The sequence below is a fragment of the Rattus norvegicus genome, chromosome X, assembly GCF_036323735.1.
Source record: "Rattus norvegicus strain BN/NHsdMcwi chromosome X, GRCr8, whole genome shotgun sequence".
NCBI classification, from domain to species: Eukaryota; Metazoa; Chordata; class Mammalia; order Rodentia; family Muridae; genus Rattus; species Rattus norvegicus.
In genome coordinates this window covers 73,043,831-73,332,188 of record NC_086039.1, presented here as the reverse complement: position 1 = coordinate 73,332,188, position 288,358 = coordinate 73,043,831, and the positions used below count along the sequence as shown (strand labels likewise).

General features: G+C 40.0%; 2 protein-coding genes, 3 non-coding genes and 3 pseudogenes across 12 annotated transcripts; 5 read left to right on the top strand and 3 right to left on the bottom strand.

Annotated features, from left to right (window-relative positions):
• The first annotated feature begins 47,245 nt into the window (after nt 1–47,245).
• On the top strand, nt 47,246–178,403 carry Nexmif (neurite extension and migration factor). Of its 4 annotated transcripts, none has more exons than XM_039099592.2 (6): nt 47,246–47,847; nt 153,550–153,605; nt 166,123–166,248; nt 166,892–171,272; nt 171,843–171,972; nt 174,063–178,403. In XM_039099592.2, the coding sequence occupies exons 3-5, from the start codon at nt 166,170–166,172 to the stop codon at nt 171,934–171,936; spliced, it is 4,554 nt and encodes a 1,517-aa protein (XP_038955520.1). In that variant the 5' UTR covers nt 47,246–47,847; nt 153,550–153,605; nt 166,123–166,169; the 3' UTR covers nt 171,937–171,972; nt 174,063–178,403. The 4 variants fall into 4 exon arrangements, with proteins under 4 accessions (XP_038955520.1, XP_038955519.1, XP_038955518.1 ...); XM_039099591.2 differs by adding an exon at nt 72,387–72,481 and having other exon boundaries at nt 171,843–178,403; XM_039099590.2 differs by having other exon boundaries at nt 171,843–178,403.
• Nucleotides 139,806–139,885, top strand: Mir672 (microRNA 672). The gene has a single exon (NR_032288.1). It is a non-coding gene; the product is annotated as a microRNA 672 (primary transcript).
• A 6,457-nt stretch (nt 178,404–184,860) lies between the features above and the next one.
• On the top strand, nt 184,861–184,996 carry LOC120099484 (small nucleolar RNA SNORA17). Its single transcript, XR_005498655.1, has one exon. It is a non-coding gene; the product is annotated as a small nucleolar RNA SNORA17 (small nucleolar RNA).
• A 3,075-nt stretch (nt 184,997–188,071) lies between these two features.
• Sf3a2-ps2 (splicing factor 3A subunit 2, pseudogene 2) lies at nt 188,072–189,303 on the bottom strand (annotated as a pseudogene).
• Nucleotides 189,304–228,940: 39,637 nt separating this feature from the next.
• Nucleotides 228,941–229,096, bottom strand: LOC120099539 (U2 spliceosomal RNA; annotated as a pseudogene).
• Nucleotides 229,097–242,393: 13,297 nt separating this feature from the next.
• LOC120099400 (U6 spliceosomal RNA) lies at nt 242,394–242,500 on the top strand. The gene has a single exon (XR_005498589.1). It is a non-coding gene; the product is annotated as a U6 spliceosomal RNA (small nuclear RNA).
• On the bottom strand, nt 250,242–250,635 carry Snrpg-ps8 (small nuclear ribonucleoprotein polypeptide G, pseudogene 8; annotated as a pseudogene).
• Nucleotides 261,887–283,206, top strand: Rlim (ring finger protein, LIM domain interacting). Of its 5 annotated transcripts, none has more exons than XM_063280028.1 (7): nt 261,887–262,141; nt 262,220–262,317; nt 263,757–263,819; nt 266,692–266,803; nt 274,160–274,348; nt 275,120–275,203; nt 276,420–283,206. In XM_063280028.1, the coding sequence occupies exons 5-7, from the start codon at nt 274,183–274,185 to the stop codon at nt 277,979–277,981; spliced, it is 1,812 nt and encodes a 603-aa protein (XP_063136098.1). In that variant the 5' UTR covers nt 261,887–262,141; nt 262,220–262,317; nt 263,757–263,819; nt 266,692–266,803; nt 274,160–274,182; the 3' UTR covers nt 277,982–283,206. The 5 variants fall into 5 exon arrangements, with proteins under 5 accessions (XP_063136098.1, XP_063136097.1, XP_006257203.1 ...); XM_063280027.1 differs by adding an exon at nt 264,780–264,816 and having other exon boundaries at nt 261,958–262,317; XM_006257141.5 differs by having other exon boundaries at nt 261,958–262,317.
• Nucleotides 283,207–288,358: the final 5,152 nt, after the last annotated feature.

Here is a 288,358-nt window from a genome sequence, read left to right as displayed (position 1 = left end):
TCATTGAGTAGAGCATTGTTCAATTTCCAAGTATATGTGGGCATTCTTCCTTGATTGTTATTGAAGACCAGTTTTAGGCCATGGTCGTCGGATAGCACGCATGGGATTATTTCTATCTTTCTGTACCTGTTGAGGCCCGTTTTTTGATCAATTATATGGTCAATTTTGGAGAAAGTACCATGAGGATCTGAGAAGAAGGTATATCCTTTTGCTTTAGGATAGAATGTTCTATAAATATCCGTTAAGTCCATTTGGCTCATGACTTCTCTTAGTCTGTCTACATCTCTGTTTCCATGATCTTTCCATTGATGAGAGTGGGGTGTTGAAATCTCCCACTATTATTGTGTGAGGTGCAATGTGTGTTTTGAGCTTTAGTAAGGTTTCTTTTACATATGTAGGTGCCCTTGTATTTGGGGCATAGATATTTAGGATTGAGAGTTCATCTTGGTGGATTTTTTCCTTTGATGAATATGAAGTGTCCTTCCTCATCTTTTTTGATGACTTTTAGTTGAAAATTGATTTTATTTGATATTAGAATGGCTACTCCAGCTTGCTTCTTCTGACCATTTGCTTGGTAAATTGTTTTCCAGCCTTTCACTCTGAGGTAATGTCTGTCTTTGTCTCTGAGGTGTGTTTCCTGTAGGCAGCAGAATGCAGGGTCCTCGTTGCATATCCAGTTTGTTAATCTATGTCTTTTTATTGGGGAGTTGAGGCCATTGATGTTGAGAGATAGTAAGGAATAGTGATTATTGTTTCCCGTTATATTCATATTTGGATGTGAGGTTATGTTTGTGTGCTTTCATCCTCTTTGTTTTGTTGCCAAGACGATTAGTTTCTTGCTTCTTCTAGGGTATAGCTTGCCTCTTTATGTTGGGCTTTACCATTTATTATCCTTTGTAGTGCTGGATTTGTAGAAAGATATTGTGTAAATTTGGTTTTGTCATGGAATATCTTGGTTTCTCCATCTATGTTAATTGAGAGTTTTGCAGGATACAGTAACCTGGGCTGGCACTTGTGTTCTCTTCGGGTCTGTATGACATCTGTCCAGGATCTTCTGGCCTTCATAGTTTCTGGCGAAAAGTCTGGTGTGATTCTGATAGGTCTGCCTTTATATGTTACTTGACCTTTTTCCCTTACTGCTTTTAATATTCTTTCTTTATTTTGTGCGTTTGGTGTTTTGACTATTATGTGACGGGAGGTGTTTCTTTTCTGGTCCAATCTATTTGGAGTTCTGTAGGCTTCTTGTATGCCTATGGGTATCTCTTTTTTTAGGTTAGGGAAGTTTTCTTCTATGATTTTGTTGAAGATATTTACTGGTCCTTTGAGCTGGGAGTCTTCACTCTCTTCTATACCTATTATCCTTAGGTTTGATCTTCTCATTGAGTCCTGGATTTCCTGTATGTTTTGGACCAGTAGCTTTTTCCGCTTTACATTATCTTTGACAGTTGAGTCAATGATTTCTATGGAATCTTCTGCTCCTGAGATTCTCTCTTCCATCTCTTGTATTCTGTTGGTGAAGCTTGTATCTACAGCTCCTTGTCTCTTCTTTTGGTTTTCTATATCCAGGGTTCTTTCCATGTGTTCTTTCTTGATTGCTTCTATTTCCATTTTTAATTCCTTCAACTGTTTGATTGTGTTTTCCTGGAATTCTTTCAGGGATTTCTGTGTCTCCTCTCTATGGGCTTCTACTTGTTTATTTATGTTTTCCTGGAATTCTTTCAGGCATTTTTGCGATTCCTCTCTATAGACTTCTACTTGTTTATTAATGTTTTCCTGTGTTTCTCTAAGGGAGGTCTTCACGTCTTTCTTGAAGTCCTCCAGCATCATGATCAAATATGATTTTGAAACTAGATCTTGCTTTTCTGGTGTGTTTGGACATTCTATGTTTGTTTTGGTGGGAGAATTGGGCTCTGATGATGCCATTTAGTCTTGGTTTCTGTTGCTTGGGTTCCTGCGCTTGCCTCTCGCCATCAGATTATCTCTAGTGTTACTTTGTTCTGCTATTTCTGACAGTGGCTAGACTGTCCCTATAAGCCTGTGTGTCAGGAGTGCTGTAGACCTGTTTTACTGTTTTCTTTCAGCCAGTTATGGGGACAGAGTGTTCTGCTTTCGTGCGTGTAGTTTTTCCTCTCTACAGGTCTTCAGCTGTTCCTGTGGGCCTGTGTCTTGAGTTCACCAGGCAGGTCACTTGCAGCATACAAGTTGGTCTTACCTGTGGTCCCAAGGCTCAAGTTCGCTCGCGGGGTGCTGCCCACGGGCTCTTTGCGGCGGCAGCAAACCAGGAAGACCCGTGCCGCCCCTTCTGGGAGCTTCAGTGCACCAGGGTTCCAGAGGCTTGTCTGCCTCTCTGAAGGTTTAGCTCTCCCTCCCACGGGATTTGGGTGCAGAGAACTGTTTATCCGGTCTGTTTCCTTCAGGTTCCGGCAGTGTCTCAGGCAGGGGTCCTGCCGCTCCTGGGCCCTCCCCCACGGGAGCCCAGAGGCCTTATACAGTTTCCTCTTGTGCCAGGGATGTGGGCAGGGGTGGGCAGTGTTGGTGGTCTCTTCCGCTCTGCAGCCTCAGGAGTGCCCACCTGACAGGCGGTGAGGTCTCTTTCCCACGGGGTCTGGGAGCAGAGAGCTGCTGCGGCCCTTTTAATTCTTGTAATAGCCTGTTAAGTGTCTTCCCTACCTCCGGTGAACAAATAAGGTTCCATTTTAATTTCTGTTTTGTTTCCAGCTTGTCCTCCTTACTATTATATTCAAGCATAAGAGATGGTCAGACTTCTACTATCATAAATTGTATGAATAGCTATTTTAAAATATTTGAACATTGCAGAAAATTATCCTGTGGGTTTAACTGCAAAAATGAAAGATTCAAGAAAAAACAAGAAGTGCCCAACTAACACTTGTATGAAGCTTTTTTAATTTAAACTCTAGTGCCTGTTGTTACTCCATTGATTGTCCAAAGACATGTTCAGAACAGGATATATTTGAAACCCCCAAAACAATGTTTTTTGTTTTATTAGATTTGTGGATCAGTCACAAGTAGATCCTTCCTTTATTCTTTAACTTGGTTAAAATCATTCCATTGTCCTAATGTTTTTTATGACAGCTTCAAAATCACTTTAAATATAGTATTTTATCAAAGTTTCCCATTAAGTTAACTTTGTTTATTTATTCAGACATGTGCTCTTGTGAGATCTCATTTTTCCTTTCCTCTAGATTCTCATTGTGCTTCTATAATTTAAGCTCTTGTTAACTGAAACCCTGAACTATATTCACAGCTTTTCAAATGGAAAAATCCTGAAGAGGTTGCTACCTCCTTTTCCTTCTCCCTTTAGAAAATTATAAGCTAAATATAGCAGAGATTTCTTTCCTTTTAGGATAAGAATGGAGAGAATCATGAGAGCTATATTCAAACAAAACTTATTTTGTAAATGAAAGATAAAAATAATCAAGAGCTGGTCGACAAGAAACACTAAATTCAAATAAAAAGAGATATCAATGACTAAGAAGGAAACACAAGAAAGCAACCAACAATATTTCAGCAATTAGTAAACGTTTTGGTCACTTTTCTATTGCTGGGGCAAAATATCATGTCTAAAGCAACTTACAAAAGAAAGCTCAGAACTCCACAGGATCATTTCATGACCATGATGGAAAGAAGCATAACAGCAGGCAGGCATGGTACTGGAGCGTAGCTAAAAGCTTATATCTTGATACAGAAGCACAGAGTGTGTTAATAGGCAATGTGGTGAGCCTTTGAAATCTCAAAACCTATTTATTCCTAGTGACATACCTACTCCAGTAAGACCACACCTTCTAATCCTTCCCAAACAGTTCTAGCAGCTGGGAATAAAACATTCAAACACATTGAGCTTACAGAGGCCATTCTTGATCAAATTATCATAGTAAACAGTATCTATTATTAGTAGCCTTGAAAGTAAATGGCCTCAAGTAGTTATTAAAGAAATTCAGACTGGTTAGCTGGACTGAAAAACTAGATCTATCTGTTTAGATATCTAGCTTTCTGTTGGGTTCAAGAACATACTTCAATGGTAAAGATTCTGATAGACAAAGAATCAAAAGATAGAAAGCAATCTACCAAAGTAAACAGAAACCAAAACCAAGCTAACATTGCTACTTAAACATTTAATGAAGTAGACTTCAAATCAATGTGAATAAAAAGAAATAAAGGAGGTAAAGGAGGCTGCTACACATTAATGAAGGGAACAATTCATCATGAGCACACACATTTGTCAATATATGTGCACCAAATATTTGAGTTCCAACTCCATAAGACAAACACTAATGTGTGTAAAGTGTCACATAAGTCCTGATACAATAAACAGGGGTTACTCAACGCTCATGCCTGTGCTCAGGGTTACAAAATGGTTCACTAGGTAAAGACACTTGCACACAAGCCTGGTAACCTCAATTTGATCCCCAGAACCCATGTAAAGGTGGAAGGAAAAACCAAATAGAAAACTGACTTCTGTTCTCTACATGAAAGCAGTGGCATGCCCAGCCCTGATACATCACACACACATACATACACACACACACACACACACACACACACACAGAGAGACACACACAGAGACACACACACACAGACACACACACAGACACACACACAGACACACATGTAATTTTTAAATTCCGTAGAATCAAGTAAAAAGTAAAAGAAATATAGTTCACTAGAACTCTAAAGTATGGCTAAAGCATTTCTTTTTTCAAAGATTTATTTACTTATGGATATGAGTACACTGTAGCTGTCTTCAGACACACCAGAAGTGGGCATCAAATCCCATCACAGACGGTTGTGACCCACCATGTGGTTGCTGGGAATTGAACTCAGATCCTCCATAAGAACAGTCAATGCTCTTAACCATTGAGCCATCTCTCCAGCCCCCAGACTGAAGCGTTTCTAACAGGGAACTTTATATCAAAGAGTGCTTATATTAAAAAAACAAAGCAAAACAAAACAAAGTGAAATAAAACTAAAACAAAATTCAGAAGCAAGACTTGATGGTCCATGCCGTAACTGCAGAAGTTGTAAGACAGAAACAGGGTAATAGAACTGATGCTCACCTTCACCAAATGTGAGACAAGGCTACACTGCATGACGTCCTGTCTCAAAGAGAGACACAAAAGTCAATTAAATCACCAACAAAGTGTATTGACGTATTTGAAGGCCTTATAAAATTACGAATAATCAAAATTGCAAAAAGGAATAGGTGAAAAGAATAAATTCCAGTACAGAAATTAATAAATTAAAAGAGTAATAGATAGAATTAACTAAGCAAAAATATGGTTCTTTGGAAAGGTAAACAGAAATGCATAGCTAAACTGGTAAGAATACAAAGAAGACTCAAATTAATAAAATAATAAAATTTCTCTTTCTTTGGTTTGAGGTATTTTGTGTTTGCTATTTCTTGTGCTCATTCTAAACTTTCTTTTTCTGTTTTAATTAAGAATGTTAGAGATTTATTTATTTTTATCTCACATGTATGAGTATTTTGTCTATCATCATAATTTTAATCACAAATACTGTTGTGTTTTTCTCCCTTTTCTTTTCATTTACACACACACACAGGCACACACAAACCCCAACACCTCTACATAAACACAACTCTGTTCAGTCTCTATGACACTACTTGTAAATATGTGTTTTCAAAGCTGACCACTTAGTATTGGAGAACCAATTCTCTTGTTCTCTGCATTCCTTAGTTACCTTATAGTTCTCTGTCTAGGACTGAAGCCTCTGAGCTTTCCCCTTTCTGCATGTATATTGGTGTTGTCCTTGTTCAGGTGATGTTTGGCAGCCATATTGGTGAGACTTCCTAGCTACAACTTCTGAAATTTCTAGGAGCAAAATTACACAGCAAACTCCCTGTTCCTTTAGTTATGTATGTCTCCCTTTCCATAATAATTTTAGGAGTAGTATAGATGTATCCATTGGGACTGGGCTCTACAATTCCGCAGTTTGATTGGTTGTGGTTTTCTATAATGGTCTCCATCTGTTGCAAGGAGAAGTTTCCCTAATGTGTATGAAAACTATATACGTATCTGAGGGTATAAGAAAAAAACAATTAAGATGCACTTAGTGATTAGTGCTGGCTTCATCAAGTGGTGTTTGTAGGTTCACATCCAAAAGTCATAATTTTACTAGCCCTGGGTTGTTGGCTAAGTTTCTAGTATTTCTCTCTTGTTGAGCAAGTCTTAAGTCCAATTACAGAGCTGTTGATTACTTCCAAGGTATGTGTGCTACTGTTGTGCCCCCAAGATTAGCATGCCATGACAGTAATTATTGTGATTCTTAGGCATCAGAGCTGGGTAGGAATAGGATTGCTTTCCTTCTTTGGAAGCTTGCATGGCACCTTCTGGTGCCATAAAGCTCCTCCTCAGGGAGGAGGTTTTCAGGTCAGATCCAGGTGGGTAGCCCTGGTCCCTGTGTCTAACCTACATAATGTCTTCATTAATAAGGACTTACTTTACTTGGGAGCAAGCAAGAATAATAGTAATAGCCTATAATGTTTTTGGAGTTCCTTGAACATTCCTAACCAACAACTCAAAATAGAGCATTCTATGCCTAGTATTGGGGCTTTATTAGGTGGTCTATAGCTTTTGGTGGGGCAAGGCTTCATTGTCAGTCCAGATGGGAACATTTTGTTTAAATTATATATGTAAATTTATATACTGACTCACATGTATTATAGGTATTCTAGGTAGATAGTTATTAGTACGAATCCTTATGAAATTTTCAGGCATCCTTACTCTTAACATACCCCATGTCTCCTTTTTTCAATTAGCTACCTCCTCAATTAGTCTCCATAAGGCAGATTACAGTTTGTTTCTGGTTTAGGAGTTTGTCCTTGCAAGCTCTGATCCATGTTCCCAACGGCTGAAATAATTATTGTGGAATCGATTTTGTTAGCTATCGATGGAGAATTGGCTACTCAAAGGATTTTTTAAAAGCTGGCTTTGTAGTAATAAATTCCTTTAATCTGTTTTTATCATAGGAAGGTTTTTTCTCTCTCTACATTTGCTTTAATTTGGGTATTAATAGCCTGGATTGACAGTCGTGGTCTTTCAGGACTTGGAGTACATCTTTCCAGGCCCTTTTGGCTTTAAAGGTTTCTGCTGAATAATCTGGTGTTATTCTAATAGGTCTGCCTTTTTAAGTGACTTGACCTTTTTCCTCACAGCCTTCAATAACATTGCCTTTTTCTGTGGTTTTAATGTTTTGACTACAATATGTCATGGGGAGCTTCTTTCCTGGTCCTGTCTATTTGATCTTCTGTAGGCCTTTTTCACCCAGATGGACATGTCTTTCTTTAGCCTCATCAAGGCCAGGAACCTATGGCTAGACAGATCATAGTTCCTAGAGAAGAATCTACTACTATTATTCTGCTAAGTGGACATAGTATTAAACAGATTTCTAGTGACTTATCATTATACCCATAGACTATTGCATCAATCATCCGTAAACAAAGAGATTTTTTTCTTTCTTTCTTTCTTTCTTTCTTTCTTTCTTTTTTTTTTTTTTTTTGCAGTCAATGGTGATTTACATAGAGACCCACACACAAGTGGTCAAGGTACTGAAAAGAGACTTTGGAATGCTCAGCTCTAAATCAGACATTACCATCACATTCCTCCTCCCAAGTCTCAGAGATCATTGTGAGAGAGGATGTGGGAAGATTTTAAGAGAGAAGGTAGAGGGCAAGAAAACAATTTGGTTATTTTTTTGGAAACAGAAAGGCATTGCATATACAAATCCATGGCAGTCAAGACAACACACATAAGACTTGTAGATGCTCAAGCCAAATTAAATTACTGTATGGAAAGGAGAGGTGGGCCCAAAGTCTCACCATAGCTAAGGGACTATTAGCAATTGACAGCTGTTGGGAAAAGGAGAGACAGATATCTTTTGTGAAGACCACATACCCAAGTGTATACAGACAGTATAAATTGGACTTGCTGTGTCTAAAAAAATAGAAAAGAGGACACAGTTGAGTGTGGATGGGGAGGATGGATCTGGGAGAAGTAGGAGGTGGGGTGGAGCAATGTTATAAAAATAATTGTACAAAAACTCAAAGAACTAATAAAAGTGGCAGAGGGAGGAAAGGATCAAAAAAGAAAGAAAATGACCCAGTATCATGGTGCATATCTTTTAAACAAGCACTCCAAAGGCAGAAGCAGGCAGATCTCTGTGATTTCGAGGCCAGTCCAGTCTATATAGCAAGTTCTGGGCCAGTCAGTGCTGCACAAAGAGATGTTGCATTAAATAATCAAGTTCTATATAAACTAGGATTTTAATGTTTCCCATAATGTTGCTTTTCAGCTCGAGGACATTTCATATATAAGATTTCCAGAACTTGGAAGTGACACATATTCCTTTTGTGATTGTGTCATGTGGCACATCTAATCTTATGGTAAAGAGATTGTTTGCAGGAGAGGGGGAGTAAAAAGATGTGTTTCATCTAGCCTGGAATAAAACAACCATCTACATTGTGATTTTCTTATGGAGATAGACAGCATGAAGGAGTTGAGAACACTCCCAGCTAACAGCTAGCAGGAAAAGTATGGACTTCTGTCATATAACTGCAAAGAAATGAATTATCCAATAACCTGGATGAACTAAAGAGCAAATTATTCCCCAGAGTCTCTAGAAAGGCATGCAGCCTGGCCAACATTCTTATTTCAGTCTCATAAGACTCTGAGCAGAGAACTGTAGCTCCACCATTCCTGGACTGCTATGAAACTAGGACGTGATAAATACGTGTTTTCAACAGTTCCCTTTGTGGGGGGTTTGTTGTTGTTACATTTCAAGTAAAACTGAATATAGGCTTTTCTCCTGGTCAGTTTACATGTATAGAGAAGAGCCTCTTAGTGCAACCTTGAGCCATTATTCCTTTATGGAAGTCTATACTAGGATAGTTTAACATGGCTTTATATCACTACCATATTAATTACTACCAGAGGCCTCAGCTATAAGACAAGAACATAGGTTATGTTAGCCACCAATTACTTAGATTAAAAGGTCAAGTGGGAAACCATACCTAATGGATGACTTATATGGGATTTAAGAAGGGAAAGGAAGGAATAGCCATTTCACAAACAACAGAATATAGATTGGCTCCAGCCATGTAGAAATCTGGAAAGCAAATGAGCTGCCCAGGACTCTAAGAAGTTGTAATGGCAAAATGCAAAGACTGAAGGAGAGACATCTAAGAAAACAGAATAAACTGGCAAACATGGCTTGAGACACTTGTAAGCAAGTTAACTAATGTCAAGTGAGAAATGTTATTCAGATGATTGATGTGCATGTATATACATATGGTGCATTTTACTTTTTTAATATTATTTCTTCACATATTTTTCCAACTCTTAAAAATGCTGCCCCAGCATAGGGGGGTGGTAGAGGGCTGAGGTGGGAGTGAGTGGGTAGGTAGGGGAGCACCCTCATAGAGGCAAAGGGGAGAGGGTAGAATAGGGGGGGTTGTGGGGAGGAGACTGGGAAGAGAGACAACATTTGAAAGGTAAACAAATAAAATAGCCAATTGATAAAAAATGATAACACTTCACTTTACAACTTTTCTAAGGGGAATCAAGCAGTGTAGAAATTGTTTCTACTTGTGCTGGAGACATAATAGAAAAATCATGTTCTTCTAGAGGTCAGGTGTGGCTGGCTGTTTGACCTGGGAACACAGTTTCAAGGGAGTATTTTCTGACAGAGTTCACCACGTCAGAGAGGTTAAAGTTTAGTTCCAATTGAGAACTCCCATTGGACCAAATTATAAAAGGAAAGGGGGGGTTCTTTCTGTTGAAAAAAATAGTTTTTTTAATCCAGATGATGGTAATAGTAACATGAGAAAAATTTTAATTTAAAAACTGTAATTCCAAGAGCTAACTGGTAGAAGAAGACGTGTGTACTATGTGTAAGACTCTGTGTTATATTTCTAAAACTGTAAAAATAAATAACCATCCCCCATGAACCTTGAATGAAATCTGAGTTCAGTTAGTAGTAATGTGGCACTCTGAGTTTCCTGGTTTGGATTATGCTCTATAGTTAGTTATATTGTTATTTTTGAAACACAGTGTGAGCCTTGATTTATTTTACAATTTCAAATATTTGATTGACAAAAATCGGAACACTCTTAGATTTCTGGCTTCATACTGAAAATTGTTAGTTTGATGCACTTCAGATCTTGACAAACAACTGTGAGACACTTGCTAAACCCCAACCCTGTGACAGAATCACAGAGTACTTAGCTGCATCTTTGACTGTTTTGTCAACATCAAGGTTGAGAACAAAGTCTTCTAAGTTATCCTTCCTTCCATTGCTAACCCAGTCAACTTTGCGATGGGAATGTATACCCAGAAGTTCAGAACAGAGTGTTAAGAAAAGGCCAACAGCTTCATTGTTGAGCTGATTGTAAGACAAAGACTTGAGGATTCTGATTTACTATCCTGCTGGTACATGCCCTACACCACGTGGCTTTCCTTTATTGTCATCTCTCTTCTAATCATCTTTGTGACTTTACACTATGATATACTGTCTCTCAGGTTAACATGTGAGGTAGAAACAATGGGAAAACTACTCAGCAGAAGGCTCTGTCTTTAGTAAGCATCTGCTTATCAGGTCTAGCTTCCTCCCAGAGAAAGCAGACACCTGACATACCTGCAAGTGAATCAGGATTTGCAGATGTATGCATTTTTTTTCTTTCCCATCTCCTTGTGTGTCTTCATTTTCAAAGTAAGACAAACTCAAAAGTCCACCATCCTTGCTCTTCTTCAAAACCTAGGTTCTGAGAATCGCAGCAAGTGCATCATTCACCTCAAGATCTAAACAAAGGGAAATGAAAAAAATGCATTTTAAGGAAGGACAGGGGTGATAGCAGTAAGAACCCTTTGCCTAGATTAATATCAGTGTAAGGTATGTGTTTTCCCCTTTAAAAAAACACAGCTTGAGTTCTAAACTTAACCAGATGGAAATGTGCCTGCTGGAGAGTTGGAACTAATTCAGAAAAGATTGTTAGCCAATAGATGAGCCAATTTAGACCAGCATATGCCAAAAATGGTCAATCAAGTTGTCCCAAGTGTGACTCCCCCATAGCAGATGTCACTGTCTCTCTAAAGGGTTTTGAGTGCCATTCTTTAACAAGGAGGTAGTTTTTATACATGCACACATAGACATAAATAAAACCTGGGCTTGTAGCCACCCTTCATTTTATAGCATTATGGCCTTATCACTCTAACAGCAAAGAGCATAAGCCCTCTCTTCAGAGTTTTTAAATGAACACAGATTTCAAAATTAAACACAAGCTATGAGTTTACATACACTTAATTCTAAGAAACTATTCTCACTTTTCTAGTCATTCCATGTTTATGATACAAACAATGTAAGTTCAAGATCATGATTGCTTATGCATCAATTAAAAGTCTATATTTTGCCTACCGTACCTTCTACTACTCGCCTCTTTGCTGGTTCAATTTTGACATTTCCAGTTTTCTTAAAAGTAGATGAAAAATGGAAATTTGCTCATCTGAAAATAATCCCACATTCAAAGGGGGTCTGTTTTGCCAAACAATGATGATACAATTCAAGGGGCCCACTTCTATACATTGTCTCATATTTTCTGATAAACCAGCTGTTGATGGGGCTTTAGGAAACGCAATAAAGTACAGGATCTATTGTTTCCCCTGTCCCTGGAAAAAGCATCACAAAAGTCCTTCTTGTGCCAAAGGGCACTGTGAAGACCCTTAGATGAACAGAGTAGGTTGTAAGTGAACTGGATGACATTTGAATTAGAACTCAGAAGACCAAAGAGGTGCCTTTGGACATGTTGAAGTAGCAGGAAAGAGAACAGAAGACATCACCACCAAGACAGCAGTAAGTTAGGAAATTATGTGATGTAGTCAATTAATTGTTGACTGGGGCATAAGCTTTGTGAAGATAAGGCCTAAGAAGCAAGGCTCTATATGGCAGACTATATCAGAGAAATCTCTTTCAACATGTGTTCTGTTATTCACTAGCGATAGGACTTTAAGCAGGAACCTCCCTGTGCTTCAATTTCTTCATCCCTAAAATGCATACACTAGTGTTTACTACTCTAAAGTCAGTGGGGCCACAGAGAATAGAGCTGATAAATGAGACAGACTAAAGCTTCATGCAATAGCCAATTTTATCATAGCATCAAACAATTTATGCTCTGAAGGTTAAGAAGTCACATGAGTAAACTATACAGTCGCAAGGATAAGCTGCATGTGGTAGAAACATGTTTTGCAATAGAGGCATGAAAACAAATAACAAGTCCAAGAAGTGGTGATGCATACCTCTAATCTCATCACTCAGGAAGAAGAAGCAGGAAGATTTGTGTGAATTTGTGGCTAGCCTGGTCTACAGAGTGAATTCCAGGATGGCCAGGGCTACAGAGAGAAACCTTTTCTTAAACAAACAAACAAACAAACAAACAAAACCAAAAAAAGGAAAAAAGCCCTAACCCCAACCCTGAAACCCAGGGCAGGAAGGCACCACTAACATAAACAAATATGTGATGGAGACATAGGACAGGTAGAAAAATGGAGTGTGTCTTAGTGAAGGTTTCTATTCCTGCACAAAGCATTCTGACCAAGAAACAAGTTGGGGAGGAAAGGGTTTATTCAGCTTACACTTCCACATTGCTGCTCATCACCAAAGGAAGTCAGGACTGGAACTCAAGCAGGTCAGGAAGCAGGAGCTAAAAAAAAAAAAAGAAAGAAAGAAAGAAAAAAGAGGAAGCAGGAGCTGATGCAGAGGCCATGGATGGATGTTACTTACTGGCTTGCTTCCCCTGGCTTGCTCAGCTTGCTCTCTTATAGAACCGAAGACTACCAGCCCAGGGACAGCACCACACACAATGGGCTGGGTCCTCCACCTGGTCGCTAATTGAGAAAATGCCTTACAGCTGGATCTCATGGAGGCATTTCCTCAAGGGAGTATCCCTTGTCTGTGATAACTCAGCTTGTGTCAAGTTGACACAGAAAACCACCCAGTACAGAGTGGTACACCCACTATAGAGTGAGGAGGAACTGGAAACATGATGGCAGCAATAGGCTAAGGGGTCGGGTCAGCTGGATGGTGTACAATGGCCTGGACCTTATGCAGATGCAGTATGATCCTCCTGGTTCAGAGCTAAATTGAAGAAAAAATTCATTTCCTGGATTGGACCCTCTCAAAGGACCACGAAGACACCAGAGGCTATGGTGATGACTGTGACCCAAGCTGCTGCCCTAGGACTTGAAGCCTGAGATCAATATGGATGTTGATGTGAGTGGCATGTGTAGTAACACCTAAGGCCATGTTAAGACCCATAACCAGTGCAGCTACTGAGAGCCATGAGTGTGTCAGTCAGTGGTCTGGATATGGCCAAAGGCCATGTAGATATGTATGCAGCCTTTATTACCACTGAAGCCCATGGGGTTGTCTGCCGTCTGGGCTGCTGCTTGAAGCCACATTAATGTTCTTGGCATAGGAGAGCCTGCCCCACCCCTCACAGGAAAGCTGGCCCCACCCCTTGAGGGAGAGCTGACAGCCACATAACTCTTCGTAGTTGATGACTTCTGGTGCAGATGCAGGTGGAGAAAGATTCATCCTTCCAGGGGTGCGGGGTGGCTGGTCACTAGGAATGTGACCAGAGCATGATTGGAATGCATGATGTGAAATTCCCAAATAATCCATTAAGAATTTAAAAACGAGAAGAAAATAAAACAAACCAAAAACCAAAACCCTATAATAATGAATTACATGAAGTAAACTCACTCCTATATGGTACACCTGAGGGGCATGAAATGACATTTTATGAACAACTCTGTTTTTTGAATAAATTGAGGTCACAAGACTTCTTGTGTCTTGCTTTCTTGAGGTTTTCTCACCAGCACTCAGAATTCTCCTCACATGATTCCACTCATTTTGTCTGTGACCTAACACACTATTACTTGTATTAGAGAGTTATCATGAGGATTAGATAGGATAATGCACATCAAGCCCTTAAAACAGTGCTTGGCATATAGTGTATAGTCAGAAAATGTGACCCGTTACTATAACAATTCATTTCTGTCATTTAGCACTGTTTTCTTAGCCTTAAAAATGAGAAAGTTAGACTATATTGATTTAATTCCTAAAACTTTGATGCCTTCAATGCTCATCACCATCATCACAATCATCATCACCCTCATCTTGCAGTCTCCTTTATTACACTAGCCACAATCCTACCTTTTAGCTGGTTGGAAGTTTTGTCTTTCACATAAAGATTATAAGTCCCACTTTCTAAAATACTTCATACTGATGAGTAAACAAGATGTGCCAAAAAAATTAGTCAGCTTCTTTTAGGATAATCATGACTTCAATTTAATAAAGAATAGATCTAATTTATACTGGGCATAGTGATGCATAAATGGAATCCCAGTACTTAAGAAAGAGAGCCATATGCATCTCTGTGAGTTTGAGGTCAGCCTTATACATGTAGTGAGGGGTGGCCCAGTTAAGGCTACTTAGTGAGACCCTGTCTCAAAAAAGAGAATAGAATTAATTTAGGTAAGAAACAAAAATGAGCTGTGCCCAAATGAGCTGTGCCCAGAACTTAACTGAACCAGTCACATAGCTCCCTGCACTGAAATCCAGTGGGAGAGAGAGCTGGACCCTCAGAAGTACAGAGACTCCTGAGAAATCAGAAGAGAATACTTTGTGCCCATATTCCCAACCCAAAAGGAAATCGCCTAGTGCCATCTGTGCCCAGTGGGCACAGAGACCTTTTAAGAGCAGTCAGGGGCAGGACCCTTCAGGTTTCTGTCTGTGCCAAGAGCTGAAAGCCAGTAGTCAGGTGTGTTGACACACCTGAGCGCAGAACTCTCTGTTCCCAGATCCAAGTGAAAGAAAATAGGACAACAGGAGTGCTGAAACACAGGCCTACCGTAGGGTCCAGCCATTGTCAGAGACAGCAAGACAAGTTAACACCAGAGACAACTTGATGACGAGAGGCAAGTGTAGGAATCTAAGCAACAGAAACCAAGACTACTTGGCATCATCAGATCCCATATATCCCACCAAAACAAACACTGGATATCCAAACACAACGGAAAAGCAAGATTTAGATTTACAATCACATTGTATGATGATAATGATGATGATGATAATGATGATGATGATGGAGGAGGACTTTAGGAAGGACATAAACGAATCCCTTAAAGAAATACAGGACAACACAAGTAAACAAGAAGAGGCCCTTAAAGAGAAAACACAAAAATCCTTTCAAAAATTGCAGGAAAACACAATCAAACAGGTGAAAGAATTGAAGAAAACCACCCAAGATTTAAAAATGGAAATAGAAACAATAAAGAAAGCATAAAGGGAGACAACCCTGAAGATAGAAAACCTAGGGAAGATACGAGGAGTCAGAGATGCAAGCATCACCAACAGAATACAAGATATTCAAGATAGAAGAGAAAATCTCAGGAGAAGAAGATACCATAGAAAACATCGTCACAACTGTCAAAGATAATGTAAAACAGAATAAAAAGCTCCTAACCCAAAACATCCAGGAAATGCAGGACACAATGAGATCGTACCAGAAAAAATATTCCTTCCATCACATAAGAGACAAAACACCAAAAAAAACGAGAAACCAGGAAAGAGATTAACATTTTAAATGTAAATTTAAAAGATCCAATTAAAAAAACCAAAAATGATGTTTTACAACATAGATCTGATAAGGATCAATATATAAAATACATAAAGAACACAAACAACTCAATATAGAGTAAGAGACAAAAAAATATGTGAAGGATCTGCACAGAAGACATACAAATTACCAACAGATGCTTGCTTATCCTCCTTATCTGGAAAACACAACCCGAAACCACAGTGAGAAGATGAAAGCTAGGAAGCATTGGTGAGCCTTTGCAATGGCTAGTGCAGCTAGTCTGCATTAGGGAGATCCTTCAAAGAACCCTGAGAATTATAGGTACAATGTAATCATCAGTTCCCCTTGTCGAGTATATCCAAGCAAATGAAGTTGGTGTGATGAATCCACATTGCCACACTCACTGCAACACTGTTCTTGTAGTTAAGACATGAAACCTGTCAAAATGGCCATCAAAAGGTGACTGAGAAAGAAAGTGGGCTACATTTACTGAATGGGCTAGCATTCAGTCTGTAATGAGTAGACTGTGAGGAACTTTCATAATTTGATCTCATATTAATTAATTCTAGAAAATTCATATTACTATCCATATTTTGTTGATTTACTTACTTAGTGTGTGTGTGTGTGTGTGTGTGTGTGTGTGTGTGTGTGTGTGTGTGTGTTGCACATGTGGATTCTCCCTGATATTTGTTTTGAGGCAGGGTTTCTCTTAATTCTCTCTGGCCCATAGCTTCTTGTCCTGTCTCTGCTTCCCGTTCGCTGTAGGAGCACTGGAATTACAGATTTGTGCCATTGCATCCAGGTTTTTGTGTGGGTTCTGAGGCTCAAACATGGGGTGAAAGGCCTGCCAGGCAAGGAATTTTACCTACTATATATATATCAGCTGGCTAGCGATAGAACTAGAACTTAAATTCAGGTCTCCAGTGTTTGCCTTTCTCAGAACAATTCACCTTTTTCATCATTCAGAGACGTAGAAATGTGTTAATATGCTGAAGTTAATAAAAAAAAAGAAAGACATATTGAACCTTCCAGAGAATTGGAAGACTGTTTTGCCCTCTACTGAATAATAATATTTAACAGAATTCTGTGTGAGAGAATTTAAAACCACTACAAAAAAAAATGGGACACTTTGAAAGACTTTCTGCTTTCTTCATTGTCATGGACAACTACACTATTTTTGTTTTTAAGTAGATGGTAGAGAGAATTTCAGCCTTAAGTTAGGATGAATATTTTAAATAAGTGAAAAAGACAACTTTGCTATGTCAAAAGCTATTTCCAGACATTAGGAAACGCTGACTGTAGTTTGTATTTACTCCATTTGTTTGCTGTAATGTTTATTGAACTGAAGGCTCTTTGAGAATTTGTGTCTTTTAAAATTTTTTTAATTATTTGTGTCTTCTATGATGGTAATCTGCCTTGAACTTAGAAAACAATAGGTACAATAACCACACAACACAGGCACAAATTAAATAACTACCTGCTCAGCGAATCGGCTGGCTCTTTTTTTTAAGGATATTCATTAGACCAGTGATTTCCTTCCTGTCTTGGGTATGTGAAATGAGGGTATCTGGCACCTCCGATAGTGAAAAGAAATTTGATTTGTAGATTTAGGTGGACGGCTAATGTCTCTCCAGGTTCTAACTGAATATCTCTTGAGGTTTTTAAAAGTTCCTGTGCTTAGAAATCAATGGGTGTAGCTTGTGGTCTGTAGGAGAGCTTAGCTCACTGTCCATCCACATCAAAACACTTCATCCTGCCTGGAAGCTTCCTAAAACAGAAAGTAAACAACTTAAAATAACTTCAGGAAGTCCCTGAAAGTAATCAGATTCACTAGGCACCTCTTTTCCCAAGAGTAACAAGGATAGCTGAGGGTCAATCAGATGAGTGGTAAAGAAGTCTCTGAGGCCAGACCTGCTACCTGCAAGAAGCAGAAACCAGCCAGGTAGTCTGTAAAAAGGGCAGAGAGCATGGTGGATGATTGTTTTGATGTGCTCTTGAATTCGGTTTGCCAGAATTTTATTGAGTATTTTTGCGTCGATATTCATAAGGGAAATTGGTCTGAAGTTCTCTTTCTTTGTTGTGTCTTTGTGTGGTTTAGGTATAAGAGTAATTGTGGCTTCGTAGAAGGAATTCGGTAGTGCTCCATCTGTTTCAATTTTGTGGAATAGTTTGGATAATATTGGTATGAGGTCTTCTATGAAGGTTTGATAGAATTCTGCATTAAACCCGTCTGGACCTGGGCTCTTTTTGGTTGGGAGACCTTTAATGACTGCTTCTATTTCCTTAGGAGTTATGGGGTTGTTTAACTGGTTTATCTGTTCCTGATTCAACGTGATCCATTATATAAACAAACTGAAAGAACAGAACCACATGATCATTTCATTAGATGCTGAGAAAGCATTTGACAAAATTCAACACCCCTTCATGATAAAAGTCCTGCAAAGAATAGGAATTCAAGGCCCATACCTAAACATAGTAAAAGCCATATACAGCAAACCAGTTGCTAACATTAAACTAAATGGAGAGAAACTTGAAGCAATCCCACTAAAATCAGGGACTAGACAAGGCTGCCCACTCTCTCCCTACTTATTCAATATAGTTCTTGAAGTTCTAGCCAGAGCAATCAGACAACAAAAGGAGATCAAGGGGATACAGATCGGAAAAGAAGAGGTCAAAATATCACTATTTGCAGATGACATGATAGTATATTTAAGTGATCCCAAAAGTTCCACCAGAGAACTACTAAAGCTGATAAACAACTTCAGCAAAGTGGCTGGGTATAAAATTACCTGAAATAAATCAGTTGCCTTCCTCTATACAAAAGAGAAACAAGCCGAGAAAGAAATTAGGGAAACGACACCCTTCATAATAGACCCAAATAATATAAAGTACCTCGGTGTGACTTTAACCAAGCAAGTAAAAGATCTGTACAATAAGAACTTCAAGACACTGAGGAAAAAAATTGAAGAAGACCTCAGAAGATGGAAAGATCTCCCATGCTCATGGATTGGCAGGATTAATATAGTAAAAATGGCCATTTTACCAAAAGCAATCTACAGATTCAATGCAATCCCCATCAAAATACCAATCCAATTCTTCAAAGAGTTAGACAGAACAATTTGCAAATTCATCTGGAATAACAAAAAACCCAGGATAGCTAAAGCTATCCTCAACAATAAAAGGACTTCAGGGGGAATCACTATCCCTGAACTCAAGCAGTATTACAGAGCAATAGTGATAAAAACTGCATGGTATTGGTACAGAGACAGACAGACAGACCAATGGAATAGAATTGAAGACCCAGAAATGAACACACACACCTATGGTCACTTGATTTTTGACAAAGGAGCCAAAACCATCCAATGGAAAAAAGATAGCATTTTCAGCAAATGGTGCTGGTTCAACTGGAGGGCAACATGTAGAAGAATGTAGATCGATCCATCCTTATCACCCTGTACAAAGCTTAAGTCCAAGTGGATCAAGGACCTCCACATCAAACCAGACACACTCAAACTAATAGAAGAAAAACTAGGGAAGCATCTGGAACACATGGACACTGGAAAAAATTTCCTGAATAAAACACCAATGGCTTATGCTCTAAGATCAAGAATCGACAAATGGGATCTCATAAAACTGCAAAGCTTCTGTAAGGCAAAGGACACTGTGGTTAGGACAAAACGGCAACCAACAGATTGGGAAAAGATCTTTACCAATCCTACAACAGATAGAGGCCTTATATCCAAAATATACAAAGAACTCAAGAAGTTAGACCGCAGGGAAACAAATAACCCTATTAAAAAATGGGGTTCAGAGCTAAACAAAGAATTCACAGCCGAGGAATGCCGAATGGCTGAGAAACACCTAAAGAAATGTTCAACATCTTTAGTCATAAGGGAAATGCAAATCAAAACAACCCTGAGATTTCACCTCACACCAGTGAGAATGGCTAAGATCAAAAACTCAGGTGACAGCAGATGCTGGCGAGGATGTGGAGAAAGAGGAACACTCCTCCATTGTTGGTGGGATTGCAGACTGGTAAAACCATTCTGGAAATCAGTCTGGAGGTTCCTCAGAAAATTGGACATTGAACTGCCTGAGGATCCAGCTATACCTCTCTTGGGCATATACCCAAAAGATGCCTCAACATATAAAAGAGACATGTGCTCCACTATGTTCATCGCAGCCTTATTTATAATAGCCAGAAGCTGGAAAGAACCCAGATGCCCTTCAACAGAGGAATGGATACAGAAAATGTGGTACATCTACACAATGGAATATTACTCAGCTATCAAAAACAACGAGTTTATGAAATTCGTAGGCAAATGGTTGGGACTGGAAAATATCATCCTGAGTGAGCTAACCCAATCACAGAAAGACATACATGGTATGCACTCATTGATAAATGGCTATTAGCCCAAATGCTTGAATTACCCTAGATCCCTAGAACAAACAAAACTCAAGACGGATGATCAAAATGTGAATGCTTCACTCCTTCTTTAAATGAGGAAAAAGAATACCCTTGGCAGGGAAGGGAGAGGCAAAGATTAAAACAGAGACTGAAGGAACACCCATTCAGAGCCTGCCCCACATGTGGCCCATACATATACAGCCACCCAATTAGACAAGATGGATGAAGCAAAGAAGTGCAGACCGACAGGAGCCGGATGTAGATCGCTCCTGAGAGACACAGCCAGAGTAGAGCAAATACAGAGGCGAATGCCAGCAGCAAACCACTGAACTGAGAATAGGTCCCCCGTTGAAGGAATCAGAGAAAGAACTGGAAGAGCTTGAAGGGGCTCGAGACCCCAAAAGTACAACAATGCCAAGCAACCAGAGCTTCCAGGGACTAAGCCACTACCTAAATACTATACATGGACTGACCCTGGACTCTGACCCCATAGGTAGCAATGAATATCCTAGTAAGAGCACCAGTGGAAGGGGAAGCCCTGGGTCCTGCTAAGACTGAACCCCCAGTGAACTAGACTATGGGGGGAGGGCGGCAATGGGGGGGGTTGGGAGGGGAACACCCATAAGGAAAGGGAGGGGGGAGGGGGATGTTTGCCCGGAAACCGGGAAAGGGAATAACACTTGAAATGTATATAAGAAATACTCAAGTTAATAAAAAAAAATGTAAAAAAAAAAAAAAACGGCAGAGAGCAGCTGAACTGCTTGGAAGAGGCGCCTGGAAAGGCCATTCTCCAACCTGTTGAGCTGTCTGCAGGCTGTGCAGTGTTCTCCAGGGTCCCAGCTTCTGTGGGCTGTCACCCATGCTGGGGTGGGTATTGGTAATGCATCCATCTCAGAACCCTTTCTGCTCCTATAAGTAACCCCTCAACCACAATTCTGTAAGTAACCCCAACAAAAGTCATTGATTCACCAAGTTGAACTTCTTTTTTTTTTTTTTTTTGGTTCTTTTTTTTTTCGGAGCTGGGGACCGAACCCAGGGCCTTGCGCTTCCTAGGTAAGCGCTCTACCACTGAGCTAAATCCCCAGCCACCAAGTTGAACTTTTGCAGTATCTGTATTTTGGTCTGTTGTAGGCTCCCTATCTGGGGTGAGTAGGTGTGTGTGTGTGTGTGTGTGTGTGTGTGTGTGTGTGTGTCTGTGAGTTTGTGTCTCTGTGTCTGTTGTTTTCCTCAGTGTGTGTGTGTGTGTGTGTGTGTGTGTGTGTGTGTGTGGGTGGGTGTGTGTGTGTGGGTGTGGGTGTGTGGGTGTGGGTGTGGGTGTGTGGGTGTGGGTGTGGGTGTGTGGGTGTGGGTGTGGGTGTGTGGGTGTGGGTGTGGGTGTGTGGGTGTGGGTGTGTGTGTGCCTCTGTGTTGTGTGTGTATGTGTTGTTTTTCTCCAGGAAAGTCTGTGACACAAAAGCTGTTTTTAAAATCCCTGTCCTATTTTGTTTTCACTTTATGCTAAAACAGCAGGCCAAGTTTCCACCTGAAAAAGTTAAAAGTGAAATGTTTATAAATTAAAAGAGCATTGGTGAAAACCTCAAAAAGTTCCAGATGTTAATGATCATTTGTGGACCACAGCAAAATAAATAGTGATCACATTATTTGAAAAACATAAAATTTCACTTAATCCCCACTACAATCCAGTTTATAGCTAATGAAACTGAACTTCAGTTAAATTAACGAGCCTGCTTAGGACACAGGAGACTTTAAACCCACAAAATTGATTAGTATCAAAGTCAGTGAGTTTGCTAAAGATAAGTGCTTCTTAAACCTTTGCTCAAGACATTTCTATATCTAAGACAAAGGCATGGGGGAAATTAGCCCTAAAAGAAAAACATGAGATAAGGGATGATCCTTTCAAAAGGGTCCTGAGTGTATTTTAAAATTTTAGAAAGTATCTTCAAATTATAAACATTTCAAAAATCAGGGGTTGGGCTAGTGGGGTGTTGACTGTATGAGTAACAGGGGAAGCCTTGAAAACATGATAACATGATGTCAATTCTCAGAACCCACATAAAATGCTAGACTTGGCACATCCACAATCCCAGAACTCTTTTTCGAGGTTGACACCAGAGCAGAAATAAGAGATACCCTGACTCAGTATGGTGGAAGGATAGAACTGACTGTTGAAAGTTATCTTCTGTTTTCCACATATGTGGAGGTTGGTGTTGAATGTCTTTCTTAGTTTCTCTTTATCTTTTATTTTGACTCAGGGTCTCCCACTGAACTTAGAGGTCACCTATTCAGCCAAACTGTCTGGCAAGTAAGCTCTAGGGATCCTCTTGCCTTCTCTCACATCCCAAACTAACATTTTTAGTGGGTGTTGGCGATCCAAACTCAGGTCCTAATGCTTGCACGTCCAATATTTTACCAACCAGCCATCCTCCCAGTGCTATTTTTTTCTGAGACAAGGTCTAACCATATAGCCCAGGCTGGCTTGGTTTTCTCTATGTAGACCATGTAGGCATCAAACTTGAGGTGACCATCATTCCTCTGACTGCCAGATATGAACCATCACACTTTGCATTCGTGCTTTCTAAGAGAAGATATCTCTATACAACTCTGGCATATTCCATATTCATTATAAGTAGCCCAGGCTGGCCACAAACTAACAACGATTTGCCTGCTTCAGCCTTCCAAGTGCTGGGATTCTAGGTGTGTACTTTCACGTTTATCTCAGTGTTCTATATTACATACTATTTTTCTTCCTTGTGGTGCTGGATATGAAACTCTCAGCTTCATGCATTCTTGCAACTGTTATACCAGAGTTCTCCTCCCTACCACCAAGACCAGTGTGTGCTTTTAAACTGGTCATTTGGTTCCAATTCCTTGTATTATGAAAGGCATCTTTTGGTTTTGGTTTTGTAATGAAAGACATTGACAATGTGATTTGATTCACAAATGTGGTTTGTGGGGAGGTAGATTTGATTTAAAGTAAATATATTCAAATCACAGGTTAGGAAGATTTGATTTTATAGACCATAAAATATTGGCATTGAAATGGAAATTAGAGGTCATTGAGAGCAACCTTCTATCCGACTCATGAATCAGATTATTAACTACAACAATCCTGACATTTTTTCCCTAGAAAAGTGTTTTTTTGTTGTTTGCTAGAGCCTTAATACACGTTCTTCAACTTAGCAGTAGAAACAAGTTTCATTTTAAAATGTGCACTCTAATAAAACTCAAAGCAATGACTCATTTTTAAAAATTCCTTTCAGACTATTTTCACATCTACATAAGGAAAGTAAATAATGAATTTTTTCCAAAACTAATTGAAGCAGATACTTGGGAGGTCATCCAGAGGAAAATCATCCACTATTCAGCAGGTTAATAATGAATAATGGTGAAGAGTTCTTTTGCCAGACTGTATTTAAAAAGAAAATTAAGATATTTCATATGAACAAAACAACCAACTTATTATGGGATTTTTTTCTTTGCTAAAACATATATAATTGCTTTAAAAAGATGTGAATATGAACTTTCAAATTGTTTATGTAGTGAGATATGTGTATGCATGTGTGTTAACCATAATTTTGAATAAATCAAGTTTATTGTCACTTTTTAAATTAAAAATATTTTATGTAAAAATTCCAGTGTTCATCCACAGCTCCCTTTTTCTGTATACTTGAAGGCATGGCTACTGTTTTTCTTTTCTTTCTTTTTTTTAAAATCTCAGATATAAATAAATTTCTCTGAGCATGATGCAGTGGCCTATGCCCTATAATCGCAGCATTGTGAGGCAGAGGGGAAAAAAGCAAGAATTCAACACCAGCTATATGAGACTATATCTTTTAAAAACATTATTGGAAGCATGGTAGTTTGGGTGAGAAATGGACTCTCTAGTCTTGAGCATTTGAATACCTGGTCTTTGGCTATTTTAAGCTGTTTGGAATAGTTTATGAGGTGTAGCCTGGGTTGGAAAATATATATCACTGCAGGTCGCCTTTGAGAGCTTAAGGCTTTGACTTGCTCCTAGTGTGCTTTCTCTGCTTCTTACATGTAGTCTAAAACATGAATCCCCAACTTCCTCATTGAGTTGCCTTCACTTTGCCATCATGAACTGTTATCTCTCTGACTGTAAGCTCTTCTTTTCCAACTTGCCTTAGTTATGGTGTTGTTTCATAACAATAGAACATAGCTAATAAAGGGAAATTTTCCCTTTATTGGTATATGAAGTGTCCTATTATTAAATCCTGTATCCATCACTGTGGGCATCTGAATGCAAGTGTTTTTGAAGTATTCATCCATTTGCTTTTAAGGTAACAGCTTTTGTTGTAAACCTTAACAAGACCATATTAATGATCATTAACAAGTTTTTCAGGATTCCAAATCTTTAATGGCTTCTGTCTTAGGGCCTGGTAACATACAGATGATTTCAATCTAAATCCACTCTAAAACCTTGAGTTTAGTGAAAGTTAATCAGAGATTTTTAAAAACTATAGTAATACAATATATTATCATTGAGATATATGTAACATAAAAGACAAATTGCCTAATTTTTCTGACTTAGGAAGGAAGTCATGAAGAAATTGACTTGTGAATTGAAAGGGTGGATAAATAGGTGTATTCAGACAAATAGGTGTAGACAGAAAAATGGAGAGGGCAATCTGAGCAAAGAGAACAAAATGTGAAAAAGTGTGAGGACATTCTGAGACAGAATAAGCATAGGTAAGGGACAGAAAAGAGGAAAGGATGATTCTGGGCTTCAGGGGACACAGGATAGAATTATCACAAAGAAGACAAATGTAGTCTGGTGTGCTTGTAGGAAACAAGTAAAGAGGTCAGTTGGTATATTTATTTGGTTCAGAAATATGTTTGAGATGGTATTATGGCAAGACGCTCACATATATTGGTACCAGACTCTGTCTTTCACCTTTGCTAATATTAACTATTAAAAGAGAACAAAAGATAAATAGAGCTAGTCACATGTTCTAATACTTTACAAACCTTTGAGAACCGCTGATTTGCAAAGAAAAATTTCTAATTTGTTCTGCTTTAGATAATTAAAAACTATCATTTATATTCTACTGAATCTTCAATACACAGTCAGTACATGTACATTGGTCACCAAGGGTCATTAGGTTAAATGCTTACTCTTTAGGCTAGGACTTGAAAGTTACAATAGCGACAGGATTAAGTTCTAGTCTTCCAGATGATCAGAACCTAGTGAGACATATGCAGAGATCTTCCTGGTATTCTTGCAAACACTGAGGTCACCTTTTTATTTTCCTGGAGTTTTACTCTGGTTTTAAGAAAGTCTGGGTTAGTTTTTAAATAGTAAGTACCATTGTCTTTCTAACTTAAGGTCATGCCAAGGTGAAATTTTCACACATAATATCTTTGGTTTCATCCAATTACTTTGAAAACTCACTACAATGTGCACCCACATGCCTGAGACTTGGTATGTTGGTGAGGACCATAATTTTTCATGATGGCAACTTTCAGCCTTTCCTTCTGACCCATCTCCAGTCCTTTATGACTCCACTGACTCACAGAAACCCTGTCTGTCCAGGGACCCACAGCCACAACACTTGGCTATGACTCAGTTTGGGCAACAACAACCAAAGAATGAAACACCCACACACCAAAGGAAAGACCAAATATCTACACCAAGAAGCACCTCAAACATCATAACTCCAGATGCCTAGATGCCAGTAAAAAGGCACAAACATGAACAACCAAGATAATGTTGCTTCCTCGAGAAGCCAGCAATTGTGTTAGGCCTCAAGGAAAACAATTTAGCTAATGCACAAGCCACAAACTTCAAAATAGCATGAATCTGTTCAAAGGTCTTAAAAAATATGAATAAATGCCCTAATGAAGACTGTGAAAACACAAGTAGTTGAATGAAATGATCAAAATAATTCAAGGCATGAAAGTAGAATTTAACAAAGAAATAAAATCACTAAAGTAAACATGACTTGAAATAAAAGTGGTAAGGAAATACTCAGGAAACCAAACCAAAACCTCACAATAATCTTTATCAACAGATTACGAGACATGGATAAGAAAATTTCAAGTCTTAGAGAAAAGGTAGAAGAAATGAGTAGCTCAGTCAAAGAAAATATTAAATTGAAAGAAACAAAAAGTGAAACAAAGAAAGACAAAAGAAAATAAAAAACCATACACAAACAATCAGGAAAACTGGGACACTCTGAAAAGACAAAAATAAAGAATAATAGATCTAGAGAAAGAAGAAGAAACTGAGGTCAAAGGCACAGAAAAGATTTTTAATAAAAACATAGAAAAAAATCCCCCTGCTTTACAGAAAGAGGTGCCTGTCAAGGTATAAGAGGAATATAGGATACTAAATAGAAAATCAGAAAGGAAACTCCCCATGACATACAATAATTAAATCACTAAATATATAGAGCAAAGAAAGGATATTAAAAGCTACAAGGGGAAAAGGTCAAGTCATTATATAAAGACAGGTCCATTAGAGTGGTACCTGACTTTTTTACTGGAGACTCTGAAAACCATTAAGAGCCAGGATGTATGTTTTGTAACTTCTAAGAAACCACGGGTGCCAGCCCAGACTACCATACCCAGCAAAACTACCAATCACAATCAACGGAGAAAGAAAAACATTTCATGATTTAAAAAAATTTAAGCAATCTTTACCCACCAATATAGCACTAGAGAAGACAAAAAAGGGAAAGGTCAGTCTGAAGAAAGGGCTAACTGCATCCAAGAGGATACACGGAATAAATCAACCCAAACCAATTAGTCAGAGGAGCAAAACATCAGAATAACAAGTTAATAAAGAGCTTATTAATATTAATGGTCTCAATTTCCCAGTAAAAAGACCTAGACTAACGGGTTTGATTAGAAAACAGGGTCCATCTTTCTGCTGCATCCAAGAAACATACTTCATCATCAAGGACAGTCATTACCACAGGATAAAATGATAGAAAAGTATATTCCAAGCAAATAGAAGAAAGAAACAAGGCACTGTAGCTATTTTAATGTGTGACAAAATAGAATTCAAACCAAAACAAGGGCACCACATCCTCACTGAAGAAAAAAAAATCCACCTAGAGGATACTATGATTCTAAACATTTATGCACCAAAAACAAGGGCACCCATGTTCACGAAGCAAACACTACTACAGCTAAGATCAAATATTGACCCCAGCACAGTGTGTTGTGGTAAAAATTAAAAAGGAACAAACGTTTTCTATCTTTTCCCGAAAGCCGGATGTGCTCGTTCTGACTGCTACTCTGCCACGTGGTCCGCAAGCCATCCTCTCCTGGTTGTCTCCCTTTTAGCCGCCTTCTCTGTGCTTTCCCTTAGAAAGTAGTAGTTACCACGCCCGCGCGCGCGGGAGCATACACACACACACACACACACACACACACACACACACACACACACACACCTCGTTCTGTGGGCCCTGAAAGTTCTTTCTCACTCCCCATGGGTAACAAAACCAGATCCTCACACCTGGTTAAAAAAAAAATCAAAGTTCCAGAAACTTATAATTTAGCAATTAGATTTATATGTTAAATTCTCAATCCAAAATTCATCCACACAATAAATTCACTGTCAACTGATAAAGATGAAAACTGCCCACCTAAACAAGATAAAATTGATCTAGTTCACCTAAATCTGAACCATCCAACTCCATAGAGTCCATCTTGATCTCTTTCCTCGTCTCTCCTGCCTTACAAACTTTGTCCCCGCCCCACTCTCTACTGTCCAACCATAACATCAACCTACACAGTGAAAGTGGGTGACTTCAATATGCCACTCTTCCCAATAAATCAGACAGACACTAAAGAGAGAAACTAAACAGAGAAATGCTGGGGTTAAATAACATTATAAATCAAAGAGACCTAACAGATACCTGCAGAACATTCCACCCAAATATTACAGAATGTATTTTCTTCTCAGAAGCACATAGAACTTTCTCCAAATTGGTTATATATTGGGACACAAGGAGTCTTGACTGATTTAATAATAAAAAAAAAGAAATAGCCTCCTGCATCATATCTGACTACTATGGATTAAAGTTAGATATCAACAATAGAACGAGTGAAAGGTATACACATTTATGGAAGCTGAGTAATTCACTACTAAGTGAAAACTTGGCCAAGACAAAAATCAAGAACCAAATTGAAAACTATTTTGGAATTACATGAAAATAAAAACACAGCGTACTCAAACCTATGGAACACAATGAAGGCTGTTTGAAGAGGCAAGTTGATGGCACTAAGTGCCTACATTTAAAAAATTAGAAAGTAACTTAACTGAACACCCAAAAGCTCTAGAATAAAAAGAAAAATACACCCATAAAATTAGACAAGAAGAAATAATCAAACTCAGTACTGAAAGGGAAGGAAATGGAAACAAAAGAACAGTATGAAAATTTGATGAAATAGTTGACTCTTTGAGAAAATCAACAAGATTGACAAACACCTATCAAAATTAACTAAAAAATGTCAAGAGACAATCCATGTCAATACAATTAAAAATACAAAAAAAATGTCCACTCTAATAGACACCAAGGAAATTCAGAGAATCTTATAGGCATACTTTAAAAATCTGTACTTCACCAAATTGGAAAAAGTAAAAAAAAAAGTCATAATTTAAAATCCAAACAGTCCAGAGCTTTATGGATTCATTATAGAATTTTACCAGACCTTTAGAGAAGAATTAGTGCCAATATTCCTCAAATTGTTCTGAAAAAAAAATACAATAACTGAAGAAAAACTTAATTCATTTTAAAAGATTACTATTATTTTGATGCTAAAACCACAAAATTCTCCCCAAACCCCAAAATTATAAAATTACAGACTAATACCCCTTATAAACATAGATGCAAAGATTCTCAATAAAATACCTGCAAACCAAATCCAAGAACGCATTAAAAAGAATATCACTATCAAGTTGGCTTCATCGCAGAGATACGGAGGTGGGTCAACATACTTGTATTAATAAATATAATCCACTACATAGACACACTTATAAGCAAGAACCATACGATCATCTCATTAGATGCAGAAAACACCTTTAACAAAATCCTTCATGACAAAATCCAGCATTCCTTCATGACAAAAGTCCCGGAAAGAATAGGAACACAAGGGACATAAATAAACACAATAAACCTGCAGCAAGCTCATGGATAGCATTATCAAAAACAGAGGAACTGAAAGCATTTCCACTAAAATTATGAACAAGACAAGGATGTCTAATCTCTTTCCATACCTCAGCTCCAAATAAATTAAAGACCCCAAGGTAATACCAGATACTCTGAATCTTACAGGGCAGCAGTTTTCAATCTGTAGGTCAAGACTCCTTTTGGGAGTCAAATGACCCTTTTACAGTGATCACACATCAGATATCTTGCATATGAGATATTTACATTATGATTCATAACAGTAGCAAAACTACAGTTATGAAGTAGCAACAAAAATAGTGTTATGGTTGGATGTCTTCACAACATGAGGAACTGTATTAAAGGGTCACAGCATTAGGAAGGTTGAGAACAAGTGCCATAGAAGAAAAAGTAAGGAATAGGCTTGAGCTCATTGGCAAAAGAAAGGAATTTCTGAACTGGATACTGATCGCACAGGCACTAAGACTAACAATAAATGGGACCATGTGAAACTAAAAAGATTCAGTACAGTAAAGGATGCCATCACAAACCTGTTCACTATAGTTCTTGCAGGTTTGGCTAGAGCAATAAGACAAGTGAAGGAGATCAAGGAGATCCAAATAGGAAGGGATGAAATTAACATATCTTTACCTGCAAATGATAGGATAGGATATATAAGTGACCCTAAAAAGTTCACCAGGTAAATAAACTCTCTCAGCAAAATAGTAGGATACAAAATTAATACACAAAAATCTATAGCCTTCCTATATACAATGATAAGCGAACCAAGAAGGAAATTAAGGAAACAATACCTTTTACAATTGCTTCAAAAATATCTTGGAATAACAGGAACCAATCAAGTGAAAGACTTGTATAGTAAAACATTTGTAAGACATCAAGGAAAAAACTGTAGAAAACAAAGAATATGAAACGATATCCCATGCTCATGAATATGTATGAGTAATATGAAAAATGACCACTCTACCAAAAGAAATCTACAAATTCAATACAATCTCCATAGAAATTCCAACATGATTCACAGAATTTGGAAAAAGCCCTTCATACAGAAACACACACGCATGCATGCATGTGTGTGCACGCGCGCGCACACACACACACACACACACACACACACACGGGGGTGGTGAAGAAGAGAAAGAGAGGGAGGGAGAGAGAGAAAGAGAGAGAGAGACAGAGACAGAGAGAGACAGAGAGAGACACACACAGAGAGAGAGAGGATAGCAAAGTCAATTCTGAATAATAAAAGAACATCTGGAGGTACCACCATCCCAGATTTCACATTGTACACAGAGCTACAACAATGAAAACCAGTTGTGTTGATCAATGATATAGAAATGAAGACATACATAATTCTACAAACCTATGAACACCTGATTTTTCTTTATAACAAAGTCCCATACACACTGCAAAAAAGACACCCTCTTCAACAAATGGTGATAAGTTGCATAGCTATAAGGAGAATAAAAATAGATTTATATCTACCACATTGCATAAACTCAACTCCAAATGCATCAAAGACCCCAATGTAATACTCGATACCCTAAACCCAAGAGAAGAGAAAGTAGGAAATAGACTAGAGCTCTCTGGTGAAGGAAAGGACTTTCTGGACAGAACACTGATGGCACAGTCATTAAGACCAACAATTAGCAAATGAGACCCCATGAAACTAAAAATTTTCCATCCAGCAAAGGATACTATAATTCAAGGTGGCAGCTTATAGAATGGGAAAAAAACTTTACCAAGTGTACAGCCGATAGAAGGTTCATATCTAGAATTTATAAAGAACTAGCATCCCTCCTGAACTTTAAGAAAACAAAACAAAACAACAACAACAAAATGATTTAAAAATGGAGTGCAGCATTAAACAGAGGTCTCAAAAGATGAAACGCAAATGGCTGAGAGACACTTAAAAATGTTCAACATCTTCAGTCATCAGGGAAACACAAAAGTACTTTGACATTTCATCTTATCCCAGTCAGAATGACCATGATTAATAAAAACAAATGACAGCACATGCTGGCGAGGATGCAAGAAAGGGGAGAATACAAACTCGCACAGCCACTATGGAATTCAATGTAGTTCTTCAGAAATCCGGGAATATGTCTATCCCAAAATCCAGCTGTACCACTTTTGGGCATATACCCAAAGGACTCCATACCTCTACAGAGACAGGGGCTCATCAGTGGTTTTTGCTATTGTATTCATAATTGCAAGAAATGGAAATGGATTAGATGTTTATCACCTGATGAATCAATAATGAAGATGTAGTATATTTACACAATGGAATACCATCCAGCTGCTTAGAAAAAAATGAAATTCTGAAAACTTTCAAATAAATGGATGGTGCTGGAAAAGAATCATCCGGAGCAAGGTAATTCAAACTCCCATTCCCCAATACAAAAATAATGCATGTTTCCCCTTATATGTGAATGTTCACTTTTAAGCTTTATATATGTGTGTTTATATATGTGTATGTTTCGATCTAAATAACCACCGAACTTAGGTAGCCAGCAACGGGTGGGGAGGGGGAGGATAGGGATCTTTCAAAAGAAGAGGAAATAGAGTGTAGTTTTATAAAAAGATAACGGAGAAACTAAAATAGGGATATTAAATGGGGAGAGAGATGGGATTCTAGGGTAATGAAAGGAATAATGGAGGGACAATTAAACACTAAGGGCCCTTGGAAAAGTCATATAGAAACCTACTCACATAGAAGTTTCCCAAAGTATGCACATTTCTGAAAGGAATTTAAATGGAGTAACCATTTAATGAGGAAGAGAGTGCCTAAAGTTAGATATCTTATGCCACAAAGTAAAATCTCCATTGCTAGGAACCTCGAGTTGTTGGGCAAAGGGCTTTCAGAGATGCCCCTCAAATATCACAGGATATTACCATGGCTATTGGTTACTCTTCTGAACCTGATGACAAGGCCATATCACTGACAACTAAACTTACTTATGTAATCAAACACTGAGAAATCTAGCTGTTGTCCAACTGGAAGCTTCACTCCTACAGATTAACATTCATAGTGCTTTAGTACTTAGAACTCCACTACAGGAGAAAAGTAATTGTCAACTTTACCTTGTCACATACAAACCCTGTGACCTATGCTGAGACAAGACTGCAGTATACACTGGTGCAACAGTGACACAAATTTTCCGGGAGTAAACAATGACTTTTTATTGGATTTAAGACCCACACCAGAACCCAGATTCAATGTAACCCACATTACCCTGCTGAACTGGCCAAGAACCTGAGAGTATATAATTCATATATATTATATATATTCCAGAGTTTTGAATCTAGGTTCTTAGGCTTGTGTGCTAGGTGATCTTATCCTCTGCATCATCTTACTTCCCTTTTAATTCTTTCAGAGCACTCTCAGGAAATCAAATCTTAAGCACAGTGTGTAGTCTACCATATTCTCCTTTCCTATGGAACTTATCTGCAGGTCTCTGGTATTCCAGCACAGCTGTCATTACAACCACCACTGCCGATATATATAAAAGCTGGCACTGCCATGAAGAGGGGATGTAGGGCCTGTTGTCTGTGCAACGGTTTGTCTTTTGAGACAGGCCATGTTTCCATTTTCAGGCTGCATTTAAAAAGAAAGACCTCCCAACAAGGTTACGTGGTGTTTTTGTAGTTGGCCTGTTTTCATTGTTATTCAAGTCACATTCTCTTTCTGGTTCAGGGTTGAACCAGATCTTGGTGTCCCAAGATCTGTATCAAAGAATAATCAGAACGGTAAGGTCCTACAACTAGGGCTCTAGTGAGTTTTACCCTCACTGTTTACCTGTTTTTCCTCTGTTTCTTTTAAAATGACATTCTTCATCAAAAGGCTTCTCAGTCCCTCTTCTAAAACCATCCATTAAAAGACCACTCAGTCCTATATTTATGTCCAAATTCAGTAATGAGCCATAACTATTTGCGCTTAAATGTCCTGTTCCAGTGAGCAACTGGCTAAATTCCACAAGACAGGCTCTGTTGTAGGCATTAGCCAATAATGTAATCCCTTTATGGAACTTCAGTCTCGAATGGCATAGACAACAAACAAGAAAACATATTTATTCTTAAGTTATGTTTCATAGGAAAGTATAGACTTCTGTAGCAGAGAATCATGCCAGGCTAAGGTTTAAGATTCAGGAAAGTCCCTGAAGACCTGATGAGTCAGCTATGAAGAAGTTAGCCAGGTAAGGGAGGTTGAGAGAAAGAAAGGTAATGCTTGAGCACAGTGAACAATAGTATTTGATTTATTCACTCCTTCAGTGACTATCTATTGAGTATCTGTTATGCATTGTTCCAAATGATAAGGATCCAGCAGTAGGACAAAAAACAACAACGACCCTAAATTGTGTTTTTATGGAAGAGGAAGAGAAAATAAATAAATAGGTAAAATAACTGGTAAGTGCTGGCGAGATCGTAATAAAAGGAATAAAGGATGGGAGAGGGTACTATTAGAAGAAGGGGGTTGGAAGGCAGTCTGTGAAAGCCAAAAGTACAATCTCCTCATCCTTCCTGTGGGCCGGGAGGAGGCAAACATAGCTATGCAACCAGGAGTGGATCCTCGTCCTGTTGCTAACTCTTCAGACTGTTTTCTATTTATGTAGTGCTTTGTTTGTACATCATTTCTCACACTGCCCAATCTTGCCCAGTCCTTGCCAACACAGCAGAGTTGACCCTTCTTCACCAAAAGCTTTTGATTCTGTGTGTTTTGGGGACAGTTTCCATGGGAACACGCCTTCAACTTTATAGCAGGAGTCAATAGAGAATCAGAAAATTAGGATTCTCTGTACAGAAATGTACTTTTAGAAAACTTCACTGTTTTTCAAATGTGTTTGTGCACATTAATATTTTAAAACTTAAAATTATAGTTTATTGGGTCAGACAAAGTTTCAAGCAAGTCAATGTAATGATCAAATGTGCAGAAGAAGAGAATTTTCCTATCTGTGGATAGGCACTACTCTGACTTCTGCTAGACACGGAACAGTATCCCTGGCTTTTATAGGAAGTGATATGTAGCTCAGTGTTCAGAATCAGGGGAATCAGATGCCATTAGCATGTTTATTGAGAATGAACCTATACTGCATATCCACAATGAGTTCCCGACACGTTATATGGTATTCCAAGAAAAGCGCTGAGAATTAGAGTAGGTACCGGGGCTTAGAGTGGAGGACAGGGCACCAGATATGGCAATGCCTGTCTGTAATCCCAGCACTCAGGATATGCGGCCTTCTGACAGCATCGTAATAGTAGCTCTCATCAATTGGACTGCATGTTTACTAAGTACTTCATGTACAGCCCCACTAATCTTCATAATGTAGATAACCTTACACAGTAAATATTATTATCCTCATGTGACAGATGAGGAAAATGAGCATTAGAGAGTGTTACTTGACAATATCATACAGCTCCAGGTTTAAATCCTAGCTCCAAGGCAGAAAGAAGAAGAGAGAGGCTGATTAGCTCATTTACTTAGTGGTCCACAGTAACCAGCAGAGCTCAGATTAAAACCCCAGAAGTTGTACTCCCAACTTTTATACAATTCTGCACAGGTAGCAACTGAAATGGAGGAAGGAGTTAATTTCTCTGAGAGCACATGAAATGCAACTAATAAATAGCCGAAACAGAGTTCAAATAAAATTTGATTCCAGAGACTGATTCTTTCCTTGTGCAGCTTTCTGACTGAAGCATCATAATAGTAACTATTGTCAGTTGACTGGATGTTTACTAAGGACTTCGTGTATAGCACCACTAGTCTTCATAATCTACATAACCTTATCTGGTTAACATTATTATCCTCGTGTGTTAGATAAGGCAACTGTGCCTCAGACAGTAGCTTGACAACATCACATAGCTCAGGGTGTAAATTCACACCGGCTTCACACCATAGCCTGTGTTTACTGCACCTTGCTACCAATCATATGAAGTGTAAGGAGTGCAGGAGGTCATCGCCAGCACTGTGTGGGTGGGAGTGTGTGACTAAATGCATCAACTGTATGTTTTGGGAAGTTCAGTTAATACCAATTTACACGAAGTTGGTATCAATTAGTGGACACCTTCAAACTCCCATGAAGTCCATCTTCTGAATTAAGGAAGCACATCTACAGATTTCTGGTATCCCTTTCCTTCTAGCTCTTGTTTCTCTCCCTTATATCCACTGTTGTCTCCTTTCTCCTCCTCTTTCCTACTCTATATCCCCTTCCTGGTTCCACCCCTAAACTCTCTCCATTTCTAGGACCATCTGAATTCAGGCAGGAGACATGAGGACATTTTCTGTGGGACAAGTTGCCTTCAGGGTCACATCAACCCTGAAACTTAATGAACCTTTTACAAAGATAGTGGTCCTGGTCAAAGTGACCTCATATTGAATAAGGAACCTGGCAATTGGCCCAGATTCGTCAATTCCTTTTATTAATTTGTTGACTGAGTCATGTATAAGAAAGAACTTTGTGTTCTTTAGTGACATTTCTTAAGAGCAGTGGTCTGTGGGGCTACTGCTAGAGTAGACTGTGCAGGAAATCTTCAGTTCATTCACTTACTTAGATACCTAATTCTTGAAATGTTTCTCGGAGCATCTAAATAATGGAGAATAATAGTAAGAAGGAAGCATGGTGCCTACCCTCGTGGAGCTATGAATTTTCAGTCTAGAAAATATGACCAAATGCATATGGTAAATATTTTAATAAATATTTATACTATACAAGATGGCATAAGAGGCCTGAGGAAATAGTCATTCGTTGTCCTATTAGAAAACTGAACATATTATTTTTTCCATTTACTCTTCTTGACAGTATAAGAGGCCAAAGAAAGTCTCACTGGGGATGTGGCATTTAAACTAAGCCTTGACAGTGAGCAGCAGATCACCAGAGAAAGAGAGAAAGACTTTCCAGGCGGAGCAAATTGCTTGTACAAAAGTACACAGCTTCTGGCAGCAGTAGTTACGTCCTTCTGGTAAAGGTTCAACTCTACCACTTATCAACTGTGTGACTGGGAACAAATCACTTGCCCCTCTTGCTTCCTTTTCTGTTAATTGGTAAGTGTAATAATGCTGATAATAATAATTTCGTCTACATTATATATCTCATAAAGATTATATGAGTAAGAAATGCAATAGTTAACATGGAATTTTAGTACTGTGTGAGGGTGTGGATTTCTCTATTCTTTCCATCTTTTAAATGCTACATGAAAGTAGGTGTGAAATAGCTATAATTGGAAAGCACTATAGTCATGTGCACTGGTGATCCTATAGATCTTCTGGGCCACAACCAAAGCCCCAAAGGAAAGTATACGAATTCTGTTTTCAGCTTTTTGGTTCCAATTCCTTCTTGCCTAGTTTGGTGTTGGGGCTCATCACTCCATACTCTCACCCTCATCAGTACTTTTCTTCAGTATATCTTGGAGAATATGTGACAAGAATATTTCCCTTCTCCCGTCCAAATATTCTGTTCTTATTTCTTTCTTATGTTTTTCAATAAATAGTTTAATTTCTCTTCATTCCACTGTCCTCCACTCTTGGAATTCTAGGAAGCCCTTAGCCCACCACTTTTATTCTTAATTCCAGCATCTGGAATCCCTATGGTCAGATCCAAAGATATACTCACAATGTTCCCCCCAGAGTTTTGTTGGCCTTGCAGACATAACTAATATACCTGTTTGTGGTCTTCTGCAAGTTCACATGCTTTCAGTATAAAATGAATGACTGGATTATTCTGGTGTTTAAACGGTTGGTGATTAGATAGAATCTTGTAAGCAAATATGTTTTCTGATTCATGCAATGGGTGTAGAATGAATATATATATGTCATAAATAATTAGTATTGTTTCATGGAGAGCCGTTGTGTTGAGAAAAAATGGTAAGTATTTCTGACCAAGTCTATGGTTCTAAGTGCTATTGGAGCAATGGACTTTTCTATTTCATTGACATAATTTCATTAATTGTACCTTTTGATAGATATCATGTCTTTCTCAATAAAATCATATGCATTTATCCTTTCATGAATAATTGTTTCTATACAATATATGCATCTCCTTTTCATAGCCTTGCTTGCTAATTGTCATTGAAAGATATACTAACATTCAGAGACAGAATAGTTTGAGTTGGGGATTCTCTAGAAACTCTTCCCATTTGGGTTATAATATCATAGGAAGTTAGAGTTGCCTTCTATAGAAAATCTGCTCATTTCATACAGACAGGTACTTACTCTATAAGATAACCTGGCCCATTATTGTTACTTCATGCTATTTCCCTGTCTCCTGAAATTAGAAGAAAAGCCAGCCATCTTAAAATTTAAACAATAATTAACACCCACATGTGTCAAGCACGGAGATCAGCAATGTGTTTCATGGATGTGAATAAGATAGTTTCTGCCAGAAGGACTTTGTGTGTATGAGAGAGATGGGGGTATTGGATCCACATATTTGTTGTGAAGAAAGAATAGCCAAGTCAAAAATCTTATGAGCAAAACATGTGCTGCATTAGATCAAAAGAAAAGAGTAAGAATTTGTTCTAGAAAGGTTAGCAAGTTGAATGTGGATATCTCAATGTGTCTGAGTTCTAGTCCCTGGCAGTTTGGGCATAAATTTACTTAAGAAAGAGAGATTTTACAGATATAATAAAGTGGCATCTTTTGAGATAGAAGCATCCTAGCTTACCTCAGTGGTGCCTAAACACAATAAAAATGCCAATATAAGATAAGTACAAAACACAAGGAAGAAGGTCAGGAAGATGGAGGGTGAGATTGCAGTTATGGTGCCTTAGTCACAGAATAGCAGGCACTTCCAGAATGTGGATGATGTGTGTAAGGATTCTTCCCTAGACACATGGGAGGAACTGTGACTCCTCTGGCAACTTCTGACCTTTAAATCTATGAAGTAACAATTTTTTGTTGTTTAGCGCAGTAATTTGTGGTTGCACCCCTGGAAAAATCAAGGAAACACCAAAGAAAGGATATGGTATGTCAGCTAAATCTTAAAGGAAGGAAAGTAGTTTGCTGTGGGAAGGGACAGAAAGGGCATTTTAGACAGAAGGAATAACCAGAACCGAGACATGGAGATAGAAAATGGAGAATGTCCCTGGATTTGGAACACCAGCTGTGTGGAACCGGAAAAACAGGTTTGGGCTGTTTCATGATTAGTAGCTTAGGGATTTTGACATTTGTTTTTGCGACTTTAAAGAGCCATTGAAGATTTGGGAGGCATGAAATAACAAAAGGGAATTTCCTGTAACTTAACCAAATTATAGACAAGTATTGTCTTTCCTGAGCAGAGAGTCACATAAGGGTATGTGCTGACTTCACGTGTCATAGGTGCCAGTAGGTTGGCTTGTGTATGGCCAAAAACGTTGCATTTTTGTTTGTTTGTTTGTTTATAGATGAATAAAAACATCCTTTTCCTTACCTAGTCCTGCACCTACTCTTTTGAATCGTACCTTTCATCCCTGGTAGGGGTTTCTTAAGACACATTTTGCTTTGTAATCCCTAGTGGAATATTCTTGGGACTTTGGCTTGAATGCTTATGCGAATGAATCTGCAAGGCTAGCTCAGGAAAAGTCAGATCTCGAAACTGGACAGAGATTCTGTTTCCTTCTTAAATTAATTTTTTACTGTCTTTTATCTGGTATCATTTAGTCCACAGTGTCAGTCATTATTCTCCAGAGTATTATCCCTTCTACCATCAGTATTATCCCTATTAGCAACATTAACAGCTACTAACAGAGCAAAAAGAAAACAGATTAAGAATTTCAAGTACAGACAGAAACAAATTCACACCTTCTGCACAAAAAATATTGGTGTGGCCCCCTTGCAGGAAGGGAAATTTCAAGAGCTTTGGGAATTTTCTATAAATAGACATTTATTCTATGCAATTTTTTCACCATGTGTGTGTGTTTGCCCATAGGTGTATGTGAGTGTGTGTGTGTGTGTGTGTGTGTGTGTGTGTGTGTGTGTGTGTGAAGTTCAGAAGTCAACATTGGGTATCTTCCTCAATCACTCTCCATTTTATTAAAATTTACTTTTAGTTTAGTTATGTGCTCTTTTCTGTGTGGGGTGCACACAGAAAATTCAGAAGAGGGGGTAACTCCTGGAGCTGTAGTTATAGGTAATTGTGAGCCATCTGACATAGGTGCTGGGAACCAAACTTGGGCCTTCTGCTAGAGAAGTATGAACTCAATCATTGAGTCATCTCTTCAGCCCCATTACCACTTCAATTTTTGACACAGGGCATCTCACTAAACCATCAATTTGTCTAAAATTGCTTGTCAGATAGTACCAGGAATCCTCCTATTTCTGCCTTCTCAATGGTGGGGTTACAGGTGTGTACTCTCCTACCCTGACTTTTGTGTGTTTGCTTGAAATCCAAACAGAGGTCCTCATCCTCATGTGCTAAGCTCTTTACTGACTGAGCATCACCCCAGCTCCTTGTGAGATGTTTTATATACCTTAACTCATGAGCTTCTTTTACAAGTTCTCTGTGATATAGAGATTATTTCTGTCAGTATAGTTTTTACTAATGGAGGAGAAATACATAGCTTTGAGAAAACTCAGTAAATGTCCAAGATTATATTGATAAGGGACAGAATGCCAGGTTATTTTATTCCTAGCCATGGAAACACAGCTTGTTCTTTCCTTCATGTGGGTGCTGTTGTAAAGAAGGGTAGTGTGTTTTGAGGTGTTGGTTTTTACATGAATAAAAGTATTTTGAGGTACTTCCATTAATGGAATAGCAGCCCTGGGCCAGAGATAAAGCTGAGCTTAATCTATTAATTTCTTCACTTTAGAAGTACCCTTCAAACCATGATACAACATTGTAATTCCCATGAGTACCCATCCATCACTATGAATGAATATCTCCTATACCAAATAAAGTCTATATCATGCCCGAGAAAGGAATAAAGAGCTCACGTCATGCATGTTGTTATAGAGGTATATAACCCAGGGTAGCACCAAACTGACACCACACATTCTACACCTCATCCTCAGACCTGCAGTGCCACTGAGGCACCGAGCTTCATGATGGAGAGTTGCACTTCACCATGACATCTTGCTAATAATGCCTGCTGATCTCTGTCCATGGTCCTGCCCCGGATCTTGCTAGTCCTTCACCCCACCCCTATTCCCAAATTTTCCAGAGCTGCCAGTCCACAAATAGCTTTGGACAGTGTCTCAAACTGTGAAACTGGGTATACTGAACTGCTTGTGCTGGCTTCATCTGGGGATTCTCCCAGTAGCTATTTGCTACTGAAGATGGAAATAGTTTCCCCCAGGTCTCCGTTTTCTAACCGAGTCACTCAGCCTATTCCAGTATATTTCAAGGTCTCATCCTGTAAGGCAGTTCCCAACCTGGGAGTAGACACCCCTTTGAGGGTTGAATGACCCTTTCACTGGTGTTGCCCAAGACCATTTGAAAACACAGATGTTTACACTACAATTCATAACAGTAGCAAAACGACAGCTATGAGGAAGCAACAAAAATACTTTTATGGTTAGGAATCATCACCACAACATGAGAAACTGTATTAAAATGTTGCAGCATTAGGAAGGTTGAAAATCACTGCTGTAAAGGAAAGGTTTCAAGTAGCAGGAGCTGTCCTTTCTCAGACTGATTTCGAACACGGTATTCAAATCATCTAAGGAAATGGGGATTGGACTTTCCAGATTCTTGATCAGTTCCATTGCTTTCCTTGTGTGACTTGGTTTGTGGGCCCCACTATTGTCTCCTCCTTGAGCAACTAAGACTTAGCAGACCTAGCAGCTTAGAATAGTGAGCTTTACTTGATAATTATGGATTGTCATTTCAAGGAAGTAGGAGGGTGAAAACTAGATTCTCTCCAGCAGGGCCTTTGAATAGATGGTCATGAATAGATAACATTATGTATGTAAGAACACATTATACATCACAAAGTTCAACACTGCTATTATCTGAATCCTAAAGGTTACTCACTGACTAGATCATCAATCTAGTGTGTGTCCATGATCTTTCTTTTCCACATGTATAAAGTAGAGAATAAGAATTTAAGAGTAAAGTATTCTAGGATTCCAAAGCCTACCAAGTGGGTCTGACTGATCCCCTCCAAGATTTGCTTGTTCCCTGGAGCAAGTCCTTGGTTTCAGTCATGCTGGAAATGTCACTAATTCCCAAACACATTGCTCGCCATCCTGCCTCAGCACTTCTTAAGCCCATGCGTTTTCACATGCTCCATCTGCTCTTCTCACTATGTAGCATGCTTCTACTTCCCTGGGGCTATCATACTTGCTGAATGCTCAAGGATCCTCTTTGTTCCATGAACTTCTGAGATACTCTTACTTCTCACTTAGCCCTCATTCTGGATACCCAAGACTTTAGCTTTCCAGTGTTTACATTTCATCCACTGGACTATAGGCTTCTTTGAAGCTAAAAGGGGGATACTTTTAGCTATTTCAACTTTGAAGATCTAATACAGGCTTCAAATAGCAGTACTGAATAACCCATAGGGCACGGATACCTTGGCCCCTCCAAGGTCTCTTGAAAGGGAAAATGGAAACTTTTGTCCATTTTGAGGAGGACAAGGTCTACACATTTCCAGTGTTGTTTAAGACATAGGAAGTGTTTATTGGGGGCAACTTATTGGTTCCACTGAATTTAAATGACTCAACACGTCAGGTGTTTCAGTTCAAGCAACTGGAATATCTGATATTGGTTTCAATTTGTTGACCTTCTGAATCTGGGTGCCTTTGAGTTATTTTGTCTCATTCTTTGAAAGTAATCAGGGAAAGGTCCAGTGAACCCTTAGCCAGAGGCTATTACTATGACTTCTATATAGTCTCTGGGTACTGATGCGGCACATTATATGAAAAATAATATGATGGTTCCCTTCACTGTAAGTGTATATGATAGCAAAATACTGTTACTTATGTCATTCAACTTCTACCCTTCTGGCATTACATTAAATTGGGCTGAATAACACCCTCTTTCTATCCTCAGCATGATACAAAGATGCTTCTGTACTTAACTCCAGGATGGCAGCACCTCCTGAGCCCTCAAACATTTCCAGACACTGCACCTCCTTTTACTAAGAGCAGGTGGTGTTGTGGGATTGTTGGGAGAGGTGATAAAGCCAGCAGGAAACCATTGTGTTTTTGGCTTTTGGTTAGCATTCTGAAAGGCTTTGGTTACTTTGTAATACTAGTTCCAGAGTCCACAGACTTAAAATCACCTAGATATGAAAAATGAAAGTAATAAAGGAGTTAAATATTTCCTCTAAAAAGAAGTTGCAGTAAACTCTAGTTTTTGTTACCAAGCTCTAATTTTTAGTAAATACATAGGATGTGCTTTCTACATGCCTCATAGAAAAACACACTCAGAGATCTGGCTAATTGAATACGACACAGCTTGGTTGTGATAGAATTAAGGTCAAAATTCAAGCTCTTATGGCCTATTCTCAAACTCTTTTTATCCTACCTAACCCTAATAATGCTACCGATGGCTCTTAAATAACAGGGCCTAATGGCTCACAAATGAAAATATGTAATCTCGCACTGATTTTGTCATTTGGGTGTGCTTTGTAAAAAGATCACTCTATAAGAGATTCTGTCACCTCTTTAGTCTTAAAAAAACATGGAAAGTGATGAATAGTGCAAAGACTGACTTGATGTGAGATCTACTGTAGACAAAGCGAAGAACATGGAGAAAATCCACCCAGTTGTCTTTATATTATTTCTGTTGTGCTGGGCACTGTGCTTCGACATCAGCATTGAAACTGAAAGTGCTTGTTCTGCTCTCCAAAAAGAAATGGTTTAGAAAGGGAAGAAGAAACATAAGGAATGCTAATATCCCATGTAATTGTGTAAATTAAGGTAAACACAGATGTAATATAAGGCCATAGGAGGATACCCAGGCTAGTCTATAGATAGGGATAGGGGTCTCTCAGACGTTTGCTTAGAGTAACAACATTTAAGTCAACACCATTGAAACAACTCAGCAAAAATTAGCATTATCAGTTGCTTTTCTCACTACTATGACCAAGTACGATGTAAAAACAACAACTTAGGGAAAGAAGATTGGCTCACATTTTAAGGACACACTCTCCATCACAGTGGGGAATGCATAGGGAAAAGATTTTGAGGCTTTTGGTCACAATGTGTCCAAAAGTTAGGAAGCAGAGAGAGATGAATGCAGGTAGCTGCTCCCTTTCTCATTTTTTCTCTTTTTATTCACCCTGAGACTCCAGGTCATAGTATGGTGACGTCCACATTCAGAATAGGTCTCTTTCTCAGTGAAATTTGTTAGAACACAGTTATAGACATATCCACACATGTATGTCCCAGGTGACTCTAAATCCAGTCAACTTGACAATCAAAATTAACCATCATCATTAGCTATTTTTAATAAAACAATATATAGTTCTCCTGCTCTCAAAGAGCTCATAGTCTATCACAGGAGAAAGTATCAACACAGAAGTGTAGTCATGTAATTCATGCTATGATTGACTGTTGGAGAAAATAGATATAGAAAAGAGCTCATATTTAATGAAGGCTGCCTATGTGCCAAGCATTTTTCTGAAGACTTTGTAGTCCTATATATTTATACATAATTTTATATCACAAATGTATAGTAGATGATATATAACTAATTATATCATATAATTGTACATATACATTCAGCTCCCATAACAACCTATATTTACTCTCATTTTCCTCAATCACAGGTGAAAAAATTGAGGTACAGAGAGGTAAAAAAAAAAAAACTTGCTTAAGACCACAAAGCTAATGGATAGCGTTAAGATGTCACAAGTGAGAAAGACGCAAAAGCAGCCCCTAACATCTTTTTATTGATTTACTTTGGTACGAGGGATTGTGTATCTGAAGCACATACCACCTCTGATCTATATCTCGAACCTTCCTTTTAGGTTCTTTGTTTTAAATTTTGAGACAGGGCCTCAACAATTTTCCCATACTGTAGCTGAAGCAGGTCTTCAAGTTTGATCTTCCCACCATAGCCTTCCAAGTATCTGAGATTATAGGCCTGTGCCACCAGACCCAGCTTGCCTCTGGCACTCATAGGCAAGCCAAGATTTTTCTGTTGGACAAAACAACCTTTAAAACAATATCAACAGTAGATGAGGTTCCTCTGACAACATGATAAAGAGAGACAAAACACGACTACTTCATAGTGTTGTCTTACCATAGACAAAAGGTCATTGTGCCACACATAGAAGTCTGACTTCTATATAGATGACTTATTAAAATGGCATTTAACACATATCCCTTCCTTTATGACAGTATTCAACATAGAACAAACCTCTACTTTCCTTAGACCTCTGTCCATTTTACTTGACCAAATCCCAAATTGTATAATAGACCCTTTATTCCATCTCTTTACTCTTTACCCCATGCTTACTATATTAGCTTACTTGGGGTGCCATAATAAAATACTATAGACAGACAGGCTTAACAAAAAATGGTTTTCTCACAATTCTGAAGATTAAAAATCTGAGAGCAAGCAGTTGGCGGGTTTAATTTCTCCTAAGGCCTCTTTGGCCAGCAGATGACTGCTTTCTAATGGTGTTCTACATGTTCTTTTTCCCAGTGTGTGAGCCCCTGGTATCTCTCTGTGTGTCTAAATGTCCTCTTCTTAACTACAGTAGCGAGACTGGGTTGTAGCCCACATCTTTGGCCTCATTTTAACTTAATCACTTCTTTAACTATTTCAAAAATGGCCACATCTTGAGATACTGAGGGTTAGAGCTTCAGCACTGTAATGGGGTGGAACACAATTCAGTCATAAGTAGATTTATGATGTATGTTCTCCTTCACTGTAACTAGTGACTGAAACTGTTTCACTATCGATGTGTGTTCCTTGCTGTCTTTGAGTGGAGACACTGACAAAAATAATAACTGATAACTAACAATAAACAACCTTTGTACATTCATTTTGTGTGTGCATGTGTGTGGGCACACACTTGTACACACTATGGCACGTGTGTAGGAGCCCAAGAAAACTCCTGGGTGTTGATTTTCTTCTTGCACCATGTGGAAGCCTCAGGTGGAACTCAGGCCATCAGAATTGAAGCTTATGCTTTTCTCCCAGTGAGCCACCTCACTGGCTAGCAACTAACTTTTAAAAAGGAGTACTAGCATATGTGGCTAGCCAAGCTCAAATCAAATGGGCAAAGAGCAATTCACTCTGGCGATTGAAATCCAGCCAGAGATGGTGGCATTTTGCATGCTTAACACTTGTTTCTGCATTTGAGGGTGGATGTCAAATTTTATTTTATTATTTTATTTTTTTTTGTTCATCTCAGTGCCTAAAAGAGACAAATGTGATTGCACAGTAAGCAAGGTACATAAGGCAATATTTCTATTTTGAAGATGTGAATATTTTGTCATGGTTCAATATTCTAAATGGAAGTAATAAAATTGTGTTTGTCATGAGGATTAAACAAAAGAACTGGTGTAGGTTGCTCACCATAGTGCTTGTTGCACAGGAAAACACTCACTAAGTTTGGGTTGTTTGAGAAATGAGCCATTATTTATGGATGGATTTCTGTAATATCAAAGGGGACTGACAAGGAGTATTCCAAGAAGGTGGAATGGTAGACTTTAGCTAAACCTCCCTGAAGACACACCCAGAAAAGTATGTCCCCTAGGTGAGTCTAAGTTTTAAAACCTGCCCCCACCCAATACACCCTACAGCTCGGGGATGACAGCGCCACAGATGTGTTCCTTTACCTTGAACCCAACCTCTGTAGCTTTTATTTTGCCTGGAAAAATCTCTCCCCCCTCCCTCCCAACCCAAACGCATTATTTGTGTCTGTGCTGTTTCTGGGGAGGGGTTGGGTGACAGGCTAGGGGATCTGGGAAGGGTTATAGAAGTTACACACTGCAGAGCTTGAAGCCTGACCTTAGAAAATGAGGCTTTAGGGTGGAAGCAGAGAAATCTGAAATTGAGTTCTCCGTGACTGGGGAAGCTGGGCTGTGGCAAGGACTTGCTGGAGCAAGTGCACACAAAGTAGCTAGCTTTATTCTCTCCATTCTAGAATCGACACTTAATCTTTCACCCTGGTTTCTAGTGGCAATGACTGTAGCTGTCAGGCCCCAATCATACACCCAGGGCTTCATTGAATACTACATGTTCCCCAGTGGGGTCGTTTTCCATTCCTGTACTGTTGGACTCTCAGGACGAAAAGGAAATGACCACCTAAGGAATCTTCCAGTGACAGCAGTCAGATCCCATTTCCTTCCCGGCTATATTCAGAATCCCCCTTTCTCTTCTTCCCTTCCTAAAAAACTCATCCCTTTCCAATTCTCTGCCTGCCGTGTTACAACCCTTCCAGCAGAATCCACCTTCCCGGTGCTTGGGCCCTGAAGTTAAGGGTAGGTAGGATGGATAGGTGCTTAATACATGGAGCCATTCAGATAGTCTTCCTGAAACTTCAGAGCGCCCCTCTCTGAACACATAACTGCCCTCAAAGGCGTGGGAGAGTGGTGTCCGGCTGCGTGTCTGCTAGGGAAAGAACAAGCCAGTGGCGCTGTGGACTGGGCGGGCTGCGAGAATGTGAGTGGGGGGCGGGGTGGGGGTGGGGAAGGGGGGTGCGCGCCCTTTATGACAGGTGGCCGCGCAGTGCGCGCTCCCGGACTTCTAAGGGGACCGCAGGGAGGGACAGATATACAGACAGGGTGGGAGGGAGTAACACATGAGGAAGGGACCGCAAAGAGGGTAAGGAGAGAGCAAGCAAGAAAGGGAGGGCTGTGGTGGGGAAGCAGGGTAGGGAGGGGAACGCGTCCAACAAGAACTGCCGTGTTGGAGCAAACAATGGCAGGGGCAATAGCGATGGTGGCAGCCGAGGCAGCCCCACTCTGGGCACCTTTCTGAATGGGCAGAGGCAGCTCTGGAAGCAGAGGAGAGCAGGCAGAGCCCGCAGAGGCTCTGAGCCAAGCAGCCCAGGGAGGAGAAGGGGGAGGTGGAGGAGGAGGAGGAGGAGGAAGAGGAGGAGGAGAAAGGGGGAGGAGGGGGCCGAGGCAGGGGGGGGGGAGAACCCGGGAAGGAAAACCAGTAGCATCAGCAGCAGCAGCAGCTACCACCGCCGCCACCACCACAGCAGTGGCAGTAGCGGCAGTGGCAGCATTTAGCAGTAGCGTTCCCAGCACGAGCGGCAGTCGCAACCGCCCTCCTCGTCTCAGTCTCGCGGACAGCCGCAGCCACCGCGTGCGGAGCGGGCTCCGGGCGCCGCCGCGCACAGCCGGCAAGCCAGGCAGTGCCGGCGCGGGTGAGCGGGCGAGCGGGTGAGCGGGCGAGCGGCGCGGTGAGAGGAGCGCTGTCCTGGGAGCCGGCGGGCGGCCGTAGAGCTTCTGAGTTTCGGCGCCCGAGCCCCACAGCTCTGCCTCCATCTAGTGCGGCGGCTGCGGCGGTGCCTGAGTGAGCGAGCGGAGCGAGGCGCGTCCACCTGGCGGGCCCGGCGCATGGAGCAGAGGCAGAGGCGGCGGCGGCGGCAGCAGTGAGCAGGAGCAGCGGCAGCTTCGGCGACGGCAACAGCAGCAGCGGCGGCAGCCCAGCCTTAACTGCGTCCGTCCCAGCTCGGGACGACGGCAGTGGGGAACCCGCCAGCGACGTGCGCCTCGGGAGGCGGCCTGCGAGGTGAGTCTGAGCGCTGCCATGCAGCCTCCCCCCTCCCCCCCCCCGGGCCTTCACGCTGGCTCCCCCGGCCAGCTCGAGCCGGCGGGCGGCAGCTGGGGGTGGGGGGTGGCGGCTGCGAGGAACCGAAGGCGAGCCGAGCGAGAAGCTGAGCAAGGGGAGCCGGCGGGGAGAGAGTGTGTGTGCGCGCGCGTGTGAGTGTGTGTGTGTGAGAGTGTGCGAATGGCGTGCGGGTGCTGTCTGTGTGCGGGAGGCAGCGAGGCCGCCAGGGCGAGGGGCTCGCCCGGCTCGCCCGCCGCCGCCGCCGCCGCCGCCGCCGCCGCCGAGCGTGCGCTGCAATCTAGGAAAGGCCTGTGTGCCGCCGCCGGGGGAGGGGGAGGGGAAGGGAGCGGGCTGGAGCCGCCGCCGCCGCTGTTCGCACACGCCTGCCTGCCGCAGGGCAGCGGCCGCCAGCCGCCTGCCACCTCCCATCGGCTCGGTGACTCCCGGGGAGCCCCGGGCGTCCGGGAACATGGCACGGCCCAAGGCACGCTTCCGAGGGAGCGGGAAAATGCAGGCACGCGGCGGGCCCCAGCTGGCATCCCGGCCGAAGCTGCAGAGGTGCGAAGGCTCCGCCGTACGGACGCCTCCCCCGCCCGCGGCTCCCGCGCGCCCCGGGCGCCTCTGGCCACCCCGCGGTGGCCCCGGCGGCTCGCAGCACCCGCTCCTAGCCGCCGCCGGCGACTGACAAGAAGTTAGGGGCTCGAGCGAGCCTCGCCCAGGCTTGTCACCTTTGCAGGAAATTGGCCCGCTGCCCCTTCCCGCTCTCCCCAGCCGTCAGATTGACGCTGTTCTCCGGGACTCCCGGAGCTTGTCGCCACCGCGCCTTCAGGCACGCTGCTGCGACTCGATCTTGTCCAGCCCTGCGGGCGCAGAGGCCGTGGGGCGGCCCCACTCCCCGAAAGTGTGCAGACCGCGCGGTTCAGCTGAGGAATCCAGTGGTTTCAGCATGACTGCTCCTGTCTCATTAGTGAGAGACCGAACCACCGGCGCAAGGCTTTTCGTCTTTTTCTGAAGTTAAAAAAATTCAGTTGACATTCCTATTTTGACACCAGCACTTCAGATTTTTCTCTAGCTTCTGGTAGCGTTTTGGAATGACCGAGTCTCATACTTTGCTTCTGGGCTTTGGCTTCCAACATGTTAAATTCTAGGCGCAACAGCACACTTAGCTGTGTGGCCTTTTCTAACGTTCCATTTTCTAGACTTGTCTGAGAATACACAATAGTGTGTGGGATTGGCAGGACTATTTTTTAAAGCATCTTTATAAAATACTTTAGCGCTGGAATTTAAAAAACTGTTTTAGTTGTAGAAGCAGAGTGTGCCTACAGTTCCTGGAATATTTTGCTTGCTGACTAAAAGGTGCTCCAGTGGTTTGCTCTGAACTGTGAGAGACCATTTGGGGTTTGCGGGGTGAATCGCACATCTTCACACATGGATAGAATGACCAAACATTTCATTTACAGCAGTGGCGTTCTCATGGCTGAGGAGAATTTACACTTATTGAAAAATATTTTTAGAAAGGAACAAAAAAGCCCTAAGAAACTGTCATTTTACATATTAACTAGAAAACCGGCTAATCAAATAAAACTGGCTGAGTGTCTGAAACTCTATCCCAGTGAAATATGTGGCTGTGAATATAATTAACCATCTGTCTAGTGAGCAATTTAAATTTGGGCTGGTACATTTTTATTACAGTCTCTAATTTCTGGAAGACTTGTACATTTTACCCAGCACTAACAACAAAAGCGTATTTGCTTACTAGGTCAGAAATTTACTTGCGTGGTAGTGGGATTTCCCTTCTAACCCCAACCTTATATCTTATGTAGTCTCCATATTGCTTGACCAGGGAGGTCAAAATAAACCTCGTGCTTTTTTGCAAGCAATATATTTACAATAGGGGAATCCAAAGCCCCTCTAACAGCTAGTGATAAGACATTTTTTTGTTTCTTGGAAATACTTAGCAAATTTTTGCCTCCCACAGAACCTGCGTGTATTTGAGTTGAATTGTATTGAGTTGCATGTATTTGAGTTGAAAAGACAATTTTTTGTGTGTGCACATGTGTTCAAATAGGGTGGGGTGATTCAAGAAAATTTGTAAGACTTGAAATTTGCATTTCTTTACTTTGTCTTTTGCTACTTAATTCTTTGTAGAGCATACCCCCCAGCTTTTCTTCCTGTCTCCATACCCCTATGCCCCATAGAAATAGGCTAAGAAAAAAATCACACTCTTGTCCCTTTAACCAGTTTTTTTTTACTTTAATAGTACCAGATCTTGCAATTATTAAAAAAATATGTCAAAAACTGACTTTTTTGAAGACCAAACATTCAAAATATCAAAACAGAATATGGTGTATATTTAAATTCTTCCTGTGGTATGATTTTTTAACTTGAAAGTAATTACTTGAAAAAAAATGAAAAGAGTTTGGGGAAAAGATTAGATTTCACAGATTCCAACCAGTAGCTATTGTTTGTATAATTACAAAGAACCACTGATTGATTGTGCAGCAGGCCAGAGAGGGCCATTTAAAAGAAAATACTTTTAAAACAAATATTTGCCTGAATTACAGCTCTTGATAAATGGATCAGAATTATATAAGCACATGGTAGAATTGACATATGTCAAGTCTGTTAAATAAATCAGCCTGTTCAATGAATAAATCTTCGATGCATCAGTGTTTTGTTAACACACACATGTGCACATGCAGACACACATGTGCACACCCGTAATATCCCCATTGCCAAAGTGAAACAAGTGCAGGACACTGCTGCTTTCTGTTTCACTCACTGTCTTTCTCCCATCTTTTTCTTTTTTTCCCCCACAATCTGATTACCTGTAAGCTACCCAGAGAGCAAAGCAAACTAAAGATATGCTGTCGCTTCGCTTTGCTTGTGTTTTCAGAGGTAGAAGAGAGAAAGGAAAAGCTATAACGGCCGGATTTCAAACACTCAAAGGCGTGCTCATAGAACCGTAACACAATCACGGTGGAGGTTCTAGTCTCACTGAGGTATTTGCTTAGGAGATGGGCTGTCTTAACCAAAGAGGCACTGATTGCGGTCTCTATGTTCCTAAATCCAGTACTAGAGGTTTTTTTTTCTTCTGCAAGCCCCTTCCTTTGTAGTAAGAGGAGATTCTAGTTGGCCTTTGACTATTATATGTAAACTTTTTTATCTGTCAGCGTACCTGTGGTTAAAACGTTCTTGCTGGCAGTAAGCAAAAGAAGAGAGAAGGATCAAAAGAATGATACAGGAGGAGAAGGATTCACTAGGTAAGAAGCAGGTCTTTTTTTTTTTTACTTTATTGTTTTCCCCATGTTGGAGGATTTCAGGTGTAAACTTTATATTTTATTTCATTATTTTATTTCCTCTGAAGAGGCAAGCTCCCTAGTTAATAGTTCCTCACCTGAGCCCCTTTGCAAATCCAAGGTCATAAGGTTAGACATGAAGAACTTAGGTGGTTGTCTGGGGTGCTTTGAGAACAAAACAAAGGGCCATGACAAGAGCACAACTTCAGGCGACCTTTAAGTTCGGACCTTCACTACTATCCAGAAAATGTATTTTCACGCAGAGATGAAAATTCCCGTCATATCAAACAACATTGGCCTCATGCAGCAGTAAGCATATCGCAACTTAGGGAGGGGTCAGTTAGGGGAGCCTTTTTTTTGAGGCCTGCACCAGGTAGAGGCAGGGACCTTTTGTCTCGTTCCTCTTTTATGAACAGTGATTCACAGACTCTGGCTATGGGATGTGCTTTTTTATTTCTCGTAAGTGCTATGATCTAATGTCTTTCCTTGTTCTCTAGCGGAAAGAGATTTCTAGCATTTGTGTTGTTTCTGTTGTGTTCTATCCCATGCTCCCCCACCCTTTTTTTCCTGAGCCGAAGGTGGATCGCAGGACAAGCATAAACCTAGATACGGTCTAATCCCTCACACAAGGCTGAGAGGCAAGAAGATGCTGAGTTTGAGGCCAGCCTTGGAAACAGTGAGTTCAAGGACATCTTGGGATATATAGTGAGACTCTGTCCGTCTTGTTATTTAAAAGGACAGGCTGCATAAAACTCAATGTTTAATCCTTAGCGCCAGCTAAACTGGGCATGGAGGTATGATCCCAGCATTCAAGACAAGAAGTTTAAAGCCATCCTCAACTAGATAGCAAATTTGAGACCAGCCTGGGATACGAAAGAAGATGACAAGGAAGAGACCCACTTCATTTGAACAAAGTTAAAGCATTTCTTCTCTTTGGGATGGTCAGTAGGTTAACATATGTTATGACATACTTATCTCATTCTTTAAACAATTCTATGATTACTTGAAGTGTGAGGCACCTTTAAAAGACACTATATTTCCTAATTTGAGATGACAGTTAATTTGCAAAACTTGATAGACTAGTGAGCTTCGGAGAGACGATGGCTCCTTAACCTAGTTCATCTCACATTTGTCAACCAAGAGGTCTTTCCGTAGAAGAGCCTCAGAAAGATTGATGTTTTGTGTCTGACCGAATTGGAATATTGTGTTCAAAGATAATCAGCACAAAATGGAAGTCTATGTTTGCACATACACATGCACTCAAAGAGGGACCCTGTACATACAGGAGAGTTCTTCTTACTTTCATGAAAGGCTGGTAAGAGGCAATACATTGGGGCTAAGGAGAAGGCTCAAAGATCAAGGGCACTGATTTTTTTTCTTCTAGAAGACCAGAGTTTGATTCCCAGAAGCCATATGACAGTTCATGACTGTCTATAACTCTAGTTCCAAGGGGTCTGATATACACTTCTGGCCTCCTACGGCACTAGACATGTGCGTAGGTATACTGACCTTTGTGTGAACAGAACACCACACACGTGAAGTAAAATCATTTAAAAAATTTAGAAATACAATAAGTTTTAAGTTTATCAGGAAAACCTTAGGGTTAGAAAGTACATCCTGACCACCATATTCGTGAAGAAAAGCTGTAGCTCTAAAGGGAACGATGCTAGGAGACAAGCGCTCTTTTAACTTGTCTGCTTCCCAGTCCTAAGTCTCTGTGATAGACTTCATTAATCGGGGAGCAGGGAATGAGTGAACGAAGCAGTGATTCCCCAGTCTAAATCTGACCTGTCATGGAATAATAATGCAATCAAGAAGAAAAACATGAAGCCAGTTAGAAGTGCTATTTGTAAATATTTTCTTTGGCTTAGTTGAGCTTTACCAGATCTATTCTTTTTTTCTTTTTTTCTTTTCTTTTTTTCTTTTTGGAGCTGGGGACCGAACCCAGGGCCTTGCGCTTGCTAGGCAAGCGCTCTACCACTGAGCTAAATCCCCAACCCCTACCAGATCCATTCTTAACACCGCAACTAATATCTAGAGCCTGGGAGATTGTCAAAGACCAGGAAGAGTGGCAGGGTATTACCTAAAAAGCAAACTTTGTAAGTGAATGTTTGTTTCTGTCAGTGTATCATTAATTATCACCTTTCTCTCCTCTGCAGTAACCTAAATTTCGTGGCACTGCTAAGTTCTTTCCGACTCCAATGTTTGCCATATTGTTCCAGGCACATGTGATTTATTAACCCAGAAGCTGCTCTTGATGACTTGTATAAGCAAAAAACTCACTTTCTTTTTACTTGTTAAATAAATGAGGCACACCCGGAAGATACACTGCCTTACTAAGTAGAGGAGTAGAAAAAGAACCGATACCATTTAGCTCAGTGGTCCCTAACCAGTGATCTCTAACTGCAGCATGAACTGGTATGAAAATTTGATGGCCACCGAGTGTAGGCTCTTCTGAGAACTGCATGTTTATATATACATACACGATATGCATACATTTCAGGGAGTCCAGTCGTGCACTGTGAGTTAAAAAGCCTCTGGATAACTAGGAGGTGGCATTACAACCCTTTAATCCCAGTACCTGAGAAGCAGAGAGGCAGGTGGATCTCTAAGGTCACGGCCAGCGTGGTCTACGGAACCAGTTCAGGGACAGCTAGGGACACATGGAGAAACCCTGTTTCGAAAAACAAATGGAAAAAACCCAAACCAAAACAAAAAGCCTTTCCCCCAGTTGTTAGAGATCCTGTTCCATGCCTGTCATGGTCACAGTAACTTGAAATGAAAGCTGTGGAAAGGATTCTCAAAAATGCATGTTGTTACATATTCATGGTCTGTAGCCCTCAGCTACTGTTCCAAATATTTTTCTGGTTAACTTTCATAGACATTTTTATTATAAGAGCCACTTCATACCCACTGGAACATTTCTGTCCTTATGTCTAAATAAGTTGCCTCATTTTAACAAATGCTAGACTTGTCAACTCTAGGCTTCTTAAAAATGCTTTTGTAATATACATGCATATAATAACAATGAAGAAAGAAGCTATGAATGTGAAAGAGAAGCAGGGGTGTATGAGAGGGTTTGGACAGAGGAAAGGCTGGGGAGAAATGATATAATTATATTATAATCTCAAAAAAAGAAGAAAGATGGAAACAAAATACGCGTGTTCAGCTCTCACTCCAACAACTTAATTATTAATGCATTAATTAATGTAATGTATTAACACATTCTATTCCATAGAAAGCTCTACCTTGCTCACTTATCTCCTCTCCGTTTCCTTTTGTGTCTTGCTGTCTACATATTTCACTTAGCGAAGAGGTTGAGAAAAATAGAAAACTGTTCTTGGAACCAATTGTTAGGTACGGTGATAGGGTCAGACACAGAAATGACAGGCATGTTCGTGAGACTCTTGGGATTCATGGGCCTTTTGGACTACTAATCATCCTGGGGTGAGTTAAAAGATTTCATCCTGGAACTCTAATCATATATTAAACACCAGTCTCTGTAAGTGCTGCAAAATTAAACATATGCCACAACTATGCTTTACAGTTCGAATAGTAATATGTGGAATCCCTATTTATAAAGAAATGCTTATGGCATTTTTGTCTTAGCAGTTTGAACTATTAGAGAGTATGACGGTTAGTCGGATCTAACACTGATCGGGACTATTAGTTATCATTTACAGTACAATTCATCCAATATTTTTGAGCATCCACTGTGTGCTAAACATTGGGATATTGGGAATAGCAAGAGAAAAAAATAAAATGAATTGTCCCGTCATAGGAAATTAGATGATTGGGTCTTCTGCATAGGATTTTTTTTTTCTAATTTACTGCACTTTTTCTACTGTTTGTATTCTATGTCTTTGGAAAATAAGTACAGTTTTCTTAACATAGCAGAAAATTCCTCAGCAAATAGATCCCAGACTAGACCGAGAAAAGATTTCCAGCTTCCGTTGTACAAATGCTTCGGTTCTTAAACCTTTTTTCGGTTTTATAGGTTCCATTTAAACAAGAGCAACATGTTTCTTTTCCTTGCAGTTCTGAAGAAGATGTACTATCTTTAATTTCATTGGTGGAATTGCAAAAATAGCATTCATCATTATATATTGATCTGCACATGTTGGTGTATTCAGAGATGGATGCATGTTAGTATGCAAGTATGAGAAGGCCAGAGATGGACACTGAGTGTCTTAGTCAATCGCTCTCTACCTTCTTGTGTTTAAGTTTTAAAATTAAATTTATTCTGTACAACTTCATAGATGAATACTGCATTCTGGCTACGCTCATCCTCTACCCTCTATTATTTCCTTCCCATCCTTGCCACGCCCTCTCTACAAGTTCCTTTCTCACATTTTATGCCCTTTTGTGCACCTTGTTTTTTTGAAACAATGTGTTTCACTGAACCTGGACCTCATCGATTCACTAAATGGTCTTGCCAACAACTCTCTGGGATCCTTATGTCACCTCTTCTTTAGTGCTGGCATTACTATGCCTGACTTTTTACGAGGATGCTAAAGATATGAACTCGTGTCCTCATGACAATGCATTAAGCACTTTCCCGAGTGCTCCGATGACCCAGTGCCCCAGTTGCCTATCTCTGACTGAGTTAGTTTTTAACTTTGTGGCTGGTGGATGTGTTTTCTACTATGGCTGCTATTTAAAAAGAAAAAACTTTCCCCACACTTAGTGGTTTAAAATAACACAAATTATTACTCTGTTGTGGATGTCAGTAGTCTGAACTGTGTTTCACTAAGACTGAAGTTAAAGTGGGAAAGAAAATAGCTGTGTTCCTTTCAGAAACCGTAAGAGGAAACTGTTTCCAATCATTGTTTAGCTTCTGGATGCTACTTGTATTTCTCATTTTGTGAAGACTTTCCCTTTTCAAACCTTCCAGTGGAGGGTTGATTCTCCACATCTCATCACTTCAATCTTGTTTCTATCTGCATCTCTGATTTTCACTCTTTCTTCCTCTCCTTTCTACGCATAAATACTCCTATAATCGTATTGCACTTGCCTGAATGGACTGTCTCCCCAACTCAGAGTTAGTTGATTTGCCACCTTAACTAACTACAACCTTAATTCCTCTTATGCCATATAACCTAACGTGTTTGCAGCTTCTGAGAGATGGACATTTTTGCAATAATTAATAGATTAATAGGTTGAGAGGATATTAAAAGACAAAGGGGCTTTGTGCACTGCTCACCCAGTTCTTCCAGTTGTTCCACCTTGCGTAACCATGTATAATATCAAAATCATGAATTTGCCTTTGTCATAGTGGCTGTGTACAATTTTATCCCATCATACCACATATGCATATTTGTATAACTACCAACAGGATCAAGAAAAATATTGTTCATCACAAGAGATTTTTTTTGTGTTTTACACGTTGTAGTTTTTGTACTTTTACTCAATCCAGACCGAACCTTCATAGTCACTACTCCATTTTCCATATCTATAGTTTCTTCATTCCAAGAATGTTACGAGAATGGAGTCACAAATAACATGAACTTTTCATTAGCTCTTTTCACAGAGCATAATGCCCCAGCTCCATCTACATTTTTGTTTTTGTTGTTATTGTCAGTTTGTTTGTTTGTTTGTTTGTTTGTTTGTTTGTTTAAGGAAGGATTTAACTATGTAACCCAGGCTAGCCAGAACTCACTATGTAGAATAGAATGGCCTTAATGTCAGAGATCTGCCTTTTTCTCCTCCTGAGTGTTGTATATAAATAGTACATTCCTTCTTGCAATTTTGTATAATATGACCATATCATGGTTTAGCTTTTCACCTGCTCAGACTTTGCTTGTCTTCACATTAGTCTATCAATACAAAAGGCTGCTATGTACATTAATGTACAGTTTTTTAAAGAATGCAATTTTTCATTTTTCTGTGATGAATTTTCAGGGTTGATTATTGTTTTTCACGGTAAGTACACGTTTAGTTTCTTAGAATAAAATTTAGTTTTGAACAAACTATCCCAGGTTGGGCATGGTGGCACATGGCTATAATCTCAACACTTGGGAGCCTGACGTAGGGGGATCTTGAGTTGGAGAGAAACCTGAATATATAGCAAATTTAAGTCTAGGCTGAGCTTCATGGGGAGACACTGGTTCAGAGAGAGAAAAGGAAAGGAGAGAGAGAGAGGAACCATTTTATAGAGTGCTGGTCTATAACTCATAGCTTAGGAAGATTGACATTTTGGCTGCTTTAGTAAATTTTAGAAACCATGCCTTTCTTGCTTTACCCTTCCCTATTTATAACCTAATGGTTTTAAATATTTCTTCTCTATGTATTTATAGCTAGATCAGATTTATAAGTTTTTGCCTCAGCTGTAAAACACAATAGAGAAAGGTTAACCTTGCTCTTTCTGTTTCTTTCCTGAAGTTCCAAGATCGTGGTTTTGCATTTTTCTTTCTGTTTAGAGAACATAATTTAACAATTATTTCAAGGCAGGTTTACAGGCAGGAAATTCTAACTTTCTTTCCCTTGAAAATTTCTTTATTGCTCTTCCACAATAGTATATTTTCCACAAAGTATATTTTCATGGACCTGAGGTTCAAGGTTGACAGTTCTTTTATGAATGCTCTTGAGAAATATGTCATTCCATTCTAGCTCCCATGGATTCTGAGGAGAAATCTGCTGTCATTGTAACTATTTTCCCTTGTAGGGAAGGTTACATTTCTCTCTTTACTGCTTTCAAGGTATTATTTTTTTAAAAAGAAGTTTGACCATGATCCATGATGTGCCTTGGCGTGGAGTTAGTTCTTTGAATTAACCTACTTTGAAATATAGTTAGGTTTTTTTAATATGAAGGTTTATGTGTTTTGCCAATTTTAAGACTTACAAAAACGGAAAAGAAAAGAAACATCATTTTTGAATTCCTGACCTATCTCCTATCATTCTTGTTTCCTCTGATGACAGGATACTTTTTGCTTTAGTTCTGTAATTCTCAGAAGCACTGTACATTTCCCTGAGTCTAGTCGTTCTTTCTTATTTGGATTGAATGATTCCCATCATTCTATCATGTTAACTGATTCATTTCTCAGTTCTTTCTATTTTGCTATAAAGAAAGGTTTTTATTGAAAGGTTTTTATTGTATTATTGTATCTTATTTCCCAAAATTCTGCTTTTTCTATATATGCTGTTTTTATATTTTGCATTTTTTATTTGTTCCAAAGGTACTTGTAATTGCCTCTTGAACCATTTTGGTTACAGTAGCTTTATAGTCTTTGCTAATTCTATTTATTTCTTATTTTTGTCTTTTTTTATTTTCAATACATCCCAACTGCAGTTTCTCCTCCCACCCCTACTCCCAGGTAATTCTACTATCTTACTCATTTTGGTTTGAACATCAGTTTTCATTCACTGTGAGATCTTGTTTCTTACTATGACGGAGGGACGCTTTTCCTTATTTAATTGTTTTGCTTTGTCCTTGAGACAGAGTCCCATACTGTAGTCTAAGTTAGTGTGGAACTCACTGTGAAACTCAGACTGGCCTTGGACTCACCATAGTCCTCCAGCATTGACTTCATGAGTGCTGAGGTTACTGGGCTTGATGAGTGATTTATTTTATTGTTATTTCTTTTTATTTTGCATGTACAGATGGTTCGCTGTCTGTATGTGCATCATGTGTATATTGACGACCATGTAAGGGAAGCAGCTTTTTCTTCACTCCGACTCTTTGAGTTGTAAAGTTGAAGTTTGCACAATGGTGACATTTTCCAAGTGAGTTTCTCAGTGCCACAGTACACATCACTCTGAGCCATAGTGATGATTATAGGCCAGGCCTTGATCTTTTCTCTTGGGTTTTCCTACCAATGGTCTCTTTAGACAGGAGATAATGGAAAATCTTACATCCAAATGCAGGAAGCCTGTTTTTATCCATTGCATTTAATACTCAGCTTCACCTGACTCACTTCCCAACCTACTCCTTCTGCATTATCAATAGAGCCTTTAACTTTCCCTTTGATGTTGCCCAGGATCTGTATGTTGTTTGACTGCAGCTGCTTTCCTGGTTTATTGTGTGGCTGGAGCAAGGTCGTTGCTGCCCTGAGAGAGTGAGTGCAGTTTGGATCCAGTGCTTCAGGTACATCAGACAAGAGAGGCTTGAGCTCCTTTGTGTAAAAGGGGGTCAGAAAGGGAAGAGACATTAAAAACAATCATTATATTATAAGGTACCCTCAAAAAGCATAGAGAGTTTAGAGTTTATAGCTGAGAGATAAGCGAAAAGGAATGACAAAAGGGGCCAGGACAGGAAATCAGGAGACACTGAATTAATAAAAGTAAATGGATTCACTGACCAATAAATATGCAACAAAAAGGCCAAGATCATAGATATGTCTTCTAAGTTGAAATAATAAAGATTATTTTTTGACTACGGTAATAACTTGGGAGAGGGTATTAAGGGGGAAATGAACAGCGTCTCGTCATTAGGTTCAACTTCCATATAACAAAACAAAGTTTTTAAAAATGTTAAAAATCTAATTTACTGTGAGAGAGTAAATTCAGAAAACTATGTTCCCTAAATGATTCCTGGAAACCGGTGTGATGTTGGTTCAAAAGGGAGTGACAGAATAAATCTGGGTGTGAAACAGATACCACGGAAAGGTAAGTGGAGATAACCGCTGTCTAGAAAACTCAGTTAAACAGAGGAATTTAAATCTCATATGATGATAGAGAGTGAAAGTGGGGACATGCAGGAGCCCTAATCCTGAGAGAGATGTGTTTGTTCAATCTCTGGCTTACAGACCAGAGCAGAAATGTGTTGAGTTTTTTTGTTGACTTTGATGTATCGAGGCTCCAGGGCCTCTGTCTTATCTCATTGGCTGTGGATTTAGTTTTCTCTTGTTTTTCTCTTCTTTTCAAGTTTTCTGGCTTTGAGGTTAAGTTCATTTGTCATTTATCAAAATAATCCTTGAAGGGTAGGAGTAGAATGCATTCAAGGTCCTAGATTTGTTACTAGCACTACAAAAGAAATCCATTAACGTTGATAAGATCCAACATTTTTTTAAACTTATATATGATTTTGTTTTGAATAAATAAAAGTATTGCAAAGCTCTGAGAATTGATAACATGATAAAAAGAAACCTGGATATATCCTCAGCTTGACAAACTTCAATACTTTGAATGTAAGTTTGCTTTCTATTTCTATCAGAAAGAGAAGATGAAACATAGCGGACGAGTTAAATTCTGTCCCCAAGCCCAATCTTATTTCCCTTGGTTTCTGGGACAAGCACAAAGATAAATTTGATGTGTATTTTCAATTTTGCTTTTATACCTTTGTATGTGTAGTTATAACCAATCATAAATAATATACAAAACTATTCAGTATTTTTAACTTTATGTAAGCAAAATCCTAAATTATGTGCCGTTCTCCGTTCTTTTTTTTGTATTCACCAATTTATTTGAACCTTTTTAAAACGTTTTTCTTCTTTGACCTTATAGTCAATGGTGCATGTGTATTATTTTCATTATAAAAATACACACAATCACGTTATACAGAAATTGAAAAATTCAACCAATTGACCAATTCAACTTGCAAGATTCTAGGCATCTCATTTAGCCCAGTAGTTCTTGCAGTAAGATACTGATGAGCAAAATTCGAAGGGTCCAGAGAAATGCCTCCTTGCCAGTTTCCTAACACATTTACGAAGGAATAAACAGACCAAAAAGAAGAAAAAAGAATTTAACAAGAACATATATCCAGTATTATACTTGAGACCCCTGGTTCCTCGTCTTAAACTTGAAACTTTTCCAAAAACAAACCAACAAACAAACCAACAAATAGGATAGATATAAAAAGAAATCTAAAACTTCAATTTTAATTATAAAATTATTTATTTGGTAAAATATGAAGAATGCAGAAATGTAGAAAAATGAAATCAAGGACTGCTTATATTTTAGTATTTATTTTTTCTGTATAGTTCCCATTTTTCTGTAATTTCTAATTTTTCTTAAATGGATATAGGTTATCTTTATTAATGAATATGTCTTAAATGGAATAGTTTTAAAAATTATAATTTCAGAAAGCATATTTTTCAGAAAGGTTTCTGTGCGTTGAAATCTTGTCAGCAAATATTTTTAGGGTATTCGCTTACTACTGAGCTATTGCAATGGTATAGACAGTAACCACCTGACATACTTATCTGTACTATTGCTTATTCCTGTTCTTTGGGCAAATCTGGTTATTTTTTAATTATAATTTATTCGTGTGTGTATTTTAAAATATATTTATTTATTTTATTGTATAAATGGTTTCTTATATCTATGAATATGCAGCACATGTGTCTAGTACCCTCAGGAATTAGACGAGGCTGACGGATTCTCTGGAACTGAAATTATAGATGATTGATTGGGGACCACTATGAGGGTGCCAAGAAATGATCCCAGAATCTTTGAAAGAGCAAGCATTCTTCTTTGCATATATATATATATATATATATATATATACATATATATATGTGCTTTAATATGTATGTGTGTTCGTTTGTTTTGGAAGCTTGCACAGCACCTTCTGGTACTATGAAAGTTAGTCGTCAGGGCTTTCAGGTGAGATATCGATAGGATCCTCCAAGGCCTGTGTCCAAAGTACATAATGTTTTCAGCAATAAGAGCTTTACCTCGGGGAGGCAACCAGGGGCTACAGCAATAGCCTGCATTGTTTTGGTGTCTCTTGGACTTCCCTGACCAACAGTTCAAAAGGAGGTTTCTAGTGCCTGCTACTGAGATTTTTGTTGGAACATCTGTGGCTCATAGGGCAGGGGGAATCATTGTCAGGCCAACTGACATAACTTTATTTAAACTATATTTGTATAAGTATACATGCAGCTTGTATATACTATATGTAATTTGGGGTAAACAGAAGCTATGAGCCCTTATGGCTTTTTCAAACATCCTTAGTGCTCTTTTCCTCTTTCCTCCCTCTCCTTCTATATTGTCTTCCTGTCCCACCCCAGTTAAAGCCCAGCCTTTCCCCATATGCCCTGTACATCACTTGGATCCCGCTGCTCCCCCTCCAGCGCAGCCCATGGTTCCTTTTCACTTCCATGGCTTGTACACTTTACCAGGTGATATACTCACATCTGAAGATTTGGAGCTAGGATCTGTGGAGAAGAGGGAAAAAAAAGTGACCTTTTTGTTTCTAGGTCTAAATTACCCAGTCAGTATAATTTCCCAGTTCCATCCCTTTACCTGGAATTTTCATTTTTTTTTACAATTGAATAATATTGTGTATAGGCACCACATTTTCATTATCCATTCATCAGTTAAAGGACAGTTAGTTTGTTTCTCTTTCCTGGCTGTTAGGACTAGAGTGACAGTGAATGTGACTGAACACGTATCTGTGGAGTAAAATGCTGAGTCCTTTGTGCGCATGCCAAAGAGTCATAGAGCTGGGTCATATGGTAGATTTGTTTTTAGCTTTTTGAGAGTCCTCCACACTGATTTTCATAATGGCTGCACTGTGATAAGATATTCCTAAGGGTGGAATAGTGCCACTTATACCTTGGCAGTAACTAACTGCTGTCTAGTTGGACTTAAAGCCTGCTCGACAGGAGAGAAATCACGGCTGATACCGTAAACCTAGCCAACTTCCCGGGGCTAGTGAAGTTGTGGATCTTCGAGGAGAACCTACTACAATCACTTTACTAACCAGAATAACTCGTAACTGCATTCTAAACACTTATCTCTATGCCCACAGATAGCCCAGCTTTCACCCTTCATCAAAGAAACTTCTCTCTTGCAATGGACAGACACCGTTGTAGAAAACCACATTCAGTCAAAATGCAGTTAACAACTGATCTCTGGGGTGCCCACTTCCAGAAAATACATCAAGAAGAACACAATTCCTGTACCTAAGGCTCAGGAGACATCAGTAATGAAAGGAGCAGAAAGATGGTAAGAGCTTGAGGACCAGGGAATCTGTGTGAGATTACGTCTCCTGTAAATGACAGGGAGGGTTCACTCGTGATACATCAGCAGTACTGCTACCTAAACAAGATCCGAACAAAGGCAGTACCAATAGACATGCTATCATGGAAGGGGCCAATCTCATGGGTCCCCATCCATATACAAAAAACTATAGAGAACTAAGGACTGCCAAGAGAGGGAGACTTAGTCACCCCACAGATGAGCTGTCTAGTTGGTTACCAAATACAAAGTAGTCAGCCCTGAAATCACACACATACAAACAACACTAAATGGACTCAGAAGGTTGTATAAAAAAAGGTCATGAGTTTGAAAAGAAGCAAGGAGGTGGAGATAGGGATTGGAAAGAGAAAAGGGAAGGGGGAAATGATCTAATTCTATTTTAATTTTCAAAAGAAGAGTAACAAGAATGCTTAATCCACTGAGCCATCACTTTACCACCAGATCTGCTTCCTTCAAAACTAACGGCAAACCTTAGATTCTTAAAAAATTCATTCAGGACAATTAGATAGCCCTCTGGAGTGCTAGAGGTCTGACCAATGACATGGAAATAGATCCTTTCACCTCTAAAATGAGCACATCTTGGAGTACAAAGGGAGTTACTTCTCGAGCTGCTTATTCCATGGAAGCTTACCTTGGGGGATAAAATAGTAGTGATTTATTCTGATCCATTAAGTGGGCTGGGATGCTTAATTTCTCCACAGCTGGAGAATAAACAGATGGAAATCACTAAGTATCTTCATCGCTTACTAAGAGAAGAGGCACTTGTCTAGACAATTCATATGCACACGTAGATACACAATTAAAATTGTTTACAATTTTATTTTTATCATTTAATTTTAACACATACAAAGTGCATTCAACTCTCAGGAATTGCTGGAAGAAAGGAGAGCAGTAGTCTATTTTGTTGGTTTGGCTGTGTCTCTCTCTCTGTGTGTGTGTGTGTGTGTGTGTGTGTGTGTGTGTGTGTGTGTGTGTGTGTGTGTGATACACATGCATGTGTGTATGCATGGTCACACGTGTGCACATGTGTGCATCTGGAGGCCCAAAGTTTGCATCAGGTATCTTCCTCAACCATGTTTGACCTTTTATTTTCAGGTCTTACTGAACCTTGAGCTCACTATTTAAGCTATTCTGGGTCATCTGTTAACTCCAGGGATTATCTGTCCCTTATTTGTTCCACCTTCTGTGTACTGGCATTGCAGAAAAGCCACCACGTTCTCACCTGCTGGGATGATACCCAGGCAGGTATAGTTGTACCCACTTGCCTTTTCATGAGTTCTGTGAAATCCAGTCCTTACTCAACCATCTACCCACACCCGGGGATATATTTTGTTTTAGGCAGTTCAACATATTGAGACAACAGCACAGAGAGACTTAAGAAGTTGAGCATCACACAGCAAAAAGGTAGGATGCTGATATTAAATACGTGGGACTACAGAGATAGCTCAGGGGTTAAGAGAGTAGAGAACTGGAGTTTGGTTCCCAGCACTCATTTCAGGTGGCTCATGTCTGCCTATAAATCCAATTTCAGGGCATCTGATGCGCTCTTCTTGCCTCTATGTGCACAAACCCACACTCAGACATACGATATACATGTAATTCACAAACAGTTAAAATAAAAATGAAAGTGCCATTAACCTTTGTCTCTTAATTTAACCTTTGTCTCTTAATTCTTCTTATCTTTCTATTTCTCCGTCTATCTGTCTTATGTTATATCTATGTGAGAGCACATATGTGCCACAGTGAGTATGTTGAGACCAGAGGACAATTTATGGGAGTTAGTTCTCTCTTTCCACCATATGAGGGCATGGAACTCAGGCGTGGCACCTTTACCCAATAAGCCATCTTGGCCATTCTCATCCCACGTCTTGGGTCTTGTAAAGCTGCATCTTGCCTGCTAAAACTCACCCATCTACTTTAATCGATTTCATTTGGCACTGCTTTGCCCTTGCTGCCCTTGCTGTTTTTATGTTAGCCAAATGTCAACTCACTGTAGTTGTGATGAAGCCTTGACAATTTTAATTTTTCAGTTCTCATCTCCAGCTTTTGGGCAGGGCTAGAAAGTCACTAGAGTCATGCTAGTTGATGACTACATTTTGATCCCAAATTTGCCCCGTAATGGTTTGTTCTTGGAAGGGGATGGTGTTCATTTACTACTGTGAATCACTGAGAATTTCAGGATTGGGAACATTCTGCTTTTATTTTTTATATAATTTATTATTTATTTTTAGTTATTCTCTCATGCATTTTCATCCACATTCTGGTTTTAAATAAAAGTAAACAGATTCATTTATACAGAATCATATCCCCTATTAAAAAGTGTTTTTGTTTAAATATACCTATTTCTAAAACCATATAGCTACAGCCACCTACTTTTTGACAAAGGTGTTAAAAATACATATCAGAAAAAATACAGCCTCTTCAACAAACGATACTGAGAAAACATTCGCATGTGAAAGAATGGGGTGAAAGAATGGGGCTAAATACATATCTTTTATCCTGTACAATATCCGATTTAAACTGGATAAAAATCTTAATAAGAGAATGAAACACTGAAATTTCTAGAAGAGAACATAGGCAAAACACTTGAAGATACAGGCACAGGTAAAAACTTCACTAAAAGCAAAGGAAAAGAAACAGCCGAGTAAAGAGACAGCCCACAGAAAGAGAAAATCTAAGAATACGTCTGTCTTTTTTTTTTTTTTTGTAATCAACTTGACACAAGCGAAATGCAATTGAAAATATGCTATCTGATGAGAGTCTACAGTGCAACTTGAAACTACTGATGTGGAAAGGCCCACCCCATAGTGAGTGCTACACCCCAGGGCAGTTGGTTTGTGGGGTTTATCAGAAAGCATAATCAAGCCATGAGGAGCAAACCAGTAAGCAATGTTCCTTCGTAGCCTCTGCTTCAGTTCCTGCCTCTTTGTTCCTGCCTTCAGATTCTGCCTTGACTTCCTTTGTTGATAGACTGTGATATGGAAGTGTAAGGCCCTTTCCTTTATCACAGCAGTAGAAGCTATAGCTAAGACAATGTTAGAAAGGGGATTAGCATCCAGAATATAAAAGGAATTCAAAAATAGATGTCAGAACCCACATTACTTGATAAGCGGGCTATGAATTGAACAGACTTTTAACTAATTAACTAATTAATTAAGTTTACATGATAACTGCAGTTTCCCCTCCCCTCTTCCCAGTTCTCCCCCCCCCCCGCCGCCTTCTCTTCAGGAAAGGGGAGGCCTACCATGAATATCAATCAACTTTGGCATATCAAGTTGCAGCAAGACTAGGCACATCTTCTCCTATTGAAGATAAAGGAGGCAGCCAAGTAGGGGTAAAGGGTCCCAAAGGCAGGCAACAGAGTCAGAGACAGCCCCTGCTCCCCTGCTCCAGCTGTTAGGAGTCTCACATGAAGACCAATGAGGGACAATACATATTAGAAAATTGTATTACCTTTATCCATCAATGAAAACTACACTGAGATTCTATCTACAATCAAAATAGCTGTCACCAAGAAAACAAATAACACATACTGGTGGGTGTGTGGAGAAAGTAGCACCTTTATGTACTGCTGGTGGGCATGTAAACAGATGTAGCCACCAGGGCTATTTATATGGAGATGCATTAGTTACTTTTGACAAGGCAACTTATAGAAGGAAGAGTTTATTTGGACTCACGGGAAAGCATGACAGCAAGCAGCAGGCATCGAGGCTATAACAACAAGCTAGGGGCTTATGCCTTGAACCACAAGCGTGAAACAGAAGGCAAGCACCGGAAATAGTGTGAAGCTATATACTTCCTCCACTTCCCTAAACAATGCCACCAACTGGGTGCCAAGAAGTCAGATACATGAGCCTCATTCAAACCATCACAAAATGCTCCTTAAAATATGGGTAATGGAGCTATACCACTACTGAATGTATGCCCTGAGAATTGTGAGTCAGCATACCATGCAGATACCTGCTAATCCATTTTCATTGCTGTAATATTCATAATAGCCAAGGTATGAAACTAGATGTCCATCAACAGACGCATGGGTAATAAAATAAAATGTAGGATATATACACAATGGAATTTTATCTAGCTTGTAATGAAGAATGAGCAATGCCAGTTTTGGGAAAATGGACGGAACTAGGTATCATTTTATTAAGTGAAATATGTCAGACAGAAAGACAAGTATTACATATTTTCCTTAAACGTAGGCATTATACATAAATACACATGCATGAGCTCATGGGATATTTGTACAGTCAACAAACCAACAATTATATAATTAATCAATGCCTGTGCTTTATTCATATTTATACCAGGATCCCATTCAGTATGCCACATTACATTTAGTTATCACATTTCCTTAGACTCTTTTTGTATGTGACAATTTCTCAGAGCCTTTGTTTTTAATGACCTTTACAATTTCAATATTGCTGTTCAGGTAGTCTGTAGAATGTACTTATCTGGAGATTTTTCCTAGTGCTTTTTTTCATGAGTAGCCTGAGATCACATATTTTTATGAAGAGCAGAGTAGCATTTAATGAAACAGGCTATCAACATAACACTTGATATTGAGTGTGAGCACCTGGCTGGGGTACTGCTGGTCATAGTACCTTGCTGTCCCGAGTAAAACCACTCCTTCCCCATTTTCATAATGTACTTTCTGAAAAGAATACATTTTGATAGTCTACACTTCAAAGAGGGAGAGGGAGAGATTTATGCTACCTTAAGGATAGAATAGCTACATGAACTAGTTAACTTTTTTCTTTTGAGCTTCATTTTTGGCCTCCTTTCCTCCATTATTAAAAAAAGAGGGAGACACATCTCTTGCATTTGATAACCCATCAGATTTCTAAAAACAATCCATTCTGTATTTACTTGACTCACTACTTCCATTTACTCTTCTCATCCTATACATAATCATAAAATTGAAGAGAAATCAAAGACATTTCTTCTCCTAGAAACTGGTGTGTGATGGACCTAGTATCCAGGCTATGCATGTCAGTGAATAAGTAAATGACCCTTTCTTTGCTAACCACTCTAGGGATTTGAGGGAAAATATGTTCTTATTTTGTGAAGAGTTTAATATTTTTCAAAGTTACTTTTAAAAAAAGTCTCTTTACTTCTTCATGAAGTGAATAGGGTAAGTCACAGTACGGAAAAGTAAAGGCCAGAGACAGCGCTTTACCCAGTGTTGTCATATGAGTTGTATAGAGCTGGGTTCTCCTAACCTCCTCTATGAACTTCTACATTTTGTTTAAACTTCAACTGTGTAGGCCTTCAGTTTTAATAGGAAATATTTATGGGTTGAATAGCACATGAGACATAAAATGTGAGAAAGTAAGGCTGAAATGCAAGCTTTAAAATAAAACCTCATTTCTGTGTATGAGGGTAGATAATGATTGATTGGTGATGCCAGAACCCAGAATGTGGGAATAGAAGTGTGAACAGAACAAAAATTAATGTTTTCTAATTGTTCTTGCCTGCTGCAGATATTAAGCAGCTAGCTCTGTGTCTTTTTAAAAAACCACTTATCAAATACTAATGGAAAGGTGTTGAGGTGTCGCTAATCCCAAACAGTGTATAATCCCCAAATAATTTTTATTGTAATATCCTGTCATACATCCACACCCCAGTGCCCCATCCCTGCTGTTCTATTTTAGAAGATTCAGAGACTGCACTGGGAAATTTGGCAAATGGGGTCAACTTTTATTGCTGGGCTGTCTATGTTCGTTCACACACAGGGTAAGAAATTTGTAACTGTCTTGTCACATTTCCTTTATATGTGCTCTAGTGGTCTGGGAAGAGCAAACAATGTAGAGAAAACTTTTCTTCTTTACTACCTGGCCACTCCATCAATCTTAATATCAATTTGGACAAAGTATAAATTGTGGTGTGTACAAAATATTTCAAATCACAGCTCCTGGGGATAAAAGATTGCCATACCCACAGAACAGGAGGCATTTAAGGTGTCTTGTGCTCAGAAGAACTAGCATCTATCTGTGGTGCCACCTACTGGCCAGAATAGGATGGAGAAAGTAGGAAGAGGGGAGGACTGAATTTCCAATTCCTGCTTGGAGGAGGGGAAGAGCGAGGCTTTTCAATGTCAGTGACAAACGGTGGGAAGAAACAGGTGAATATTGACACTATCTCTGCTTGGAGAGTGGAGCTTGTTGACAATTGGGAACACCTAATTTGTATTAAGTCTTAGCTTTAATGTGTTACGGTTCTCTAAGACAGAGAACTTGGGAATTGTGACGATATAATTGAATCTCCTGGAGAGGAAGGGAAATGAGGCAGGTTTTTAATTATCAAAACCTGTCAGCGCTCTTCGTTTGCCAATATGGACCTTTTTGCTGGAGAAAAACTAAGTCCTTCGGAATGTAAATGTTATACCCCCAAATTGTTAGGCTTTGGGAACATGGTTCATGTGGTTTCCCCCCAAATTAGAAAGTTAATGGCACAGCCAGGTGAGCTGTGAGTATAAGTTCAAATGGATCTGGATGGTTTTGTGTTTATGGCAGCTTTGCATAAATAGAGCGGACTAGAATCTTTACAAAATGTCTGATGAGCCCAAGATGAGATTTGAAGGAAAGTTTCCACACTACTCGTAGATGCTATCATATTTTGTGTGGACATATGCTGAGTAGTTAAAAATTCTTCCAACTTGCCTGAATCCAGTTTTCATATCTTCCTCTTGGATGAAATGTCTTCCTATTCCTTCTCTAATCTCATTATTCTGCCTCATATGTGTTGAGTGGATGAAATTAAGTATAGTAGTTTTAATTTTAATAATTTTATTGACTTGGCTTGCCTAGCTGTGGCTTTACAGTTAGCCATGCGGTGGTATATACAAGACTTCCTTCTCTAATTAGATGTATCTTTTATGTCTATAGACACATGAGGGTAAAAACCAAAATGCCGGGATTTTTAGTCTTCTATTTGCTTTGCACCAAGAGGCCTAACAAGTATGTCTACTTTATCTTCTCTAATGGTGAAATAAAACACTTTCATACATTTTCTATTACCTGAAATTTTCTGCTTTTTGGATTATTCAAAGTCTTCTATGTTCACTCCTCAGCTATTCAGTGCCACATCTAAAAAGCACATGGTTTTTTTCGCCTGATTTCATCAGAGGAGCAGTCATTGCTCTTAGGTCTATAGGGGGGGGGAACAAAAATAGCAAGGGTTAAAAACCAATCAGTCCATTTCTGGTATTTAAATTCTAAGTCGGTATCTTCATTTAAAACAAAACAAAACAAAACTGTCTGACTCTCCCTCCTTGCCTACCCTCGCTCCTATACATAATAAGTTCTCTTCCCTTTGTTTCTCCTTTCCTCCTTTGCTAAAATTATGGACCGACTGACAGCTCAAAAATACTCTAATTCTAAGGAACTAAATTCAGTCTTTGATATTCCATTGCCCCCGTGGTTTTAATTAGGTGTAAATTCTCCTATGCTTGCTTTGAAACATGCCTCAGGATCTTAGGGAGATGGCAGGCAGATGGGGTATTAATGCAGGGAGATGTTTCTCTCTTCATGGTGCCCATGCAACATTTATTGTCATTAAAATAGTGTCATTCAAATGAGGTGGCTGATATTGGAAAATGAATGCAAACTTGTTCATTGTTGTGTGGATCTGAGTTTTGGTGAAGAGGCTGTATTAGAGGCAACAGTTCAACCCTGCTTATGCAGTATGTATCTATGTATCTGTAGCTTAATAGGAAACCCCTGACATGAGGACAGAGTTTCTCAGACTATATTAGGGCTGGACGATGAAGATACCTGTCTCTTCTGCTTTCTAAGCTGAGAGGAAAATGTGAAAAAATGTGCAAAGTAGCCAGTGTATTCAGAAGGCAAAAAGTGGATATCTTCTGAGCCCTTTGTAAGATCTTCGGGTAATTCCTTTGAGCCCTGCCAAGTCCTGGAAGCCCTATAATATTTTTTTCTTTCCTAATAAGGTTTTCTTTTGTTGCCCAGGTTAAAGAGAAATTGATTCCTTGGTGGCTGGTGTTCAGCTTTTGTCCTTCTTCATTCAGGCTCTGAATTGAGAAACCCTCTTTTAGTCTATAGGACTGCCCGCTGATATTTAGGCTTAAACATTAAACAATCTTACAGACCTAATTAGTATTTGTGGCTCGTGGCCAAGTCAACTAATTTTGCTTTGTGGGATTTCTGAGAGGAAGAAAAATCATACTTGAAACTTCCTTCAAGATGTCTCCTTGAAAATGGAAGTGTTGCTGACCCAGTGGAAATATTTCATTGTAAACTAGATTGGGAACAACTCTCACAAACACACTTTTCTATACGGCGTTCTTTATTACATCACCCTGGGTTAAGCTGCAAAGAGATGAGGAGGTTAGTGGCCATTTTTTTTTTGAAAAGTAGAATAGATTGAATCAAATGTCTAGAGAGCACTGCTTGATTAATTTAAAACTGAAGGCCTTGCCTCCCCAGTCTCATGCTCCATGGCAGCAATTTCTTCTTGGCTAGAGGCCTAAGCATCTGTGTCCAAATCTCATATTCTTTCCTGGATGGATTCAGCAAGGCAGACCTTGAGTTGCTTAGAGTTTTTTTTTCCCTAATTTAAGTTAAACTTAAAAATGAAAGCCATTAAAGAGCAAAACAAACAAATACAGGAGTAATAAGAGAACATTTTGTCCTGGCACTCAGAGGTCAATTTAATGTGATTAGCAGCATAAAAACTTCACAAAGGCTTTCGCTGGAGGATTAGCAGAAGCAGCATCATTCAGTGTGTTACCGTGCACTGCGATTCTTTCACGTTGGCACTATTTATTGATTGTAGCAGGAGCACAGTATTTGTACCTATTAAGCCTTTTAGTTTCTTTTGAGCTTTCCCTGAGTAAAACACCCTGAATATTGTTTACATGCATGGTTACAAAGGCAAGGACTAAGGGCGAACTGCTCTGCCTGATTTGATTCATTTCAAGGGTAATGCTGTGTGTGTGTGTGTGTGTGTGTGTGTGTGTGTGTGTGTGTGTGTGTTCACACAGAATTGAGTGAGTAGGGCAAGAGTTTTAAGGAAGGGGGACTACTGGAAAGAAAAATATTTCAATGAATTAAAACTGCATACTGAGAAGATTCTGAAATTTAATTAGGAAAAGATGACTGTGTTTTTTCTCTCACCTCCTCCTCGCTCTCCTTTCCTCCATCCTTCCCTTTGTAACAGCACTGAAGTGAAATGAGACGATGAGATTGAAGCCACACACCCACTGTAGGTCTGTTTTGAGAAAGGGTTTTTTTTCTTTCCCACATTTACTTGCAGCAGCAGCAGCAGATCTACTGATGAATACAGTCACCGTGTGGCATCGCGCCAGTCTTCTGCTCATTCCCATCTCTTCTGTGCCACTCTCTGGTTGGGTAAGCAGAGTCCAAGCTCTAAGTGACCGGTGTGTCCACTTTTAATGTATCTTGTGCTTTCCACTGTGCTCATTCAGTGTTCAGCCACTAACCCTCTGCTGTATGTATGGCCTGAGAGAACTGGAGATTTGCTTTCTGAGTTTAGAAATGCTCGCGGGTGACTATGCACAGTGCGTTTACCCTTGTGGGCACACAGGGTCTGTTGGGAACTTTTGGAAAAGGAATAGAGCATGTTTTGAACATAAGGAATAAGAATGTGTTTTAAAACAATTGCATAATTCAAATAATACATTTAAAAGTACAATTGCAGGCTTAAATTCGAGTTTCCTCTTTAAATTTTAATTTTTTCCTCTTTAAATTTGAAACTTTTGTCTTTTGAATGCTGTACCAAAATCCCTTAATAATTCTCAGGTCAGTTGTCAATTGTCAGCTTACCCATTGAGGAATATAGTCACCATGTGGCATCGTGACAGAGCTTTGGCATTTTCTTCATCTTTTCTGGCCCCTGTCTTGTTTTTATTACTAGTATGTGCTTGGTTATAAAAATTAGATTATACTACTTAATAATGGTAGATGGTCAATTGGCTTTAATACATTTAGTGAAAACCTTCCTCCTGTACACATTCAGATACAACTTCCCCACATGTAATCTATACCTCTCCAGTTGATGAAGAGAGACATAAATACCAGAACATGATTGAGGTCACTGCAAATGCACCATAGTTGGGAAAAGAATAAGAATATATGTGACCATGGTGCGCTCCCAAGAGGAACTATGTACCTGCTTAGGATGAGGGGAAGTGGGTATTGGGTAGGAAGGACCTAGAACAGTGCTTCTCAGCCTTCCTAAGATGTGATCCTTTAACACAGTTCCTCATGTGGTGGTCACTCCCGACCATAAAATTATTTCATTGCTACTTCATAACTGTAATTTACTTTTTTGCTACTGTTATGAACCAGAACATCAATATCAGCTACATAGGATATCTGATATGTGATCCCCAAAGGTGTTGAAACTCACAGCTTGAGAACTGCTGACCTAGAGAGAAGAAAATTAAAGCAGGCTGAAAAGCACTTGTGCACTTAGTTATGGGCACAACCAAACAACACTTCCTGCTTCTTATTTCTTATTTCTGAGATATGCACACTGTATACTTCAATGCACAGAAGCTCTATACAGTGACGATCATTTCATTCTTTAATAAAATTTTATTACTTTCATGGGCTTTACTGGCTCTTTCTTTTCAAAACTCAGAACTAGATGTACCATTTCAGGCAGGGGAATGAGACATACTCTTGGAAGATGAATTTACCATTCAACCACATACACGTTAGCAGACATTTTAAAGACCCACATTCTTTATTGCCCTTTGTGATCCTAAAATTCTGTGCGTGCTACACCTCTTGACTTTTGTTTCCCTTTTTCTGTTAAACAGGATCTTCTATTTGCAATTTAGCCTCATGGCCTAAAATTGGCCAAGTGGTCTAGGATAACTTTTAACTTGCATTCTTCCAGCCTCAGTGGGATTGGAAGTGTGCATCACTGTGCCTTAGTTTTAAAATAAACAAAGCTGTGTGTCTAGATAAATTTAGGAAATAATGAAATACACGAGATAAAATAATGCCTTTACTACAGATCTTAAAATAGTCCTTCTGGTACGTTCATTGAGATTCTGGAACAGTGTTACTCAACTCAATTTGCTGAAAACATCTTCAGTAATATTATGTGAATATTTGTTTCAAGGTGTGTAGATTGGAGCAACCATTAACATTTATAGAACTTTGATATTTTAGGACATAATATTTTATTTGTAATTATGGTTTCTGTGCTCATTTGCCCTTTGCCACTTCTGTGCTCAAACAAAAGGAAACTTTTTCTCCTGAGGTCAGTACTTGGCTTCCTTCCATGTCACTGGTTTTCATTTTCAAAGCCCAGCCCAACAAGTTGTTTTCTTTGCTACCTTTCTGCTTTAGCCGAGCAGATTCACAGAGCAGTTCTTGCTCTGCATGGCAGACTAAAACATGACTGAGTATAATAAACTCTATATCATCTTGCTGAGATTTCTAGTTTTTAAGCACTTTTACAACTATCGTCTCATGGGATCCACAAGACCACCCTCAGTAGGTAATCAGTGAGTGATTATCTATCCCATTCTAGCTCAAGGCCATTGCAGCTAACTGAAGGTAGGAACAATAATGTTTATAGTTAAATAGGTTTTTCTTTATTTTACTCACCATCAGCTCCTCAGCCTAGTTCCTTTTCTGCTTTCGTCCTTTTGAAATTCATCATATATAAAAATTGCTTGGGAAATAGGAAAATTTGCTGAGAGAGCAAATTTGGAAGGCTGAAAGGAAATCACACATGGATGTCCCTACCTGAGTGAGTCACTTGGTGGTGGAAAGTTATGCTGAAAAGAAAGATACCAAGACAGCCCTTGATGAAGCCATTACAAAGAAGAATCATTACTAGAGAGCTAGGATTCTTTGCTCTTACTGAAAAGGTCTACTAAGTCATGAAACCCATAACCCCCTCCCTGATTGTCAAAGGACTACTAGAAGGACTGATAAGGGTATCAACTAGTTAGTCCTGCGTATGTCTTTCTAAAATGCTTATTGGACACAGACTACAGAAATCATTTTGGCACAAGACATACATTCTTAATGTGGGAAAGTTTGCTATTTTGGACATCTGGCAATGTCTAGAGGCATCTTTACTAAGAACTTGGTTGCTACTGACATCTAATGGGCAGAGATTAAAGATGCTTCTAAACCTACAAACCATCCCTACCTTACACATATGGCAAAAACTAACCCAAGCCAAGACTGAGAAATTCTGGCCTGAGTCACTCTTTACAAAATGAAGGGTTTGTTCCCTACTTTCTCTCCCAGTACCTGCACTGTGTGTGTTCATGTGTGGATATTTTCCTTAAATATCCACGTTTTAAAGCTTATCCATCTAAGAATAGGCCTCAGATAATTTGAAGAACAGTACTGTGCTCTAAAGAAATGATTGTGTGTGAAAGTGGACTTGATAATTACTTTGAATATTAGGTTCATGTGGGATTTCAGGAATAGCGAATATATAGGAGGACCCAGGATTACCTGCTGATGCTCATGTGGATGTTTTCTCTACTATGGTTTTCATCACTGTGATAAAATACCGACCAAAAGCAACTTGGGAGGAAAACTATTTCCTCTTACATTCGCATGCCCAGTGCATCATTGAGGGAAGTCAGTGCTGGAACTCAAGTAGGAACTGAAGCAGAGACCATGATAGAATGTTGCTCACCGGCTTCCTTCCTGTGACTTGCTCAGATTGCTTTCTTTTTCTAAAATAATTTTATTTTTCTTGAATATTTTATATATTTATATTTCAAATGTTATCCCCTTTTCCCCTTTGCCCATAACTCCTTGCCCTCCCCTGCTTCTATGAGGATGCTGCCACTCCCACCCACCCACTCCCACCTCAATGCCCTGACATTCCCCCACACTGGGGCATCTAGCCTTCACAGGACCAAGGGCTTTTCCTCACATTGATGCTGGACAATGCCATCCTCTGCTACAAATGTAGCTGGAGTCATGTGTCACTCCATGTGTACTCATTATCTCTGGGAGCTCTGGTGGGGTCTGTTTGGTTGATGATGTTGTTCTTCCTGTGGCGTAGCAAACCCATTCAGCTCCTACAGTCTTTTCTCTAACTCCTCCATTGTGGTCCCCTTGTTCAGTCCAATGGTTGGCTGCAAGCATCCTCATCTGTATCAGTAGGACTCTGGCAAAGTCTCACAGGAGACACCCATATCTGGCTCCTGTCGGCAAGCACTTCTTGGCATCAGCAGTAGTGACTGGGTTTGGTGGCTGCATGTGGGACGGATCCCCAGGTGTGGCAGTCTCTGGATGTGCTTTTCTTTAGTCCCTATATCTCCTCCTGTGAGTATTTTGTTCTCCCTTCTAAGAAGGAATAAAGCACCCACATTTTGGTCTTCCTTCATGAGTTTCATATGATCTGTGAATTTTCCCTTAGGTATTTCAAGCTTTTGGGCTAATATCCATTTATCAGTGAGTGCATACCATGTGTGTTCTTTTGTTACTGGGTTGCCTCACTCAGGATATTTTCTAGTTCCTAGTGTTTTTTTATACTAAGCCCCCCTTCCTCCTTTTTAGAATGGCAATTCATATTCTCTGCCATTGTATGTTGAAACTGTGTAATTTTCTTTTTGATTCTACCAGGACTACAGTTAAGAGATTGCCTTGAGTCTCAGCAGAGACCTTGGACTGTTATGAGACTGAAAGACTATGTGGGTACTATTTTGAAGTTGGATTAATTCATCTTGCATTATGATGATGGCTACAAGCCTATGGTGGCTAGGGACTAGAATGTAGTAGTTTGGATGAGAATGGCTCCCATGGGCTCATATTTTCAAATGCTTGATCCCCAGTTGGTGGAAGTGTTTGGTATGGATTAGGAAGTGTGGCCTTATTGGAGGAGGTAGGTCACTGAAGATAGGCTTTGAGGTTTCAAAAACTCATGCCATTCTAGTCCTTCTCTCTGTCTCCAAATTTCAGATAAAATGTAGTCTCCAAGCTACTGCCCCAGCACCACGCCTCCCTGCCTGCCTTGCTCCCTGCCATGATGGTCATGGATTCAACCTCTGAAACTGTAGTCAAGCCCTCAATTAAATTATTTCTTTTATAAGTGGCTTCGGTTACAGTATCTCTTCACAGCAATAATGAAGTAACTAAGACACCCCTTGCATACATGCAAACATGAACATATCCATATGTCTATGCAAATAAAAATATTAAATAATCATATCAAATAATCTATAAAGGAAAATAATTCCAAATTAACAGAGGTAGTACAAGTATGTCATCTACAAATGTTATGATCAATATTCAGCAGTTACCTAATATTGAATCACTATTCTGTATATTCTTGAAATGATAGTGCCTTTTTACTGTATATGCTTTCTATAATTTTCCTGAAATTAATTTTTAGGTGTTTTCACATGTTGAATATCATAGTCTTGATTTTAAATGATAAATAACTAAATATCTTACCTTGTCCTACTTTTATATTGTTCTTCACTTTGCTATTACTAGCCTCTTCCCTCCTAGTCTCATGCCACCATCCAGATAAACTCCAGATGACTTTGTCAGATGTAACATGTATCTTGGTGTGGATGTCTCTGAGTTTATACTACTCGGCATTGGTTGAGCTGCATGTGTACATTACTATTTCTATTAAGTTTAAAAATACATGTGGTCATTATTTCTTCAAATATTTATTTTTTCTTCCTTTCATCCAGGAATTCCATTATGCATATGTTAGTGTATGTGATAATTTCCACAGGTCTCTGAGGTATTTTTTTCTTCATGTTTTTACGCTCCTCTGACTGGCTAAACTCAGTTGGCTTGTCTGGAAAGTTACTGACTCATTCCTCTACTTGTTCAATTGTTAAATTTTGCCTTTTACCAAATCTTTCATTTTATGCCCTTTGACCCCAGATCTATCCAGATCATTTTTATAATTTCTACATCTTTGTTTATAGTCTTTCCTTGTTGAGACATTGTTTTTGTACATCCTCTAGCTCTTTAGGTATGATTTCCTTTAGTTTCGCCATATAATTATAATCAGTTTGTAGTGTTTTTTCAGTAAGTTCAACATTTGAGCTTCTACAAGAGTAGTTTCTGTTAGTTGTTTTTATTCTGTGTATAGAACATACTCCCTTTGGATTTCTTCATGTATCTGTTTTTGTTGTTGTTGTTTGTTTGTTTGAAAAGTGGAGAGCTTAAAATACTATGAAGATTTTAAATAATAATACAGGAATACAGGATACTATCTAGAAATTACATCGATTTTCTCCCTCCATGGGTTATTGATTGGTATTGTCTAGTACCTTTCAATAATTAATTAAAGTCTATTTTTGTGTCACATGTGGCCAATGAAGTCTGCTTGGTTACCTTAGCAGCAAGTAATGAATGGATAGAAATTCCCTTAAACACCTGCAGTCAATAATTCTTCTAGTCTTTAGAGGGGAGCTTTGTACACTTTTAAGGGCATACTTTAAATCCTAAACTTTGTGTGTTATCACATTGTACTTGTGTAGAGCCTTAGGATAAAAAAAATGTATAGTGGCTAGAGATACAGTTCCATTGATGGAGTACTTGACTAGCAAAAATAACACACTGGATTCAATGCCCAGCACTGCCTACACTGGCCATGATGACACAATGACCTGTAATTTCAGCACCCAGAAGGTAGGGTCTGAAGATTTAGAAATTCAAGGTCATTCTTGGCTACAAATTCAAAGCTGACTCTTCTTGCTGAAACAGTCATTGTTTTCCATAACTTCTTTGTGAATTTCCCTTTCTTTGGTTAATTTCCAGAGTTCAAAAACATCACTTTTGACATCATTATTCTGTCCCTCTGAAGTCATTATGAACTCCCGGATATTTAATTTGGTTTCTTGATATTAGTGTGCTAGACAGTTGGATGTATTGGAATTTTTGCTGAAAATTTTTAAAATATGTTTTTATTTATGTCCACATTTATGTGCCAGACTGTCTATATTTGTACAACATGCATCAAGTGCCGACAAAGACCAGAAAAGGGCATCATATCTCCTGGAGCAGGAGTTACAGTCATGTGTGAGCTTCCCAGTATAAATGCTGGGACTTGAACCTGGGTCTTGTGCAAAGGCAGCATGTGTTCATAATCACTGAGTCTCTGTCCAGCCCCCATTTTAAACTTTTTACTTGGAAATAATTTCAAATTAATGCAAAATTAAAAACTATACCAAATATTTTTAAATAACTTCACTCAGATTTATCTATTCTCAATATTTTTCCTCATTTGATTCATAATTATTTTTCCAAACCATTAGAACATAAATTATATATCCTTACATACCATATGGAGATATAGGTTATATATAATTAAGTTTTATATATATTTATATATAATGATGATGTTTTATATATGTACATACTTATTATACTTATATAACCTTAAATACTTTAGTATTAAATATATATACATATATATATCCTTCTGCAAAAAGAGAAACATAAATATCAAGCAAACTCTAAGCCCTTTGATTTACAGTGGTGTCCTGCCTGAAGTGTATTCTAGAGCAATGATAGCACAAAATTTGTGTGAGTAAGAAATCAATATCTGATTTGACTTAAGACCCACTCCATGAAATAGAACCCATGGCAAACACTGCTTGGGTAATCAAGAGCCAGAGACTACATAGCCCAAAGACCTATTGGTAATACCAAATACTACTATTCTAAAAAAAAATATGCAATAGCAAATGACTCCTAATGACATCCTGCTATACTCACAGGTCAGTGCCTTGCTCAGCCATCGTCAGAGAAGCTTCCTATTATAGCAGATGGAGACAAATGCAGACCCACAGCCAGACACCAGGCAGACAATAAGAGACATTAGAGCACTCAGCCCCAAACAGAATGTCTGTATCAAACCCCTCACCTCAGGACTGAGAAAAGGAAGCCCACAAAAGAGGAGCGTCTCAGCTAGGATTTCCATTGCTGTGAAAAGACCTTGACCAAGAGAACTCTAAAAGGGAAAACATTTAGTAGGGGCTAGCTTACAGTTTCAGAGGCTCAGTCCATTGGCGGTGGGAAGTGTGGCAGCCTCCAGGCAGGCACAGTGCTGGAGAAGGAGCTGAGAGTCCCACATCTTGATCCACAGGCAGGGGAAGGGGACTATGTGACTCTGGCCAGATTTGAGCATATATGACCTCAAAGCCCCGCCTTCACAGTGGCATACTGCCTCTAACAAGGCCACACCCTCTCCATACTTCATAATAGTGCCACTCCCTATGGCCAAGCATTCAAACACATAAATCTATGGGGGCAATACCTCTTCAAACTACCATAAGGCGGTACAAAGAGTATAAGAGTCGGGGCGGGGGGATGAAGGATGCCAAGAAGACAAGTTTATCTAAATCAATGTGATCAAAGCTCATTTGAACTCACAGAGATTAAAGTGGCATGCACAGGGTCGGCACAGGTCTGCAACAGATCCTCTGCATAGGACACTTTCTTGATATATATAAAATAGACCCTTGATTACATCCCAAGCATGAAAAGAACAGATCAGCTCAAATGGTGGCCTAGGAAATGGACTCCATCCCTCCTTCATTTCAAACTTGTCAAAAACAAAATATTCAGGGGAAACTATGTAGCCCTCTGAAATCAGTTATATTCTCATACTCACACTGGCATTCTTGTGATTGTCTCTTTTAATGAATGTCTCAAGCCTGTCTCCTTTTTCTTTTGGGTAGTATCCCTTTGGTACCTAACATGCGACAGATGTGAATTGTTTGGGTTTAATCTGTCAAAGTACATCTAAGTGAGAAGCATCACAGGGTAGCTGGGGACCACAAACAGCACTCCTTGCAGGAAAGAACCTGATAATTAAATTTTATATGAAGATTCACCAGAAACATCTTTTTTTTCCAAGCCAAAAGTTGTAAGAATTTCCCAGAGAGACCTCAACTATGAGCTTTTCTATGAAAATCAATTAGTGTTTAATTATGAACTAGCTTTCCTTTAAAAAAAATTGTCACAATGATAAAGTCTATACCTTAACATAAAGAGAAAGATTTTTGCCTTCAATTCTTTACCTTTCAATTCTCTTTTTGAATACTCAACAAATACTTACTTTGTGTGTGCATGTGATTAAAACTAGAAGCTCATATATACTAGGCAAGTTTTTTGTCACTGAAATGCATTCTCACATAAAATATATTTGAAATGGTTGTTTTCTAGTGGATAGTACAGTAGACCCATTTCCTATGCTGAATGAACAACCTAGTCCTCAAATGTTGTTTCTACCTTTAATCACACACACACACACACACACACACACACACACACACACACACACACACACACACACACACACACACATTATTGTGTCCTAAACCATTAACTTTCTTGGTCCAGGAACCTATTATCTACTTATCCATATTACCATAACCTGCTAGTTACTTAATCTATTTCAACTGGTAAACGTTACTTAATGTTAGTCTACTTTGTGTTAAATTGTCTTTTAAAATTACTTTTTCTTTACATAATTTTGGTTGAACAGTACAAATTTGTTAACGAAATTCTTTACTTTTAACTTAAATATTTCTTGGCATTGTGTTTACTATACTTCAGAAATCTAAGGAATTATATGCTTTAGTTGAAATCAAAACATTTCAACTAAATTCAAGAACATTTCTAAATGCTGTTTCCTCTTCTGGATAATTTGCTCTTTATTTTGATCATTTCTTTTCGAGTTTCTGCCTATTAACTCTACACCCATTCAATTCTCTCCAACTGATGCATATTCAAATCTTCCCCATTCTTATCCTACTTAACAAAGTGTATATCTTGAGGAGACAAAGTTGTGTTTATTTATGCTGCTAAAGAAAACCTTGACACTGTACACACTAAACCTTGAAAATTTGAATATCACATAACTAACTTATAAAGAAAAGATGCATCCAGGAAGCTTTTCTTGGTAATTGTCCCTTTTTTGTCAACTTACACAAACTCGAGTTATCTGGGAAGAGGAACCTCAGTTAAGAAAATACTTCTATTAGATTGCATATAGGTAAGTCTTTAGGGCATTTTCTTGATCAATGGTCAGTATTATAGGTAAGTCTTTAGGGCATTTTCTTGATCAATGGTCAGTATAGGAGGGCCCAGCACTCTAAAGGTGAGTGGTTCCTGTGCACATGGTCCTAAGAAAGGAGACTGAGTCAGCCACAGAAAGCAAGCCAGGAAGCAGCATTGCTTCTATTTCAGTTCCTGCCTGCAGGTTCCTGACTTGGATGCCTGTCCTGACTTCCCTCGGGGATTGACTGTAACCTGTCTGATGGCATAAACCTTTTTTTTCCCCAAGTTGCTTTTGGTCAGAGTTTGATCGCAGCAAAAGAAAGCAAACTGTGATAGAAATTGGTCCAGGTCACCAGGTATTGCTGTGATAGGCATAGCCATGTTGTTTTGGAGAGGATTGTAGCAAGAGTTTGGAATTGGGGCAGGAAAAACCTGTGATTATTCAAACCCTAATGGGCTATTCTATGGGGGATTGGGAGATACAAGTGTTGAGATCCATGCAGATGATGGGGGTCTGGCTTGCAAAGTTTCAGAGGGAGGCAAAGACTCTATCAGGGTCATGTGATATATTTGAAATAAGAATCTGGTGTCACTGGAGCTGAAAGAATCAGCTGTGATTAACAAGAGACTAGCATCATTGAAGTGAAACTTTTGCATTGCTGAGACAATTGCTGGTTCACTGGGGCTTAGAAATCAGCTGCTATTAAGAACAGACTTGCATCATTGAGGTGAAATCTTCTGGGAGTATTTCCTTGGGGCTCAGCACATAGAAGCTGTAGTCCAGAGTAGACAAATGCTACAAATAATGGTGGCAGAAAAACTTGATAATGTGTAGAGTCTCCCATGGGGTATTAGTTTTGAAGGCATTAGAGGGATCAGGAAGAGCATCTGAACTTCAGCACTGTTTGAGAGGCTAGAAAGTCTGTTGGTGAAGGTGCCACCACCAAGTTGCTGTAGAGACCCCAGTGTATTGGAGATGACATGATTGTAGAAAAACCATCAAGGATAGCAGTAGCTGTGGAGTGAAAGTGGTCCAAGCCAACAGGGAAAGCCAGAGAAGTGGAGCTGCCCAGGGCCTTTGGAGTTCAGAGGATTTTGAGTGGGTACCAGATGCAAAGCACTGAACTTTTTACACTGGTGAAGTTTGGTTTGCTTTGATTTGGTTGTGACTGTGCCCTGATTTTTTCCTCTTGTAGTAAGACATTATATAATTTCCTTTTCATTTTTACAAGATCCCACAGTTAATTTTTGACTTTAAGGAAACGTGGGTATTTTAAAGAGACTGAACGTTTTGGCATGTTTGAATTTTTAAACTGGTACTTTTAAAGTCATTTGTGTTATATATGATGTTATTGGGTTTATGGGCACGATGATATTGTCGTGTTAACATTAATGTGAGATATTGGGGATCAGCTAAAACAGGAAGACTTACTGCAAGTGGTTGTGTTTTGGTTATGCAAACGTCCGTATTCCTTTTACCTTTCAGGCAGTTCAAATTTAGGAATGTGTTCATATGGAAATTGTCATGCTGTCCATAGCTCTTTTAAAAAACCTTAATTACATGGGTCACGGTTTTGAGATTGTTGTTCTACACCATTTGGCATACTGTATTTGCTGAATGCTCTAAAGAAATGGATGAATGCCTATATTTATCAGAACTGTGAAATCGAAGTTTACTATAAGTACTTTTTATGCTGAATCATCACCACCAAGGTGGGTTGGAGACCCCCACCATATTCAGCCAAACATGATGAAAGTGCCACCTATTATAAAGAAACATTTAAAGCAAAGATGCTCCGGATTCTTCCTAATTTCAATAAGTATGTTAGGTTGGGTTACTGTAAAACTTTATCATAGTCTGGGTACTTATAAACAATAAAATACCACATTTACAGTTTTGGATGCTGGAAATACTAAGATCAAAGCCCCAACAGGTTGAATGTTTGATGGGGGCTTCCTTTCTGGTTCACAGACAACCTGGAAGTGTACCTTATTTGTAAGAAAAGTCCTTGTGGATGTAATTAAGCAATATCAAAACGAACAGATTATTATGCTATTATGGATTTTTTGTGCCTTAAATATATATATGTGTGTGTGTGTGTGTGTGTGTGTGTGTGTGTGTGTGTGTGTGTTATAAGAAGGGAAGAATCTCCTTAGGTCTACAGAGAATGCAACCCTACCGCTACTTTGAGTTTAGACTTCTGACTTTTTGAACTGTGAAGAGTAAATTGCTATCATGTTTGTAGGAATTTGTTACAAAACCATAAAAATGAATACAATTAATGTTTCAAATCCATGATAATTTGAGGTCAACGTATATCTAGTAAAAAAAATCAAACAAAACTAACAAACAAAAGCTATGGTGTTTTTGTCAGCTGGTTTGAATTTGATTTGTTTATCATGGAAGAAAATCGTCTTACAGTTTGATAAAGATACTGCTTTTATTATAATTTTTTTCATTTTTTGTGGGAAGAGACACACATAACAGGTGAGTAAAAGTCAGAAGATAACCCACATCTCTCAGCTCTCTCCTTCAATCATGGATCTTGAGGAGTAAACCCAGGTCTTTCAGGTTTGATACTGACTAACTACGTACGTACTTTCTACTTACTATTAAGCTATCCCACCAGCCTGATACTATCAGTTTTAAACAAATAACAGCACTTTTTACCACAAGAAAAAGGTAGAAACATGAAAATAATTGTAATCCTGAAATGATGCTTAATAAGCTATAATGTTTTGACTATGGATGAAAAAAAATTAGTAAGTAAGTAGTCTAGGCCAGACATGAGCTATCCATTGGTGATTATAAGACAAATAATTCTTCCTTAGAATGCATTCAGTTGATACGAGGAGGGGTTAGTCACATTGTAACTTAATTGTCTGACTATTTTTGTTGATTAAAGAATCACTTGATGAGATAAGTGAACTTTATGTCTCACCAAGTGTCTGACATGCAGTGTGTACTCAAATTTTTAATTCATATTAATACTATTCTATTATATACTGTTACTGTAAATAAGGTGTAGCCTTGAATAGATTTGAATTTTTGAAAGAAGTGTGTGTGTGTGTGTGTGTGTGTGTGTGTGTGTGTGTGTGTACCTGTGGAGGCCAGAAAATGATGATACAGGGTATGCATATTTAAAATTGTATTTCCCAAAAGGCACTTGTAATTGAGGGAGTGAGACAAGGCCTGTGGACTGTAATTTTAAAGTAATGAATATTTGCTCTTATAAATCAGCATTTACATATTAAAATGAATATTGTCTTCTAAATTGGTCACTTTATGAAACATATACATTAGTCTCACAAAATTGACATTAATTAAAATTGGTTTGGAATTCTCTGGTAATATTTTCTTCAGATACTACAGTATGTTGCTCAGAACTTTATGGGTAGAAGCTATGTCACTTGGAGCCTGCTTGCTTTTTTCTAGATTAACCTCTTTAGAGTAGACCACATGTGTGCAAAACCTCAGATTTGTTTTCTAAAGAAAAGTTTATTTCATTACTTTATGAACATATTTTATCAGTATTGAAATAGGACATCTAGACTTTTCTAGTATCATTTACCTCACCACACACGGGTTCCTTGCTTCCAATTTCTGATGAGAGGAGTCTGTCCTTCAACAGAGGAATGGATGCAGAAAATGTGGTACATCTACACAATGAAGTACTACTCAGCTATTAAAAACAGTGACTTCATGAAATTCATAGGCAAATGGATGGAACTAGAAAATATTCAGAGTGAGGTAACCCAATCACAGAAAATCACACCCAAGAGACAATCTACAGACCACATGAAGCTCAAGAAAAAGGAAGGCCAAAGTGCAGGTGCTTCAGGCTTTCTTAAAAGGGGGAACAAAAATATTCACAGAAGGAAATATGGAGACAAAGTTTGGAGCAGAGGCTGAAGGAAAGGCCATCCAGAGACTGACCCACCTGGGGATCCATCCCACATGCAGCCACCAAACCAAGACACTATTGTTGATGCCAAGAAGTGCATACTGACAAGAGCCTGATATAGCTGTCTCCTGAGAGGCTATGCCAGAGCATGACAAATACAGAGGCAAATGCTCACAGTCAACCATTGAACTGAGAATGGGGTTCCCATTGGAGGATAGAGGAAGGATTGAAGGAGCTGAAGGGACTTGCAACCCCTTAAGAACAACAATACCCACCAACCAGACTCCCAGGGACTAAACCACCATCCAAAGAGTACACATGGACAGACCCATGCTTCCAGCTGCATATGTTGCAGAGGATGGCCTTGTTGGGCACCAATGGGAGGAGAAACCCTTGGTCCTGCCAATGCTAGACGCCCCCACCCACCCAGTGTAAGGGAATGTCAGGGCAGGGAGTCGGGAAGGGGTGGGTGATTGGGTGGGTAGGGCAACACCCTCATAGAAGCAGGGGGAGGGGAGATGGGATAGGGGATTTATGGATGGGAAACCAAGAAAGGGGATAATATTTGAAATGTACATTTTAAAATATCCAAAAAAAAAAAGGAAAAAAAAGAAACCCTGAGAAAGAAAGTTAAACAACTGAAAAAATTGCTATGGATAATATCTTCTGTGTGTCTCCTAATCACTTCATTTTTAAATTAAAGTACTTGCTGGCATCCCAACATTGTATATCAGGTATGTGTATGGGTCATGTATTTTGCGTGTTTAGGCAAAAGTCTCTGGATCAGAAGAACTGTTTCCGAGGAGCCGTATTTGCAAGTCCTCATCTGCATACATATCATGGTAACATCCTCTTTACCACTTTTCCAGTCTCTGCCTCCTGCCTAATTCTATAAATTAGTTTGACTTCAATTTTTTGTTTTGACAACACTGCACTAATAAATACAAATTTCTGTTTTATTTAGTCTTTGTTGCATAAGAAACCACCGCCAAATATATTCATTGAAAATAACAAAATGAAAGAATATTTAAAGAACCAATAAATTTCTGAAGCCACAACTAATCCTATAGTAACCAGTTATATTGGTAGACAGTCCTCTATAGCTAAATGAGACAAAATATGGACATTTCCAATATAGTACATGGAAAATAGAACAAATATATGATAAATATTTATTGCCCACTTATGTAGCTTAAATTGCAGCTAATTTCTAATTCTATCCCATTCTGCAACAAAAGTGAATTGTTAGTTTTTCATCTACATCATGAAGCTTCATTTATGTTAAAGCTGTTCTAGTCATTACAATATTTCTCTTCCAAGGTCAACATAATCAGATCCTTTGTCATCCTCATATGTCAGGATGTATAGATAATGTATTTTTAAGGGAGAAATGAGTCATACCAAAAGCTTGGTATAGTCCACAGATATCCATATGGCACAATAATCTTGAAAAGATTTTGTGATAACGGTAAAATGTATCTATCTGTGCCTTAAAATATAAGTCGAATTCAGATGGACTGAAAAGGGACTTGAATGCATCAGTTATATGAGCTAAAAGGGCTTTGAAAGGGTGCAATGATGAATGTATTTATTATTGGCTCTATCTGCCTTAACTAGTTCCTATAGCAGCTATAGGGGCTGAGGATGGCTACAAGGAGAATCAGTTTCTGCCGAAGTAGATCCTCTTGCTTTTGGGGAAAAAGGATACTAATTACTGTGGACGCTAATTGTTTCTATTTGAAAATTCTTAAAGTGTTTTATCTGAAACATGTTAAGTGAGCATTAGGTGGGTAAGTAAATCACCGCCAGTAAAGAATTTTTTACTACTAGTGTGGGAAGACTTCGTTGCATAGGGAAATGAGCTTGGTACCTCCTCTTCTATTATGCTTTCCTTGGGAGCTGATAATTGAAAATGTTTTAAGAGAAAAGGTTATAATTAGTGTTCTGGAGTTGTGACTTGTAGCTTTATTCCCTTTGAGATTTTATGTTTACTTTTTAAGTGACTCACTTGGAGGAATACCAGTTGCCAAAAACTCACCATGTATATTATCCACTTGTATTCTTGAGTTATAACACAAATGGGCTGGTTGTATTGCATATATCTTTAATCCAAGTACTTAGAAGACAGGCAGGCAGATCTCTACAAATATGAGGACAACCTCATTAGTTCTTGGTCAACCAGAGCTATATAGCGAGATCCTGTCTCAAAAATATCAAACGATAACAATCAATGTGACTAAATGATATTAGAATATCTCCATATGTACTGACAGTAGTAGATTGCAGTTCATTTGTTGTTTGACTGGCCATACAAGCCCAATAAAAGTTAGCTTCTTCACTGTCTTCCCCTCGTGTGCACCTTTAGCTTGGTTTTCTGCTCAAATATACCTTGAGATCTTGGCCTATCTGCTAATGAAATTTTTGAATACCATGGAGTTTCTAGCCACCACCTAAAACAAAATCATAGTGTATGAGTTATTTGAATGACATCTCAATTGAGACATCTTTTTTTTTTTTGCTTTTAAAAACATACCTTTACTTTTGTCTCGTTTTCAGCAATATATATATATATATACATATATCCTCATAGTAGATTGTCAATTTTCTGAAAGAGAAACAAGATAAAGGAAAGGGTATAGATTCTCTTTTAATACCATAGTGAAAAATGTTCTTTGATTATTTTCATTTATCATAATTTCTATTTTTAAATATTTCTTCTCCTCAGTACTTATTACTGAGGTATGTATAGTGGACACTCATTTTCAAAATGTTCAAATTTTAGGATTCTTATTTTCTAAAGTCACGGAGCATCTTTTAGCTAACAGATGACATGTGTATAGCTGCTCTGTTTGAGCTTCTTAGTGAAATAATTACTTAGCTGTAGCCACTGCTAAAAGTGTGAACAGTCACCAATAATGAAAACTCTGGCTCACTTGAAAAGTGAATGTCCAGCTGGCTTCACTGAAAACTAGTTTTGGATTTATTGCCAGCTATTATTGCAGGGGTGTTCCAGTTCTCTAAGGTTTATGTTGCAGTATATCTTGCAGTGTACCTGAGAGGAACTCAAAGTGTTGAATTAATGAATTCAATCAGAGGTCTCAAGGACTGCTAAATCATTAACGTGCCCCTTCCAAAATGTTTTATATCTATGATATAGTTAGAGCCAAAGTATGGACAGGATGTGTTTTTATAGTTTAAAAAACTGCTCAAGGCTCTTTAGTTGATCAGGAGAAATCAAGCCTCTCTTGTAGGGATTCACTAGAAATCTCAGTCTCTACTCCCTACACCCCGTCTAGTAAGCATTCATTAGGATTGCCATGGGAATTGCGGTTTACCGTAAGCAACCATTCCTTGTTATGTTGAGAGAAGAGGGAGTTGGGAGGTAGGGAGAACTGCTGAAAACCCCAAACACAGCCCATTATTCTGAAGTATTTATGTATAGATCATGTGACCCACATAGCCTAAGCTGGCTTGGCTCTCACAAGACTTCTTTGTCTTTTGAGTGCTGAAATTGTAGTTATGTGTGGATAGTCCTTGCTTAGTTTGGGGGAGTTTAATGATTAATGGTAACTTAAAATTGAAAAATAAAAATTACAATTAAAAATCCCAATATATGCAATGAATAATGTTATACAACTGTAACATTAGAAGGCTCCTCAATCAATAAAGAAAGAATATGGGATTGGAGATATTTCTCTTGAATCACTAGGAGAGCAGTCAAATGGCCATTCTTAACTAGATACTGAATATCTACTAGGAATAAAGCTCTATGGTAAATGCAGAGATGAGTAAGACAAGATCTGACCCATTTTTTATATTAAAAAAAAATCACGTCAGACTGGGTTTTCCTGAAATTTCACAAGATAATCCCAAGTGCTTTCCATACACTACTTTTATTATGCAAAGGAATAAAGAACCATGGGAATCCCATGTTAACTGGTCTAAGTGATACAAAAGGGTAAGCAAAAGTAAAAGTGATTTATAATGATTAAATGAATGCACTTACCACAGTAGGGAGAACATGTATATTTTTCCAGGACAATTATTCTTATGACAACTGAACTTAGTTTATAGGATGATAGACACACTCCACTGAGAAGGACAATTCTATCCTAAGACTGAGCAGGTCACTAGAGTTTGCCACACAATTCACAAAGGAATTAAAATTGTAGGAGTGTGTGTGTGTTCAAGCTTATTTAGGTTTACATTAGTTTGGGGGCATGCCATATTTTCTGCATATAATGATGAATGATAATACCAAATTACATATAAGAATTCTTTTTTCTTTATAACTGGATATGTGGGATACAATTATATGGGGGTAGTTCTTCACTTTTACTGTGATTTAGCACCTAGGGCAAAGGCTTAAATGCCAACAGTTTAAAACCCAAAAGGAATATTGGAGTAGAGTAAAATCTTTGTCCACTGTCTGGTGATCTCGAAGGATACCAATGTCTTGTTAACGTGTCAATAATGTCATAGTGCCATATGGCAAACTGGCTGAAGGGGGCTAGCAAGCTCAAATATATAAGAATCTCCATTGAGAATATTATGAATTATTAGTCATAACAATTCACAGCAACACGTGCCTGCAATCCCAGCTTTGGGAGACCAAGGCGGGAGGACTGACTTTGGAATATATATAAAATCAGCAGACAATATACAAAAATTCTATTTCTGCATGTTTTAAAAATCTCATTTGAAAAGCATAGTCAGTGTAAAAATCATCACACATTAGTTATTTTAAACTAAATTTCCATTTAACTTAATACATTATTGCATAGAAATTTTTCCTTTCTAAAATGCCACTTATAATGTTCATAAATTGAAATTTGGAATTCTAGAAGCCTTAGCCTTCTCTGTGTTCAAGTTGATTAAAATTACCACATAGGTTGTTTGGATCAAGTTCATCTATATATAGGCTTAGCATATTTTGCATACACATACAACCACATCAGCATATCAAGATTTTATGAATTTCTGCATTGGAAATATAGCTCAGTTAGAACATAAACTGTAATACACAAGGTCAGGGGTTCAATCTCTGTACTGTACTACAAAAGAAAAAAGACAGGAATTCCATTTTGTATTCTTTGAACTAATATTCAGATTTAGATTCAAGCTTACTCTGAACTGAAAGTAGTTTTTCCTTTAGGTCTAGGGCCTAAGACCATGATATTTGCTATTTGAGGTCTGTTTAGATTACTTCTCCCATATACAGCATCATTCTCTTCTGTTCTTTTTTCACCACTTAGAAAATTCACATCTCCATACACATGTATGTGCATACTCACGTATTTATAGATAACTGTGCTATTCCCTTTACATAGGAAATTGCCTTGTCTTTTCCATTAACTCGAGAATTATTTTTTTCTGTTCAATGTTGGATTTATTCCTTACTTTCATAAGAACTTGATCTGGTAGTTATATACAGTCTTTGTCCCCCAGGGGACTGCTGTCTGATGGTTTCACCCTTTCAATTTCAGACCTGCATCATTGTTCTTACTTCCTTTTATTCACAGCAGCCTGCTTAGCCCGTCCCTGGTATTTGCAGGTCTGCCTTTGTAAATGAAAAATACCCTGAAAATGCATAAAAAGACAGGATAAGGAAGTAAAGAGACTGCTCTTTTATAATCTACCTGTTGGGGCAACTATAGATTATGTCAAAGCGAAAATAAAAAGATTAGAAATGTATGATCCTCATTAGTTAATATTATCTTCCCTCTTGGGTAAATAAGATGAGTATCTGCTCTGTCCAAAGAGGAAAAAAGTTACATTTCTGTTGGCTGGTGTATAGAACTATTAAAACTTATAGAACAAATTGGATATGCCAATTTCTGTCCTGTCTTATACTATTCTATTACCTTTTCTAGATATTTGTACAAGGTGGGTTTTTTCCAGTACATTTAGATATTGTCTATAATGAGCTTTCGGTTTAGATTCATAGGAGAAAAGTATGGTCATTAAGGTTGATTGTCAGCTGCTGACCCATAGTATAAGTAAAGAAATTAATTAGAATAAGATTTCAGGACATGTAGAAAACATGAAGATTTTAAGTTCCTTTTGGAGTGCTGGGATGATGAAAATGACAGAATAACCCTGCTCTCAGGAAGTTCCCTCTTCTGCATGTTGTCTCACATATTTCTACATATTGTCTCATAGTTGCTTGCTACACACGAAGACTACTAAACCCAGAACAAATCATAAGTTAGTTTATTTGTGAGGGAAGGACACATTGCTGTTTTTGAAGTCCACTGTTTCTAAGAAACAATATGTTAAGTAGTAAAGGGGTGACCTGAAATTAAAGAGCATGTTCACTCATTATATGTCAATATCGAGCTAGACTTCTACTTCCATTCCTATATGAAAGTCTATGGTAGGTTGATCTACAATTATCATGAACATATCAGAACAAGAGAATTGGGGTTTGTGAAATGTTATAATACTTCAAACTGTCTATTGTACATATTTCTACAGTTATTCTGTCACCTAGTGTGACAAAATACTCCTGATATGCTCTACTGTGGTTTTAGGTATCATTTTTCCTGTCCTCATGGGAGATTATTGTCCATTACCCTTTCTTCTTCCTCTTCCTCTTCCCTTATCCATATTGTCCTTCATCCTCACCTTCTCACCCTAAATTCAGTGTGGTTATTTGAACAAGAATGACCAACATAATCTCATATGTTTGAACACTTCGTCCCCAGTTGGCCAATCAGTTTAGGAGGGAGTAGGAAGTGGAATCTTCTTGGAGGAGGTGTGTCACTGGGATCACAATTTTAGGTTTCAACAAGTTTGTGACATTCCCAGTGTGTTCATTGCCTTCTGTTTGTGGTGGTGGTTGGAAATGTGAGCTCCCAGATGTTCCTGCTGCCGCTCTTTTGCTCAGCCATCATGAACCCTAACTCTACAGAACTATAAGCTCAGTTAAATGCTCTTTTAAAAATAAATTGCCTTACCAACAGATTGGGAAAGATCTTTACCAATCCTACAACTGATAGAGGGCTCATATCCAAAATATACAAAGAACTCACGAAGTTAGACAGCAGGGAGACAAATAACTCTATTAAAAATGGGGTTCAGAGCTAAACAAAGAATTCACAGCTGAGGAATGCCGAATGGCTGAGAAACACCTAAAGAAATGTTCAACATCTTTAGTCATAAGGGAAATGCAAATCAAAGCAACCCTGAGATTCCACTTCACACCAGTCAGAATGGCTAAGATCAAAAACTCCAGCGAAAGCAGATACTGGCGAGGATGTGGAGAAAGAGGAACATTCCTCCATTGTTGGTGGGATTGCAGTCTGGTACAATTCTGGAAATCAGTCTGGAGGTTCCTCAGAAAATTGGACATTGAACTGCCTGAGGACCCAGCACCTCTTTTGGGGATATACCCAAAAGATGCCCCAACATATAACAAAGACACGTGCTCTACTATGTTCATCGCAGCCTTATTTATAATAGCCAGAAGCTGGAAAGAACCCAGATGCCCTTCAACAGAGGAATGGATACAGAAAATGTGGTACATCTACACAATGGAATATTACTCAGCTATCAAAAACAATGACTTCATGAAATTCAAAGCAAATGGATGGAACTAGAAAATATCATCCTGAGTGAGGTAACCCAATCACAGAAAAACACACATGGTATGCACTCATTGATAAGTGGCTATTAGCCCAAATGCTTGAATTACCCTAGATGCCTAGAACACATGAAACTCAAGACGGATGATCAAAATGTGAATGCTTCACTCCTTCTTTAAAAGGGGAACAAGAATACCTTGGCAGGGAATAGGGAGGCAAAGTTTAAAACAGAGGCAGAAGGAACACCCATTCAGAGCCTGCCCCACATGTGGCCCCTGCATATACAGCCATCCAATTAGACAAGATGGATGAAGCAAAGAAGTGCAGGCCGACAGGAGCCGGATGTAGATCGCTCCTGAGAGACACAGCCAGAATACAGCAAATACAGAGGCGAATGCCAGCAGCAAACCACTGAACTGAGAATAGGACCCCCGTTGAAGGAATCAGAGAAAGAACTGGAAGAGCTTGAAGGGGCTCGAGACCCCAAAAGTACAACAATGCCAAGCAACCAGAGCTTCCAGGGACTAAGCCACTACCTAAAGACTATCCATGGACTGACCCTGGGCTCCAACTACATAGGTAGCAATGAATATCCTAGTAAGAGCACCAGTGGAAGGGGAAGCCCTTGGTCCTGCCAAGGCTGGACCCCCAGTGAATGGGATTCTTGTGGGGAGGGTAGTAATCGGGGGAGGGTGGGGAGGGGAACACCCATATAGAAGGGGAGGGGGGAGGGTTAGGGGGATGTTGGCCTGGAAACCGGGAAAGGGAATAACGTTTGAAATGTAATAAGAAATACCCAATTTAATAAAGATGGAAGAAAAAATAGCCTTGTTCATGGTGTTATAGCAGAGCAATACAACAGTAACTAATACAGAAGTTGGTACCATAGAGTGGGATGTTTCTGTGATAGACGTTGCCATATTTGTGTGGTGTTTTATTTTGTTTGTTTCATTGTTAAGAATGTGGAAGCCTTTGGGACTTTGCACTAGGAAATAGTTAAATAGTGTAAGCAGATGTTAATGGACTATCTTAGAAGACTGTAGTGCTTAGAATTACACAAACTGTGGAGGCCCAGCTCAAGAAGTTCCAGAGAGGAATATGCTAGCAACTAGGGTAGAGATCATTCATGTGATATTTTGGTAAAGAATGTGGCTGCTTTACATTCTTGTCCTAATAACTTACCTGAAACAAAGTTTAAAGGTAATGGACTAAATTTTCTGTGGAACAGACTTCAAGGTAGCCTAAGATTGACTATCATGTGATTATTAATAATTACTCATATGCAGATCTACAATGAAAAAGAACAAATAGTACAGAAGGAAATGCAAGAATTACAGTTAGAAGAGAAAAAGAGCAAGGCTTGTGCTGAAAGAAGTAAGATTAAGGAGAGGCTAACTCTTCATTGGAGTAGGGGTGCCCTCAGTACAAGACCCCACCCAGCTAAGCTTCTGACTTATAAATGGAAAATGCCTAAGGAATTAATAAAAGTTTCTATAACTATGATCCAAGAGGGCAAGGATTCATTGAAGCAGCCAACTGAACTTGGCAGTACCATTCACGCAGTTTTTTGCTTTACAGCCATAAAGGCTACATGAGTAAAGGCTTTGTGGACTCTTCTGCATTTTATTGATCACTGTCTAGGCCAAGTCTGTGGCTGAGGAATCCCTGCATAGAATCCCTAAGAGAACATAGTGTAAACTGTGAAAGGGAACCCTGGATTGTAATAGAGACCCCAAGTTGTTAGAGGTGCCACAGACATGAGACATCTGCCAAGGCAAGTATGCAGGAGGTGCAAACAGCCAGAGAGAGATGGGGATGTATATATGTTGCTGGCAACAAAGCTGGAAAGGCTGAGCCTTCTATGCCTTCTAACATAGACATGAAAGAAACTACAGGATTCGGAGTTTCCCCTGCAGGGGTTTGGGCTTGTTTTAGTCCAGTATTTCCTCACTATACCCTGATTCATCCCTTTTGGAATGGAGTGAGTGAGTGTGTGTGTGTGTGTGTGTGTGTGTGTGTGTGTGTGTGTGTGTGTGTGTGTGTGTGTATGTTGGAGGTATGTTACAGATAATAGATTGGGTTGGGTCTCACATGAGATTTTGAACTTTGAATTTTTTAAAAATTCAAATAGTGTTGAGACTGAAAGAATATGGAGACTTTTGAACTAAATACCTTTTACATTATGATATAGCCATGAAAATGTGGGGGCCAGAGAGTGAAATATGGTAGTCTTGGGCCTTTGGATAGTTAAACCCTAGCGTTGGTGACTGTTAGGAAAAATTAGGAAATGTGGTATTGCTGGAGCCATATGTCACTGGGGAAAGACTTTGAGGTTTCCAGAGACTTGCACAATTTTGAGCTAGCTGTCTCTACCTCCTGCTTGCTGGTGGAGATGTGAGCTCTCAGCCCTTTCTGTCACCATGCTTTTGCTCCACCATTGTAGACTCTAGTCCACTGGAAGTATAAGACTCATTAAATGCTTTTATTTATAAACTGCCTTGGTCATGGTATTTTATTTCAACAATAGCAAAGTAACTAATACAGTAAGTTTAAAAACTTTCCAGTTAAATATTTTTCTATCTACTCTCAAATCTCTGCCTTTAAAGGTATAAGTAACCTAAACCCCTTTCCAACTCTCTTCACCATTAAGTTGTAGTTATGCACCCTTAACTTTATATTGAAAGCTGGTATGGAACCTACTGTTTCGTTTAAATTTAGAATTTAGAATCTGTATGCACCAACTTCAGGAAGCAGCTCAGCTTTCCTCTCCCTCCTGTGTCTTTCAACCATCTAGGCAATGAGACAAAAATACTTCAATTTTTCAAGAAAAATGTGATATACTTCTAGTCTATATCCATCAGCTCTTGACAACGTATTCTGTAAGGTTCTTTTCCTAATTCCAACTTCACCATCAGTGACTGGTAGCTAGAAACTGGCAGTAGTAGAAATTGGGCCTGTGTGTGTTTGTTGGACATTTGTGTCATTTGAGAGGTGTCATTTCAAATCATTTGTCAATTTTAAAGGGATACATTCAAGTTTTATTATCAAGTTGTGAATATTGTTTGTATATTCTCAACATATGCCTCTTGTCATGTATGTAATATGAAAATCTTTCTCATAGTGTGTGGGTTATTTCTCTGGGGTAAGGCTCTTTGTAGTGCAAATGTTTTCAATTATGAAATTCAATGCATTTTACTTTCTTTTTTGGAAATGTTGTTTAATATGACTTCATGGAGCTTAGCCTGGCCTCATCCTTGCTGTACCTAGGAATGACCTTGAAATCCTGACACTCCTGCCTCCATCTCCCAAGGGCCAAGATTCCAGGAATGTGCCACTAAACCCAGGCAATGCTATTGTTTGGTGGGTATTTTTTTTGCATTTTTAGTGTCATATCTAAAAAAATTGTCAAAATAAGACCATGAAGTTTTTTTTATGTTTTTCCAAGAGTTATATTTTTTGTAGTGTTGCAGATCAAACCCAAGGCTTCAATCACGGTAGGCAGCTACTGTACTACCAAGCTGTCTTCCTTCACACTATAGAATCTTGCGGTATTGTTTTTCAGATTAGATTTTTAATTCATTTTTATGAGAAAAGGTGTCAAAAGTTATTCTTTTGAATACGGGTATCTAGTTTTCCAAACATTGTTTATTTCTTTCACTAAATGGTTTTGACAATTCTATTGACTCAATTGATCATGTATGTAAGGATTTGTCACTTTATTAATTTTACAAGGTCCCATTTGTCAATTATTGCCATTATTTTCTGACTGACTGGAGTAGTATTAAGAAAGTTCTTGCCACTTGGAGGAATTGAGTTGGAGGTGACTTGGAAACCCCCTCCCTGAGGACTAGCTCTAGTAGAGTCTAGAGGTTATGCAAGCTGCCAAGGAAAGAAGAAAGGCAATTAAAAGGCTCACCAACTGTAAAGGCTATGAACCACAGCAAAGTTATCAAAGCAGTGGACAATTACAGAAACCTAGAACTAGTCAAGAAACAGAGAACAACTAACTGACTGTGGTATCCAACATCAACTGATATATTTACAACACAACCCTTATACCTAGAGCTCAAAGATCAGGGTACAGGAAGATTATAAGAGTCAGGGGGTCTCTGCACCCAAATCCCGTGGGAGGGAGAGCTAAACCTTCAGAGAGGCAGACAAGCCTGGGAAACCAGAAGAGACTGCTCTCTGTACATATATCTCGGACGCCAGAGGAAAACACCAAAGGCCATCTGGAACCCTGGTGCGCTGAAGCTCCCGGAAGGGGCGGCACAGGTCTTCCTGGTTGCTGCCGCTGCAGAGAGCCCGTGGGCAGCACCCCGCGAGCAAACTTGACCACGGGACCACAGGTAAGACCAACTTGTCTGCTGCAAGAAAGCTGCCTGGTGAAATCGGGACACACAGAGGCAGAACTCCTCTAGGACCGGGCACGTCCTGTGTTTACCGGAAGTCCCACACCCGCGGATCCCGGCCCGCAGCAGCTCTCTACTCCCAGACCCCGTGGGAAAGAGACCTCGCCGCCTGGTCAGGTGGGCACTCCTGAGGCTGCAGAGTGGAAGAGACCACCAACACTGCCCACCCCTGCCCACATCCCTGGCCCAAGAGGAAACTGTATAAGGCCTCTGGGCTCCCGTGGGGGAGGGCCCAGGAGCGGCAGGACCCCTGCCTGAGACACCGCCGGAACCTGAAGGAAACAGACCGGATAAACAGTTCTCTGCACCCAAATCCCGTAGGAGGGAGAGCTAAACCTTCAGAGAGGCAGACAAGCCTGAGAAAACAGAAGAGACTGCTCTCTGCACACACATCTCGGATGCCAGAGGAAAACACCAAAGGCCATCTGGAACCCTGGTGCACTGAAGCTCCCGGAAACGGCGGCACAGGTCTTCCTAGTTGCTGCCGCTGCAGAGAGCCCGTGGGCAGCAACCTGCGAGCGAACTTGAGCCTCGGGACCACAGGTAAGACCAACTTGTCTGCTGCAAGAAAGCTGCCTGGTGAACTCAAGACACAGACCCACAGGAACAGCTGAAGACCTGTAGAGAGGAAAAACTACCTGCCTGAAAGCAGAACACTCTGTCCCCATAACTGACTGAAAGAGAGGAAAACAGGTCTACAGCACTCCTGACACACAGGCTTATAGGACAGTCTAGCCACTGTCAGAAATAGCAGAACAAAGTAACACTAGAGATAATCTGATGGCGAGAGGCAAGCACAGGAACCCAAGCAACAGAAACCAAGACTACATGGCATCATCGGAGCCCAATTCTCCCACCAAAACAAACATGGAATATCCAAACACACCAGAAAAGCAAGATCTAGTTTCAAAATCATATTTGATCATGATGCTGGAGGACTTCAAGAAAGACGTGAAGAACTCCCTTAGGGAAACACAGGAAAACATTAATAAACAAGTAGAAGCCTACAGAGAGGAATCGCAAAAATCCCTGAAAGAATTCCAGGAAAACACAATCAAACAGTTAAAGGAATTAAAAATGGAAATAGAAGCAATCAAGAAAGAACACATGGAAACAACCCTGGATATAGAAAACCAAAAGAAGAGACAAGGAGCTGTAGATACAAGCTTCACCAACAGAATACAAGAGATGGAAGAGAGAATCTCAGGAGCAGAAGATTCCATAGAAATCATTGACTCAACTGTCAAAGATAATGTAAAGCGGAAAAAGCTACTGGTCCAAAACATACAGGAAATCCAGGACTCAATGAGAAGATCAAACCTAAGGATAATAGGTATAGAAGAGAGTGAAGACTCCCAGGTCAAAGGACCAGTAAATATCTTCAACAAAATCATAGAAGAAAACTTCCCTAACCTAAAAAAAGAGATACCCATAGGCATACAAGAAGCCTACAGAACTCCAAATAGATTGGACCAGAAAAGAAACACCTCCCGTCACATAATAGTCAAAACACCAAACGCACAAAATAAAGAAAGAATATTAAAAGCAGTAAGGGAAAAAGGTCAAGTAACATATAAAGGCAGACCTATCAGAATCACACCAGACTTCTCGCCAGAAACTATGAAGGCCAGAAGATCCTGGACTGATGTCATACAGACCCTAAGAGAACACAAATGCCAGCCCAGGTTACTGTATCCTGCAAAACTCTCAATTAACATAGATGGAGAAAACAAGATATTCCATGACAAAACCAAATTTACACAATATCTTTCTACAAATCCAGCACTACAAAGGATAATAAATGGTAAAGCCCAACATAAGGAGGCAAGATATACCCTAGAAGAAGCAAGAAACTAATCGTCTTGGCAAGAAAACAAAGAGAAGGAAAGCACACAAACATAACCTCACATCCAAATATGAATATAACGGGAAGCAATAATCACTATTCCTTAATATCTCTCAATATCAATGGCCTCAACTCCCCAATAAAAAGACATAGATTAACAAACTGGATACGCAACGAGGACCCTGCATTCTGCTGCCTACAGGAAACACACCTCAGAGACAAAGACAGACATTACCTCAGAGTGAAAGGCTGGAAAACAATTTTCCAAGCAAATGGTCAGAAGAAGCAAGCAGGAGTAGCCATTCTAATATCAAATAAAATCAATTTTCAATTAAAAGTCATCAAAAAAGACGAGGAAGGACACTTCATATTCATCAAAGGAAAAATCCACCAAGATGAACTCTCAATCCTAAATATCTATGCCCCAAATACAAGGGCACCTACATATGTAAAAGAAACCTTACTAAAGCTCAAAACACACATTGCACCTGACACAATAATAGTGGGAGATTTCAACACCCCACTCTCATCAATGGACAGATCATGGAAACAGAAATTAAACAGAGATGTAGACAGACTAAGAGAAGTCATGAGCCAAATGGACTTAACGGATATTTATAGAACATTCTATCCTAAAGCAAAAGGATATACCTTCTTCTCAGCTCCTCATGGTACTTTCTCCAAAATTGACCATATAATTGGTCAAAAAACGGGCCTCAACAGGTACAGAAAGATAGAAATAATCCCATGCGTGCTATCCGACCACCATGGCCTAAAACTGGTCTTCAATAACAATCAAGGAAGAATGCCCACATATACTTGGAAATTGAACAATGCTCTACTCAATGATAACCTGGTCAAGGAAGAAATAAAGAAAGAAATTAAAAACTTTTTAGAATTTAATGAAAATGAAGGTACAACATACCCAAACTTATGGGACACAATGAAAGCTGTGCTAAGAGGAAAACTCATAGCGCTGAGTGCCTGCAGAAAGAAACAGGAAAGAGCATATGTCAGCAGCTTGACAGCACACCTAAAAGCTCTAGAACAAAAAGAAGCAAATACACCCAGGAGGAGTAGAAGGCAGGAAATAATCAAACTCAGAGCTGAAATCAACCAAGTAGAAACAAAAAGGACCATAGAAAGAATCAACAGAACCAAAAGTTGGTTCTTTGAGAAAATCAACAAGATAGATAAACCCTTAGCCAGACTAACGAGAGGACACAGAGAGTGCATCCAAATTAACAAAATCAGAAATGAAAAGGGAGACATAACAACAGATTCAGAGGAAATTCAAAAAATCATCAGATCTTACTATAAAAACCTATATTCAACAAAACTTGAAAATCTTCAGGAAATGGACAATTTCCTAGACAGATACCAGGTACCGAAGTTAAATCAGGAACAGATAAACCAGTTAAACAACCCCATAACTCCTAAGGAAATAGAAGCAGTCATTAAAGGTCTCCCAACCAAAAAGAGCCCAGGTCCAGACGGGTTTAGTGCAGAATTCTATCAAACCTTCATAGAAGACCTCATACCAATATTATCCAAACTATTCCACAAAATTGAAACAGATGGAGCACTACCGAATACCTTCTACGAAGCCACAATTACTCTTATACCTAAACCACACAAAGACACAACAAAGAAAGAGAACTTCAGACCAATTTCCCTTATGAATATCGACGCAAAAATACTCAACAAAATTCTGGCAAACCGAATCCAAGAGCACATCAAAACAATCATCCACCATGACCAAGTAGGCTTCATCCCAGGCATGCAGGGATGGTTTAATATACGGAGAACCATCAACGTGATCCATTATATAAACAAACTGAAAGAACAAAACCACATGATCATTTCATTAGACGCTGAGAAAGCATTTGACAAAATTCAACACCCCTTCATGATAAAAGTCCTGGAAAGAATAGGAATTCAAGGCCCATACCTGCACATAGTAAAAGCCATATACAGCAAACCAGTTGCTAACATTAAACTAAATGGAGAGAAACTTGAAGCAATCCCACTAAAATCAGGGACTAGACAAGGCTGCCCACTCTCTCCCTACTTATTCAATATAGTTCTTGAAGTTCTAGCCAGAGCAATCAGGCAACAAAAGGAGGTCAAGGGGATACAGATCGGAAAAGAAGAAGTCAAAATATCACTATTTGCAGATGATATGATAGTATATTTAAGTGATCCCAAAAGTTCCACCAGAGAACTACTAAAGCTGATAAACAACTTCAGCAAAGTGGCTGGGTATAAAATTAACTCAAATAAATCAGTAGCCTTCCTCTACACAAAAGAGAAACAAGCCGAGAAAGAAATTAGGGAAACGACACCCTTCATAATAGACCCAAATAATATAAAGTACCTCGGTGTGACTTTAACCAAGCAAGTAAAAGATCTGTACAATAAGAACTTCAAGACACTGAAGAAGGAAATTGAAGAAGACCTCAGAAGATGGAAAGATCTCCCATGCTCATGGATTGGCAGGATTAATATAGTAAAAATGGCCATTTTACCAAAAGCAATCTACAGATTTAATGCAATCCCCATCAAAATACCAATCCAATTCTTCAAAGAGTTAGACAGAACAATTTGCAAATTCATCTGGAATAACAAAAAACCCAGGATAGCTAAAGCTATCCTCAACAATAAAAGGACTTCAGGGGGAATCACTATCCCTGAACTCAAGCAGTATTACAGAGCAATAGTGATAAAAACTGAATGGTATTGGTACAGAGACAGACAGATAGACCAATGGAATAGAATTGAAGACCCAGAAATGAACCCACACACCTATGGTCACTTGATTTTTGACAAAGGAACCAAAACCATCAAATGGAAAAAAGATAGCATTTTCAGCAAATGGTGCTGGTTCAACTGGAGGGCAACATGTAGACGAATGCAGATCGATCCATGCTTATCACCCTGTACAAAGCTTAAGTCCAAGTGGATCAAGGTCCTCCACATCAAACCAGACACACTCAAACTAATAGAAGAAAAACTAGGGAAGCATCTGGAACACATGGGCACTGGAAAAAAATTTCTAAACAAAACACCAATGGCTTACGCTCTAAGATCAAGAATCGACAAATGGGATCTCATAAAACTGCAAAGCTTCTGTAAGGCAAAGGACACTGTGGTTAGGACAAAAGGGCAACCAACAGATTGGGAAAAGATCTTTACCAATCCTACAACAGATAGAGGCCTTATATCCAAAATATACAAAGAACTCAAGAAGTTAGACCGCAGGGAAACAAATAACCCTATTAAAAAATGGGGTTCAGAGCTAAACAAAGAATTCACAGCTGAGGAATGCCGAATGGCTGAGAAACACCTAAAGAAATGTTCAACATCTTTAGTCATAAGGGAAATGCAAATCAAAACAACCCTGAGATTTCACCTCACACCAGTGAGAATGGCTAAGATCAAAAACTCAGGTGACAGCAGATGCTGGCGAGGATGTGGAGAAAGAGGAACACTCCTCCATTGTTGGTGGGATTGCAGACTGGTAAAACCATTCTGGAAATCAGTCTGGAGGTTCCTCAGAAAATTGGACATTGAACTGCCTGAGGACCCAGCTATACCTCTCTTGGGCATATACCCAAAAGATGCCTCAACATATAAAAGAGACACGTGCTCCACTATGTTCATCGCAGCCTTATTTATAATAGCCAGAAGCTGGAAAGAACCCAGATGCCCTTCAACAGAGGAATGGATACAGAAAATGTGGTACATCTACACAATGGAATATTACTTAGCTATCAAAAACAACGAGTTATGAAATTCATAGGCAAATGGTTGGAACTGGAAAACATCATCCTGAGTGAGCTAACCCAATCACAGAAAGACATACATGGTATGCACTCATTGATAAGTGGCTATTAGCCCAAATGCTTGAATTACCCTAGATGCCTAGAACAAATGAAACTCAAGACGGATGATCAAAATGTGAATGCTTCACTCCTTCTTTAAAAGGGGAACAATAATACCCTTGGCAGGGAAGAGAGAGGCAAAGATTAAAACAGAGACTGAAGGAACACCCATTCAGAGTCTGCCCCACATGTGGCCCATACATATACAGCCACCCAATTAGACAAGATGGAGGAAGCAAAGAAGTGCAGACCGACAGGAGCCGGATGTAGATTGCTCCTGAGAGACACAGCCAGAATACAGCAAATACAGAGGCAAATGCCAGCAGCAAACCACTGAACTGAGAATAGGACCCCCGTTGAAGGAATCAGAGAAAGAACTGGAAGAGCTTGAAAGGGCTCGAGATCCCATATGTACAACAATGCCAAGCAACCAGAGCTTCCAGGGACTAAGCCACTACCCAAAGACTATACATGGACTGACCCTGGACTCTGACCTCATAGGTAGCAATGAATATCCTAGTAAGAGCACCAGTGGAAGGGGAAGCCCTGGGTCCTGCTAAGACTGAACTCCCAGTGAACTAGACTGGTGGGGGGAGGGCGGCAATGGGGGGAGGGTTGGGAGGGGAACACCCATAAGGAAGGGGAGGGGGGAGGGGGATGTTTGCCCGGATACCGGGAAAGGGAATAACACTCGAAATGTATATAAGAAATACTCAAGTTAATAAAAAAAAAGTGAGTAAAAAAAAAAAAAGAGTCAGGGGACCAGGGTGTTTGTTTTGAGATAGTATCTTCTATATATGTCAGAGAGTTGTACCCATAAAATTTTAGCAATATGATCACCTAAACAGGACCTGCATAATAACAACACTAGTTGTTATGCCAACATGGATAAAGGAACTCTCACAAGGTCCCACCCCTAGATGAAGGAAACTAATGATTGCTAAGATAGGGAGAATCAGTCTTCTCCAGGGATAATGGATATGAAAGGGAGGAGTGGGAACATGGCAGCAGTTAGAGTAGGATGAAAGTGGGGTGGAAATGATGTAAATACACTACTTAGGTATGAAATTTTCTAAATAAGTGAAAGTCTTGCCTATGCCTGTATGTTGAAGTGCTTTCCATATTTTTTCCTCTATGAGTTTCAGATTCATCTGGAATTTGTTATTGTGAAGAGTGAGTGATAGAGAGCTAATTTTGTTTTTCTAGATGTAGGTATCCGGTTTTCTCAGCACAATTCCTAGAAAAGGCTGTCCTTTCTCTGATGTGTATTTTTAACATCTTTGTCAATCACCATAGCCCAGTGTCCTGAGCATGATCCTCAGAAGGAGAGAACTGACTCCTGAAAAGTGTCCTCTGACTTCCACACATGTGCTCTGATACACACACACACACACACACACACACACACACACACACACACACACATCAATAATAATATACTAAAGAGGAAAATGTGAGCCTGAACATGTAATTAACTTCTTACATGTTAATTCCCTCTTGCTTCAATTTTGTATTGTCATGGAATGCCAATAAACTTGTCATTGGCTTTGCTTTCTAAACAATGTGCCCTGAGCTCTGGGATTGACTTATCAATATTTCAGTTCTTATTCAAGTCAATGACTTGCTTTAACCTTCCACACAGATTCCCCAAAATCTTTAAATCCCATTGAATTAAACCGCTAATCAGGAACAGTCTATTTAATCAATATTCTACGAAGAATATGAACTTGTTCGAATTGCTGCCAATAAGCATGCTTAACAATTCAGGCAGGTGGGTTTTATGTTTAAAAGATATATGAGTACACAGATAAAGTAATAATTTATACTTTACATTTTAAATCTTCAGCTTCACCATGAAAATAGATAATAAATTCTTATTTTGTATATCAAAATAAATAATTATATAAAACCAAGTCCAAAGCTAACAAATGTTTTCAGGATCACTGGAAACGATCTAGAACTAAAGTCTTGCTTGTAGTTTGTAAAGACATGATGATTTCAGAACATCAAGTATAATTGGCTGCGAGGAATCCTGAAGGCATTTATTATGCCATAACTGTAGTTGAACTGTCCACTGTAATCGATTTCAGTACTAGCCATACTATCTGTGAATCTCTCATCTCATCCTTAGTTTAAAGTTGTTGCTATGTATCTTCTTTCCTTGCCTCTAAGTCATTTCCTCCATTGCTAAGAGAACATCCTTTAAAAATATATCCTCTTTACACATGTCCTTATTTCTCTACTACAAAACCACCAATGATTCCCACTAGCATTAATGACCACTAGCATTAAGGAATTTCATGATCCAACTCTAGTACATTTTAACATCCTCTATCACCATTTCTTCAGAGGAATTTCTGTCTTTTAACAAACTGTTCCATTATCTGTTGCCCCATATGTCTGTATTTCTATTTCTGTCTTAACTCCATTCATTAACCACAGACGGAATTCAATTTTACTAGTTTTCTTTGGCTAGCCTATTCAAGTCCTATCTTTTTCAAAGAGTTTTTTTCAACTACTATAGCTCAAAGGTCCTTTTTATTTAAACCACAGTTCACCTCTATGTGTTTTGTTCTTTAAAAAATACTTTGCCTGAGTGAATATATGTGGGCCACATGCATGCTCAGTGCCAGAGGAAGTCAGAATAGGGCATCAGGTCCCCTGAAACTGGAGTTACAGATGGCTTCAAGCCAACAAGTAATGTATTGAACCCACCTGGGTCCTATGCAAGAGCAACAAGTGCTCTTCACCACTGAACCATCTCTCTAGCACTAGTTTTGACTCTTATATTCATTAGCTACTGTACTCTTTTTTTAACATTTTGTTTAAGTAGATACCTGGATAGATACACTACAGGATAAGTATCACCACCCATAATTTCAGGCCATGGTTACAGAATCATAATGAGAAAACCACCAGGGTTATGGCACAAAACAAACACATGGCACAAAACAAGCACATGGATCAATGGAACAGACTAGAAAGTATATATACATATTCATATACATATACATATACATATACATATACATATACATATACATATACATATACATATACATATACATATACATATACATATATGCATGCAAGTGCTGTTACCTGCTTAGACATCTTACTGGTTCTAGTCTTACATAGTTTATAACTGTGTGTGTCGTTAGCTAATTAGTTTGTGTCAGGCATACTCTTCCTTATTTTCTTGTCTAGTTGTTTCATGTGCACCAGATATAGCATCATTAAGATAATCAGAAGCCTTCGCAGGACTGACAGTATACTTTTTTTTTTTAGTCCCACCAGTAAATATCATGAAACACTTATGAGCGAAATAAGATATTTCTGGATATTTGAGTCTGGATCCATTGTACTATTGTAGGCTCTATAACACTTTAGATTCCATGATAGTACTGTGAATGTTGACTTACATTCAGAACATGAGGTTACACTCCTAATAGAGTTGTTTCCAGAAATATTGTTAGAATGCTATAATTCAAGAATCAAACTATAAGTAGAAACAAATAATTACGTGCAAAATGAGATCAGACTGGCTATTGGATTATTCTTGGCTTTTACAGTTGAGCCTTCCAATTAAAGTTTCTGACCTCAGAGTTTCCTGTGTGCAAAATGCAACAGTGATTCATACATTGGTAACTGTTGTGATGATTAAATAAAAATTATATGTAAATACTCTCATAGTACCACTTCCTTGAAAGAATAGGTCTGTTTGAGAGGGGATATGCTAGAGAGATGGCGCTCTCTCTTTCTGACAAATCCATTGAAAACTTTTAGTTCTGTGTAGTAGCAGCCATAATTGATGATATTCAAGTTACTGCCAAGCTCTAAAATGCTCTAATTATAACATCCATAATCCTTTTCATGTGTATTGATATTTATGATAAAAAAATGCTTTCACACTTACCTCATTTGAACCTCAAACTAGAAATAAAAGTATGAAAATATTTATTATTGAGCCTCTAATATATGCTAGAACGTAGTTTATATTCTAGCAGCTAGATAATAGTGTGTGTTCAATAAGACCAGTGAGTGCTAGCAATGCTGGTGATATATCAGAGATAGAGGAAGGTTCTTATCTTCATGAAACTTCCATTCTGGTGGATTGAATTCTGAATTCTGAGTGAAGCAACCTGAATTCTAGTTCTTATGTAGATACTAACTTAACATTAAGAAAAAAATGTGTGCTGCTGCTGCTGGTGGTGGTGGTGGTGGTGTGGTGTGTGGTATATGTGGGGAGTGGGGCGTGATACTCAGAGGGACTCCCCTTCTCAGAAGAGAAGGGAAGGGGAGAATAGATGGAGGATCTATCAGTATGAGGGGATACTGGGAGGAGAGGAGAGCTGATATTGGGATGTAAAGAGAATAAATAAATTTTTAAAAAGAAAGAAACCAATTTTGAAAACAAAACCAAAAAAAGAGAGAAGTGTGTGTGTGTGTGTGTGTGTGTTTCTTTTTGCACATGTTCTTACCTATATGCTTTAATGTGGCATATATTATTGCAAATACATTATAATTCAACCCTACTCATTCTCAAAGCTCATTTAGGATACACAGATTTTCTATGGTCTCTGTTTAGTAGCACCTGCTAGTGTCTCTTAGAAAATCACTTTATATCAAGGAGAGACCCAAGAAAATTATTTACCCCTTTTCAGCATGTTAGTTTATTCACCTGCTTCTTTTGATTTGGTTTTTGATTTTGTTCTGTATAAATCTTGAACTTAATACAGTAACATGGAGTCTCTGAATCCTTTGCTTCCTGTCTGTTTGATCAAGGCTATGCCATCAAATTCCCACAATTCTTTACAGGGTCCCCCACTGAAGGGATGCTTTCTTTCTGTTTTCCCACTTCTTTTCTTACCTTCACATCCTTCTTGGAAATATTGGACCTATTAGTATTGTTGATGTTTGACTGCAGGAGAAACTAAGATATATAGAGAGTAAACAGTTAAGTCTATATTCTCCAGAATTGAAAATAGTAAGTGTTTGTCCCTCTTGGACCTCATTCACTATCCCAGCCAGCCATCATGTTAGAAGAAGCTACATTTGTTCTGATCCTGAATCTGTTTCTTTCATGACCTTGAACAAGCATCAAGCCTTCTAGGTTTCTATAAAACTAGATAAAAGATAGTTTTTCTTAAGATTCTCATATTTTCCTATTCTTTGGAAGTCTTTGCCCATCTTATCTTCTTTTCTCCACTATTTTTAATCTCAGCTTTTATTCCTTTTCCTTTGGAGATGTCCACTTTCTTGTAGTACTGACTCCTATTATTTTGAACCAATCTCATTTATTTCAGTCTTACATTGTCTTGTGTAATTTCCTGCATCCTCTTTGAAATAAGAGAAAGTGAGCATAATATGCCATCTTCAGACATACCTGAAGAGGGCATTGGCTCCCATTGAACTCAGGACCCCTGGAAGAGCAATCAGTGTTCTTAATCGCTGAGCCATCTCCCCGGTTGCCAGGATACTATATCTTAATTTATTACTTGTTAGAAGAATATCAAGTACTAAATACAATGACAATTAGAAATCTTAAATAGCTAACAAAGAACCTCATTTAAATTATTTTTAATGAAGAGGCTATCAAGTCATGGAAACTACATGTTACTATTTACTGAGGCTGAATAGTAGAAATACTGATAAAATGAACTCCCCTTCCTAATTACTCCCAGGGTCCAATTCTGCCTTCTATCTAATCTTCACTAAATCATAACAGCATGCTTTTCAGCAAATTATGATTTAGGCAATCTGTTTGGGAGAAGAAAGAACACTTGAATCATGTAAATGCTCTCCTTGACGCTAGATGTTTTTTCTTCTTTTATGTTCAGATGGGAATATATTATGTGCACCTCCACACTGTTTTTTCTCCATGCTTGGAAGTCAAGGACAAAGTGCAAAAGTTATCTTGCCACATCACCCAGGAATGTAACCTCTTAGAGTTCTATGATGAACAAAAGAATCCAGTTACCATCCCAAAGAAAGAAAATAAAGTAGGAAGCTGGCTGGATAATGCAGCTGGTTTATTCTTCAAGTTAGGAGAATGTGGATTAGAAGAATTCTAACTAGCCTACGCCTAAAGGTTCAGAGAAATGATTTAAGTGGCATCATTTTGTTTAACGTAATAAGTGAGTTTTTCTAAGAACAAATGAATATTCTTAATTCCTATTTACTAGTTTTTTTCAGTCTAGGCTAAGTGACAACTACTGCTAGCTGAGGAATATAGATGCAAGAGAATACCTTTAGCTAAGAGAGGATTTTCGTTTGTCTATAGATTGTACTAAATATATGAATTGCAGTTTTAACACTGGGCTTAGGGGAAATGGCAAAATCAGTAAGACTTTGAAATGGAGACAAGCATGAATAGAATACTTTCCTGTGTGCTTCTTTTAGCAACTAATGAGAAAGACATATAGAAAGCGTATGGGAAAGAAGAGAAAATGGAAAGGGAAATCATATTTGGAGATGATATTGGGAAGATAGTAATAAACCTTATCTTGGAAGACCTTCAATGCTGGACTGAGTTTATTGAAACTTTATTATGTATAATACCACAAGAGAAAGTCTTACAGTCTGGACTAAAAGGGGCAGAACAGTCCAGGTTTAGAATTTAAACAAACATGATTTGAATTTCTTTCCCTAATGCTTACTGTTAGACCTTAACCATACTGCTGCTTCTTTCTCATGCCTCACTTTTCTCCTTTCTACAGCATGGATAATAGTAATTGTCTTACATAATTTTCAGCCTTAAATATTATAAATATAAAGTGAAATTGTATATACAATTGAGTGCCTGGCTACTCAATATAAATGTTATGAATAATCCCTTTGATTCTAGCTTGATACTGATAATTGTTAATGAATATGAAAATTGCTGTGTAATTTTCAATATGTAGAACAGTTTACTTGCCTTCATGTATTATTTTATTTCCATGTTAACCTATGGAAATCATTAGTACACTAGAGAAAACAGGCCCAGGCCGGGGGTTTCCTCTAGTTACAAAACGTCAGATAGAATCCAGATCACGTAAAGATCAATTCAGTATTCTCTTTATTATACAATACTCCCCAAAGTGAATTTAGATTACTTTTACTTTGATTTGTTTCTGACAAACTTTTGGTAAATCGTATTGGATGTCTTTTAAAGTTCAAGCTACATACTTAGGCAGGATGGCTCAAGGCTGCAATTTCCAGTACCCAGGAAGATAAGGTAAGACTATTGCTGTGCATTCGAGGTCAGCCTTGGCTGTAGAGTAAAACCCTGGCTCAAAATAATCAATAAATAAGTAAATAAATACACAACTGAATAAGCAAAGGTACTTGAATAGAAGAAGATTGTTACAGATATATTCCCAATCCAGTTTATATGTAAAAAGTCCCTACACTTGCCTCTTTCTGTCATATCCTTGAGATCTAGTATTTATTAAAAATTAAGTTAACAAAATACTCCTTGTTCTTGAGACAACCTTTGTAATTTTCTTTTTAAAAATCCTGATTAGAAGGGATCTCCAGTAGATAGGCACCCGCCCCCCCCAAGTAGAGGGATGGGACCACCCACCCATCTCAAAATTGTTAACCCGGAAATGTTCCTATCTAAAGGAAATGCAAGGCCAAAAAATGGAACAGAGACTGAAGAAAAGGCCATCCAGAGACTGCCCCACCTGGGGATCCATCCCACATACAGTCACCAAACCCAGACACTGTTGCTCATGTCAAGAAGTGCTTGCTGGCAAGAGCCTGATATAGCAGTCTCCTGAGAGACTCTGACAGAGCATGAAAAATACAGATGCAGATACTCACAGCTAACCATTGGACTGAACCCAGGGACCACAATGAAAGAGGTAGGGAAGGACTAAAGGAGCTGAGGGGATTTGCAATCCCATAGGAAGAATAACAATATCAACTAACCAGATCTCCCAGAGCTCCCAGGGATTAAACCACCAACCAAAGAGTGCACATGGAGGGACCCATGGCTCCAGCTGCATATGTAGCAGAGGATGGCATTGTCTGGCATCAATGGGAGGAAAAGCCCTTGGTCCTGTGGAGGCTTGATGCCCCTGTAGAGGAGGATGCTAGGGTGGTGAGGTGGAAGTGGGTGAATGGGTGGAGGAGCACCCTCACAAAGGCAAAGGGGAGGGGGAGAGGAGGAATAGGATGGGGATGATTGTGACTGGGTAACTGGGAAAGAGGGATATAATTTGAAATATAAAATAGTAAAATGATTAATAAAAAGAGAAAAAAGTAAAGAAAGAGAAATAAAGAGAATATTGAGAAATACAAATGTCCAGTGGTAAAATAAAATAAAGATGTACAGAAATTTAAAAAAACAGAAGGGATTGTAGCATTTAAGCAATAGAAAGCTGGTTCAACTTATAACTTGAAATCACTATCTTACTTTTGTCTAAAGGAGAAATATTGAAAGTTTCCTCCTTTCAAAAGTTATCAAATCCATATTGATATATTTTCTTCCACTTGACAAGTCTCAGTCTATTAGAGTTATTTTTTGTGATCTTGTTTAAGAGTCAGTGGACTAGTCATGGAATTTGAGTTTTCAGAGTTCCAGTGTTGATTATTTAGCTGTTATTTTTCTTCAGTATAATATTTATAAATACTAGTCTGTATTAAATATCACACAAGATACAAGCATAACTGGAACCAGACTCCCATGGGTTTGGGGACTAGAGTGGGTAGTATTACCCATGTTGCTGTGACAGAAGGCAGCTTAAGGGAGAGAAGGTTTACCTTGGCTTCAAGTTTTAAGGGTAAAGTGCATCATGGTGCAGGAGGTGCGGCATCAGGAGCTTGAAACAACTGGTCACATTGTGTCTACACTCAGAAAGTACAGAAGACGAACCACAGTGCTCCCTACCTACTTGCTTTCATTTTACTCAGTCCAAGGTACCAACCCAGGGAATGTTGTGCAACCTACATTCGGGGTGTGGCTTCCCATCTCAGTTAAACCTCTCTGAAAACTCTCACAGATGTGCCTCATTCACAGGTGACTTTTAAATCCCATTAAGATGACAGTTAAAATTAATCTTCACTGTGTGTTTGCAGGAGGTGCTGCAAAAGCAGTGTTTTATAGTTCGTTAGGAAAAAGTCTGGTTTTAACATAGAAAATCTGAGTTCATGCTTAAGCATGTCATATAACTCAGTTTCCTCCCTCTGATAAGAGAGGCTACTAAACTCAGCTAGTTTCATCTCTGTATTTGTGGAGTGAAGTTTCTCTTCACTTCTTAGTTGGGTGCATTGAACTTTTAACGAGAAATTTGCAAGGTGACTGATTCTAAATTTTTCCATTATCTTACATTTTTCATTGTAAAAGTTTTTTTTTCCTCCTTGGTTAAATAACCCTAGGGGTTTTATTTGAAACTATTGTGAAAGTGATTTTCTTTTCTTGATTTCTTTTTGGGCAAGTTCTATTAGTATATAGAATGGCAACTGACTTTTTTTCTTTTCTACCAAGGGGAGACCAGATTAGTATATAAAATAATGGGTTTCACCATGGGCTACTGGGTTTCACACACTGATTTTGGACCCTGCTGCTAAGCCTTCAGATTTTATGATGGAGTCATTAGGATTATTTAAATATAGGATTGTGTCATCTGCAAATAGGAATACTTTGATTTCTTCCTTCCCTATTTCGATCCATTTTATTTCTTATTGCTGAAGCTAAGACTTTGGGGCACTATATCAGATAAGAACAGTGGCAATTCACACTTTAGCCTGAATTCTGATTTTAGAGAAAATGCTTTCATGCTTTCCCCACTGTGTAAAATGTTGGCTGCAGGTAGCCTTTCATGTCAAGGTATGTTTTATCTATTCCTAGTTTCTTCAGGACTTTTATCAGTAAGGGATTTTAAACTTTGCCAAGGGCCTTTTCTGCATCTATTAAGATGATTCTTTAATTCTGTCCTTAATATTTATGTGTTGTATTACATTTATTGATTTGCATATTTAAATCAATCTTGCATCCCTGTGAGGAGACTAACTTCTTCATGGTGTATGGGCTTACTATGTTCTTGGATTCAATTTGCAACATTTTTATTGCAATTTTTTGCAGTTATGTTTACCAAGTAAATTGGTACATAGTTTTTCTTAAGTTATAAAGTTCTCTAGAATTGGAAGATCAGGGAGGGGCCACAGCTGGCACTCTTGCTGGCAGTAATGCTGACAAGCAGAATAAGTTTGATAGTGTTCCTTACCCTTCTGTTTGTCGAAATCTTTGAGGAATATTACTGGTGACTCTCTGTTAAAGATTTGGTAGAATTCAGCAATAAAACTGTCCAGCCCTGGGCTTTTCATTTGGGGGAAGACTTTAATTACTACTTGAATTTGCTTGTCAAAATTTATGTGTATATTCTTTATTTAATTATACCAGGTGGTATATGTCTAGGACTTTGCCCATTTCTTCTATATTTTCCAGGTGTTTTGAAACATACATTTTCCCTTTTTTTAATTAACTTGAGTTTTTCTGTTTTCCTTTTTGTTAGTTTGACTGTATGGTCTTGCTAAATTCTTACCTTTCCAAACAATTACATTTTAATTTGATTGCTTCTGTGAGTGGTTCTTTTTTGATAATTTTTATTAACTTATTCTCTCATCTCTTACATCCTGACCACAGTTTTTCCCTCTCCTCTCCTCTCAGTCTCTCCCACCTCCTCCCTCCCCATCTGTTCCTCTTTCTCCCATTTCCTTTCTGAAAAGAGAAGACCCTCCAGGGATATCACACAAACATGGCATATCAGGTTTCAATAAGATTATGCATCTCCCCTCATATTAAAGCTGGATGAGGCAACCCAGCAGGAGGATAAGGGTCCCACATCTATTCATTTTTTTACATTAACCTCATTTATTTAAAACTAAACAAACAAACAAACAAACAAAAATAAAATTTAGTTTTTTCCCTCTCTACCATTCTCCACAACTTTAAAATTTCTCATGTTTTTTACTTTCCAAGCTACACATTTTTAATTTAAAATCGCATTATAAACCCCAGTAGGTACAGTGTTTTTAAAGTCTATTTCAGTAATTTCTGTGATGACTTTTGGAATTTCTTGCCTTTTTATATTTCTTTGTGTTTTTCTAAGACCTTGGGTGAACATCATTAGGTAATGTATATGCAGTCTGACTTTCTAATGTATGTGCCTGTAGCTGTCAACTTTTTCTTAGAGCTGCCTTATCATCTGGGTGTATATCTCAGTTGATAAAGTTCTTGCCTAATGTGGTGGATTGAATAAGAATGGTCCCCAAAGTCTCAGATTTTTGAATGTGTGGTTCCAGTTGGTATGGTGAACAGTTTAGGAAGGATTAGAAAGTATGACCTTCTTGGAGGAGGTGTGTTACTGGGTATGGGCTTTGATGTTTCAAGACCGCACCCTAGGCCCAGTCTTGCTCCTTTTCTACTGACTATGGATGAAGATGTAAGCCTCTAGCTAATGCTATACCCCCATGGCTGCCTGCCTGCTGCCATGCTCCATGCCATGATGATTATGAACGAACCCTCTAAAACTTTAAGCAAGTCCCTAATTAAATAGATTTTTAATAAGTTATCTTGGTTGTGGTGCTTTGTCACAGCAGTAAAACCCTAAGGCAGTAGTTGGTACTAGGGACTCAGGTATTGCTGTGACAAGGTTGGCTATGCTGTCCTTTGGAGAAATATGGAAGACTTTGGGACTTTGGACTGAAAAAGCAGTTTAATGCTTTCAGTAGGCCTTAAGGGACCATCCTAGTAGGAGCATGAATGTAGTAGTGCCGAAAGCCATGTAGACTGTTGAGGCCCAGCTCAAGAGGTTTCAGAGAAGAATATTAGAGGTGATTCTTGGGATATTTTGACAATGAATGTGGCTCTTTTTTGCCCTTGGTCAAAACTCTGCCAGAAACTGAATTAAAGAATTTCAGACCAATTTTGTTAGCAGAGGAGACTTCAAGGCAACATAGCATTAATTGTTGAGTGGTTATTAGTGATCACTCTTGCAGATCTACAGGGAAAAGGAACAAAGAAGGCAAAAAGAAGTATGAGGAGAACGAGTATATGATGAGCTCAAAGAGATATGAAGTTTACACAAAGGCCTGATGCTAACTGTAATGAAGGAATGGCATCCTCAGGGCAAGTCCCCAACCGCTAATCCTGTAATCTGTGAAAGGAAAATGTCCACGGGATTTCCCTGGCGTAAGCAACAGCAATCCAATGTTTGTGCAAATGTAATTCAAAGGGGGGGGGGGGTCCTAAGCTCCAGCCGCGGCAGGCAGCAGGATTTGCTTACATGGTTCTGGGTTTAGAGTCAAGAAGGATACAAGAAATGGGTTGTAGAATCTTCCTCCATATTAAAGGAAAGCCACAAAGACTAGACATGTGACAGGGTAGTTCCTTCCTGGAGGCCATTGCATGAAGCTGTGAAGATGAAATCTGGATTGCATTGGAGATCCCAAGACGTGGGAAATGGCAGAACCATGCTGATGAAAGCTGCAGAAAGGATGTGGAAGCAGCCCAAGAGAAAAGAGTGTGTCACAGTCAACAAAGCTGGAAGGAGCGAAGATAAGAAGGGCCATTTAAGTCGGGATTCAGTCAGCCCTGCGGGGTTTCTCAGTTGCTTCTATCCAGTGTTTCCTTCCTTTCCATTCACAGTGCATATTCTGTACCGTTGTATGTTGGAAGTATGAAATTAGCTTTGGATGTTGCAGGCTGTTACTGTTAAGACATCTCCTTGAGTCTCAGAAGAGACTTTGAACTTTGCATTTTTGAAAAAGTCCTGAGACTGAAAGACTATGGGAACCGTTGAAGTTTGTTTGAGTGCATTTTGAATTATGATATGGCCATAAGTGTATGGTAGCTAGGAAATGAAATATGGTGATTTGAATAAGAATGGCCCCCACGGACCATTCTCAGAGGAGAAGGAGAAAGGGACATTCAGAAAGGGGCAATACGAGGAGGGACTGGGAGAAGGAGGGGGCTAATTCATATATAAAATGAATAATTAAGTTAAAGGGAAAAGGCTCATATATTTGGAAGTTTGTGTCCCAGTTGGTAGGTAGTATAGGAAGAATTGGGAAGGATGGCCTTGTTGGAGGTGGTATGTATTAGTCAGGGTTCTCTAGAGAAACAGAACTTATATATAAGCTTGGAGCTACTGCTCCAGCACCATGCCTGCTTGCCACCAAATTCCCCACCATAACATCATGGACTAACCCTTTAAATATGTAAGCAAGCCCTCAGTTAAAGGCTTTCTTTTATAAGTTGTCTTGGTCATAGTGTTTTGTCACAGCAATAGAATAGTAACTAAGATACCTAGTATGCACAGAGTCCTGAGCTCAATTCCTAGTCCCACATAAACTAAGCACAGTGGTTGGTATGCCTGTAATCTTGGGAGGTGGAAGGAGGAGGATCTGAACTGCATCCTAAGCTAAGGTTGTCCTAAGCTACACAGCTAGTTAAAGACTAGTCTGGGATACATGAGGCCCTGTCTTAAAGGAAAAAAATACTGCCTGCCTGGGCTCTATCCCAAAGGTTCTGAGTGGTTTGCTTTCATTTGTCACTTGATTCTGGAATTTTTTCAATTTCCTCCCTAATTTTTCTCAGTGTCTAAGTGGTTGTTTGAAAATATAATAATTATGTATTAAATATGTATTACGTTTGTAGTTTCTCTTACTATTAGTTTCCATTTGTATTCCATAGTAAGTTAAGATAACAAATAATGTTGATTCTTCCTCATTTGTGATGGCTTGCTTTTGTGATCTAGAAAATGGTTTATTTTAGAGTATGTTCTGTGGACTGCTAATTGAAATAATTTTTACAGCTATCCATTAGATCCATTTGATCTCTGTGTAATTTAATTCTGACATATCTTTATTGGTTTTTATTTTGAATGACCCATTTAAGGATGAAGGTGAAGAATTGATGTCATTTACCCACTATAATTATATCTGGAACCAAAAGATCTCTTATGCTTTTTGGTGTTTGTTTTATGAATTTGGGGAGCTCCAACATTCACTGTATATAAATCCACAGCTAATTTATTGTCTTGATAATTTTTCCTTTGTTAATATGTAGTTCGATTTCTACATTATTACATAACCAGGATAGCTATGGCAGCTGACTTTTGATTTCACTCACTTGATAGATTGATTTCTGTCCTTTGACTATCAGTCTGTGGCTGTCTACACAAGCAGGTGTGTTTCTTTGGGATAACATTGTTGGATTTCATATTTTAATCCAGTCTCCTTATTGATGAGCCTCTATATCTCATTTTTGACCAGTCCAGTCATTTCGGTTAACATTTAAAAGATTTATTAATTCTTGTAATCTTTCTGTTGTTTCTCTGGTTAGTTAGATTAATGATTCTTTCTCTGTTAGTATTTGGGATGTCCTGGTTGAGTGTGTTGAACAAAATAGATTCATTTGTTCCTAGCCCTCCTTTGTGCAGGTATTCATCTCATGAAATCAATATATTTCTTTCCTGTGCTCTTGTCTTTGAGACTCTTCCTCAATCTATATATTCCTTTAACTATCTTGTGCTGCATTGGCTTAGTGGTTGTGAACTGTTTTAGTTTATGCTTGTGATGAAATGTCCCTATTTCTCTGCCAATTTTAAAAGGTACTTTTGGTGGATATAGAAACCTTTGTTAGATGTTATTTCTTTCATGGCTTAAAATAATTCTCTGATTTCTTTTTTGGGGATGCTGATTAGAGATGTAATGCTATTCTGATGTGTTTGCCTTTGTAGGTTAGTTGGCATGTTTCTTTTACAGCTTTTGGTATTGTTTCTTTGCTCTGTTTTTTCTTTGTTTGTGTCTTTTATAGTGAATTTTATTCCTTTTCACTCACATTACCTTCTCTTATCGACTTTTCCTCTTCCACTGAAAGCATTCTAAAGAAGTCATTTTCTACTTTACTGAGTTTAATTAAGGTTGCTTGCATGAGCATAGGTAGGAGATACTGGATCATGGCTGCTTTTCAGTTGGCCTGCCACTGAAGAAAATGATAACACCCTCTTTCTTCTCCAGCAACTATTAATCCAGTAGTCTCTCAGGAAGGTTCAGGAAACCTTAAAGAAGATGTGGGAGGAGCAATAAATGGAAACAATTCTGAAATTTCCACAGTCATTCAAAACCAAGGAGCAACTCTGACAGCCACAATGTCAGCTGGACGAAGTTGCTGTTTTTCTGGGGTGTCAGTAAGAGAAGCAGGAGGCCAAGTGTTGCTCCCTGTTTCCTAGAAAGTCCTCACTTGCCTGGTGCATCTGCTTAGACCACATTTGTGGAACTCCCTCCTCCTGGAACTTGGTTAAAGTCAGGTTGTCTTTTCAGTGGGTCTTGCTTTCTGGGTAGTACCCCTTTCCATTTGGATTTGTTGAGAAGTTATTTCAGGATGAAGACCACACCCATTGCATCCCACACTTGGAGGCCTGCGACTGTCTTTGCCTGCTGCACGTGACAGATCCAATAAAGGAAGCTTCTGCGTATGAAATCCCACCAGCCACCACAGAAGGCTGAACCCATCATGATCTCAGCCACTTGGCCATGAGACCACCACAGCCTAAATCATGGAACTGCCAGCCATAAGAGGAAAGGGTGCGATTCAGATAGCCCCTCTTTCTGAGCAAATGGTGTGTACCCTGCTCCTTAGTCTACCTGGTGACTGTCACAGTAGACAATGCTAAATGGATCCCAGTTCTCAGTGATGGCACTGTGAGCCTCACTACCCTAAACAGGGGGATCTAAGCATATGTATAGCGCATGTCATGAAGCCTGTTTTGCCTTCCTGGCCTAAGGACATAACCAAGTCCTAGTGCTAGCACAGACATGGGCACGGTGAGATGGGAGGGCCCTGTGCAGACAGATGCTGCAGAGATGCATTGTTTGAAGATCTAGGGGTGAACCATGTGAGAATTACTGCTTGAGCTGTTGGGAGAAGCCATCTCTGTTGTCATGGATACTGAGAGAACTACACAGGAGGCACTGGAGCTGACATGTAAAGTACTAGTCATGAAGTGGCGTCTGAGTGTCATCTTTACAGGCTGTCTATCACAGGAATGCTTTTCCATTCTGCCCACATGAGGAATGTACACACTGCAAAGCTACTTCTCAATTTGCAAAACATTGGAAGAGGCTTTTTAAAGGTTCTTCTCTCTCTCTCTCTCTCTCTCTCTCTCTCTCTCTCTCTCTCTCTCTCCCTCTCTGTGTGTGTGTGTATGTGTGTGTGTGTGTGTGTGTGTGTGTGTGTGTGTGTTGAAGACTTCTTTCAGATTTGGGGAATGCCTACATTATGTAATATATACTGAGGTGTCCTAGTGAGGGAATGCCAAGTCTACACATGTAGGTCTTTTCTGTTTTATATATACCTATACACACAGCCTGATGATCATTTTATGTTATTTTTTCCATTGGTTTTTAACTTGAGATACAAAATACACAATCTTTTTTAAAATTTTGTGCATGAGGCAGTTTTATGGTATAAAATTTTACATGAATTTTTTTGTAAACAAGATCTCATTATACAGCCCTGACTACCCTGAAACATCCTAGACCACCAATTTGACCTCAAACTCACAGAGATCCACCAGCTTCTGCCTCCCAGATGCTTGGATTAAAGGTATGCACAATGTTGCACATGTTTTAGTATTTAATTAGTTAGTGATGCTCAATCTGTACCTCTGTCACTATCGTCACCTTTTTGACCTTGGGCTTATGGCAATGGATCTACCATTGACTTCTCAGTTCTGGGAATAAGCTATACCCTACCACACCCAGCACTGTGTGTGTGTGGTGTGGTGTGTGTGTGTGTGTGTGTGTGTGTGTGTGTGTCTGTCTGTCTGTCTGTCTGTCTGTCTGTCTGTCTCTGTCTGTGTTCATACATGTATATGCTAGGAATATACCCATGGAATCTAAAGGTTGATGATGCCTGGCTTCCTCGTTGCTGTACACCTTATATTTGATATGGTCTCTGTTCTGGCTTGAATGAGAAATGTCCCTCACAGGCTCATGTATTTGAATACTTGGCCCCAGTAGGTGGCACTGTTGGGGACTTTATGGAACATTTAGGAGTTGGAGCTGTTCTGGGGTAAGCACATCATTGGAGATGGGCTTTGAAAGTTTGTAGCCTTACTCTGCTTCAGGATCACTCTCTCTGCTTCCTACATGTGGTTGAGGTTGTGACGCCCCTACTTCTTGCCACTACATTTGTTGCTTAATGCCATGCTTCCCACTTCCACTATTATGGAATCTCCCTTTGGAACTGTAATCCAAAATAAACTCTTGCATAAATTAAAAAAAGAAAAAAAGAAAAGCATGATATACCAGGGGAATAAAACAAAAACAAATCAACTGTTAGATAGTTTCTGAGTCTTTAAAATTGGAGGCACTCAGTTCCATGTGCAAAGATGGGGAGCAGTTGAACTTGTAGAGTCTTATGGCTTATGATGGTGTTGTGTGTTAGACAAATTTTGTTGTCCACTAAAATAGTCTTCACTTTAGTAGCCTCCCTATTTTGTTTACCGGGAACCTCTGCCAATCACATTGAGCTTTACTCTTTGTGGGCTTGGCATATTCACTATCTCAGAGTTCCCCACATCATTCCCTTTTCCCATGGGTAATTTTCTATCTGAAGGATCTCCTAAGATCCTGTTTCTATCTGAAGGGTCTCCTAAGATTCTGTTAAGAATATGGGAAACAACCACAGCACTGAGATTTATACAGGTGGATGGCCTATTTTTGTACTTTCAGGACATTCTCAGAACCAACAACCCTACTCAGGTGATACATCTGTACGTGTCAAATAGACCACTTCAGACGCTACAGAAGGAATGACAGGTGATTACAAAGGTCGACCTACCCCATGACCTCAGGCTCAGTGCTATCACACTCCAGAGTTATTTTCAGTTGGTGAGATCTGTTCCTGGCTACCAAAGGGAGGGGTGCTTTTCCCTCTGCACTTCACTGTCTGAGCCAAGATTCCTGCCACTTAATGTTTTCTGACTTTTAAGTATCTGTTCCTTTTTTCTCTTCCAAAGCTGTCTCTTGCCTTCAGACTTTGACATATTGCATTCAGGCTCCCTAAATGATAATTGTTCCCAATTCTCAAACCCCTAGCATAGCAAAGTTTCACACTGTAGATTCTTCTCTTGCGATGTTGCTTGACACGGAATTCTGAGTCATACCAAGTAATAAAATGTTATTTCTCCCTAATACTGACCCACTAGACAAAGGAATCATTGTCTTAACCAAACCTACAACTGGTTTTGATTTGTGTAAGGGTTGTGGGATTGCCTTGGGAGTAGAACTGCCAGTCTCTTTTGGCTAGGGTCATCTGGCTTTCCTCTTGGAGGAATCTTATCTACCTCCCGCTCATTCCTGGCAGAGAACCAACCACACAGCTAAAGTTTTGGCTTGCTTCCTTCTCATATCTCACCTGTCTTTCTTACAATGTATTTTCAGGTATCCTATGACTGCCTTTGTGAATTTTATAAGTTCTTCCCCACGTTCTGTGTTTGAAATAGAGTCTACTTTTTTCTTTATTTTTTGAGAAGGAATATTTTTTATATTTTATTTCAAAATTAGCTGACAAATGAAAAGGATTTCCTATGGCATTTGTATAAATATTTCATTTTTGTTGAGTCCCTCCTCACCTCCCCCAACATCTTCCTATCTCTGTCTCCTCTCTACCCTTTTACTCCCTAGTATTTTCTTGTCTGCTTCGCTATGTCATTATTTTGTCTTTCTCACCTACCTTGCAGTTTCCCTTCTCATGGCCCCCCTTTTAGTTACTTGTCCTCTACCTACATATATTCCCACCTAGATACACATATTTTAACTAGAATCTAAGACCTACCAGTGAGAAACGGCATATGATATTTGTCTTTCTGTGCCTAGGTTTCTATGCTTAATATAATTCTGTTCATTTTCCTGAAAATTTAATAATTTCAATTTTCTTTATTGCTAAGTAAAATCCATGGTATTTATGTATCACATTTCCATTGTCCCTTCACCTATTGTTAGCTATGTAGGCTAATTCCACATCTTTTATGAAAAGAGCAGTGATCGGCATAGATATAAAAGTATCTCTGTAGTAAGATTAAAAAGATCCAGTGGTCTCAGTGGTCCTATTGTTGTCCTAGTTTTAGTTCTATGAGGAAATCTGGACTGATTTCCACAGTGACAATGTGGCAGAACCTTCCCCTAATGAATGAAGATTTCAGGGGACCAATCGCTGGGCAACAAGTAGGCGGGACTTCCAGGTCGGAATGAGGAAAAAGGGAGGCAGAAAAAAGGACTTGCTTCTGGATGGGGGACAGGTGGAGGCCAGAATGTAGGTAGGGGAGGCCCCCCCAGTTCAGGTGGCGGATCCGTTGGGATCCACTACTGGAGGATTTATCTTAGAATGGCTTATAAATTAGGATGCTAGTTGCCGAGCGTAGCGATTGTGTTACCTATTGATTCTAAACTAAGATTGTGTAGTGTTTTTCTTCATGCAGCGACTCAGCTGGATTCTAGAGAAAAAGGTACAGTAACAAAGCTTGGGTTTGCAAGCAGTGAACCCCAGCTAGCCGTGTGAATTTGGATGCATGGGACTGGCGTGACAGTGACCGGCCATGGGAACTTAGCAAGTCGGGTGGAGAGATTTTGGAGCTCTGGGTCAGAGTCTGTGGAGATGAGAACAGGCCAGGCCCGCTGGTGCCCTGACAGTGTAGTGTGGGATAATGCATTTTTTTCATTATTTCACACAACATGGCTGTACACTTTTACCAACAGTGAATAAAAATTTCCCTTTCTTCACATCTTTGTCACCATTTATGATCAGTTGTGCTTTGATGGTGGCCATACTGACTAAAGTGAGTAAGTAGAGCCTCAATGTAATTTTAATTTGTGTTTCTCCGGTGGCTAGAAAAGCTAAGCACTTTTTTGAATATTTGTATTTCTTCTTTTGAAAACTGTTCAGTTCATTGGTCCATTTATGTATTGTCATTTTTGTGTTTGTGGGGGGGTCTTAATTTTTACAATTGTTTATTTATTTGGATATATTTGAGTTTTCCCCCATTCTGTAGGCTTCCTGTCCAGTCTGTTCATGGTTTCTTTTGCTGTGCAGAAGAAGCTTTTTCATTTCATGCAATCCTATTTTTCAATTTTAGGGGCTGGCTAAGTCCTGTGTTGTTAGAGTTGTATTCAGAAATGTGTTACCTATACCTATATCCTGAAGTGGTTTTCCTATGTTTCCCTTTTGTAATTTCAACATCTTTTTTTAGCAGTTTCAGCATTTCTTGTTTAAATTAACATCTTTGATCCAATTTGAAGTTATTTTCATGCCTAGTGGGAGCTATGGATTGAATTCTTTTCTCTTAGTACATATCCAGATTTGTCAATTCCATTTATTAAAAAGACTATCACTGGGGCTGGGGATTTAGCTCAGTGGTAGAGCGCTTACCTAGGAAGCGCAAGGCCCTGGGTTCGGTCCCCAGCTCCAAAAAAAAGAACCAAAAAAAAAAAAAAAGACTATCACTTTTCCAGTATATGTATTTGATACACTTGTCAAAAATTAGATGGCAGTGCCTATGTAAATTAATATCTGGGCCTTCATAATGTCCCATTGGTCTAAATGGCTGTTTTTATACTAGCATGACACTGATTTGACACTATGGCATTGTAGTGGAATTTGAGGTAAGGCAACATGATACCCTCAGATGTGTTCTTTCTGCTTAGAAATGCTTTCTCTATCTGTGGTCTTTTGTGTTTCTATACACATTTTAGAATTCTTTTTTCTAAATCTTTTATAAAATATAATAGAATTTTGATATATTTACATTGAATTTGTAGATTGCTTTTGGTAGTATAGCAATCATAATATTTATTCTGCAAATCCAGAACATGGAAGATCTTCTCATCTTGTGAATATCTTATTTCATTTCTTCTTCCAGTGTCTGAAGAATTTTCTTCACTACTGGCTTAGTTGTCATGCACTACCTTAATTTGTGTTTGCCTTGAAATATTCTTTTCAAACTATTTTTGAGATTATAATATAATTTCAACATTTCTCCCTTCCTTTCCTCCCTTTAAACCCTTCCATATAACCATACCTTCTCTCCTATAAATTCATGACCTCTTTTTCACTAATTGTTATTGCATGCATATATATTCTGATTATAATCTTTAAGTCCATATAATGTTAACTGCTTGTCTGATAGATCATTTTGCTAGGTATAGTAATCTTTGTTTTAATTACCTACTATCAAGGCTTGAAATCTATCTTTCATATTTTCCTGGCTTTTAGGGATGCTGGAAACAGACGTGATACTGTGATGTTCCTGCCTCTAAATGTTAGTTGGTGTCTTTCCTTTATAGTTTTAGTATTATTTCTTTGTTTTGTATTTTTAACATCTTTATTATATATGGTGGTTTTGAATAAAACACATATGGCCCCACAGGGTTATATATTTGAATGTTTGGTCATCAGGAAGTGGTACTAGTTGAAAAGGATTATGATGTGTTGCCTTGTTGGAGGAAGTGTATCACTGGGGGTAGGCTTTGGGGTATCAAAAGCCCAAGTCTGTCTCTCTCTCTGTCTCTCTCAGTTACTCCCTCCCTCCCTCACTGCCTACAGATCCAGATGTAGCTCTCAGCTATTGCTCTATTATCTGCTTACATGCCACCATGCTTCCCATCATGAGAATGAACTAAACCTCTGAAACTGTAAGCCAGCCCCCAGTTAAATGACTTCCTATATAAGAGTTACCATGGTCATGGCATCTCTTTATAGTAATAGAAAAGTGACTAAAACACTATATGATGTAGACAGCTTCTTCTCTTGTCATGTCTGTTTGCTCCTTGTGTTTGGATGTATATTTCTGTCTCTGTGATTGGGAAAATCTCGGCTATATTTTCACTGAATAGATTGTCTAAGTCATTTGATTTTGTCTCAGATCTGTCCTCTGTAAATTCTTGGGTTTTGTCCCTTGAGTGTATTCCAGACTTCTTAAAAGTTTCAGTCATGCTCATTGACTTATTTTCATCTCTATATGTCTGTATGTATTATTGTCTCAATCTTCTCCATCTTTGATATTCATTCTTCTGCTATATCTTATCTGTTTGATGATACATTACGTTGTGTTAATCATTTGATATATCAATTCCTTCATTTCCAAAATCTCTGGTTCTTTTTCAGTGTCTTTATTTTCTTGTTGAATTTTTCCTTGATTTTTAATTTTATTAATTTTTACCATGCGTGTGTGTGTGTGTGTGTGTGTGTGTGTAGAACAAAAGTTGAAATTAATTGTCTTCCTCTATCACTCTCCACCTTATTTTATAAGACATTGAACTTCTCACCAAGCGTAGAGTTTGACATTTCTGTTAGACCAGCTAGCCAGTAAACCCAGAGCATGCAGGATTCCCCCAGATGGTAGAAGGGGAGACTCAATTCTCCCAAGTTGCCATTTGAGCTCCACACATGTTTGTGCTCCCACACACAAATAAATACAAAAGATTTCAAGATCAAAAATAATTTGAAAACGATACATCAGCATAAATTGAAATAGATTACATATACTGAGTCACTGCTTTATCCTGTTCAGGGAGAGCCTGTCCTCTGTTTAAATTAGGTCCCTCCATGAGGACACTGCACCGCTATAGTCATAACGTTGATCTATTCGTTTGGCTCCTTTATGCTATGGCGTGAGTGCGGAATGTTGGTGATCTCTCTGCTCAGACACTTACCGCCCTTCTGCGCTAGTTCCACAGACTATATGGTTTGTGGAGTATGGCTTATATCTAGATGGAGGAACATAATCCCCATTTGGCCTATGTAATTCCCTTTTACTGGATTTGTGTGGTTTGCTGAGCTGTTGATCTTTGCTGGCGATCTGTAGGATGTGGTCAGTTCCTTTGGAGCCCAGTAGCAGTCCTGTCATATTTTGCAATGCCATGGGTTCTTTGTCTGTTGCTCTAGGTTAAGGTACGTATTCTCTGCTGTATGGAGTGCTGGAGTCACTACAGCATTTTCTCTAGGGTCACACATAAAACTGGGCCAGAAAAGTTGGTGCAGCCTTGTGGAGTGTGTGTGTGTGTGTGTGTGTGTGTGTGTGTGTGTGTGTGTGTCTTTCTTTGTTTAGGTATTCTTTTACTTTTTAAAGATGTAATTTTATATTAATTCTTTGATAATTTCATACAATGTATTTTGATCATATTCACCTTATACCCTACTCCTCCCCCAATACCCAGATCAATTCCATACTTCTCATTTGAAATCTTTTTTAAATTATTACTATTAGAAGTATATACCTATGGATACAGAAAATGTGGTACATCTACACAATGGAATATTACTCAGCTATCAAAAACAATGACTTTATGGAATTTGTAGGGAAATGGATGGAACTGGAAAATATCCTGAGTGAGGTAACCCAATCACAGAAAAACACACATGGTATGCACTCATTGATAAGTGGCTATTAGCCCAAATGCTTGAATTACCCTAGATGCACAGAACACATGAAACTCAAGAAGGATGACCAAAATGTGAATGCTTCACTCCTTCTTTAAAAGGGGAACAAGAATACCCTTGGCAGGGAATAGGGAGGCAAAGATTAAAACAGACACAGAAGGAACACCCATTCAGAGCCTGCCCCACATGTGGCCCATACATATACAGCCATCCAATTAGACAAGATGGATGAAGCAAAGAAGTGCAGGCAGACAAGAGCCGGATGTAGATCTCTCCTGAGAGACACAGCCAGAATACAGCAAATACAGAGGCGAATGCCAGCAGCAAACCACTGAACTGAGAACGGGACCCCCGTTGAAGGAATCAGAGAAAGGACTGGAAGAGCTTGAAGGGGCTCGAGACCCCATATGAACAACAATGCTAACCAACCAGAGCTTCCAGGGACTAAGCCACTACCCAAAGACTACACGTGGACTGACCCTGGGCTCCAACCTCATAGGTAGCAATGAATAGCCTAGTAAGAGCACCAGTGGAAGGGGAAGCCCTTGGTCCTGCCAAGGCTGGACCCCCAGTGAATGGGATTCTTGTGGGGAGGGCTGTAATGGGGGGAGGATGGGGAGGGGGACATCAATATAGAAGGGGAGGGGAAGGGATTAGGGGAATGTTTGCCTGGAAACCAGGAAAGGGAATAACAATCGAAATGTAAATAAGAAATACTCAAGTTAATAAAGATGAAAAAGAAGTATATACATATAAATACGCAAATACAACTGATCCATTCAATGTTACTCATATGTATATGTTTCTTATTTTAATTTTTAATTAAAATATAATTACATTATTTGCCACTTCTGTCTTCCTCTTCATACTCCCCACCCCTCCCTTATAGCCCCTTCCAAATTCACAAGGCCTGTTATTATATGTATATGCTTTTAGTGACGCTCTTCCTCAGTCTCTCGTTTTGGAATATTTCCTTTTATTTCTTTTATGACTCTACTTAACAGCAGTCATTGCTCGGAAGCCTCTAGTCTGCCATCTTACCTGAAAGTACTTTTTTTCTTATTCTGATTTTTTTCCTCCAGGTAACACTGAGAAAGCATCTAGTCTACCATCTTACCTAAAAACTCCTTTTTAGTGTTTTGAGATTCAAGTATTCAGTGTAACTCTGTAGCTGAGGCTAGTCTCAAGTTCACTATCTAGCTCATATTGGCCTTAAACTGACATAATTCTTTTCCCTAAGATTTGGAAGTCCTGAGATCACCAGCAAGCACCACAAAATTCTAGCCCATCTCCCTATTTAATGCAATATTTGGATGAGTATTTGTGTTAGTTCTTTTTTTTTTTATAAAACTGATGGTATTCAGCAGAGTATCCATCTGGTTCTGGGCTTCTGTTTTCTCAGTGCTCCATACGTATTACTTACATAGATCTGTTTAAGTTGTTTATATCCTCTTGGTGTAATTTTGGAAGGCCATATGTTTCTAGAAATGTATCCATTTCTTCCAGATTTTCCAATATATTGGAATACAACTTCCCCTTGTACTCTAGAACAATCCCCTGGATTTTGTTGATATCTCTTATAATATTCTCATTTTCATTCCTAATTTGTGGCTTCCTCTTTCTCCCTCCTCCTTCCCTTTCGTCTTCCCTCCTTCCCCCTCTCCCTTTTTCTCACTCTCCCTTCATTCCTTTGTTTTCTAACTGGTTTAAAAGTCTATAACCCATGTTTGTCTTTTTAAAAAACTCTTTACTTCATTGACTTTATTATTCATTTACTCTACATTTCTGTAATGATCTTCATTTCTTGTTTCCTAACAAGTTTGGTTTAACTTATTCTTATTTTTCTGTCCTTGAGGTATATAATAAAATTATAAATTCTCTCTGAATCTTTGAGTGGGCATTCATACTTACAGGTAGTTCCCTATAGGAACTACCATTGCAGTACCTCAAAAGTTCTGATAAATTATAGTTTTATTTTCTATTGATTCTATGAATATTAAAATTTTCTTCCTCATTTTTTCTATAACCAATTGATACATTGGGAGTGTATTTTAAGTCAGAGTCTGATTTTTGCAGTTACTCTTCAAAGACAAAAAGTCAAAATGGGCAAAGGAGAAAAGTAAAAAGGAATGGGGTTGCTGTCCCGCAGCCAAAGCTCTGACCCATAATTCTTCCTGCCTGAAAGAAATGCAGGGTTGGAAATGGAGAAGAGCCTGAGGAAAAGAAGGTCCAGGGACAGGCCCAAAGTGGCATCCAGCTCAAGGGGAGGCCACAAGACATGACACCATTACTGAGGCTATGGAGTGCTCACAGAAAGGAACATATCATGACTGCTCTCCAAAAGACCCAAGAAGCAGCTGAAAGAGTCAGATGCAGATGTTTGCACTCAACCAATGAACAGAAGCTGCTGACCACTCTGGTTGAATTAGGGGAAAGCGGGAGGAAACTGAGGAGGAGGGCAACCCTGTAGGAGGACCAGCAGTCTCAACCCGGAGATCTCTCAGACACTGGGTCACCAACCAAGCAGCATACACCAGCTGATATGAGACCTTGAACACACATACAGCAGAGGACTCCCAGGTCTGGGTTCAGTCAGAGAAGATGCACCTAACCCTCAAGACACTGGAGGCCCCAGGAAGTGGGGAGGTCTGGTGGGGTGGGTTGAGAGGGGACATCCTTGTGGAGATGGGGGAGTGCAGGGGTACGGGGAGGAGGTATGGGATGTGGAACCCTTAGGGAGAACCGGAAGGGGAATAAAATATTGAGTGTAAAAATAAATACATATATACATATATACATACATACATACATACATACATCTATTTTTAAAAAAGAGAATAAAAATTGACTATAAGAGGATGAAGGGAGAGAAATAAAAATAGCACAAAATAATAAAAGAAAATTATTCCCCACTTTCTCTTCTATTAGTTTTGGTTTGTCTGGTTTTATGTGTAGGTCTTTGATCCACTTGAACTTGAGCTTTGTACTAGGTGATAAGAATGATCGATTTGCATTCTTCTACATGCTGACCTCCAGTTGAACCAGCACCATTTGCTGAAAATGCTATCTTTTTTCCATTGGATGGTTTTGACTCCTTTGTCAAAAATCAAGTGACCATAGGTGTGTGGGTTCATTTCTGGGTCTTCAATTCTATTCCACTGGTCTACCTGCCTGTCTCTGTACCAATACCATGCACTTTTTATCACTATTGCTCTGTAATACAGCTTGAGGTCAGGGATGGTGATTCCCCCAGAAGTTCTTTTATTGTTGAGGATAGTTTTCGATATCCTGGGTTTTTGTTATTCCAAATGAATTTGCAAATTGCCTCTTTCTAACTCTATGAAGAATTGAGTTGGAATTTTGATGGGGATTGCATTAAATCTGTAGATTGCTTTTGGTAAGATGGCCATTTTTATTGTATTAATCCTGCAAATCCATGAACATGGGATATCTTTCCATCTTCTGAGATCTTTGATTTCTTTCTTCAGAGACTTGAAGTTCTTGTCATACAGATCTTTCACTTGTTTGGTTAGCATCACACCAAGATATTTTATATTATTTGGGACTATTGTGAAGGGTGTCGTTTCACTAATTTCTTTCTCAGCCTGTTTGTCCTTTGAGTAGAGGAAGGCTACTGATTTGTTTGAGTTAATTTTATATCCAACCACTCTGCTGAAGTTGTTTATCAGGCTTAGTAGTTCTCTGGTGGAACTTTTGGGGTCACTTTAGTATACTATCATATCATCTGCAAATAGTGATATTTTGACTTCTTCCTTTCCAATCTGTATCCCTTTGACCTCCTTTTGTTGACTGATTGCTCTGGCTAGGACTTCCGGTACTATATTGAATAAGTAGGGAGAGAGTGGGCAGCCTTGTCTGGTCCCTGATTTTAGTGGGATTGCTTCAAATTTCTCTCCATTTAGTTTGATGTTGGCTGCTGGTTTGCTGTGTATTGCTTTTACAATGTTTAGGTATGGGTGTTGAATTTCTGATCTTTCCAAGTCATTTATCCTGAAGGGGTGTTAAATTTTGTCAAATGCTTTCTCAGCATCTAATGAGATGATCTTGTTTCTTTTCTTTGAGTTTGTTTATATAGTGGATTACATGCTCTGCCAGAGCCTTACTGATACATATTAAGATGGTTGCAGCTACCCATCGGACTAAGCATGGGGACCCCAATGGAGGAGTTAGAGAAAGGACTGAAGGAGCTAAAGGGGCTTGCAACCCCATAGGAAGAACAACATTATCAACCAACCAGACACCCCCCCCAGAACTCCCAGGGACTAAACCACCAACCAAAGAGTATACATGGAGGGATCCATGGCTCCAGCCGCATATGTAGCAGAGGATGGCATTATCTCCAGTGTAGGGGAGTGCCAGGGTGTTGAGGTAGGAGTGGGTGTGTGGGAGGGGGCCATCCTCATAGAAGCAGTGGGAGAGGGCATGGGGAAGGGGGGAACCTGAAAATGCATAACATTTGAAATGTAAATACATAAACTATCCAATAAAAAAGAAAATTTTCTAGTTCCATCCATTTGCCTAAGAATTTCATGAAATCATTGTTTTTAATAGCTGTGTAGTACTCCATTGTGCAAATGTACCATATTTTCTATATTCTTCCTGAGTGAGGTAACCCATTCATAAAAGAACACACATGGTATGCACTCAGTGATAAGTGGATATTAGCCCAAATCACGGAACACCCAAGATACAATTCACAGACCACATGAAGCTCAAGAAGGAAGACCAAAGTGTGGATGCTTCAGTCCTTCTTAGAAGGGAGAACAAAATACTCACAGGAGGAAATATAGAGACAAAGCGTGGAGCAGAGACTGAAGGAAAGACTATCCAGAGACTGCCACACCTGGGGATCCATCCCATATGCAGCCACCAAACCCAGTGACAATTGCTGATGCCAAGAAGTGCATGCTGACAGGAACCTGATATAGCTGTCTCCTGAGAGGCTCTGCCAGAGCATGACAAATACAGAGGTGGATGCTCACAGCCAACCATTGTTCTGAGAACGGGGTCCCCAATGGAGGAGTTAGAGAAAGGACTGAAGGAGCTGAAGGGGTTTGCAACCCCATAGGAAGAACAACAATATCAACCAACCAGACCCCACCATAGCTCCCAGGACTAAACCACCATCCCAAGAGTACACAGGAATGAATCTATGGCTCCATCCGCATATGCAGCAGAGAATGGCCTTGTCATTCATCAGTGGGAGGAGAGGCCCTTGGTCCTGTCAAGGCTCGATGCCCCTGTGTAGGGGAATGCCAAGGTGGGAAGTGGGAAGAAGTGGGTGGGTGGGCGGAGGAGCACCCTCATAGAAGCAGGGGGAGATAATGGATTTCTGGAGGGGAAACTGGGAAAGGGAAATATATTTGAAATGTAAATAAAAATATTCAGTAAAAGAAAAATAAAATAATTGCAATTGAAAAGGAAAAAAAGAAAATTATTACAAATACAAAATGGAACGTACGTTTGCGTAGACATGTATGTGGTTATTTCAAGCCATTTAGAACTACTAGGGGGAAAAGGCACAGTAGCATACCATTGTAAAACCAGAACTGTAAAGAGAGAGCTAAGAGGATCACCAGTTTGAGGAGCAGTGTGGCCTACAAAGTGATTTGTAAACCAAATTGAGCTACCTAGTTAAGGCTTTGTCTCCAGAAACAGATGTTTTAGAACTTGGAATGTTATGTCCTCTGGGTAGTCATGTGAACAATAGCGGGTGTTCATTACATCTACCAATTGACACTTCTCTGTCCATATGTCTAGAACTATAAGTTTATTGGAGAAAGCAAATGCTGGTGATGGTCACCTTCCCTTTTCTATGTTCAGCCAATCTGACAGTATGTTTTAGGACTGCATATATGGTAATACCTTTGTTCACTGCCTGCTAGTATTAGGTGCTATGAACCAAAGTTCCACAGTTTACTCCAAGTACATTAGTTAAACATAATTTCCACACCCCCAGTCAGGGTCTACCTGACCCTGAGACCCACTGTATGTTTGGATCATTGGCTTTCCAAGGAAACTCACATAGAGGATGGGGCAACAAACTATACAAAGTCGAGTCATACAGCACATCTCATGTTTTCCTTACAGCTACAGTTTTCCGAGTCCCATCTACATTCAATCATATGTGCCTTCTCAGTCACTGAGCATTTTCATCTAACTACTGAACTCCAAATCTGAAAGGGAAAGGGAGTGCTACTCCATTCCACATCTCCCACCTTCGTTCTGCATATATTTTTCAATGAGCTTGACTTAGTAGCATTCTGCTGGGGGTTCCCTAGATGCTGAAAGGAACAGAGCAGAAAAATTCACTGCGGGTTCTGTAGGGAAGGAAACTGTAGGGACATATTTCTCAAAGCAAGCAGCTTGAACATGACCTTTTAAAGATGTGAAATGCGGAGCATTTCCCAAGCACCAGCATGCTATGTTGCTCCCAGCAGCTAAGTTCAGACTTTCTGCTCTGCATCTGTCTCTATACAAGTTTTGCCCACTACATCTTTCTCTTTTTCTGATAGTACCTCTGACATCCTGCCAGGCCACTACAGGCTCAATGAGAAGCAACCTTTTCACTTTCTGTTCTAATAGCCAGAGGCTCTGCATTTCCCCAAGTCTGTCTGTCTGATAATGAACTTCAGTGTATTCCCTCACCCACTTTCTGAAGAAGCTATTTTCTGACTATTTTGATTTCTAGCAAGGAAAATTTTTAAAATTCTGTTTGTTTCTAATACAAAATCTTGGCATATGTATTTCCATATTATCATATAAATGTCAGTGATTAGCAATAAAACATGTATGTTAAAGGACGTATAAGTAACACAAATGTTCATTAGTGTATGATAATAAATAAAATGTAGTGTATATCTGTAATGAACTAGTATGCGGCTTCAAAAACGGGATCTAGTAACATACTAAACATAGATGGGTATTGAAGATAATGGGATAAGTGAAGTAACCCAGCTATAATAGGATAAGTGCTGTATAATGGTGGAAAGGAAGACAATAAGGGCAAAAATATTCAAGCTACCTCTGCATGGTGGGCTAGAAGGGAGGTTGAAATGTTTAAGAACCCTAAATAAAGTAGGTTTCAAAAAATCTAAGCCTACATACATATATATGAAAATGTCATTAAAAAGCTATTATTTTATGTGTGAACTTAAAATTAGTGATAATAAAAATACTTAGTCACCGTGCAGTTGTATTAAAAAGTGTATTCTACCCAGATGAGTGGGTATCCTGGGACTCAAAAGCCCAGAAACCATACAGTTCTGAGGGGAAAAGCTATCCCAGTGGGAAAGTATCATGAAACACAGAGCCCAGGAAACCATACAGCTCTGAAGTGGAACAGTGTCCCAGCGGAAGGGAATCCTGAGACATGGGAGCTCAGGAAACACACGGCTTTGAGAGGAAGTCTCCTTAGCAGAGACATTGCAACTCCCAGAGGTGGGTAACCCCATCTGAGCTCAGGAGCTCAGAACCCTCAGCCTATCTCCTTCTCTTCTTCTCTTCATTCTTTTGGCTTCTTCCAATGAGAGTCACATTAGGCAAAAAAAAAAAAAAAATCTCATGAAAGAAATTGGAGGGTCCAGGGTATGGAGGGACAAATTCAGGGAAGGATGTATATCCTCTGTTCCTGAGAGCAGACAGATGGAAAATTGGACAAAGGGGCACTACTAATACAGGATTTCTAAGGGGGCAGAGCTTCTCAGAGCAGAGAGATTCCCACATTAAGGATTAGTGGAATTTCAAGCTCTGAGCTTGGGGAGCTCAGGGATTGGAGGATTGCCTGTTCAGCTATTGGTGGCTTTTTTTTCACCCTCTTTTCCCCCCGCATCAGTCCCATGAGTTAGGTTGGGAAGTCCTTATCTGCTGCAACCGGCTTTTGCTGAGGTGCCATCTATGTGGAGCTACTCCAGGGAGTCTGGAGAGGAGGTTTTGCTACTGTGGATTGCTCCTGTGGGAAGGCTCCTGCCATTTCACCAAGGTTGTAGCCTGAGGCAGAAAAGGTATTGCCACTGTAGACAGCTCCTGGGGGCCATCTCCGGGTTAGGCAGGAATGGCAATGGGCCACCATAGACAGTTCCTATGACCTCTGCAGGCTGAGATGTCCTGGTGCCACCATTTTGGTAGCTCCTGCGGAGACATCTCACCACAGCCTTAAGCTGAGCAGGAAGGAGGGGCCAGCCATTGCTTTGATTGCTTTTGCAGCCCGGCAAGCCACTTGGGGGCTACACCACTAGCAACAAAATACGTTTATATATGTATAGAATGACAATAAAACTCATCATTTTGTATAATTACCATATTGTAATACAAAACAAATTATTAAAATTACTTTAAACAGTGAGTTCATCCTTTAACCCCTTTTGTTCTGTCATTTCAGGAACACAGAACAAGCTATCATCTATTGAACAGAAGTTAGCCATCACCACACAATAAGTCTACTTTTGTACCTTGATTGTTTTTATCCCCCAGGTCTGTGAGAAATAAACTGTTATTCACAAATTACCCAAGGTATTTTGTTAAACCTGCATGAAAACATTGTACGTCTAGTAGAAGAGCAAAACCCAAAAACAATGGCAGCATCAAATTCTGATGAATTTATCAACTAATAGGAATTCTTGTTTGTTGCTGCTGATGCAAAATGGGTACAGCCATTTTGAAAGAGAGTTTCTTCATAAAATTGAGTGTACTCACACTAAATGCCCTAGTTATCACACTATTTCTACTTATCCAAATGAGTTTTTGAAAACTTAAATCTACACAATAATTCCCATCTTATTCAGTTCATTAAGATGTCCTTCAGTGGGTCAGTGGATAAACAAACATAATGTGTTGGATACACACAATGGAATACTTAGCCTTTAAAAGAAATGAGCTTTCAAGTCAAAATGACACAAAGAAATCTTAAATACATATTGCCGAGTAAAACAATTTAGTCAGAAAAGTCTTTATACTGTATAATTCCAACTCGTGCAGTACTCTTGAAGACGAAAACTGTGGTGACAATAAACGTTATCGGAATTGCAGGATTTGGAGGAAGGGAAAAACAATGCACAGGGCAAAGTTAGGACTGTGAAGTTGTATGAAAGTAGATCCATGCTTCGATGCTTTGCATATGCTTGGCCCAGGAAGTGGCACTATTAGAAGGTGTGGCCTTGTTGGAGGAAGTGTGTCACTGTAGGGGTGGGCTTAGAGACCTCCTCCTAGCTGCCTGGGGATGCAGAGTCTGTTCCTGGCTTCCTTCTGGTGAAGATGTAGAACTCAGCTCCTCCTGCACCGTGCCTGTCTGGACCCTGCTGTGTTCCCACCTTGATGATACTGGACTGAATCTCTGAGCCTGTAAGCCAGCCCCAATTAAATGTTGTCCTTATAAGACTTGCATTAGTCGTGGTGTCTGTTCACAGCAGTAAAACCCTAACTAAGACAGAAGTTGGTACCAGGGACTGGGGTATTGCCATGATAGGCCTGATGATGCTTTTGTTTGGAAGAATGTGGATTTGGGGACTTGGATTTGGAAAGTAGTGGAATGCTTTAAATGGGGCTTAATGGGAATGCAGAAAACCTTGTTACCGACAGTGATTTGAATTGTGCAGGCCTGGCCCAAGAGGTTTCAGAGGAGAAGAATTTAGGTATGTGCTGTAAAGGCTGACATGGAGATGGCAGAGTTAGAAGTTGCCCAGCTGGTTACCTGTCTTAATTTGGGGATTACAGTTAAGTGATTGGATGGATCTCTGAAAAGACTGAACTTTGGACTTTTAACATTGTTGATAGTGCTGTAGACTATGGGGACTTTGAAAGTTGGACTAAATGTACTTTTTTTGTTATGCTACGTTTAGGTATGGCCTCCATAGACTCATGGGTTTAAACAAGTCTCTGGAGGCCAGGGAGTGAAATGTGATGGTTTGCATATGTTTGGCCCAGGAAGTGGCACTATTAGAAGGTGTGGCCTTGTTGGAGGAAGTGTGTCACTGTGGGGATGGGCTTGGAGACCCTCCTCCTAGCTGCCTGGCGATGCAGAGTCTGTTCCTGGCTTCCTTCCGGTGGAGATGTAGAACTCAGCTCCTCCTGCACCGTGCCTGCCTGGATGCTGCCGTGCTCCCACCTTAATGGTAATGGACTGAACCTCTGAACCTGTAAGCCAGCCCCAATTAAATGTTGTCCTTATAAGAGTTGCCTTGGTCATGGTGTCTGTTCACAGTAGTTTTTAAAACCCTAACTAAGACAGACGGCATGAACATGTCGAAACTGTTAAATTCAGTGAACATTAAAATGTAGAATTTAGGGGTATGTGCACTTCAGAGGATACCCTTATAAATTGAACTTAGAGAGGTTTTTTTTTTAACATTATATGAAGTTGGAAGATGATGGGCTGGTGGATGTGGAAGGTTTTAGGGGAACAAGTGGGAATAACTATGATCAAAATATATTGTATATATGTGTGTATATATGAAATTCTCAAAGAATTACAAATGTTTTAACATATAAAAATCCTGGCATAGTAGTGCGTGCCTTTAATCCCAGCATTTGGGAGGCAGACTGGCAGATCTCTATGAGTTCCAGGAAAGCCCGGGCTACATACAGAGATTTTGTCTCAAACAAATAAATAAATAAGTGAGAGAAGGCATTTAGAGGTCTAGAGAGATGGCTCAGAGATTAAGAATAAAAAACTTGCTGTTGCAAAGAGCTGAAGTTGGATTCCCAGCACTCACATGAGGCAACTCACAACTACATGTAACCCCAGTTTCTTCACTGTTTATTATCGTCTTTCATTTTTGTTTCTTTTTATGTTTCTTTTCTTTAAATTTCCATTTTCATGTGTGTACATTGTATGCATGTGTATCTGCATGCAGCTTACGTTTGTGAATACGGGTACAGGTCTGCATGTGTACACATGTACATAGAGATCCAAGCTCGATGTAAGGAGTTATGTTATCTTCAATGTTTTTTCACCACAACTCACTCAAATCAAGATCTCTGAATCATTCCAAAGCTCAAAGATATGGCTACCCTCACTAGCCAGCTTGCTCTAGTGATTAGACCACACCCATTAAGTATTTCCCATTAAGTATTTCCATGAGTTCTGAGAATCTGAATTCTGGTCCACATACTTACATGACAAAAAAATTCCCAGTGTAGCCAGCTCTCCACCCACCCTCCTTTTGAAAGTATTATTATTTGGCAACTTCGTATATGAACATAATGTATTTTGGTAATTTTTACCTCATTTTTCTACTGTTTTATTTCTATTTTATTTTCCATTTTATGACCAGTTTTCCTTTCCCCTTTCTATCTCCCCTTTTCTCTATACTTTCCTTCCATGCATCTTTCCCTCTGACTTCTCCTTTTATATAGGCCTGTGATTGTTGCAAACTGACATTGAAAGTAAATATTTTAAGTTATTACAATTATGGATTTATTAATAATCACATTTTGTTTTTAAGTAGCATGACAAAACTACTTGGAGAGGAAAGCATTTTTTTGGTTTGTAGCCAAAGTCATCTAAGAAAGTCAGGGCAGAAACTAAAGCAGAGGCCATGAAGGGATGTAACTTACTGGCTTGTTCAGCCTGCTTTTTTATACAACCCAGAACCACTTTCCCAGGCATAGCACCAACAACCATGTTCTGGGCCCTCCTATGTCAATCATTAATCAAGAAAATGCCCCCACAGACTTCTCCAAAGGCCAATCTGGCCTCTTCAAGATGACTCTGACTTGTGTTAAGTTCACAAGAATTAACCAGCATGTCATATAACTGAAGTTTCTGTACTAGAAGAAGATATATTGGGAAAAAAGTAAACAAAAAAAAAACATTGTGAAAGAAATTATAATAACTGGGCCTAAATGTTCTCCTTGCTCATTATTACAATGATATAAAGATATGTGCAGGGCTAGAGAGATGGCTCAGCAGTTAAGAGCACTGGCTGCTCTTCCAGAGGTCCTGAGTTCAATTCCCAGCAACCACGTGGTGGCTCACAACCATCTGTAATGAGATCTGATGCTCTCTTCTGGTGTGTCTGAAGACAGTGACAATGTACTCACTTAAATAAAATAAATAAATAAATCTTTTTTTTAAAAAAAAGATGTATAACAAGACTGCCTTAATAAGCAACCCTTGCAGAAAGACCTTTTAGTTTCAGGTTCATGAACTCTAGGTAAAATGCAATGTCTGCAGTTGTCTGTCCCACTTAGAGAACTCTTAAAAGTTCTGACTGAGGGAAACATTAAATATAACTAGCTATTGGGTTTAATAGGTTAGTAATAACCTTATGTTCCTTTTCTGGCTTCCCCCTCCCTTCCCTTCCCCTCTCCTTCATTTCCTTATGTTCCTTTCCAAGAGTTATCACACCATGCAGCCTAGGCTAGCCTCTAACTCACTATGAAGCCCACTCTATTTTCACTCACTTCCTCCATCCTGAGCGCTGGAATTACAGTAGTGCTCCACCATGTCACTCTATATAAAAGCGTCTTTAATTCTGCTGCAGGATGATAAGATTTGGACATCTTGTTGAATTTTAGGTTTATTTCCTCCTCTAGTCTATAGGCAGCTAGAGTGGACTAGAAAACTTTTGGTGCTTTAAATGTTCAAGATGGTGATCTAGCCCTTTAGTTTTGAGGTTGGTGTACTGTGTGTGAGTATACATATTTATCACACACAGTCGCCATCTTCGAAAGTGAGGGTGCACATCTTTCTCAGCCATCTCTTATTAAGCCGTTAAAGTAATGCCAACATCTGAAGCCAGCACATTCTGGTTCTAGAAGGTCAAGAGTTTTTCCTTGGAGTAAACTGAGTTTAGCCTGAGCAGAGAAAGACATTCATTATTATTATTATTATTATTATTATTATTATTATTATTATTATTATTATTATTGTGTGTGTATCTGTGTGTCTGTGGGTGTGCATGCGGGCATGCATAGAGGCACATCATAATGACCTGTTCTATCACTCTCTGCCTTGTTCCATTTTATAAGGTCTCTCACAGAACCATAGAGCCAGGATGAGAGTCAGCAAACCCCACTGGCCCTCCTGTCTCTATCCTGCTAGGGTTTCTGGCTTCCTCACCACCATGCCTGTTTGCTAAGGGCCCAAACTCATGCTTGTGTAGCAAGCAACTCTTAGTAAGCCATCTCTCCAGCCCTGACCAAAAGTCTGCCAGGGTAAGGAATATTAATAATTAATGCAATTTCTTTGAATGAGTCCAACTCTCTTCTGGAGCATACACATTACTTGTTCTCAAGTATTACTTCCTTGTATCTTAATAAGTAAAAGGAATGACACTTTGAGAGCATTTTATTTTATTACCATTCTGTCCTTGCTTAAGCAGCATGGTTGGGCAGCCATTCTTTGGCATGAAGCATCAAGATACAAATTTAGATTAGGCCCATTTTCCTTTCTTAAACACAAAACACTGCCCAGACAGGAGACTTACACCATATATAGTTTCATTCTGCTTCTTAACTGAAATCATTTCTATAGGATTCCTGGTGGCTAGAAGGCAAATTGAACATTCTACTTTGATCTTGTATTAGTAAAGCAGATGGTTTTGTTAAACAACTCCCTAGGGAAGATTTGGGTCTCTGTTCTGGCTTTCAACATAGCCAAAAAGAATCCCAGACTGGAGAGAGCTGAATGGGCCTTTGAGACATTTTCACTCAATCCCTCATGGTACATATTGAAAATTCAAGCCTAGAATTGAATAAAGAAATTTGTTCAAGGTCACAGTCACATAATGAATTTCTGGCTTCAAGAGAGACTATTGTTTCCTCCTATGCAAAGGAGGACTCTATCAGCTACTGTTTAAACTATGAACTCTGTGAGTATGAGTATTTCATGTATGCCATTCTAGTTTAATTTTTAATGATTGGGATAGTTTTATATTTACAAAAATTGTAATATACAAAAATCATGATTGGGTTCTCTTTTATATTGCTGTGGTATAGTTTCAGAATAAAACCATAGATTTCCTCATTTTTCTTTCTATACTAACATCTAGATCATGGATCATGATAACGCAAAACATTTGATCTACAATATTTCCTTAGTCTTCTCCAGTCTATGACAGTTAGGTTTACTTGTAAGATATTTTAAACAAAGCCTCTCAATTTGTGAATCTGAGAATTTTCTTATGGTTGCTCAAGGGTTATGAACTTTTGAAAAAAAATACCACAGAGATTAAGTGTCATTACCATCACAGTATCTTTAAAGTGGTACATAATATTAATAAGTATCAATAGTTAACTTTGTTAATAAGATTTGCCATGTTCACACAATAGAAAGTTGCTGGAGATTTTTTTCTTTTCTGTTCTCTATGCTTCAGACATTCACCCACACCTAGGTTCAACCTCCTTGAAACGAAGAATACTTGTATATATTTACATATGTAGGAATATAATTCATTTTTTCTAAGACAGTGTCTCACTGTATAGTTGTGACTGTCCTGGAACTCATTACTGTCCGAAACTCATTGTGTAGATTAGGCTGGCCTCAAACTCACAGCGATCCACCTATCTCTGTCTCCCAAGTGCTGGGATTAAAAGTGTGCACCACTAAACCCAACTTCATCTAATGTAATTTATAAAAATAGATATACAATTTGGAGTTCTTTTTAAAGAATATCATCTTTTGTTGACTGCTTATCTGATAACTTACTTAAATGTGCATGAACTTAGAAGTGTTTTAGATGTTAGATTGTAAGCCAGTACTTACTACCTTATCTGTTTTGTTGCTCAAAATGTTCTTCCTTTGACCATAAAAGATTCTTCCAGATTAGCTTCTGTATCCTTTTGACATGCAGCTCACATTTTATCTTCTTAGATTGATAATTTTTCTGCTACTTCAAAATACTCCAGACTCACATTGTATTTTTCCCTTCCGTAGAACTAGAACTAGCAGTTTCTCCAAGGAATCCTAATTGCTTTTGTTGGGGACTATATTTGAAAACCAAGATCTGAGAGTAGCCATTCTTGACAAACTAGCATTGTTTCTATACTTTCTCAATGGATAACTTAAGTAATATACAGCCATGAATTAATATACACATATGTATCTACAATTGTATATCAATCCATTTCATGTATATTAAGCTAAATACCAATGCCATGAACAAATCCAGTAGTATTCTAGTCTTCTGTTCCTGATTACCTATAAATTTCTTCTCTAACAGTGAGAAAACTGTGTTCTACCACCCACTATCCATTTGCTTATTTCTTCAATCCCAAAACATGTAAACCAGTTTCAGAATTGACCTAGTTTCCCTATGAAAGCCAAATTGGTCGACAGGAATAATGTTTATGTTCAGTTATTTATCATTACAATTTTATGTCTAAACACATTTTCTCAAGTTATATGTGCTGTATATCCCTCAGTACACTTACATCATATATGTTTAATATAGTTAAGCTTGTTACCACAGTTTTCATTCCATCAAGTAATCTTCCAACAGAGTATCATGAATAGTGTCAGGGATTGGTTCTTACACACAGAATGGGTCTCAAGTTGGTCCAGTCATTGGTTGATCATTCCCTCAATCCCTACACCATCTTTCTCCTGCACATCTTGTAGGCAGGACAAATTTTGGATTGAAGGTTTTGGGGATGGGTTGGTGTCCTCCTCCCTCCATTGGAAATCTCACCTGTCTACAGGAGGTGGCCACTTCAGGTTCCATATCTGCCACTGCTTGGAGTCTCAGCTAGAGTCACCCCTATAGGCTTCTGAGAGCCTCCCCTGTCTTTGAGTCACCCATTCTGCTCTCTCTCCCAGTCCTTTCCATGCCCTACCCTCTCCCCACACCTGATCCTACCCCAGTTTCCCTCTCCACCCCCTCTCCCATCCACCCACCTCCCTCCATTAACTTCCCTCCCTCTATCCATCTCCAATGTCTTTTTTATTTCCTCTTCTGAGTGAGAGTCAAGACCCCTCCCTTGGACTCTCCTTGTTACTTGGCTTCTTTGGATCTGTGGGTTGTGGCATAGTTATTCTGTACTTTATGGCTAATGTCCACTTAGAAGTGAGTAGATATCATGTGTGTCTTTTTGGGTCTGGGGCACCTTACTCAGGATGATATATTTTAGTCCCATCTACTTTCCTGAAGTCATTGTTTTTAATGGCTGATTAGTATTCCATTGTATAGATGTACTACATTTTCTGTATCCATTCCTCTATTGAAGGTCATCTGGGTTCCTTCCAGCTTCTGGCTATTATAAATAAGGCAATGAACTACAGAAACATGGGTAAAATATTCTCAGGAATACTCTCTAAAATGGGAGCCCAAACTTTAGAGATGGAATGTAATTCCCCAAAAAAACCAGATCCCACAGAAAGAAAAGGCAATAAATTACATTTTATAAATTCAATTTAGAAAAGTTTGTATTGCTCAGGCATTCACGATGTCCTTGTCAGTTAATAGCACAGCTGTCATCCCAAGTCTCCAGTTCCCGAGAGCCAACTGAGCTCACATAGATGAGCACATTGGGGAATATACAATATTTGAGAAAATTAGGTCTGCTTGACCAACATTTCCCTCTATAGAAAGGTATGAAGATACTAATTTACTGTGTGTGTATCATGTGTGTTAATAATGCAGTGTATAAAATGTGAGAAATTATAACTTTAATAAGAGCTAGAGTTGGTCTAGGATGTTATTAAGTACAGCAGGAATATAAAATTGCATGGGAAGTTGCCTTGAAAATTGAAAAACTGTTTTAAAAATTCTAATGAGGATTTTATTTTTCTCTATGATTAGAAATAATTTCATCCCAGCAACCACATGGTGGCTCACAACCATCTGTAATGAGATCTGATGCCCTCTTCTGGTGTGTCTGACGACAGCTACAGTGTACTTATATAGAATAAATAAATCTTTAAAAAAAATAAGAGTTTCATCTTCGCGCTCTTTTATTCCTATCATCCTTAGGCTTGGTCTCCTCATTGAGTCTTGGATTTCCTGGATGTTTTGGGTTAGGCGCTTTTTGCATTTTGACTATTGTGTTAATATTTTTTCTCTGGCATCTTTTGTCCCTGAGATTCTCACTTCTATCTCTTGTATTGTGTTGATGATGCTTGCATCTATGACTCCTGATCTCTTTCCTAGGTTTTCTATCTCCAAGGTTGTCTCCCTTTGTGATTTCTTTATTCGTTTTCTCTCCTTTATTTCTTTAGGGGAGTTATTTATGTCTTCTTAAAGTCCTCTATCATCATCATGAGATGTGATTTTAAATCTAAATCTTGCTTTTCTGGTGTATTGAAGTATCCAGTACTTTCTGTGGTGGGAGAACTGGGCTCTGATGATGCCAGGTAGTCTTGTTTTCTGTTGACTAGGTTCTTGCGCTTGCCTCTCGCCATCTGGTTATCTCTAATGTTGATCAGATGTGATGGTCTTGCTGTCTCTGTCACGGGAGGAGCTCGTCCCTCCTGTGGGCCTGTGAGCCTGTGATCTTAGGAGTGAGAGCGATCCTGGGAGACCAGCTCTCTCCAGGCAGGTTTTGGATCTGGACAGTCTGCTCTGTGGTTCCTGTGCCCTGTGCACTCCTGGCTCTTTGGACAGTCAGTGGAGAGAAAGTGGGGTCCCACCTGTGGACTTAGGAGTGAGAGCGATCCTGGCAGACCAGCTCTCTGTGGGCAGGTACCAGTATATTTCTTGGTGGATTGTATTGTAGGGTTGTTGTTTTGTTTGTTCCAATTATTTTTTATACAAGCTACATTGCTCAACAACCCGGGGGGGGGGGGGCGGGGGTTGGCAAAGATGTAGACCTCTCAAAGAAAATACAGAACTGAAACACTGAAGAAGGGCATAGCCAGATCCTTCCCAGCAAATCCTAGGGAATGCTCTGTGAAGTATTTTTACTATGGTGACTAGTACCTGTAGTAAATTTGAAGAAGAATGGAAATGAATTTATGTGACCCTGGGTGTGGCTGAAGTGTACTGTTTTTGAGCTAAGTACTGGACTTTATTTCCAGCCCAGCCTTGAGCAGAGGGGCGTGGAGGGCAGGAGGTGGAGGTGCTAAGGATAAAGAAAGAGTATTTAAAATATCCATGCATAGAGGTAAAGATGAAAATGTGTGTACCCTTACCTAAGACATGCCAAAGGATCGTCTGTTTTCTGTCTGAACCCAAGTAGTAATGGCAAACAAAATTGTTAAATAGCTTCCAGAGCGACCACTAGCATCCTAATGGAACTTTGTTAGGAAAGTGGGTGTCAAATATATTTTGTCTCCCTTCAAGCTCTTCCTCTGCTTTAAGCCAAATCCCAAAAGTGGGTCCTGAGGTCGTTATTTTTAGTTTGTATATGAGCTTGAATTGGCTCATTTACTTAGCTCATACATTAATTTCACTCCCGTATCTCAGAGATCAATATCAGTGATTCTCCTTTGACTGGCCTTATGCTGCCAGACCTTAGTAGCCCTGGAAAGTTTTTATATATAATACAGTATGGTCTCTTTAGAATGCTGGAAGAAGAGATAATGTGGGGAAACCCTGAAATCAAGGGAACTCATAGCTTCTTTTGAAGTAAAGTATTTGGAGGTTGTACATTAAAGAAATAAGGGACTGACTCATTCCCTGTCTTACTGTATCTTGCCTTAGAACTGCTTCTTTTACCCTTTCATAGCAGTTAAAATAGCATTTGCATAATTTTTATACTAATGCTTCCTTATGTATTATTGGATCCTTGTACCATTTTTGTTGATGCACCAAGGCCAAACTCAAATGTTTTTTTCTACACAAACATTGACTTTAACTTCCTGTGATATCTTGAGGAATTTTATGGAATGCTGTCTTATATTTAGTTACATTTCTTTCTGTTTTAAATTATACTTATTCATATATGTATATGTTTCATTTATTAGATTCAAAAATGGTCAATATAAGATCTATTCACAGCTGACATAGTGAGCAAATAATGAATAATGGAAAAGAAATAGAGTAGAAAACAAATATTAAAGCTTAGATAATATCGGTAATCATTTAATTACTAGCAGACATAGAATTGTGATTTTTTTTCTAATTTTGTATTATTACTTTAAAATCCTCCAACATACTAGTTCCTAAATACACTCTTTAGAAAATTTGAGATGATTTAAAGAAGTGGTAGAGCGTGAGTGATTGGCATAACTTGCCTGGATAAAGGATGTAGGATTGTTGTATGCAGCTTCGTTGGTAAAGTGCTTTGACCCTAGCTTTACATAGACCTAGTATACATCTGTAACCCAACACTGGAGAGGTGGAGGGAAGATAGAATCCCAGAGTCATCCTTGGCTACATGCAGGTCTGAGGCCTACCTGCTACAAGGGACATTGTCTCAATACAAAACAAAATGTATAAAGGGTGATATTCTAAACAAACAAATCAGTGAACACTCATAAAGAGGATAGGACAACATGGTTTATAGAGTAACGAGGCCACATCTAACCAGGGACCTTTGGAGCATGTCTTGAAAAATCATGCAGAAGTCTGGGAACATGTGGTGGTAGGAAATAAGGCCTGTGTTGAAGGCCTTCTGAGGGGGAGTGAGGGAGGGGGCTGGAGAGACGGCTCAGCAAATGCACAGTCTTATTAAACTAACCTAATGTGGTAATCCCAGTACTTCAGAAACTGAGGAAAGATGATCAGAAGTATTACCCTGTCTCATAAAACCGTTTAACTTGCTCAGTTAGCATAAAATCTTAATTGCCAAATTTTCAAACTAAAATCCAGAGAATGCTGTTTTTCAGGTTTCCTTTCTTCCCCCAGGCACTGTACTGTCCTTTCTCTGTGTAATTCTCTCTACTGGAATTACATGTTGTTCTAAATAGTTCCTAGCTTTCAAGTTTAGTAGGTTTCTTTTCTTTTTTTTCTTTTTTTTTTCAGATGTAATGTCATATTTTTTTAGATTTTTTTCTTGTTATTCTTCTCTCATACAATATATCTTTTTTGCTTTAAAAATGTTTAATTTTTCCATCTTTATTAACTTGCGTATTTCTTATTTACATTTCGATTGTTATTCCCTTTCCCGGTTTCCGGGCCAACATCCCCCTAACCCCTCCCCCTCTCCTTCTCTATAGGTGTTCCCCCCATTGCCGCCCGCACCCCAACAGTCACGTTCACTGGGAGTTCAGTCTTGGCAGGAACAAGGACTTCCCCTTCCACTGGTGATCTTACTAGGCTATTCATCTTAATTGCAGCCTCCACTCCTCCAAGCCTTCCCCCAACCTCCCATCTCCCTCAGATCCACTGCTCCTCCATTTCCCTTCAGAAAAGAGCAGGTCTTATCAACTGAACACAGCATAAAAAGATGCAAAAAAACTAGGTACAAATCCTCATATCCAGGCTGGACAAGAGAGTCCAGTAGGAGGAAAAGGGTCCCAAGAGCAGGCAAAAGAGTAAGAGACACCCTCACTCTCACTGTTAGGAGTTCCACAAACACGCCAAGCTAAACAACCACAGCATGTATACAGAGAACCTAGTGCTTACCCATACAGGTTCCCTGATTGCCATTTCTGTCTCTGTGAGCCCTGCTTAGTTGATTCTGCAAGCTGTGTTCTGTAGGCATCTTCAACCCCACTGGCTCCTACAACCACTCCACCCACTCTTCCATAGAATTTCACGAGCTCAGGCTACTGTTTGAGTATGGGTCTCAGCATCTGCTCCCATCAGCTACCAGAGGAAGCCTCTCTGATGATGATTGACCTAGTCACCAATCTATGTATGACTATAGCAGAATATCAGGAGTCATTTTATTGCTTTTTTTTCCTGTTAAGTCCTGTTTAGTTCTACCCTGGGTCTCTGTACCTTCCAACTTTCAGTCCCTGGCCATCCAGGCAGTACCAGGCATGGGCTCCTTCTTGTGGCTTCAGCCTCGAGTTAGAGCAGTCAGTCATTGGTGGGTCATTCTCACAAGCTCTGAGCCAACATTGGCCAGCACATCTTGCAGGCAGGACAGGTGTGGGTAGATGGCTTTGTGGCTAGGTTGGTGTGCCAGTCCCACCACAGGAAGCCTTGTCTGGTTAACAGAAGATTGACAAGTTCAGGCGGTATATCCTCTATTACTAGTAGTCCCCATTAGGATTACCCTCATAGGTTTCAGGAAGTTTCCACTGCACTAGGTTTCCACCCATTAAATACCCCCCTATCCCAGTCAGTCTCTTTCTCTCTCCCTCCTTCCATACTGGAATCAGATCTTGTTTCTACAACTTTCTAGCTTTAAGGGTTTTTCAGGTTTCTTAATTCATCTGACCTTTAAGATTATTTCTCCTTCCATGAAAAATAATACCCAGTTTATAATTCTGTTGCACAGACCAAATAAAATAACAGATGGGACATGTTTATAGCCTATAAAATACTGTGAAAATATAAGGTAGTTTTATCATGTTAGTCAAGAAATGCCAAAAGGCACAAACTTTTATCACATCTGTGAACCATGATTTTTCACAAGATCATGTGATTTATTGTTCCAAGCCTATTTATAGACCCAGATTTGCTTAAGTTCAGTTCACTTGGATTCTCTGAGTAAAGTTAACTTTGGAGAAAAAAATATCTAATCTTTTGATACAAAGGCCAGTAGCTATTATATCACACAGATATAGTTAGTTTTTTTTAAGTTGGTATCTTAGTGAAATCCCTAATGAATGCCCAAGAGTGACTAAAACAGTCTTCCTTTAACAGAGGAAATATTTTATAGGCAATTAGTAAAATGTCAGAAAATTAGATGAATACTGAATTTATATTCCCCTGTTACTTCAAAGTATGAAACATAAATCTATGTTCCAAACCTCCCAATATGTAGAAATATCTTTAAGGAGGTGACAAGAAAGTATTAAATAATCCTTCTCTCACTGTAAGAATTCCTTCCCTAGGGAGATGTAAGCAAAAGGATTGCCCTCCTCTTAACACTCCCAAGACAAACCAAAGTATTATTCCATCAAAGTCTAACTTAGACAACCACTGACTATATTGGGTTTATTTACAGAGACTGGGCGACTTCAGAAAGTCTCACCCAACTGAGATGATGGATTCTTCAGAGACACATAGATGGTTGGATGACCCTCACACATATTCATTTAGCATTTCCCAGTCTGTATAATCCCAAACCCTAAGGGCACATGCAATTAAGGTAGAATTTCATACAAATGACTAGGAAGGGAAGGAAAGAATTGTGGGATTTTTAATGAGAGTTCAATGACTCTCCCTATTCCCACCTTCTCTGTGAGAACGGCAAGAATCAAAAGGCCAATCTTGATGTCCTTGTGGTCTCCTGCAAGCAGGCAGTTTATCTGCTGAAGTAGCATTTGGAGTACTACATTCTACAACATATATTCAGATCTGTGTAGGGGCTTAGTGTGGTAGTATATGTAAAAGTCTGAGGTAATGAATGTAGCATCATGTATTAAATGGGGTGGAACAGAAGGAATTCCGGAAAGGTGGATATCTGTGTAGGCCGGAATAGATTTCAGAAGACTAACGGATAGAAAGAGTAAGAATGTCTTCCAGATAGAAGAATCATGTCAGGTACTGTGCATGATTCCAGGTAAGGCTCTTGAGATATGGCAGGGACAGACTATTGACAGATTGTAATTCTGACAGAGGAGACTAAGTTGGATGTGGTAGGCTGTGGTTACCCTTTGTGAATTCCTGGGTTGTGTGTTAAGCAGTGCACAGGGCATATTATTATATACATAAGCACTTACTATTAAAACTCACTTATTAGCTTTCTTTGTGTGATGTAGTAGTAGGTATGAAGAATGTGGTGTTCGATGAAAGGAAGATATGGTCAAAAAGAGAGAACAAGGGATGTTGGTCCGGAAACCGGGAAAGGGAATGACAATCGAAATGTAAATAAGAAATACCCAAGTTAATAAAGAGAGAGAGAGAGAGAGAGAGAGAGAGAGAGAGAGAGAGAGCGCAATCAGAACACTGCGGATCAGAAAATCCTTATCTATCAGCGTGAAGTCTGGAGTAATAGGGAGTTTAGATATGGTATAGATGGGCCTGAAATTCCATACCTTCCCAGAGCTAAATCAATGAATGGCTTCTGGATCTGACCAACTTCCAGGAGCCAAAATGGGCAACAATCTTCCCTCTTCAAATTTCTCAAAGCATGTGCCCTCATTTGTGTTAGTGTGTGTGACTGAGTCAAAATGACCTCTATTGTCTGTAAGGAAAGAAGTTCCAAAGAAAAATCGAACAAACTCAGCACCCAAGGAGTAAACAAAGAGGACGTTAAATTGAAAACAAGAGAAAAGTCATTTAAGTAGCAAGCTGTTTTTAGTTACTCAGGAAAATGTTCAGTTTGACACACATAAACAAGCAGTTGAATCTTTTCCTTCCCCTAAAACAACACTTACATGCATCCGGAACATACTGGATTAGAATGATAAGGCTGTGTGACTGTGAGAAGGTTTCTTAAAACTCTAAGAAACCTCAGGTTTCTCATTTGTGAAATAGTAATGCTAATTCCTTTCTACTTCAGGGAGTTTTGTGTAAGGGTTAAATAATACAAGTCAATGTAAAGCTTCTAGAACATAGCATGAATTTGGTAAACTTAGTGATTATTAGACATGAAGAGAAGACTGGTCAGCCTACTATTGGTCCTTAAACTTGAATTCCTTTATAAACAGCCAACATTTCTCTCAGCTTGCTGTTTAAGTGGTGGCTAATGGGTAGAATTTACCCTAGTGTGATAGCAGCTGCTTAAATGGCAGCTGGGTTTTACTTTATTTAACTAGCTACAGTTGAGTAGCGGTTAGGTCCGATGAGTGATCAGCAGCTAATAAATACAGTATGTAACTTGTCTTGGTGAAATGCTGTATCTTTACCCTTACTCTTTGTAATCATATTTTGTGTGAATAAAATAAACCTACTCCCAAGGGTAATGTGACTTTAATTTAACTGGTACAAAATATGCATTTTCTCATAGAGTTTGATTATGATGCAGCTTCACGTGAGAGAACTTAAAAAAATCATGAAAGATACCATGAAAGATACCATATGGGAATCATTGAAAATACAAGCTATTTATTGCCATTCACCTGCATATGCTGTCTGTGGAGCCTGGTGAATACCAGAGCCGAGGATACTGTCCTTTGATTACAGTATACGTGATGGCATGCTTATATTTTTTGGTTATGCTTGGGTTCTTGGATGAATTGCTTTCTTTGTTCAGCAAGACGGGGATTTAATATAAAAAGTACAAATACTACTATGACTTTTCCAGATGAGGTTATGTGTACATCTTCCCCTTCACCTTTGCGCACTTTTATGGTAATGTAGACAAATAAATAGTTCTTTTGGGGCATAAATAAATTATACAAAAATAACTACTTTTGGTTATCTGTTGATCATTGGATCTGATGCCACAATATTCCTCTCTGCAGCAATTTAGCAGGTGATAAAATGTTTAGCCTACCTTGGCTATTCCACTATAGTGGATCAAATCACTATGGTACCTTCTTGGTGACAACTATTTAGATGATCACAAAGATTTTAGTGTCAGCAGCTATAGCTATGACCCGGCAAGGCAGGGTCATATATGACCCCTTATACTCCGGCGAATATTGTGAACAAAAATTAGGAGTCGATTTTGTGATGTTAATGCGCCTAAAATTTTTTACACAGCTCCTTGGCCTCATGTCTTCATATTATGAAACTATAAGATTGTTTCTCTGGTAAGTAAGTTCAGTACCTGCCAGTATTAGCAAAATGACCAACTGATTCTGTGATGTGTTTGCAAATAACAAGGTACTTCTTATTAAATAGTCTCTGTGGGGGCTATGGATCTTTAATTACAGGATCATATTTAGAGCACTATTTTTATAATACCAGCTTTTTACCTTTTCAAGATCCGGCATCTTGCAGGAAAAAAAGCCTACATATTGTGGTTAGGATAGAGATAGGAATACCTTGTCTGAATATGGTACAATTTCTCCGGAACTGTATAAATATACTAGAATATTTTGTGAACAAAAGAGGTGAATGATAACACTAAACTAGTTGAGAAAACTACAAAATTGGAGCAAAAATTAAAAGAGGTCAATAAAATATGGAGAAGAAAGAGTGAACAAAAATAACTTGGGCCAGAATAATAGTCCCCCAATCTTTTAATATGTGTCAAAATTACTTGTCTATAATCCACGAGTTGCTTCATTATTTAGAAGATTCATTTGATCTAGTAAGAAAATATATATATATATATGTATATATATATACATATATATATATATATATATATATATATATATATATATCTTACTCAGCCCATATTCCTGCCATCTTACTGGTATCTTACTTTTAAGTGAGGCTGAATCTTTGGACCCTAATGGTCTCAGGAGTACAAAGGAGATGGGTTATGTAATAATCAGTGCTGTCACCATATTTATCTTCCCTTCTAATCCAAGCATAGTACCTACCTTAGTTACAGAGCCTATTGTATGGTGAACAGCTATTTTATATCTTCATTGAAAATGTTATGAGTCAATATACTTATTATCAAAAATGACAATAGAATGGATGATGTATTTAATATTTAAAATGTATAACTACGTAACAAAAGTTTGATTTATTTCAAGAAAGCCAATCGGGGTGTGTGTGTGTGTGTGTGTGTGTGTGTGTTGTGTTGTGTTTGTTTCATTGGGGATTAAACCAAGCATGTCATGTATGTTAGTCAAACTGACTACATTCTCAGAACAAAGTATCTTTTATTTATTTATTTTCTTGAGGTCCCAGGGATTGAACCTAAGCATTCTTGAATCCATTGTTTCTCTCACCTGAGCTCCCTACAGTTTTTATATAAAAAGCAGGAATTAGCCTCATTTTACAGAATCGCATAGCAATAATGAGATAAAGGCATGATTTAAACTTGGGCCCTGGCTGCTGGTCCAGGATTCCTCTTGTCTCCCAATATGACCTCTTGTGATTCAAATTAGGTTGACTACGAGTGCCACTTTGATCACTTTTCTACCAAACTGTATTGAACAAACTACGAGCTTTAAAGCCCTCAGGGCCCAAGCAGCTCCATCGCAACAACTTTATACTGTTTTTTCCCCTAGCCCTTGCTTTTTCTCATCAACCAACCAAGATGACAGTTACTTTACTGACTCACGATATGGTGATATTCAAGTGTAAGAATGTATGTGACCATTTTGTTAAATTGTAAAGCTATCTGTAATTATGTATTTATTAGTTCCTTAAATTTAACTGAAAGCAACACTGGAAAAGCAGACAAACCTCACTCAAAACCAAACAAACAAACAAAACACACCAGAAGGGTTTGGTTTTTATTCGGGGGGGGGGTAGGGGGGTCGTTCTTACTGTATTTCTTTTGATTAAGTTTCAACTGCCAAAAATATATTGATTATAATGCTAACTCTTGATTTCAGGTGTTCTGCAAGCTGAGGACTAACTTCAGTCTCCTCTACCTTTTTATTAGTTTCCTGTAAGTAGATATTTTATATATGAAGCGTTCGATGGGGTTGTTTTACTACAGCAGCATGTTAATGAATTCAAGATTGTCATTTAATTCTTATCATCAGTTGGTCCACATATTCGTTATTGATCTTTTTGTTATCACCGAAAGAAATGAGTTTCATTGTGACATGTCCATTATATTGTTTATTTTTGCCTACCACTTCCTTTCCCTGCTCTTCTTACTTATCCTTTCTCCACTCAATTATACCACTTTCTATTTTCATGGCACATATATTCCTCTATCTAATCTTATTCCTCCTACCCCTCTTCTTCCTTACCTCTCATAGTACCCTTTTTCACTTTCAGGGAGAGGGAGAGAGAGAAAGAAAGAAAACTGAGAATGTTTCACATTGATGTAGCAATGCATTTCTGTAACATAGTAGTTAGAATAAATGATCCACGGAATCTATGTTTATAGCCCCAGCAAAGAACCTGTGCCCCCAGCCCTGGTATCTTAATAGGAGACAGGACCATGAGCTTGACCAGGAGTAACTTAGTGCTAGATCTAAACCCCGATTTTATTCCTGTTAGATGGAGTTCAATGAGTTAACTTTTTCTGAGATTTTTTTCCATATTTATTAAAGGAAATAATAACATCTGGTTTGCAAGGCTGCTGTTTGCATAAAGCCATAAGTATATTTAAAGTGCTTAGTAAAGTATCACTCAATACATGTTAGTCTTCTCTCACCACCCTGTGAATGTAAAGTATAACCAGGTAAGTCTGTGGATGCGTCAGTGTGGACTACATCCCCACTCCTATAGAAAGACCTTCTGAGAACATATCTTAAGAAGACAGAGGGTTTCCAGCATCCTATCTGAATACTAATGGCAGCATTATTATAGATATACAAGCAAATAAGTACTCAATCTTTAACAGCTGTGTTTAGTTAAGTAACATTTAGAAAGTGCAGACTTTAATCTGTGTTTTCTCTTTGGATTTCATCACCATCTGATTTGCTTTTTTCTGGATAAAAAGTGTAATTGTAGCTTGATATTTTTTCCCTCTCTATACACATATTTCAGCCATCCTCCAACGAAAATGCTGCCCCTTAAAAAGCCTAAATAGGACAATGTAAATATTTGAAAGACATGGCAATAAGTGGATACCTAGAGAGGACTTTAGAGTAAAAACTTTAATGACTAATGCCTTTTTTCCTGAAAAGTACTGTTTCTTTAGTGCTCATGAGGAACAGATAACTGTAGAGACACTACATCAAAGCTTTATTCCTCCCTGTTTGCATAGCTGGGTGAATTAATAGCCAAAAAAGAAGCTATGATTGAGTACAAGAGGATGGGAGGAATGTCCACGGAATTTGAGGCATTCCTCCTTTCTCAAGGAGGGACTAGACAAGGCAAGTTTCTGGGACAGAAACCATTGGTTCCTCTGACCTCTCTTTTCCACCTAAAAGCTTTGATTCTAGATTCTACCTTGGAACCTGAAATTCAATAGCACAAGGTTATAAAGATCTGAGGACGGGGACCAAATGTGGTCTTTGGGGGTAGCGCCAAGTATCAGCTAGGGCTATGTAAAACCAATAAGGCTACAGCCATGAAGAAGCTCCACTACTGAGAGGGCAAAGGTTTTCAATTTGTCCTAAACCATGTCCCTCCACAGTCCACAGCTTCACTTCCATTGCTGCTGCTCAGCAAAAATCAGGTCTGTAATCCCAGTGCTCTCATAGGGAAGCAGAGACAAGAAAATCCCCGGAAGCTCTCAGGCCACCGAGCTTGGTGTACACAGAAGTAAATGAGACTCTGTCTCAAACAAAGTGGAAAACTGAAGACCCGTGTCCAAAGTTGTTCTCTGACCTCCAAATAGAATCTGTATCACGTGCATGCCCATACATACACTCGTGTACACACACACACACACACACACACACACACACACACACACCATACATAAATATGTACAGAGGTAAAAGAGAATTCATTTTATCTATAACCCATGCACCTGTGCTACTAAGTGGCACAGCTAAGACTCAGAAGCCAACTTGGTGACTTCATCCAAGCCTATTCCTTTTTCTCCATACTCTTGCTTCTACCTATAACCAAAAATACTACTTAAGTACTATCTATTACTATCAATATTGTTATATCATGTATCACAAGCTTTATGAAATAGTTGGATCAGGAAGAAAAAGAAACTAAATTTATTTACTAAGTTCTATGCTCAGCACTAAAGTGATGTATAACAGTCACAAGTAACTATTGTGAACCATAACCCCCTAAGGTTGATTTGGGATCTTTGAGTCTACAGCCCAGATTTAATAGGGTTGTGAAATCAAGAATTTAAAACCAGACCATTCTAATTAGGTGTCCTTTATGTTGGAGCCATTACCTGGACTATTAAGTGCCTCTAGTCCTGTCAACATAACATCTGAAGCTTGTGAACATAATTTTCTGGATAGGTAGGGCAAAATACATTTGTGGTCTTGGAAATCTAAAAGCCATGTGCCACCAAGTAAAATTTAGGAAATCACCATTAAAACATCTTGCTTATAAATGTGTTGAAACCAACCAGAGCTTCCAGGGACTAAGCCACTACCCAAAGACTATATGGACTGACCCTGGACTCTGACCTCATAGGTAGCAATGAATAGCCTAGTAAGAGCACCAGTGGAAGGGGAAGCCCTTGGCCCTGCCAAGACTGAACCCCCAGTGAACGTGATTGTTGGGGGGAGGGCGGTAATGGGGGGAGGGTGGGGAGGTGAAATCCATATAGAAGAGAAGGGGGAGGGGTTAGGGGATGTTGGCCCGGAAACCGGGAAAGGGAATAACATTCGAAATGTAAATGAGAAATACTCAAGTTAATAAAAATAAATAAATAAAATAAATGTGTTGAAACATAAACAGTGTGCTGGAAGAACAGCCTACATAGATGTGGTAAATGATAGAGTCTTACAAGGCTGAGGACACATCGCCATGACTTCTTTTAAGAAGGTCCTGTTTTTCTCCCTGCCTTATTTTTTAATATCTGAGGAAGCTCTTAGTTTCTTTTCACAGAGCTGGCATTTGATTTTCATTTTAATTTCCATGGTATGTTTGCACTTAATTAGTGCTGTGGCAGGTTGACTGCGTGTTGTTTGCTTTCCGCAAGCCTTGATTGTAATCGAGCCTAGGTTAGAAGGGAAATTGTAGAGTGCCGCAGGCAGTGATATCCAGCCAAGTGGATGAAGTGTCATTTCATTTGGCTTTCAAACTCTGTGCAGAGACTTGGAAGAATGTGACCGTACATTTTTTGAAAAAGCACGCATTTTTTTAAGATGGATAAAATATAGGACCAAGACACCAAAGGCAGAGAGCGCTCATCTATCTTGGCCACTTTACATGTATTTAAATTGAAAAACCCCCATGACTTCAGCTGAGAAAAAAAAACTATGGATTGGGTGTTTAAGAGATTTTTAACCTACCACACTGTTTCACTGCCCACAGTTTCTTATCTTTGACAGAATCCCCCTGTCCTTTATAATAATGTAACCAAAATATGGCACAATACGCGAATGGCTTCTGTTATTCCCTTTATCCTTGAGTAGGACCTAATTTGATTGGATTTGCTGTGTTTTCTTGAATATCTTATTCGTAGTTGACCAAATTTATTTTAGATTTGTGCAACTGATTCTATTGATGTCACATAAAGTCCTCCAGTCTGTTTTCTCCATACATTACTTAAATCTGTTATTTAATGTTGTCAAATTGTTACCCAGCTAGTGACAGAAAGCTCACTTTTTCCTTATGCCTCTCCCTTAGAATTCATTTCATCTTTAAACTTTTCTCTTAGTCAGTATTCTGAGCTAATCTTTCACCCTCGAGTTAGTAACAAAGTCAACCTTTGTGATAGATGTATTTAAAGACAGAAAACACATTTCTTGAATTTTCTTCCCTAAACTAAACTACAATTTTGAGTATTCTTGCTCTAGACTTTTCCTCCTTAATAATTTCTAGTTTGCCTGCATTGCTCATCAAAGCTGAACAGAGCATACATTCATTTCCTTTTTGCCAACTTAATGACAACCTGTGTTCCTTGTTCAATTACTTATTCATATTTCTGTAGATTTGTTTTTGTTTATTTTTGTTTGTGACAGAATCTTAGTACCCAACACTGATTTGCCTGGAACTTTCTATATAGATCAGACTGACCTTGAACTCACAGTGACCCATCTGCCTCTTCCTTCTGAGTGATAGAATTAAAGACATGCTTCATCACTCCTGTCCTAGTTTCTAATGTATTTTTTTTAAGATTGTCAATATTTTTAATGTTAGATCATTAGCACTGACAAATGAATTTAGTTAAAGCATGTGCCATCAACACCTTCTTCCTAACCATCCCCCCTCCCTCAAGGGACAAACATTCTAATTTGGCGTGACATTATCTGGCCTAACAGTGCCTGGCATATGAAGTACCTAAAAGGTCATCTTCCACTGTTTTAGCCTTCTAGAGTGGTTGAATTAAGTTCAAACTCAGGATGTTTTTGAAATCTTAAATCTCTCTGGGGATGTTTTTCATAACATCTTTGAACTGGATAATGCTACAATAAATAAAATATGCTGCACTGGATTAAAAGGTTATTTCCCTAGTGTGTCAAGTTAACAGACAACATGAAGCTTCCCATTAGGCTTTGGACATCTCTGGCTGTCAGCGTAGTAACCCTGTCTCCATTAGGTCCCTAACCCCTGCTGTTCCATGAAACCTTAGGCAGTAAGCTATCTATCAGAGTCACTGCTGAATGGCGAGACCAAGGAAACAAGACAGAAAAGTCTAAAATAAACAAAAGATATGAGCTACTTCATAAGCTCATAATCTGAGTCCCGGGAATCAGAGCCAAAGAGCAATGGAAACCCATTATTTGAAATTAAGATTGGGAAGTAAACCCCATTTGAGACAAACAAAATTGGCAATGACAGCAACAGTCGATAATAAATAAGACAAGTAAATTAAAACAATAAAGGACAAGACAGGTGTTAGAATATCTTCAGTTAAAAGTGCAACCACAGAGCCAAACACTTTCACCTATGAGTCCCTTAAAGACTTTGTGTGTATATGTGAAGTCAAGAATTTCCATACAGTGCTAGGCTATGTATCCTGACTATCTATCAAAATGAAAACAGAAGTACAAACTGTGGTAAGTATTCTGTAGCAGATAAAAATTTAAAATATGAAATAATTTGCATATTATTATGAAAGAAGTGTGACCAAATCTTACAAAAGTGTTATGTAAGAACATTAAAATGATGAGGCCTAGCATGGTGGTGCAGTCTGGTAATCCAGCACTTGTAGATTACCAACGCTGCAACGTTGAGGCCAGCCTGACCTACTTAGCCTGGCCAGCACTAAGTAAGTAGTGATACTTTATCTTGAAGAGGAAAAAACATAAACAGTGGGATCTATAACATAATGCCATTCACATGTGAATTCGAAGTATGAATATGTAACAGTATTCTTTACAAGGCTATGTAGACATGCATATTGAGCACATTAGAAGGGCTACCTGTGAAAAAGTACAGGAATAAGCAAGGGCAGTTGGGTAGTATAGAAGAGGAAAGGTTTGCTTGGTTCATGGAGATCAACAAAATGATAAAACTCGTGCAAGCATCTCCAAACACAGAAAACGACTAGACGATTAACGAGTAAGAACAACAGTGCTGACTTGTTTCCAGTTCTGGGATAATGAAAATGTTCTGTATTGGCTACACTAGCCACATGTCATTACTGAACATCTGAAATGTGACTAGAATAGTTGATGAGCTGCTTTTAATCTAATTATATTTAAATTTAATTTTTTACAGCGACTACTAGCCACAATATCAAAAGGTAAAATTTAGATGCTCCAAAAAAGTAGATGGATGCTAGTGTTTTTTTTAAATAAGGTCATTATAATACTTGGCTCAATTGATAGACAGGAGAACAGTAAAAGAATGTAAGAAAACCAGGAAGGATGTGATTGTCCTTGGCTTCCTCAGAAACTATTTTTCTCATTAGTAAGTGACCTTCTACAAGCCTGGTCCCTCAATATTCTTCCCTAGTGTAGACTTGGATGATAAAACTGGGTAGAGTCCTACATAACTTACTGGTAAGCAAGCTGTGCACAACACCACCAACAATTGTGTTTAAGGAACTTGAGGTCACAAAAATCTTGTCATAAGTTCTTAGAGTTTTCTCACAAGCACTCAGAAATCTTACACTACTTCATTCTTGGACTGTGTTCCAACAATCGCTGAAAACCCTTAACATTTTTTACTTGTAATGTTGTCTCTAGTCCTTCTTCTCACTCCAAAATTTTTCCAATGATGTTTTAACTTAGTCTTACTAAATAGTTGAATTCATTTTAGCACTTTGAGATTAAATGAATCCCTAGCTCCAGTCATCTTCCAACTTTTGGTATAATAACCTGATTTCACACTGGGAAATAAAACATACTGTGCTTTTTCTCCAGTATACACAATTCTGTGTATGTAGGGGGGTGACAGGGACTAGTCTGCTACATAGTACAACACAGAACTCTAAAATCTGAAAGCTGGATTTAGCAGAACCTTTTCCCCAGGTGCATATGAACTTTTTCTCCACCCCTCTCGATTCCATCTTGAAATAAACAAGGACAGATTTTGGATTTGTAACAACATTTCTGCCAATAAAGAAAAAATGGAAATTAGAAGTATGGTTAGTGGTTAAGTAATGATATTCATGAGGGTTCAGGTCAATTGGTGCCCAACTGTCTGTCAGTAGTATGGGAGAAATCACAAAGAGTACTGCTATGATAAATATTTTAAAAGTGTAAAAAATAGAATCAGACTAAGAGACTTCAAGTTTAAAGACATGGGAGGGTATAGGTAACAGTTTAAAGATAAACTATCACATGCAAGGGCCAAGTCAGTTTCCCATTCATAGGTTTGTACTATGAAATTTGATATATGAGATTGCTTAGAACCACATCATGAATATGATTCTATTGTAATACAACATCCCCATAAACCTAGACAGTATGCTCCAAAACAGGGAAGGTAAAAGATTAAAGGAAGGGGAAGAGGAGGAGGAAGAGGAAGAGGGGGAGGAGGAAGTGGAAAGTTAAATATAAAGATAAAAAAAAGGCTCTGAGCTTGAGGAAGCCTGTCAGTTCTTGAATTACTTTGTGATTCCTCAAACAAAGGAAAGGTTTCTTTCTTTGTTGATAAAACCATAAAATGGTGCCTATCCACTTAAATAAGCCATAGTACAGCATAGTACAGCAGGGGATTTTACAAACAAATGGAGATGCTGCCATGGCATCTGAGTTGGGAGCCTGGGTTCCAGCAGCACGGTGTAGCCAGAGCCTGGGCTCAAAGGGATGGATGCATAGCCAGAGGCTTGGGGCAGAGCCCATATGTGATCCTGTTAATCTATAAGCAGTCCACACTGGATGAGGAGGGCCTGATGGACTCACTTTCTGAGGGTGACATACCTTGCAGGTGAAGTTCCACTGCTCCCAGTGCAGCCAGAATTGCTAGGTAGCACAGATCCCAGTGGAGAAGCACCTGGTGATTCTGGGGTAGGTCTCTTTTTGTGAGAACTCCATAACTCCATTAATAGTGTCAGGTCTTGGGGCCTCCCCTTTGAGCAGGCCACTGGGCCTGTCGCTGCACCTTTTTTTCAGGCTCTTCTCCATTTCTATCCCTGCATTTCTTTCAGACAGGAAGAATTGTGGGTCAGAGTTTTGACTGTAGGAAAGCAACCCCATTCCTCACTTGATGCCATGTCTTTCTGCTGGAGATAGCCTTACAAGTTCCCTCCCCCTACTGTAGGGCCTTTCATCTAGCCGAGCCTCCCCAAACCCCCCCCCCCCCCCCGCTTTGAGTCCTGAGAGTCTCTTACTCCACAGGTCTCTGGTATATTCTAGAGGGTCTTCCCAACCTCCCAAGGTCACCTGTTTCCATTCTTTTTTTTTTCTCTTTTTTTTTCGGAGCTGGGGAGCGAACCCAGGGCCTTGCGCTTGCTAGGCAAGCGCTCTACCACTGAGCTAAATCCCCAAGCCCACCTGTTTCCATTCTTTCTGCTGGCCCTCAGGGCTTCAGTCCTTTTCCCCCACCCAGTACCAAATCATGTTCCCCTCTTCCCCCACCCCATCCCCTTTTCCTCCTCATTCCCCCACCACCGTTGCTTTCTTCTCCTTCCCAAGTGGGACTGAGGCGTCCTCACTTGGGCCCTTCAGCTTGTTGACCTTTTTGAGTTCTGTAGACTGTATCCTGAGTATTCTGTACTTTTTTTTTGGCTAATATTCACTTACTAGTGAGAACATACCGGGCATGTCCTTTTGGGTCTGAGTTACCTCACTCAGGATGATATTTCTAGTTCCATCCATTTGCCTGAGAAAACTCAAGATGTCCTTGTTCTTAATAGCTGAGTAGTATTCCATTGTGTAAATGAACCACATTTTCTGTATCCATTCCTCTGTTGTGGGACATCTGGGTTGTTTCCAGTTTCTGGTTATCACAAACAAGGCCACTATGAACATAGTGGAACATATGCCCCTGTGTCATGGTGGAGCAGCTTTTGGGTATATGCCCAAGAGTGGTATTGCTGGGTCTTCAGGTAGATCCATTTCCAATTTTCTGAGGAACCCCCAAATTGATTTCCAGAGTGGTTGACCAGTTTGCAATCCTACCAACAATGGAGAAGTGTTCCTTTTTCTCTACATCCTCACCAACGTGTGTCATCACCTGAAGTTTAATCTTAGCCATTCTGATTAGTATAAGGTGGAATCTCAGGGTTGTTTTGATTTGCATTTCTCTGATAACTAAGGACTTTGAACATTTCTTTAAGTGCTTCTCAGACATTCAAAATTGCTCTGTTGTGAATTCTTAGTTTAGCTTGATACCACATTTTTTGATTGGGTTGTTTGGTTTTTTGGAGGTTAGCTTCTTAAGTTCTTTAGATATTAGCCATGTATCATATGTGGATTTAGTGAAGATTTTTTCCCAATCTGTAGGTTGCCAATTTGACTTATTGACTATGTCCTTTGCCTTACAGAAGCTTTCCAGTTTCATGAGGTCCCACTTATCAATTCTTGATCTTAGAGCGTGAGCCATTGGAGTTCTGTTAAACAAATTTCTGTCTGTGCCAATGAGTTCAAGGCTCTTTCCCACTTTCTCCTCTATTAGGGCACTTTTGGTTGTGAGGTTTTAAACGATTCCTTCTATTTCCTTATGGGATATGGGCCTGTTTAGAAAGTTTACCTGATCGTGATTTAACTTTGGTATGTGGTATCTGTCTAGAAAACCATCCATTTCATCCAGATTGTCTAGTTTTGTTGAGTAAAGGCTTTTGTAGTAGGATCTGATGGTTTTTTTACTTTCCTCATTTCTGTTATTATGCTCCCTTTTCATTTTTGATTTTGTTAATTTTGATACTATCTCTGGGCCCTTTAGTTAGTTTGGGAAGGGGTTTATCTATCTTGTTGACTCTTCTCAAAGAATCAACTTTTGGTTTTGCTGATTCTTTTTTATATTGTTCTCTTTGTTTCTATTTGATTGATTTCAGCCATTAGTTTGACTGTTTCCTGTGGTCTACTCCTCTTGGGCGAGTTTGCTTCTTTTTGTTCTAGAGCTTTCAGGTGTGCTGTTAAGTTGCTGGTTAAAATATCTCCAGTTTCTTTACCAGAGTACTTAGTGATATGAATTTTCCTCTTAGTACTGCTTTCATTGTGTCCCACAAATTTGGGTATGGTATATCAACATTTTCATTAAATTCCAGGAAATCTTTAATTTCTTTATTTCTTCCCTGACCAATTATCATTGAGTAGAGAGTTGTTCAGTTTCCACAGGTATATGGACTTTCTGTTGTTTTTTCTGTCACTGAAGACCACCCTAGATTTTTCAACTTCTTAAGAATCAGAGCCAACCACCTCAGTAAATCGCCCAACAGTGGAGTATGACTCCACCCACAAAAAAAAAAAACAAGACTTTATTTTCAGTTAGAATTTTGTAGGCACCATTTTGTATCCACTATTCACCTATACCTTGAACTTTGGTGGCATCATCCTGGGCCACAAGCTAACTAATGCTTTTGACAATCAAGGCCAAGAATATAACAAGGATGGGAATCTCCAATGGTGGAAGATTCCTTCCTGGTGGAAGAACTCATTCATGGAAGCCTTCGAGCATTAGACCAAATGCATTGTGCAGCAATGCTGCAGCTACATTATGAACTGGGCACCCATGAATGGACAGCACACTGTCAAGGAGAATGTTGCCCACAATGGGGCCTCAAGGCAGCCTACAAGGCTTACCAGAGCTGGGCGAAGAAGAATGGAGCTAGGCAGACACCATCTACACTGGATCTCACAACCAACAACCACCTCTTCTTCCTGGGATTTGATCAGATCTGGTGCTGTCTGCACACCTGAGAGCTCCCATAAAGGTCTCAGCACTGACCCCCATACTCCCTCCTGCTTTTGTGTTAATATCACATATTCATCCCTTAAAACATATATAAAGAAATAATATCATACAGACTGAGCAAGTTATATTTAGGAATGTATATGTATATACATATACACATAACAATGAAACAGAGACCACGAATTTGAAAAAGAATAGGGAGGGGAATATTAGAGTGTTTGGAAGGAGGAAAGGGAGGGAAAATGATATAATTACATTAGAATCCCAAAACTAAAAGAAAAAAGTAAAAGTAAACAGATTTTAAAAGGAGATTTGGTGGTTCTTAACCTTAAGCCTGCAAACCTTTAATATAAATCCTCATATTATGGTAACACTGCCAACCATAAAATTATTTTTGTTGCTACTTCATAGCTGTAATTTTTCTACTGTTATGAATTAGAAATATCTGTATTTTCTGATGGTCTTAGGTGACCTCTATGCAAGGGTCATTGGTCCTCCTAAAAGGGTAGCAACCCACAATTTGGGAACCACTGCTTTAGAGTTTTTTGTGATGAATTTTATGTTCTCATTCTTAATATTTTAAAAGCTGTATGATTGACCATTTAAGTATATTTATTGTGTTTAAACTATTATATACAGGCTAGATAGATAGCTCGATAGTTAAGAGCATTGGCTGCTCTTAGAGAATACCAGAATTCTGTTATCAGCAGTCATGTTGGGCAGCTCACAACGAAACAGGGACTACCTAAGCAAGACAGGGAAAGAATGTTCCAGATGAGGCTGTAGGATTAAAAGAAACAAAGTCAACTGGTGATGCAGAAATGGGAGCTCCCTGAGGAGCCATCTATCCTATGGAGTGGGGAGGAATAGGCCTACCTAGCTACAAGGATAAAAGAAGTTCTAGAGGAACAAGACAGGTCTATAGGATGGGGGTAAGTGGGTCTACCTGGTGGGCACCAGAAAAGGAAGTCCCAGAATCAGCCAAGCAGGCCTGTGAGGTTGGACGTAGTGGGTATACGTGGTGTCTCATGAAAGGGGTGTCCCAGAGAAGCGGTGCAGGCCATTTTATTTTGTTTTGCTTTTGAGTCAGGGTCTCTCTCACTATGTAGACCAGACTGAGCTTGCACTTAACCTCTGCCTCCTGAGTGCTGAGATTACAGGTGTGTGATGGCACATGGCCTTGGTGTGGACTTTTAATTAAAGGGATCAAAAACTTGACTGGGAATGGTAGTTAGGCATAGAGGTTAACTAAAATTAATAGGGATTTCTGCATGTGATAGTGGCACATAGTGGTCACCTTTATCTCAAATGGATTCATCCATTTATCATTTTTAATATATCTAATATCTGAGTGAGCAAAAATTAAGAGCTTTTCATAAAATCTAGATCTTACTTATGATCACAGTTTTAAAATCTTGATGTGTTTTAAGAGAAATGGTTGTCAAAATTCTATTGAAGTCATATAAGTCAGAAAATTAAGGTGTCCTATGTCTTTCGACTTTAAAATTCAAAATTTAAGGCAAAGAGAAATTAAGTGTGATATATAATTATAGATATAGATGTAGGTACAGATACAAATATAGATATACATATATTTAAAGAGGCTAGGAATTGGAGAGGGAGTGAAGTGGGGTGGGGCATGGTAGGAGCTAGAAGAAAGAAGAGGGATGTAGGGGAATGATGTAATTATATTTTAATAAAAAGATATTACGTTGGATGTATGTGAGTATATATGAGTTGGTTTGCCTTAAAAGAACATCTGGACATGCAAAGTAGAAACAAAGTAAACAAAACTAATTTCCACATATACACAAATTATTTAAAATTATCCTAGACTTTACTTTGCAGTCTTCCGAATTGAGCAACTATAATTAGGCTAATTTTTGTGCATTTTTCTGCTTCATTCTGCTTTAGTTTTGAATAATATGGTTGTTAATAGGAAATAAGTACCTTATATAGTAGGTATAAACTATTAAACAAAAACAGAAGTAATGAAGCCATTCTAGAAAACAGATGCCAGTGAGCATTTTTAAAATCCTATAGCTGAATAACATGTAAAAATACAAAATGAATGACAAACTGAATGACTGACACTATATATTTGAAATGTGCAGGTTGGACAACATTTGAAATTGGAATGAAACAGTAAGAAGCTACATTCATGGATAACCAACAAGATAAAGTTATTGCTGCCTCAGCCAACGGAGAAAACAATCTGATTAATGGGGTCAAAGAAAATGGTAAGAGAGTTTAAGATATACATTATCTTTTATGATAGTCTTTTTTTTTATTAATGTGGATTTGGGGTATACAGAAACCTGAGACAGGTTGAATCCAAAATGTATCTGAAGTTGATGTAAATCTAAACTTTATTCTACCAGATCTTCAACTGAACTAGAAGAATCTCTGAAATGTCTCAGATAAATTCCCTTGCTCTGTCAGATTCATTTGTTAAATGAAATTTGTCAAAATTACTAGTAAATTATAAGGAAGTTCTGGTGTCAGACATTTGTAGTTTCACTAGGAATTTCTCTAACATAAGTTTTCAAGTGTGGGCGTGGGTCTCACAGCTCAGACCATGAATGGGCCTCTGTGCACTGTCCCCTCTGAAAGCTTTGACTTTCAATGGACTGATGAGTCCAGTTCTTTCCTCATTTCTGATGGAGGCTCTACCTTTCCCTGGGCTGAAAAAAATGATTACTTTTCATGTGTAATTTAGAATTGTTTTTCTAATGTTTAGGTGGTAATTCATAAAGCTAGAGAAACAGAGGCTTAGCTTATTATATGATATCTACATATTAGAAACTAATCAAGAGAAAGAGACTTGAGTCTCATCTAAGAGACTTAACTTTATTCCTGCCTTTTTTACCCCTTTTCCTCTAGACTCAGAGGAACAGGATGTGGCAATGAAGTCATTCGCAGCTCTAGAAGCTTCCACTCCAATCCAGCCTATACCAGTGGTACAAAAAGAGTCCCCAATGTTTCCGAGGGGTCTTCTTCCTCTGCCGTCTAAGAAGCCGTGTATGCAGAGCCCTCCATCTCCTTTGGGCCTGATTGAAGCACCTGATCATTCTGCTACTGGTGCTTCTGTGAATGCCATCTCCCTCACATCCGGAGTTGCGAAGGGCCTGAACACATGGTCCCTGCCCAATGAGTGTGAGAAAGCTCCATTTGCCATAATGGAGCCTGCAGGCATATCAGCTCTGAACGGAGACTGCCTCATGCAGCCAAGCCGGACTTGCTTAGGTTGCTTCATGGAATCAAAAGAAGCAGTGGATCCTGAACCCGGGATCAGTCTGAAAGTCGGTGATCTAAATAGAGATTACGAAACATGTGCAGTCTCTGACATAGGGATTCAGTGCATTAATGCTGGGGAAAACCTCAAATATGGAGAGCAGCTGCTTTCAGACCAGCTGTTAGGCTTCCCCCTGCATAAATCAAGGGCAGGAGATAGACGAGAATCTGAGAAACCTGACATCGACTTGGAAGATCCAACTCAGAAAAGTTACTATGAGGCATTACTACTAGATAAGTGCAATACGGAAGAAGCTTTGCTGGCAAATTCAAATCAGGATTGGGGTTACTTTGAGACTTTCATTAGTGAGAGTAAGATTGAGCTACTGGACCTCTGTTCCAAGAACGAGCTATCTGTTAACCTTTTCTCTGAAGAAGATGTGGAGAACTATATGTTCGATGACGATGAGTCAACCCTGGGCAGTGATGTCTGCTCCCTCAAAATTCGATATGAGTCCTTTCAGGACAATGTTCGAGACAAGACCACTCTTCTAATGCAGGAAGATGCCCAATTCAATTTTTTCCCCAGTGTCTTTACTACGTGTCCCAAGCGGGAATCTAAGAGTGGAGTCCTCAAGCAGAGCAGTGATCTTTCTCAATTCAAGGTCCCTGATGTGAGCATCATCTGGGGAGACGAAGATAAAAACTTGGACAAGAAGAAAGGCAAAGAGGAAGTACATGAAGACAAAAGTATAGAGAAAAAAGATGAAAAGGATAATGGAGAAAAACCTGCATTAAACAATAAACCATGTAGTGGGCTTGAGGTAGAGCAATTTAAGAACCTAAAGCCTGACCATCTTACTAATTCCCTGGAGACGTCAGGAAATTTCAGTGATGACAGTTCCTTCATTGAGGTCTCATATGATGCCATGGGAGAGATCAAAGACTGTAGCCGCTATATGGCTCGGGACACTAATTCTGGAAGCTCATCCTCCCAGCAGAACTATGGGTTGCGAGCCAAGAGAAAAGTCAGATACAGTGAAGATTATCTATACGATGTTGACTCACTAGAGGGGGAAAAAGTCAATGAGAGAAAGGAATGGCCTCCAGGTGGTTCCAAAGAAGAAGATGATGATGAATGGTGCCCCAAAAAGAGAAGAAAAGTAACGCGTAAGGAGCCCCCTGTTATTATTAAATACATCATCATCAATCGCTTTAAAGGTGAGAAGAACATGCTGGTGAAGCTAGGTAAGGTAGACGCCAGTGAGACAACAGTAAATCTGAGTGAGAGTCAGCTCAGTAAGTACGCCAAGTTATCACCTTTGAAGGGATTCTGGCAAAAGAAGAAAAAGCAGAAAAACGGCAACACAGACTCTGTGAAAACACCCTTCTGCCAAAAGCAAAGCTTTGAACCAGGTAGCTTTGAGGTGTCATTCCTGCCTCCTGCTCGGAAACGAAAATCAAAGCTTGGCAATAGACACAGGATCCAAAGGATCCAATCCATGGAAGCGTCAGCAAGTAGTAAGCAGGTTTCTTTCGGCAGCGATCAGAAACAAGCTAGTAATCGCAAAGAAGAAGGAGGTTTAAAAGGGACACCAAAATCAGCACTTCTTGCTGCCCCAAGCAGTGCCAATGGATCACATTTACGTGGCCTCATAGGCCCCGACTCAGCGAAAGTCAAAGCTCAAGATACAGAGTTCAAGGGGCCAGAGAGGAAAGTGCTTAACAAAATTAAATTTAAAAGTGAAGCTAGGTTGAAATCCAAAAAAATCAAAACTGGACAAGAAAACAAACCAGTTGTTCAAATGAGCCCTGTCTCAGAAGACCCATCCTCCAAGGCTAATTTAAAAAATGAAGTCACTCCTGGAACCTCAAACAGTTCCCATATGTCTGAATTTCACGAGACAAAAGTTGTTAAGAATTCTACATTCTTGCCAACCACCTGCTCTTCTGAAATGCCTCTATCATCTGCTAATGTTGCCACTAATATACCTGTTATTCCTGGAGGGTATCTGCAAACACTGTTAGATGCCTCTGACCTGTCAAATAATACTAGTATCTCATACTTCACCAACCATTCTGCAGAACAAAATGAAGCCAGCCTCAGTCAAACAGAAAAAGCATTTGCACCTCTCCAGTCTGCTCAGGACTGCGTGCTGTCCTCGTCTTCTGATTCTCAGCTGCAACAGTCATCTCAAAACTTCAAAATGGAAGCAAGCAACTATGGTAGTTTGTGGCCTGACAAGGATACATCTGGCTCCCAAGAGTTCATGACTGAAGTCTCAGGGGAGATAGCCACAAGCCAATCTAGTGAATTTGAAGCTACCCAAGTTGTCTCCATGGAGAATAACCTCACGGCTATAACATATAGTCCTGTCTGCCTCAATAGTGGTGGCAGTGGTTGCAACAAGGTTCTGTATGCCTCTGTGCAGGACTCACATCTCGCACCTGATGACTCCTATCAACTGTGTCACTTTAATAATGGAGAGATCTGCTTTCCTTTCCAGCAGGGCCCAATCAGTACAGAAGATGATGGCCAGCTCTTTAGCTTTGATTCGATGACCCCCCTTTCTGTGAGTTCAAGCAGTTATTGTCCCTTAAGCTTGAAATCCTGTGAAAAGGATGGTGATGATGATATCAATGATGACTTCCTGGCCCACTGCAGCCCCAAACTGGTGATCCAGCAGAGCATTGATGAGATAGCACCACTAAAGGAGTCCACCGACCTCCTCGACATCTCCAACTTCACTCCAGACAAGTTCCGCCACTCTTCCCTCTCAGAAATGTCTCCACCGGACACCCCCAGCCTTTCTCCTCAGAGTACCAGATGTGAGAGTATCAAAACACTAGGAACCATGAAAGGGTTCCAAGAAGGTGTCCCGGGATCGCTGAGCAGCATGGAAAAAATCAAGTGGGACTGTAGTACCCTTTCACAACAGGTCCAAGCAGATGATGGCTTTACATTAAATAACCATCAATTTCAGTTCCATATGTTCAATGATGAGGACTCTGTTGGCCTGCTCCAAAAAAACCCTTGCCTGTCAACATTTGATGAGCCAGCTGGGCAGATTAGTGCCAACAACAAAGTGTCAAAATCAAGAAAGAAAACTTCACCTGGCAAGAGTGGGGCTGTAAGCCAAAGTTCTTCTCAGAAAAATACCAGGAAAAAATCCCCAAAAGCCAGCAACAAAGGGGTTGAAAAGCCACCTAGCAAAACCTCCCGGCAGGTTCCTAAATCAGCAAAGAAAGGGAAATATGTGGCTGCTGTCAATGGAGAGAAAATGCAAATCGGGATTGGCCATAGTGGGGGTCAACCCAATAGTACATCCTCCAATGGAAAGACACTGACTGAATGTATTCAACATGGTGGTCCTGTTGCCCCTATGAAGATACCAAGTCAGAAGGGACTTTCTGGAGATTGGGCTTTGGGAAAGGAAAGCAGGCCAGGCTGGAATGACATGAGTGTAGTCACTAATACCAACAACCTTCTGGATGATGACCAACGAGAATTTCAAGAGCCTTCCTATATCTTATCCAATATTGCCTCTGGTATGGCAGATGTGCAGAGATTCATGATGGCCTCCATGGAGCCCCTTTGGGAACCCATGGAGCACCAAGGGGAGTCCAACACATTCTACTCCCCTGATTCCAATAGCCTAAAATTAAAAACCCTCAAAATACTGGCTGGGACACCACAAGAATCTAAAAAGAAGATTAATAATGGGTCTTCGGGAGCTACTAAGAATCACAGGTCAATCAAAGCTGTGAGCAAAAGCAGTGGGAAAGCAGCAGTTGGTGATCCTGGTCATGCAGACGTGTCTGGTTCCAGTGAGGACTCTCGATCTGCCTTCTTTGATAAAAAGTACAGTAACATGAACACTTTAGGCAATAATGGACCAACACACAAAAAATTATATCGTCACAAATCCAGCTCCAAGACCCTGCGAGATGAGAAATATAAGGGAAAGCGCGTGGAACGAGAGCAGATCCACAAGGACGAGGCTGGGACAACTTGTTTTGAAAAACTGAGGTAATACTGCACCAAAATGGCTGAGATGAGATGCGCCCTTGGCTTTCCTACTACCTGCTGAGCCCAGAGTTCCGCATTTTTCCCTCTTGAAAGCAGAAGTTTTGCATGAGAGACTCTTTCCCATTCTCCTCTTTTTTTCAAATTAAAAAGAAAAGAAAAATGCATGGAAATCCCTGTACCTTTAAGCCACCCAAAATATCGGGCAACTTCATTGTGGCTTAGCTAGGGATAAGTCCTAACAAAGGCTACGTTTGTCTTCTATTCAGTGTTAATTTTTGCTTACTAAGAAAATAGAACTAAAACATGCTCTTGAATGATTTTTGGAATGGAAGGGCTTTGCAATAAAGACAGATTCTGAACAACATATTCAAAAAGTCACGTAGACAAAAAGCCAAGATCGTTTAAACAAAAGAGCATTAGTTGTCAGCACATGACAATTAGGAGTGCTTTCTCTACCTTTCTGCATCATACAACATCTAGTATGGTGTTAATATATTTACCGGGTATGCTCCCTTCGTGGGACGTACACTAACTTACTAAGATGGTATAAATTCTTTGATTTTTCTGCAGGGGTTCCAGCTACAATCTCCTAAAAGCAGAAACAGCATTTGGGGTTTTACCTGTGTTTGAAGAAGAGACTCACATTTTCCAGAAAGACATTTGATGTTTGTGTTTTCTTTCTTTCAAAATAAGCTTTGTGGTATGTATGTTGACCTGTAAGTGCTTAAAGAAAAGAATTTTAAATTGTGGGAATAAGTCTTTGAAATCAAACTTTAATCTGATGTTCTGTGTAAAAGACTTTAAAAGTCATCCAGTTGCACGAGTAGTTTATGCACTGTTTGCCCACAAGGAAAAAAATGGAAAACATTGTGCCAAACTACAAACAAGTAACTGTACTGTATATAGTTTTACTTCTATATCAACATTTGGTTGTGAGTATTTGGGGGACTTGTTTGTCCCTGTTAATTTACTAGAAACATTCCAGTGATTCTTGCTATTAACCACCCCCACTTTTGTGGATAGCACCTGTAGATCACAGTGGGAAAATATGTTGTGTTATACAGTTTACCAAAACAAAGGATAATGTTTGAATTGTGCCAAATTTTCTTACTTCATCTCACAGATTCACCCCACAGTTTAAAGCTCATTCACAATTATTAAATATATATATACACACATACATATGCAATATGTGTGTGTATACCATCCATAAATGCATTCTTTTAATGTTTTAAACTCTACTATCCTGTGTGGAAATATGAACAGTTCCACAAGGCACAATAGATGTGTTTGTTCCATCATCTAAGGATTAAAATGTTGGAAAAGCTTGAAGGTCACAACAGCTAAGTCCATCAGGGACAGAGTATACACATTTACAGAACCTTGTACAAGGAAATAAAACATCTGCTTTGAAAGTTTGTTTTCCAAAGCAAAATCTGTAGCGGAAAATAATTTAAAGTGCAAAGTTATATTGCTGATAATTTATATCTCAGTTTTATATATTTTATAATAGCCTGGGATAAATTATAAAATAGTTATAAAATTGACACTAGTAATAAATGAAATACATAGATTTCTCTTATTTAAGTAGTTTCCTAAATGTTTTATTCCAGTTTTGTCAAAAGTGCACTCACAACATGGCTTTAGTGTTCTTTAAATGTTGATCTTGCAATGCCAATGTCATTTTTAAAAATGGCATCTCAGATTGACAATTTTTCTTCCTATGATTAAGTACATCTAATACCAGGTAAAGCTGAACAATATGTGGAAACAACTCATTTAGACCATCTATATATGGTCTGAGGATGACTACTCTTTGATATCACACACTAAACATAAATCTCAATTTTAGTTACCTTTTAAATTCATACTTTTGGTTCAACCCTCCCTTCCACTACTTAAACAATCTTCACAGTTCCGACATTCCTCACTGCTAGCCTTTTCTTCCCCTTTCTTCACCTCTTGACTTAAACCATTTGATCTCTTTTCCTCGCACAGTTAAGGCCTATGTGCCTGGTGACTGATGCATTGTGGCACAGATGAGATAATGGATGTGAAAGCGCTTTGTAGATCATAAAGTGCTATACCAGTATAGGGGACTAATATTATTAATGTTGTTGGTTGTTGTTGTTGTTACTATTCTTACTAATATTGTTACTAACCTATTAACTTGTGAATATAGAGGCTGGGGTGGGAGGGAGGAGGATAAGGGGGTGGGAGAAAGGGGGAACTTAACAAAACAGGGAAGATGTTTCAAAAGACATTTTTGAATAAAATATGAGCAACCTACCTAGTCATTGACACCTAAATATATTCACAAACAGAGAAGCAACGTTTTCAAGTAGTCAGAGAGAAATGGAAGGGAGCTTATCATGTATATAAGTATACACATTCCCCAGTCCATGATTCCTTTCACCAGCTTACTCTACTACTTACCACTAGGTAGTAAAATGAACAAGCCCATGATCTAGATTGTGTGTGTTCTCAGCATCAGTCTCTTTTGTCTGTGGGGATGAGTAGGTGAGGAGAAGTCTGTGAGGAGAGTTCAGGCACATTCCCAGGCTTTGACACTGTGTTCAGTGAGCCCTGGAAAATTATTTAGTGGAAAGGCATCAGCTGAAACAAGTCTCTTGCCCTACAGTGGCCATCCAAAAGAGAAAGTAATCAAACTAGAACACTTTCTTTTGTTTCTTGATACTCTGATAGCTAGCTGTTTGTGTTAAATGTGATGGCTACTTCCTAGGAACTGGTCTTAGTTCAGTTTTGGCTTTTGTTTGTCTTGTTTTGCAGTTGAATTTTTGCTTAGAATCACCAACTCAGCCCGTATCGTGATCCCCAAGACTCCAGACCTCAAAGTCATCTTGCTTGGTTTTAGGAATGGAGTGCTTTCTCTGTAACCAAAAAGTGGAAATTAAAGAAGAAATAAAGAAAATGTTCTATGAGTATAATGTGTTTTTATAAAAGTAAATATGGGAGCAGTTGTCCCAGATTTTTTGTTAAAGCATCATGATGTTCAGCTTTGGAGAAAGGGGTAAGAATGGGAGGATAGCCTGAAACTGTTTCCAACAGTTCCATTGTCAGAACTTTATCATCAGTTCTTTGGAGTGGATACCCTTTCAGTTGCTCCTATGGAGCCTACTAAGGGCCAATTTTAGGGCATGGTTCATATCTTTCTCCAAAGAGAACTTTAAAGCACCTTCTTATCGGCCTGCCATGCATCGTATGTCTTCATCATATAAACTAGTGACTTGTAACCAGTCGTTTTCTACTGAAACAGAACAAGAGAGTGACTTTGAGGACTGAGCAACTAGACCAAGGCAGAGATGCTTACCGTCTCAGTACATTATGCTCTGCATTGTTGAGCATTTTGCATTCTGTTGGTCCTGCCTCTGCTCTCAGAATTATTTTCCTTTCTGTCACAACAAAGTAGGCCAAACTTACTGGAGATCTCTTATTCAACCAGCTGCCTTAGTGGAGTGAGGACCAATGTATGAAAATAGTGTTTTGCCCTATCACTGATGTCTTCAACTCAAAAACCCTGAATTTTCCTTGGTCTGAGATTTCTGACTTACTCCCTTCTAATCTCTCCTTTCTGAGAAGCTGTGCCCTATTAATGCCTCCTCATTGGAGTCTCGTTTAATCTTTACTTTCCTGGAAATAATAGCTCCCCTTGTTTTTTCTTTCTTGACTCTTATCAGTCTTAGAATTTTTCTTCTTGTCTACTATTATATTCAATATCCCAAACTGTCAAAATCTAAGAACTTCAGCTTAGAGGCTTTCTTTCGGAAGTTTAGAGGACTACCTTCCCAGTCGTATTCACTCAAAATACAAATGCACAAGCACATGCACAGCCACCATTGAGAAACCATGGAAACTGCTTTCCCTAGAAGATGTGTAATAACAGGTCCAATCTCATAGTGGTCAGGTGCTGTACTACATGGAGCAGGGTACAGATACAATGGCCCAGCCAAGGGTCTTCAAGACTTTGAGGGTTGTGTTGGTATAGAGTAACTAGCTTGAGCCTGTGGCCATCCTCTATGCCTCGCCAGTCTCAGATATCAGCTGCTTTCACATATGCTGCTCCCTCACAGCTTTCCCTACTGACTTCTTGCTGCTCTGTGCAATTATGTGTTAAGGCCTTATCTTTTCCTGAATCTTTTCAAACTTCCTGCACTACTTCGTTCATCACTTCTTTGGCCATCTCTCTGAAGTCCTTGGTGCTAGGTGGGCTTTTGTGACAAAAAAAATTCACCTTCTCTGACTCTTTTCTTTGCTGGGAAAAATCGTTGGGGGGTGGGGGAACACAAAGGAGGGTATGTGTGTATGTGTGTAAGAGAGAAGCATAAAGGATGCTTCAAATGCTGTAATCAACTCTCATCCTGTGTTATTTCACGTGAGGTCTTGCAGTTCTAGTGAATTTCCATTTTAGTGGGTTTGAATTAGTGTTTACTACGTAAAGGAGAAAAGCATATCCAAGGACCTCTTTGCCTTGCTCTTACCAAACTGAACTAGTATTTTGGAGATCTACAATTTAGAAATACACTCAGAACAGTTCTGAGAAATGAGGAAAGGTAGGGTTGGATTTCTATGCTGAAGAGGTAAATGGAACACCAGCTAGTCCTAGCTGTTGCTAGAACTAGAAAGGTTTGTTTTCTCCTATGTGAAAGTTTGTCAAATTTAAAAAGTTTTCATTTTCATTTAGGGTTTTGTAATGCTGCCAATCATAACAGAAATATCTCGTTTTGTAAAATAAAACTAATGCAAGTTTTGTTTTCTAATCATAAAATTGACTAAGCCAATGTTATGTTTAGAAGGCTTAGTACCAAAATCAAACATTTTCATGACAAATAGAGATCTTGTCAACATAATGTAGGCCAGGGATTTTTATAGAGTTTTCTCAAAGACCCAAGTAAAGGGAAAAATTAGTTGGGATGTTTAGATTGGGAAAAACTATCATCAGTTTGAGAGTCCTCAGCCAGAATGGGGTTATTTTGATGAGTACACAGGCTCCCCTTTAAGACACCATTTCACTCAACATTAAACAGTAGCTACAGTCACGAAGCAGAGATCCCATTGCAGCTATATGATACTTGAGGTGTACTCTTGGTTTGAGAATCATAGCAAAATGGACGGAGAATGACACTCTAAGAGAGTGGCTTAGTACAAAGTTTTAAGGAAAGAAAGGCTTTTAAAAATCAGTGTTTGGGTAAATCAATACTAAAGACACCAAAACAAAACACTCACCCGTAGGATATGAAGAGGATGTCTGTGTATCTAACAAGCTCAGGGCTCTCTGAGTCTCAAGGACAGCCCACTGAAAATGAAGAAAGGTAACCAGGTATGGTGGCTCATGCCTGTAATCCTAGGCAGGATTTTTGAGAGTTCCAGCCCAGTCTGGTCTAGAGCATGAGACCCAGTCTGAAAAATAAAATAGAAAAGAAAGGAGGAGGATGAATAAGGAAGGAAGGAAGGAAGGAAGGAAGGAAGGAAGGAAGGAAGGAAGGAAGGAAGGGAGGGAGGGAGGAAGGGAGGGAAGAAGGAGAGAGATACTAAAATCATTCTGCCTCTTTGAGAGATGCCTAGTTTTACAGCACAAAGGAAAAAGGCTTGAACGAAAACTAAAAGGGGCCTTTTGTTTTTCACTCCCAGGGGGGTAGAGAGCTTCAGAGTCTCCACTGGGATAGCCGTGGCACTGACTGGAGTTTGCTGCCTACAGAGTTTTGAATGTACTTACTAGTCTTTAGTTTCCATAGAATCGAATGCACCTCTTCAGTAAGTGAAATGCTTTATGGTGCTAAAGAAAATTATTATCCCCATTTTTCTTCTTTGCCAAGCCCCTTAAGCATTTAAGAAAATTTAAAGTGAAAGCATTTAGAGACCCTTTTTATGAATGTAACCTGTTTCTGTTTGACACATGACACTGCAACTTTAAAGTTAGGAAATTATTTGCCTTTTTCTTTTAGAATTAAGCTTTATAAATAATCTGTAGTCAATTGAAGTATAAAGCTTAAGGATCACTCTTAAGACGCCTACAAAATCTTGTATATTTTTAAGTGTGCCAATTTGTAACATATTTTGTAAGTGTATATTTTTCTTAGAAAAGTGCTGTGAAGTGTCTGTATGTGAGAGTTTTCCTTTTTCTGCACCACTATGTGCTAATAAAAGGATATTTACTTCAAAGTTTCTGGTTTTAGAAACCATAATACAAAGAAAAAACACTTTTGTTGGGAATTTTGTAACAGAAAATATGTTGTGAAAGAGTGTAGTGATCTTGTGAAAAGAAAATGAACATTTGTGAGCTTCTTGCTGTTTTATAGAATTTCTTGTAAATTATTCTTGTAACACCTCTGGTTTTGTTGTTCTTGTTGAAAAAAGTTTTAAATATTTGTGACTGAATGTATGGTGAAACTGTCATAATGTTACCTAGCTGAGTTTTGTTATTGTTTATGGAATAAATAAAAGAAAAGTTTAAAATACTGCTTTAGAATCATATGTAACAGAGTTAAAAAACATTTCTAATTGAATTTATATCTTAAATAAACAGTTCTTCTGCAGTCTAGAGCAGTGTTTCTCAAACTGTCTCTAGGGATAGAGCAGTTTTTCTTACAATCCATATCAAAATGTTATAAAAAAATAAATGAATTTCTGAAAAAGTAAAATGAAAAAAAAATAGGCAAAATATAAGCCCAGGTATATTTGTATTTAGATCAACATATAAAGCTATCATTCAAAACACCATAGAGAAAAAGAAAAAAATTGCCAGATATCGGTATCCTGTTGGAGAACAAATATACAAATCAATGTCAAGTTGCCATAGAACTGAAACACACTAACACTTTGAGTAAGACCAACATCATTACCATCGTTTGGGAACTTGGGAAAGCTGAATGCCAGGCTCTGTGCCAATTCAGTAAGATCCCTAAGTGATTTGTATACATGGAAACGTTTGAGAAGCACTGGGCTAGAATTTTGTGTCCCAAATTTGGACATTATTCTCTAGGTTGTCCCTTCAAATAACGTTAAAACAAATGGTATTCTTCATTTGCGGTCCAGATGGCATCTGCAGAGAAACATTCCTCTCAACGTGTAAAAACTGTTTGTTGAAAGTAATAAATGTTGATTTGCCTGGTACCCAAAAATGTCAGATTTGCCATAATTCCCTACAGTTTCCACATTATCCTATTTACTGTTCGGCCATGGTATCTACTTGTTTTAATCAAGATTTCCCAGCTTCTGTCCCACTACAGTATTCCCAGTCTATTGATGCTTGCTATGTCTAGAAAAGAAAAAAAGTCTTTACTTCTATGTCCCCAGACATTTGAACTGCTTGCCAGAGCCTAGAGCTCTGGCTAAGCACAAGTCATTGTGGAGCACAAAAGCCAATAACCACTTCCTTGGTTTTGAATATCATTACTCAAAGAAGCTGAAAAATGTTCATGAGTGAGTGCCCCTCTTCTCCCTGGAACAGATCCACCTTCATCATTCCAACTACCCTTTGATTTCCCACAAATGTCTCCCAAGTTCCTGAATATACATTTCCAGTTATAGACCGGCCATCTACTTAAACATTCTGCAACATCCTCAAACTGAATTATTCAAGATTATTTTATAACCTTTTGCCATCTGAGTGTGCCTTTTCACAGTATTAATCTTGCCATCCACCTCGCAACCCACATCAGCAGCTTCTCACCTCTGACCTCATGCCCATCTGGTCACATTAAATAATTGTACCTAAGTCCATTGTCACTACTTCAGTTAAGCTTTTAGTGGTATTTTACCTGTGCTACTTCATCATTGTCTTAATTTAGTGAGTTTCGGTTGGATTTAATGCCTAGAAATTCTGCAGAATCACAGAAATTTTAACTTGCTAAGTAAAAACATTGAAGAATTAAACTCTGCTATTAGTTCAGAGATTATCTTAGCATCAAAAGATGATGAGGCGGTCTCAATTTCAAATACATTATATTATCTTTTTTTCTCTTTAACATGTGTCATGAGAGACTGAAACCAGACGTCTCAGACCATGGTCACTTGTTCCTATTGTTGGTGGGATTAGTTTAGGTTTCATTTGTTGTTTTGTTCCCTTTTTACCAGAACATCTTTATGGAGAGGGTATGGCAGAACAATGTTACTCACTTCATGGTAGCCAAGAAACAGAGATACAGAATTACCTGAAGATAAAATTTATCCTTCTCGGGTACACACTCCCGATAACCTACTTCCTCCAAATGAGGTCTACCTCCTCATTTCTACAACCTCCCAATAATATCATGGGAAGAATTCAGCAACGGATGTATCCACTGGTGAAATATTACGACCCAGTGACTTCTCCAAAGCTCATTAGTTAACAAAGAAGTCTTTAATACATGAGCCTTTGGGTAATTCAGATTAGACCATAGCAGGTTATTATGGTACTGTGTTTTTTTAATAGTTTTACATTTGAAAATAATTGAGAGTGTAGTTATTAAACCTTTCGGGCTACAATCAGCTTGATATCTAATTATGTCAGTGAGTCTTATCCACAAAGTTTAATGAACTCAGAATTTGATAGAATTTCACAGGTTTTGCAGATTTGTAATTACTCTACTGAGCGGGAGCATGAATCCTATAAAGCATTTTCCTCACTTATAATAAGTTCTCTTAATCTGCACTTTCTACAATGATCCAAGGCAAGAACTATCATTATTATTATTGCCTGCTATGTGATAGCTACTGTACATGAATAACAATTTCTCAAAACCATTCAAAGAAGGTATTTTCTCTATCTTACATATAAGAAATTTGGGACAGAGAGTTACAGTTCACTTCCTCAAGATGACAAGATAATCTTCAAAGAACCACACTAAAGTTGGTAAAGTCCTTTGAGTCTGTCCCTTTATGAGCCCAGGTTTCTAAATCAAGACACTTATTTCTAGAAAAAACAATATTGACTATGTACAACACATCACAAATATGATAAATATTAATTCTGACATTCATTATATAAAATAAACAACTGGCTTTGTGGTGGAAGTTGTGTTAAATTTTATAAAAACAAGGAATTTAAGTGTAAAGTGCCTATTTTTCTCTAGGAGTCCACAAATGAAATAGGTACAGTTTAATAGTTTAAATGGAGACATACCCAATGGTCAGTTTGTTTATTGGTGTTATTTCAGTTGTTTGACAGTTCTGTTTTATTATTTTATGTGTTTGAGTGCTCTTCTCAGATGTATGGGTGTGCACTACATGTGTACCTGGTTCCCATGGAGGTCAGGGATGGTTTTGGGTTCCCTGGAACTGGAAGTATGAAAGCTTGCGTTATTTGTCAAAAACTAGGAGCTAACACACCAAGATGTTGCAAGGTAAAAATTCTATTTTTTTTATGGCAAGGTCCAACTTAAAGAAAGCTGCCCAGACTAAGAGCAAGAGTGTATTTTTATAATAAGCAAGCAAGTGATTACAAACGTGGAGTTTGTATTATTCTTATGATCATGGGAAAAATACCTGTTGTGGGCTTATTATCAGATGGTTCCAGTAACATATAATGCAACAATGGAATCTATGTGTGACGTGAATAATAAGATTATTGAGGAAGAGTAAGTCAAAAAACAAAGTTCATTTTTAACTAAGGACATGATCTAAGAGAAGAAAAACATCGTTAAGAACAATATAGGAATAAATAAGAGTCTAACATTGACTAAAAAAGAAAAAAATGAAGTCAGCTGTTCCTTAACACTTGTGAAACTCATGTAAGTACTGGGACCCAAACCTGGGTCCCTTGCAAGTGCAGTAAATTCTCTTAAGTGCTGGGTCACGGCTTCAACCCTTGTTTTAATTTTTTTAGCTTTTAAATTTTTTATTTTGTTTATTTAGATTTGTTTTTTGCACATGAGTGCTTTTGCCTGTATGAATGTGTGTGCACCATTTGGGGGCCTGATCCAGGTGGAGGTCAGAAAAAGACATTGGAAACCCTGGAATTGGAGTTACAGGTGATTATAAGCCACCACATGAGTGTAGGAACAAAACCAATGTCGTTTGGAAGAGCAGCCAGTGCTTTTAAATGTGAAGCTACCCAGCCCCATTTTTACAGTTTTGCTTTTGAGAACTACATACAGAGCACTACATCTACATCACTCCTGCCCTTTTCCTTGTCCAACTCTTCTCTTCCCATATTCACCATCCCAAATTTATGATCTCATATATATATGATATGTTATATTATATGTATATCATATGTATATTATGTGATATATATATGTTTATTATATACACACACATACATGTGTATATAACCTACTGACTCCAGTGGGAGTTTGTCCCCGAATTATCCTCCTCTCAGCAGCCATTGACCACCTGTGGCTCTTCATCTAGGACTAGGACCATGTCAAGTTTCTCTGATCCCATTGACATGTCAACTGGTATTGTCATTATGCTAGACTTGTTCAGGAAACCATACTGTTGAGAGCTCATGGGTGCATTTTCCCATGTCATATCTATGGGGTATGATTGATTAATGGTGCTGAGCCTCTGCCTCCTACAATCTTTCTGCCCCTTCTCCCCTGATTTGCACTGAGCCTTAATGGTAGGGATTGCATTGCAGATGTATCAATTGTGGCTAGGCATCCTGCAGTCACTGATTCTCTTTATTTTGACCAGTTGTGGATCTCTGTAATAGTCTCCATCTGATGCAAAAGAAGCTTTTTTTTTGATAAGGTAGTAGAGCTATTGTTATTTGCAGATATAAAGATAATTATTTGGAAACTGATATCATATTGCTTTAGGAAACTAACAGTAGTAAGGTCTATGACCAGACCCTTGTTGGCTAGGTTTATAGTACCAGACAATTCCCTCTTGTTGAGCAGGTCTTTAGTCCAATTACATAGATGTTTGTTTCCCCCACAAATAAAAGTGATACTGCTGCATTATTGAGGATATCTTACCAGTTTATCATTTGTTGTGGCTCATGGGCTTTTCAGCTAGGTTGGACTGCTGCTTGCTCCCCTCCTTTTGATAGCCTGTATTGTACCCTCCTATACTATGAGAGCCATTCTTTAGGTAAAAGGCTTCCAAGCTACTTCTAACAATGTTCCTCCAACCCCTGTGTCCAAAGGCTATCTTCGGTGATATGCCCTTACATTTAGCCTCTGGGAAAAAACCAAAGGCAACAGCAATAGCCTATATTCTTATTAGGGTCCTGGAATCCCCTAACCAACAATTTGAGAGGAAGTTTTTCATGCCTGTTGCTGGGAGTTTTATAAAAATAATTTATGGTTTTGAAGGGAACATTATTACCCCCAAGTGATGTCGTTATTCAAACTGTATATATGTGTTATTTAATTTTGATAAAATTAGATAATGTGATCCCCTTTATCTTTTCAAACTTATCTGTTATCTGTCCTGTCCCCCTGTATTTCCTTCCTTTTCTTCTTACCAGTTAAAGACGCCCCCTTTCCTGTTCATATCACTGTACCCTTCTGTCCTCCTCTCTAATGCTCCTCAACCACCCTTTTGTCACTTTTTCCTTTTCTGGTTTCTGTGCTTACTCCAGTTTATAGGCACGTCTGAGCATTTGGAACCAAGACCACAAAAGAGAACATGTGATGTTTGACTTTCTGAGTCTGCGTTACTTCACAGAGTATATGTTCTATTTCCATCCATTTACCTGAAAAGTTGATGATTTCATATCTTTCTTTACAACTGAATAGAATTCCACTGTGCATATGCAGCACATTTTCATTATCCATTCTTTGGCTGAAGGACATCTAGGCTGCTTTCATTCCCTAGCTGTTGTGAACAGGGCAGTAACGAATGTGGATGAGCGCGTGTCTGTGGAGGCGAATGTTGAATCCTTTCCGCTTATGCCATTGAATGGTATAGCTGGATCATACATTTATTTTTTGGATAGTTTAGTTTAATTTAGTTTAGTTTTATATAATTTATTTCTCTTATGATCTTTTAGTCACAAGAAATAGTAAACCAACCTCTCAGTCTCACCAAACTACAAATATTTCTTTGAAATCAAGGGTTATGGTGGAGAAAAGCATTTTTGCATTTTTTGGCTCTTTATTTCTTCCCTAATAACAACCAAAATTATTTCTACCTTTTTGAGAATTCCGACACTCATTTCCAGAGTATCTGTACAAGTTCGTCGTCATAGCAAAAATGAATGAGTTCCTCTTTCCCCACATCTTCACTGACATTTGTTCTTATTTTTATATGTACAAGCATGTACATGCTTTTCTGGATGTGCACCATATATGCCTAGGTACCCGAGGAGACAACAAGAAGGTATTGGATTCCCTGAAACTGGAGTTAAAGGCAGCTGTGCGTTGCTCAGTGTGGATCCTGATAGGTAACAGATCCCTCACTGAACCATATCTCCATCTCTAAGTTTTGTTTTGTTTTGTGATGAGCCTCCTTATGTAGCCTGAAGCACTAATCTGGAGCTCCTGCTGCCTCGGTCTCTACTGAGATGACAGATATGCACCATAGCACCCTGCTGCCAGTAGCAGGTTAAAATAACAATCACATAGAAAGTGAGATTGCTACTGTCGATTAGAACCTGGAATGGAAAAAATCTCTATCCACTCTAATAGCAGAATCAATGTCACAAAATGTCAGTCCCAAACTTCTTGCCTTCTACTCTTCCTTTTATTTGGGAATCAGGTGTCGGAGCATGCTAGTAGTGTTTAGGATTAATTACTTTAATCCCTGTGTTCCAAAGTCTCTGCCCCAAAACCAAAGTATAGTGCTAGCAGTGTAACTCAGTGGTAGAGCACAGGACCTTAGGTTTGAGCCCACACACCACACATACACACATACACACAGAGGGGGAGGGGTAGGGAGAGGGAAAGAGAAGACTGAATTGGGTCAGGGAGTCTACATAACCTTGTGTTCCAGCTTAACAGTTCTATCCCTCTCAGGCTTGTCATGAAGCTCGAAGAACACACATGAACACACATGTGATACTTGTGACATCTTAGTAACAATAAACAGTCATGTCTTGCTTAACAACTCTGTTTATTAGATACATGCACATAGCTACACGGTTCTTTTTGTGGGTTTTTTTCCTTTTCTTGGTTTTGGTTTTTTGAGACAAGGTTTCATTGTGTAACAGCCCTGGCTGTCCTGGATCTGGCCATATAGACCACACTGGCCTTGAACTCACAGCTACATCTGCCTCCCAAGCACTAAGGTTAAAGGCGTGTGCAGCCATACGGGGCTCCATCTTCATAGTTCTTATTTTGATTTTTAGAGGCCACTTCAGATGCTTCAAATATTTCTCTTTTTATTTGGCTACCAAGAAAATTAGTAAACTACCTCGAAAAGACTTAGATCTTCATTTGGAGAAAGATGCCATTTTGAAGATAAAATTAGAAAAGCTATTATATGAAACGTGATTGCTAGAACTAATTTAATATTAGTGGCAGGGTGAGATAAAGCTGCAAATTATTAATCATGAAACCTGGACTCTACTCCTGGCTTTGCTACTAAGTTAAATTGAAACACATAAAAATCATTTTCCTCTGTGTTTCAATTTTCCCATCTGGAAATAAGATTGGACCACATGGCTTAGCATTAAAGGCATGAGGAGTTAAAAAAAAAAAGCCCTGCCCCTGGAGGCATTGCACATGTGACTGCTGTGTCATATGTGTGTCTGTAGGTGGCAGAGAGGAGAGAGGCTATGTCTGTCTATGCTCAGCGTTCTGACCTATGGACATCTGAATGGTTAGTAGCCTAACATTTCCCGGAAGAAAAAAAAAGGGGGAGCCTGAGATGACCACCACTGCAGTGCCAGGTAGGCCTGGATGGGCTCTCGGGATGGTAAGCAAGTCTGAAACTAGAAAAACCCCCACTGGGCCACAGGGCCCAGGCAGGAGTAAGCCAGAGACAGATGATCACTCGGGTGGGCCGGCGGTAGAGGAGCAAGCCTGGTACCATGGGGTCCAAACAGGGAGCTAGCCTGAGATGAACAGCAGTCTGGTATACCTCAGGCCTGAGGATGGGGCAGACCATGCTCGAGATGACCCCTGTCTGGTGGGGCATTGCACTCCTAAGATCGCTCCTGAAATTACCCTAGACACTCAGAGACTCTGGATGCCACTAAGAGGAGCAAGCAAATGGTGGAGAAATGAGAGAGAAAAAGAAGCAGAAGCATGTGAACTTAATGAAGAGAGGCAGAACTGGAGACTTGAGGGTAGTGAGGGACAGCCAGATGTGAGTAGCCAGTGATGCCACCTGGGACCATGGTGAAGTCCTGGCCTATGCTGACACTGGGTGCCACGTCTGGGTCCGTGGCTCTGCAGAAGCAAGGGTCTGTTGCCACCAAAGGCCGGGCAGATATCCCTGGTCTGGGATGCTACTGGGGACATGAGGATACCTGAGGGCTGTGTAGAACTGACCCCATCATGGGAGAGCTGGCCCTAGAGGCATGAGAACCTTGCCCGTAGCCAACCACAGTACCTGGAAGAGTGGGCCCTGCACATTATGGAAGTTTCAGGTTAGCCAGCCTCAAGGGTATGAGTGTGGGAGAGCTGGCCCTGCCTCTTGTCTGCTATGTAGCAGTGTTCCCCATCCTCGCCCCTTGCCATCTAGGACAAGTGGGAGAGCTGGCACTGGGGTCATGAGAAAAAGAGAGCTAGTCTTGCCCCAGACCTGGTGCAGTACTCAGGAGAAAAGGCCCAGTACTGTGCCTGGGCAGCATAGTAGATCTGGCCTTGGCTGTAGTGGTTACAAGTGACCCTGGCCCAAGGGTGTAAGCACAGGAGAGCCAGCTCTGCCGCTTGTTTGCTGGGAGGTGGCTCAGATGAGGGAGAGACATTCTCTTTCCTTCCCTCCCTCATTCCTCACCATCTGTGGCAGATGAAAACTCTTCCCTGGATTATGAGAATGGCAGAACTGGCCATGTCCCTCACTGACTGCAGCACTCAGGAGAGCAGGTCCTGGACCTTGCCTACGTATCACAGCAGGATAGAGTTGGCCCTGGTTGCACAGATTACAGAGAAACTGGCCACAAGAACATGAGAGCCAATGTGATTACCATCTCTGATAACTCTCAGGCCCAGATCCAAGGCTTTCAGTTGGTCCACCCCAACATTTACCCCATCGATGCTGGAGTGCACGAAGGGGCCAGTTCTATAGATCCAAAACTACAGGATCTCCATGACACAGGGCAACAGAGGGATATTCAAGGGGTCCCTGTGAGGTTCCAATATTGATAGAGCAGCAGAAGCCAGAGACCTCATACCAGACCAATGACTCATTGCAATGAACATTTGCAAGTAAAGAAGTGTGGACAAAAAGGAATACTGTGGACACACTGACACGCTACAGCGCCCACGAGTTTTTTTTTTTATTGAGGGGGGTTGCAAGGGTGAAGGGCAGGTTTGCAGGGAGGGGAAGATGAGTGGGATTGGGGTGCATAATGTGAACTTCACACACACACACGCACACAAACACACACACACACACACAAGTTTGAAAAATCTTTTTTAAAAAAAGAGCATGAAATATGAAATGACATACTGGATTTTAATACAAGCTTCTCTTGCTAGCAAGATTTACCTCAATTTCCCAACATGTAACACGTGTGTGTGTGTGTGTGTGTGTGTGTGTGTGTGTGTGTGAGAGAGAGAGAGAGAGAGAGAGAGAGAGAGAAAGAGAGAGAGAGAAATGTGTGTATATATATAATGCCTCTTTCATAGGACTTAAGTAATAACTGAGATAATGCATATAAAACATTTAAAATGCTAACTGCTACATTTATAAATGCCCAATAAATACTATTGTATTAAAGGGTCCCTCCTACAATTTAAAACCCATGATCTATTATCTAAGCTGCTGTGGCTGAATTGGAATTCACTGATGCTACAATAGATGTTTGTTCTTTATTTGATTAACTCAACAAATTGAGATTGAGTACCTCCTACGTTTCAGCAACGCTAGGTACCGAAGATGAAATGACTGTCAAAATAGAATTTTGTCTCTCCTCATAAAAAAATCATACAAGCACTTTGTCTGTGAATGTATAATTTAAAAATAAAATAGGGACCCTAAAGTAAGAGGACATACTTCTATGAAAAGCACAAAGAAAATTGACCCAGCAGTTGAGAGCATGTACTGCTCTTCTAGAGGACGACGGGAATTCAATTCACAGCATTCATGGTGGGCAGTGCATAACCAATGCTCTCTTTCTGCACCCCCGTTTTGCACTTACGCATGTGGTATATGCAAACAGAGAGACATACACACACATTTTTTTATTAAAAAAAACGTGGTCTGTAAAGATCAATAGGATTTACTCAGGTGAATAAAATGGGGACATGTGGTCTTTTGGCAGGAGGAAGCATTTGAAACTACAGAGATCTAACATGCAGAAGACAAAAGGTTGAGTTTGACTGTGTACAACTTTATAAATAGTTTAAATAAAGAACTCATTGAACAGAAGCACGCACAATGAATTTCAACACAAGCAGGAATGTAAAAAGTAAGCTTCGTTATCCTTATCCCTTCTCTTTAATTTATATATTAAATAGAAATGCCCTCTGTGTCTTTTCTCAGAAATATAGCAGTGTTGTATTATACAAGTATGATCCTCTCATAAAATTCAGACAGACATTACTTGTACATGGCTTCGAAATAACCTCAATAGATCTAATTTCTACCTTCTAAAAGTTGGATTTCCAAGACTCCTTCTAGCCCAGGCATTTTTTAATAACCATAAAACACATAACCACGTAATGTACAGTGGCTAATATCACTTTAACTTAGCATGCTTCAACTTAACCCAAAACTTAAGATATTTAAAATAGGAATGTTTTTCATAATTCCTTCAGTGTTAGATAGGAAGCCAACTCATCATTTTCCGTTTCATAAAATGCCCTCAGAAAACTATTAGGAATTGCTGGTGGGTGCACACCTGGAGCTGGTGAGTGCACTCCAGGGGCTGGGGGATGACCTCAGGAACTGGATCCCAGATGGTGGATGGACCACTGGTGCTGGGGGTGTACCCTAGGAGCTTGGGAATGGACTCCAGATGTAGGTGGGTGTAATACTGGGGTTGGGGGTGCACTCCAGGAGGTGGTGGGGCATTTGGGGAGGTCCAGGGGGCCCAGAGGGAGCAGGCCCAGTGGGAGCATAGGAAGAAGAAGCAGGCCACCAGGTGGAGGTGGGGCCAAGGCTTCAGGGAGTGATGGACAAGGAGTCAGTTCATTCATGAGTGGGGGTGGGGGCTGCTTGATGCCTGGGGATCCTGCTGGGAGGCTGGGAGGGGTCCGGGGCTTCTTCATCCTAAAATGGAACTGAAGAAAAAACTGCTTGGTCTCTCGGCACCAGTGGGTCCAAAACTTGCCCTCAGCCTTGTCAATCTCCCGGCTCAACACCTTGAAGTCAATGGTCTCATAGGGCTCAGCAGCCATGAGCACATACTACCAGCGGTGGTTCAGGGGCTTGACCCCTCTGCTCATAGTCAGACATGAAGCAGTGGCGTAGCATGATGCCCTCTGCAATCTCAGGGTAGTCAATCTGGAACAGCAGGCTCTGCTGGCCCATCTCTGTGTCCCTCTGGTTGGCCACTTTGTAGCTAGGGCGGCCAACCTTCACAAATTTCTTCACTTTCATCTTGACCTTCACGGGTGCAGGCTGGGCGGGGGGGGGGGACTTCTTTGACCTCCTTGGCAGCTCGCCTTGACAGCCTGGCCAAGGTAGTTGGATGTTTCTTCCCTTGGGTATGGACCAGGTAGCTCCCCTCAATGTTAAGCAGAGTCCGGTAGAGTTTGCACTCACAGGATCCAGGTTGTTCTTCATGAAATATGGGTCCTTGTTGATGTTGATGGTTTCCAGGGCCAGTTGCCTGCAGGCGCTCTCTCTGCTCTCTCCAGCCGGATTGCTCTCAAAGGAGGAGGCTACGCCCCCACTCCTCCAGGTCGGTGCTGAAAGTCCATGATACAGGCCTGGGTGCTTTAGGGGACAGGAAGAAACCAGCACCAAGGCTTCGCTACCTGAGCTTTTCCTCTGCCTTAATTTATTTGTTTTGATTTTTTGTTTTGTTTTGTTTTTTACTTATTCACTTTAGATTGTACTTACTGCCCCCTCACACTCACCCCTCTCCCACAATCCTTCCCCTATCCCTTCCCCTTCTCCTCTGAGAGGGTGAGGGCCCCTGAGTATCCCCTCACCCTAACACTTCAAGTCTCTGCAGGGCTAGACGCATCCTCTCCCACTGAGACCAAATAAAGCAGCCCAGCTAGAAGAACATATCCTACAGACAGGCAACAGCTTTTGGGATAGCCCCCACTCCAGTGGTTCCAGACCCACATGAAGATAGAGCTGCACATCTGCCACATATGTGCTGGGAGGCCTAGGTCCAGCCCATGTTCTTTGGTTGGTGGTTCAGGGTCTGAGAGTCCCAAGGGTCCAGATTAGTTGACTCTCTTGGTCTTTCTGTGGAGTTCCTATTCCCTTCCTCCTATTCTTCCATAAGAATCCCCTGCTCCAGCCACTGTTTGTCTGTGGGTGTCTGAATCTCTGAGTCAGGTGCTGGGTGGACCCTCTCAGAGGACAACATGCTCCTGCCTACAAGCATAACAGAGTTTTATTAATAGTGATAGGTATTGGTTCTTGCCCATGGGATGTGTCTCAAGTTGGGCCTGTTATTAGTTGACCATTCCCTCAGTCTCTGCTCCATCTCTCATGCATGCATTTCTTGGGGCATTTGCAGGATGAGTCAGAGACCTGGGATAAGGGAGATGCCCAAGAATCAATAGGGGTGGCCTTATCTGCGACTCACTACATTGGGGATATGGAACATGAAGCTTCTTGTACTTTATAAGCACCTCCTTCTTTAGGTTAGGAAATTTTTCTTCTACGATTTTATTGAAAATATTTTCTAGGCCTTTGAGCTTGGAATTTTCTTCCTCTATTTCTATCATTCTTAGGTTTGGGTTTTTTTTCCATAGTGCCCTATATTTCGTGGGTGTTTTGTGTCAGGAATTTTTAACCAAAGTATCTATTTCATCCATCATAGCTTCAGTGCTTGAGGTTCTCTCTTTCATCTCTTGCTTTCTATTGACGATGCTTGCATCTGTGGTTCCTGTTCATGTACCTAGATTTTCCATTTCCAGAATTCCATTGATTTGTGTTTCTTTAATCCTTCTATTTCCATCTTCAGGTCTTGAACAGTTTTATTCATTTCCTTCACTTGTTGTTGTTTTTTCCTTCTCATTAAGGGATTTATTAATTTCCTCCAATTGTTTGTTTGTATTTTCCTCAATTTCCATAAAAAATATTCATTTCCTCCTTTAGGACTTCAATCATCTTCATAAAGTTTGTTTTAAGTTATTTTTCTTATGCTTCTGTTGTTCTGGAATATTCGGGAATTGATGTAGTAGGATAGCTGGATTCTGGTGGTGACATTATGCCTTGCCTGTTGTTTCTTGTGTTTCCCATAGGGCCTATGACTTATCTATCAATGGGTTCTTGGCCCTTTAATGGTGCCAAACATAAATTCCATACTGTGCAGTGAGCCTTCAATCTAGTTATAAAGTGATTTGTTACTCTAATATTTGTGCCACTATTGCAACAGTGGGGATATCTTGTCAGCCCACTTTCTATTGTAGCTGCTGGAATCACATCTGAGAAAGATTGCTATTTTATCCCTCTAATAGCATGCACAGGGCCTTCCAGCACTATAAACGCTATTTAGTAGGAATGATGCTTGCAGATTAATGCCACTTTGATGTTTATGTCTGGAAGGTTCAGTGTCACCCTATACAATAAGGTGACTCCATTTAAATTCTTCGTGCGTGTGTGTGTGTGTGTGTGTGTGTGTGCGCATGCATGGTCCCCATACCCCATCCTTCTGCTGACTAGATTTTTGTCAACTAGCCATGAGATAGCTACAAGGAAAGGAGAACCTCAACTGAGAAAATGCTTCAGTCAGATTGCCCTGTAGGCAACTTTGTGTCTCATTGTCCTGATTAATGGTTGATGTGGAATGGCCCATCTCACTGTGGGCAGTGCCACCCATGGGCAGGTAGGTAGTCTTCATCAGACTGAGTAAGCCTTGGCCATCAAACCAGTAAAATTATTACTGCATGGTCTCAAAGTTCCTACCTCCAACTTCTTGCCTTGAGGTCCCCCTACCTTAATCCTTCCTGATCCATATTTCTGCCTCCCCTTCAATCTTTCTACCCCCTCTTCTGCAATAATTCCTGAGACTTCGTTTTAGGAGTTGTATTGCATCCATTTTTGTTGTTCTCTGAATTTGTACAAGTTGTAGACTTCCATGACAGTCTTCTGCACAAAGAAGCTTCTTTGGTGAAGCAGAAAAGCTACACTTGCCTGTAGCTATGAGGAAAACTGTTTAGGATGCAGTCAGATATACTGGTTTAGAAATGTGGCAGTAGTAGATTCACCTCTAGAGTTCATGACCTCTCCAGCCATAGATAGGTACTTTTTTTTTACAACACCAGGTATAAATCCCCTACTATTGAGTGTACTTTAATTCCAGTTAGACAGCTGTTGCTTACTTGGAGTTATACATGCTGCTACTGCACCCTTCAGCATGTCTTGCCATGTTGGTCACTGTTACTCATATGCTTTACAACTGGGCAGGACTGCTGGCTGCTCTTGTTCTTCGGCAGCTTGCACAGATAGCATTTTCAGATACTATAAGAGTTAGTTCTCAGAAAAGAGCTTTCCAGGTGCGTTTCAACTCAATTCCTTTAAGTCCTATGTCCAAAGTGTGTGGTATCTGCAGCAATAGTCTTACATTCAGATTATGAGAGACAACCAAGGACAACCAATAGCCTGTGTCATTTGGGGAGTCTCTTGGACTCCCCAACCAATAACTTGAAAGAAGACTTTCCATCCCTGGCACTAAAGGTTTTTGTTAGCTAGTCCATGGTTCTTCAGTGTCCGGGAGCATTATCACTCCAAAAGGAACAACTAAATTGAACACACACACACACACACACACACACACACACACATACACACACATACACACACACATACACACACATACACACACATACACACATACACACACACTTATATAATACTGTATATGCATTTTAGGTAGACACAAAATGTTTTCCTGTGATTTTTTCAAACATCCCTAGTGTTTTTTAGCCTTCCTCCCTCACCCTCTCCATATTGTTCTTCCCTTTCCCGGTAAATCTTCTCTGTTTTCCCATTTCCCCTTTTATAGCACCTATGTCCTGACATTCCTTACTTTCTTTTTTTTTTTTTTGTGAGTTGTTTAACTCTTTTTTTTTTTTATTAACTTGAGTATTTCTTATATACATTTCGAGTGTTATTCCCTTTCCTGGTTTCCGGGCAAACATCCCCCTCCCCCCTCCCCTTCCTTATGGGTGTTCCCCTCCCAACCCTCCCCCCATTGCCGCCCTCCCCCCATAGACTAGTTCACTGGGGGTTCAGTCTTAGCAGGACCCAGGGCTTCCCCTTCCACTGGTGCTCTTACTAGGATATTCATTGCTACCTATGGGGTCAGAGTCCAGGGTCAGTCCATGTATAGTCTTTAGGTAGTGGCTTAGTCCCTGGAAGCTCTGATTGCTTGGCATTGTTGTACTTTTGGGGTCTCGAGCCCCTTCAAGCTCTTCCAGTTCTTTCTCTGATTCCTTCAATAGGGGACCTATTCTCAGTTCAGTGGTTTGCTGCTGGCATTCGCCTCTGTATTTGCTGTATTCTGGCTGTGTCTCTCAGGAGAGATCTACATCCGGCTCCTGTCGGTCTGCACTTCTTTGCTTCATCCATCTTGTCTAATTGGGTGGCTGTATATGTATGGGCCACATGTGGGGCAGGCTCTGAATGGGTGTTCCTTCAGTCTCTGTTTTAATCTTTGCCTCTTCCTTCCCTGCCAAGGGTATTCTTTTTCCTCATTTAAAGAAGGAGTGAAGCATTCACATTTTGATCATTCGTTTTGAGTTTCGTTTGTTCTAGGGATCTAGGGTAATTCAAGCATTTGGGCTAATAGCCACTTATCAATGAGTGCATACCATGTATGTCTTTCTGTGATTGGGTTAGCTCACTCAGGATGATATTTTCCAGTTCCAACCATTTGCCTACGAATTTCATAAACTCGTTGTTTTTGATAGCTGAGTAATATTCCATTGTGTAGATGTACCACATTTTCTGTATCCATTCCTCTGTTGAAGGGCATCTGGGTTCTTTCCAGTTTCTGGCTATTATAAATAAGGCTGCGATGAACATAGTGGAGCACGTGTCTCTTTTATATGTTGAGGCATCTTTTGGGTATATGCCCAAGAGAGGTATAGCTGGATCCTCAGGCAGTTCAATGTCCAATTTTCTGAGGAACCTCCAGACTGATTTCCAGAATGGTTTTACCAGTCTGCAATCCCACCAACAATGGAGGAGTGTTCCTCTTTCTCCACATCCTCGCCAGCATCTGCTGTCACCTGAGTTTTTGATCTTAGCCATTCTCACTGGTGTGAGGTGAAATCTCAGGGTTGTTTTGATTTGCATTTCCCTTATGACTAAAGATGCATTTCCCTTATGACTAAAGATCCTTACTTTCTTATAGCTTTATTTTCCTGGCTTCTATAGTAACTCCAGGTTGTATACTCACATCTAACGACTTAAAGCAAGGATCACAAGAGAAAGTGTCGTTTTTCTCTTTCTGAGTGTGGGTCAATTTCCATCGCTATGATATATATATTCTAGTTGTGTCCGTTGACCTGAAATTCTCATGATTTCATTTTTTTCTTTACATCTGGGCAGTGTTCTACTTTGTATGTGTACTATAGTTCCATTATCCATTCATTAATTGAAGGACATTTAGGTTGTTTCCATTTCCATTGTGAACAGAGCAGGAATGATCATGACTAAGCAAATATCTGTGAAGCAAAATTTCAAGTCCATTGGGCAGATGCCAAAGAGCTGGGTCATGTGGTAGATCTATTTTTAGCTTTTAGAGTATTCTCCATTGAAGATTTTTGGTTAGTCTCTAGCTTAAGAACCAGTATTACGGCCTCAGGTGGGGTTTTTTTTATTTATTACTCTTTTATTTTGGAGGCCATATCTTGCTAAGTAGCCCAAGCTAGGCTCAAGCTTGCTATACAGATGCTGGACAGGTTGGCAGGATGCTAGGATGGAAAGGGAAGGAAGATCCCAACCTTTGAGAAGGAAAATAAAGAAATTGGAGTATTAGCAGAATGGAGATGGGGGAAGAAAGATTTTCTTCCCTTAAGATTATGTTATATGTTGTATGGGTTTAGGAATGACAATAATTTTTACACTGTGTTGGTGAGTATTCTTAAAGAGCTCATTATAGAGTTCAACACCGAAATGGCACAACATAATGTCAATTGGAAGACAAGGTCAAGTGCAAATTGAAGATATTGTCTTCTTGATTCTGTGGTGTTTACGACTCTAATTAGTCGTATGAATCTGGGAGAATGGAGGCTATAAATGGGGTGGACTACTGTCTCGGCAAATAGGCAACTTTATTCAGAGCCTCCGAGTATTTATACTCTGAAATTAAGATGAGTCATGAGACTAAAATGTACAAGCCACACATGGCAAAGCCATGTTTCCCACAGAGGCATATAAGCAAATAGCAATGTGCAGCTGTGATGAATAATCTGAAGGGAGCTCAATCCTGTCCTCTACAGCTGGGAGGGGCATGAAAACATGGTTCAAGAATGATTCCATGTTTTTGAAGAAACTCAGGTCAGAAGACTCTTGGTTTCCTGGAATTTTCTCAGAAGCACCCAGAACCCCCCTCACATGAATTCATTCTTGTACTGTATTCCCACACACACACACACACACACACACCCCTTTTTACTTTTTAATAGCAGGAGATCCAGGGTGGTTTTGATTTGAGATGTACAAAAATCTGATTATCACTTGATGCATGACTGTCCTATAAGCAAGTAAATTATAAACATAATGAATAGTATTAGAACAGTAGCAGCGTTGTCTAATGCTCTGCCACCAAGGACAAATATCCAAACTATGACCAATACTATTGATGTCATTATTATATTGATCAGAAAAATCTAGAGAATAGCATGAAAGGAGACCCATATGATTAGTAGTTTCTAGTATCTTGTAGAACACAAGCTGATATTTGCCTTTAATAGGAATATAAGTATCATGATGTCTATGCAAATGGAAAGTGATTCAAATCCCAATGAAAATTAAATGCAGTCCCTTATCTAGATGAATGAATGAGTCTATTAAAGACCCGAGGTCCAGCTGTAAACACTGCATTATTAGTAAAAATAACTTCTCCCTTGGTGTACAGGACCATGACTTGGCCTAGGGTGGGGCAGCCTTGACTTCTGATGCTATGGTAGCTCCTTTGCCCTTAGCCAGAGATTTGGTATCTTTCTGGTGAATTACACTGTCTCTTCACCCTCTGCCATCATCCTTGATGACCTGGGGCCGGAAGAGCCAAAGAGGAATCCATAATGTTTCAGTGGATCTAACTACAATGACAGACATATACCTTATTCACAATTTTCTTTTGGAGAAATAAAAATAGGGCAGGTTAATGCATCAGCTTACTTATTTCCTTCTGCAATAAAATGAGGGAGGTTAAAGTACACAAGTATAAGTCTATTGATGAAAATAATCCTACAACATAAGCAGAATCTGAAACGATATTTAAGGGTCTATGAATTAACCATAATAAAAAATTAGAACAACCAGTTCTACCTGTTCGGATGAGGAAAAACAAGTTTTTTTTTGTTTTTTGGTTTTTTTTTTTTGAAAAACAAGTTTTAATAGATTGATCAGTATCTGGACCTATACCATTGGATGAGCCATCAATAAAATAAGTATTGGTCTCTGGAATGGAAGAAGGTTGAACAATTTTTATAATCACAAATACATTTCATATGAGAAAATCCTGAAGCTTACTAGCTGGATGAAGCAGAAATTTCTGGTTTCTTTGGACACTCGGTTGCATCATGTGATGTTTTTCTAGAAGCTGTTTTATGAGAGGATTTTTTGCTGAAGCAGACGTGTGGAAGGATGTTTTGCTAAAAGCAGACACGTGGTGTTTCTCTGGAGGCAGCCTGGAAAAAAAAAGACGTGATATTTTGCTAGAGCGGATGCTTGAGAGAACACATGATGTTTGGGAAGGATATAAGTATAGCCCAACCAACAGTGGACAAGGCTGGATGGTGTTGGTAGCCTTACCATTCTTTACTGGTCATCGCTGGGCTTTGCTGACATTTTCTTCACTGACAAGACTGGATGATATTGAGAGAAATGCACCAAAAAACTTCTGGTGGTGTCCCATTCGGGCCAATTGGTAGAGCCTTGCAGTATCTGGATCGACCTGCCATTGTTAATTTGTGAATTGTGTTTATGAATGGATAAGGCTGCACCTACTGCTTCATGGGAACTGAACTGCTGATATCCTGACAACACAGACTGGATTTGCTCCAAAGAACTATTTCTAAACAGGTCCACATCCTTTGCTCTATCAACCTTCCCTTTCCACTGCCTCTGGAGGGTGGTGGGCTAGAAGGGAGGTTAAAGCATTTAAGAACCCTTACTAAAAGTATGTTTTGAACAATCTAAGCCTACAGCTGGATAATGATTTTCTCTCCTTCCACTGTTTCAAACCAAGTTTGAAAATCCATAGAGTTTTGTGATGTTCTTGAAAACCGACTGCAAGTTAAGAGTAAAATAATACAACAACGATCAAATCCTGTAAGTGTTGATATCAGGTCATCCCCTGATTTACTAATTAAACAAGGAGAGTAGGATAAGAAGTTAGTATTTCATGGCCCTTATGATGTAAATAAATCCATCCCAAAAAATGTATTCTCTCATGCCATCATACCTTTAGGAGACAATTTAGTGGGGAAAATACGATACACAAATGCTTCGTTTAGTCTGGACTGCTAAACAAATTCCTGACCTGCCCTAGCTTGCCTTGGTTATAAAGTTAGCTTTTTCATAAGCTTTCCTAAATACCCATCAAAAAGCAGAGAGTGTTCAAGATTAGATTGATTATCAAATTCCTCACCCAGTGCTTCAGGGTCATTCTCCGGCTATCGAGGATACTATCTACAAGAGGCTCCAGGTAGGAAGCTGAGGGAGTCATCACTGGTATTGCTGCTTTTCCTTTTGATTTTGCCTCCTTTACCATTTTTAAGGGTTAAATTATCCAGGATTCTGAAATTATTAGACAACAATGGCCTGAAAGCATTTGTGTTTTCTTTAAGGAACTACATTTTTTTCCTTTTTCTTTTTCTTTTTTATTTGATTTTTTTAATTAACATTTCAAATGTTATTCCCTTTCCCGGTTTCCTGTCCATAAGCCCTCTATCCTCTCCCCCTCCCCCATGCAGGTGTTCCCCCATCCACCCCCCCTTACCACCCCCTGACAATCCCCTATCTGGGGGTCCAACCATGGCAAGACCAAGGGCTTCTCCTCCCATTGATACCCAACAAGACCATCCTCTGCTACATATGCAGTTGGAGCCATGGGTCAGTCCATGTGTAGTCTTTCGGTAGTGGTTTGGTCCTTGGGAGCTCTGGTTGGTTGGCATTGTTGTTCTAATGGGGTTGCAAGCCCCTTCAGCTCCTTCAATCCTTCCTCTAATTCCTCCAATGGGGATCACGTTCTCAGTTCAGTGGTTTGCTGCTAGCATTTGCCTCTGTATTGGACATGCTCTGGATGTGTCTCTCAGGAGAGATCTATATCCGGTCCCTTTCAGCATGCATTTTTTAGCTTCATCAATCTCATCTAGTCTTGTTGAATATATATATTTATATATATGAGCCACATGTGGGGCAGGCCAAAGGAACTACATTTTTATTAGCATGTTTATCTATCTTGATAGATCATCTGTTCTAATATTCTTTTCTAATGAGCAGTATTTCTTTTTTAAGAAACTAAAAGTTGTAAGTCAGTGTTGTTTGTTAAAATTTACTGGGTCTACCTTCCTCAATGAAATTAAAGCTTCAAAGAATATATGCTTTCAGTAGCAGGAAGGGCAGCGCTTACAAAGCAGCTGGTAAGACAAGTGTTTATTGACATACCTGTAAGTACATTCACTGTGGAAACGCATACTTCATTAAAACCATTCATGGATATTCAAACCACTTCTGTAATTCAGTATATGCAGACTTTTGTGTTCATTTAGCCTGTTACATTAAAGTATTATTGTCCTTCACTTATAATAAGAATTAAAATTACATGTAAAGAAGTCACTGAATATTACTTTTTGTGAAACTTAACACCTCTAAATTGGCACTTGGACAATGCTGTTTATTTTAGCTACTGATACAAATAAAGAATGAAAAGTTAAACAGGGGGAAAGGTTTCTATGTAGCTTAGGCTGGCTTCAAACTCATGACCTTCCTTCTTCGCTTTTCCAAATACTCAAATTACACCAAACCCCACTCTCAGAAGTTATAATACTGGTTCTTTCTTTCTTTCTTTCTTTCTTTCTTTCTTTCTTTCTTCCTTTCTTCCTTTCTTTCTTTCTTTCTTTCTTTCTTTTTGACACAAGTCACCACTATTTACAACAAAAACCCTGGACATTTGGATTTGAACAAAATTCTAGATCAAGTTAGCCACCTCTACCCAGCATCAAAGACAATTATCGAAGAGCAGACCCCAGGTAAGTGGGTAGGAAGAAAACGAGGGGTGCTGGAGTGGAACGATCTCAATGTTCTTAACTAAGGCTGAGTAGTTTCTCCCAAGCAAATACTTTCCACTGAATTGCATACTTCTGGTTAATGTTTAGAGTTCTGAAGTAGCTCTTTAAACAGTTTTATCAATTTGATTTTCAGAGGATAAGATTTACTAAGTTCTCATTCTGCCTGAATTAGGTCTTTTGTTTCATCTTGTTCTTATTTATTAAAGTGTACCCTTTCTGGGCTCAGTAATCTTATTTATGGGTGGGAGAGATGGCCCAGTGGTTTAGAGCACAGGCTGTTCTTCCAGATAACCCAGGTTTGATTCCTAGTGCCCACAGGGAGGCTCATAATTGTCTATAACTTCAGTCTCAAGAGATCGACTCTTTTCTGACCTCGTTGGGCAACAAGCATGCAGTTGATGCACAAACATACACACAAGCAAAATGCCCGTATGCATAAAAATAAATTTTAACCATATTTATCTGAAAGATATTTTGTGGGTACGAATGTTTTCCCTGTGTAGATGTGTCTGTGCTGTATGTGTGAACATGCATATCAGATCAGCTGGTTGTGAGCCACTGTGTGAGTACTGAGAATTGAACCCAGATACCCAGATCCTCTTCAAAAGAAATAACTGCCCTTAACTGTCCTCTCTCCAGCCCCTATTTTCTTCTAATTGAAGATAACGTTGTATATATTTAATCAAGTGTGGTGGCACATACCTGTAATGTTAGCATTTGAGGATCTGTGACAGGAAGATCAAGAGTTTGAGACCTGCCTGGGCTCCATAACTGTCTCAAAACAAAACCTGTGTGTTTGTTGTATACAGTACAGTGTTTTGAGGAATTGTGCATAACAGAATGGCTACCTACATAATTTATTAATTATGTATTATGTCATAAGACATCCTTTCTGTGATGAGAATAGTCAGCATTCACTCTCAATATTTCTTGAGAATAAAAGATTAGAAGAGCCAGAGTTTCAGTAAGCCTATTGGTATGTTAGCTAGTGCATGACAGGGAAGCTTCAGGAAGCCTATTGATATGTTAGATAGTGCATGACAGGGAAGCTGCACCCAAGAAACTTCAACAACATGGTTGCCTGAAGAAGACCACCATAATGAAAACATCACTCGTTCCCCTGCATGGACAGGGGAAACTCCTTATGGTCTGGTCCCTCAGTGAAGAACTACAGAAAGTCTGAGAGGAAATTGTTCCCTTGAGGGATGAGCTCCTACATAAGAATGTCTGATCTCAAGTGGTTAACCCTGAACATACAAGCAGCACCGAATGGATAGCGTAGCTTCTGTATACGTGTAACAATAACCATTTTAAAAGGGTTCATGAGTCTTGGTTGGAGCTCATAGAAGTTTGAGGTGGGAAGGATGGGGTGGGAGTGATTTAGTTACACTGCTCATTATGAAGTTCTCAAAAACTAAACTAATGTTTAAAGTAAAAATAGAAGGAATGTTAACCATGTATAATGGCACATGGGGAAGTACAGGTTGATGAATCGTAAGCTAAACATCAACTTGGCTTACATGAGACCCTGCCTCAAATAAACAAAACAAGAAAAATTGTGTCATAAGCTGTGCCTTAGCCTCTGTTACTTCTCACCCAGACTGGCATAGTATTATAGAGATCTGAGATGCCTAAAAGACTCTTCATCATATGAAAGCAACTGAAGACTATTGGGTCAAATGTGAAATTAACATGCTTTACTGCACAAATAACTGCTTAGGCATGCAGAAAGTTTCTGACTGAATGTTTCCTCATCATATTCCTCTCAATGTTTTACAATCTGCCTTTGAGTATGACCTACCTATAGTATGACCTATGTAAAAATTCATCTGTGATCACAAGTTTGCACACTACATAACAATGCCTTAGAGCTGTCATAGCGCTTTATTGCCTATGTTCTCACTAATCCTTAAGCCAATTCACTGAGGGAAGCAGAGAACGTATAGACCTGTCTTCTACACTTGAGGAAATAGTGAGGCTCAGATATATAAAGCTAGTGTTGGAACCAAGACTTAAAATCAAACTTTCTGTCTCCTTGCTATTTTGATCAGTTTTTTCTGTGTATCACAATTTCAGGAGTCCCAGTGTAAAGATGAGAGCAGTAACAAGAAGAAATTGTAGGACTAACTAAACCAAATGGAAAACATTCATCTTGAATGTCACAAAGAGGACCCAACAACAAAGGTAACTACATTCTTGTCCGCATGGACCAGGAAACATCCCAAAATCTGAGCTGTTTGAAACACGGAACTGTTTTCTCATTCATACAGCATTACTACTGATTATCAGCAAGAACTTCTGATCATCCTGTTCAATTAGCATCCCAGACTTAATGATGACAAATCATACCTCTTCACTTCATGGACACTGGGAGCTATGGATTCAAGTTTCTGATTAGACTTAATTGGATAACCCAAGGCATATGGCTTTTTTGGACCTCAATGTAGAAACAGATGTGCAACACATTTCTGTGCCAAGAAAGGGGGAAGTATAAATATTATGGAGAACATAATGTTGAGTATCACTACTACAACATATTCTAAAATGAATTACAAAATCTCACACACTGAGAGGACTGTGACAGAATCGCCCAATTCCTAGTCACAGGAGTTGAGTGTGGACAGGCCTCTACAGAAGAGGAGTAATTTCTGGGAAAAAATGGTGGGTGAGTGTTCCTCTTCTCTGCCTCTCAAAAGGAGCAAATTGGGGTACTTTCCCTTGCCTCAAGTCAAGGGGATGCATTGCAAAATAATGTCTTTTAGGTTTTGTGAAAACACAGGACTTGCAGATAATTCAAATGTGAGACAATAAAAGACACCAGGTCCTGTGGTGTCTCGTGTTCCACAGCAGAATCCAAAGGGAGCTTGGGGCGGGCAAAGGGGGGGCACTGCCTCATCCAGAAAACAAGTCAACAGAAACTGTTTTCCAGGAAACAGATGGTACCGGAAGTTACGGAGCTAGAAAATGATTGGTGTTTATATGAATTTGGCCCAAGACAGATAAAATAGACCCATTGGTATGGAGTAGGCTGAGACTGCGGGACAGGGATAAAAGTACATATCCTGAGAAGTATTGGTATCCTCAGGAGAACTTCAGCAAGGGATCCTCAAAACTTCAGCAAGAAATTCTTGGTGGGAGCTCTCCTGGGAGCCCACAAAAGCAGCCCTTGAGGTATCCAAATGACCAGCTATCTGTTTAACAATCTTTCTGCCACATTCTTTATATGGATCACTTAATTCCTCACATATGAAATCAGGTCTGTCAGGACTCCAATTTTACAGATGCTGAAACTAAGGCATGCAAATGTTTATATTGTTCAGGATCACATAGGTTTTAAATTAGAGTCAAAATTTGAATTGAGATTGTCAAATTCCCTAGTGCAGCCCTTAATTATTTAGCTGTTCAATCTACCTTCTACTATATTACCCCTATACTACTGTATTAGTCCATGTATATCATCAATAGGAAGATGAAGACTTCATGCAGAACCATTTACTAGGAAACCTATGGAATGGGGACAAGGGAAAGGGGGAGAGATCAAAGTTGGTACAGAACCCACTCAGACAACAAGTTATCAGGACAAAGGAGTTTTATTACCCTGGAGGGGCAGGCACAGTGGGTGGGGCTGCTTTTGTATCAGACAAAGGCAGACAGCATGTATTTTTTGCAGGAGTGGATTTTTAGGGATTGTTTTAGGATGAGTTGGTAAATCCAACTCAATGTAGCCAAAGTATGAATTTTGCTCTGCTGGACCTTGGTGTTGTGATAGCTGGACCTCGGAGTTTTATTCAGGCCTAAGGAAGTGGCCAAATAAGGGAATAGACCTTAAGGTGGCTAGCTTTAAGAATGTAATCTAATGGTTTAGCAAAGAGGAGGGAAGAGGGAAAGGCAAGACCTGCTAGCACCATGTTCACCATGCTCGGGCCTGTTATAGAACCCTTCATTTCCACATTTTGGTTTTATTATTGTATCAGTGAGTGTCAGGTAAGTGGGCATTAGTTCTTCTGGTTCTTTTCTGATAATTCTGATAATCAGGTGTGTTGCTATTCGGGACCCAAGGAAACTGGAATGTTGTTAGCCAAGGTCTGGAATTACAGGCTGTCCCTTCGCTGTCCAGGCTCTGGGGGACCATTTGGAATTAGGGAAATCCAGAGAGTTCTTGGAGTAGTTTGTGAGACTGGATCGTCTAGGGCTCGCAGTTTTTAAGGTATTGAGGATGTAAATTCTGAAGGAAGAGCTGGGGCTGGTGAGTGCTGGAGCAGTAGCTGATTTGAAACCTGTTGGGACACATAGACTAGGGACAAACAGAAAAGTCAAAGGAGTTTTGGGGGAAATTTTTTATCTTGGGTGTGCATTTGAAACTTTTAGGCAAAATGGTCCCAGCGGTTGTGGCAAGGAGTCCCAAGACTAGGGAAAGAAAAAGAAGACAAGGAAAGAGGAAGAGATCCCACCCCAGGAATAAACAAGTGGGGAAAGGTAGGCCGTTGGTTAACGGGTGTACTTATCTGGAGTCCATTTGACCGGTGACAAGTGGATTCAAGTCGATTTCCTGAAGCTTATAAGATTTTTTTTAAGTTTATAAAAAGAGATAAAAGTTTTAGATACATTAGACTGAAATCAACATTGTAAAAAGAAAGCAGTAGATGCTTGGTTTTGAGTTATAGCAAAAGTCGGGGGACCCAAGCAATAGCATGGAGAGAGGGAAAGAAATCTGAAGACCATTTATAAACCTTAAATCATTTTCTTAGACTCTTACAATTTTAAACCTTTATAACTTAGTGAGTGGAAACATAGGGAGTCCTAGAGTGGAAGTGAGGTTAGTTCACTGGCATATTTCAGGTTTGGGTTCAGATCTGTTAAAAACAAAAACAAAAACAAAAACAAAAAAAACAAAAAAACCATAGTCTTGTCTGCTAGGGAGAGAGCCAGAAGGGTTTGGGGAAGAGAAATGTGTAATGTATATAGTGAATAAAGCTCCGTGTTTAAGGGGATGTTGTAGGGTAAAGAGCTGGGGCATAGAAACTGCTTGGATAAAAGGAACTGAATGAAGGGTTTGAACATGGGGCTGGTAAGGGAAGTGAGTATTGGAGGTTTGGGGATGTAGGTAGAAGGGTCTTTAAGTGTAATAGAGAGGGGTTTAGGATTTTGAAGAGTGGGAGAGTGTACAAATAGAGAATGGGGAAAAGGACAGGAGAGATGTAGGGATGTCTTGGGAGATAATGTTGGGATAGAAGGCAAAATTCATGTCAATTTTAGACATGATACCTCTTTTTAATAAAGGAATGTGGCATGTGGTGTAACTTTAATTTTTTCAAAGCTTATTTTTAATGATGGTTCTTAAATGCTTTAACCTCCCTTGTAGCCCCCCACCCACCACAGGTAGTGGGAAAGAAAGGATACAAAGACGTGGACCTGTTTAGTAAGGTTCTTTGAAGCAACTCCCATCTGTGTTGTCTGGACATCAGCAGTTCAGTTCACAGGTCAGCAGGCAGTGGCAGCTTGATCCACTCAGGAACACCTCACAGATACACCAGAACTCTAGTTCGGTAGAGTTGGGTTAGCAACAGAGGTGGCAGGACCTAGCAGAGACAGCCAGGCCTCAGCCTCGGCACAAGTCAGCAAGAGGGACCAGAAAGAATGCCAGGAGAAGTTCTCAGCTGTGCCTCTCTCTCAGGGGAGCGAAGATCAGTGAAGACTCAAGACCCACAAGCATTGCACAACTAGTACCAGCAAGCCAAGCTCTGTCTCTGTCACTTTGTGAAGTCCTATATATATCCTCTAAATATCATGTGTCCTCCATGTGTCTTGCCTCAGCACATGCATCCAATTAGCCCAAGTCCTTGGAAGTGTTAACAAACTGAAGCAGAAGTTTTTTGGTGCGTTTCTCTCTGTGGAGTCCCCACAAATGCAGCTCAACTCTACAATGTAAAGCAAACTAATACATACACATTGTTAGCAAGAATCCTTCATCACATGTCCTTTCACCTGTTTGCCTTAGCAGAACATCCTCTCTCCTGTGTCGGCTTCAGCGAAATGTTCCTTCAGGAGTCCTCCTTAGCCTCCCACACCTGTGTCTACTTTAATGAAACAGTCCTTCATGTATTTGCCCCAGCAAAACACCATCCAACTTTCTAAAGAAAGACTTTCTAAAGAACCCTTAAGTTTCCACTTCAATGAGGGAGTGAGGAGAAAAGGAAAGCCTTTGAGGAGCAAATTAAGAGTGAAGTTTGGAGGGTTCTGAAGGACTGGCTATGTACCCCAACTACATAGGAATGGGATGAGGGAGGGTTAAGTGGAGTGAGTGAGGAACGTGACAAGACCTGTCATAAGTGAGACCCTAGACTCCTGAGGAGTATTTGATGTGGATTTAGGGCAGGTCAGTCAATATCATCAGAGATCTGAAAAGGAAAAACTATAGTTGGAGGTATAATCCAAATGGCCTATGTATCAGTTAAACAGCAGTGGCTTATCCATGACCTAGACAGTTGCCCTAGATTCTCATGTTCTCGATGGCTGAACAATGGTGGTAAGTCTTTAGCTGCCATACAGGGCAGCTGGCCTATGACTATCAGACCCAGGTTTGAGAGAATTTTCCTTTAGAGTAACTAGGGGAAATTGACCTTGTTTTGACTAAACAGAGTAGGTCAATTAACCCAAAACTGTTTACAGTTTGAGCAAAGCTCTGGCAGCAGATGGATGTGGGACAGTTTATCCCAATGGCTAGCATTATCACAATCCAAGGAGAGTGGTGTCCTATTTATCTTCTTTGAAAACCATAGGGTTTTTTCTAGGTATTTCTCTATAATAGAAAGCTCGAGCATTTTAGATGTCATGTTCAGCAGCTCTCTGAAGAGTTTCAAGACCATCTATCTAGTATGTTTGATTTTAGGTCTGGTCTGCAGGGAAAGGGTTAAGTTGTGAAGTGGAGGGAGGTTGGGAGATGGTCGAGGGAGGTGAGAGAAGGGATTTGAAAGGCAATTAAGAGCAGCTGTGGGGTAGTAAGGGGGGGATATCAAAGGTGGGGAGTTTGGCTTCAGGATGGGAGGGGGAGCAGAAGCAGCTGCAGGAGGCAGTGATCTCCAGCAGCGGGCTTTGGAGCTGCTCAGCAGGGAGAATGGCAGGGGAGGGCTTTTGTAGCTGCATAGCCAGGCTGGTGGAGGCCTTGAATGCCTTTGGGTGCCAGCAGGGACATGGGAAGGGTGGTACCCAGCTGAAAGGGCGTGCCCAGAGCTCTGGACCTTCTGTCAGCCATGGTGTTCCTATAGTGTAGTGCAACTATAAGGGGAAAGCATGGATCAGAGATAGAAGTGGGCGGGGACAGGTGGAGGAGAGGGGATGCAGGAAGGGAGGGGTATTGTCTTCCTTCTATCCATTTGCCCACAGCATTGTAAAGTTTTTGTTACTTTTGTTGTTGTTGTCTGATATCTAGGGTGTATGAGGTCCATTTTTGAGTGCTAAGACGCACCAATAATGTTGCGTGTGCGTTGAAGTCTTTAGGAGACATCCCAGAGGTATATCAGTCAGGATGGAGAAGGCAGAAACCCTTTGCTAGTGGTGGCAGAGAGCCAAGGCTTCCCCTAGGGTCTCACGTGGCTGAAGGGAGGGGTCCTCACCCAAGCTCTGTCACCAAGAGAAGGGCACAGTAGTTCCAGGGGAAATCTGGAACCTGTCGACAGGATTTTCTGACAGGAACAGACACCGGAATCCTGTATAGTAGCCATCAAAAGAAGGCGTTGCCAACCAAGCCAAATGGAATGAGGTAGTCCATCATAACAACTGAAGATCATGTGGGGTGCATTGTTCCCAGCCGCACAATACAGTGGGGAGGTTGGACACTCAACTGTCATAATCCAATGTCCTGGTGGAATGTTTAGGAATGCTAGGAAGGGAAAACTTACCACTTAGCCAATGTTGGATGAAGGGAGCAGGCACTGGATGATCAAGTAAGTGCAAGAACTGGGTCGGGCATCCTGCAGACCAATTTGAGTCCTGATCTGAGTCACAAGACACTGAAGTAAGGGGGCCCTCGGAGTCAGTACAGACCACACCCAGACACCAGGTTTTCTTACAAAGGAGATTTATTACCGTAGAGGGACAGGGGCCTCTGGATCAGACAAAGGCAGAAAGCATGTATTTTTTTTCAGGAGTGGATTTTTGAAGAGAAAGAAGGGGAAGGAGTCTATGTTAAGATGAATTGGTAAGTCCTGTTAGCCAGTGTAGCCAAAATATGAATTTTGATTTGCTGGTCCTTGATGTGTTGATAGCTGGACCTTGGAGTTTTATTCAGGCAAAGGAAAGTGGTCAAATAAGGGACTAGATCTTGGGGATTAGCATTAGCAATATAATCTAATGGTCTATCAAGGGAGAGGGAAGGGAGGAGGGCTAAACCTGCAGGCATCATGTTTGCCATGCCGTGAGGCCCAACCTGTGAGTCAAATCAAAGGCAATCAGGAAACGAAAATTTAAAGCCAGTTGTGGCTGCACAGATCTGGCATCACAGCACTTGGCAGGCTGAGGCAGAATTAGATTAGGAAAGAGTTCAAGGCCAGCCTCAGCTACTTGAAACTGTATCGCAGACCACAAATACTCAACAAATTTATCATTTATGCAGCTGAGATGTAGCTCAGTAGATAGAGTGCTTAGCTAACATGGACAGAGCCTGAGTATGGGCCCTAGAACTACATAAGTCAAGCATGGGATTATATCCCTGTAATCTCAGCAATTAGGAGGTAGAAGCAGGACCAGAAAGGAGTTCACAATCATCCACAGATTCATATCCACTTCAAGGCCAGCCTAGGCTACACCAGAGACTCGGTCATAAAAAACAAAAAGAGAACAGAGGTACCAAATTGTAAGAAACTCCCTTGCCAGGTGGTGGTGGTGCATGCCTTTAACCCCAGCACTCAGCGGGGAGACAGAGGTGGATGTCTAGGTTCAAGGTCACCCTGGTCTACAGAGTGAGCTGCAGGACAGCCAGGATTATACAAAGAAACCCAGTATCAAAAACCCAAAAAAGAAGGAAGGAATGGAGGAAGGGAGGGAGGGAGGAAGGGAGGGAGGGAGGGAGGGAGGGAGGGAGGGAGGGAGTGGTTCCTAGCTCTAAGTTTTCAGATGTCAGGATACGACATGGAGCAATGTCAGAAGGAAAACATAAAGCATGAGCACAGAGGGAGGGCACCTTGAGAGGAGAATAGAAGGATACAGATGACATGACGTGAGAAATGGAAAAAATGTGGAGGGGGAGCCAATCTGGAGAGGAGGGGGGTCAGTCAGTACAGAAAGAGAGGGAGAGGTGAGGGACAGATTAACACCAAGGCTGTTGGATAAAGCCTCAAGGAGTTGTATTATTTTATATTTACCTAAAATTATGTTACATATAAAAGAATGTCATGCCACTTGCGCTGACAATGCTCCTTACAAAAAAAACCCCGTAGACTAGCAAAATCCCTCATATCAGGAACAAGAAACCTCCTTTCTAATGGTTAGTCAGGATGGTCTGACTCCCAAAACAGTACAGACCATTGATGTAGTCCTTGGTTTCATCTCAGAGGTTGTAGGTAAGCCCCTAGTGCTGAAGACACCACACACTCGGGACACAAAGTTTAAGATGATTTTAGTTGCGTCTAACCTGAAAGCTTCCTTCCTATGGTCTAGCTTCCACAGGGCCAGAAAGGGATGCAAGCAATGACTAATCCTAGCCAGCTACGATACCTACGAACCACAACAAACACTAGCATAGCCAAATATCCCTGTGAGTACAATAATTGCCACTCAAGTGTTGGTGGTAACCAACAGCTGTCTAATTTGATTTAAGTACCACTTAACAGTATAAAAATCATGCCTGATACTGGAAACCTAGCCAATTTCCTGGGGCTGGTGAGATCATGGACTACAGAAAAGAATCTATTACTGTCACTTTGCTAGGGCAGCATAATTCCTTACTACATTCTAAGTCTTATCCCTATACACACAGCTAAGTGTAGCTACCGCCTCTTCAAAGAACTTCCTCTTTACAGCAAATGGAGACCATCAAAGAAAACCAGAACTGCATACAATACAGGGATCAACAGATGACAGAGAGCCCAGCACCAACAGATACATCTGCATCACAGTTCTTATATCTTTGGCTCAAGGAACATCACAAAAGAGGGGGCAGGAAATTATAAGGGCCAGAATACTAAGAAGTGTGCTGTCAAACAGTCACTCATAAAAATGCCTATAGAAGTAAGACAAGAATAATAACAATATGAATAAACATGCTAACAAGGGAAGAGGAAAATCTCATAGGATCTCATCCTTGGACCAAGAGGTACAAGCATCAAATGACTTTTAATGGGCTAAGAATTAGCCTCTCCCAGGGATAAGTCCCTTAACTGATTACCCAATATGAAGAGGACAGCCGTCAAGCCACATATACACAAACAACAAAAACAAACAACAAAAACAGACTCAGCAGGTTGTATAGATTGTATTTATATTTTTTGGGCGTCTTTGTGTGTGTGTGTGTGTGTGTGTGTGTGTGTGTGTGTGTGTGGTGTGTGGTGTGTGTGTGGTGTGTGTGTGGTATGTGTGTGTGGTGTGTGTGATGTGTGTGTGTGGTATGTGTGTGTGGTGTGTGTGTGATGTGTGTGTGGTGTGTGTGATGTGTGTGGTGTGTGTGTGGTATGTGTGTGTGGTGTGTGTGATGTGTGTGTGGTGTGTGTGATGTGTGTGTGGTGTGTGTGTGGTGTGTTTGTGTGGTGTGTGTGTGGTGTGTTTGTGGTATGTGTGTGTTTGTGTGTGGTGTGTGTGTGGTATGTTTGTGTGGTGTGTGTGTGGTGTGTGTGTGGTATGTGTGTGTGGTGTGTGTGATGTGTGTGTGGTGTGTGTGATGTGTGTGTGGTGTGTGTGTGGTATGTGTGTGTGGTGTGTGTGATGTGTGTGTGGTGTGTGTGATGTGTGTGTGGTGTGTGTGATGTGTGTGTGGTGTGTGTGTGGTATGTGTGTGTGGTGTGTGTGTTTGTGTGTGGTGTGTGTGTGGTATGTGTGTGTGGTGTGTGTGTGGTATGTGTGTGGTATGTGTGTGTGGTGTGTGTGATGTGTGTGTGGTGTGTGTGGTGTGTGTGTGTGGTGTGTGTGTGGTGTGTGTGCTGTGTGTGTGGTGTGTGTGTGTGGTGTGTGTGTGGTGTGTGTGGTGTGTGTGTGTGGTGTGTGTGTGGTGTATGTGTATGGTGTGTGTGTGGTGTGTGTGTGTGGTGTGTGTGTGGTGTGTGTGTATGGTGTGTGTGTGGTGTGTGGGTGTGTGTGGTGTGTGTGTGGTGTGTGTGGTGTGTGTGTTTGTGTGGTGTGTGTGTGTGTGTGTGTGTGTGTGTGTGGTGTGTGTGTGTGTGTTCAGAATCTTTATTTTATCTCCACTTCAGTCCCTTAAGATATGGTCTCTAACTAAATCTAGAGCTAGGCTATTGGCTATCTAGTACCACAATTCTTCTGTCTCCTCACTCAGCACTGAGGTTACAGTGCATGCAACCACACTTGATTTGTTATGTAAATTCTAAGGGTTTGAACCCAGGTCCTCATGCTTGCACAGCAAGCACTTTTCCCACTGAGCCATAACCCTGGCCTCTGATAGATTTTCAATAGTGCCACATTATAAAAATTATTTTTATACTACAATTAGTTTGGAAAGTGGAGTAACATGACCGTAGAAGAGACAAAACAGCTCTTAAAAGTTATGGTAAATTTTTATTCAAGTAAGTTAAAATGAAAATAAAAGTCCTACTCTTATGTCTGATATAAGTCATGATGCATGGGCCTGACCAGTTTTATACACACATGTGTATGTGCTGCATGCTCCTTTATGTGTGTATTCATATGCGTTTGAATGTGTCTTCCCAAAATTTTTTGGTAGAGATTTAATTTCCAAATTTATATATTGATGATCGTTGGAGATGAGGCTTTGACGAAGCAATTACAATTAGATGAACTCATGAATGTGGAGCCCCCATAATAGAACTAGTAATTTTATGAAAATAAAAATTACAGGTAATTGCCAATACTCCTGGCTACCCTTTAAAAGGTAAACAAGCTCAGCAAACCCTTAGTCAAACTAATGAAGGGAGACCTGGGTGAATGGAATTAGAGATAGAAAGGAAGACATTACAATAAATACCCAGGAAATTCAAAACAATCAAATGCATATATCTTAAAAACAAGGTCCACTGCACCAGGAATCTGAAAGAAATGAATTCCTAGATGCATGTGAACTACCGAAGTTTAAACCAAGATGAGACAAATGATTTAAATAGAATTGTAACTAACAACAAAATTGAAGCAATAATTTAAAACCTGTCAGGTAGGGGAGGTGGCTCAGGGGTAAAGAACTTGCTGTGTAAACATGGTCCCAAGTTCAGTTCTCCAGAGCCTACATGAAAGCCAGGGGTGTAACCTGAACACTGGGGTGAGGAGGGGAGTGAAGACAGGCAGATCTCAGGGCCCAACCAATCAAGCCAAAATTGTGAGCTCCAAGTTAAGAGACTCTGTCTCAAATAAATAAATAAATAAATAAATGAATAAATGAATAAATAAATAAATAAATAAAGTGGACAGTGATAGAGGAAGATACCTAACATCAACCTTTGCCCATTGGCATGCACACAAAGGTGAGTTAAATGTACCTACACAGAGATATTCACATCTGCATACAGATGTGCACATACAAAAAGGCACATGCAGAGTCCTGAATGACAGTTATTCTTCTCTTTGAAATTCTGAAAAGTAAGTACTATGGTGAAATTCTGAAAAGTATCAGATTCTATATAAGAAAGAGAAGGAAACAAATATATTCTTTACAGATTTACCCAAAACTGAACAACCATTATAAAAAATAATAACAGTCTGGAGAGATGATGGCTCAGTGGTTTAGAGCACTGACTGCTCCTCCAGAGGTGCTGAGTTCAAATCCCAGCAACCACATGGTGGCGCACAACCATCTGTAATGGGATCTGATGTCCTCTTCCAGAGTGTCTGGAGACAGCTACGGTGTACTCACATACATAAACTAAATAAATCTTTTTTTAAAATAAGAAAGAAAGCATATGCAGAATAATTATAATCTTTGTTTCTGCAACTGTTCCTGGGGTCATAGATGATGCTTAAAATGACTCTCTCCCACTACTTCTTCCCTTGTTCCTGTCCCTGGTCCCTTTGCCCTCAGCATGGTTGTGGTTCTTTGCCTGATAGAAGCCATCAGTACAGACAGACTGACTTACTGTGCATCTCAGGCACTTGAAGTTTTATAGCAACTCTGTTAAGCAAATGAAACCATTATTCCAATATCATGTTCCCATGTCATTTTATTTGCAAAAGAGAAGGACTAGAACTATTTTTAAAAAGGAACCAATCACATTGTCAATATAGAGAAAGTTGTGGTCCTTTGGATAGAAGACCAAACCAGACACAGCCTCTCAATATTTTAATCATTATTCAAACAATATTTGCCTTGTGCATTATTATTATATATGTAATGATGGTTTGTGATTGGTGATCTTTGACCTTATCATTGCAATAGTTTTGGCATGCCATAAATACACTCATATAAGACAAGGACCTTGATAGCCCTTCTCTCTCTCTCTCTCTCTCTCTCTCTCTCTCTCTCTCTCTCTCTCTCTCTCTATCTATCTATCTATCTCTCACGTCTCATGGATCCTCCCATTCTTTGAAAGACAAAAATGTTAAAATTAGTGTAATGTGTAATACTACAATATAGTATCTTGTATAGCAGTTAGCCAAGTTGCTAATGCAAAAGAGAAGGACTTGAACTATTTTTAAAAAGGAACCAATCACATTGTCAATATAGAGAAAGTTGTGGTCCTTTGGATAGAAGACCAAACCAGACACAGCATTCCCTCAGCTAAAGCTTAATCTGGATCAAGGCACTCATTGTCCTTAATTATATTAACATTGATGTAAGTTAGCAAAAGACAGAAGAAATGTTTGAAACCAGTAGAAACTGCTAAATGAAATTTAAAAAGCAATCTCCTTGACATAAAGGTCAAGAGGAAGCATAAAGTACCAACATAGAAATTTCAATTAATGCAGAAGATTTAGCTAAAATCATTTATGAAAGTAGCCACACTAAATTATGGGGTTTTTTTTGCCAGTGCTGGGAATTGAGCCAAGACTCTTGTATATGCTAGGCACCTGCTTAACTACTGAGCTATGCTTCCAGCTCTTGGTTTTTGTTTTCTTGCCATTGAGATGAAGTCTTACTATGTGCCCCATTGTGGTCTGAAACTCACTATGTAGCCAGGCTTGTCTCACATCCTTAATCCTCTGATACCAACCCCAAATCCCTTTGCAGGTGTGCGCCAGCATGCTGTGCCAAACTAGCAGGGAATTCTTTTCTTTTCTTTTCTTTTCTTTTCCTTTCTTTTCTTTTCTTTCCTTTTCTTTCTTTCTTTCTTTCTTTCTTTCTTTCTTTTTTTCAAGGCATGATCTCAGTCCAGACTGGCCTCTGAGTCCTGATCATCCTACTTTCACCTTCTGGGTTTGCAAACATACACCACTATGAACATGTATGTGGCACTAAGGATTGAGCCCAGGGTCTTGTCCATGTTCAGCACGCACTCTACCAACTGAACTACATCCCCGACCAAACTACAGAGTTTTTCACTGTAGATGAAACAATCTTTTATTGGAAAAATACACCATCTAGGACCTTGGATGTTGAAGAAAAGAAATCCATTCCTAGCTTCAAAGGACAGACTTTGTTACAGTCTAATGCAGCTGTTGACATTAAGTTGAAGCCAATTCTCTTTTAGCGTTCTGTAAAATCCAAAGGCTTTTCAAAACTATAATAGGTCTACTCTATGTGCTCTGTACATGGAATAGTAGCCTGAATGAGAGCTCAACTGTTTTATAACATGGTTTCCCAAAAATATTAAAACCACTATTGATATTTACAGCTCAGATAGAAAAGGCTCCCTTTCAAATATTACTGATTACTGATAAGACATCTTTTCAGTCAATTATTCTGACGGAGGTGTATAGGGATTTCAGTACAGAGGTTAGTAGTATTTATGCTAGCTAATACAACATTGAGGCGTCATTTTGCCATTCTCATCTTACTATTTAAGAGATGCATTGCAAAAAAGACTATAGATGCCATTTTAATAGTGATTCCTTTAAAAATCTGGTAATGGAAATTGAAGCCTTTTGGAAAAGATTTGCCATTTGAGGTGGCATTAAGAACAATTGTGGGACTATGGAGATGGCTTATGGGATAAAAATACTGAGAGCCAAGCTTGATGACCTGAGTTTAATCCCCAGAATCTATGTTAAAAACCAGATACAGAAAAAGGAGGGAAAACACTACAAGATATAGTGATAATAAAAATCTTTTAAAATGATGCCTGCTTGCTCAATAAATAATGCTGAAACCTGACAAATATGACCTTATAACATTAAAAGGTTTCTGTAAGGCAAAGGATATGGTCAACTAAGTGAAGATGTAGCCTACAGAATATGAGAAAAATCTTCACCAATCATACATCAATTAAACGAAAAATAGCTACAATACACAAAGAACTAAAAAATATCACCACCACCACCACCACCACCATCATCATCATCATCATGACCCACTATGCCAATCTGAAACCAGAGTCTGAACCCTAAAACCGAGAGTGGTCCCAAGATTAAAAACCAAGCATCATTTATCTGGCCCCAAACCTGAATACCCACCAAAAACAATATCCACGGGAAGAAAGAACACAGTCATCTTAACTCCAAATGCCTAGATCCCATTGCAAAAACACAGAGATGAACACGAAAGTTGTGTGCCTCCTCCAGAAACCAGTGTCCCTGTCATAGTACACATACCCTGTATAAAGAATCTTAACTGAAGACGCACAAGAACTTCAAAATAGCAATTATGAATATGTTCAAAGACCTTAAAAGGGTTAAAAATAAAGGCCTGAGTGAAGAGCATGAAGACAAAAGCAGTTGAATGAAATAAGGAAAAAGAATTCAAGATATAAAAGTATAATTTAACAAAGAAATAGAATTGCTTAAAATGAAATTAAATTCAAAATGAAAACACTAGAATGTCAACAAAAATCCCGGTGGTAAACCTCACCAACAGATTAAAAGACATGGAAGAGAGAGTTCCAGGTGTTGAAGGTCAGAGAAGAAATGAATAGCTCAGTCAAAAAAGAGTTGAATCTAAACATCCAGGCAGGGGTTGGGGATTTAGCTCAGCGGTAGAGCGCTTGCCTAGCAAGCGCAAGGCCCTGGGTTCGGTCCCCAGCTCCGAAAAAAAGAAAAAATAAATAAAAATAAAAATCCTGGCATAAAACATGTAAGAAATCTGGAACACTGTAAAGAGACCAAACTTGCGAGTAGTAAACATAGAAGATGGAAGAGAATCCTAGGGAGAGGCATGGGAAATGTTTTTAACAAAAATCATCAAAAAATTCTGTTAAAAAATAAAAACCTTTCCCTAATCTACAGGAAGATGTGCCTATTAATGTGCTAGAGGGATACAGAAAATCAAACAGACAAGTCCATGACACATAATAATCAAAACACTAAACGTACAAAATAAAGGCTATTACAAAGCTGGAAGGGGGAACTATCGAGTCACATATGAAGGCAGTCCTATTGGATAACATCTGACTTTTCAATGGAGACTCTGAGTGTCAGAGAGTCCCTGACTATTGATCCACAACTCTAAAAAAGACCACAGATATTAGCCCACACTGATATATATATATATATATATATATATATATATATATACATATATATAAAATATCAGTCACAGTCAACAGGAAAATGAAAATGTCTAAATGAAAAGCAAGAAATTTATCCACAGAGGACATTAGAAGTAATACCTTCAGTCTAGAGAGAATGTTAGCTACACCCAAAAGGACACAAGGACTAAACAATACTATAACTAATACTCTTAACTAAAAGAGATTAAAGAACAGGAGCGGGGCAAAAAAAGAGCAACAAAATAAAAGGAGTGAATAAATACCATTCAATATTAACAGTTTCAATTCCCAAATAAACATTCCTGCTGCCTTCAAGAAATGTCAGTCTCCATCAAGGACAGATACTGCTCTAGGACAAATGAATAGAAAAGGACAAGCAAGACAGAACTAACACAAAAGCAAGCATAGCAATTTTAATATCTGACAAAAGAAACCTCACAGCAAAACTAATGAGACAAGATAGCAAAGGACATACATACTCACTATTGGAAAAATCTACAGAGGATGTTTCGGTTTTAACATTTACAAGTTGAACGAAAGATCACCCACTTCATGAAAGAAACAGTGGCATCTAAAATCACAGACTGACCCACGTAAAGCAGTAGTAGATGGTTTGTTTCCACACCCCTCTCACCAATAGCTCATCCAGACAAAAACTAACTGAAGAAATTCTGGAGTTGAACATCATAAATTAAATGGGCCTAAGGTCTAACAACAGAACATTCTACCTCAGAACTAAAGAATATCCTGTTTTTTCAGGAATCCACGGAGTCTTCTGTAAAAAAATGACTATTAGAACACAGTCAGTTTCCACAAATATGGCAAAATTGAAATAACATCCTACATACTCTCTGACAAACAGAAATTAAAACAGATATCGAAAAAATAGGAATGGCAGAAAGTACACAAACTCCTGGAAACTAAAAGATACATTTGTGAAAGAAATGTATGTCAAGGCAGAAATCAGTAAGGAATTTGAAAACTTTTCAGAATTGGATACATGAAAACATAACATACCAAAATCAGAGGCACACGAGGAAGGCCTCCACGCTGTCAAAACAGGATGTGCCTACGCAAAAATAAATAAATGGAAATAGAAATATATTTAATGATACATTTGAAAGATTTAGGAAAACACAAAGAAATAACACTCAAAAAAGTGAAGACAGAAAAAAATCAAACTCAGGGTCAAATGCAATAAAATAGGAATGACAACAACAACAACAACAAGACAAAGAATAAAACCAAGAATTCATTCCTTGAAAAAATTAACAAGAGTCACAAACCTTTAGCTAAATTAACCAAAAGAAAAAGAGAGAGGATCTAAATTATAGTTGAAAAAGAGAGACATTTGTAGCTTTAATTTTTTAAGTCTTATTTTTAACAATGGTTCTTAAACACTTTAACCTTCCTTGTAACCCACAACCCACAAGAGATGGTGGATACAGGGAAGTGGACCTGTTTAGAAAGGTTCTTTGGAGCAACTCCCATCTGTGTTGTCTGGACATCAGCAGTTCAGTTCATAGGTCAGCAGGCAGTGGCAGCTCGATCCACTGGCAAACACCTCACAGATAACACCTGCAGGCCAGTAAGGTAGAGTTGGATATCAGCAGCCATGACACGACCTAGCAGAGACAGCCAGGCCTCAGCCTCGGCGCAAGTCAGCAAAAGGGACCAGAAGGGACACCAGGAGAAGTTCTTGGCTGTGCCTCTCCCAGGGAAGCAAAGATCAACAAAGATGAGAGACACATAAGCATTGCACAGCTAGCTCTATACAAAAGACAAGTTCTGTCTCAGTCACCCCATGGAGTATTATTTATACCTTCACATGTACTACAAATGCCCCCAGCACACATCTTGCCTCAGCACATACATCCAGTTAGCCTGAGTCCTTGGAAGCAGCAAGAAACTGCAACATTCCACCACAAGTTTTTTGGTGAGTTTCTGTCTATGAAGTCCTGAAAAATGGAGCTCAACTACGCAGTGTAAGGTGGACCAATGCATGCATGTCGTTAGCAAAGAATTCTTCATCACATGTCCTTTCATGTGCTCTCCTGTGTCTGCTTCAGCAAAATGTTCCTTCCCGAGTCTGACTTAGTCTTTCACACCTGCATCTACTTTAACAAAACACTCCTTCACATGTCTGCCCCAACAAAACACCATCCAACCGACTTTCCAAAGAATCCTTCAGTTTCCACTTCAGACATTTACAACAGACACTGAAGAAAATCATACAATAATAAGGGAAAATCAAAGAAGAATAAGCCTCCAAGACAGCTCATAACTATCCTTAACTCTAGTCCCTGGGAATCCTGTGTCCTCTGCTGGCATTCACAGGCACTGCACATATTTGGAGCACAGACATTTGTACCCATACACATAAAATAAAGATTAAAAGTTTTAAATCTCACCATTAAAAAAAGTCCAGTGCCAGATTGTTTTAGTACCAAATTCTACCAGACTTTCAAAAAAGAACTAATGCAAATACTCCTCAAATTATTCCCTAAAATAGAAACAGAAGAAGCATTGTCAAATTCTTTTTACAAAGCCACTATTAAATTTAAAGAGAGTTATAGACCAATATATTTTATTAGCATATGTGCAAAAATTCTAAACAAAATATTTGCAAGTCAATTTCAAGAACACATCAAAAAGATCATTCACCATGATCAAATAGGCTTCATCCCAGAGATGCAGGAATTATTCAACACAGGTAAATTAATAAATGTAACCCAACATACAAACAAATTGAAAGACAAAAAGCACAAGATCATCTCATCAGATCCAGAAAAGGCCTTTTATAAAATCTAACACCCTTTCATGACAAAAGTTCTGGACAGATTATGGATACAAGGGGCATACCTAAACATCATAAAATCAATTTACAGCAAGCCTAGACCCAACATCAAGTTAGATGAAGAGAATCTCAGCAATTTTACCAAAATTAGGAACAAGACGAGATTGCCCACTCTTTCCCTATCTATTCAATACAGTACTTGAAGTTCTAGCTAGAGCAATAAGACAACTAAAGGAAATCAAGAGGATACAAATTGGAGAAGAAGTCAAAGTAGTTATTTTCTGATCAAATGATAGTATATATAAGTAACCCCAAAAATTTACTAGGGAACTCTTACAGTTGGTAAACATCTTCAACAAGGTAGCTAGATACAAGATTAACCAAAAAAAAACAAAACAAAACAAAACAAAAAACCTGCAGTAGCCCTCCTATATATAAAAAATAAAAGAGTTAAAAGAAGGAAATCAGGGAAACATCACCTTGACAATAGCTACAAATCTTGGGATAACTCTAACCAAGCAAGTGACTTATATGAGAAAAACTTTGAGATGTTAAGGAAAAAAATTAAATAAGATATTAAAAGATAAAAAGCCCTCCCATGCTCATTAGTATTGTAAAAATGGCCATCCTACCAAAAGTAATCCATGGGTCCAATTCAATCCCCATCAAAGGCCCAGCATAATTCTTCACAGAAATTGAAAAAAAGATTTCAATTTCAAGTGGAAATAAAAACCATATATAGCAAAAACCATCCTAAACAATACAAGAACGGCTAGAGGGGTAACCACTTCTGTTTTTAAGCTGTGCTACAGAGCATAGGAAGAAAAACAGCATAAAAACAGACACCTTGATCAATGGAATTGAATTGACACAGATACAATTACACACACCTAAGGATGCCTGGTTTTGTTTTGTTTTTTAACAAAGCCAAAAACACATATTGTAAAAAAATAAATAAAAAACAGAATCTTTAATAAATGGCACTGGTCAAACTGGATAGTTCACGCAGAATGAAACTAGACTTTCATCTCTCATCCTGCACAAAACACAAAATGGCAAGATCAAGAATTAATAAATGGGACCCTGTAGTGAACACAGGTGAAAGACTAAGGCAGACTTATGAAGGAACACTTAGCTGAAGCAGATACAGGAGAGAGGATGTTCTGCTAAAGCAAGCCTGTGAAAGGACACGTGATTAAGGATTTTTTTTTTTTTTTGCTAAAATCACACATGTACTGGTCTGCCTTACATTGCGTAGTTGAGCTGCATTTGTCAGGACTCCATAGACAGAAATGCACCAAAAACAAAAACAAAAAACAAAACAAACAAACAAAAAAAACCCTTCTAATGGTATGCTGCAACTTGCTGCAGTTTCTTGCTATGTCTGCAGACTCAGACTGATTGACATAGTGATGTCAGCTGAGACAGACACACGTGCTAAAGCAAGACACGTGGAGGACACATGCTATTTGGTAATAGGACTCAAAAGTGACAGAGACGGAGTTTGACCTGCTTATAGAGCTAGCTGTACAACCCTTGTTCTTTGTACAACTCCTGTCTTCTCTGTTCTTTGCTTCCCTGAGAGAGACACAGCTGAAAACTTTTCCTGGTGTCCCTTCTGGTCCCTCCTGCTAATTCTAGCTAAGGCTGAGGGCCTGGCTGTCTCTGCTAGGTTGTGACACCACTGTTGCTAACCCAACTCTACTGAACTGGACTGGTGGTATCTGTGAAGTATGGAAGTGAGTAGAGCTACCGCTGCTGACCTGTGTGTGAACTGAACTGCCGATTTCCAGACAACACAGAGTGGAGTTGCTCCCGAGAACCATTTCTAAACAGGTCCACTTTCCCCATATCATTTCTTTTCCACTACCTCTGGTGGGTGTTGGGCTACAAGGGAGGTTAAAGCACTTAAGAACCATCCCTAAAAATAGGTTTAAAAAAAAATAAAGTCACAGTCTACCATTATTGTTGTTCCCTGTTACTGCTGTTGCTTTTGCAGCTGACACTGCCACCATCTTTTATTGACATCACACCATATCTTTGACTGACATCACACCCCAGCCTCCCAACATAGACTGAAGACACTCCAGGAATCTTTCAAATCTTTGGTTTCAAATCTTGAGACTAGCAGGGCATACAGCATCATGGGCTAAACATCTACCAAGTCCTCAGCCTCTCTAGAATGCAGACAGTCATTTCTGAGTCCTTGTGATGTAAAGCAATTGAATATACCCACTTTTATAATAGATAATCATTCCATTGGTTCTATTACTCTAGAAAACCTTGATTAATACAGAGGCAGGAGGAAAAACTTTATTTTTAAATTCGATAAACCTTTAGAGAACTATCTTATTTTAATTTTACTCAGTGCATATAAGTGTATTTGTGTACACCATACACAATACACACAGAGAGAAATACATATATACCCCTTAAACAAATTATGTCTCTTGGGTTCACAGTGCTCCCCACAACAAGCATAGAGTAACAAAGACACCAGTACTAGGCACAAGAAATCTCCATTATAATGGTTGGTCAAAGTAATTCAAAAGACTCTCAAAACAATATAGACTATCCCTTATAGTTCACGGTTACCTCTCAGAGGGTGGACTTGAACCCCTATTGTTGAATATACCACACAATGAAAACACAGCATTTGGATTCAAGCTGGATCTAACCTGGCAGCCTCTTACGTGTTAAAGCCATAAGAGGACAGCAGGGATAGGCAAGAAAAAAAGGAGACTTAACTAGCAAAGTTGTCCTTGGAACAAAAAGAATTTATGGTCTGTGGTCTAGAACTGTGCTTGTGGATTTATTTTTAATTATTCATTTGCATCCCAAATGCTGTCACCCTTCTGATCTCCCCCTCAATGAATCCCTCACCCACCCTCCTCCCCTTCTCCTCTGAGAGGGTAGGGCCTCCTGGGTATCCCCCCCACCCTGGTGCCTCAAGTCTCTGCAGGGTTAGGTCCTCTTTGGTTGGTGGCTTAGTCTCTGAGAGCTCCCAGGAATTCAGGTTAATTGACGCTGTTGGTCTTCCTGTGGAGTTCCTATTCCCTATGGGGAGTAGATGGCAAAAATAAACTGAGGGCTAAATCGATAACATAGAAACAAAACAATACAAAGAATCAATGAAACAGGGTTGGTTCTTTGAAACAACCAAAAACAAAAAATACAAACCCTTAAACAAATTAATTAAGGAGGAGAGAGAACATCCACGCACTTGATCTTAGCCAAAAGGCTGAGAAGCGAAGAGAACATCCAAATTAACAAAATTATATATGAAAAGGGGGGAACTAACAGCAGACACCAAGGAACTCCAGAGAATTATAAGATATACTTTTTTAATTTTTATTAGATATATTTCTTTACTTACATTTCAAATGTTATTCCCCTTCCCAGTTTCCTGTCAATAAGCTCCCATCCCTTCCCCTTTCTTTCCCTCATACGGGTATTCCCCCCATACATCCCATTTACTGCCCCCCATATTTCCCTGCACTGGGGAGTCCAACCTTGGCAGGACCGAGGGCTTCCCTGTTCACTGGTGCCCCAACATGGCTATTCTCTGCTACATATACAGTTGGAGCCCAGGGTCAGTCCATGTATAGTCTTTGGGTAGTGGTTTAGTCCCTGGAAGCTCTGTTTGGTTGGCATTGTTGTTCTTATGGGGTTGCAAGCTCCTTCAACTCTTTCAATACTTCTTTTAATTCCCCACAAGGGGGTCCTGTTCTCAGTACAGTGGTTTGCTGTTAGCATTGACCTCTGTATTGGACATGCTCTGGATGTGTCTCTCAGGAGAGATCAATATCCAATCCCTTTCATCATGCATTTTTTAGCTTCATCAATCATATCTAGTTTTGGTGGCTGTATATGTATGGGCCACATGTGGGGCAGGCTCTGAATGGCCATTCCTTCAGTCTCTGCTCTAAACTTTGCCTCCCTATCCCCTCCTATGGATATTTTCCCCTTTTGAGAAGGAGTGGGAGCATCTGCATTTTGGTCATCCTTCTTCTTGAGCTTCCTGTGGTCTGTGGGTTGCATCTTGGGTAATTCGAGTATTTTGGCTAATAGCCACTTATCAATGAGTGCATACCATGTGTGTTTTTCTGAGATTGGGTTACCTCACTCAGGATGATATTTTCCAGTTCCATCCATTTGCCTATGAATTTCATAAAGTCATTGTTTTTGATAGCTGAGTAATATTCCATTGTGTAGATGTACCACATTTTCTGTATCCATTCCTCTGTTGAAGGGCATCTGGGTTCTTACCAGCTTCTGGTTATTATAAATAAGGCTGCTATGAACATAGTGGAGCATGTGTCTTTTTTATATGTTGGGGCATCATTTCGGTATATGCCCAAGAGAGGTATAGCTGGGTCCTCTTTCTCCACATCGTCAACAGCATCTGTTGTCACCTGAGTTTTTGATCTTAGCCATTCTGACTGGTATGAGGTGGAATCTCAGGGTTGTTTTGATTTGCATTTCCCTGATGACTAAGGATGTTGGTGCTTTTTTGGCCCCTAACACTCCTCCATTGTTGGTGGGATTGCAGACCGGTACAACCATTCTGGAAATCAGTCTGGAGGTTCCTCAGAAAATTGGACATTCCACTACCTGAGGACTGCCTTACATAAAACTCAATTCAAGTGAATCTAAGACCTCAACATAAAACCAGATACACTAAATATGAGAGAAGAGAAGGTGGAGAATAGTTTTGAATGCATGGGCACAGGAGACAACTTCCTGAACAGAAAACTATAGCTCTGCTACTAAGATCGACAATTAATAAATGGAACCTCATGAAACTGAGAAGTTTCTGTAAGGCAAAGGACACCATCATTTGAACAAAGTGGCAGGTTACACAATGAGAAAAGATTTCTACCAAGTCCACATCTGATATAGAGCTAATATCTAACATATATAAAAATATTTTTTAAAAAAGACACAGATAGCAAGAAAACAAATAACTCAGTTAAAAAACTGGGTACAGAGAATTCTCAATAGAGGAATCTCACATGACTGAGAAACAAAGAAATGTTCAATATCCTTGGTCATCAGAGAAATGCAAATCAAAACTCTGTTAAGATTTCATCTTATACCTGTCAGAATGGCCAAAAATCAATACAACAAATGACACCTGATGTGGAATAAGGGAAACATTCATCCATTGCTAGTGGGAGTGCAAATGCACACACAATTATGGAAATCAGTGTGGTGGTTCCTCATGAAGGTAGCAATCAGTCTACCTCAATGCAGCTCTACCACTCTTTGGCATATACCCAAAAGATGCTGCATCCTACTGCAGAGACACTTACTAAACTGTGTTCATTGCTGCTATATTCATAACATCCAGAAATTCTAAACAACCTAGATGTCCATTAATGGGTGAATGAATAAAGAAATGTGGTTCATTTACCCAATGAAATATTACCAGCTGTTTAAAAAATGAAATGATGAAATTCACAGCTAAGTGGATGGAGCTAGAAAAAAATCTTGAATGAAGTAACACATATTCAAAAAGACAAATATTGTATTATAAATAGATGTTAGCTATTAAGTCTTTGCTAGGTAGGTTACAATCTATATAATCACAGAAGTTAGGTATAGAGTAAAGGACTAGGGTAGAGGGAAAGATCTCCCTAGGGAGGCAAAATAGTTATGGTTGGACAAGTTGGGGGACAAAATTTGGAAGAACAAATGGAGATAGGGAGGGAAGAGGAGGTTGATATTAAAAACCTAATATAGTCAAAGCTGTATATATGTGTGTATGTATGTACATATGTGTGTGTGTGTGTGTGTGTGTGTGTGTGTGTGTGTAAATGAAATTACCAATTAACGGCAGAGATGGAGCCTCAACTAGATATGTCTCATCACCAAATGAAGCTTCCAGTACCCAAAATGGGTTTTATCTAATCAAGTTGTTAGCCAAAGGGGCTCCATAGGAAACCCCAAACAAACCTGGCCATTGCAAAGGTTGTTGGTATAGCTCTTCACAAACTAACCGTGAGGCCCTGAAGGTAGGTGGTACTGAAGCAACATCTACATAACTTATCAAACATGGAGAAACAGAATCAATGCGTATGTAGAACCTTCATCCCTACTGCTAGTGTCCATGGTACTAGAAGGCATTTTAAATGCTACAAAAAGAGAAAAGTTCACACCAACTCAACTACAAACCTTCCTGCAAGATGTACCAGTGCAATGGTGGTACAAAGCTTGTGAGGGTAGTCAACCAACGTCTGATTAAGGCCCATTCCATGAGATGGAGCCGGTCTCTGAATCTGTTCAGGTGGCCAAGAACCTGAGACTAGATAAAGGAACGAAGCAACAAATGACTCCTAATGATATCCTGCTAGACTCATAGACCAGTGTCTTGTCCAAACATCATCAGAGAAGCTTCCTCCTGCAGTATATGGAAACAAATACAGACCCACAGACAGGCAATGACCCTGGAACACTAAATGGGGTGTCTCTTTCAAACCCTGCTCCTCAGGGGCTCAGGGAACTTCCCCTGCAGGAGAGGAGGCAGAGAGAGTGTAAGAGCCAGAGGGAATTTAGGACAGACACCAAGGAAACAAGACCTTCTAGACACAACAGGGTTGATACACATATAAACTCACAGGGACTAGGAATTATGAACAGGGCCTGTGTGAGTTTCTGATGGATGGTATCCCAGGACTGAGAGTGGAAGTGGACACGTGCCCTGTCTGTAAAATGAAAGCTGTCTCCGGTTGATAGCCACTCACAAAGAAAGTTAGTCTTCTTCAACAGTTTCCCTGGGTATAAAAACTAGTCTTAAAGGCAAGCCCCATGACCAGCAGTAGATGACCAACACAAAAAGGACTCAATGGCCACTCAAATGATGAAAGAAGAGAACATGTAACACACACACACACACACACACACACACACACACACACACACATACACTAGGTAAATAAGCTGGGCTGATGGACAGGCTGGTGATTTAGGTTAATTGGGAGAGCGCTTGTCCAGCATCCACATGGCCCTGGTTTTGATCCCCAGCATAAAGTGCACCCAAAAAGTGTGGCAGTGCATGACTCGAATACTAGCATGTCAGAAGTGCAGTCAGATGAATCAGAAGTTCAAGGTCATTCTCTTCACATAACAAGTTTAAGGCTAACCTGGAATACACTAAACTCTGCCTACAAAATAAAAACCAAGCCTGGCAGTAGTGGCTCATACCTTTAATCCCAGCACTCGGGAGGCAGAGGCAGAGGCAGAGGCAGAGGCAGAGGCAGAGGCAGAGGCAGAGGCAGAGGCAGAGGCAGAGGCAGAGGCAGAGGCAGAGGCAGAGGCAGAGGCAGAGGCAGAGGCAGAGGCAGAGGCAGAGGCAGAGGCAGAGGCAGAGGCAGAGGCAGAGGCAGAGGCAGAAAAATTCTATGAGTTTGAGGGCAGCCTCATCTGTAGAGTGAGTTCCAGGACAACCAGAGCTACAGAAAGGAGCCCTGTCTCAAGTAAAATAAAATAACCCAGAAAATAAATGAATATGTAAATGTAATTGAAAAAAGGAAATATCAATATTTTTCTCTAGGGAAAAATTGGGTAAAATGAAAGCATAAATGAGAGGCTAAGAAAAAATGTACTTAATTCCTTTATATATATTTAATAAAGGAAATGACTAAAATGGCAGTAGCAATATGAACAAAATATATGAATTGACACTCAGAATTAGGTACAGTAATCTGGTTTTCATATAAATGAAAAGGCACACAAAATCATAATAAAATAAATGTAATTGCAAGCTATCAAGGAATAGACATTTGTGCCTTTCAGATACATGTTCGGTGATTTTTTTTCTCTTTTTTATTTTTATGTTGTTCTTTTTCAAGACAAGTGCTCACCCAGGATGGCCTTGATCACTTCAGCTGGGTTTACAGAGAGCATCACTATGCTCAACCAAATAGACAAAGATTGTTTTTAACATAACAGCACTCTGTACTGTGAAACTGTAAGAAAATTAACACTGTATTGACATTGACAGCATAACCCTAACAATGTTTAGTGTGATAATATCTAAAACAAATAAGTGACACGTCCCAGGACCTAGATAAATTCTGCTTCTCCTCTTTCTTCCTTCCTTCCTTTCTTTCTTTCTTTCTTTCTTTCTTCCTTTCTTTCTCCCTTTCTTTCTTTCTTTCCTTCTTTCTTTCTTTCTTTCTTTTTCCTCTCTCTCTCTCTCTCTCTCTCTCTCTCTCTCTCTCTCTCTCTCTCTCTCTCTCTCTCTCTCTCTTCGCTTGCTTGTTTTTTGCAGATAGGGTCTCTCTGTGTAGCCCTGGCTGTCCTGGAGCTCACCTGTAAATCAGGCTGGCCTCAAACTCACAGAGATCCACCTGCCTCTGCCTCTGCCTTTCAAGTGCTCAGATTAAAGGAAGGCCAGCACTGCCTTGGTAAAGATACATTCTATTGTGCTCATTGTTTTAGCTTGGTTTTTAGTGGGGGTCAGAGGAGCATGTTGTTTGCTTGTTTGTTTGTTTGTTGGTTTGAGTAAGGATTGGTTTCACCCTGTAGCTTTGGCAGACCTGGAACACAGCAAGTGTAGACCAGGCTGGCCTTGAGTTCCCAGAGGCTGCCTGCCTGTCCCCTGAGAGCTACCACTCTATCCTTTTATGCTTCATTGTAACAATAAGAAAAGATTAAAATTAGTACCATGAAACCATGTTAAATAAAATTTCATATTCTCACACTACAGAGTACAGCACAGTCATCAACAAAAAATCAAACAAGAGGATGGAGAGATGGCTCAATGGCTAAGAATTTGAATCCCAGCACCTATGTAACCAGCCAGTGTCCTCGAAAACAATCGTAACTATCAGAATTCAGACACAGACAAATGACTGAGTTACATATTTTACAAAACAAAGCAGACCTGGCCTCCAAGTTCTCCCAGCATCCCTCAGTCCTTACCTGTTACAATGCATGGCTGGCATACCCTGCTGTCTGCCCTGAACTTTTCACTCCAGGCTTTCTCTCCATCAGAAGCCCCTCCCTATATAATCCAGACATTTTGGTCTCTCTCCTCCACTCTTTCTCACTCTTTCTGGATTTTCTCTCTCCCTGTCCACACCTGCCCTTGCTCTCTTTCTCCTCCCCATTCTCTCTGTCTTTCTCCCAATGGTGATTTCCCTGGCCCTGTTTCTTGGAATCAGTGAACCCACACAAAAACTGCCCCCTAATAAACCTGCCTTTATATACTTTAATTTAGTCTGAATTGGCTCACTTCATCAGCTGAGAATACCTAATTAGTAACCCTGGCTCCAAGTGGAACAGAGATATATATGAAATAGTCTTCCAAAACCATTTAACCTTTAAAAAATGTTTAAGCTAAAATTTCCATGTAATAAAATGTGGTAATTTATTTAGTCATTCATCTTTTAATGGCCATTTGGAGTTCTAGTATTTGGCAACTATTAACAAAGACTTTGTGTCTTTTTACAGGACACATCTTTACTTTTAATATAGTAACATGATTTTGGATAGCACAGCTCACCTCTCTCTTACATTATATTCCTCTGGCATAGCTGCAGACTGAGCTTTGGCAGGCAAAGACTGGCTGTGACTTTGTGCTAATGTCACATATTATGCTATTCTTTTTTTTTAATTTTCATTTACTCTATATAAGTACACTGTAGCTATCTTCAGATACACCAGAAGAGGGCATCAGATCTCTTTACAGATGCTTGTGAGCCACCATGTGGTTGCTGGGAATTGAACTCAGGACCTCTGGAAGAGTAGTCGGTGCTCTTAACTGCTGAGCCATCTCTCCAGCCCATTATTCTTTACTTTATTTTGAAATGCATCCACTGTCAGAGAAGGCAATGTTGTACAACTCAGCTAGAGATCTAACTGGTTTGCTTTGCCTGGCTTCTGACGCCCTTTCCTCTACCACAAGTTCTTGAATTATTTCTGATTGTTCCTCAGCTAGACCTTGATCCTGGCTGTCAATTCAAAAGGTCCAAAAGGCGGTGGGTTTGACTAGAAAGCAGATCAAGAGGCCTGAGAGCCAGAAATACACAAGGAATGTGACTTCACTTAGGGGCGAGAAGGCGGGAGAAGGGGGAAAGCCAGTGAAATAAATTACAACAAATCCAAAGGAAAACATCAGAACATAAAGTGCACTAGAAAAGACTGGCAGGAACGCCTTGGCCTTGAGAATCTGGTTGGCACAGCAACAGCTTAAGGACCTTGGCAGCAGGCAGAGCAACCACAGTATATTTTAAATGAACAGAGAACCACAGCCCAGGAGACCGTTTTAGCTTTAGAAATGTCAGAAGGCAAACCAAAGGATTATCTAGAAATAAAGGTAGAGAAGGTTTAAGATCTTAGAGGTCAAAGTGGGCCTGCATGAACAGGAAAAGAGGGATGGATGTACCCTAAAAGATAGCCCTAAGTCTAAAAGCAATGTGTGCGCACCTACAGATTGCTGTATGGGTATCTTTGTTAAAATATTATAGGGACATTTATTACATAGTTATTTAACTGTATTTGTGTACAATTGAGGCCAGCAAATGATGTTTTAGTATGAATTTTTTTTTTAAAAATGCATTTTCCTGTTATTAGGTCTAGGTACTACACTTGATCTTGGCCAAAGGGCCAAGAAGCGATGTTATTAGGTCTAGAAAGGGTAACTCTGAGACTTAACGAAAGACAAAGGAAAAATAAAATTGTAAACTAGAAGGATTTTTCATGCCTTCCAATAAGGAAACCCAGATTCAGAAAGTTTTTAAGGTGCTCACTGAAAACCACAAAAGGTGACAATAATAATAGGATTATTGTGGAGCAGACATAGTGGAGCACACCTGTCACCCCAGAACTTGAGAGGTGGAAGCAGGAAAATCCGGAGTTCATCGACATCTCAGCCACATAAGAAGTTTGAGACAAGCCTGAGCATGGTTGCACAGGTCTTTAATTCTAGCATTCAGGAAGCAGAAGCAAACAGATCCTGTCTGTGAGTTTGAGGTCTGGGTTACAGCATGTTCTAGGCCACTGGGGGGTCATATAAAGACCTTGTCTTTTTAAAATCAATAATGATGGTGGTGGTGGTGGTGATAAAAAAAACAATAAAAGCAGAGTACCCAGCATGTGTAAACATTCAGGAAGAAAGCCTATAAGAGGGCTCACTGTCTGTGAGCTTTTCTGTCAAGTCAAATAACCCGAGTTAATTCCTGGAACCACAAGGTAGATGGAGCAAACAAACATCTGCAAGTTGTCCTCTGACCTTCATACACATACTGTGATACACACACACACACACACACACACACACACACACACACGCACCACACACACACACACATACACACACATACATACACACACACCACACACACACCACACACACACATACTGTGATACACACATACGGACACACACATACATACACACACACACACACGCACACGGCCAGGGGAGCGATAGAGAAAATATTTTTTTAATTTCAGAAAAAGGATTCAAAGGGAGGAAGATGACAAGCAGCGTCAAAGACTGCAGGCATTTTTAGTGACTTTTAAGTGATGCCATGCTTGTCCTTTGGGGAACAGAATAAACTGGGTGGGTTGGGGGGATACCCATGACTCAGAGTTGAGACTCACAAGGAAGGGGAGAAAAGAAACTCAGTAAAGTCGGATTTGAACATCTATGAGTCAGCTCTGACTTACATGAAGGAGTGATGAACGTATCTCCCAGAAGAAATTGCCCTGCATATGAATGTGGAAATGGTCAAAGTTTTTTTTTCCAGAATGGTGAATGTTTTCAGTAGGTCACAAATTTATTTGTAGCTCTCACTATGAGAAAGTCAAAACCTGAAGAACGGTTTTTAGAGAACTAATGTCATATATGTTTGGTTGTGAGCCTAGCCTTTAATGGCTGAGCCATCTCTGTGATGCACTCTTTTAATTCCAGCTCTTAGGAGGTAAAAGCAAGTAGATCTCTGTGTTCAAGGCCAGCCTGGTCTACAGAAGGAGATCCAGGACAGCCAGGGTTACATTGAGAGACCTTGCCTCAAGAAATAAAAGAATAAAAAGTAGAGGAGGAAGAGGAAGAGGAGGGGGAGGAGGAGGGGGAAAAAGAGGAGGGGGAGGAGGAAGAGAAGGAGGAAGAGGAAGGGAGGAGGAGGGGGGAAGGAGGAGGGGGAGGAAGAGAAGGAGGAAGAGGAGGGGGAGGAGGAGGGGGGAAGGAGGAGGGGGAGGAGGAAGAGAAGGAGGAAGAGGAAGGGGAGGAGGAGGGGGAAGGAGGAGGGGAAGGAAGAAGAGGAGGGGGAGGGGGTGAAGGAGGAGGGGGAGGAGGAAGAGGAGGAGGAGGAGAGACAGACAGAAAGAGGGGGGAGGGAGAGAGAGAAAGGGAGAGAGACTAACATTTGAGTCCTGATCATTCCAGTACTACTCAAGAGACAGAGGCAGTAGGACCAGTGCAAGTCAGTCCCTTGCCAGCCTGAGCTATTTGAGTTCCCTGTCAGCCTGGGGCTACATAGCAAGACTCTACCTCAAAAACAATAGCAACATATCAAGACTACCAAACAAAGAGAAATAAAGAGGAAGGAGAAACAAAATAAACCTGAAAGTAGTGCTGGCCTTTCATGGGTAGAAGGAAAAAACAGGGGATCTTAAATGAATATGGGGAAAGAAGAAGACAAGCATTTAAAATCATGTTCTACTATTGTTGCTTCTGTTGCTCAATAGTCCTCAGCCACATCCTGTTTACCCAGACCCTGCTTTCTTTATCTTCTCAAGTCTTCTAGGGCTTGGATAACCTGTAGTACAACATTCTTTTGGCTAAAGGCAAACAACCACTTACGTGCTTTACGTGCTGGGTCTGGTGTGTAGGGACAATCAATGGACTTCTTTTAACCAGCAGGTTTGGAGAACTAAACAATATTGAGCATTACTAGGCAGTGGTGGTGCATGCCTTTAATCTCAGTACTTTCGAGACAGAGGCAGGTGGATCTCAATGAGTTTGAGGCTATCCTAGTCTACAGAGTGAGTTCCAGGACAGCCAGAGCTACAAAGAGAGCCCTGTCTCAAAACAAACCAAAAGAACAAATCTCCAGCAGTCACCACAGGACAGAATAAATGCTGTAGGATCTTTGTGGGGACATGGATGCATAGAGTTAAATAAGCAATAGAGACTATAAGAAATGCTGAGTCATGAATTTATATGGAGAGCCGCAAGTTGTGCTATCAGAAGAGGAAATCCATTCAGTTCATAGGAATTCATGAGTCAAAGGCATGAATCAAGGTCATATGTATGGTGGCATATTTCCAGAATCCCAGCATTTAGGATACAGAGGCAGGAAGATGCCTATAAGTATGAAGCTAGCCTGGAATTTATAGTGAGTTCCTGGCCAAGCAGGGCTACAAGCAACAAATAACAGGAAAATTTTCTTTAAATATGTAAGTCAGGTGGGTAGTTTGAATAGTTTTGGCCCCAGTAGGATCCCGAGTTTGAGTGCTTGACCCATGGGAATTGGCACTGTCAGAAGGTGTGTCACTGTGGATGTGGGTTTTGAGGTCTCATATGCTCAAGCTCTGCCCAGCATGGAGTTGCAGTCTCCTCCTGGCAGCCTGAAGAAAATAATTCCCTTCTGCTGTCTGTGGATCTCGATGTAGAACTTGTGGCTCCTCCTGCACCATGTCTGTCTGCACACTGCCATGTTTCTCATCAGGATAATAATGGGCTAAACTTCAGGAGCTGTAAGCCAGCCCCAATTAAATGTTTGCTTTTGTAAGAGTTGGCTTGGTCATGGTGTCTCCTCACAGCAATGAAACCCAAAGACAGTGGGTAATAAGGTAAAGAGGAGGCCCTTAAGGAAAGATTAATGAATAAGACTTCCTCAAAAAATATCTAAATTTTACAAGACAAGACAGGAGTCTGTTCAAACCAGTAATCCATGACCAAAACTTAAGATCTGAGACTCCATATGGAATAACCTACCTATATCCCATGTCCTCATGAAGACATCCGCTCATATCCCACAACCTCTTTCTTCAGAATGTATGTTAGTGTTCGAAAAAAAAGAACACAACTTCCTCATACCCAAACACTCTCTCAAGAAAGGGTTAGTGAAGTGAAGGATTCACATTTCTTATACAATACTCATTAATGTGTGGGGCGACTGTTAGTTTTCAGGCACTTGAGTGGAAAAACACCTCAGTGTGACAAAGGTTAAACCTGAAAAGTCCATATTTGGGAAGAAGGGACACTGTGAAGGGAAACAGGCTGCCCTGTGACCTTTCTCTGCACGCCAGCTGCAGGCCAGCTGCAGCCTGCTGTGATAAGCATTTCACATTGCTAACATTTCTTTCCTACTTAGGTCACCGCTGCCGTTTCCGCTTCCCTCCTCTGGTTCCAATCATTGTTCTGTCCTGTGAGAAAGTGCCTGCAGGTACTCGGAATGTGTAACACACTGCCTAACTTCCCTGATTCCCTTTGAAAGCTCAGTGGAAGCCTCCATTTCCCCATGAGCCTTGCATTCTGCCTCTCTCCAAAGCCATGGGGTACATGACAAAGTGTTGTGCCTGAGCCTGCCCGAACCCTGGTTACGCCAGTCTCTGAGTGTCTAACCAGAAAAACGATTCTATAGGCATTTCTGTGCAAGCTATACACTCTGAGAGTATAAGAAAATACACACAGGGGCAGTAAGATAGCTAAGTTGACAAAAGAACTTGCTGCCAAGCCTGACTACTCCTCAGGACCCAGATAGTGGAAACAGAAAATCGATTCCTGCAAACTATCTTCTGATCTCCACACAAATGTTCTCCACATAATAAACAAATAAACAAATAGATAGATAAATAAATAAATAAATCCAAAAAACGATTCTGGTCTGGGCTATCTTTGAAACAAATTTACACTTTCTTTGAGATAGGGTTTCTCTGTAATAACAGACTTGGCTCTGTAGACCAGCCTGACCTCGAACTCACAGAGATCTGCCTGCCTCTGTCTCCTCAGTGCTTTGATTAAAAGTGTGCACCACCTTCATCACCCGGCTCAATTTGCACTTCTGTATCCCTGAGCCAGTGGTAACTAACGCCTTGGCAATTGCTGAGGTGATTTTTAGGGTCATTCTTTCTGCTTGTCCCCAGACAAATAGCTGCACTTCTTTTCTCAATTTGAACGGCCTGACTGTCCTCGTGGATATCTTGGCCAGGACTTTTTCCTAGTTGAGGAATTTCCCAATACTTCTCTGTTCTTTTTGGTTGTCAATACTCAGTGTAGACTTCGCTAAAGGCAGCCAGCCATGCTCACACCAACTTCTGTGTACACTGCTGCCGTTCTAATCACCTTTGCTCATCACTCTCAGCCTGGCCTCTCATTTAGCTCTCAAGACATGGATAAAATATAGGTACATTTTGTTTTGCTAGGGCATGTGACAAAGATAGCCTCTACTCCAACTCCCAGTTGGGGCTTCATTTCCACCTGAAACCACACTAGCATGGGCTGAACTAGTCATAGTTCTATCAGAATTCTGCTTATCAGAGCCTATAACAGATTCAGCCGCTAAACTCTACACCAGCCTTTTCTGGTTTACAGTGTCAAACTTCTCGTGCAAACCAGTTGCAAAAAACCCTTCCACATTACCAGGCATATAGCTATAGCAATAACCTTGCATCCCAGTACAAATTTTCTGTGTTACTTTTTGCCTTGTCACAAAATACTTTAAAAATAAAATTTCAATGTCCTTTATATTTGATTCTTTTGAGAGGCATTTGCATGTCATGTATAGATGTCACAGGAAAAAAAATATGAATGGTACATTCCACTTTGTGGAATCTGCAGACTGAACTCAGGTGATCAGATTTGGCCACAAGCAGCACCTTTACCATTAAACAAACCATCTCACTGGCTCTTTTTATTTTTTTGAGTGTACCCTGGCCATCCTGGAACTCACTATGTAGGCTTGAACCCAGAGATCTATCTGCCTCTGCCCACAGAGTGCTGGGAATAAAGGTGTGCACTACCACCCAGCCACTCGCTGGCCCTTAAAGGAGCATTTGGTTCACAGTTTTTTTTTTTTTTTTTTTTTTTTTTGGAGCTGGGGACCGAACCCAGGGCCTTGCGCTTGCTAGGCAAGCGCTCTACCACTGAGCTAAATCCCCAACCCCTTGGTTCACCGTTTTTAAAATTTTTGTCAATGATCAATTCCTCATATTTGTAGCCAGGTTGTGGCGACTCAACACCTTTAATCCCAGCACTCAGGATGCAGAGGCAATCGGATCTCTGAGTTTGAGGCCAGCCGAGATTAAGAGCACTGTCTGCTCTTCCAGAGGTAGTAAGTTCAATTCTCAGCAACCACATGTTGACTCACAACCATCTGTAATGAAATCGGATACCCTATTCTGGAACACAGGTGTACATATAGGCAGAATGCTGAATAAATAATAAGTAAATCTTTAACACACACACAACACACACACACATACACATAACACACATATACACACACATACACACACATATACACACATACATATACACACACATACACACATATACACACATACATATACACACACATACACACACAACACACACATACACATACACATAACACACATATACACACACATACACACACATATACACACATACATATACACACACATACACACATACACACACATATATACACATACACACATACACACGCACACACACATACACACATACACATATACACACGCACACACACATACACACACACATATATACTATATATATATATATAGGGAGCAAGGGAAGGAGACAGAGAAAGACAGAGACAGAGAGACAGAGCTAGCTGAGTACAGGCTTCATTCTCTTCTCCCTGGCTGAGGATGCAATGTGACCAGTGCTTCTCTAAGCTACAGTCTCTTAGATTTGAGTCTTTCACATGAGTGTTCAGACACATAGGAGCTTTTACTAATTCAATGATCAGCTACTGAAAGACAAGAACTTGGCAAGAAAAGATGAAGCCTTTTGAGGTCCTCAGTCCTGACATATCCTCTGATACCTACCTTTCCCATAGTATTGGACATTCATCCCAACAATCACAAAATGGCTTTTTCCCCCAGATATGTTCTTACTATGTAGCCCTGGCTAGTCTGGAACTCACTATGTAGAGTAGTAGGCTGGCTTCAAACATACAGAAATTTCTTGCCTCTGTCTTATGAGTGTTGATATTAAAAGCCATGTACCAATATGACCAGAACAAAGTGTTCTTTAATTACTGCCTGTGGTGGCTTGAATGAAAATGGTCCCCATAGACTCATATAATTGGATGTTTGATCTCTACTTGATGGAACTGTTTAGAAAGGATTAAGAGGTGTGGTCTTGTTAGAGGAGGTGTGTCACTGGAGTTATGCTTTGAGGTTTCAAAAACTCATGCCACTCCCAGTTAATTCTCTCCTTCCTGCTTGTGAATTAGATGTAATCTCTCAGCTACAGCACCTCCAGCACCATGGATGCTTACCTGCAGGCATGTTCCCCACCATGATGCTCATGGACTCACCCACTGAAACGGTATGCAAACCCCACATTGAATTGCTTTCTGTCATAAATTGTCTTGGACATGGTGTCTCTTCACAACAATAAAACAATAAGATACCCCTATCCTTTTCTGTGTGTTTCATTTATAAAAGTGGTCATTTGAATGAGAGTCTCCCATAGGTCTTGGGTATTTGAATACTGGATTTCCAGTTGATGACTGTTTGGGGAGGATTAGGAGATGAGGCCTTGCTGAAAGAAGTGTGTCACTGGGGACTTGATTAGAAGCTTCAAAAGACTCGTGTCACTATCAGTGTGCTTGTAGATTTACATGTGGGCTCTTTATATGTGAAGCTGTTGCTTCAGCCACCTGCCACCATCCTGCCACTCTACCACCATAAACTCTAACGTGTTGGAACCACAGGCCCAATTAAACTTTCTTTTCTAGGTTGCCCTGGTCATGATGTTTTCTCATAGCAATTGAAAAATAACTGATAGAATAAACTTTACATTAAAAAGGTAGTAATGGTAACTAACTGAATATTCCTGAGTCCTTACTGATAATACCAGTCATTACCACCAAAATTTCGCATCCTTCATGACTTGACTGAAATCATCATGAATGAGGTATGAATTCCTCTGAGTGTGTCTGGGACGGAATTAGCAAGAGGATTGAATGGGAGGATAAGGGTCACTCTGAATGTGGGCAGCACCATCACCAGGGCTGAGATCCTAGACTAAATTAAGACAGAAAGGGGGAAACGCCTGCTGAATACCTGAATTCCCCTATGCTTGCTTCCTGAGTCTCCCAGAAGTAAGCCAACAAACAACCTTATGCTGCTAACTGCCTCCTATGCCTTCTCCCCCTGACGGACTGCTTTCTTCTGAGTAGTTAACCAAAAGAAATCCTTCCTCCCTTAATTGGCTTTTGTCGGGTATTTTGTAGAGCAACAAGAAAAGTAGCTAGAACATCCTGATTCCTAAAAGACAAGACTTGGGGATTAAGAACAGCCACATCCACTAGGACATGATCAGATAATGAATTTCAGGTCACATGACACAGGGATCTCTGAAATCACCAGCACTAATAAGTATTTGCTGGCCTCAAGTAAAAATTTGCCAAAGAACCTTTTTCATTTGTTGTTCATCCTTGGCCTATGCAATTCTCTCCCCGCTCCCTCCCTCACACATGACTGAGATCCACATGGAAATGGTATTAGCTTCTAATTACCAAGCTGATCAATCAATGTGAGATGAGGAGACAAATAGAGAATGTCTCAACAACTGGAAATAGGGCTGTCAATCTTTGCCACTATTGTAATTGTTTCTTGTGGCCACTTGGGGGAGAAATGATAAAGGGGTGTGTGTGTGTGTGTGTGTGTGTGTGTGTGTGTGTGTGTGTGTGTGTGTCAGAGAGAGAGAGAGAGACAGAGACAGAGACACAGAAAGAGAGACAGAAACATAGAAAGAGACAGACAAGAGACACAGAGAGATAACACAGAGAGAGAACACGTGTACATTCACCTTCCTGTATTTGCCAATTTTTTCTATAATATCTTTGATAAGATAACAGTGCTTCTTCTCTTTGACAATCAGAGAAAAACAACAAAAAAGAAAAACGCTATCATAAATATAGGAGATAAGAGATAAAATTAAGTGAGAAAGATTATTTTCTTTCTCCACACTTTCAGACTTGTGTTAGAAATAAAAGTCATTGGTAGGGCAAGGTGGTACATGCTTACAATCCCAGTTCTCAAGAACCTGAGCTACAAGATTCTTGTGTTGAAGGATGGTTCTTGTGTACATATCACATTCTATACCAGCCTGTAATAACGATGAGACAGTCTTTAAAAAAATTAGAAAATTAGAAAGGAGCAGGGGAGAGGAAAAAGGGTGTAAGGAGGGAGCTGAGAGTGTGGCTCGACAGAGCTCCTGAGCAGGATGACTTTAAGGTCCTCAGTTTGATACCCAGGACCATGACAGACAGACAGACTGACTGACAGGCAGACAGACAGACAGAGAGACAGACAAACAGACAAGAAAGAGGGGCTGATACTGTAGTGCAGGTGGTAGAGTAATGCAAGAAGTCTGAAATTTGATTGCCAACAATACATACAGCACATTCTTATAACTTTGGCACCCAAGAAAGGGAAGCAGGAGGGTCAGAAGATCAACAATATCTTTGGCTGCATTGTTAATTCTAGTCTAGCCAAGGATATATAAGACTCTATAGCTTAAAATAAAGAAGAGGAGGAAAGAGAGGGAGAGAAAGAAATACCAAAGCCATGGCCCTCTGTGGACAATGGTCAATATTGAAATATTACTACAAATAATGATGCCCACTCTGATTATGAGAAGCCTGGGTTCCAGCCCTAGAACTTCACAGAACTATTGCAGATCCTTGTTGCAGGGGAGAAAGAATAAATTAGCTTATGCGAGGTTAATCTTCATTGTCGGCCTGATTGGATTACAAATGCATAGAAGATTAGTAAAGTACACCTCCACGAGTTCATCTTCAGAGACAATTACATCAGGAGGGCTCTGGCCTATGAATGGATTAATCCCTTGATGGGTATATAATATGATGCCATTAGTGCAAAGGGGTGAAAGGTACAAAATGCAGCTGAATTGGAAGAAATAGGTCACTGGAGCCATGTCCTTGCAGGCTATTTCCTCTCCTCAATACTGTCTCTATGTCCCTTTTTCTATGTTTCCTGGATAGCATGTTGTGGTCCATGGGTTAGGGTTAGGGTTAGGGTTAGGGTTAGGGTTAGGGTTAGGGTTAGGGTTAGGGTTAGGGTTAGGGTTAGGGTTGGGCTGGAGAGATGGCTCAGCCGTTAAAGGCTAGGCTCACAACCAAAAATATAAGGGTTAGGGTTAGGGTTAGGGTTAGGGTTAGGGTTAGGGTTAGAGTTAGGGTTAGGGTTAGGGTTGGGCTGGAGAGATGGCTCAGCCGTTAAAGGCTAGGCTCACAACCAAAAATATAAGGGTTAGGGTTAGGGTTAGGGTTAGGGTTAGGGTTAGGGTTAGGGTTAGGGTTAGGGTTAGGATTAGGTTAACACCATAACATTCCCACCCTCATTGACTGTGGTGATTTGAAGGAGAATGCCCTCCATAGCCTCTGGAATTTAACTGTTTGGTCCCAGATTATTTGGGTAAGTTTGGGAAGTGAGGCCTTGTATGGGATGTGGAAATCAACGTGTGAAGATCATCTCCAAGCTCTAAACTTTATTAGCAGCCTCTGTGTCACTATTTGTAACACTGGTGGGCCCAAGAAAGTCCAGCTATACAGGGAACTTGCCCAAATTATGCAGCCATTAACCTTGCCACTTTTTACTTGTTATGCACAAAAAAATGAATCCTGGTTCCACATACTTCAGTTAGCAAGAACAGTTAGCAACAAGTGGAGCTACGGAAGCCAAGAAAACAAGGTTAGTAACTTTAGGAACTTTTCTAGAACTATGGACTAAGATGGATTAAGTTCTTTTGGCATGTGTTGGGGTCTACATTTTGGGTTCTTAGGTCAGAATAATGTCTTGAACATGGCATCAGTTGTGCTAAGGTCTGGAAACCTGTTACACTCACCACTGGTTCTCTTGGGCATAAGTCAAATTGTGAACTTATCCTGGAGCAGAGGTTTAATTGTATCCTCCCCTTAGCACTAACAATGTAACAGAATTTTCTCTGTCTTACATAGTTAAGTACACAGTTGAGCAAGCAGGGTCTAAAAGAGCAAAAGGATCAATGGTCTAGCAATTGCTGTAAATAGAATCAGGGGGACCAGGAGAACAAGAATTGATAATCATCATCAAATTGTTGGCATCTTTTTCTCTCCTTATGATAATTTCTGACCATATTCAAACTTTCTCTAACTACCCTTGACTGGCATAGAAGCAACAACTTTCTCCCAGTGCCATACAGAGACTTCCTTGCTTCATGAAGAGGTCCAGATCTCTTTGATTCTGAAGAATAACTTCCACTAAGGAGTCTATCTCAGGATCCATTTACAATTTTTCATATGGTTTAGGTCTATGTTTGCTTGAGTGTTGAGTTCAATGAACCTTTAATTCCCCACAATTAGGGCTGAAGACCCAACTACAACAGAGCCTGAAATGCCTAATCCTAGCAAGAAGGAAATGAGAATGGGAACAGCTGGCTGCACACAAGAAAACTCAGAAGCTAGGTGGAGAGGGCATTCCCTCCTCTCCCTTATAGATGAACACCTGTGGTATAACATATGACAATGCAGAGGAGGAGGGTCTCCTACACAGCAAATAACTCAAAAGATTCCCAGTTGGTTAAACCATCAGTGCAAGCAAGCCAGGTAGTCTCTGGGGCCCATTTGAGTGGTATATCTGTTCACAAAGCCCTATGTTTAATCCCAATACAACCTTCCTCATCTTTATGAGAATAATATTTACATATCACAAAATAAGTAAGCTGAAGTACATGCCGGAGAGTGCTACACAGCAGTGTAATGGAACAAACTGGAAGGAGAGAGAATTTGAGTTCCTGCTCCATCTTCCTGCAAGTCTAATTCCTACTTTCTTTCATCTTCATTTTTACAGTGCTGGGAAGAGAACCCAAAGCCTTGTACATACTAGGTAATGCTCTACCACTGAGCAAGTCCCACTGTTTACTATTCTACTAGTGAGTAATTCATTTGTGTGTGTTTCTAATATATGGGATTGATCAAAGTACCTTTTTCCTATAGAGATATCCATTTATTCCAGCAACTGTCCATTGACTTACTTTGTGTAAAATATCAACTAAAATGCTAAGCATGAAGATCAGAAGTTCAAGGCTAACCTGGGGCTATATGAGACTTTGCCTCAAACACAACAACACAAACGAGCACTTATTGCTGAAGATGTGTACACCACACACACACATGCACACACACACATACACACACACCTACACACATGCACACACACATACACACATGCACACACACATACACACATGCACGCACACACACACACATACACACACCTACACACATATACACACACCTACACACATGCACACACACCTACACACACACATACACACACACCTATACACGCGTGCACACGCACACACACATACACACATATACACACCCCTACACACATGCACACACACATATACATACACCTACACACATGCACGCACACACACATATACACACACCTACACACATGCATACACACACATATACACACACCTACACACATGCACACACACATACACACACGCACACACACATAAACACACACCTACACACACGCACACACGCATACACACACACACACACACACACACACACATACACACACACTACACCTTGGTTGCAGGATATAGAAAAATCAGTCTTGAACTGACCAGGAAATAAACTCTCCCTGCTGACTAGATTTCACATTGCTGAAGAATGCTGTGCTGGTTTCTGGGAGAGAAAACACGTCAGAATCCAAAGGTTTTGTTCTTCAAAGGATACCATTTAGAAAATGAAAACCATCAAACTGCTGAACAAAATAGTTCTAAAGTATACTTTCTAAAAAACGTATATCTAAGAACTCAAGATAAAAGGACAAGTGTAGGACTCAATGATTAAGAACACTGGCTGCTCTTGCAGAGGACCCAGGGTCAGTATCAGCAGCCACATGGCACCTCACAACTGTCTGTAACTCCAGTTCCAGGGGATTTAACGTCCTTTGCTGGCCTTCCTAGGCCGTGGATGCTGTGATGCACAGACATACATGCAGGCAAACATGCATACACATAAAATAAAAACAAATGAATCTTTTTCTAAACTATGAACATGTGTGATAGTTGGTCTGACTCACGAACTTGACAGGTTTAAGGTACATCTAGGTCTAGTGAGACCTATTTTTGTGTTGGTGGATGTCTTCCCGAAGATTGCATCTAGGAAAGTGAGGATAAAGGACCCGCTCTAAATAGGGTGTGAATGTTGAGCGGGCAAACTTGGTGGATAAAGAGGGCAGGAGTGAGAAAGGCGGGTGATCCAGCAAATCTATTTCTGTTCTGAATGACTGAGTCTGTCTACACACACACACACAGCCAGCCAATTTCACATTCTTGCTTCTTTGGTCCTTCGAAATGAACTCACTATCAGTAACTCGCCTGGGAATGTCCAAGCTCTTGGCATTGAATTGGAACTGTGAACGCTTTCTACTTTTCTTCCTGGATTAGAAATCTGATCCTTGGCTTCTCCTGCATGCAGATGGCCACTGTTGCACTATATAACCCCTCTCATGCAAGCCAATCCAGTAAATCCCTTTTGATAATATGGATATGTGCTTGCTATCAGTTCTGTCTTTCTGGAGAATCATGCCTAACACAGCAGGTAACCAAACTTAAAAGCAAATAATATAATTAACTGTTATGTCAGGAGCCTGTAATCCAGAGGCTAAGGCGGGAGGATTAAGAGTTTAAGGCCATACTCACTTTGGCAGCACATATACTAAAATTTGAACAATGCAGAGAAGATTACCATGGCCTCTGCACAAGGATGACACGCAAATTCTCAAAGCATTCCATATTTTTGTGGACTGGTGCCCCACTGGATTCAAGGCTGGCATTGATTGCCAGACTCCCACTGTGGTACCTAGTGGAAGCCTGGCCAAGGTCCAGAGGCCTGCACGTATGCTGAGCAACGCCACAGCCATTGCTGAGGCCTGGACTCACCTAGATCATAAGTTTGATCTGATATATGCCAAGCGTGCCTTTATGCCCTTGTATGTAGGTGAGGGCATGAAGAAGGGGGAGTTCTCTGAAGCCCGTGAGGACACGGCAGCCCTAGAGAAGGATTATGAAGAGGTTGGTGTGAATTCTGTTGAAGGAGGGAGCAAGGAAGAAGGAGAGGGCTACTAAATTAAATGTTACAGAGGTGCTGCTTTTACAGGGAAGTTTGTTCTGTTCCAATATAGAAAGTCATGGTCTGATCAGTTCACTTGTATGTGGCAATGTGTGCTTTCATACAGTTACTGACTTATGCTTTAAATATAAATGATTTGTCATAGACACAAGCCATCCATTTCACTGACAGGTTTTAAATAAAGTATTTTCTGTCTTTAAAAAAAAGTTTAAGGCCAGTATGGGTACATAAAAAGAAAACATGTCTCAAACAAACATACACTCGCACACATACCATTACACAATTAAAAAAATAAAATAATTTGGGGAAAAAAACAGCAACACTACATGCTGGACTTGAGAGACGATGAAGGCAAGAGAATCAGGGATGTGAGGCCATCTTGGCCTCACAGAAAGTGGAAGGCAAGCTCAGGCTGAAAGTCATCCTGGCTCAGAAACAAGAGCAAAGAAAAACAAGCAACAAAAATACTATAAAATATCACTTCGTACCTGATGCTGACCTTGTTTGCTGTGGGTCAGCGTTCTGCCTTGCCACTGGGGAATGTGAATGCTGCTTGGGCAAGACAAAAAAGGCTACATTCTCACCACCATTGGGGTGCAGGGATAGTAGAACATAGCCTAAGATGGGGGCCCCAGCCCAGATGAGAAGTGACTCAAGCTGAGACAGGGGAGGCAGGACTTCCCAAACTCCCAGATGTCCAGTTGCTGCTGGGAACCTCATAGAGTCAGGAACGAAAGTCCAGCGATGAGCCCAGAGCTGGGGGCGGGGGGAATTCCAGCTTAGCTTAGGGGTGAGTGTCCATGTCTGGAGGGTAGATAGGGGCCTTCTACAGGAGACTTAAGTGAGCAGTTCTGTATGACAAATGGCGGTTCTTGATGAGAGAGACAGACTTTGCTAGTCCAAACTGATTATCCATTGTTCATTGTGGGAAATGTGTGCATACAATTTACTCAGGGTGGACTAGAGATTAAATATCTTTTACAGGGAGGAATGTCCAAGAAGGGAAGCTTATTGGCTAAACAGTCAGTGCACGTCTAGATACCTCATTAGCATGGAGAACTCTATGCTCTGTGTTATGTGACTAGCAGTCAAGATCCTTATGTGGGGTGTCATGGTCATGTGCTCCAAGACTGGTACCAGGTCTGGAACACCTACCATTCTCAGATATGAGAATTTGCCAGGGTTTCTGAATCCATTCAACCTTCCCAGTTTTTGGTTTGTGGCCCTTTTGAGCTACCAAGTGACACCCAAAATGTTTAAATAGAAAAAGTTCCTCCTATAGGAGGCATGTTCACTGCAGCACAGTTTGCGGTGGTGAGGATCTAGTTGCAAGAAAGTAGATGTGCATCGTGGACTGCCGTATAGCAGAAAGAAAAAGGTGGGCCACATATAAACAGCACCGATGGAAGAATCAGAAGCATAATACAATGTCATTTTTACATCCTGAAACACACACACACACACATACTCTCTCTCTCTCTCTCTCTCTCTCTCTCTCTCTCTCTCTCTCTCTCTCCACACACACACACACACACACACACACACACACACACACACACACACACACTTTGAAAGAATACCTATAAAATAAAAGAAGTATCAGGCACAGTGGCATACACTTGTAATCTCAATACCCTAGAGAGTAAAGTCAGATTAAATTTGATGTCTGCTAGGGCTCAGAAATAAATAAATATAAACAAACAAACAAACAAATCTGTGGGATAAGGAATAAAAGTGAAGTGGACACTTTCACTTGGAAGCTGGACTATTAAAAGAAAAATATCTAGAACATATGTCCTAAAAAGAACTGGCACTGTCAAACATGATAGGGGCATAATATCTTTATTATTTTTAAAAAGACACACACCAGAAGAAGGCATCAGATCCCATTACAGATGGTTGTGAGCCACCATGTGGTTGCTGGGAATTGAACTCAAGACCTCCAGAAGAGCAGTCAGTGCTCTTAACCACTGAGCCATCTCTCCAGTCCTAGATGTTATTTTTAAGAATTTTTTTATTTATATGTGTATAGGCGTTTTATCTACATAATGTCTGTGCACCACATGAGTACTGCTGCCCATGGAAGTCAATCTTATGGACTTTGCCCAGTGTGAACATTAGGCCTTGGGTTCAATCCCCAAAAGAAAGGGGAAAAGGGAAGGAAGGCAAGGAAGGAGGCAAAGGGGGCAATGAGTATTCTTAGTGGGTGGGAAAATGCAGTCTGAGATGTGGGAAGCTGAAGTTGGTATTCCCCGACTCTTACGCATCTAGATACTGCTAGAAAACCACACAGAGAAGTTGGGGACGAAGTGTCAGGGGTCCACAGGCTGGTTGATAAGACCAGGGCTGCGGGATGAAGCTGCTAGCCTGTGGCTGGGGCTGGGAGCTCTGGCTTAGTTCATTGGCAAAGGTAGTGGAGGTTGTCTGGAAGCACACAGAGGCCTTCGAAGGGAGATTTAGGCGGCAAAGCTCTGTAGGCGAAGGCCTCCTCCATGTTTCCCATGGCTGTGGTAGGTGAAAGAGATAGTCCTTGGTTCCAAACTGTTTATTGGTTGGTCATTGTGGAAAATGAATGCATACCAACTTCTCAGGGTGGAGCAGAGAATTTTCGGGAAGTGATGTCTGAGAAGGGAAGCTTATTGGCTAAACCCTCAGGACCCTTAGGTACCTCATTAGCATGGAGAACTTTGTTTTGAGCTACATGAAGGATGTGGGTAGTGTGGCACACACGTGTTCCAGGCCAGAAATCTCAGACCCGCTCTACCTTACATGATCTCAGACCTGCTCTTCCTGGCATGATCCATTGTACCACATAATCACAGCACTGGGGCAGCTGAAGCAGAAGGCTTGCAAGTTTAAGGACACCCTGGGCTACATAGGAAGTTGCAGATAACACTACAAAATGAGATGTCTTCAAAGGGGGAAAGAAATGCATGAAGGAGAAAGAAAAGAAAGAGATGCTATTTTATAAAATAAATGTATTTAATACTGGCCCAAATAATTAAGGAAATTTGTCCTTAAAGAGCAGAACACAGCGGGCTGTGAAATAGCTTAGCGGTTCATAGGAGTTGCTGCTTTTGCAGTGGACCTGGGTTCAATTCCCAGCACACATATGATGTTTCCAGTACCAGGGTATCAATACTCTCTTCTAACCTCCTCAAGCAACAGGCACCCATGTGGTGCATATACATACATGCAGGCAAAACGTATATAAAATAAAAGGAATAAATCTAACTTCGAAAAGTTAAAGAAAAAAGAGCAGAAAACATTGTGAATTTTCCAGGTCAACTTATATTTGTACTCCATATTGTCACCTCCATCTCTCTTACAAGTACAAGTTCCACTTGCCTGACTTATCCCTCAAGTGATATTACTTTGAATGTGGAGGTCTAACAAATAAAATGTTCAAATAAGAAAAAGTATGATTTCTGAGCTGTCAAAATGGCTCAACAAAACAAGTAGTTGTTTTGCAAGCCTGAGATCCATGAGTTCAATCCCAGAACCCAGATTTCCAAAAATTGTCCTTCCCCTCCCCCTCCCCCTCCCCCTCCACACACACACACACACACACACACACACACACACTCACACACACACAAATAATTTTATTTTAAAAAATAACATATTTAGTCTGATGTTTCATTTAGATCAGGAGATAAAAGAAAATTCCTTCCATCATGAATAATTTGCCACTTTTATTAATAGATACAAACAATAATACCTCTAATAAGGAGCGTGGACAAGTACTTAGATACTCAGTGGTCAGTTCAGGATTTATCCTCTGCAGCTGGCCATACATTTTAAGATACATTTACAAGACTCACCGATACTCAGTTTAACACTAGCAAGCTATCTTAGTCAGTGTTCTATTGCTATGAAGAGACACCATGACCAAGGCAACTGACAAAAGAAAGCATCTAATTAGGGTTTGCTTTCAGTTCTAGAAAGCTAGCATTCATGATCACCATGGCAGGGAGCATGACTGCAGGCAGGCAAGCAGGCATAGTGCTGGAGCATTAGTTAAGAGCTTACATTCTGATCCACAAGCACAAGGCTGGAGGTGGGGGGAGGGAGAGCGAGAAGGAGGGAGAGGAATAGGGAGAGCTCACCTGGTAGGGGCTTTTGAGACCTCAAAGCCAATCCCCAGTGGCACATCTTCTCCAACAAGGACCTACTTTCTAATCTTTCCCAAACCAGTTCCATCAACTACAGACCTAGCATTCAAATATAAAACCTAAGGGAGCCATTCTCATTCAAACCACCATACAGGCACTGAAAAAAGTATCAACTTTTTAGATTCAGTTTCTCATTCCTATAACATACAAATGTGTATCAATGCTTACTGGGTAAAGAAACGATGGAGAAAAGGTGAGTGGAGTTTAAGCTGTGCTGCTCAGCTGTGCTGAGGATATTCTAAGAGTACACACTGCCTATAGCATAGGGAGGATACGCATATGATGTCAATGACTCTTTTGACCAGAAAAGGCTTTAAAGTTAATGCATTTCTTAGAAATCCTAGACTTTTCAGTTACCCTCCTTTCTTCATCCCAAGAGTACCTCTTGCACCTCTCCACAGAACACAAAATGGAGGATATTTTGAGAACCATACCCCAAGGTAAGATCTTACGTGATTGAGAGGCCTCAAAGAAGGTTAGGATTTTAATTATTCACAAGTGAAAGTTTCTGGTTAATTTGAAAAACAATAAAAGAGTAAAGCAATGTCTCCTAAGGCCACCCCAGTGCTCCCTCCTCTTCAATATTTGCTGAATGTGGGGATGCTGCTGCCAGGACTCTGGTGTGATTAGCAGAGGGAATTTTAAGCCATGGTCCGCTGCATGGTGCTTCTGACTTTAATAGTAGCATTTTATACCTTGACAGCCCAATAAATATGTAAGAAGACAGTGGCACTAGTGCGTCCCCAGATACAGCTTCCAATGGGTTAACATAATGAGGCAGTATAAATTCACAGTTGGTCGATCTGCTCGGATTTCTAAACGCCCCACTTTACTGTGTAAAAATTTCCTACAGGAGATTTCAGAATCAATAATTCCCCATCAGCAGCTTTGAGGAAGCAAAAGAAACCCTACCCTGTTGCCTGCTGGGTCTCTGAGGGAAGACTAGAGTCATGATCAGGCTCCAACCCATCTCCTTAGCTCTGCAGCAGCCATAATTAAGGATAAGCCATAATCTGCCTTTAAAATGTCCTCCACGTTCTGTGCCTTCCTTTGCACAGCAGTAACTATTTTTAAAAAATCAAATCATCAAGAGCTGAGATTGGGTCTTTATCCTGCCCTTCTATTTCTGATATCAAATGTGTAAATCCTTCAGCCCTGCTGTCTGATTCTGAAGAGCCTGTTCGAGGGCTTTTTAATAATTTAGTGGTTTGAGGGATTTGAACACTCATTCTCCCTTGGGCAACCTGCTGATAACTCAAAGTACAAACTTTGTACTCTTATCTTGGTTTTGATGCAGAGCATGGAATTCTGAAGGCACAGCAAATGAGGTGTGACTGAAGACCTCTGAACCTGTCTGGCTTGCATGCCTCTCAACAGGACAAGGTCCTTGCTGTCTCAGCTGATTAAACACTGGCCGCAACAAGTAGCCCAGGGTGGGTACAGACAGCCCATTTACCACTTGCTGTGGTACATAGCTTTTCCTTTAAACGTTTTCAATAAAGTGCCCAGACAGGCTAGTTAGTAGAAGAACTGGACCTAATCTTACCAAAAGCAACACAAGAAAATAATTATGTGGGCAGAAATGGACAAATTTGATTGTGGTTACCTGAAATCATTATTGGTCACTCTGTACCCTCAACTTTGGCAGGTAGAGAACACCATTCCTTTCTCAACATATGGCAAACGGCCCATTAGCTCCTTTAAAACAGCTGCCTTTTACTCTTTTCTCATTACTGATGAGAAAGAGAGTGGCATATTTAAATATGCATGCCCACATAGGTACACAGGCTTATATGTATGCGTATACACGAGTGGACTTAGTCAACATTTATTGAATGCAGAACACTGTGTGGCAGGAAGTACCAGGGGAAATTAAAAAAAAAACTAATTTCTGCCCACATGATAGTTACAGTCTAATGGACAATTTGTGATGCACAGAATGATGAGCAAAAATTGATTACTCTGGAGATAACAGCTTCTCTTTTGTAGCATTTTTCCCCAACCAAGTGCAAAAGTAATGCATATTTCTTGCAAAAACTTTAGAAAGTAATCACCTGTAGCACCAGTGCCCAGAAATATGTATTAGCATTTAAAGATATATCCTGAAGTCGTGTCTTTCTGAGGTTTATAAAAATGTATTTTAAACAGTCGGATACCAGCTGGGAGGTGCACATCTGTAATCTGAGCACTCAGGAAATAGAGATAGGAATTTAGAACTTCAAGCCTATTCTCAGCTACATAATGAGTTTGAGGCCAGCAGTGGCTACATGACACCCTTTCTCAAAAACAAATAAACCGGGTGGCATGTGTGTTTAATCTCAGCACGTAAAAGACAGAGCAAGCAGAACTCTGCAAGTTGGAGGCCAGCCAGGTCTCCAGAGTAAATTATAGGTCAGCCAGGGCTATGTAGGGAGATTTTTGTCTCAAAACCAAACAAACAGAGGCTAGAGAGATGGCTCAGTAAGTAGGAGCATTGACTGTTCCTCCAGAGAATACAGGTTCAATTGCTAACATCAACATGGTGGCTTACATGTGTAGCTCCAGTTCCAGGAGATCTGACACCTTCTGGCCAGGCATATACAGACATATATGGAGACAAGGCACCCATCTACATAACATAAATAAGTAAGTAAAACATGCAAAACCAAAATAAATTGTAACTATGCTCAGTTTAACTCATTTAACTATACTCATTTAACTCATTGTAGCTGTATATCATTTACAAAATTATTTTGTCAGAACCAATTCACTGAGTTGCCAGACTGTCAGACACTCCATCCACCCTTAGGACTTACCAGGATCCAGAGCTCTAGATACAGACATTCAGAGCCAGTCTGCTCCTCCCCATCTGCTCATCTATCAGCCATCACCCCAATCTGGGAGAGCATGAAGTCCAAACCCAGAATCTGGGCCAGAACACCACGTAGAAATTCTCAGTTCACTAACCCACCAGACTGTTAAACATCCCATCTATTGTTGGACTCTGAGTTTTGTGGAGCTGGACACCCCCCCCCAGAGGCCTAGTTAAAGGTTTCCATAGCCAGTGTGGCCTTCATCCCCTCATCTACCAGGTACCCCATCCACCATACAGATCTGGGACCCCATGGAGTGTGAACGAGAGGCCAAATCATAAGTTTAAGTAGGAACTCACAGAGCCAGTATATCCAGTAAATCCCCTCCCCATGAATGCCAGCTACCCGACCCATCGCACTTTGTTGGTACCTCTTTTTTTTTCTGATATCACAAAAGTTTATTTAGCAAAGAGTTTCATATGAAAATGTACATGACCTAATTCTACATCACAATCAAGCACGCCTTTGGGGAGGGATGTGGACACACTGCGGAACACTGGTTAGACTCTTTCCAAGGCTTCTAACATGATGATGCTGTTTCCTCGGATGACCACCATCCCGATGTTGTTCTGCTGCCCACTGGTTGCCATCTCCACACACTCATCAATCACAAGGCTCATAAAGGGGTCAAAGCCCTGCAGTATCCCTTGTACATGTCTGCCGCCATTTAACTTCAATGATAACTTCTTGTCCATAAACTTTTTCAGTTCGGGAGGGTGGGCTTTGCTCATGGCGACTCTTCAGTGAGCTCAGCACAACGGCGAAGGAGTGAGCGGCCTTGTTGGTACCTCTTAAACTACAAAATCTGAGTTTAAATGCCAAGCAACCAGAGCTTCCAGGGACTAAGCCACTACCTAAAGACTATACATGGACTGACCCTAGACTCTGACCTCATAGGTAGCAATGAATATCCTAGTAAGAGCACCAGTGGAAGGGGAAGCCCTGGGTCCTGCTAAGACTGAACCCCCAGTGAACTAGACTGTTGGGGGGAGGGCGACAATGGGGGGAGGATGGGGAGGGGAACACCCATAAGGAAGGGGAGGGGGGAGGGGGATGTTTGCCCGGAAACTGGGAAAGGGAATAACACTCGAAATGTAAATAAGAAATACTCAAGTTAATAAAAAAAAAAATCTGAGTTTAAATCTGAGTTCCAGGAAGTTATCCCACCATTCTTCCTCTCAGGTATTCAACACACTTCTCAGCCCTTGGGTTTTGTAGAGCTTGACGCTGAACCCCAGTTAGAGATACCCAAAAGCAGTATCCTCCCCACCCACTGCTGAACTATTAGCCAGTCTACTTACTACTTTGATCTGGAACCACATGGAGACTGAATCCAGAACCTCAATGTAACCCCAACACTTAGAAACAAGCACTTTGAATATTTGTTTGTAAATGCTATTTTGAAGTACTTACAGATTCAGAGCTCAAAGAGGATATGAATAAATGTCTAAGTGAAATGGTGAAAACATAGTTGAATGAAATAATAAATAAATAAATAAATAAATAAATAAATAAATAAATATTTTAAGATGTAAAAATAGAATGTAATAAGAAACTCTTTGGGGGGGAAAGTAAATATGAAATAAAAATCAAAAATAAAAACTTAGGAAGTTCTAGACCTAATGGTGCACGACTTTAATCTCAGAACTTGGGAGACAGCGGCAAGATGATCTCTTTGAGTTCGAGGCCAGCCTGGTTTACATAATGAATTCCTGGAGACCGGGTCTCAATAGATAGATAGATAGATAGATAGATAGATAGATAGATAGATAGATAGATAGATAGATAGATAGATTAAAAACAAATTTGGAGAGTCAAATAATGAGATCAAAGGATTGGGAGGAAGAGAAAATATCAGGCCTGATTTCCCTTTGACTTTTATATGTTATTCAGTTGTCTCTTCCAGTACTCAATATAGAAACCTAGTGGAAACTCTCTGGAATCTATGAGGATAACCCTAGTGAAGACTTCTAGTAATGGGGGATATGGAGCCTAAACTGGCCATCTTTTATAACCAAGAAAGGCCCTTAGCTGTGTGGGACTGCAACATCAACCCAATCACCAAGCTTTCGACCTACAATTTATCCTGCCTACAAGATGTGCTGGGGAGAGACCGACCAATGACTGGTCCAACTGCAGGCCCAGGCCACAATAGGGAGGCCACACATAATGCTGACTGGACGGGCAGGAACCAGAGGCAGGACAGCCTAAAACTCAAGATAGAACTGAACAGGACCAGAAAACAAGTCAATGAAGTGATTCCTAATAATACTCTTCTGCTGTACTTGTAGATCAGTGCCTAGCACAATTATCACCAGAGGAGAGTCATCCAGCAATTGGTTGGGAGCAGATTAAAAAAAAAAAAAACCCATAGCCAAATACTAGGCGGAGCCAAGGGAACCCCAGCAGAAGAGGGGGAGGAAGGATGAAAGAAGTCATAGAGGTTGAGGGCACCTGGAAAGCACTACCCACAGAAACAACTAATTAGGGTTCATTGGACCTCACAGAGACTGAACTGACAGTCAGGGAGCCTGTACAAGTCTGACTTAGGTCCTCTGCATATATGCTATGATTGAATAGCTTGGTGTTCTTGTAAGACTCCTAACTGTGGGAGTCGGGGGTTGTTTCTGATTCTTCGGCTTGCTTTTGGGACCCTTTTCATCCTACTGGGTTGCCTTGCCCAGCCTTGATATGAGGGTTTGTGTCAAGTCTTACTGCAACTTAATATGCTATATTTGGTGGATATCCCTGGGAGGCCTGCTGTTTTCTGAAGGGAAACAGAGGAAGAATTGATCTGAGGAGGAGTTGTCAGGGGAGGGACTAGGAGGAAGGGAAACAGTGGTGAGGATGTAATATATGAGAGAATAATTTTTAAAACTAAGCAAATAATTTTAAAAAAATCCACAATAGCTAATGAGATTTTTAAAAATAGTACTAAAAATCTCCCAACTGAAAAAGGCCAGAGCGAGATGCATTTAACACAGAATTCCGTCAGCTTTTTAACATTTTTATTTACTTACGTATTTAAGAGTGCTATTCTGCATGTACATGCACATGCCAGAAGAGGGCACCAGAACCCCAGTCATGAACCACCATGTGGTTGCTGGAAATGGAACTCAGAACCTCAGAAAGCAGCCAGTCTCTTAAGTCCTGAACCATCTCACCAGCCCCTTCATGAGACTTTCAAATAAGCCCTAATGACAATACTCCTCAGTATTATGCAAAACACACACAAAAAACATTTTTAAAGTTTTTCTATGAAGCCATAATTACCCTGATCCCAAAACCAGAAAAAAGACTCAGAAAAAGAAAAAGTATAGACCAAAATCTTTTATGAACATGGATGTAATGCAATCCAAGAGGACATTTAAGAACTACGGGGATGGAAATGGAGAAGAGCCTGAGGACAGACCCAGAGTGGAATCCAGCTCAAGGGGAGGCCCCAAGATCTGACACCATTACTGAGGCTATGGGACGTTCACAAAAAGGGACCTACCCTGACTGCCCTCCAAAAGACCCAACAAGCAGCTGAAAGAGTCAGATGCAGATATTTATACCCAACCAATGGACAGAAGCTGATGACCCCTGTGGTTGAATTAGGGAAAAGCTGAAGGAAGCTGAGGAGGAGGGCAACCCTGTAGGAGGACCATCAGTCTCAATTAACCTGGACCCCTGAGATCTCTCAGACACTGGATCACCAACCAGGCAGCATACACCAGCTGAGATGAGGCCCCCCAACACATATACAGCAGAGGACTCCTGGGTCTGGGTTCAGTCAGAGAAGATGTACTCCTTATGGAAACAAAAACCATACACTAGCCAAAACAATCCCAAACAGTAGAACAGCTGCTAGAAGTATCACCATTTCTGTTTGGAAGTGGTACCAGAGAGCTTTAGTAATAAAATCAGCATAGTATCATAAATACAGACACATTGATCAATGGAATGGAACTGAGGACACAGACCTAATTCCAACACCCACAGACACCTAATTTTTGACAAAGTAGTCAAAAGTACACGCTGTAGAAAAAAAAAACCAGAATCTTCACCAAAGATGTTGGTCAAAGCTGATAGCTTCATGAAGAAAAATAAAACTAGATTCTTCTGGGAGTTTGGTTTTTTTTAAGCCAGAGGTTTTTTTTTTGTTTTTTTTTTTTTCTTTTTCTTTTTTTTCGGAGCTGGGGACCGAACCCAGGGCCTAGGGCTTGCTAGGCAAGCGCTCTACCACTGAGCTAAATCCCAACCCTCAAGCCAGAGTTTTGTGTGTAGGCTTGGCTGTCCTAGAACTTGCCTGCTTCTGCCTCCTGAGTGCTGGGATCGAAGGTGTGTACCACCACAACCCAGTTCCCCATTTGTTTCTCTAGGAATTTGCTTTAAGTTGAATCTATTTGGCTAAAGGATGTGAGGAAAAAGCAGAAACCTTTTCTTTCTTTTCACTTAGAAACTGAGAGGACTGCAAGAAGTCCTGGCAGGCCGGACATCTCAAGTGAGATTTTTGCCTCAAAAAGTCTTTAAGGTGAAAACAGGGAACTGGGGGAAGGGTCACCTGGGAGATGTTGCATACTTGTAACCCAAGCAACGGAAAGGCAGACGTAAGAAGGTCATGGGATTTACTGGCCAGCCAGTCTAGTCTAATTGATAAGCTTCAGGCTAAGAGAGGTCGTGCGTCAGAGGATGTAGATTGTTTCCTGACAATGACGCCTGAGATGGTCCTGTGGGCCTCACGTGCACATGAGACATGTATGCACACAACACTAAAAACTAGAGCATGGAGTGCTGGTGGGATGGTTCTAGGGGTGAAGGCATTGGAAGGCTGAGGCAAGATGACCATGAATTTAAGGCCAACCTGGTTTACATAGTGAGGCCTGACCCTCACTTCTGAAAACAACTAATGTTTCAGCATCCAGAAAAGCAAGTGTCCCTTGCAGTGCACTACCATTTCTTTCCGCTTTCTTATTTCTCCAGTACTGAAAGGCACACTTGCAGGTCTTTTGAGATCTAGACTGACCTCAGGTTGGACATCCTTTGGTTTCAAACTGCCCCCCAACACACCAAGTTAGAGATTAGAATGTTTGTTTTTGCTTTCTTTGCTTTGCAGCGCTGGGTATTGAACCCAGGGCCTTGAATATGGCAGGCAGACGAAACTCTCTGCCACTGAGAAACAGCCAGCGTCCTCCAATTTTTAAATCATCTTTGAGAAAACGCATTTTCAGCTAGAAGTATAGCTCAGTGGTAGAACATTGTTTTATATATGTAAGGCTGTGGGTGTACTGCCTATTATACATATACATATACATATACATATACATATATACATATATATATCCTTTTTTAGTCCATTGGTGTGATTTTGGGGTGTGCTTATACAGTGTTGGTGTGAAAAATTAAAAAGTTTCGACATAGCACAGTCTTTTACCTTTTAACAGAAGGCATATTTGGGGTTGGGTGCAGTTTCTCACTGCTTTGGCCTTCATTGTCCTCACTTTTAGTGCTCATAATATCTTCAAGGTTTGTCTGAGAACTAAATACGACGCTGTATCCGTTTCCATTACATGGTAGGGATACGGTAAATATTGTTTCAACTAAAGAGGGGACCTTCCTAATACCTCTCTGCAAATAACCCTAATCTGAACCTTTTTTCAAATTCCTTTCCTTTTTAAAAAATATTATTTATTGATTTTTATGTATATACGTGCTCTGTCTTCGTGTATAAAAGAACAGTGAATCGGATCTAGTTACAGAAGGTTGGGAGCCACCATGTGGTTGCTGGGAAGTGAACTCAGGACCTCAGGAAGAGCAGACAGACGGTGCTCTTAACTGCTGAGTCATCACTCCAGCCGCCCTAATCTGAATCTTTGTTGGTGACCCGAGCAGCATTTAAAATGGAAATTCCTAAAATCGGGTGGCAGTGGACTTGTGAAATGCCAGCTTTCAGGAAGAGGAGACAAGAAAGTCAGTAGCTGCATATCTGAAGCCCGAGGGGTCTAAAATAGCAAGTTCCAGGCCTGGCAGGGGTGCTTAGAGACCCTAGCTGAGAACAAAACAGAACCAAACAAAACCCTCTAAGTAATTTAAATAAATAAACATAACATTTAAAGCCTGGAAATTCTCAAGTTCCCACCTAAAACTTCTGGGCCAGAACTTTAGGGTGGGGCGGGAGTCTGTCATTCTAACCGAGTGTCTTTATCTCTCCCCAGGAGGGCTGTGAGTCAAAGAGCTTAGAGCAGCCTTGGAATTTTTCCCTGGAGTTCTATGGGGGTGGGGAAGACATTTGGGAGCTGGCGTTTTCCAGTCAGCGTGCTGGGAAGGAGGGAACTTCCTTCTCTGAGGAGACTGGGAAGGCGGAGGAGCGACTTTTTGTTGAATGTGGTTCCCTAGAGAAAGCAGCTGTGCATCTGGGGCGAATGTGGGTGAACTGTGTGGGTGGACACGGTACAGGCCTGACATACGACCTCTGTGGAAAGTTGAGGTGGATATGCTCAAGATTATTTTTTCTTCTGACTGAGGAGACTAAAGAGGCAAAGATCTGGGTCTCTGTTCTCCAGAGAGACCCTTATTTGATGTCAGAGCATCATTAACCTGATTCAGCTTTAAACATTTTATTCTTCACAGCAAAAAGAATTTAAGTGAAAGGGAATTTACTTGTTAAAATGAGTTGCTACTCATAAGAAATAACAAATGTGTCTTCTCTAAATCCACACCTTTGCCTTCTGTCTATGACCCTAGTCTTAATTTATTGCGAAAAGGCTACATTCTAGTTGCTTTGGCATGAGTTGCAAGAGTGTTCTGAGCTTCGTGACCCCAAGTCTGAGCTCTTCTGTTTTGATGCTGAAAGGCGCATCTCACTACTTTAGTAAGGGAGGTTGCCTTGAAACTCCAGACAGCACAGGGTGTAAGGAAAAGCAATGCTGCAAGAGCAGCCGGGGCTGGGGGCTGTGACTATAAATCTACTCTGAATCCCTTTAATATCAGTGCAATTAGCCAGAACTCATTGTATTTCTAGTATGCCAAGCATTTGCAATAATACTTCCTATCCTAGAATTTATTTTCCTGAGGATAACAACTCCAGTTAATTAAGTTACGGGGAGGGTTGTGGGAGAAACAATATGCACCACAATGAATTTTGCAGAGATAATAGTTCTGAGGGATCTGACAGTTTTCAATAACAATGCCAGGATAAACAGGACGTTTGACGGGCTCGTGCCTATAGTCCCAGCGAAAATGGGCCATTGTGCTGCTAGAAGTAAACAGAATTGTATCGTTCGCCACACATTTTTGAAGGGTTGGGGCTTTATGTGCACTGTGTGCTTTACGTTCTAATCTTTCCTTTGTTCTGTGTTATTACAATGTATTAATTGTGCAAAATAATGGCCTTCATTTTGACCTTTTCTTGTTTCATCCCTGTGACATTTTCACACACACACACACACACACACACACACACACACACACACACACAAGTTACTTTGATCATGTTAATGCCTTCTGTACCCTCAAATGAATCACACACATGGGAGAATTCCAGGGCTGTCAATGGAATCTACACACATCTTTATAAAGTGACGAAACTACATTCTCCCAGGATGCTTCTCTTCCACTATGGGATTAGGACAGAGCTTGTACGTCTGTATCCGTAGCCCCAAGGCCTAATGAAGAGCATTGGCTCACAATATTTATTGAATGAATGACTTAATCCAAGGAATAAATGAATGAATAAGAGGCTTGGGGATCTGATTCAGTGATAGAGCTTGCTTAGTGTTCATAAGATCCTAGGCACGTTCAGTTTGGTCTCCAGTGCCAAAATAAATTAATACTTAATTTATTTGTTTAAATAAAACATTACTGAATATTTACCTTTGTATCTTTATGCGCTTCCTTGGAACCAACTGAAGAAAGCATTTACACTTCACTCATATCTTAACTGTTACCTTGAACCTCTACAGAGCAAGCTGGTGAAATGGAAGCATGAGAAATAAATGCTTTTCTGGTTAAAAGATTTTGGCCAGTGGATTTTTTTTCATTTATTCATTTATTCAAATCTATTACCAGTCAGCGATCTTCAAATGAGGCAGTATTTGTTCTCACGAAATAGACATGCAATTTACAATGCAAAATGAGTGTGTGTTAAGCCAAGTGAAGATGAGGTGACCGGAGAGTAAAGCTCTGTTGTGATCGTACCTGCGCTGAAACCCAACCGAAGGACAATGGAGAGAGGGGCACTGGTAGAGGCAGAGGCTGAGGGAATTCCATAGGGTGCTCAGTGTGTGGAATGGCAAAGTGAAAAATAGTGGCATCAGAGAAGTCCATGATTGTTACTCAAAAGATTCTCTTTTTTTTAAGATTTATTTCATGTATCTGAGTACACTGTCACTAGACACTAGACACTAGATGGTTGTGAGCCACCATGTGGTTGCTGGGAATTGAACTCAGGACCTCTGGAAGAGCGGTCGGTGCTCTTAACCACTGAGCCATCTCTCCAGCCCTACTCAAAAGATTCTTAAAAGACATTAGAGGCAGTAGGTAAACTAAGTAAATATTCCGAAGTTGTCTTTTCCACACAACCTTTGGAGTGTCTTAAAATAGCTCTTATATTTTAAAATAGTGGAGATATTTCTAGGGAGAAAAATGAAGTTTCAAACACATAGCAGCTGTAAATGTTATCCCTCAAATATTATTTTTTAAAAGAAAATCCAAAAAACCCAAACAGATAGCATACATAAAGAGCTTAAAAACAAAAACAAAACAATATTGAATCAGATACTATCGATCTTACTTTAAAAAAAAAAAACCTAACGATTTCCATTTCTATTAGGAGAGATTCAAAATCTGCAATAAAAACTACATACTAATTTGTTGATTCATTTAAAAAATATTGATTGAGTGCTTGTTAGCATTTTAAGATGGGGAGATTCTGGTGTGAGGGGGCGGAGCCAAGCTTCAGTTCCCACAATGTTTACTCTCAGAGGGGTAGGAGCCAGCAAGCAGGAAGACTGATAGATTATAAACATACAAATAAAATCAATATATAAACAAATGGACTAATTAAATTCTAATGTGTGAGTGCCGTGAAGAAAATAAAATAGAATCTTTGTTGGAGAAAACCATCTAGGGCTTCAACACCCCAGGTTCCATTTTCTCACCCCAGGGAATGTAAATAAGGCTGTTGAGTCTCTCCCAGTTCCTCCCTCATTTTCCAGAACCACCTTTTCAGGTCTTAGGCACAAATGCAGCTGTTCTTGGTACTTCCATTGGTACACAGCTCCCCTCTCCTTTAATGTTACTTACATTGATATCAGTTCAATGACTGTCTTACTACAGACCGGTCTTGTGATGAGAGCTACTGATAGATCTAAATAGTGGCCAGCAGATCATAATGAACACAAGGAGGTTTGTTTTTTTTTTTTCCCAACCATTTCATTGTCACATGGAAACATAAGTAGGCGGAGCAGGAACTAAATATTCAATAGTGTTTGTTTAGATGATTCTAGATACTCAATGGCATCATGGGCCACATGTGAATCGTTTCCTAAATACCTGAAGCAAACCTGTTAAACACATGTACATTGTAAAATCTCTATGACAATACAGAAAAATATAAAGAAGGTTAAATAGCTAATAATGGCCATACTTTACTTGCATGTATGTCCATACGTAGGGGTTGGGTATTTAGCTTAGTGGTAAAGTGCTTGCTAAGGTCTATCCCCCTCTCCCTCTCCCTCTCCCCCTCTCTCTTTCCCTCTCCCCCTGTCCCTGTCCCTCTCCCCCTCCCTCCTCTCCCTCTCCCTCTCCCACTCCCTTCCTCTCCCCCTCCCTCCTCTCCCTCTCCCACTCCCTCTCTCTCCCCCTTTCCCTCTCTTTCCTCCCTCTCCCTCTCCCGCTCTCCATCTTCTCCCTCTCCCTCTCCCCCTCTCCCTCTCCCCCTCCCTCCTCTCCCTCTTCCTCTCCCTCTCTCACCCCCCCCCCCCGTTCATCCTTTCTTCCCTCCCTCCCCCCAAGGAATGTAGACTTCTAGCTAGATATATTTCTTTTTTTTAGCTTTGGCCTCCTCATCTGGCAGCCGTGAATTCAATCCCTGGGACCACCCACAATGTGGGCAGAAAGTAACAACTTTTGAGCAGCACAGCAGGCTCAAACACACACGCACACACCAAAAAAAATGTAATTTATAGATGAAAACATTCTATATTATGTCTAGTATTTTTTTAAAGACAGAGCCTCACTCTAGCCTAGGCTGGCCTGGAACACACTAGGTAGCCCTGACTCACTTGAATTAGATGCAATCCTGTTTGATCGACTTAGGTACCCTGATAACAGGCAAACACTGTGGTGCCCAACTACACTGGGGCTTTTGACACATTACCAGATTGTGTTTTAAAAGTTACATGACTTTTGAGCAGGGTATGGTGGTACAGGTATGAAATATCAGTACGAGTACTTGGGAAGTAGAAGGTTGACTGTAGATCAAGGCCAGTCTGGGTCTCATAGGCGGACTATCAATTTTAAAATGTCTCACACTTTAATCTCAGGCTGGCCTGGAATTCATTATGTAGCCCACAATGGCCCCCAACTCTAAGCAATCCTCCTGTTCTCAGCCTCCCCCGTTCTTGAGTTTTTATTGTGTTCTTTTTTAAAAAGAAAACGATTTATTTATTTTATGTATGCGATTACACTGTCGCTGTCTTCAGACACACAGCAGACGAGTGCATCGGATCACGTTACAGATGGCTGTGAGCCACCACGTGGTTACTGGGAATTGAACTCGGGACAACTGGAAGAGCAGTCTGCGTTGTTAACCGCTGAGTCATCTCCTCCAGTCCTTTACCGCGTTCTTAAATGGTGAGATAAACAAGTAGTTTAAGTGCTTTACAGAAAATTAAATAGGTAAGGGCACTGGAGAAGGTTAAATAGAGTGGTTATAGGTTTCTCTGGGAGGTGAGGCCTAGGAGATTAATGTAAGAATATCAAAAGAAAAATATTCTAGTGTAGTTTATGTGTGTGTTTTTGTTGGTGTTTTGGGGGTTTTGTTTGTTTGTTTGTTTCTTTTTTCTTTTCTCTTTTGATTTTATGAGATAGAGTTTCTCTGTGTAGCCCTGGCTGTCCTGGTACTCGCTCTGTAGAGCAGGCTGGCCTAAATTCACACAGAGATCTGCCTGCCTCTGCCTCCTTAAGTGTGTGGGCTTTAAGGGCGAGCCAGTATCGCCCAGCTTCCAGTCTAGTTTAAGCAAGTGATGTAGTAATGTTAGGTTCGTTGGAATAACAGTAAAAAAAGCTAGTCTACCTGTTCTTTTATCAGAAAACAGAAAAATGGGGGTGGAAACACAGAGGCGTCCTTAAAACGCGAGTTAAGGTTCTTTTCCCCTTTAAACAATGGGAACCGAAAGCAGCGTGGCACATTCCCTCCATTTCTTTAGGCTTAAGCATCTAGGAGATGCTTCTTTAACTGCCCTTTTAGAATTCCCTTTCAGACTTTTCCCATCGATTTACAAATCGCCGCCCCCTTTTAAAGTACTCTAGTTAGAGCCTCATGGACTCCTACGTACTCTAGTTAGAGCCTCATGGAGTCCTTTGTACTCTAGTTAGAGCCTCGTGGACTCCTTCGTACTCTAGTTAGAGCCTCGTGGAGTCCTTCGTCACCACTTTTTAATATTGCAAATTCACTTTTGTCCCTACCGTGTACTCCTCCAGCCCCTTCCCCACGTTTAATCTCCAGTATTTAGCAACAAATTGTTTTATAAATGTGTTCACCCTAGATTACCAAATCCCATAAGGACTGAGAATTCCTAAACTATTTCAACTTATTTTATGGCTCAACTTCCTCAACATCTACAGCTGTGCTTGATCGACAGTTGTCATTCGATAAATACATGTTGAATAAAATGTTGGCTGCAGTCTACACTAGTCGGGACTGTGTGAATCAATGCCAGTTACAGTGATACTACATTCTTGTTCTCTGAAAAGGGCTTCAAGCCGCCCGACTGTGACGTCCTTCAGCTTTCAAAATGGGAAAGCGAAGGTTCCCACAATTCTCAGAACGCGAATTTCTCGCTACAATTCAAAATGGCGAAGGAGGGTGGGGCCTGTCACATGGTGGGCGTCCCAGCAGCATTTTTTTCCCGACCCGCGGCCCGCCTGGGCGGGTAGTCTACCGGTCTCCTCCTTTGCCCACTAGGCCTTTTCTAGGACTCAACTGGGATTGGCTGGCTAGCAGTCTGGGAGTGGCGCTGTGAAACTAGGACCGCACCATCACTTCCTGTTGTGGGCAGTCGTTTCCTGTCACTGCTAGGTAACAATGGGGAAGATAATGGCTGCTTGAGCTACGTCTCTGAGCTGGCGCTGTACTAGAGGCGGGTCTCTTTGCCAGGTTTTAGAGGCGGGCGAGAGCGCGGCGGCGGCGGCGGTGCGGCGGAGCCCCGGTAGCGGCGGCGAGCCCAGTGAGTCCACTCCTGGCCGAAACATCGAGTAAGTGAAGGCACGGGTACGCTGAGAAATGGGATGTCGGGCTGGAGGTAGGCAGGGGCGTCGCGGCTCTCAAAATGGCCCGAGTGGCCAGCCGCGGCCGAGACACCCAGTACGGCCTCCGGACTCGGGCTCACGGCTGCGGGGGGCTCCGTGGCGTAGTCGCCGCTGCCATTTTAGTTGGGTGGCGTGTGGCGGCCGGCTCTTGGAAGAAGGGGAAGGAAGCGGGTAGGACTTCCTCTCCCAGGCCCTGGGAGTCGGGGCTCGGCCCTCCCAAACTACGAATGCCGGGGAGGCGATCCTGGACTCTGGGCCTCAGGCGTGAGAATGGCTCCAGTGCTTCTCCTTACTCAGAGGTCCCCCCCCTCGTCGTCGCCCCGCGTTGCGTATCGGGCTAGGGTTTGGGGAAGTGGGGTGGAGGTGCTCTTAACTCAGATGTTGGGAACTCTTGAGCCTTCAGATTTTCACAGAATACGCGGAGCCCCATTTTGAACCCTTCTGTAGGGCATTACCAGTTTGTTACCTCTGGGGCTACGATGACAGTCTTCCCGGAGGATCGGGGACAAATGTGGTTTGCGCCCCTGCTCCTTTAGCTCTAAGTGTATCCTTGGCCAGATATTACTGGAAGGGTTTTCCTTCTCCTTAAAAGAAAACAATCAAAAACCATAAAAACGGAGGGAAAAGACGTTGCGGGTTGTTTTCCCTGGTAAGTGTGGGAATTGAGCCAGAATATTTTCAAGTTAATTTCCGTGTGATCTGCCAGCAGTCCTACCCCTCCCCCACTCAGAAAAAACCCCTAAGGGTCTCAGCTTCTGCGGGCGGTACCTGCCACGTACGCCATAGCCTAGTAACTAGTATTAACCGGTTGGGCTTCTGCTTCCTGAATACTCAGTCCCTTTCCCCCTTCTGCTGATTAATTTCAAGATGGAGGAGACAGCCACGTTCTTTCCCTGGACAGTTTCACCATACTTATTCCACAGGTTAGTCTGGCAGTCTGAGGCCTAGCAGACTACTTATTTAGGTCATTTTTTTTTCTCTTTTGGAGGGGAAAAGGATTTATAGCAGATTCTCGTGCACTCCTGGCAGGCCCCACAATATTTTTTGCTAGAAATAAGTTGCCTATATTTCTTGAATCATAATTAGCCACAGTGGGTTTGGATGATTGAAGACAGAATATTAAGTGTAGTCCTAATCATTTCTTTGATTCTTTAGAGTTAAGAGGCAGGCACAAAAGGTAGGTCGCCTCTCTTGGCCTTTAAAGGAAATCTTTTATCTAACTCCTGGTTCCCTCTGGCCTTGGTTGTCCAAATATCCTAATACTAACATTGAATTAAGTTGACTTATGATATTTCTAACCAAAATGTGTTTTTAAGAATTTGTCTTATTTCGAAGAAAATACGGATTTGCAACAGGAAGAATAATGAATAATTTTTGTTTTCTAGAGCGGAGTGAAGAAAACTAAAATCCAGTTTGTTGGATTTTCAGTACTATGTCATAAAAGACAGGTAATTATTTTTTGTGTTGTCTCCTGGTGATTTATAATATAGAATGCATTTTACAAATATACGTTCCGTTCTATAGCCCTGTGGTTGAATGGGTTCATTGGTGTTGCCTATTCTTCATCATGGGTACTTTTTAGTGTGAATTCAAAGGGTGCTTTTTCAGTACCTGAAAGTCATCTGTGCTTTATCTGTGACATCCTGTCTATTCATCTGTCTCCCTGTCTGTCTCTGTCTGTCTATTTATCATCTATCTATCTATCTATCTATCTATCTATCCATCCATCTATCTATCAAGACAGGGCCTCTCTATGTAACACTGGAACTAGCTCAGTAGATCAGACTGGCCTGGAACTCAGAGATCCATTTGTCTCTGCCTCCTGAATGCTAGGCTTAGAGGTGTGCACTGAAAGAAAGAAAGGTATGCTGCTTTTAAGATTGTTAGAGACACCTGAGTATAAGAAATTGTTTTTACCTGTTCAGTGAATAAATGAAATATCAATAGAATATGAGTTACTTTGTGTGTCATAATTTTCTTCTCAGGATTCAAGAAGTCATATTGGTATGTATTACTGTAATTGGAATTAATTTTTTCATTATTATCAACATTGTAATATAACCATATAAATTACTTGCGCTAACCAGGATACTTAATAAGTATTCCTAGAAAGCAAATGCAAACTTGGATTGTCCTAAGCAAACTGGTCTGGATAGTTAACTTGAGGCTACATTTCTAACTATCTATTCTTGAAGGAGTATGTGCAGGCTCTGTGTTTGGCACGCATTACTTCATAATCTTAACAGTCAGGACTTCATGGGGATATTAACTGTTTTAAAGAGGAAACAGACTACTCTTGAGTAAAGGTTGAATGATTTGTTAAATTGTGGAGCACTCATTTTATCTCAGGTCTGTCCCAACACTGAAGTCACCAAACTTTAATATCGATATACCTGTTGCTTTTCCAGTTACCAGGAAACTACTGGAAATTAAAAGCGATAATCTGTAAGTTATCTTGTATCCAAAACCATTATTAATGCTAAAGTCATTTGTCTCAGTGGAACAGGTGAGAGGGGGAGAGTAATCTAGCAAGTATGCATTATTACGGTGGTTTGCTATAGAGTTCCTGTTTCATATATTAATGTTCTTGGTTTAAGTTGAGAAATTTACTTTTAAAAAAAGTCAGAGTGACATGGTGGCCCATATCTGGAATCCTGGCGATTGGATAGCCAGACATAGGAGGATCACCACAGTTTGAGTCCAACAGATCTAGGTAGTGAATTGCAGACAAGATGGTGAGATCTTGTTTCAAAAGAAATCAGAAGGCTTTTAAAGAAATAGCTTAATAATGAAATCTTTAGGAATGTTAGGCAGATTTTTTTAAAGATTTATTTATTTATTCTATAGAAGTACACTGTAGCTGTCTCCAGACACACCAGAAGAGGGCATCAGATCTCATTACATGTGGTTGTGAGCCACCATGTGGTTGTGAGCCACCATGTGGTTGTGAGCCACCATGTGGTTGCTGGGATTTGAACTCAGGACCTCTGGAAGAGCAGTCAGTGCTCTTAACCACTGAGCCATCTCTCCAGCCCCCTGAAAATTTTAATTATCAGTTTTGCTCTAGATTTTCTCATATTACAATGCTTAAATTTGAGATTTTTATTCCTTTAATCATAACAGCTCCAATAGATGTGTGGAACAAATATCTGTAGTAAACAGCCACACAGTTGTGTATCTGTCTGTGTGTGCTCGAGTGCTTAAGGTAGGTTAATGGTAATAACCACACATCTATAGATTCTTAGTGTATTAGTCAGGGTTAAAGGCCCACACTCGTGATTTCTATGTAGCAACACTACCTCACAAAGGACAGAGTTATCATGTTTAATCTTAAAGACTTGTTTTCCTCAACTAAAATGAATTTGTTGGTATAGGTGATAAAGCCAGTTCCTTTTTGACTGTGTTTTACTTTTTTTTTTTTTTTTTTTTTTTTTTTTTTTTTTTTTTTTTTTTGAGGCAAAGTCTCTTCTGTAGTCCAAGCTGTCCTGGAGCTCATTATATAGCAACCCCATGGAAATCCTCCTGTCTCATCTCTGGATGTTTTGGGAAAATATTTTTGTTTTGTTTGCTTTTTGATAAGATTTGTTGTATAGCCCAGACCATCCTTGAACTCATGGTATTCCTACCTCGGGCTTCCAACTGCTAGAATTACAGGAGTGTTTCACAGGCCCAGCTTGATAATTTCTTTAATTAATTAATTTATTTATATACAAGTACACTGTAGCTGTCCTCAGACACACCAGAAGAGGGCATCAGATCCCATTACAGATGGTTGTGAGCCACCACGTGGTTGCTGGGATTTGAACTCAGGACCTCTGGAAGAGCAGTCAGTGCTCTTAACCACTGAGCCATCTCTCCAGTCCTGATAAGAAATCTTATATCCCAAAATAGTACTGTAGTTACTGATTATTGTCAACAGTGCTAATAGTCAGGGATTTTTTTTTTGTGTCAGTTACTTTTTGGTTGTGAGCCTAGCCTTTAACGGCTGAGCCATCTCTCCAGCCCGTGTCAGTTACTTTTTAAGATAAACATAGACATATAGGATATTTTTAACTTTGGAATAATAAAATTCCAAATTTGAAGCAATTCAAAATTGAGTTTATAGAGAGTAAATTCTGATCTAATGAAGTAAAACAATAAAGGAACATGGACTGGGTGGCTGTAGATTAAATTCTCTGTCTGAATGACTTGAATGAGATGGAGTGTCAGCGTGGCTTCCCACTAACCTGATCCTATAAATTGGTAGCATAGCACAGTTTTCCGTCCTTTAGTTGACATTACGATATAGTTATTAATACTCTTTCAATTCAATTGTTTTAGAGACTTGCAGTTGGAATTGTGAACTGCAAGTCCGAACTCTTCCTGCCAAGAGCTTAGTCATGAGGGACATTCCTGAATCAGTTTTGGATTTTTCAACTACCTTTTACAAGAGGTAAAGATAGGAAATTATAAGCAATGCTAAGTGTACATTATTATTTGGGTAATAGGTAATCTCTCCTTAATATGGTGTCTCAGGAGTGTTGAATGCACTGTATGGTCTGCTAGTGTACTACTGAAAAGTTATCAGCAAATTGTGTGGACGGTGAGCAGAATCTTCCCTTAAATAAATGCACTAAAACAACCCTGTCCAGTGTTTTCAATTAGATGTATCAGTATTTACCTGTATGTGCATATATACATCCTATGTGTGTCTGATGCCTATGTAGGCTAGGGGAGGATGGTGGATCCCCTGGAACCAAAGTTACTGATGGTAGTGAGCTATTGTGTAGTGCTGGGAATCAAATCAGGTCTCCTGTAAGAGCAACAAGTAAACTAAGGCCATCCTTATCCCCTCTGTCCTTGTTTTGCTTTTGGTTTTTTGACAGCGTAGCACTGTCTAGTCTCAAACTCGAATTGTGCCTGCTCCTGCCTCCTGAGTGCCGGAATTACAGGTATATTAATGCTCTTTTTTTTAAAGAATGCTTTGTGCTTTTAAAAGTGAGAGATGAGAGAAGCATAGCTAACCATCCACCCACTTGTGTGTATTATGTATTTAAAGAAATTTAAACATTCTACAAAGGGAAAACTTTTGAGACAGGTTTCTCTGGGTAACACCCACCGTCCTGGAACTCACTATGAACATCAAGCTGGCCTTGAACTCAGATCCCTCTGCCTCCTAAGGGCTGGGATTGAAGGCAGGTAATACCACCACCTGGCTAAGAAAAATTCTTAACATTTTTAGTATCTATATACATATATATATATGTATAGTATCTATATACATATATATATACATATATATATATGTACTTTTTATCCTAACTTGAAATCTAGTAGATCATTTGATTTAACTTGGTATGTTATTGTTATGGCCCTGGGGATTGAAACTAGAGCCTTACACATGCCAGGCAAGTACTCTACTGCTGATTGGTAGTTACAATCTCCCTTTTTACTTTTTGTTCAGGTCTTGTGAAATTGCTTAAGTGACCCTAGAACTAACTGTAGCACAGACAGGCCTTGAACTTGTGATCTTCCTGAGACACAGTTTTCTATGTATCTTTGGCTGTCCTCAGATCTGTCTGTCCTTTTTATTTAAGATTTATTTATATATTTATCTATTCATTCATTCATTCATTCATTCATTCATTATATGTAAGCACACTGTAGCTGTCTTCAGACACACCAGAAGAGGGCATTGGATCCCATTACAGATGGTTGTGAGCCACCATGTGGTTGCTGGGAATTGAACTCAGGACCTCTGGAAGAGCAGTCAGTGCTTTTAACTGCTGAGCCATCTCTCAGCTCCTGATATCTGCCTGTCTTGAGTGCTGGGATTAAGGCGTCCCTCACCATACCTGGCTATGGTTAAATAAACAGGTGCTTTTTCTTTTTGGTGTTAGTATTATTGAACTTACGCTTTATTGATAAAAATAATAAAGCCTAAGAAATAAGTAGGATGCAAGCTGAGCTGTATGGCTCAGTGGTATAGAGTGCTTGGCTGATATGCACAAGCCATTTCCAGCACTGCCAGAGAAAGTTATAGAGCCAGCATGGTAACATGGGGATAGCCTACATAGGGAGACCATGTCCCTCAAAAAACAAGCAGAAAAGAGAAGATCCAGCTGTTTATGCCAAGACACAATGTTTTGTGGGCTGGGGTTATAACTCAGTAGAAAAGTGTGGTTATCAGTTGAAAGCTGTTTTCTTAGTGGGCTTTATGATGTGGGCCTGTAATCTCTCTACTTGGGAGGCCAAAGCAGGAGGTTAATAGTCAAAATGCTTCAGAATGTGAAGGATGTAGCTCAGTGTGATAGGGTGCTTGTCTTGTACGTACGTGTAAGGCCCTAGGTTCAATCCTCAGCACTACAAAAAACTTTTTTGCATGATTGAAAGCTTATATACAAGGATTGGTATAAACGAAGCTCATGGTGGAATTCAAAAGTTATGCCTATTGGGACTTAAGAATATATTTTAAAGCACACAATCTGGGGTGTGCAGGGAGGCAGTAGTCATTTAGTGACAGGTTGATTGCCTTTGGAATCAGTAGGCCTGTATTTAATTGCTGGCCATTCACTGTCCACGGGGCATTCACACAATCATTCCCTCCTGTTCTAAGGTTCTCACTTGTGAAATCATGAAATGGAGGCAGGTCCCCTACTTTATGGAACTGTTGTCAGGACTAAGTGTACAGTTGTTTTAAAAGATCTGTTTTTATATTGTTTTATAATCAGGGGCTATAGAGCTAAGTGCTTTAAGAGGAATTGGATTTTTCTCTAGTGTTGACTTTTATTGGTAATCTTTTGAGGAAATAATTGTTCTAGAATATCTGAAGCTAGTCGTATTGTATATACAAGTGTATGATCTGTGTTGTGTAGGCCTTGTCCCCTCAGCTCATGGTAGAAAATCAGGGCTTCCCAGATACTAGACAAGCACTCTGCCACTGAGCAATGTGATGCTCTGTTCCTCTACTTTAACCAGAAATGTATCATAATTCCTTTCATCATACGTGTCTTAAAAGATATGAACCCTTTTTTTTGATTATTTTATACTACAATGGAGAAAAGTCTGGTTTTTTAGGTGGGTCATGCATGGTTCTTCGACACACCTTTACCTTTAAAATGTTTTTTCCACCTAGCAAACAATAGGAACATAGTATCTATTAAGTAGAACTCATGACTTAGCTTTATATTACCTTCATGTCATGCCACACCACAGTCAGTGCAGGACTCTTTACCCGGCATTGAGACCACTGCTTGCATTCAGAATTTTCTTCAAAGTGTACTTGCAGGTACCTCATGTTCTGTGACCTGAGCTAGAACTCACCATTATGACTTTCCCCACAGGGTGGATGTCCCTTCTCAGTGCTGAAATCTCTTAATTTACTCCACTCTTAGCCAGTGCAGAATTAAAGCAGAAAGGATGGAGAGTTAGGACAGAAGTGGGGGATGAATTAAATCAGATTTTATTCTCCTTGTCCCCAAAGTAACTATATACAACAAATTTTTCTGATGGAAGCCATTGCCTTAGCAAACACTTCTATTTAGCAAGGCCTTGCTAGTTTGCTTGCAGTTTTGGAATAAGAAGCATTTTGAAGAAATAATATGTATCTGTGAGTGTAGAGGGAATATAGAACTGTGTCATTATGGAAGTAAAAGGATTTTGGAGCTGGTCTCAATGACATTTTAGTTCAGAGGGTCTTTTGAAGTCAGTCTACTTTTGTTCAACAGATTTCAGTAGTTTGCTTGCTTTACGGTGCTGATTACATCTCCATTTGGGGACATTTGTTATGCCTTTGTATTGAAAGGAAGAATTATTGGCTTTCCTGTTCTTGTCAATTCTTGGCTCTAGTTTGACACTGGTTGTATTCTCCTTTGCATAATACCCTCTTCTATTTGTTTCTTCCTTCTTCCCCTATCCTTTTTTTCAAAATAGGGTCTCACATAGTTCCTAGCTAGACTACAACTCACCATGTAGACCAGACTGGCCTTGAATTCACATAGATCCATCTGCCTCTGTCTCTGCCTCCTGAGTGCTGGGATTAAAGATGTGCATTACCATGCCTTGCCTTTCTCTTTGTTTTTGCTGTACTTTATCTAGCCTTATTACCTTTGATATAGGGGTTTTTTCTTTGTATTTTAGCCCATTCTCATTGTCACCTGTACTATTCTGGCTGGCCTATGTAAACCAGGCTGGCCTCAAAGTCAGAGATTCATGTGCCTCTGCCTCTTGAGTGCTTAGATTATATGTGTGTGCTAACCCACTGAGTTTAAATACTGTTTTTTAAATTTCCATTTTTAAAAAGTCTTCTGCTTCTAGGTTTAATCTCCTTGATGCTATTAAGACTGTGCCAGTGTTGTTGGCATGTGAGTTTTATCTTAGGTTCATGTTCTTCAAATGTCAGAATTTATCAGATGTTTTTGCCTTCTTTGGAAAATTTATATTTTTAAAACCCGTTCAACTGGCAGATATCTGAAATTATTTACTGATTTTTTTCACAAGTAGATTTCTTCCTCACTTTACTGCCTGGAATGTTGATGGCTTTAAGAATGTTAATTAAACATTAGTGGTGGTTTTCTTTAGGACATTATGGCTTGAGGATTCTGTTTTCTTTCCCATTGTGTTTTCTGTTTTAAAAAAGCAGCTGCTGCTACCATTACCAATACCAGTTTGTGTTACTTGTAAGGAAAATGGCAGCTTGTGTTGTTTTTTTACATTTGTTTATACTTCTTGGCCCATGTTCTTTTATGACTGTTCACTCTAATTTCTGGCCCTTCCATAGTGGCAAGTTATTAAAACACTTGCCAGAAATTTCTATAAAAATTAAAGAAACTTTGTAATGAGCTAGGAAACTGGAAATACTGTGGCCCTACCCTCTACCTCCTTGGCCATGTTCATCTTATTGACTTAAACAGTAAAAGGCTAGTGTAGAGAAGGGTGATGTAAGGGAAGCAATGCAAGTCGGAGTGGGACTATTTCTAGACTATTTAGTAAGTGGGCAACATGTGATAAGGCCTCTTTATGCTTTCTTGTAAAATCTAGAATAGGATTTGGATTTTATTTTTTAGAGACAGTCCTTGTATCTTGATTTGGCTTTGAACTCTTGCCTTGGACTTGCAAGTATGAGGATTATAAATGTGAGCTACTATACTGAGGAGGTTTTGTTTCTCCCTTTAGGACTGATTTATGAAGATACTGGTACATGTATGTGGGGGGGAGGAATAAATTATAGTTCTCTCTACCACAAATTTATTTTCATACTATCATTGTTGGTTTGGGCTACTATAATAAATAGAATGGCCTAAGCTGTTATAAACAGCAGAAGCTTAGAGAGTTCATGAAACTGAGTAGTCAGAATCAAGGCCTGGGCAGCTTGATGTTTGAGGGTTGACTTCATGGTTCTCACTGTATTCTCATTGAAGAAAATGTCAAGGTAGCTCCAAAGGTTTCTCCAAGAAGATCACGCTAATCCTTACTTCCTAATGCTATAGCTTTGACGGTTAGGATTTCAGCATGGGAACTTGAGGTGAAAGAGAACACAAAGTTCCAGAAAGGTTCCCCCCCCACACACACACCCACCATTTTTTCCTTGCCTTTTTTTCTGTTTTTGTTGCTATTTAATTTTGGTTTTGGTTCTTGTTTTAGGATGAGGTATTACTGTGTTTCCCAGGCCAGCCAGGAATTCAAAATCCTCTGTTCTCAGAGCCAGGCGTGGTAGCTCATACTTTTTCTACAGTACTTGGATCATGGAGTCAGGGATCCAAAGTTTGAGGTCAGCCTGTGCTACATGAAACCATACCTTAAACAAATATCCAAACATCTTTTGTCCTCAGTCTACTGAGTATCTGAGATTACAAGCTTGTGCTGCTGTGATTGGCCTGATAGTTATTGCTGATCAATGTCAATGTGTAATAATAATAATAGTTGATTACACTGCCACCTAATTAATACAAGTCAACCAGTCAGAAGAAGGTCATTCTTTTTAGGGAACAATGTTCTCAAGTCTAAAGTCAATATATCTTAGTGACCACTTGCACTGTTTGTCCACTGTGGATGACTTGAAATGAGATTTTTTTTATACATGTCTTCATTTTTGTGTCATTCATAAATTTTGGGCAGGGATTGTACATGTTACATCTTTGAAAATGCCTTTTCACGTGCACGTACCAGGCTCTTTAGTAATCCATAGACATGATTTTAATGGTGCGTGTGCATCTCTTAGAGATTCAATTCCCAAGTATAGCTTTTAGGGTATCATTAGAATGAGCTGCTATTTCCCCTTCAAGGCTATATGTATGGGTGTTTTGTATGGGTTTATTTTTTGCCTGCATGTATGCATGTGCACCAAATGATTGATTAGTACTTCTAGAAGCCAAGAAGAGTGTCAAATCCCCTAGAGATGGAGTTACAGATGGCTGTGAGCTATCATGTTAGTAATTACGGAGCCAGTGCTCTTTGTTTGGACTAGGGGCATGGTTTGAGACATGACATAGCTTTAGCTATCCTATCTTAAAATTCACTCTGTAGACCAGTCTGACTTTGAACTCCCAAAGATCTGCCTGCCTCTGCCTCTGATTGCTGAGATTTAAGGGAATATGCCATCACTGGCTGGCTGGAGCCAGTGTCCTTAACCACCGAGCCATTCTCCCAGCAATGAAGTTTAAAATGAGGAAATTTCACTTTTCGTTTTTGGAAGTGTAGTTGGAGCTCAGAGATCTGCTAACTGCTAACATCAAAGGAATAGAGTTCTCCTGTCTTTGATAGCCTATTGTACCAGTGTTCCTACCAAGTTTTGCATGTACTGCTTGTCCTCTTATTCATTAAGAAACATTATGAAGTTATAGCCAAACCTAATTCCTCAAGGCATTTATATTTTGAAGGTAATTGAAGTTGTTCTCATTAAGAAAAAAAAAAAGATCTTGACCCAAGTTCTACTAATCACAGTAAACTCTAACCAAGTTAAGCCTGTGGCTCAAATGAAGCAGGTGGATTGCCATGAGTTCAGGTCCAGCATAGTGAAACCCTCTCTTCAAAAGAGCTTGGTGGATTTCTGACAGAATCCCAGCACTCAGAAGGCAGACCTCTGAGTCTGAGGCCAAACTGGCCTACAGAGTGAATTATAGGCCTGCCAAGGCCACATAGTGAAATCCTGTCTCAAAAAAAAGTTTTTAACAAAAACAAATCCATACAACTAAAGATGATTAAAGCCACAAGAATGAGGTTTATATTGACAGTGCTGGTTCATTAACATGATGGTTCATATTTTTTCTAAGTATTTGTTGAACAAAATAAAATGAGTGAACAGAGGCTTAAACATCTTAAGTTTTGATAAAATTAAATAGTCCAACCAGGTTTTTTCCTACTCCATATATTTTTACCATTTTAAAACACCTCTAATCCTCCCATTCAGAAAGCTAAGCCAGGAAGATTGTGTTTGAGTTGACTGGACCACACAGATTTCCCTGGCTCAAATAACTATGAAAACCTGGAGCTGGATGTGTATCTTCATGGTGGAATGCATGCAGCGAAGGCCCTAGGTTCAGTTCTTACCATGTCAATGTAAAAAGCCATTTTTAGATTACAAGGAAGATAAAAGTAGGCCACATTGTTGAATTAGGCCCAAGCACTACAGTTTGCTAACTCTCTGACCTAGACTTCTAGTATACCAGTGTTTTCCCAATGTTTTTCTATTCTATTCCATTTACTTGTTTTTCTTAAAATTCACCTCTATGCCTGCATTGTGGTTTCCAAGTAGAGAAAGATCTAGAATACATAAAGGCGTGTGTTTTCAATTCGGTCTCTTTCTTTTTAGATAATTTCCACTTGTTCATCAAGATGGAGAACTCAGACTCTAACGATAAAGGAAGTGACCAGTCTGCAGCTCAGCGCAGAAGCCAGATGGATCGATTGGATAGGGAAGAGGCTTTCTATCAGTTTGTAAATAATCTCAGTGAAGAAGATTATAGACTTATGAGAGACAACAATTTGCTGGGCACCCCAGGTAAGCTACATGTAATTTATATATGTAAGTTGCTGGGTTTTTAAGAAAATTGTTTTATAATGTTTCTTTAGTTAACGAAAAATTACTAATGCAGGAGATGCCAAATGGCATTTACTACTATATTTATTGTCTGATTTTATTCTTTTATAATTAGAATAGTCTTGTCAGATATGCTTGTAAGTTTTGAGTTATAAGTCTTTAGTGAAATGGATTAAATAAGAATCGAGCTGGACAGTTTAGCTAGTTATGCATGCAGGTACAAAATAACCAATGGGCCTTTGGTTTCTAGGATAGACTCATCTTATTTTGTCATCTCATCCTTCTCTCTGAATATGTCCCAACTGCAACCCTACAGAGTTAGCTGTGGGTAAACCAACTGCTGGAACTTGTCCTTAGTTATTCTTTCACTGAGATACAATCTCCTCTGATCTTAGTTACAACTCAAGTCTGTTTCCACTAACCTGCAGACAATTTCATTCAGTTCAAATGGAAGGTTTTAGCAAGGTGGAACATTTTGAGCTAATAGTACTAAACTTTAATTAGAATATCTTAACTGCAATTACGGCCCAGATGTTACTTGGTGTGCTTTTTGGCAAAACTTAAAGTGCAGAGCACAAAGCCCGACATGACATGGTGGCATGTGCCTATAATCCCAGCTGCACAGGAGGCTGAGACAGGAGGTCCTTGAGTTTGAGGTCATCTTGGATGGAAAAAATACAGAAACTGACTTGCTGTTCATTTGTAATTTGGCAAAAATTGTTCAACTTTCAGGCGAAAGTACTGAGGAAGAGTTGCTCAGAAGACTACAGCAAATTAAAGAGGGTCCACCACCACAGAGCTCTGATGAAAATAGAGGTACATTTTGTTTGGGGAGGTGGATAGAGGTTGGAAAGATAGGAACTTTCCAATAGGGAATATCAACCAAAGATTATCCAGAAATTCCACAAATTAATCTGGTGCTAAGTACTCATAGAAAGAGAAGTGACATGTTCTTGATATTTGGGGAGTGCTGTGGCTGCCTCAGCTTTGGATTGTGTTAATTGGGCAACAGTGAAAAGTCGTCTATTTAAGTTGAGATTTTCCTCCTCTTGGTTTTCCACATCTATTAAAATGTTCTCCTACTCATTTCCTTATATATAAGCATGGCTTTATCAGCAAAAGGAAATGCTGCTTCGTTGGCCTAGCACCTTTCATTAGTTGTTTGTTCCTCTTTGGGAGGGGCATTAGCAATGACTGGAGGCATGTTTGGTTGGCCCAGCTAATAAGAGTCTGCTGTTACAGGCAGGGAGCAAGTATGCTGGAGAATGGTACTTCTCTCTCTGCAGGAAATAAGCCTATAACCTAGGAGCTGTGATAGACGTTTAATTTGTGAACATACTGTTAGTTATTGCTGTTACTCTAGGTTCAGACTGTTCATTTGATAATAGTCTTTAGTTTTATGAAAGTTGAAAATCTTGATAATTGACAAATATTCAAGTAAATATAAACTGTTAGCCTTGTTTATATTTTTGCTCGGGCTATAAACATTTTAAAACAACTTCATGGTTATCAAAGGCAGTTAAGCCCTAGATGAAGTAATAGAGACTGATGAAATTTTGGTAGAAAATCCCAGTGCTAGCTGTCCCTGACTAGTGATGTTGTAGTTGATTTTGTTTAGATGGTGGCTTGGAAAATCCATGTTGCCTTCCCACAGTCTCACAGCATCTTCTAGAGCAGTGGTTCTCAGCCTTCCCAGTGATGACCCTTTAATACAGTTAGTTTCTCATGTTGTGGTGTCCCCCAATCATGAAATTATTTCATTGCTACTTCGTAGCTGTAATTTGCTACTGTTATGCGTCATAATGTAAATCTGCAGATGATCTTAGGTGACCCCTATGAAAGGGTTGTTTGAGTCCCCCAAAGGGGGTTGAGAATTGCTGAGTCTTAAGTGTCTTAGCTTTCTCTTTTCAATGTAAATTTGTAACATTTGTTCAGAATTGCAAAGTTCTTTAATGTTGTTTATGAGTGTTATGTTTCATGATTGTCCTAATTTTGTAGTTCCTTTCTCTCTCCCCCTCTTTGTTTTAAACAGCTGGAGAGTCTTCAGATGATGTGTCCAACAGTGATTCTATAATAGATTGGCTTAATTCTGTCAGACAAAGTGGAAATACAACAAGAAGTGGTCAGAGAGGAAACCAGTCCTGGAGGGCAGTGAGCCGGACTAATCCAAACAGCGGTGATTTCAGATTCAGTTTAGAGATAAATGTTAACCGTAATAATGGAAGCCAAACCTCAGAGAATGAAAATGAACCATCCACTAGGCGTCTTAGTGTAGAAAGCATGGAAAGCAGCAGCCAAAGGCAAATGGAAAGTCATGCATCTGAATCAACATCTGCCAGACCATCTAGAGCAGAACGCAATTCAACTGAAGCATTAGAAGTGCCATTGACCAGGGGTCAGAGGAGGGCAAGAAGCCGGAGCCCAGAACATCGGAGAACCAGAGCAAGAGCTGAAAGAAGTAGGTCACCTCTGCATCCAACAATTGAAATTCCACGAAGAGCTCACCATAATATCTCACCTCAGACCTTGGAGCAGCCTTTGGAAAATGAGCCTGAAGGGAGTTCTAGAACCCGGCACCACGTGACTCTGAGACAGCAGATATCTGGACCGGAGTTGTTAGGTAGAGGTCTTTTTGCAGCTTCTGGATCAAGAAATCCCTCTCAGGGGACAAGTTCTTCAGACACAGGTAGCAATAGTGAATCATCAGGATCCGGTCAAAGACCTCCAACCATAGTTCTTGATCTTCAAGTAAGAAGAGTTCGTCCAGGAGAATACCGCCAGAGAGATAGTATAGCTAGTAGAACTCGATCAAGATCTCAGACGCCAAACAACACAGTTACTTATGAAAGTGAACGTGGAGGTTTTAGACGTACCTTTTCCCGTTCTGAACGTGCCGGTGTGAGAACCTATGTCAGCACTATCAGGATTCCTATTCGTAGAATCTTAAATACTGGATTAAGTGAAACTACATCTGTGGCAATTCAAACCATGTTAAGGCAGATAATGACAGGTTTTGGTGAGCTAAGCTACTTTATGTACAGTGACAGTGATTCAGAGCCTAGTGCCTCAGTTTCCAGCCGAAATACAGAGAGAGCAGAATCACGGAATGGAAGAGGGAGCTCCGGTGCTGGTAACAGCTCTGCTTCCAGCTCAAGCCCTAGCCCTAGTTCAAATGGTGAAAGTTCAGAAAGTAGCTCAGATCTGTTCGAAGGCACTAGTGAAGGAGGCCCATCTGGCCCATCCAGGAGAGATGGTCGACATAGGGCTCCAGTCGCATTTGATGAAAGTGGCTCTCTGCCATTCCTTAGTCTGGCTCAGTTTTTTCTTTTAAATGAGGATGATGAAGACCAACCTAGAGGACTCACCAAAGAACAGATCGATAACTTGGCAATGAGAAGCTTTGGTGAAAACGACGCATTGAAAACATGTAGCGTTTGCATTACAGAATATACAGAAGGCAACAAACTCCGTAAACTACCTTGCTCCCATGAGTACCATGTCCACTGCATCGACCGCTGGTTGTCAGAGAATTCCACCTGTCCCATCTGTCGCAGGGCTGTCTTATCTTCTGGGAACAGAGAGAGCGTTGTGTAATGAGGACAGAACTCTCAGCTGTGTAGCTGGAATAGTGATGGGCAAACAGAAATCACCTGCTTTATGTCCACTTTTTTTGAGTGGTGCTTAAAATATAAAGTCACAACCTGAATTGAGTCATTGCTGTCTTAGGGAATCCTCTCTTTTCTCTAGTTTCTCTTTCAGGATGGAAAGAATATTTTACAAGCAACATTTTAGGACTTAAACATTTGATTTCGGTACCAGTTGAATTGCTAACCTGTTCCTGATAATTTACCCATGTTCACTTGTCAGTTTTTCCTTTGTTGTCTTAAGGGCTGCCTTTGCAGTGGCTCCTTTCTATATTCTATATCTCATTGATCTCTTTTGAAAGTTTCCCAGGCCATAAGAGAGGTGTGAAGAAAGTTCCCATTCAAGACTAAGTTCCATTATGTGTTTTGTAAGTGATTAACTAAAACTATACCATTCCCATTATTGACACAAATTCATTCACATTCTGAATATTGTTTGTTCACCTTCCAGAGTAGGTGATGATGGACATATCAGTGTAAATAACACTAAACAGTTAGCATCTTCTAAGTGTATTAACTGTCCTAAGCCCATCACTGTGGCACACAATAGAGCAAACTTAGAGTTTAATTGAGATATTTATCTTGTGGAAATATTAAAAAGCCTATGCTTGTGTAAGTGAAAAAAACCACATCCATTTGTTTAAAAATGTAAAGCTATTTTGTAGAGGCTCAGTACTTTTCCAATGCACTGTTGTATTAATGCATTCAGAATTGTAAAGTACCATGCTTAGAAATGAGAACTGCTTTTTTGTGAGCCAGCATAGTAAAACAAACACACCAAACAAAGTACGAAGCTGCTTCTGTAAGGGTGTCGATGCTAAGAGCAGAACATATCTATATTTAGTGTTTTTGTGAACAGCTACTGTGACACGAAAAGGAAAGGACCATGCACATCCAACTTGCATTTAGGCAGGAATCGATACATGAGGGTGAAGAAAACAGCCCTGAAGAATGGAACATTTTCATGACGACTGTAAGTAATTCAGAACTGGATTCATACAGTGAGAGCCACAGCAGCTTGACCCACTGTTCTGCTTGAATAGATGAAGCAGAAGATCAGTACATTTGGCCGAGCTTTCTCTGATGTATGAGAAAACAAACCACTATTACTTAGTACAAGTTAAATTGATGTCTTTACAATCTGCTCCTCAAAAACAAAAAGTAGAGGAAAAAGACTTAAGCCAATTTTAAGTTGTAAGTGTATAGATGTCAAGGATTTCAGTTGGTAAAGATGTGTGTGCTATTGGACAGGTCTCAGATTTGCTTGTTTGAGACCATCTAAGGTACCGGTACACACTTGGTTGCTATTTCACTGCTTTATCTAGCAGATCTAATGGGCCCCCTTTAAAGACCTATAGTGAATGAAGAGATTTTTATTTTGTATTGAAAGTGAGTCATGTCGGGTTGTTTGAAATTCCGATTTTAATTGTGTTGCCCATATTGGAAGATGAGATGACTGGCTCTTATCTATGAACACGCACTTTATTGTTGGTTTGTAGAAAGACTAGATTGTGCTAACCCCAGTATTCTGTTGTTTCGAGGCTGACTGGGGTTGAGATTAGTCTGGCTGTGGAGCAGATATGTAAACGTTTCTCTGGGAAAGCTAACTACCCAGTGCAGTACTCTGGGAATGTTTTACACAGATCTGCTTTAGGAGTTACCTGCTTACTCTCACTGATATTGCCTTAGCTGTAAAGATTATTTCAAAGTACATTCTTTCATGTTTTCTTCTGGCTTTCAGTCCTACCTAAGTATTAAGGGAAATTAAATTGTAAATAGGTAGTTGTTTACAAAGGATATGTACTGCTCTTGCAAGGAAATAATGTCCAAACAAAGCTTCACTTATTTTTTTTATAGAAGCATATTTCACTGTTTATGGCGCTTATGTAATACATTTTTATCTTTTTAAAAGAATTGTCCATGTAAAAGTCAGGGTTCCTTTATATTTGTGAGCCTCCTTGTCACCTTTCTATGTTTTCAGATCTGCAGGATAGTCCTGATTAAGACACAGCAAATGAATTTTTCTCTTGGAAAAATGTTCCATTTTAGGGGTGTTATTTTCTATAGCTCAGAAACAGCTGCAGCACATTCTAAACAAAGTGATGGACCGCAGGCACCTCCTTAACCTCCCCAAATGTATTACTCATTTCTGAAGGCTTGAAGTCAGATGTAACTCAAGCAGGATACTGGTTCTAAATGGAGATGTTGAAGCTATTCAAAAACACTGGAAGTCGGTCTTTACATTTCTAGCCTTCAGTAGAATGCACATGTTTTACATGCATGTGGACCATTTCAGAAAGCACTCAGACATTGGGTGTCTGGATGAATGCAAGTGTTTTTAGTGGAGTTGCTCTTTTCCTTTGGAGCCCACGGCTGTTCTGTATTACTAGTTACAGCTGTTAAAGATAAGGGTGTTGGTGTCGGTGTCAGGTGTGCAATGAAGAACAGGGATCTTGTTTTCCTCACCATGTCTAAACACCTATTCTTGAGGGAACATTTTCTTGCAAAAGACTTTACAATTTTGTTTTTGTATCTTCGCACTTTTTCTTTATTACAGAAAGGTTCTGTGTTGAAGACCTACTTTGAACTTCATGCAGTAATGTTGGGGGATTACATTGTTTAAAGCATAGGGGAAAGTACTAAAGCCTGATTTTCCATGAATATTTCAAAATGTTTTAATCCACTTAGACTAAAAGTTTGCAGTGCTTTGGTTTATTCCACACAGCTTACAATGTTGAGATTTCTTAGTGCTGAAAACAGAATTTGACAAGTTAAAAATGGCAGGCTGTTTGCAGTAACCCTGGAAAAAAAGAGCTATGGTGGGAATTTGGAACATTTTCTCTGAAAAGAAATTGCACCACCAAGTCCTCCATGTTAATATAGGTGGCTTTGGTTAGGAGAGGGGGGAGGCTCACATGCTAATGTTGGAACAGGTAATTGTCAGATTGATAACTAGTGGTTAGTGTCAGGAGATGCTCAGTTTTTAGGGACACAAAATTGCTAGAATTCATCCAAGCTAGGGAACTGGTTTGCTCTGTTACCTTAAGCAATATTTTGCTTTTGTTTTGTTTTGTTTTTTTCTCCTGGGAAAACTTTGTTTCTGTGCCAAGCATTCTCTGCTTTCGTCAATGTCTTATAGTTATGAAGGGTTAGCATTTAGCACACTTTGTATTTAACCACCTTTTTCTATGACTGAGTCTCCAAATACCCATGTGATGAAGAGGTCTATGTTACAAAATGACTGTTAAAGGCCATTTCTGACAGTTTGCTAGAATACAGTGGCACCTTGTGGTTGACTTTTTTTTTTAACAGATGGAGGATAATTTTTTTATCCTCTATGAAAGGAAATAATTTGTAATCTGCCTTAGCTGATTTGTTTAATGTTTTTCCTGACAGGCTTCTGTGACACATGTCTTACCAAAAATATGCAGTACCTGGAAGCCATTTTCACAGGGCACTTAGGTTCTTGGCTAATCTTCTAAGACTGTTCTGATTCTTGCTCTCTTGAAGTATTCTTTCTGTACCTTTGTAAGGAGGTAGAGAGGGCACACGTGAAGGTGTCTCTTTTTCCCCTTTAGTACAGTTCAGTATGTTTAATGCTCAGTAACAGTGTTGTAATTGAGTTAACTAGTAAATGGTTCTTTTAAAAGTCATTTTTAAGTGTACGTTGATGTATCATGCCTCACTTGGGAAGTTAAAGTGCAAGGTCTGAGGAAAGAGTATTTCTAAGTCCCAGTTTAAGCAAAAACAGCCGTGAGCTTAATCAATATCCACCCTTTAGATTTTTGTAACATTCTGAATTACCGGTATTGAGGTAAGGTCTTGCCGCGACTCACAGCTGGCCTGGACCTCGGAACCAGGCTGTCTTCAAACTTGTGGCAGGCCTCATGCCTCTGCCTCTTGAATGTTAGGAATGCAGGTACTTAGCACTCGATTCCTTTACCTTCACTGGATCATTTCTAAAATGCTATCCAACACTCCAGGAAGTGAGTGGCCTCCTGTAAGTCATCATAGTTTGTATCTAAAAGCCTACAGCTTAGAATAGAACTACTACCGGGGATGTTTTTTTAAGTATCAGGTTTATGATTTTTTTTCATGTCCATGTAGATGTCTGGATTAAAATCTTAAAAAGGTTAACTCAAAATTACAGTGAGATATGGGACTTTTTGAATATTTTGAGAGGGTCTTGTTTTCTAGCCCAGGCTGGCCTGGAATTAGTGGTCCTCCTGATTAGGGGATTATTGATGTGTGTGTCCCCCCACCCAGCAAAGATGTGTTTACTGAAGTCCCACAGCTGCTGTCTAGTCATTTGGGAAAAGCAGCTAGAGATGCGCAGTGAAGGTGAACCCTGTCAGACCACTGTGCCTTGTTTCAAGGATTTTCTCAGTTCTCATTCTGAAGATTGTTTCCAGTTGCAAGTTAGAGTCAAGCCAGCTACCCAGCCTTAACTCTGTTCAGTGCCCTGTTACTAATGTTTTTAACGGGTTGGTTTCTACATGTTTAAACTGTCCAGCAGTTGGATTTTACCTCTTGATAGTTCCGTTTGTCCCTGGTGCTGCTTTTAAAGGTATAGGGCCCTGTGAAGTGTCCAGTGGAGTAGGTACGCAGTTGGCCTGGTAATGGAAAAGCTGCTTTGGAATAGATGTTTACTTGGGTTCCTGTGCAGAACTGGGCAGCAATCCTGGAAAGCTCTGTAAAGCCCGTAAGGAAGGATTTGAAGAGGGCTGCCCTTAAGTCTTTGAACATGAAGCACTTGTGTGCATGCTGTCAAAAGACTGCAGTGATTGTCATCCCAGGCTTCCTGACCTCCAGGAAACACTTTGGAAAGGCGACAGAGGAGCACCAAGGGAAGGGAATTTGCTTGGCTTGTTTTGTCTGCTTTCTCATTTCCTTACCATTTAAACCTGAACGAAACACCCTTCTCCGGTATCTGATCCAGCAAACTCTTGGTTGGGAAGCCCTGTGTTGAATTTTGAGAATGTACCCGACTTTTTGTACAGTGCTTTACACCTGCTAAAACTTAACTTGTTAATGCAGAAGAAGACCTTGAAAGGTCAGTCATCAAATCTGGTTTGATTATTAATAGCTATCTTTTAGGAAGAAGCTTTTTCCCTCTATGTATGATGTCATACTGCAGACTTAAAATATAGACTATCAATAAAATGCATGAAGTAATCATTTGTGCTTTTTTTCATCCTTGGGGTTTTTAAAGGTGGAAACTAAGGTTCTGTGCTTTAAACTGGTCATGGGCAATTTTTAGACTCAAGGAGGACTCACTGCAATCTTGATTCTGGTGGCCTTGGCTGCTCTGTGTGTGAACAGATGGATTTTGTTATTTGGCTTCAGTCTCTCTCTTTGGTTGAATAGCTTAATCTTTGATATAAAAAGGTGAAGGTATATGCCAAGAATCTGGACAATTAGTAACATTTGAAGTAGGTGGGTCTTTGCTGTTTTCTGCCCTGACTACTGTCTTGCTGGACCTCCCTGGACAGAATGGGTGAGTGCGTGCTTGTGCTCCATCTTGTCTCAAATGTGTAAGTCTTCCATTGAGTTGACTCTTTTTAAGCACATTATCACACAGTGATAGGTGGTAGAACTTTACACACCTTAAGCTGGCAGTGTTTAAATTCCTGTGATCCCTGCAGAGGTCTCTATTGATATTCAGACTCGGTTCCTCAGTACAGTCTTGGTGAAGTCTACCCTTTGTGTCAACAACTTTCTAGGGTTTTTAGTGTGTGATAATTCAACTTTTTAGAAGTTGGGTGTTGAGCCCAGGGCCTCAGTTTATGCTAGGCAAACTCTCTAGTGCTGAGCTTGACTCCTCAGACTTCTTAATGTTGAGGCTGTTCCCTAGTCTGACCTTGGATTTCTAATTCTTACAGCCTCAGCCTCTAAGTAAGTAGCTTTGATTACAGACCTGCATCACAAGGCATTCTTCAAAACTCATTGTCACCTACACACATTTTTTTTTAATGAGGCTTATTTAGTTCTGATGTTGGTGGGTCAGCAGAAAAGGTGTGTCTGCATAGCCATGGGTCAGCTTTTAAATAGTGGTGCCATTTGCATCATACCCACTAAAACTACACCAGGCAATATAGTCACCACCTACCTACTCTAGATGTGCCACAGTCATGGGCCATCCAGTGAGAAGTTCAGCAATGTTTCTGAACTGGAAATTCAGATGATCCCTTGTTCATCCCATTTCCTTCAGTGCTCCATCCACTCAAGTATGTGAGCTCCCGGTTATGTGTTTGAATGGAAATAATTATGGCACATAGATCGTTCAGGGTTTGCAAGTATCATCTGTCTACACAACTACTGAAAAGCCTGCTTCCCTGTGTTAGAGACTGTTCATCTTGGTGTTTCAAATGTTGAATGAGACATGATCTTCAAGTCTTCCCCTCAGCAGCCATTTGCTTAGTCCAAACTGCTGCATCAATTATTTGGAAACGGTTTGTTTGCACTTGCCTTTAGAATGGTTTTCACACCTTAAGTGGTAAATATCCATTGAGATAAAGGTCATCATTGGAAACAGCAGGATTGACCAGAAAGGTAGCAAGTGAACCAGCTGAATAGGATTGCTCTATTGGAGCTCATGAAAGTGTTCCCAAAGCAATTTAAACAAGTATCCTCTGAGCAAATAACATTCTTCAAAGACGTATGGCAGCTCAAGGCTACTAACTTTAAAGGGCATTTACTTGGATTCCAGTAATCTGGCTGGCATACTAAAAAGGTGGCTCAAACCTCTAGTTATTTCACATTTCAAGTCAAGCCGTAACTGAGGCCTATAGTGCCTGCCTGCACAACGCCCTGGATTCAACTCCCTGAACCTCCAAATTTTGCCCAGACTTTATAGAATAAAATACAGGAAAGATTTTACTTCAGACTTTTGGAAAATTCCTGCCCTGGAACTGATTCCAAAACACATTTAACCTGCTAGAATGAATGCTTATTTAATTTAGTTGGTCTATCCTAAAGTGTATTTGGTAATGTCCAAAAGTGATTTAACACATTGATACTTATATTCTTTAATTCCTATACATAGATGTATCCTTTTAAAAATCTCATTGACTAGCTGGTCAAAACCAATGCCTTTTTTTTTTTTTTTTGGTCTCAAATCATACCTGGGACTGGAGAGATGGCTCAGCGGTTAACAGCACTGACTGCTCTTCCAGAGGTCCTGAGTTCAATTCCCAGCAACTACATGGTGGCTCACAACCATCTGTAATGGGATCTGATGCCCTGTTCTGGTGTGTCTGAAGACAGCTACAGTGTGCTCATATACAATAAATAATCTTCAAAAAAAATCACACCTCACAATCAGACTAGCTTAGGACTTGAAGAAATTCTAAAAACCAAATGAGGTCATAAAGAAGCCGGATTAAGAGTACAGAGAACTTCAGAATAAAAGATGTGAATGGAAATACTCGGCCATGTCCTGTAGCCCTGGGAAAATTAGCTAAAGTCTCAACTTACCCATAGAATGCAGGATGGTCATACTCCTACCTCACTGAGGATTAATTTACAGAGTACTTAATATAAAGCTTGCTATCACTTGAAAAGGCTTACATTTGTAATAGGCTGTTAGCAATCTAGCTGTACGTTCTAAGGTTAATTGTATTCAGGGCATGAATGAACCCCATACCTGGCCTTCATAGTTTTAATATTCTAAATAACAGAATTATTAGCATGTATAAGACCCCCAATTCCATAGCCAGAATACACAAAACAGACCAATGACTGAAGATTTAATCTTAAAATATTTTATTATTCTTTGGAAGCCTGTTTGTTTCTAATGAAGACACAGAAAGGGTATGGACACAGATGGGACCAGAAGTGCAGAGGAACTAGAAGGAGTAGAAGTAGAGGAAGGGGTGTGTGCAGAAAAAATATATAAGAATTTAAATCTTTTCAAAAAATTAAAATGAAGTCTATAATCTTCCCAGATTTATCAAACCCTGCTCAAGGTATCTGGACTTTTCACCAATTTTCAAACTTCATAATGCTGATGCTCAGAACTTTTGAAAACTTTATTTTACATGCATGTGTGTACCAGAGTGTATGTTCATTCACCATGTGTGTGTAGGACTCCTCAGATGTCAGAAAAGAGTGTCAGATCCCCTGAAACTGAAGTTACAGACGGCTGTGAGCTGCCATATAGGGGTGGTAACCGAGTCCAGGTCCTCTGAAAGAGTAACCAGTGCTCTTAAGCACTGAGCCATCTCTCCAGCCCCAATAGGCATCATTTTTAATTTGGACACCAAAACTGTTGACTTAAAGTGCCTAGCGAAGCTTCTCATACTACCAATCACGCTTTTAGTCTTGTATTTTAGTGTTTATTGGATGTCATCAGTTGTCTAGCTATCACATTATCTAATTCTCAGAGCAACTTTTCAATGTGTATGTCTTTTTCTAATGGTGAGTATTAAGCATTTCCCCACATTTCAAAGAGAGCCAACAAGTACTGGAGAGGAATTTACCTGTAGAACCTGTTCCCAAAGAGGCAGGCTCACTAAGGTTTTGGAGACAGTGCCATGGAGGCAAATTTGAGCAGCTAGAAGTTCAGATGGAGGCAACTGCTTGGGGCTGGAGTTCTAAAATGATTCCTGCCCTATTTTTTTTTCCTGTGTAGACATATACAAGTGGCACATTTACTCTTTTGTCATTTCTTTTCCTAAATATGTTTTGGTAAGGCTGCATGCCACAAAAGCTGCTGCGCAGCAAAAGCCGTCAAAGCAGGGGCCAGCCAGTTCTTCCAGCCTCAGCCTCCGGACACCACTACAGTAAAATGTCCCACAGGAACTGTCCAAAATGGCGGCTCTGCTTAAAATGGCCGCACCACAATAGCTCTTCACCCCTCAGCCATCACAGGAGCTACAGGAACTGTTCACAGTGGCACATGGCCTTTCTTCCTTCAGTTTATTGCCAGCATGAGAAGCTGTTCACAGTGGCAGCACCTTCTTTCCTGCCTCAGTCTACAGCCTCAGTGAAACACTACTGCAGGAACTGCCCCAGAGTCTGTCCACAGCGGCAGCACCTCCCCTTCAACCACCCCAGCAGCCACACAGAGATGGTGCCTCAGCAAAAGCCTGCTGCAGCTGGAAAGGACTTCCCACACTGCATGGGTCTGATGCAGGAAAAAGAGGGTTTAAAAAATCACCAATCCCTGAGCGTCCCACAAAAACCTACCAATCCCTGAGCTGCCCAAGCTCAGGACTTGGAGTCCCACCAATCCTCACTCTGGAACTATCGTCCCTGAAAAGCTCTGCCCCCCTCAGAAATCCTACATAAGTAGCGCCCCTTTGTCCAATTCCCCACTGCTCATTCATTCCTCCATACCCTGAGCCCTCCAAAAATCTCATGAAATTTTCTGCCTGGAGTGACTCCCGTTGGAAGGAACCAAAATAAAAGAAGCAATGAAGAGAAGAAGCAAAGAGGAGAGGAGCTAAGGGTCAACTGGGGGTACCCTCTCCTGGGAACTGCCACACCTCTGCTGAGGAGGTTTCCTCTCAGAGCTGTGCACTTTCTGGCCCCCGTACTTAGGATGCCTTTCCATTGGGACACTGTCCCACCTCAGAGCTTTGTGGTCCCTGAGATTCCGTGTCCCAGGATACCCTTCCCTCCAAGCAGAAACACTCTTTCTCTAAGAAATGTGTCCATTCAGGCTGCAACAGCAAGCAAATCTAATTCTTTACCAGAATTTGCCGTAGGCCTTGCCAGCACAAAAGGAGGCACTAGCAAAGGGGCAAAAATAAACAATGGAAAATAGAAACTAGTTTAAGGGGATCTGATCAGTTCTGCTTGAGTCCTGGAATCCTGCCTAGGGATGAAGAAACGATAGGCTCAGAGTGAAGCTGGACGCAGGTGAAGTTTTCTGACTGCTACAACTACAACATGGAGTTGTTTATTATACACTACACAGGGAGAGCCGTTAGCTCGTCTCCATAGCAGAGCGGTCTCAGGCTGTAAACATCTTGAAGGAGGACACTGCAGTTGTTAGTCTTTGCACACACTGATTAGTCCTTCATAAACACTCATACTAGGACTCCCCAGGAAAGCTTGCTCATGTCTCTTGAGCCTGGTTAATGACTTTGCCCATTCATCATGGGCCAATTGGTCTCAGAGTACTTGCCAGTCCATGCTCGTGTCAAAATACACATTCATTCAAGCCTGATGACCTGAATTTGCTCTGGAGACGCACACTGTAGAGGGAAAACTGACCTCCATATGTACACACAAGTACCCATACAAAATAAAACTAATACATAATTTTTTTAAAAAATAATTAGAAACTTAGCCAGTTAGGGAAACCCACTCCAACTGCAGC

Bases quoted from the DNA above. Each gene is read 5' to 3' on its own strand.
- Rlim (XM_063280028.1), top strand. From the start codon at position 274,183: ATGGAGAACTCAGACTCTAACGATAAAGGAAGTGACCAGTCTGCAGCT. The intron at 274,349-275,119 runs GTAAGCTACATG...TTCAACTTTCAG, and splicing joins CAATTTGCTGGGCACCCCAG to GCGAAAGTACTGAGGAAGAG. The intron at 275,204-276,419 runs GTACATTTTGTT...TGTTTTAAACAG, and splicing joins GAGCTCTGATGAAAATAGAG to CTGGAGAGTCTTCAGATGAT.
- Nexmif (XM_039099592.2), top strand. From the start codon at position 166,170: ATGGATAACCAACAAGATAAAGTTATTGCTGCCTCAGCCAACGGAGAA. The intron at 166,249-166,891 runs GTAAGAGAGTTT...CTTTTCCTCTAG, and splicing joins TAATGGGGTCAAAGAAAATG to ACTCAGAGGAACAGGATGTG. The intron at 171,273-171,842 runs GTAATACTGCAC...ATTTTTCTGCAG, and splicing joins ACTTGTTTTGAAAAACTGAG to GGGTTCCAGCTACAATCTCC.